Source organism: Cricetulus griseus, chromosome 3 (genome assembly GCF_003668045.3).
Source record: "Cricetulus griseus strain 17A/GY chromosome 3, alternate assembly CriGri-PICRH-1.0, whole genome shotgun sequence".
Classification (NCBI taxonomy): Eukaryota; Metazoa; Chordata; class Mammalia; order Rodentia; family Cricetidae; genus Cricetulus; species Cricetulus griseus.
The window spans coordinates 274,141,675-274,386,131 of record NC_048596.1 but is presented as its reverse complement, the minus strand read 5'-3'; the positions used below and the strand labels follow the sequence as shown (position 1 = coordinate 274,386,131).

Genomic DNA, 244,457 nt, shown 5'->3' with positions numbered 1-244,457 from the left:
GCTCTGCCGGGTGTTAGCAGAGCTCCTCGGCAGCTCCCCGACTCCAGCGTCCCCGACTCCAGCGTCCCCGACTCCAGCGTCCCGACTCCAGCGTCCCCGACTCCAGCGTCCCCGACTCCAGCGTCCCCGACTCCAGCGACCCCGACTCCAGCGACCCCGACTCCAGCTTCCCCGACTCCAGCTTCCCCGACTCCAGCTTCCCCGACTCCAGCATCCCCGACTCCAGCTTTCCCGACTCCAGCATCCCTGACTCCAGCATCCCTGACTCCAGCATCCCTGACTCCAGCATCCCTGACTCCAGCGACCCCGACTCCAGCGTTCCCGACTCCAGCGACCCCGACTCCAGCGTTCCCGACTCCAGCGACCCCGACTCCAGCGACCCCGACTCCAGTGCTCCCGACTCCAGCGACCCCGACTCCAGCAACACCGACGGTAAGCGTGGAGCCAGGGGCCGGGGCTCGGCTCGAGGAGCGTTCTCAGCACCCAGCACCGGGAAGGTTCAGGAATGGGATTGGAGGAGCCCTTGGTGTTCCTGGAGTTAGTGGCCATCCCACCCACATTATCAGCACTCACACAGACCAGTCACATGGCGGTACTCTCAGGCAAAGGGAGCGGCAGCGGTTTGGAGCAGCACATATTTGGGATAATGGGATAGTGAAGATCACCAACCAAAGATTAGAGCCGTTAAGGTTACGTCGCGCTTTCAGTAGCCGAAGCCGGTCCAGGACTCAGAGACAGAATGGTACTGTTCATCCTAGTTCCCAAAGGCAAACTGGTAGGGTCAGGTTTGTTCGGCATAGAGGTGTCACTCAAGTCTTTTTAGAACAAGATAGAGCACGCAGAGGTACCGTTTACATGCCACTGTCCAACTCAAGACTTGAGTCAAGAATAATAGAGGGAGGAGAATCCAGCAGGTCCTCAGCTGCCACACAAGCGCCATCCAGCAATCGCACCAGGCCTGCAAGTCAGGAGGATTAGTCCCGAGAAACTAGAGATAGGGATAGCATCGCAAATAGAACCCGATCTAGGGCAGGATTGGCAGAAAGCAGAGTGGGAAGCAGCAGTGGGGACTTTCACAGAACCATTTCTCATTTAGAGAGGCCAGGTCTTCCAGGTCATGTGAGTATCATAACAATTCCTCTTCGGAGGATTTCTGAGAAGCGGGGGGTTGAGCCATCCTCTGGGGCTCTTGAGTCAATTTTAAGGCGGATTATGACTAGGTTTGGAGAGCAGAGTTCTCTAATGCAGGTGGAGCTTGAGTCGGAGAATCAAAGAAGCCGTCAGCGTTTACCAGAGCTGTACCTAGGACTGAATAACATGGCTGTGGCTGACAACACTGCTCAGCAGGGTGGAGGCTCCTCACAAGCCAGGCAGGCCCAAGAAGGCAGTGCTGAAATGCCAGATGTAAGTGAGCCAGCCTCGCCACAGAATGGGAATAGAAGGCAGTTAGGAAGGGCAGGCAGTGTAGCCGAGGCTGAGGCGTTACTCATACTGCGCCTGGTTCGTTTCTTCTTACTGAATGAAGGCAATGGCGATCCAGTTCGTGGCTTAACCAAAGAGCAGATTGACAATCTTTCTACCAGGAGCTGTGAACAAAACGGGGCTGACAGTGAGTTAGGTAAAGTGTGCAGTGTGTGCACCAGTGACTTCGTGGCTGGGAACAAGCTCCGGCAGCTGCCGCGTCCGCACGAATTTCACATTCACTGTATCGATCATTGGTTGTCCAAGAACTGCACCTGTCCTGTCTGCTGACAGCCTGTTTTAGAGTTTGGGGCTGCAAACAACGGGTGAAATGACTGGATCTGGTCGGCACGGTGTTATTGGAGTCACATAGTCAACACTTGTTACTTGTGATGAGGTAACCAAGATGAAAAACCTGTCAAAGTATAGCTTGTACTATTTTTTGTGTTATTTTTAAAAAAACTTGTTACAAAGAGGTTGTTTATATAAAATTTAAAATGCAGATGTTGAATTATCCAAAAATAAAGAATAGTTAATACTGCTAGAACCAAATAACCTTCAAAATGTCTTTTATTTTGGTAATTTTGTCATGCTAAGCACTTTTGTATCTGCACAACTCAGTATGTTAGGAATCTTGATTCTTTCTCTTAATACTGCAGTAGGTTTTGCTGGGGTTCTCCAGTTTCAGATCAGTGCTATGTTTGGACACTACTGTATGAATCTTTGTAGACTGGCTGAATGTCTGCCAGATATACTTAGGTTACTTGAAATAATTTACTATGTAGCACACTGTATATGTGTATGCGGATATGTAAGTATGGTGAACGTATCCACATGAAAAACTACAAGTTTGAAACTTACTTAAGCTTTGGGGCTTAGATTGCATAGGACACAGTGTTAACACTGACAAGATCATCTCTAAGAGGAAGTGAATTAAGATCCAGGTTAAAATAGAGATTGTTTACTGAAGCGTGTCTGACAATCTGACTTACTAGAGAACAAGCCATATATAATAATGAACCTAGTATTTCTTTATTCATGAATGGAATTTGGAACGCTTTATGACATAGTTTAAGTTCGTCTTTTTTGTGACTTTTTTAGAAGTACAAACACTTCTCGGGGTTAGGTGGGGTTTACAGCATGCTTGATTTCTCAAATTTAGTTTTAAAATTTAAAATATTTTAAAATCTATTAAGTAGTGAAATGCATAAAAATATGTTAATTTGGATGCCAAAAAGCGCCAAATAAAATAAAAGCCTTTAAAAAACCCTGTACAGTTTATATAAATACAAAGTATGCATTTCTACCTGAAAAAAAAAAAAAAAGCTGGAGGAGACAGGAACTGAGAGCTTTAGCCTCTGAGGATTTGTGTAGACAGGATTGCCATTTCAGCTGGGGAGAGGTAAGATCTACTGGCTTGGCTGCTTTGTTTCTCTGATCTTCAGCTTGAAGCTTGAACCCCAATGTCTGTCTCTGGGTCTTTTACTTACCATGCTACAGCCTGATTTGATGTTTCAGAAGGAAGTTTAAAGACTATCTGAACCATTTGCTGTTTCTGGTTAGCTGGCGCTGAAGAATCAGCTGTGATTAACAAGATATCAGGACTAGTAAAGAGAAACCTTTGCTTTGCTGGGGCACTAGTGGCTGGAACTTCCTCTAGACCAGGCTGGTCTCCAACTCACAGAGATCCTCCTGCCTCTGCCTCCTGAGTGCTGGGATTAAAGGCGTGCACCACCACCGCCCGGCTAATACAATTTTTTTTTTTTAGTTGGCTTTTTTGTTTTTGTTTTTGCTTTTATTTTAGTTTTGGTTTTTCAAAATAGGGTTTCTCTGTGTAGACCAGGCTGTCCTTGAACTCACAGAGATCTGCCTGCTTCTGCCTCCTGAGGGCTGGGATTAAAGGTGTGCACCACCACTGCTTATCAGTAGGTCTTTGGTTTGCTTTTTTTGAGATTAGGTCTCATTTTGTAGCTCAGGCTAGTCCCAAGCTCCAGAGTTCAAGTCATCTTCCTTCTCAATAGTTGGGGCTACAGCTGTGTGTCACTGTGCTGGGCCATGTACGATGTTTATTGGTGGCATCACATTCTGTCACCAACCCTGATTTACTTAGTGAGGCTTTGGTGGCTCAGAACCTCTTCAGCTTGGGAGGAGTGATTTAGTTCACCCATAGGTAGGAGTGTGTCGAGTCAGTCAAATTTGTGCCTCAAAATCTTTTAATCCTTGGGCTCAGCCATGTTAGGGATGTACCTTCAGGTCGTCTGGACTGAGCATGGAAACCTGAGCATCCCCCTGAGAGCAGGGGATGGCCCTGACCCATCTGACCCATTCCTTCCCCTCCTGCCTGAATCAGACTCTAGGCAGAAGTGCCATGTCCAAAGTACTGAGGAGCTTGGGCTCTTTCCTTTCCAAGAATGGGTTTTTATTTGTTTGGGGTGGTGTTTTGTTTTGTTTTGTGACAGGGTTACTCTGTGTAGCCTTGCCTGTCCTGAAATTTGCTTTGTAGACCAGGCTGCCCTGGAACTCAAAGAGATCCTCCTGCCTCTGCCTCTGGAATGCTGGAATTAAAGACATGTGCCACCACCACTTGGCAATAATGTTAAAAAAAAAAACAGGTGTGGTGGCACATGCCTTTAGTGTTAGCACTTGGAAGGCAGAGGTAGATGGATCTCTGTGAGTTTGAGGACAGCCAGGACCATAGAGACCCTGTCTCCAAAAAAGTTGGTTTTGATATTTAAAATCTACCTTCCTGCCAGGTGGTGGTGGTACACACCTTTAATCCCAGCATTCAGGAGGCAGAGGCAGACAAATCTCCGAGTTCAAGGCTGGCCTGGTTTACAGAGTGAGTTCCAGTACAGCCAGGGCAATATAGAAAGACCCTATCTCAATGAATAAATAAATAAAGTCTACCTTCCTTCCTGGGGGGAGGATTGGCGATTAGAATAAACAGCTAATTATTGACAAATGCATCCTAAAAGATGACTCTAACATGTTGAGGATGTCTTCTCTCAGTCCTTTTTGTCCCATGCGTCCTCAGTCTGTCTGTCTGCCTCCTCCCTACTTGGTGGCTGGGTCTGCATGTCCCCAGATGGTGCTTTTTGCGTACTCAGACCCTGGTGACAGCCTCCCTGTGATCTTCCTAAGGGTAGGCCCTGGGTAGTTAGGGATATCTTATGTTGGGGATAGCACCCAGGAGGATCCGCCGTTTGTGCAGGAGAGGCCCAGAGGAGCCTGCAGTCTGTCACATGGATCTCTGACAGGATCATGTGGCTGTACCAGTTGTGTACACTGAGATCCTCACAAGATCCCCAGCTCCTGCATGCTCACAGTCTTTGCAAACAGTACCCAGAGCCTGGCTGCCAGCCAGGCACCAGGAAAGCATCACTGACTCTCGTTTCTCCTTACCTCCTTATCTCCAGCCCTTCCTCCAACTCTCTTCCTCAGCCACCCCTCCACCCCATTCTTTAATTTTCTAGGAGCTGTCAGTCATCTCTGTGGCTACACCCCAGGTGCCAGCTGCAGAGGGGGCCAAAGGCCTCCCAGGTACCATGGCTGCAATGTGGCCTCATTGTTCCCAGTCTATTCTCTAAAGAAAACAGCCAGTGATCATTTAGTTTATTTTTATTATAGTGTGTGTGCTTCCGTGTGTCACAGCACATGTGTGGATATCAGAGGACAACTTGAGGGAGTCAGTTCTTTCTACCATGTGGTTCCTGGAGAAGGAACTCGGGTCCTCAGGGGTGGTAGCAGGTAACTTGACCTGCTGAGGCATGTGAGGGTCCACAGCAAGTGATCTGAAAAACCACGCTAAAGCCTGGCCTGGTGGCTGCAGTGGTTGACACATGTACTCCTGTCCTTAGAAGTTTAAGGCAAGACTGGTGTCAGTTTGGCCTACAGTGAAGACTAGGCCAGCCAGACACAATGCCAGACAGGTGGCTTGCCAGTTGTGTGCAGCTCACTCCCTCTAAAAACCGGCCTCTGCTTTCTGTTTAGCCTATTGACCAATGTCCTGTCACAGCTTGAGAGTGCCAGTACCACAGGTCACACCACCTTGCTGACTTCAGGTTGCCTAGGGAAACACCCTCAGGGAAGTATGCACAACAAGGAAAGCAGGGGGTCCAGGAAGAGACAGAGTTGCACCCACATTTAAGGAGGGCAGCGCAGAAAGACCAGAAGGGAGATCATGAGACGTGCCAGATTAAGGAGGAAGAGCAAAAGAGCTACTGCCCCAAATACCAGGATGGACCAAGCTTTGAGAGATACATCGGTCACCTGGGATGGAACTCAAGAACAAACCAGATTTAGCAACCAGGAGCCACGTTGACCTTGGAGAGTCAGGGAGGAGTCAATTGACCTAGGTGGGTGGGTGGGTGGGTGAGTGGCTCCAGGGTCAGCATGAGAGACTAACAACTTCAGCACACCAACAAAAAAAAACATTCCTCGGGTGCAGCATGGCAGCTGAGCAGAGGGAAATGCCTGCAGGAGTAGAGCAGGCTGTGGAAGTTGGGGCAACTGGGTGATGCCTCAGTTCTTTTTATATTTAATTAGCATTTATATGGGCGTTTTTGCATGCATGTATCTGTGCACCACATGTGTGCATTACCCAAGGAAACCAGAAGAGGGAGTTTTTGATCCCTTGGAATTGGGCCCTGGAAATTGAACCTTCTTCCTCTGTAAGGGCAGGCTGTGTTCTTTTTGTCACTGTTGTTTGTTTTTCGAGACTGGGTTTCTCTGTGTAGCTTTGTAGACCAGGCTGGCCTTGAACTCACAGAGATCTGCCTGCCTCTGACTCTGGAGTACTGCGATTAAAGGCGTGTGCCACTTGTTTTTGTTTTGAGACAAGGTCTCCCTATGAAGCCAGCTGTCCTGAAACTTGGTATGTAGATCAAGCTGGCCTTGAACTTACAGAATTCCCCTTTGCTAAGTATGACACATGTATGGATCTGCCTACCTTTGCCTTGAGTGCTGGGATGAAAGGCGTGTGCCACCAAACCTGGCCCATTTGCCGTTTAAATACACGATTTGTTGTAAGTAAAGTTTTTCAGTAGAACCTAAAGTCTAAGAATAATCAAGGAAAGAAAAAACAGAATTCAAGACCACTTTTCCATATCCTGGATTTGTTTTCTTCAGATAAGGCCTAGTCACATGACTCAGGCTAGCCTTGAACTCACATTCCTTCTGTTTAACCTCCTGAGTGCCAGGATCACAAACTTGGAGTCTGGATAGAATGGCTCTGTGGTCCCACAGCTCTGTTCCCTATTAGTGCTGTCAATGCTCCTGGTTCCTCTCACAAGCCTCACTGTGGGTCAGCGCAGCACTGGAGGTGGGAGGGAGACAGCAGTGGCCATTCCTTCCCAGCATCAGGACCACTGCAAACTGTGAGGGACATGGTCCTGATGTCTACTCCACAGTCATCTGTTGCCATGGACTCAGCAGTGGGTCAGCTGACGTGATAGGGATGTGTCCTGCCATGTAGCCAGAGCCTCTCCTGGTCTCCTGCCTTTGCCACCTGTGGAGAGCCTGATTTGTCTTTGTTTTTGATACAAGGTCTCACTATATAGCCTTTGGCCTAGAACTCACCATATAGACCAGGCAAGTCTCAAACTCAGAGATCAGTTCGTCTCTGCCTCCCAAGTTCTGGGATTGAAGACATTGGTCACTACTCCCAGTTTGGAGAGCCTGGACTTCAAACCGAGTTGTCCAGACTAAGCTTAGAGTAGGAGAATCTGAGAGCTATCCAGATGGAGAACACACGCTCCTGTGTGGGTAGAAGCTGACCTGATGGGGTCACAGCCCAGCAACCTCTATGTAATTATTAATCTTGTGACCCCAAGCTCCTGTCATTCATTTATGGCAAGGCCAAAGTCTGGCCAAAGTAGCTGAGGCTGTTTGAGTTGTTAGGGGGGGGGGGTTGTTGTTTTATTTTGTGTGTGTGGTTGTTGTTTTCCTCTCAAATCACCTCCCTGCGTGTCCGTCCTCCGAGGGCTCCAGCCCTGACCACTGCTGGTCACAGGGTTCAGGCTAGAGAGTGAGGCTGTGAGCCTCTGGTGCAGTCCCAGGCATCTTCTTCCCCTGAACTTTAAGTCCTGGGTGCTATGCTCTCGGCCTGGTTCTCAGCCCAGGTTCTTGAATCCACATTCATTCTGCTTCTCACTGTGTGTCTGGGCCCCAAAGTCCTAACCCCTGACTGCCAGCTCTGGCCTTGGCTCAGTTCCCGTCTCTCAGCTCTGCTGTCAGGCTCTGCTTAGACTTCAGATTCTGATTCTCGGTGCTGGGCTCCATGCTCCGGGTTCTGGTTGCCCAGTTCTGGTTCTGTTCCACAGGCTCCAGGTTTTAGACTGAGTTCTAGTTCCTTCAGCAAGAGAAAAGAGGCATGGTGGCCACTGACTGATGGCGTTGTCCCTGTCCACTCATCTTTGCTGGGGGACATGGGCTAATAGCCAGCATCCTGGTGGCCTGAAGGTGGGCACCAATTCTATGTCATTTTGCTTTCACCCTTTGACTCTTCTTTGCCCCCTAGACAAGCATGCTAAAGTGGCCACAGAGCAGGCCTTGTCCAGACCCTACAGTTTTCATGGGCCTTTCTGAACATTCGTGTTCCTAACTCTTCTTGTCCTCTTCCTCAGAGTTGTGCTTATCACGATTCGGCATCTGACTCAATGACACCAGCCATGTTTGCTCTCCCTCACCAGGCCCTTTGTCTCCTTGTGGAAATGAACTCCAGCTTTTACAGCCGTCAGAAACCAGTCATCTGACTCTGGCTCCCCGCAGGGCTAAGGGTGGCTGACCCAGGGAGCAAAGTTCACTGCTGTGTCCGCGTAGTCAGCAGGGGATCCGGGTGAACAGCCAGCACCCCTGCCTGCCTCCACACGAGCCCAAAACTAAAGTCGCTGAGTGACAGCGTACCTTCCCTCAGCCGTAGGAGCTACAGAAGAGCAAGAGAGAAGCAGCAAGATTGTCTGGCATTGCTTGGAGCAGGCGTGGGTTCCCTAAGCATTCTAAAGAAAGTCCTGGCTGTTTGCTTAGTCCAAGTCCTCTGTGGGGAGAGTATTGTCATGATGTAAAATTGGTAAAAAATAAAGTATGTGTTCTCAGGGCTGGAGAGATGGCTCAGAGGTTAAGAGCACTGGCTGCTCTTCCAGAGGTCCTGAGCTCAATTCCCAGCAACCACATGGTGGCTCACAATCATCCATTATGACATCTGGTGCCCTCTTCTGGTGTGCAGATACACATGCAAGCATAATGTTGTATACATAATAAATAAATAAGGTCTTTAAAAAAAAAAGAGAGAGGAAGCTGTGAGCCTGGGTTCCTCTTCCTGAAGATGAGGTCTGGTTAGGCTGGTGAAGGACCAAGACCTGAGGTTTCCAGGAACAGAACACCTGGGAATGGCTGTCCTACAGAAGCAAAGATGGAGTCTTGGGAGTTCTTTATGTAGTGAAATTATTTAAAGTTGCATTTGTGAGAAAATTAAAGCTAAACTGAAAATCTTCTTTGACCACTTCATAATTCTGGTATAATCCTGGCACCTTTCTCAATCTCCTTGATCAGTTTTATACTTATAGAAAATTCTCTCCTTTCTGTACATTTGTAAGTGTGTGTTTGTGTTTTATATACAGATACAATATGGCTTGAACATGTCTACTAAATGTTTATATTGGGAATTTGGTCCTCAGTGAAGCAGTGTTGAATGGTAGATTTTAAAATTTTATTCTTTTTCTTATTTTATTGGTTTTTTAAGACAGGGTTTCTCTGCATAGCCCTGGCTGTCCTAAAACTCGCTCTGTAGACCAGGCTGGCCCTGAATTCACAGAGATCCACCTGCTTCTGCCTCCCAAGTGCTTCTTTCCCTTTCTCTCTCTCTCTCTCTCTCTCTCTCTCTCTCTCTCTCTCTCTCTCTCCCCTCCCCTCCTTATCTCCCTTCCCCTCCCCTCCCCACTCCTCCCCCTTCTCATTTTCTTGAGACAGGGACTCACTCTATAGCCCAGGCTTGTCTGGAAATCACTATGTAGTGCAGGCCATCTGAACTCACAGTTTCTCCTGTCTTAGCTTACCTTACAGTGCTGGAATTACAGGTATGAGCCACATCTGAGAGGCAGGATTGGGGGAGAAGTGATTGGATCTGGGGTCATGAAAGAATTGATCATGTGTGGACTGATGTATTACTTTGGGAGTAACTGCATTTTTTTGGGTGGGGGGTGGACAGGGTTTCTCTGTATTGCTTTGGAGGCTGTCCTGGAACTAACTCTTGTAAACCAGGCTGGCCTCAAACTCACAGAGATCTGCCTGTCTCTGCCTCCTCAGTGCTGGGATTCAAGGCGTGTGCTGGGATTAAAGGATAACTTCATTGTTAAGTAGCTGTCTGGCTGGCTTGCTGTCTGGCCATGTAATGCCCTTTACCATGTTACAGTTTGGTAAGAAGGGCCTCACCAGGTGCCAGAACAATGCTCTTGGACTTCCCAAATTCCTGAACTGTGAGTTAAAGGAACCTCTATTTTTATTTTATTTTATTTCTGGTGCAGGTGATTGAAGGGCCTCAAGTGTGCTAAGCCTATGCTTGACCACTGAGTTATACCCTTCTCCAGAAATCCTTCATTCTTTTTTTGTTTGTTTGTTTGCTTGTTGGGACAGGGTTTCATTGTGTAGCCCTGGATGTTGTGGAACTCACTCTATAGACCAGGCTGGCCTCAAACTCGCAGAGATCTGCCTGTCTCTGCCTCCTAAGTGCTGGGATTCAAGGCGTGAGCCACCACTGACCGGCTTGTTTTATTTTTTTTACAGATGTATTTACTGGGCTGGCAAGGTGACTTGGCAGATAAAGCTCTTGCCTCCTAATGATCTGGGTCCATCCCAAAGGACCCACACGGTAGAAGGAGTAAACCAACTCCGGCAAGTTCTCCTCTGACGACCACATGACATATTAAACATTTTAAATTAATTAAAAGGAATATTTGTGTCTGTGTCTGTGCGTTTGTGTGCACAGATGGAGGCCACAGCAAGTTGTCAAGTGTCTTCCTTCATCACTCTAGGCCTATTCCTTTGAGGCAGGTCTCTCTCTCTCTCTCTCTCTCTCTCTCTCTCTCTCTCACACACACACACACACACACACACACACACACACACACACACAAACACACACACACACCTGGGACTCATTTTCTCAGCTCTCCTGCCAGGAAGCCCCAGTACTCCTCCTGTCTCTATCTTGATTGGACGTCCAGGTTGGAGGATGGGTGCCCAGAGCTGATCTCTGATTTTCAGGACTGCACAGTGAGAACTCTTAACTGCTGAGCCATCTTTCCAGATCTACTTCTGATTTTTAACAGAAACTCCTGACCTACCTCCAAAAATGAACAGCAATATCAAAATGCTCTCCCTAAGATGGCAATGGCTCATCAGGTGCCTCCATCACACAGGCCTCCTGAGACCATGCAGGCCATGCTCCTGCATCCAGCAGCCTGAGTGTTAATGAAGCCCCGGCGACAGTTCGTGTTACCTTCCCGGTGCAGCTTAGCTCTTATCCCCATCAGATTGTTGTAAAAACAAAAATGACAAAAAGGTGAGGATGTATTCAATCTGGGACCTCACTAGATTTGTATCTCCCTAGCAGGAGATGAACTTTATGCTGGCTTTTTCTGCTTTCACCCAGCCCTAAGTGTAACATGTGTCATTGTTGACTCTGTAGATGTTCAGGGTTGAGGGCAATGGAAGCTTGAGCCGTGGGGTGCACTAGCTTTGGGGAGACATCCCATTTCTCACTTAGTGTTCCCCCCTCTCTCCCTGGAGCTCACAGCAGAGCCTCTTCCCATTTGCCCAAGAAAATTAGAGGGAAGTTCTGTGGGTGACAAAGGGAAGAGATGGGGGTTGTTGTACAGGGCTGTCCCGTGTGAGCCAAACAGCCACCATCTTCAGGAGTTCTGCTAACCCTGCTGGTGAAGATAATCCAAGTCAACCATTGACTGCTTACTTCCCCCATGGAAGGGGCCTCACCTGAGTGCTCAACCACACCTCCAACCAGTTGTGTGCAATTCTTCCCTAATGGCATGGGCCTTGGGGGAAGAAACTAGAGGATATAGATGCTTAAAGAATGTAGAGGCAGGGCCATCTACACAGCCATGGGCAAGCCATCACTCCTTCAGGGTGCAGGCCTTCCAGTGTGTCTGATTAAATAACACCCACTCCTAAGGGGACTTGGGGGGAATTGTTCTTGGTTCTTGTTGGGACCTTAAGAAGGGAGTAGATGCTGTTATTTTATCAAAAGGGATTTGTCTTCCCTATTCCCATTCATTCATCACACACACCCGAGTGCTATGTGGTACCCAATGCCTCTTGTCCCTTCATGATTTGCTGAGCCTATTCCAGACTGCCAAGGTGTCAGTAAGGCAGGATTCTTGTCATTGCAGGTCTTGGAAACCCACCTCACAGTGGCAAGCCCACACTCCCAAGAATGAGTTTAGTGGTTTGCCTAAGGTGAAAGTCAAGGAGTGGTCAAGGTATGTGTGATGTGTGGTGGGTTATCAGCCACCCACGTCCTCTCCTGAGTGGGTCTCTTCTGTGTGTAAGGCCTTTGTACAGATGCTCAGAAGGTGGTAGAAAATAAGCCAACATAATTGGGATTAAAATAAAATATTTATCTTTATTTTTATGCATATGGGTGGTTTTGCCTGCATGTCTGTCTAGACACTGTGTGTGTATAGTGTTCACGAAGGTCAGAAGCAGATGTCGCATTCCCAGGAACAGGAGCTACAGATGAGTGTGAGCTGCCACGTGGGTGCTGAGAATCAGTCCCAGGTGCTCTGGAAGAGCAGCCAGTGCTCTGAACCACGGAGCCATCTCTCCAGGCCTGGGATTACAATTCTTATCAGAGTAGCCAAACTCTGTCCCCGTGGCAGAAACCTGAAACCCCCAAAGCAAGGTGGGGGTGAGTCAGAATACCCTGGTGATCTACCCAGCAGATTTCAGATGACCAGTCAGATGAGAAGGGACAGCAGGAGGAGGTCCTGGCCCTCGCCTGTGTGTGTGGCTCTGCCCTCCCCCCTCAAGTCACCTTCTTCTCAGCACCCACCTTCCTGGGTGAGAGCGTGCTGGGCTCCTCTCCCTGCAGGCTGAGGCTTTCTTTCTGAGAAGTCTTTCCTCCTTCGCTCCCCGCCTTTCCTGGCTGCTTAGAGGCAGGGTACCACCCAGCCAAGCAGAGGAGGAGGAGAATGCCTTGCCTAGTCCCACACACAAGCTTTCCATACACCCTAAAGAGCCCTCAGTAATGTGTTCTGAGATACAGTGAATCCCTGATAGAAACAGGAACAGCAACAACGATTCGTGTCCAAGGACACTGTGGAGCGGCTGGGTGACGGCAAAGGTATAGCTGTAGAGGAAGATGTCTCTCCCTCTCCCTTTCCTTTTTCTCTCCTCCCTCTCTCCTTCCTCCCCCCTTCCCTCCCCTCCCCTCCCTCCTCTCCATCTCCTCCTCCCCTTCCCCTCCCCTCCCTTCTCCTCTCCCTCCTTCCTCTCCCTTTTCTCATCCCTTCCCCCTCACCCCTCCCCTCCCCTCCCTTCCCCTCCCCTCTATACCTCCTATATTCTGTGTCTCAGGAAGAGAGATTCTGAAAACGAAGTCAGGAGGTATACACTGAAGTCCCCAAGAACTTCCTGGTCTTGGTGACAGAGGCAGTAGGGTAATGGGACCACACAGGGCAGAGTGGCACACAAGAAACACAGCTCACAGCTGAATAATAATAACTATTATTATAACAGTATCATACGTCCAGGACAAACCCAGCTGCCCCAAGCCAACCATAAAATCCTATGTCCAGTCTATGTGAAAGGAGGGAGGGGCTGCCACCAGCACTCCCAGGATTTACTTATATCAACTCTTTAAGGAGGGGCCAGCCCCTCCTCCTGCTCCGGGCTAAAGCTTAGAACAAGCTGAGGAGGCTGGCACTGCCAAAGTCACCCCCTTTGTGTTCAATATGCCTATGCCAAGAGGCTAGGCTGGCCTCCCCCTGATGGCCTAGCTGTAAAGAATGGGTAGGTGAACCTATGAGAACATGTAGCCACATTTTGGGAGCGTGAGTCCTCTGAGTTCCCCTTCCACCCCTTCCTGGCTCCTTCTGTGGGCCTGCCCATAGCAGAATGGGGCCAGGGACACTCAGGGTACAGACAGGGCATGCAGAGCAGACCCATGGCATGCTTGGTCCGCCCAGGCACCATGCAGCCAGCCTGGACTGTTACACAGGTGTCAGAGGGCTGGGTGGGCAGTGCAGTCTGAAGGGCCCTCCCTGGGCTAGGTAGTTGCTTCAGTCTATGGCGGAGCTTCCTGGGAGCCTGGCCTTTGGGAAGGAAGCTGCAGAAATTCTGGAAGTACCAGGTCCTCTTTGCGAAGAAGTCCCCTCTGGTCATGGGCCCCACTGCTCTGCACCCGGTTCAGCAGCTCCACCAGGCCTGGGGAGTCAGAGTTGGGAGGCCCATATGGCCAGAGCGCCTATGCTCATGCTTCGCCACAGCCTGACCACAGCCTGACCCGACCATCAGTACATCCCAGCTGCAATGGTCCTTAGCCTCGGCCTTAGCTCCGGCCCCGGATGCCACCCTCAGGGATCTTCAATCCCGGTATCACTTCCCTCATCCCTCTGATCCCGCGGCCCCACTGTCCCCACAGCACACCTTCAATGTCACAGGTCTGCCGTTTCCCAGTGGAGCTACTGGCATCTTCCACCAGCAAACTGGGGGGCAGTGGAGGAAGATGAGTGCCCTTGTCCTGGGTTCTGGGCAGGCATCCCTGCAAGAAAGTGGGGTCAAGTTCACAACCAGGAGGGAGGGAGCAGAGGTGGAAAGAGGCCCTGAGGTTCCCGGTTACCTGGCTGCGGCAGGGGGATGTGCTGCTGGCTTCTCTCATCTTAGCACCTACAATGCAGAGCACCACTGTTGGGTTCCGCCTTCCTCTCACAAGGCCCGCCTCCTCTGCCAGAGCCACACTGGGAATCAAGTCCCAAGGTATAAACATCCCTTACCTGGAAGGATGTCCAAAACCAGTGTCTGTGAGGCCACTGAGCTCACTAGCTTCTCCAAATCCAGCAGCTGCTTCTCCCCTGGCTACAGAAAGGTTAGCAGCCTATGAGCAAGACCACAAACCCCGCCCCCGCTTCTCCACCCCGACCTACAGCTTTGTCGCTCACCCGATGCAAGACCACTTGCTCCAGACTCAGGCCGTGCTTTTCCAGGATGGGCTGCAGCGCCTCCTGCAGACGCTTAGTAGGCTTGGCTGAGATTCTCACCACACGCTCCAAGTTAGCGAACTCCAGCCTGTACAGGACCCTAGAGCTGCCTAGTGGTGGAGACCCAGGGGGCCCCTTTTCCCAAAACAAGCCCGGAGGGGACAGAGCTGAATTGGGGCGGTTAGAGCAGTTTGGGGGTGGGACACTCACTGGAAGGTGATCCTGCTCTCCAGGCGCACTTCCTGGTCTGCCAGCACTGTGCAATCCTGATCCAGGACCAGGGCCTTCTGCGGATGCCAGGCAGGGTCTAAGAATCCCCTCCCTGCACCCCAAGCCATCCCGGGGGGATACTTGGACCAGGGCCTTCTGCGGATGCCAGGCAGGGTCTAAGAACCCCTCCCTGCACCCAAAGCCATCCCGGGGGGATACTTGGACCAGGGCCTTCTGCGGATGCCAGGCAGGGTCTAAGAACCCCTCCCTGCACCCCAAGACATCCCCGGGAATACTTGGAAATCACCTTCGCTTCCTCGTTTGGCTTCTGGTGTGGTACCCTAAAGACCAGAAGCACTAGAAGGCTAACGGAAGGCTGCTAGAAAGGCAGGTGGGGGATGGGCCAGGAGAGGCAGCCTGAGAAGACTAGGGCCAAGGGACTGTAAGAGAGGAAGGTGCTTAGGGCATGGTGACACATGTCTTTATTCCCGGCACTCTGCTCAGAGACTTTAGAATTCAAGGCCAGCCTGGGCTATACAGAAAGTTCCAGGCCAGCCAGGACTACACAGTAAGACCCCCACTGAAAAAGAAAGGGGGGGGGGAACCGGGAGGAGAGGAGGGAGGGAAAACTTCGGTCGGTATGTAAAATAAATGAAAAAATGTTGTTAATAAAAGAAGAAAAAGAAGGAAAGAAAGAAAAACAGAAGATGCTTGGGAATTCCAGGGGAGGCTTGGGACAGGATCCAGTCTGGGGACGCAGAGGCGCAGGGCTGGCAGGAAACAGGGCTCTTCCCCTCTCCGCCACCTGCTGTTCGCCACTCCGGCCCTTGTTTCTTGTTTCCTTAATACCTAGGTCGCCCCGCCCCCTCAGCACACAAATCAGACCAGGAAGATGGAAAGCATTTGATATGGTCTCAGCACACAGTAGGTACACAAACAAAACTGCTGTCTCTACCAGCCTGAGATTGTAGGGGAGGCCTTAAAAGGGAGTGGGGAGACTCTCCCAGACAGGAGCCCTGTGCTGAGCCACAGGGACAGGTGGGATGTGGGTGGCGAAGTTATATTTAGCACGCACAAAGGCCCATCTGGGCTGCTGGCAGCTGTTCTGGTGGCCTAAGAAATTGGGCAGACTGCCTCCTGTTGCTGCCCTCACCCCCCTCCAGCACCCCGGGTCCTGCAAACGCCTCCTTCCTTCCTTCTGCCTGGAAGTCCTCTTTCTGTAGTTCTCCTAGACACTCTGCTCTGGCCTCTTCAGCTGCTGCTGCTGCCATTCACGAAGCCTTCTGACAGACATGCCCGCCTTCACTGGAAGACTCACTCTGGAGGTGTGAACCCTGACCACCTCTTGTCTGGCTTATCTCCAGCCTGTGCCTAGTAGACACAGCCTAGCCTCCAGTTCTGACCTCACACCTTGCCTACCTCTTAGGGTTTGAATAAACTCCTGTCACTTCCACTGGAATGCAGCTTTGTTCCCCTGGGACCTCCTTCCAAAATGGTTTAAAAATGAGTTTCCCTGGAGTTGGAGAAGATGGCTCAGAGGTTAAGAGCACTGGCTGCTCTTCTAGAGGACCTGGGTTCAATTCCCAGCACCCACATGACTGCTCATAACTGTCTGCAACTCCAGGTCCAGGGGATCTGACACCTTCATAACAATGCACATAAATGAATTTAAATAAGTTATTTTTAAAAAATGAGTTCCCTAGACATTGGAGCTTAATGCTCACTTGCACTTAAAGGAGGCGTTCTGGGATTAGGTTCATTGCAGACTTCTGATGGCAGAGGTGAGTCCCCCAATGGCAGCTTTAGGGGTGGGCCTGTGGGGAAGACAGTGTGAACTGTGGGAGTGGAGGGAATTCCCCCGTCTAGCAGTACCCTCTCCCCAGCATTACCTCCCTGAAACCATCAGATTAGGCTGATGGGTAAAGCTGGAAACCAGGGCATGGGGTGGGTTTTTTGTGAGTGAGTGTCTGAGAATGAATGAGGGGTTGGCGCTGGCACCCATGTAGACTTGGACACGGGGGTTGGAATGAGGTAGGGGAGAATGGAGTCAGAATTAGGGTGGCCAGAAGATTAGGAAAAGAACTGATAGATAGGAAAGAGGCTTGAGTTGGGGCCGGGTCTTGCTCACACCTGTTCATTGCCCACCAGGTAGACCTTGATGTCAGGCAGAGAGAGGCCTCTCTTCTCACAGATGCCTGCCAGCATGTCTCGGATGGTGAGGCCTGGTCGAGCCAGGGCCAAGGAGGCTGTGCCATCGGGCAGATACACACAGCAGTACTTCCCTGGTCGGCTTTCACTCTCACCCTCTGCACTTCCAAGGCTCTTTCGGTGGCTCTGGTTGTGGGCAAGAAAGAGCAGACAGAGGCTGTATGTACACAGGGACGCTATAAGCTCTCTGGGACAATACATGTACACATGTGCAAGGGTACACTTGGAGGCAGGTGCAGATGTGTCAACTTGCTCCAGGAACAGAGGCATGCACGCTCAAACATGTGGACACTCAGCCAGGCATGGAGGCACAGGAGGCTGAGGCAGACAGACCTCTGAGTTTGAGGCCAACCTGGTCTACAGAGTGAGTTCTATAACAGCCAGGGCTTCGTATAGAAACCCTGTCTCAAAACAAAAATAAAATAGATGTGGACACTCCGGGAAAGCTCCACTAACTAATCACACACACATCATGCAGGGTGCACCTAGGCGCCAGCACTGCCAGCTGGGATGTACACCCACGATTTGCACAGAGATGGCTATATCGAGCATGGAACGAAAGGAAGGGTGAGGTGCCGGCTTTGTGGAGTAAGCTAGGAGAGCAAGTGTAGACATCCGCTGGGAATGCTGGGAGCCCGTGAAGGCAACTGGCAGTGGTCCAAACAGAAAGGCCCCTTGCTCCCCTCAAATCTGAGGGCCCACTCACCTCAGATTTGCTGCTCACAAAGGCAAGGAAGCCCAGGTCCAGACTGGCCGAAGAATTCAAAGACCCCTGAGATTCTCGTCGCGGGGCCAAGTTCATGGCTCCACCCGTCATCTCTAAGGGAAAGTCATTAATGAAGTGACTTTCTTCCTCTCACCGTCCCTCTGCCTTGTTTGTAGCCATCCTGCAGGGACTTAAAGTGTGTGGGTCCCTGGCCTTGTCTCTGTGTAGCCTGGGAGCACAGCCTCCTGGGGAAACCAGGTGGCCTTAGGAACCTACATTTTGGGGTTTGGGTTTTTGCTTCTTGCAGACAGACTATGGGTCAAGTATCGAGAAGGGGGCGTTCCCAAAATTGGCCCAAACTTTGTGGCCACACCATTTCTAGGGATGGCCTCACCTCTACGAAAGGACTTGCGGAGAGGGCGGCCGCAAGGGCCCTCAGCGAGCGGCAGCTGCCCCAACTCCTCCACGCCCACTGGCAGCGACTTCCCAGGCTTCAGCTTCGGCTTCTGAGGGCACAGGAATTCTCTAGTGCATGGCGGGGTCCTAGCCCAGACCCTTCCTGAGACGTCCGCAGTCCCCGCCCGGCCTCCTGCCGCCCTGTCCGCACCTTCCTCGAGGTGTCCGGGCTCCCGAGGCGCGAGGAGCCGGGTTCCCGCAGCGGGCGTCCCTCGGCCTCGGCCAGCAGGCACTCTTGGTACAGCGGGGATTTGACGAAGCGCGCATAGCTGTCGAACTTCATCAGATTGAAGATCTGCGCGGCCAGCGGTTGGCACCAGGAGAGGGCAGTGCAGAGCTGGGCGGGTGGGTTCTGCCTGCGCCTCTTGCAGAGCTGCAGGTCCTGCCCTCGCCAGCCCACGCAGGGGAGCCCCGAGTCCTGCCTCCTGAGTCCCCCGAGCTGACCTGGAGCCTGAGGCCCTCCGCTACTCTTGACCCCGCCCCAGCCCATCCTCGCTCTCCCCGTCCAGCTCCTACCCTGGCCCTGCGTTTGGCTCTGGTTCCGCATCCAATTTTGCCCTTTCCCCTCCGGCTCGGACTGCGCCCCAGCATCTGGTCCTGCTGGGCGTTTCTCTGGTCTCCCTTCTCAAGCCTGGCCTTGCCCTTTGGCCCCTCACCTGAAGCTGCTGTGCTCGGAACATATCGGGCCGGGGCTGGGCCAGCACCTCCTCGCTGAGCCAGGCCTGTCGGTCGATGTTCACCGGGCTCAGCGCCTGGCTGGACAGGAACTCGTGGTAGATATTATGGGCCTCCTGAGACAGCTGGGGGATGAGGGACCAGAAGAGGTCAGCGGGCATGTCCCAGGCCCTCATCCCCACCCCTCTGTCCCATCTTTCTCTCCACCTGCTTGGTGTCACTGGCTGGGATCTGCTGGAAACGCTCGCAGGCTTTCCAGAACGTTACATTCTCTGCGCTGAATTCCTTTTTCAGGAACTCCTGGCATGAGGAAAGGGGGGAGGAAGGTTTCAGGCAGGGCTGAATCGGGAGTGTTCAAAGACTGGGACAGACACCGGGCCAAGACACCAGACAGACAGACAGATGGTGCCAGATCGCAGAAAGAAAATGAGAAGCAGAGATGAGGACAAGAAGGAAGAGTTCCCAGCTCGGTGGTGAGGGGAAGGGTGCCAAAGACAGGCTAGATGAGGGACCATAGAGAGAAGCTGCGCTCTGACCACCCTGAAGCCCGGTCTATGCCTTCTCCAGAACCCCGCTTCCTGCCTCTCTACCATTTCACCCCCCACTCCAGGGCTTACAGTGAAGTAAGCCAGGCCCAGTGGGTCTTGTAGCAGCCGCTCAAAGGATAGGGCCCAGCTGGCCACAGGTTGGTCTTCGGTGGAGAAGGGGCTGCTGGGGCCACTGGGGAGGCTGTGGATGCTGAGGGAGCTGCCTCGGCCCTCACTCTGGCCCTGGGAACCTGCTGTGCTGGTCAGTTCTGCAGAGAGATTGACAAAAGGGGGGGGGCGACATTTTTCCTTCCTAAGCCTTTGGCCCAATACCGGTTTCAGGCAAGCATCTACTGGCCTGAAAGACCAGCAAGTGGCAGGGAGTATCCCCACTCCCTCCCTCCCTCCCTCCTCCCTCCCTCCCTCCCAGCTCTGCCTCATCCATACATGCTATCACTTACCTCCATCAGAGACAGCCAGAACCTAGGAGAGACCCAAGGTAGAAAATCAGGATAGAGCTCTAAAAGGAGTTACAAGTCAACACACTGGGCCCAGCCTCCAGTGAGCTGGAACCATGTTTTCTGTCTTCAAAGTCATTACTGGCTAGGGCTTCTTGCAGGCTGTCCTGGCCTCTTTTCCATCATGTACCAACCACTGTGTGCTGGGGCTTCCTCAGGGTACTTTCTAGTGGCCCTTGGCTCCCTTCTCTCTCAGCCCTTCTAGGTGAGTCCAGGTATGCATAGGCTTGCTCTGCCAGGTACTGTTTGTATGAATTTGGGTGTGTGGCTCACTTATTGGCTGCTATTTGTAAAAAAAAAAAGGGGTGGTGTGACAAATGAGAGCCTCCCCAGGGAACAGTGCACACTGCATTTATTACCCTGCTTATGGTACAGTAAGGGCCATGCCAGTCTTGTCTTGTTTCTGTAGCTAATTGCACATGTTTCTCCTTGGGGGACTCATCCCACCATACCTTGGGCATGGCATGGGATGCTTTTATTTTTTTTCTTTTTCTTTTCTTTTCTTTTTTTTTTTTTTTTTGGTTTTTTGAGACAGGGTTTCTCTGTGTAGCTTTGGAGCCTATCCTGGAACTCGCTCTGGAGACCAGGCTGTCCTTGAACTCACAGAGATCCACCTGCCTCTGCCTCCCAAGTGCTGGGATTACAGGCGTGAGCCATCACCGCCCGGCACATGGGATGCTATTTTTGTGGCACAGAGTAGTGTCCATCAAACTTCCTCAGAGCAGTGGCCAGGAGGACCTCCTCTGGCATTCAAGCTTAGTAGATCCAGGGTGGGGCTCGAAGCTCTCCATTTCCAACAGGCTTCTGGGCAATTCTGGTGCTGGCCCAGAGGCCATGGTGTGAGTAGCACTATCATTCCGGTCAACTGCATTCTCTCCTACAATGTACACTAACTCTGACTTCTCTGGGAGTCTCAGTCACTGGTGAAACAGAACCCCCTCCTCACCTTGGAGTAGTTCTTGCAGTGGTTTCTTTTGGTATCTTTCCTACCTTCCCAGAAGCTCCCCAGCTCTCCCATGCACCCCTACCTATGTAGGGTAGACTCTCCCTTGTCTTGGTTCTGTTCTGGGCCCTTTGTGCCCCACCCTAACATCTCATTCCAACCACACAGCCAGTTTCCTGCTAAAATCTGTCTCCAGATACCCCATTAGCTGGTTCCAACTCAGACGGTCTCAGCTGCACACCTTTCTGCCCCCACTGTAAAAGCCCTGAAACAGCTCCCCTGTACCCTGTCTTTTCCCATCACTTAACGCCCAACCCCCCCCCGTCACCTCCTCCATGTCAGTAGGCCCTGTCATCATGTCCCTCTTCCCATCCTCACTGGAGGCAAGCCTAGGAAAGCCTCTCCCGTCCTGTTCTGTGTTCTCCACTGCTTCCCTTGGAGCACCTAGGTCATGTGGGAGTCAGGATTGTCTGCAGGACACTATAGATGTTTATTTGACCTACACTGGCCCCCTGTGTTTAAAAATACAGAGATTTCTCCCTACCTCCTATTTAAGAGTGATGCTCAGGCTGTCTGCCATGAGCATCTTCTCAGAGTAGCAAGGTTGGCTGGCCCCCAGCAGCCAGTGACCTTCCCTACAGGGGCTTCTCATTCCTCTCACAGGATTCTAGAGCCAGTCTGACACATCTATGTTTGGTGGCAGCGGGAAGGGAGCACCACCTAGACCGCTTGAATTCAAATTTCCTGCTGTGTGACCTTGGGAAGAATAGTCAGCTATCTTCTTACCTTAGTTCATCCTCTCTAAAAATCGGGCAAATAATGGCCCTGACTTCAAGGGATTGTTTCAGCTGAATGAGTTAAGCACACAAAAGGAACTCCAAATACTTTGTGGTGTTTAGTGAATGTTCTAGAACATTACAGCTACTGTCGTTTCACCAGTATACATGGCTGATGTTGCCAGGTGTCTGAGTTTGCTACCCTGCAGGACAGCAAAGAGCACAATTATGTGGGCTCTTAAGACAAAGATTCAAATCCCAGCTCTGCTTTTTTCTTGTTTTACAATCTTGCATGGGGGTTGAGCAAGAGAGAAAGTTTGCGATTGCCAGAGCGGAGTGAGGGCCCCTCTCCCCCAGCACACCACACTCTGAGCCCACCCCTGCCCCTTACACTCTTCAAGATGGTCCTCATCATTAGAGTCATCTCTCCCAACCAAGGTCCTCTTGTCTCTCAGCCTAGGGGGAGAAAGTCCTGGTTCCTAGGAGTGGGAGATGCTTCAGGATGCTGGAGTCCCCAGGCAGCCTGTAGTTTTCTTCCTCAGCGCCTGCCTGCACCCCTGCCGCCTTCCTCCCCCAGCTGCTCCACAGCTGCAGCTTAAAGCCTGTGCTGTCCTCCCCCTAGCTCTCTGGTGCAGCCTCCCCCCCCCCTCAGTGCATGGCCTTACCCTCTTCAAGTATCCTTAGCCTTTGTACTGCCCTCCAATCTCAAATCAGCCTGTCCCTTGCAGGTGGTTCTCTATGGACAGGAGTCCTTGACATAGCCAAAAGGGAACTGAAACCAGATGTACTAGGATTTTATTTCTATATTATCTTTAATTAGATGTCTGTGTCCTTACATAGGGTTGGCTCCCAGGTTTTCTCCAGGCCCTTTCCTCCCCACTGTTCCACCCCGGACTCAATTCCTTGCCTGACTTAGTAAGGTTGCTGTTGCCAAGTTACAGTTCACCCCACCTGTGTCTGACTAACGATCCCATCCTCCTCACCTCCCCCCCACACTTTATCAAACTTCTATTTTCCCCACACCCCTGCTTCCTGTTTTGCTGTTTCCTCTGCCTGAGTACCTACCTCTATAGCCCCTGGCACTGCTCCTGGATCCCTCCCCTTCATCGGTTATCCCCAGATGCTGGTCTTCTCCCTTCCCTTCCAGCTCACTGTGCTCACTCATGTTGGGGCCTCTCATCCCTGTAGCCTGGTAGCTCCCGGAGGGCAGGTCTTGTTAAGAAGGGAGTCTGCCTGAAGTTCCTGCTCCAGGGGTATCCTCTTTGACCCTATGCTGAAACACCCTGAAGACTAAGATGCTGGCCCAGGTGCACACTCCAGGCTTGGGCACAGCTGTTCACCAGTCTGCTCCCATGTTGCCTCACTGCCTGTTGAAAGTAGAGTTGGGACAAAGGTGGAAGGGAGACAGAAACCTAGAGCTGGGAGGGAGAAGGAATGGCGTCCAATTCTTGCTCAGGCATTTGCTGGAATAACAGATTTTCCTTGAGCCCATCTTCCCCTGGGGGACACGAGGCTCAGCACCCCTCGTCCCTGGGGGTGGCTCTGAGTCCGAGTAGGGCACACCTTGGTCAGAGAACCACCTACGGCCAAGTGGGATCCAGAGCCACAGCTACGCCTTGCATAGGCTCCAAGGCTCCAATGGGAAGTTGGCTTCCTCAGTGGCCCCCAGTTTTCACCTCTGCTTGAGGTGCCGTATTGAGTGAAAGGAGGAAAAGGGGAAGAAAGGGTGAGGAAGGGTGTGGCAGCCAGGGACACTCCCAGCCGAGTAGGTCTGGCTTCAGTTTGTCATGCTTCATTCTTAGGAAGTGGCTCTAAGGGAGCTGCTGGGACCTGAGGACCCTGAGGAAACCACCTCAATTTTCCTGACCCAGCTGTGTTACAGGCAACCAACCCATATCCTTACTCTACCCTCAACGTCTCTGTCCCCGGCATCAAACGTCACTGCCCCGACTTATATGCGAGGAACCCAAGGCCCCGAGAAGCCATGGAGCTGGAAAGTGGCAGAGATAGTACTAGAAGACAGTTGCCTGTCAACTACAGAATCTGAAGACCCCACCCTGCTGCTCCAGGCTGCTTCCGTGTGAGTGTGTGAGTGTGTGTGTGTGAGTGTGTGAGTGTGTGTGTGTGAGTGTGTGAGTGTGTGTGTGTGTGAGTGTGTGTGAGTGTGAGTGTGTGTGTGTGAGTGTGTGAGTGTGTGTGTGAGTGTGTGTGAGTGTGAGTGTGTGTGTGTGAGTGTGTGAGTGTGTGAGTGTGTGTGTGTGTGAGTGTGTGAGTGTGAGTGTGTGAGTGTGTGTGACTGTGTGAGTGTGTGTGAGTGTGAGTGTGAGTGTGTGAGTGTGTGTGTGTGAGTGTGAGTGTGTGTGTGAGTGTGTGTGTGAGTGTGTGTGTGTGATTGTGTGAGAGTGTGTGTGTGTGAGTGTGTGAGAGTGTGTGTGTGAGTGTGTGTGTGAGTGTGTGTGAGTGTGTGTGTGAGTGTGTGTGTGTGTGAGTGTGTGTGTGTGAGTGTGTGTGTGTGTGAGTGTGTGTGTGAGTGTGTGTGTGTGAGTGTGTGTGTGAGAGTGTGTGTGTGTGTGTGTGTGTGTGTGTGTGTGTGTGTGTGTGTGTGTTATGTAGCTATGGCTGGCCTGGGCACTCCCTGTGTAGACCCAGCTGGCCTCTAACTTGCAGGGTTGCATCTGCCTCTGCCTTCCAAGCACTGGCATGTGTCATTGCACCCCGCCTTGCCGCTTCCATTATAAATAGGGAGATTGGAGGTCCAGGGCTTGTAGCCCTTGGGTACAGGTGGGCAAGTCCCAGAGACTCCTCTTGGACTGGGCCCCTAGAGGATTCAGATCTCAAAGAGAGAGCGATCCGCTGGTGGATACCTCAGACTTTCTCTATCCCTGACTGCAACTCTTATTCAAACCAGAACTTTGTTCCATTATTCTCACCCATGTCCCTTGTGCCTTCAGAGTACCTGAACTGTGGTCTTGTTCTCTCTTGTGGATGTCTACACATCCTTAGGTGCCTGATCCCTCCAGCCTGAGCCAGCTCCTTAGGGCTGTCCCCAGGACTTGGCCCTTCTAAAATGGACCCTGCCCTGCCACCCCTGCCCCTGAGTTGGCCACCAGGGACATAGAGACACACGAGCCTCTTGTAGGTCTCTTTGCCAGTATTTGTTGGGAGGACCAGCACTACCTGAGTCCAGAAAGAGGACTAAGACTAACTGGAAGTTAAACTCATAGAATCCCTTGGGGTGTTCCCGTCCCAGCTGCGGTCTGCTCTCCTGTACCAGTGGCCTCCTCCAGCTCTCGTCCCCTTAAAGGACCAACCAACCATCTTCTACAGTGTCAGAAGTTGATGGAGAAAATGGTTTTCCTTGCCAGCCTGCTCTCATGCTTTCATCCCTGAACTAGGCTCTTCTCCAAAGCAGACATTTTTCCAGTAGTCTTCACTCATGTCTTTTGTGCCTCATTAAATTGTGGCCAACTGGGGACTGCTTGGGGGACCGGGACTTGGGTGGGAGGTCCTGAGTGGATGAGTGAGTGCATAAATGCAGTGGCAGTTGGTACTGTGTGAAGAGTCCTCTGGGAGGGGCTAAGAGCTCTCTCTGAGTGACAGGTCTCGTTTCAGCTGCTTGACAAGCTGAATGCCAGAAGGATAAGGCTGACGACAGCAGGGACTGTTGGAGGATGGGAAGGGACCAGAACCAGACAGTGCTGGGGGACTCAGGGGGTGTGTGCAAATGGTGACCCTTCTACTCAACAACATATGAGTTGTGTTCCTCTGAGCCTGCCCCATGAGCTAACAACCGGACACCTTACCCACAGACCCCTCTCCATTCACGTCTACACCATAGTCACCAATTTTGTCTTCCTGTCCCTGCTCCAGCCAAGTATGGCTTCATAAAGCTGCCTGTTGTCCAGCAAGTAGACATCTGTGAGCCATGGGGTCTCTAGGGTCATACAGAGTTCAGAACTAACCCAGAAAAGGTAGAAATAAACATGTGTGGCAGTTACTGAGAGGGTCAGGGCAGCTGTGGGCTTGGCAGGACGAGGGGCAAAGCTTGTGTCACCCTCTTTACTTGGAATGACTTTTGGATAAGTCATTATGGGCTAACACAGGAGGGACAGGCTGGGTCGGTCTCTACCCCCTCAGCTGGCCTACAGCTCTGGGTTCTGTTCCAGAAACATCAATCCAGCTATTCTTTTGGGGTGGGCTTGGGCTATTGCTCCTTGACTCTGTGGCCAGGATACCTAGGGAAGAGCAAGCCAAGTGCCATGGCCACCCAGGGTGGAAGTGCAAGGCAGACAGACAGGCTCTCCTTGGGCTTTCTAAGTTGAGTTGGCAGTAAAAAATGTAGGATGGGGGCTGAGCCAACTTTTAGGATTGGTTTCCCTTCTACCCAAATAGCATGATGTTGACAGTAAAGGGCTGCTCGACAAGAGATGGAGACTGGCTGGGCAGTGGTAATGCATGCCTTTCATCCCAGCACTCAGGAGGCAGAGGCAGGTGGATCTCTGTGAGTTCGAGGACAGCCTGGTCTACAGAGTGAGTTTCAGGACCAGCTTCAGAGAAACCCTATCTCAAAAAAAAACAAAAAACAAAAAACAAAAAGAGATGGAGACTGATCTTGGGAACTGGAAAGTAGGAGTGGGAACTGGGGTGTCTCAACTGCTTAGTGAGCATAAGATTCTTAAAGGGAGGCTGAAAATACAGGGACTTTGGGGCTAACATTTCCATAGCCTTCACAATGCTTCAAGGGCCTCAGATTCATCATACCACTTAGTCAACAGGACTTTGACCCATTCCAATTTCATTTTACAGATGACAAAATAGAAAAGGACCTTTCTTGGGAAGGGACAACAGAGCTAGAACCGGATCCCAGGTCACTCTGGACACACTGGCTTTGTCCCACGCTACTAGGCTGAACCCTTAGGACAGGGACTATCAGTATACTGTTTGGTCTCCCTGGAGCTGTTCAGTGACTCTTCCAGGTGGTCCAGGTCCCTGATGAGAAAAGGGAGGTTCAACACAGCCTGCCCCATTTGCTGAATGAATGAGAAGAGCAGAAACTCTGGGGCAGCTCTATTCGGAGTTAAAGAGCCTGGAGAGAGTGTAAGGTGATAGCTGCAGCCCCAGGGCATCCTAGTCTCTGCTACACACCCCTCCTTCCTGGAAGCTAGGAATAGAGCAGGCAGAGCTGTTCATCCTACCCCATCCTTACTGACCATCCTGGGCAGCCCAAAGAATGCCAGTTCTGGCAGGACGCCTCTGGAGCAGGTGATGTCGTGAGCCAGCAAGGGCTGCTCTCAACCTTACTCGGGCACCTAGAGCATGCGGTGAGGAGAGGAGGGCTGAGGCCCAGAGGCATAGAGGCTTGAGCACTTGTAGGAGTGAGCATAGGGAACCTGAGCCTGTGCTCACTGTGCTCTGGGCCAGTCCCTAGGCTTGTGCTAGACTCCTAGCAGGGCATCGGGAAGGGTCCTGCGGTGACAGCACCAGGTCCTACTGTCAGCAGTTATCTATACCCAACTTCTCCAGCCTGCTGGCAGCCCCCTGAGCTCCTCCTTAAGCCTGCCGGGTGTGCCTCCTGGACTCCACCCTGGGTGTGCCCACCCCCTCCTTGTGGCTCTGGCTCAGAGCCCACACTCACCATGCGCCCGTTGGGGACACCCAAGTGCTTGGGCTTCCCTGGCATACCGCCGCTGATCACAGGTCCCCGCCACGGGGGGCCACCCACCACAAGGATTGTGGAAGCACTGATCAGAGCTCTCCGGGTGGCAGGCAGGCAGTGGAGAGAGCTTGCTCGGTTCCTGCGGGCCCTCACATCCTGAAACACCAGCTCACTACCTCTTTTCTCTGCCACAGGAAGTGTCTCTATAGAAACCAAACCACAGAAAGAAGCAAGGTCTAAGAGAGCGAACGCCTCTTCCTACTCGCATACACACACGTTCACGCACACACACATGCCGCCAACGCACACTTGGTTGCACCCCATGCAAGCACCAACAGACAGCAGGAGACTCCTTGTGCCCAGTGAGGAGCCTGGAGTGTTCTGGCTCAGCCTTGGAACTCCGAGGTTGTGTGTCAGCACACAGCCGTGCATGCCCATACAACTAGGCACTTTCGTGCCAGGGGTTCCTGTGGACATGGGGACATGTGCACTGGGTCCTGGCTATCCATATATGTGCACACATGTACTCCATAGCTACTATGTGCCAAGCTTATGCATGCTTAGCACCCTCACCCCAGGCAGTTTGCACGTGGAGACTGGTATCCTTATGCTGTCATCTGATGACCAGATGAGCAAAGGGGTAAACACATTGCATGTGTGACCATGCATGTTGGCATGCATGTCGTGAACTTATAGGCTTTCTTTCACAAGAGCACCTAGAGCTTCAGACATACACGTGTGAACCTGGATGTGGTGGCTCATGCCTGTGATGCCAGCCCTTGGGAGGTAGAGGCAGGAGAATCAGGAACTTCAGCTATGTCGTAGTAAGTTTGAGGTCAGACTTAGCTTCATGAGACTCAATCTCTGTGTGTGTGTGTGTGTGTGTGTGTGTGTGTGCGCGCGCGCGCGTTTGTGCGTGCATGCATAGTGCCTTAGGTAGGTGCGTATGACAGGCACATCTGTATGTAGGTCTATGTGTACTCAGACACTCCAGGGGTCAGGTGTGCACACATGCACCAATGGATCACAGAATGGATCATGTACATCCATGCCAAAGAGGTAGCCAATCCATACTCATGGAGAAATCCCACCTTGGTGCAGAACTGTCTTAGCTCAGACTCTGTAAGAAAAATACCATGCCCAGCACTAGAGAGGATGAGGCAGGTAAAGCTCTGTGAGCTCAAGGCCAGCCATGGCTACACAGCTCCAGATCAGCCAGGACTACATAAAGAGACCCTGCCCTTGCTGGAGGAATGGCTCAGAACACTGGCTTCTTTTCCAGAGGACCTGGGTTCCATTCCCACCACCCATGTGACAGCTCACAACTGCCTGTGACATGATGCCCTCTTCTAGCATCTGAGGGTACCAGACAACGTGCAGGCAATACAGTCAGACACATAAAAATACCTTAAAACTATGAAGGAAAAATACTATAGACTGGGTGGCTTGAACAAGTTTTCTTTTCTCACCATCCTGGAGGCTGGCATGTTCAAGACCAAGCACTGAACAGTCTCTGGGCTGATGAGTCCTGGCTTGCAGACGGCCATCTCTTTGCTGTGCTCACATGAGACAGAGAGCAGAGAGAAAGGAAGCATGCTCTTGTCTTATAAAGGACACCCGTCCATCCGTCATAATGGATCCATCTCTGTATGATGTGCTTTCTGTCCAAAGGCCCCGTCTCCAATATTTCCAAATACTATAAAATGAGCCTTTCAACACGTGCGAAGTAAAAGAATGGCTTCCAGAAGGTGCCTCTCTCCTCTCACCCATTGGGTTCTGGGGATAAAACTCAGTTGTTCATCAGGCTTGGTAGCAAGTAGCACCCTTACATGCTGGGAAATCTCATCAGCCTCACCCCAACTTTTTGAAACAAGTGAGAACTACGTGTTTTGCTTTAAAAGTTTCTTTTACTGCTGTTGTTACTGTGTGTGTGTGTGTGTGTGTGTGTGTGTGTGTGTGTGTGTGTTTACATGAATGTCCGTGCTAGTGCATGAGGAGGCCTAAGTATCTGATACCCTGGAGCTAGAGTAACAGGCAGTTACTAAAGTGGTGTCAGCTGCCTGATGTGGGTGCTGGGAACTGAACTCAGGTCATCTTCAAGAGCAGTATACTGCTGTCCCCACTTCGACCACTGACTTTCGACTTGCTGTCCTACTGTGTTTGCAGGAGATAAACTTAGAAGACTACTGAACCTTGCCAAGTCAGGGTAAGACAGCCTTTTTACCTCTCTGCTTCTGTGTTGGTCAGTCAGATACTCTAGGCCTTAGCCAAAGCTGGTCGCCCCTACGCTGCTGTGAGACTTTGGGTGACTGTCCAGGTAGTCGGATGTTTCTGTCTTCACTGCACCTTTGGAAGTTGCTCGCCGGCACTTCCTGCCTACCTTAGTTTTTGTTATTGTTTTGTTTTGTTTTGTTTGTTTGGTTTTGGTTTTTTGAGACAGGGTTTCTCTGTAGCTTTGGAGGCTGTCCTGGAACTAGCTCTTGTAGACCAGGCTCGAACTCACAGAGATCCGCCTGCTTCTGCCTCACAAGTGCTGGGATTAAGGCGTGTGCCACCACCACCTGGCCTACGTATTGCTATCCTCCTTCTCGGGTCTTTGATGAGGTTGAAGATTAGACTGTCACAATTATTGTTCTCTCTTCCTAGATAGAAATATTAGGTACAAGACTTAAACTTTCCAGCTTAGGACAACTCTATATCATCTCTGTTAGGCCTTTACCCTAGGACTGGATATGTAGTTCTTGCCATTTGCTCTTGTTGCTTCACTGGCAATAGGTCTTGAGTGTGTTTGCTCTTACTTTTCCCTCTCTTGGAGCACACTTGATATTTGCTATCTTTGTATATAGTTTTGTATCAAGTCTAAATCTTTTTCTTTAGACTAAAAAGGGAATTGTAGTGAGAAATCCACCCCACCCGCACCTGTGGCACTGACCACACCCATTTAGGCATCGTCTCAGGTGTGTACGTGAGCGTGTGGGATGTGGTCTGGGGACCCGGATAGTCTTGCTCTCTTGGTTCCAGTCGGGTCATGGAGAGCAGCGGAGCATTGATCCTCGGAGCTGGAACTTGGGGTTATCAGTTTCTCGTGTGACTTCTCCCCAAATATTACCCTAGTCTCGTATATCTTAATCTGTTCATCCACAGTATACACTCTTAACCACTGGTCCACCCCCAGCCCTGAGGTCTCACTGTCTCCTAGGTGGGCCCCCAATTTCTGGGTTCAAGGAATTCTTCTGCCTCTGTCTGTCTTTCCTGACTGGATACAGAAGAAAGTGAGGCTCAAGTCCAGGGTTCTCAACCCTCCTAAAGCTGTGACCCTTTAATACAGTTCCTCATGTTGTAGGGACCCCAACCATAAAATCATTTCACTGCTACCTCATGACCGTAATTATGTAGTTATGGTTATGAATCATAATGTAAATATCTGAAGGGGTCTTGACCCCCAGGTTGAGAACTGCTGCCCGAGAGGATCTTGGAGCCACAAGAAGAAAGAAGTAGGCATCAGTGCTGGCAGGCACGTCATCCATCAACCTGGAACACGCCAGCTTTGGATAATTCTGAGAGCCCCCAGAAATGAACTTGGTGTCATTGTTCTTACTAGAGTCTATTTGTTATAGTGGCTAGCACAACACTAGTTAATTTACCTCGTTCTGGCCTCTGCCTTGCTTCTGGCCACCCAGGCAGGAATTTGAAGTGTGTGAGCTTGGGATTGCTTTACAGGCCAGAGCAATGGCAAAGATGATCTCATTACGGTGCTTATGTGTTGTAGAATATTAAAGATGTGTCACATTTGTTTACAGTGAGGAACACTTGTTTAATGATGCAAATGTTTAATGATGCAAAGACGTGTATCATTCTTTTACATTGCATTTGTTTAACTCCGTGGAGCTGTGTTACTTTGCCTGTCTAAAACACCTGATGGTCTAATAAAGACCTGAACAGCCAATAGCAAGACAGGAGAAAGGACAGGCGGGGCTGGCAGAAAGAGACAATAAATAGGAGGAGAAATCTGGGAAGAGAGGAGATCTAGGAGCAAGAGAAGGAGGAAGACTCCAGAGGCCAGCCATCCAGCTGCACAGCAAGCCACAGAGTAAGAAGTAAAGATATACAGAAATAGAGAAAGGTAAAAGCCCAGGGCCAAAAGGTAGATGGGATAATTTAAGTTAAAAAAAAAAAACCTAGCTAGAAATAAGCCAAGCTAAGGTCAGGTATTCATAAAAAACAATAAGCATCTGTGTGATTATTTGGGAGCTGGGTGATGGGTCCCCCAAAGAGCAAAGAGAAAAGAGTACAACCCCCCCAAAGAAAAACAATACCAACCAATCACTTATGGGCTGAGGATATAGTTCTTTTGGTAGAGTGTTTGCCTAACATATATGAAGCCCGAGTTTCAGTCCCCCAGCACTGCACCAAACTAGGTTTGCTGGTGCAGACCTGTAATCCCAGCAACAGACGCAGGAGGATCAGGGAGTTTGGGGGTCATCCTTTTTACATAACTAATTTGAGGCCAGGTAGGCTACAAGGTACATCATCACAAACAAATAAACAGACAGACAAGTACTTATGCAGCAACTCGTTCCCATGATCCCAGCACTCAGGAGCCTAAGGCAGTAGGATTGCCATGAATTGCCATTCTGGGCTACTAAAGTGCTTATGTAGCTAGAGCGGCAACTCACGAATATAGTGCTTGTGCAGGCATTTGCAAAGCCCGGGATTTGATGCCCAGCATTAGAGTAAACACGGAAGTGAGCAACATGCCTGTGAGGCAGCTTATGTTACGTGACTGAAGCATGCCTGTCTGTTGTGTCATGCACCCGGGCTTCATTCAGATTTCTTGGGATGCTTTATAGTTTGCAAGGTCTCCTAACAGGACTTCATTTGGTCCTTGTGGTAGTTTGGATGTAATTGGCCCCCATAATCTCATAGGGAGTGGCACTTTTAGGAGGTATAGCTTTGTTGGAGTGGGTGTGGCCTTGTTGGAGGAAGTGCGTCACTGTGGGGGCGGGCTTTGAGGTTTCCTATACTCAGGATACTGCCCAGTGTGTCAGTCAACTTCCTGTTGCCTGAAAGACTCTCGGGGGTGTGGGACTCTCGGCTTCATCTGCCTGCATGCCACTATGCTCCCCATCTTGATGATGATGGACTCAATCTCTGAAACTATGAGTGAGCCACTCCAATTAAATGTTTTCATTTATAAGAGTTGCCGTGGTCATGGTGTCTCTTCACAGCAATAAAAACCCAAGACAGAAGTCGGTAGCAGGAGTGGGGTCTTGCTGTGGAGTCTGACCATGCTTTTGTTTGAAGGAATATGGACCATGGGATTGTGCATTAGAAAAGCAGTGAAACACTTTGCTCCCCCATCTGGGGGCCTCTGCTTGGAGGGGTGAGTGGAGGTGGAAACAAAGGAAGGCAGCAGAGGGCAGGTGATGGTGAAGACAGGGGAACCAGGCTGTGCTGGGAGCGCTGTGCTCGCTTGCCCTGTTGTTCTCTGCAGGGCCCAAGGGGGGCACACCTTGTGCTTGGGTCTCAAGCTTGGGTCTTGTGCTTGGGTGGCAGTGGCTGCAATGGGAGGGGGCAGAGGGAAGAATGGAGGTGGATAAGAGCAAAACCACCTCCACAATGGAATAGTTTAAGCCCTGTTTAATGGGCCATACTAGTAGGAACATGGAAGACAGTGGTGCCAAGAGTTATTTGACCTGTGTGTGGAGGTGGAGCTGGCTCAAGAGGTTTCAGAGGAGAATTTTAATGTGTTGTCTAGAAATCATTCTTGTGAGGTTTTGATGAAGAGGCTGCTGCTCTTTTCCCTGGTCTAAAGAGTCTGCGTGAGGCTAAAGTGAAGAGTTTTATGGATTAATTCAGGTGGCCGAGGAAATCTCAAACAGCCTAGTATAGACTCTGTTTTGTGGTTAATGAAGTTAACACTAAAGAAGATATATAATGAAAAAGAGCAGGATGAGCAAGAAAGATATTGGAGGAGAAAGGGAGCACCGGAAAGTGGCGTGGAGCTAAGTCCTGTGTTCAAGGAGATAAACATTAAAAAATGAAATAAAGGGAGTGGTGACACAGGGCAAGGTCTCACCCAGCTAAATTTCCAACTTGTGAAAAGGAACTAAAAGAAAAAAATCTTAGAGCCAGGTGTTGTGGGGAACACCTTTAATCCAAGTACTGGGAAGACAGAGGATGGCAGATTTCTGAGTTTGAGGGCAGCCTGGTCTACAGAGCAGGCTTCAGGACAGCCAAGCATAGGCAGTGAAGGAAACCATGGAAACCAGAGAGCTGGTAAAGATATAATTGAACAAGGGAGCCATGTTCCAGCCCCAGCAAGCAGCATAACTTGGCTGCTTTGGCCACGTAGTTCTGGCTTTAAAGTTAAAAATAGAAGAGATGGGTTATGGAATTTGCCTCCAAGACTAAAGAAACGACTGAGGCCAGGCATGTGGCAGGGGTGTCCATGAATGGAGGCCTAGAGAGGCCATTGCATGAAGCCTGGATTGCCTTGGAGAACCCAAGATGTTGGAGATGCCAGAGTCATGGGACACCTGCCAAGGAGAGCTGCTAACAGGGAGTGGAACCAGCCCAAGAGGAAGAAATGTGTTCTAGTCAACAAAGCTGAACAGAGTTGAAGATCTACTGAGTGTTTTGACATCAGACACAGAGATACAGAGTTTGGAGTTTGCCCCTGGTTTTTGGTCTTGCTTTGGTCCAGTATCTCCTCACTATGCTAATTTCCCTGCATTTTGGAGTGGTAATGTATATTCTGTGCCAGTATATGTTGGAAGGATGTGATCTGCTTTTTGATTTTGATTTTTACAGGTACTTACAGTTAAGAGAGTGTATGAATCTCAGGAGAGACTTTGAACTTCTTTTAAACATTAAGACTGTGATGGAGAATGGGGCCTTTGAAGTTGGACTAAATTCATTTTGAATTATGATATTGTTACAACCTTATGAGGGCCAGGGAGTGGAAGATGGTAGTTTGAAGTAACTGACAACCATAATCTCATAGGAGTAGCACTTTTAGGGGTGTGGCATTAGTGGAGGAAGTGCGTCACTGTGGGGGCGGGCCTTGAGGTTTCCTATGCTTAGGATACCACCCAGTGTGTCAGTCAACTTCCTGTTGCCTGCAAGATGTGTGACTCTCGGCTTCATCTGCCTGCACGCCACCACGCTCCCCATCTTGGTGATGATGGAGTCAACCTCTGAAAGTCTAAGTGAGCCACCCAATTAAATGTTTCCTTTAAGAGTAGCCGTGGCCATGCATGCTGTCTCTTCACACACACTAAGAGTTCTCATGAGCATTTATGAATGCTGCTCTTACTCCTGTTTGACAGATCATAGGACATGTGATCACATGGTATCCTGCTCCCATTTCCTCTGTGGACAGGGACCAGACAGGGATCAGTGAATGCTGTTGTGCAGCTTGCTTGTCCTTTTTCTTCAGTCCGGGACCTCAGGACAGGGAGCAGGTATTCCCTATTCAGTCAAACCTTTCTGGAAATACTTCATAGACACCCAAAGGTGTGTCTTCAAGGTGATTCTAAATTCAGTCGACAGTGAAGATCAACCATTCTACCATCTCTCTACCATGAGTTCCAATACATATCTTGGCTTTGTTGATTGAGACAGGTTCTCAAGTAGCCCTTAGCTGGCCTCAAACCCCTTATGTATCTGGGGATGACCTTGAATTCCTTATCCTCTGCCTCTACTTTCCAAGTGCTGGCATTCCAGGAATATGCTGCCATGCCCAAATACCACATGTTCCTTATCTGTTTCAAAACATTGTGTTCCTTCTTAAGTTTGAACCTCTAGTTCCAGGTGCCTATGCCGAGAAAGACTTCTCAGTCAAACTCCTGGCAAATTCCAACTCATTCTCCATGACCCGATTCCAGGTTCTAGAACAAATACTCTTTGACCAGTTAAGTACCTCCCATGTGCACTTTTCTAGGTTCTGGGGACTCAGTTGTGGTGGAACCCAGCAGACTCAGTCCTCAATTGAAGCCCAGTGGGATGCACAGGTGTGGTTAGGTCTCTAGAAGAGGGACTCTTCGGGAGATGAGAGCAGAGGGCTTTTGTGGTACACATATGTTTGCTTTCTCTGCATCTATGTGCATGTGCACACACATGTTTATACACACAGCATGCATATCAGCAGAATCTATACCTGTGGTTCAACTAGCTATAGATGAAAGATATTCAGAGAAAATCATTTATTGTCCTAGGGTTACTATTGCTGTGACGAAACACCATGACCAAAAGCAACTGGGGAAGGAAAGGGTTTATGTGGCTTAACTTTCCATATTGCTGTTCATCACTAAAGGAAGTCAGGACAGGAACTCAAACAGGGCAGGATCCTGGAGGCAGGAGCTGATGCAGAGGCCATGAAGGGTGCTGCTTGCTGGCTTGCTCCCCACAGTTTGCTCAGCTTGTTTTCTGATAGAACCCAGAGCCACCAGCCCAGAGATGGTCCCATCCACCAGGGGCTGGGCTCTCCCTCCCACATCAGTCACTAATGAAGAAAGTGCCTCACAGCTGGATCTTATGGAGGTGCTTGCTCAACTGAGGCTCCCTCTTTTCAAAAGACTCTAGCTTGTGTCAAGTTGACATAAAACCAGCTAGCACACTTCTTACTGAACATATACAAACTTTTCTTGTCATTCTCTATCAACACCACTATTACACACAATTAACACTGTATTAAGTATTATATGTAATCTAGAGATGATTGGAGGTCATGCATAGTGTCAAAAGCCTTTAATTCTAGTACTCAGAAAGGAGAGACAGTGGGTTTTTGTGAGTTCAAGGTCTACATAGTGAATTTCCAGGCTAGCCAGGGCTACTTAAGAGACCTTGTCTCCAAAGAATCCAAAAACCAAAAAACAATACACACGCCTTTAATCCCAGCACTCGGGAGGTAGCAGGTGGATCTCTGTGAGTTTGATGGCAGCCTGGTCTACAAAGTGAGTTCCAGGGCAGCCAGACTGTTACATCGATAAATCATTTCTCAAAAAAATGAAACAAAACAAAACTAAACAAAACTAAACAAAACACCAACCAAGCAAATAGTTTGGGTGGAAGCTCCACCTCATCCCCTCCTCTCTCTTTCTCCAAACCTTGCCCCCTTTCAAAAAAGCCCACCAAAACCCAGGCGTTGGTGGTACACGCCTTTAATCCCAGCACTCGGGAGGCAGAGGCAGGCGGATCTCTGTGAGTTCGAGGCCTGGTCTCCAGAGCAAGTGCCAGGATAGGCTCCAAAGCTACACAGAGAAACCCTGTCTCGAAGAGAAAAAAAAAAAAGTGGAATCGGGATTTTTTTTTTAAGATTAAAAAGAATCAATTAATTGTGTGTGTTTGTGTATGTGTGCATGTAAGTTTGGCTGTCTATGGGGGCCAGAAATGTTACATATGGTTGGCTTAGAAATACCCAGAGCGCTGGAAACTGAACTTGACCCTCTGAAAAAGCAGCAAGCACTCCCAACCCCTGAGCCATCTCTGCAGTCCTGCAATCAGGCTTTCGAACGTACATTTAAGCACCTTAACAAGAAACACCGGCAGTTAAAGCTTTTACTAAATAGATTAACAGGTAAAATAGAACTGTATTTGGCTACAGACCACCGTTGTCCAACTATCCAGAGCCAGCTGTCCTGGACTTTCACAGGCACTTTATGTGGCAACAGGAACGGACACTTTTGGGAGCTAGAAGACTTCCGGCCTTCACTAAGGTCCCTGGCCAGGATCTATCTGGTCTGCTCCTGCTTCAATCTGTGTCTGAGAATTGCTTAGGTAGTGGAAGCCGTCAAATAACCGGGCTCCTTTTAAGGCTCCAGAGGAGTGGTGTTAGCTAGAGGTGGCTTAAAGGTTTGCCCCAAGCACCGAGTGAGCCCACAGTGGCGCTGGGATTAGACCCCAGGCTTTCTACTTCACTCCGGTGCTGCTTTTCCCTCTGGACAGGGAAGGTCACTTCAAAGACAGGATCAGTGAGTGGTGTCAGTGTGTCCAGCTTGCGCAAGCAGCCCGCGAAAACTACAAGTTCCAGCATGCTTCACTTCGAAGACGCCGTTCGCTCTCCGGCCCTCGGCTTCTCGTTGGCCCTCAAGCCTAACGTGCTGCTCCATGATTGGTTGGATCCACTGTCGCTCGTAAGAACCCTTTTTAGTGGCCGACTGACAGGCGACCGGGACCTCTAAAGTTATGGGACCGCGCTCTACTCGGATAGGAGGTTACCCAGCCAATGAGGCTGCCATCCCGCTGACTGCGAGGCTTTCCTTTATAAGACTCCGATGATACTAGTTTGGAGGGCTTCCGGCCGGAGACCATTAGCAGAGACACCCGGAAGGCGGAAGTCTTAGGGCGGAAGTGGCCGAGAGAAAAGGAGAATGGCGGCCGAGGCCTGGCTTTGGCGCTGGGGCTGGGGCCAGCGGTGCCCAGGGAGGCCTGGGCTTCCTGGCCCCGGCCCAGGCCCCACTACACTTCTACATTTCCTTCTATTGCTGGGTCCGGTGGCTGCGGACATAACCGACGGCAACAGCGAGCACCTTAAGCGGGAGCACTCCCTCATCAAGCCCTACCAAGGTGAGGCCCCGCGGGGAGGAGGAGGCTGGGGTTGCTTGCAGGAGGGCATGGCCTTTTTGCTGAGCAGAGCAGCTCTGGAGATGTCTGGCGTGGCCTTTCGGGCGCCTGTCTACGTGTGTCTCTGCCCACAGGGGTCGGGTCCAGCTCCATGCCGCTCTGGGACTTCCAAGGCAGCACCATGCTGACGAGCCAGTACGTGCGTCTGACCCCCGACGAGCGCAGCAAGGAGGGCTCCATTTGGAACCACCAGGTGAGTCTTCCCCTAACGGCTGGACGTACAGACGGCTCCCTGACCCGGCAGGCTCTGCCTCCTCAGCAGCCAAGCTTAGTTTATACACATGGCGATTTTGTGCTGCCGATTTTGTGGCCTGGTCACACAAGGAGAGAGAGAAAGAGAGAGAGAATCCCTGTGGTGTAGTTACCGTGTGTCGGGAGCTGTGCGTGACACTTAGTTTCTTCAGAAGCCACGCAAGGTAAGGAATGAGGTCCCCATTTTAATGACTTGAGCAAGAAGCCAAGGTTCTTAGCTTTTAAGATGGGCGTTCCTAAAGTCACAAAGCGAGAAATGAGTGGAGTTGTCAGACCAAATTGAACTCGCTTAATGGAGGGAAAGATGAAACTGTATCCTTACAAGAGTATTTGGCTATGTGTTGGGTTAATTCTCAAACCGGGTGTTTGGAATAGATGGGCTAGATGACTTTATGCAGAGCAGTGTAGCCAGTGAATGGCACAAATAGTATCTCAGAGTGACCTTTCTGACCCCCCGCCCTCAGCAATTCATTTGGCATATTTGAAGCCCTGTGGTTGGAAGTGAGAGGACCCTGTGACATACTTACCAGCCCTAATTCCCGTTCTCAGTGCTTGGTGGAGAGCCTTGTCATCCACTGGACTTGTGGTGGCCTTTACCTTGGAGGCCAGGAACTGTGATGCCTTGTCTTGTTGTGTGGGAGCAAAGCTGTGCAGTGTCCACACTGAGGAGGCATAAGCTGGGGAAGGGGATTAAGGGAATAACTTGAGGATAAAGCATTGCTTGAAAAGGACCCTGCTTCTCCTAGCCTGCCTGATGTAACCCTTCCCTCCACCCACACTGTTGGCCAGTGTCCTAGTTTTCCCCATCATCCTGCTCTCGTAGCCCTTCTGGCTGATTTTGTCCTTGTGTTGCCTCGTTAGCCTGTCCCCCTCAGCACCTCCTCCTCAGGCCTCCACATTGCTGTTAGGGGTGTCTGCGGTTACTTTCCTCATCCAGCTTTGGCTCTCCTCTTCAGAGCCTGAGGTCTTGGATGAATGGAAACCCACGTTATGTCTGCACAGCCTGTCCCTTGGTGACTGGCGTCTCCAGTCGTCCTGTCACTTTGTTCCAGCTTTCTTCCCTAAGGACCTTTGCGCTTGTTCGCTCTGTCTGGGACAGTGCCTCCTGGTTATTCGTGACTGCTCCTTGGTTACTGCTCATCTGTTATTAAGTCCGGGTTCAGGTGCCACACAGCAACACTTTGAGTGCTCGATTAATCATCCCCTACCCCTCCCCGTCACAGTCGTCACATCATTCTGTCTTAGGCTTTTCAATTACTTCTTTTGTTCTGTCTGTTTTTATTTTTGTGGTGCTATAGATTGGACCCTGGTTCTTTTTTTGGGGGGTGGGGGGCGCGTTGAGACAGGGTTTCTCTGTGGCTTTGGAGCCTGTCCTGGAACTCGCTCTTGTAGACCAGGCTGGTCTGGAACTCACAGAGATCCGCCTGCCTCTGCCTCCCGAGTGCGGGATTAAAGGCGTGTGCCACCACCGCACTGGACCCTGGTTCTTATGCACGCCAGGCAAGGCAAGCATGTCACCACTAAACTATGTATGTAGCTTGGATACTACTTTTTTAGGTGGTAATATAGCCTTGTATTTTTTTTATAGAAATGAGTTTTCAATATAGCATTAAATTTTGTTTTGTAAAAAGCAAGGTGAAAATATTGATGGAACTGTTAGGAATTGGGTTCACACACAAGGAACAGACACATCCAAGTAGTGATCTAAATTAGGTTTGTAAGTGGCTGATGGTTACCGTAGTTGGTGGCTTGGTGACGTCAGAGGACCAAGAACATTCTGTGCTTGCTTTGGTTGAATTGCAGCCCGGGACTTTTGCTTCTGGACCCTGCTGACAATTTTTAAATGTTTATAGTGCAATTTATACTTCTGGAAAGACATTGCTTGGAACTCTTAGAAGTTCCTATTTACTATTTCCTCACAGAACTGCAGTTTTGCTTTGTTTTAAATTTCCTTCACCTGTATTTGATCTGGGAGTGGTGCTGGATGAGCAAACACTGACCTAGCACTCCCTGCCTTTGTCATGTGCCTGAGTGTCTAATGTCTGGAACACAGGACATGGGAGCTGAAGAGGCTGCTCTGAATGCATCAGAGGGATATTGTGTGAAGGCAGCAGCAATGGTTGCTTTAGGCCTGCTTGTTGTTAATGTGCCAGTCTGGCATTTGGTATCCCCTTCCTCTTTTTAAAAGTTGATACTGAGACTGGGGAGGTAGTTGAGTGGGTATAGTGTTTGTGGTACAAACCTGAGGACCCAACCCAAGTTCAGGTCCCTAGCACTCAAGTCAAAAGCCTGGTGCCTGCCTGGCTGTGATTCAGCTCTATGGAGGCAGAGACAAGAAATTCTGGAACTTGCTGGCCTGCCAGTTTAACCAAATCTGTGAGCTCCAGGTTTAGAGAGAGTCTTTAAGTCTGGAAGGCGACTTAGCAGTTAGGAGTACTTGCTGCTCTGGCTGAGGACAGAGTGTGTGTCTGTGCCTGAGTGTATACCCACATTGAGTGGCTCAGAACTGCCTGGATCTCTAGCTCCTGGGATTCAACACCCTCTTCTGGCATTTTAGGTACTTGCATATGCACATAGATTTTAAAAAATATATTGACAGCTGTGGTAATACTCACCTTTAATCTCAGCACCTTGAAGGCAGAGACAGTTTGAGATCAGCTTGGGCTACAGTGTGAGACCCTGTCTTGAAAAACAAATCAACCCAAGCGAACAAATAAATATGAGTAAACTTAAATTGAACATTGGAGTTTTGTTTTGTTTTTGAGATGTTTCTTTTAGCTCAAATTTGCTACGTGGTCAAGGGTGATCTTGAGTTGCTGCTCTCCCTGCTCGGTCTCCCAGGTGCTCGTATTACTGGCTGTTCCAGGGTGCACCAGAGACCAGCTGGGGTTTGTGTTGATGCAACTGTGTTCATAGCCTGTGGAGGCCAGAGGTCAGCCTTAGCTGTTTCTCGGGAGCCAGCCAGCACATTTGTTTCTTGAGCAGAGTCTTACTGTCCTGAAGCTTGCTATCTGGCCAGTGAGCCTGAGGGCTCCACCTGTCTCCTTCCCAGGACTGGAAGTTTAAGTGCATGCCACCATATCAGGCTGGATAGGGTTTCTCTGTGTAGCCTTGGCTGTCTGGAACTCACTTTGTAGATCAGGCTGTCCATCTGACTCTGCCTTCTAAGTGCTGGGATTAAAGGCATATGCCACCATGCCCTGACTACAACCTTATTTTTGAGACGGGATCTCTAACTGAGCCAGGAATTTGCCATTTCAGCCAGACTGACTGGCCAGAAGACTCTAGAACTGCCCATTACAGAGTCTCCACAGCTCTGGATGTCCCTCTATCTGACTCTTTGGTTTTTCAAGACAGGGTTTCTCTGTGTGGCTTTGGAGCCTATCCTGGCATTCGCTCTGTAGACCAGGCTGGCCTCGAACTCACAGAGATCCTCTTGCCTCTGCCTCTGCCTCCCGAGTGCTGGGATTAAAGGCGTGCACCACCAAGGCCCGGCTCTTTATCTGGCTTTTATGTGGCTACCAGGTTTCAAACCTAGGTCCTTATGCTGTGCACCAAGCCACCTCTTATTTCAACTTCACAGGGTTCTAAAATAGCTCCCATAAAATAGAAATTCATGTGAACAAATTCTGAGAAAGTGTTTACTTAATAGACCACGTGGAATTGTAGAATAGCATGGCAACCGACCACACCTGGCTTTTTATTTTGTTATTTTGTGAGATGGAATCTTGCTATTTTTCCCTGGCTGGCCTTGAACTCTGGTCTCAAGTGATTCTCTTCTCTCAGCCTTTCAAGTTGCTGGGACTATAGGCAGATATCACTGTAAAGATGTCTAAGCTGGCCGGTTGCATCTGCTTTCTGTTCTGTGCCAGCAGAGCTGTAAAAGCCATCCAACTATAAAATGATTTGTTTCCGCAAGGTTATTCTGGTTTCCTTGATCTGGTGTAACAAGGCACCAGGACTCAGCACAAAGCAGCTTCTAAGTCAATTCCAAACCACATTGCACCTGTTTGAAGTCACCTGGAGGCTTTCTGTCGTGCTGCACGAGGATATTGGGGGCCTGTAGTCCCATGTCTGTGCCCTTTCCTGCCTCTGACCTTGTCCCTTCCCTTCTCACTTGTCCTTGTCCAAGACTGGCCTTGCACCAGCTTGGGCTCTTTCCTCGTGTATTGTTCTCAGGAGCAGGGTCTTCATCAATGTTCTGTTGATGTGAAGAGACGCTATAACCAAGACAATTCTCTCTTTTTTTCTTTTCTTTTTTTATTTATTTTTATTTTTGTTTTTGTTTTTGTTTTTGTTTTTGAGGTTCTGTTTCTCTGCATAGCCTTGGCTGTCCTGGAACAAGTTGGCTGTGTTTGACCAGGCTGGCCTCGGACTCACTGAGAAACACCTGGCTCTGCCTCTCTGAGTGAGTGTGTGAGCGAGCGAGCCAGCGCTGGGATTCGACCAAGACAACTCTTAAAAAAGAAAGCATTTAATTGCAGCTTGCTTGTTTAGTCCATTATCATGATAGCTGAGAGTATGATGGCAGACAGACATGGTGTGTGCTGGAGAGTAGCTGAGAGTTCTACGTCTGGAGCCACAGGCAGCAACGGGAAGAAACCCCAGAGCCCACCCCCAGTGACACTCTTCCTCCACCGAGGCCACACCCAATCCCTCAAGTAGTGCCACTCCCTTGGTGACCACGTATTTGAATACATGAGCCTGTGTGGGCCATTCTTATTCAGACCACCACATGTAGCAAAAAACAAACAAAAAAACATTTGAGAGAAGTTCTGCACTGCCTCTTCTTTTTTTTTTTAAGTTTTTATTTATTTATTATGTATACAACATTCTGCTTCCATGTATATCTGCACACCAGAAGAGGGTACCAGGTCTCATAACGGATGGTTGTGAGCCACCATGTGGTTGCTGAGAATTGAACTCAGGACCTCTGGAAGAGCAGTCAGTGCTCTTAACCTCTGAGCCATCTCTCTAGCCCTGCACTGCCTCTTCTATATGAGAAAATTATTTTTGTTCAAATACATATGTGCTATTTTGATAGTTTGATACATTTAAAGTCTTGATCTAGTTCTAATTGTGCCATAGTCAAGGGTTTCTATCCCTAGACATTTTTTTTTTAATTCTAATGGTATTATTCTTTGATACCCAAAAGTTGTTTTTTGTTTTTCTTTTGTTTTTTCGAGACAGGGTTTCTCTGGCTTTGGAGCCTATCCTGGAACTAGCTCTTGTAGACTAGGCTGGTCTGGAACTCACAGAGATCTGCCTGCCTCTGCCTCCCGAGTGCTGGGATTAAAGGCGTGCGCCACCAAAACCTGACACCCAAAAGGTTTTAATTTAATTTCTTTCTTTTTTTTCCCCTCAAGTATAGCCAATTTGAGGCCAGTTTACTAAATCTTTCTGCCATTGCCTTTTGACTATTAGGATTACAAGTGTGAGTTGCCATTCCCAGCCAAAAAAATTTTTTTGAGGTATTATACAATTGGGAAAAAAAAATAGAAAAGCTGGGCCTAGTGGCACTTCCTATCCTTGTAATCCCAGAGACTGAGTTAGCAGGGTCACAAGTGGAAGGCTTACTGGGCTGCAGAGTGAGTTCAAGGCCAGCCAGAGCAATTTAGTAAGCCTTTATCTCTAAAATAAAACATAGGACTGACAAGATGACTCAGCAAATCAAAGTGCCAGCTTCTCAGGCTGACAACCTGGGTTGGACCCCAGAATCCCGAGGAAGGAGGAACTGACTCCCACAACCTGTCCTCTGACCTACCCACTCATGTTGTGTTTACCCCCACAAATAATCAATGAAGGCTAGAGACAAGAAAGGCAGGTCTAGCAAGTTTTGCTGAGGGTTTAGGAGCTAGTTTAGCCAGGTGGTGGTGGCGGCGGCGGCGGCAGCGCACGCCTTTAATCCCAGCACTCGGGAGGCAGAGGCAGGTGGATCTCTGTGATTTCGAGGCCTGGTCTCCAGAGCGAGTTCCAGGAGAGGCTCCAAAGCTACACAGAGAAACCCTGTCTTGAAAAAAAAAGAAAGAAAGAAAGAAAGAAAGAAAGAAAGAAAGAAAGAAAGAAAGAAAGAGGCTGTCTGACACACTGGGGTCAACCCCACACTGCAACAATAACGATGAATGAGAGCTTATACTGGGTTTTATCTCAGTCTCTTCCATTTGCACTTGGTAAGATGCCTGGCTTGTTAGGGTTAGCCTGTCTCTGTCTTCTTCCCGTCTGTCTTCCCTGTCCTCTTCTCTCTGCTCTTGACAACTTGAACATTTCTTACTCATTTTGCCTCTTTTATTGGTCTGGAAGTTGTATGCTTGTTTCTCAGAGTTTTTATCATTCTTCTTGTTATTTGTGTTTGTGCTTCTGTGTGTATGGAAACGAGTGTAGGTGCCTGTGGAGGCCAGAAAGTCCGTCCCATCAGATCCCCTGGAACTAGAGTTGAGGCAGTTGTGAATGCCTGAACTGGGAGCTGGGAACCAAACTGAGTCCTCTTCAAGAGCAGCTGCTGCTCTTCAGAACTTTGCCCTCCATCCAGCCTCTTTTTTTCTCAATTTTTTTATGGTTATCCTGGATGGCAGGAAGATGTCTAAGCACCTAGGAGGCAGAAGCAGGAAGTTTGCTAGATTGAGGCTCTCCTGAGCAGCATAGCAAGACCCTATTTTAAAATGACAGGACTGGAGGTGCACAAAACCTCGCTTTTATCTGCAACACTCCAAAAACAACCCTTCCCAAACACATGCATGCACAAACACACACACACAGGTACACACACACACACACACAGGTACACACATACATGTACACATGCACACCACGTCCACATTTTACCAGCCTTTTTTTTTTTTAAGCTACTTCCATGTATATTTGCACACTAGAAGAGGGCACCAGATCTCATAACAGATGGTTGTGAGCCACCATGTGGTTGCTGGGAATTGAACTCTGGACCTCTGGAAGAGCAGTTAGTGCTCTTAGCCTCTGAGCCATCTCTCCAGCCCTTTACCAGAGTCTTAAGGATAATGTGTGCTGTGCTCACCTCGGCAGCACATATACTAAAAAAGGATAATGTGTGCTTTTATACTTTTACTTTCTTCCTGGACAGTGCCAGGGCCTTAGGACACTTCTGTTCACCCTGTCACCAGCCTTATTTCAGTCCCTTGTGTTGTGAGCCATGTGACACTGAGCAAGTGGGTGCAGCTGTAGCTTCTGTCTCCAGACCGACTGTGTTTGCTGTTCTTTCTTTCTGAACATGACGCCCATGTGGATCTGGTTCATTTCCTTCTCTGCAAAGAATGAAAGACAGTATGAGAGGGCCGCTGGCAATTAATTCCTTTAATTCTTTTGTTTTGTGTGTCTGAAATTGTCTTAATTTCACCCTTTTTCTTTCTGGGTACATTTGCTGAATGTAGGCTGCTGCTGCCTTTCTGTTTCATTTCTTGAATGTGTATTGTCTTTGCTAATTGTTAGCTTCATTGAAAGTGGTCTGTTAGCTGGCTTTTAAACCTCTGGTTAACCCTGTAGGTGGGTTAATCTATTCTCTTTTATGCTACTGTAATGAAGTATCCAGGAAGGGATAACCTTCAGAAAGAGTTACGGTTTGGAGTGAAATCATGGTGCTTGCTCTGGTGAGGGCTTTCCGGGTACATCATCTCAAGGGCAGCTTGGGCTTTGTGAGACTTTGTTTTGTTTCAGAACCAACAAAAGCAGGCCGGGGAGATGGCTTAGTGGTTAAGAGTGTGCTTTGCTCTTGCAGAAAGCCTGAGTTAGATTCCTAGTGACACTGGGTTGAACACAGCTGCCAGGGTGATCTAAAGCCCCTGACCTCCACAGGCACCTGTACTCACCTGCACATCCCTGTGCACATACGGTAAGTGAGAATAATGAGGTACACCCTCTAAACATACAGAAACAACACATGAAAGGGAGAGATCACAGGAAAACTGAAATGGCCAGTACCCACTCCTAGGTGGCCTTGGAGACCTCAACTTTTTGTGTGGGTTTGTAGTTTGGGGATGGATTCTAGGCAAGCACTCTGCCACTAAACTACACCCACAGCTCCCATCAAGCCACCCTTGCACTGGGAGTGCATGCATTTGTATCCAGAAGATGGGGTCTTATTCCTGTTTGTCAGTCTCCTTTGGCTGTGGGACTGTTGAAGTTTGTGGCAGTCACAAATCTCTGCTGCTTTGCTCCAATCTCTCGTGTCTCATTTTGAAAATTGAATTTATTTGTGTCTTTTCCTCTGGGATCTTACTCTAAGTTCTGAACCCCTCCCCCTTTCTTGGTATTTCTGAGTAACCTTGTGTACATCTCTCCATCTGCTGTTAAGTTTGTTCATTATGTCATCATATATTGTTCTGAAACTGTGTTTCTTCGTGTGAGTTTAAGAATAGCGCCAACCTGCTACATTCCCATAATTGTCTTTTAGGCCCTTGGACATAGTTACTGGGAGCACAGTCTGGGTTCCTTTGCTTCCTTGGGTTTCCCTTTGTCTCTTTGATGCCTAGTTACTTGTGCTCGCTGCTGACAAAAACATTTGTACAATTATTTGTAGAAGAAAGTTGGGGACTGGCAAAGTCTCATAGCTCTAATTCGAGGGGTGAAGAGGACTCACCTTGGAGGGCCCTTCTGGTGCATTTTTTTTAGACCTCAGTCCCAACTGGAACAAGACCCCCAACTCCATCAGCAGGCCTTGGATTGGGGTCCTTGTCCCTCTGTATGTATGTATGTAGGTTTTTCAAGCAGGGTTTCTCTGTATAGCCCTGGCTGTCCTAGAACTCTCTCTGAAGATCAGGCTGGCCTCAAACTCCCAGAGATCCACCTGCCTCTGCCTCCTGAGCACTGGGATTAAAGGGTGTGTCACCACCACCCACCCCACCCTCCTCCTGTCTTTCAGAGCTGGCTGTCATAGCTTAGCTACCTCTTCCAGATTTCATGACTATGCCCAGACCAGGGGAAGCTCATGTTGTGTGCCGTCATGCAGGTCCTTGCTAGTTCCATGCTCTAGGGCCAGCTGAGTCCCCAGTACCTTCTGATATACGAAGCTAATGGAATCCGTGCGCTAGCCGCATTGCCTGTTTGCGTTGGGACATCATGTATTCTGATTTCTGAATTGTTTCCCTGATTACAAGAGTATTACGTTTCATTGTGCTATCAGGTTCTTTTTTGTTCCCAAACCAGGTCCTTTTTCCATTTTGGGGACTGTGCAAACAGTAACAGGAGCACTTCTAATTGAATAGTTGGGAAGGTTTTTATTCATGGCTGAGAATAGAAGTGGGAAGTAAACTTGAAAATCAACCTCTCAACCTTGAGAATCAAGAGATTATAAATACAGGGTAAAATATCTAAGTGGGGAAGGGGTAGGCTTGGAAGGGGACAAGTAATCAGGTTTTTGGAACTTGGGCACATAACCCCTTTCCACTCCTTTTGTGGTTCCTTTCGGAAGTTGCCGTGACTTCTGTCAGTTGTCCTGGCCCTGGGGTGGTTTTGCAGCCCGTGTGCACTGGGATTGTGACAATGGTAGAGGTTGCCCGTGCTGGTTCTGGCGGCCGTCTCCTTTCAGCCAGCCCACCTGAAGGAGGAGGGTTACCATTGACGGGATAGACACCATGACCGAAAGCTACTAGGGCCGGAAAGACTTCTTTTGGTTGTATAGCCTGTAAGTCCGTCTCTGCGGGAGGCCAGGGCAGGAGCGGGTGCCGAGGCCATGCAGGGGAGTAAGCATCTTACTCTTGCTCTCCATGGCGTGTTCACACTGTTTTTTATAGCACCGAGGACACCTGCCCAGGAGTGGCATCCATGAAGAGCTGGGCTCCCCCACATCAATCAAGAAAATACACCAAGACTTGCCCACAGGCCACCCTGTGGGGACATCTTCTCAATTGAAATTTTCTTCTTCCCAAATCACTCTAGCTTGTGTCAAGTTGACATAAAACTAGCCAGCACAGGGTCGTTCTGAAGGGGTCACCCCTCAGAGTTGCGTGTCATTGGGGCCCTCCGCCCCTGCCTCTTCTCTTTCTTGCTGGCACACTCGGCCTTAGCTGTCATTTCAAGTCTGAGTCCTCTTGAGAATGGCATTGTTAAATGGCTGCGCCCGATTGGGTGGGCAGTGTAGTACATGCCTGTAATCCCAGCATTCAGGAGGCTGTGACAGGGGGATTGCTTTGAGATTGAGGCCAGCCATGAATACATAACAAGACCTTGAGAGAGGTGGTTAAGGGCACTGACTGCGCTTGTAGAGTACCCAGGTTCAATTCCCAGCACCCACATTGGCTTATAGCTTTCTGTAACTCCAGTTCCAGGGAATCTAAACTCTTGAATACACAAAATGGACAAGAAAAAAAAAATCATTAATGGGGGCTTGTAGCGTGAAGCCTCACCACTAACTGAGAGCCTCTCTTCATCTGAACTGGACTTTGATGACTTGTTGTTTACTGCCATACTGCTAAGGCAGGGTCTTGTTTCAGTTTAGAAAAGCGAGTCACTTTGTGACTCAGCAGGCCATATATAATTTACATGAAATGCCTGGAGGCTGTGGGGATATAAGAAGTAGCCCAGGTTTCGATCAGACTTGGTTATATCAAGACCACTTTTTCATCTGCTATAGACAAATTACTTTGCCTCAAAATGCTTAATTTAAAATATGTGACTTAAATGGTGCTGACAAGACAGGCACGTGTGGATGAGCATGGTAAAACAGGATTGGGTTATGCTTTGAGGAAAGTGGCAAGGCTGGCCTCAGGTAGCCTCAGACACCATTTGGCTTCCCTGCCTCACTTAGGGGCCAGTAGCACTTAAGGTATGGTTGCCTGATCCCTGTACCCAGTGAATGCCTGGTTTTGGTGGGGGTGGGGCATGCCAGGCTGCACTCCAGCCTGCTCCAAAGCCTGGGTATCTCTGAGGGCCTTTCTTTTTCTCCAGCCGTGTTTCCTCAAGGATTGGGAGATGCACGTCCACTTCAAGGTCCATGGCATTGGGAAGAAGAATCTCCATGGAGATGGCATCGCCTTGTGGTACACCCGGGACCGCCTGGTACCAGGTAGGGAGGTGCACACTCGGGTGGACCCTGCTGGGCCCCCAAGAGTGGGTAGACACGGGCATAGCTGCTAGCCACCAGGGCAGTGGGGGGATGGGCGTGGCAAGTAGCTGGCCTGTGGCCACTGTGCTTGTTCTGCTGGGAGACGCTGCTGTGCTTGCTCGTGCTTGCTCTGGAGGGGTCCTTGAGGAGGCTACGGTGGTCCTGTGGTGCCCCTACCCCTCTGACACACCTAAGACCGTCCTGCCTGTTATTTTTAGGGTTTTAGATTTCAATTTAGATTTAGATTTATGTATCCCAGTTTTGGTTTTAAACTCATTATTAGCCCAGACCACCTAAACATGAAAGTATTCCTTCTGCCTGTCACTCAAGTAGGGCTCAGGCATACACCGCCCCACCTGGCCATTCTGCCATAGATTTTAAATGTGTGTGTGAGAGCGTGAGCATGTGCTTGCTCTCTCTCTCTCTCTCTCTCTTGTGCACTCATGCATGCATGTCACAACACCTGTGGAGATCACTGGACAGCTTTGTGAAGTCAGTCTGTTCCTCCTCTTCATGTGTTTTCTGGGGGAGGAACTCACGTCACCAGGCCTGCACAGTGAGGACCATTACCTGCTGAGCCAATCTCCTGGGGCCCATTCTGAAACATGAAGCTGCAAAGAATGCAGCCAGCAAAGCAGGAAATGCCTCTGGGGTACTTACAGACAACTGCTACTTACAGTTTAAGAAGGTGTCCTAGATCATACCGACATACCCCAACACTTGCCTTGGTGGCTGCCCGGATAGTTAATGCCTCAACTTTTGTTCAGATGGCCCTGGTGACCTGGCCCCCTGTGGCCAAAGCTGTTCTTAAACTCATAGCAGTCCTCCAGCTTTAGCCTCTCAAGTGCTGCTGGGCTTCAGTCTTCAGCTCTCTGTACTGAGAGTCCAGGGCCCCTCCTCACCGCTTTGTCCCTTGAGGTCCTTCCCCCCTGGGTAAGGTCCCAATGGTTGGGTTCTCTAGCTTCTGTGCACACTGCCTTTGAGTTATCCATCGACATGTTCTGAAAGTATCTCCTCATTGTAGGACCTGTGTTTGGAAGCAAAGACAACTTCCATGGTTTAGCCATCTTCCTGGACACGTACCCCAATGATGAAACAACGGAGGTAGGACTCTGTTCTTCTGTGGGGCCGGCAGCAAGGGCTGGGCAGCTGGCTTATGTTGGGAACTGGGACTTTGCTCTGGTCCTGGCATGGAAGCATCCTCCTGGGTGGGATGCTGTGTGCCCACAGGCTGGCTGGGCATGGAGTAACCAGTGTCTTGGTTCCAGCGTGTGTTCCCGTACATCTCGGTGATGGTGAACAATGGCTCTCTATCATACGATCATAGCAAAGATGGACGCTGGAGTGAGTTGGCAGGCTGCACAGCGGACTTTCGCAACCGGGACCATGATACCTTCCTGGCTGTCCGCTATTCCCGGGGCCGCCTTACTGTGAGTAGGCATGATGGGAAGGCCGCTGGGCCTGTGCGGGGTTCCACAGACGGCTTCAGGAGGAAGCTGGCTGGAGCCTGGGTGTGTGCTTGACTGACCCGCTGACTGCAGGTGATGACGGACTTGGAGGACAAGAACGAGTGGAAAAACTGTATCGATATCACAGGAGTGCGCCTGCCCACCGGCTATTACTTTGGCGCCTCTGCGGGCACCGGCGACCTGTCTGGTGAGTGTGAGAGAGGGCCTGTCCTCAGCTGCTGATTGCCTGCCTTCCTTTGCGTGAGTCTTCCTCAGTTTACCATCAGCTGTAAATGTTTGCATGCCTAAGGCATTCTCTCTCTCTCTCACAGACGCGCGCGCGCGCACACACACACACACACACACACACACACACACACACACACACAGCCTTGCCTTAGATTAATCAGGTCACTGAGTTTACATGTGGAGTTGGCTGGCTCGGAGCCACATCACCGCTGGACTCCAGTGCCTCACTTCTGACATAGAACATCTTTTGTGCCCGTGTTGGTGTTTGGACCACACCCTTCTCAGGTCTCAGGCTTAGCTGCCGACTGCCTGTCTGTTTATCTGCAGCCTGCACGTGGGTCTCTGACAGGACCATCTGGCTGCTTGCTATTCTTGGAAGTATCGGGCTTCTCAGACAGCCCTAGAATGAGCACGCTGGCCCTTATCTGGTTTCTGTTTTTAGTTCATATCCTCTACTCAGCATTGTCTCTCCATGGGCATCTCGGTCCTGGCCATTGTGATGGCTCAATATGGACAGCATTGCTTCCATTCTTCAAAGAAACCTGGCCTTTAAGTTTGGACCCAGATCACTTGGGAATGTCTAAGCTCATGCTTTTTTCTCTCCACTCTGTCTTCTCTTGAGCTCCTCAACTTCCCCAAGCTGGGTCTTGAACCCAGGCCCTTAGACATGCTAAGTACATGTTTAGCATTAGCTGTACCCCAGCTCAACTCTGGAGTCACTTCAGCCCCGGAAATGCTGCCTGCCTGCCTGCCTGCCTGCCAACAAAAGTGCTTTTCCCAGGGATGGGCCATCTGTGGCTGGGGAGGGGCTTTTCTTTGTGTAGGGCAGTGGGCCACATCTTGAGGTAGGCTCACTCTCTGCCCTGTAGACAACCATGACATCATCTCCATCAAGCTGTTCCAGCTCATGGTAGAACGCACGCCTGAGGAGGAAAGTATTGACTGGACCAAGATCGAACCTGGGGTCAACTTCCTCAGGTCCCCTAAAGGTGTGTGGGTACGGGGGTGTGGGGGGTGCGCACGAGCGCGTGGCCCTGGGCTCCAGGAGAACTGTGGTCCTGTCCTGCTGTGACTGGAGAGAGGAGCTTGGGTCGGTTGGCTTTGGTGAGCTTATGAGCACAGGTGCCGACTGGCTGTGTGTGGGCTCTGTCGAGGCTCTAATAGTAGTTGGCCTGTGTGTGAGCACCCAGCATCCACTTCTTCCTGGGCTGCACTAGGACCAGTTTGTTGGCCATATGTAGCACACCCAGTGCTCCTTGCCACGCTTCACTTCTGAGCCACCTGAAAGAGAGGCTACGGTCAACTCAACTTTAAACTCTAGCCTTGGGCCCTCCCGTTACCATAACTCTGCCTCACAGTGAGTGTTCTGGTGAAGAGGCCCCTTTCCTTCTATCCCCTAAAGGCCAGAGACTGAAAATTACAGGCCTGAAGGGGCTTGTCCCTGTCCATGCCCATGCCCCTCTGTTTTTCTGGCTTTTTAGGAAGTTCTATGTGGTATGACATCTCACTTTAAAAATAGGAATTTATCTCATGAAACCCAGACTGGCCTTGAACTCACTGTAGCTGAGGGGGATGCTAACCTTCCAGGTCTCCTGCCCCTACCCTGGGTGTAGGAACTACAGGTGTAGCCACTGGGCCTGGTGTTTGACATCTCACATTTTTCAGTTTTTTACTTTTATTGTGTTTAATTCTGTGCCTGTGTGTCTGCGTGTGTGTGTGTGTGTGTGTGTGTGTGTGTGTGTGTGTGTGTGTGTGTGTGTGTGTCTGCGTGTGTATGTCTGCATGTAGGTGTGGGCGCCCATGAGGCTAGAGACATCAGGTCCCTGGAGCTGGAATTCTATGCTGTTGTGAGCCACTCAGCATGGGTGCAGGAAATCACACTCAGGTCCTTTGGAGTGTGTACTCTCAACTCCTGAGCTATCTTCCAGCCCATCTTAAAGATTCTGGTTGGTCTTAGTGTTTTAGAGCTAAGTTAATCCTGCCATATAGCACCATTAGGTCAGTGCTGTTTGCTGCTCCAAGAAACGACATCTGCTTTGCCCACCTGTGTCCCCAGGGGCAAGCAAGACAGGGACATTCACTTGATATTATCTCCATGCTTAGCTCTGCCTCTGTGGAGGGACTGAGCATTGGTAGGCCACAGGGACCCATGGGACCCCCAAGGCTAAACAGCTTGTGGGGGATGCTGTGGCCTTCAAGTTCCTGAGTTCTACTGAGTAGATCTCATCCGAACTCTGCCCCCTTTGCCAGTGCAGATGCAGGACCCAGGCCTGTGGCTGGTCTGCTAGGTGTGAGTAGGGTGGATGGCTCCCTAAGGCTGTGTGGCTGCTGGGAGTTCCTGTCAGTCTGGTTTTGTGGAGCCATTTATGGGGTGGCCCCCTCGTGCTTTGTCCTTTAACTTCCCTCCTTTTCCCACAGACAACGTGGATGACCCCACTGGAAATTTCCGAAGCGGTCCCCTGACGGGGTGGAGAGTGTTCCTGCTGTTGCTGTGTGCACTCCTGGGCATCATTGTCTGTGCTGTGGTGGGCGCCGTGGTGTTTCAGAAGCGCCAGGAGCGGAACAAACGCTTCTACTGAGTGGCCAGTCTGGCTGGAAGGGCCTGACCTTGGGCCAGAGCTCTTAAATGAACTTTTTTTCTACTGGGATTGTAAAATCAACCAACCAACCTTATTTCTTAACTGTTTCAAAGAAATAATTAAAGTATTTTCATACATTTTGCTTCTGGCCCAGCTGAGACAGCTGGCAGGACTGGGGCTCAGGGCTCCCCTACAGCTGGAGGCTCTTGCCCCATCTCGAGGCATGCTCCTGGGAGCAGGGGAGTCTGTACTTGGGGCCCAGCTGAGGCCCTGCGGGTGACTGTCAAACACAAGAGGTTCTGTGTACTCATGGTTGGCTCCTTAGGGTCCTGGGAGTGGTTTGGTTTGGAGGCACACAGGGTTTGGGATTTTGGGCCTTCTTCCCTGTAGCTTTTTACGAAGACAAACCTCAGCTAAGGCCGAGGACAGGGCCCAGGGTGTGACGGTTTCCTAAATAAAGAAGCCAATCTCAGCCTCATGACTGTCCTGGGGGCTTTTTCATTTCTGGTCATTTTCCAGTCTGTTCTCTGGCCTGCAGCAGCCCATAAGGGGTGGGAGATGGTAGGGAACCATGGCGCTCAGGCCAAGCAAAACTCACCTGAACACAGGATGTGACCTCAGCCTGAGACTGTTAGGCTGCACTGGGGGTGGAGAAGGACAGCGACAAATCTTGAGGGGTGTCTGGGATGATCTGGAAGGAGCCAGTGAGCCTGGAATGGAGAACAGCCGGGTTTGTCAGTGGTGTTCCCTTCGGTTACTTGAGGGAACAGAGCCAGGGCTGAGAGGAAGCAGGTATTAGCACCCCTAGCTTCCAGTCTTCTCCACCCAAATCTCCCACTATGAGGAATTGTGTTGCTTCCAGGCAAGCTCTGATCACCATCCTGTCCCTCCTTGGGGACTTTACCAAGTCAGTCTCTTTTCCTCATCTTCTTCCTCTACAGTCAAGTAATGTTTGGTCTGTCACCTCACAAGCAAAAGCTGCCATTTTCTGCTGGACCATGGCCTTCCCCATCGCTGTGGTAAATCTGAAGCCCAGCATCTTGACTGTCACTTCACTGAGCTGCTGAGATCCATCTGTCCTTGTCAGAGACTGTCATGGTTAGGTGTCTGAGATTTCTCACTGCAACTGCCAGTTTCCAGCTGTGTCTCCACAGCTTTACGGCTGTTGGGAAGTCTTAAAGGAACCAGGAACTACCGTCCTTGTGAGGCAGCTTGGGTTTGATGGAGAAGGCGCTTTCTGTATCTGTACGCCATCCTTCGAGCACACATTAGCTTGTTTCCTCTGTGACTGGATGTGTGTGTGTCTGTGTCTGTCTGTTGTGCACAGGGCAGTAACAAGACATCTGAGGCCTGGAATCTGACCTAAGTTCTTGTTCTAACTTGCTCTCCCTGAGTTACTTAGTCACATTAGAAAGATGGACCTCTGCTTATTGGAGCCCCCTAGACAGCTCTAAAGAGCCTGCTGCAGAGTTGGGGAAATGACTCAGTCCATAAAACACTTGCTTTGCAAGCATGAGTTTGATCCCCAACACCCGCAGAAAATTGCTGGGTGTGGTGATATACTCTTGTACTCACTGACATGGGGGCTGGTGGGCTCTGGGGTTCTCTGGGCTAGTTGGTGACTTTCATGCCAAAGAGACTCTATGGCAAAGGAGGCACATGGCATTCCTGAAGGTCACACATAAGCTGCCCTCTGGTCTCCACACACATGCATGTAGTAATAAACCTGCTCTCTCCACACCTAGCCTACCTAGTAGGTCTTGCAGAGTAGGACCAGGGCAGGGTCTGTACTGGATCCCAGAAGGTCTAATTCCAGGTGGGCTCTCCATCTATCCCTGAACTGGTCCTTCCAGGTGGGCTCTCCATCCACATAGTTGTGAAGAATTGTTCCTAAGGTCATACCCAGAGTTGTCTGTATTTTCACACAGGAATAAGATTCCACAATTACTTTTTTGGTGTATGTTCCTAAGGTTACTTCATCTAACATTTAAGCATAAATGTACATCTGTGGATCTGCTGTGCCTGCCAACACTTGTGAACCCATTGTCCCCTTCCCCCAGAGATGATGGTTGTTAAATTTCTCTTTAGATTGGGTTTTAAGTGCTATTTGGGTGTATTCCTCGGCTCTTCAAACTCAGCACTGCTGCTGTGCCTCTGATCTTGTAGCCCAAGATGCTTCCTGGCTGTCATCCCGGTGGGTGTGGCCAGCCATATGCCCTACCCAGGACTATTAGGTGTCTTCCAGGCATTGCTCTTAGATGTGGTGTTGCTTTGAGTGTTCTTGAACTGTGTTCCCATGCATCATGAGAAGTGTGATCTGTAGCTTGCATACATTTCCACTTTTCCTTCTGCCCACTCCTTAGCACCTGGCCTCAGGGTTCAGCTTGGGTGCAGAAGTTTTGCTGTGCGCTTTTCTGCCTCGGGCTGAGGGGCTCCACTTGCTGTGTGCTTCCTCAGATGCTTTAGTTCCGACCCTGTTTCTCTTGCTGATGTGCAGGGGTCCTTATCTTCAGTTTCCTGGTGAGCTGCTTTGCAGAGGTTCCTTCCCACGAGCTATGCTTCCCATAGCTAATGACGTCATTTGATGTGCAGTCTGCATTTACATGGCATTTATTAGTCTTTTCCAAAGATGATTTTCCTAAAGGTTTTTAACTTTTTACCTTTAAAATTTTGCACTTTGTTGAAGGGGGGCGTGCGCAGTGCTAAGGTCACCACCCTGCTGTGGCAGAGCCTCTGACGCACTCATCCTCCAGCACCCATGGCTGGCTCCCAGACACCCACTCCGGAGACTGTCCCTTTCTCAGCTCATCCCATCAGTTGAGATGCTTCTTTTCCCAGCTCCCTTCCAGCAAGGGAGGTCTTGTGACCCCTGTGGCTCAGGAGAGTGAGCTGGAGGACATTGGCTCAAGGGTTCTCATCTTCCTGCCTGACATGTGGCAAAAACACCTGTGACTGAGGGTTGGGATGAGCACACACCTGTTAGACAGGGGGGCCTCAGGGACTGAAGAGCTGCCTCACGCCTTAGACTATCAACTGCTGGGGGAGGGGAGTTATGTTTGTCAAAGAAATAAATTCCTATTTGTTCAAACCAGTGTGAGTTGTGTGTTCTGTTTCTTACGGCTGGAAGCAGCCCAGCCTCTGTCCCCTGTCCCCCTGGCCTGCACCTGGAAAGGACAGTTTGGTTAAAGGCGCTTCTTAGGCAAGCCTCATGACCTAAGTTAAATCCACAGGTGGGGAGGGTCACCTGGGTGCAGAACATAGTCTGGCACACAGGATCCTGAGCATCCAGGGGAGATAGATCAGGCTGTGGGAAAGCAAGTCCTGGCCACAGCTTTATGCCTTTGGGATGGGTGACTCCAGCTTAGGTACTTCATAGGGTTTCTGAGTCCTCCCTCACTGCACTGGCCCAGTTTAGACAGCCATCTCACTGACTTCCTGGCTATTTCTTCTCACAGTGTCTTCCAAGAACAAGGAGTCACCATCACAGACTTGTTGTGAGGTCCCTGGATGACTTCTAGAGAGGGGGGGAGAAGAAAATTATAAAGTAATAGTTGGCCTGTCTCTCTTGGTGATGACCACTCTAGCTGCCTCCTGCTGAGAAGGGGTGGAGTCTAGTGTCTGTCCAAGAGAGAGGGGATGCCTTTGACCTTGTCCTGATGCTGGTTCACACGCTGTGGTAAAAATCCCACTTCTGACAATGCCGGGTGTTGGTGGCACACACCTTTAATCCCAGCACTCAGGAGGCAGAGGCAGGCAGATCTCTGAGTTCCAGGCCAGCCTGGTCTACAGAGCGAGTTCCAGGACAACCTTCAGAGCAATACAGAGAAACCCTGTCTCCAAAAACAAAAACAATCCGGCAGGCAGTATCCACTGTGGCTTCATCTGGAGGAGCAGAGGGGCTGAAAGGGCGTGGAGAAGGCTAGAGGCCCTACAATGTAGTCCACTGTAAAGTAGCCATTCCCAGAAAAGTCAAACAGCAGCAATTGGCGAACAAAATCCAGTCAGGTGGGATAGTTAGGAAGATGAAGGGATGCTACCCATCCTGGACTTAAATAGTTGCTTCTAGAAGAAGCCTGAGGTCTTCCACTGGGTCCGTTCAGAGCTCAGCTTTTACCCTTTCTCTCTTCTGTATCACCCCCAAGTATGTGACTTGACATTGCCATAGCTGGGCCTTTATCAAGAGACTTCCTTCCATGAAGTACTGGGCCAGGACTAATGGTGATTTGTCCTGCCTGTCAGTTCCACACCCTCCCTCTTCCAGTCTCTCTCTGAAAAAGGCAATTTTGGCCTCCAAAGCTTTTTTCTAGAGTGATGAGCCCAGGATCTACTTTCTGGCACATTGCTGATAACTTCTGTAGCAGTTGGAATCAGTGTGAGGGCCCTACCAGATGGCTTCTATAGAGGGAGAGAGAGAGGTTTAACCATAAAACCACAGGAGCTGTCTTTCCTGGTTGCAGGCAGGCACCCCAGTGCTGAACTGAGGCAAGCTCATGAGGTCCTCTATCTGGGAAGCTTCTTATCAAATCATTAGTCAGAAGCAGCTGTCCAAACAGCAACTCATGCATGGATTTAAGCCCGGTGTCCACCAGTATGAGCCTGACAGAAGAAACACTAATCATTTTAGTCTTGGGTATACTTTCCTACTAGGTATTTAAGACCATGCAAGCAGCCAAATTTATCACTTAAAAACAAAACTGTTAAGGCCAGCTGAGAATCTTGTCCTCAGAGTCACTTGGGCTGGAGAGGAGCCTATGACTTTTTACCAGCTGTCCCATCTGTGTGATAAGCCTTGCTTGACCATGGATGGCTTCAGTTGGAATTTTGATACGAATTTCCTAGCCCTAGCCATCTTCATGCTAAAGCAGTGATTCTCAACTCGTGGGTTGAGACCCCTTTGGTGGTTGAACGACCCTTTCACAGGGGTTGCCCGAGACCATCGGAAAACAGATACTTATATTACAGTTCATAAAGTGGCAGATTTAGGGGATGGGTGAGGGGGGGGAGAGGGAGAAGGGACTTACATGTGAAACAAGCTTGTCCCCTAACTTGAACTAATAAAAAAAATTAAAAAAAATAAAGTGGCAGATTTAGTTATGAGATAGCAATGCAAATAATCGAATGGTTGGGGGTCACCACATGTGAGGAACTGTATTAAAGGGTCACAGCATTAGGAAGATTTAAAACCACTGTCCAACCACTGGGGTCTGCATGGTCCTGGTCAAAGCCCATCAGGGCACCAACCAGTGAAGCCTTCCTGCAGAGACAGGCCTTTCCCCTGAGCTCACCTTCATATCACTGTGATAAGACACCATGACCAAGGCAACTTTGTAGGGAGCCGTCCCTGCATTCTCCATTACAATGATGGCGCCTGCAGGCACTGAATGTAAACAAGATTATTGCGCAGGCGCTGGGTAATTTTCCATTCCTTGATCTCTGCCTATTCCGTGGCGTCATGGCCTGATGAGCTGCAGCCAATCATAGGGTGACACGTCCCAGGCGGCGGCTGCCAGCCTTTATTAGGGGACGGGATTCTTGGCTCGGGGTCTCCGCTCTGGTAAGCTTATGCTCTCCTCTCAAGATGCATTAAAGCTTTACTGCAGAAGGATCCGAATGTCCTGTGTGGTTCTTGCTGGCGAGGCGATTGCGCGGGACACAACTTATCAAAGAAATCGTACTGCCAGGCATGGTGGCACACACTTTTAATCAGCCCTTGGGAGCCAGAGGTAGGAGAATCTCTGTAAGTTCAAGGCCAGCCCAGTCTACACACCGAATTCCAACCAGCTAAGGTGATATGCAGAGAAGCTGTCCCACAAAGAAAAGAAGCACTTACTTGGGGCTCCCAGTTTCAGAAATCTAAAGTCCACATCCATCGTGGTGGGAAGCATGGCAGCCGGCAGCCGGCAGGCAGGCAGGTATGGTGCAGGGCAACAGCTGAGTTTATGTTCTGACCCACAAGCACAAGGCAGAGTAAGCTGGCTGGGGTTTTAAAACCTCAAAGCCCCCCCCCTCCAGTGATAACCTCCTTAAAACCACACTTCCTAATCTTTCCTAAACAGTTCCAGCAGCAAGCATTCAAATATATGAGCCTATGGAGGCCTCTCAAACTCAAAGCAAGCTAGGAGTCACTTTTCCCCCTCTACACCAGAAAACTGCCAGACTACGTTAGGTCTTTGCCTTCTTTCTAGGGCAGCTCAAGAGAAAGTTAAGGAAGCTGAGCAAGACTCCCCTTCCCACACAGCCACCCCCAAGTGCCCAAGCTCGGCTATTTACAGATCAAGGGCCTAAGAGCTGGCAGCAGGGTGTGGAAGGCACGGAGCAGAATCTTTCCCACCTGCCTTTCCCAGGTGTCTGCTGTGGAGACTCTGCCCTCTGCCTCTCTTCCTCCCCAGGAAGGTGATCGTCACATGGGGTCCAGTTTGCCCGACTTTAGCTTAGGACTGACTGGTGGCCTCAGCCTGCCCTGTTCTGGAGAACTCTGTCCAGCCATAACACATCAAAGCACCCAGTTCTGTCAGAGCCCAACTCCTACTCTCTCTCTCCCAGTGGAGACAGGGGCTGACTGTGGCTTTTGTGGTGGAATCTGGGAAGGACCCCTTGCTCAAAGGGAACCTTCAGTGTGCTGGATGGGTCACAGCCACTTCCAAGTCCTTTTGCACCATTTGCAGTCAGAGATATGACCTCGAATAGAGGTCTTCTCCAGTTTCAGATGAGTGACCCCAAAAATGTAACTGGGTGCTGCAGGTCATCTAGGGGTCACTGAGCTTGCATAAACCCTGACATCCACAAACAGCCGGAAACTGGGCCTTGAAAGCAACTTTACCCCTTTGGAGTGGAAGGCACCGAAGGCCCGGAGTCTACTAAACAGACGGGGGTTTGAAGCTCCTGTGTTCTCCCCTTTCCACCACTATTCCTGTTTAGGGACCTCCCCCAAGCCTCCTCCTCCTCCTCCTCCTCCTCCTCCTCCTCCTCCTTCTTCTTCTTCTTCTTCTTCTTTTTTTTTTTTGTTTTTTGTTTTTCAAGACAGGGTTTCTCTGTGGCTTTGGAGCCTGTCCTGGAACTAGCTCTTGTAGACCAGGCTGGTCTCGAACTCACAGACATCCGCTGGCCTCTGCCTCCCGAGTGCTGGGATTAAAGGCGTGCGCCACCAAGGCCTGGCCCCTAAGCCTTCTTGATGTCTCTTCTAGCAATGTCTTCCAGAAACACGAAGGCAACACCCCAGGAAACACATGTTCACTTTCCAACCGTGTCCCTCTAACCCTTTCACACAGATCCCACTGAGGAGGGATATCTCCCCAAAAGTTGTCCTTTGGCCTCCTCATATGGCTGTGGCACCCCATGCTTGCACACACACACACACACACACACACACACACACACACACACACACACTTTTAAAACAAGGGAAAAAAACATTTCACTATGGAACTTACAGCCTAATGGGAAAATCAGGTGAAATAAACGATAGGGATTGTTTGCATTTAAGCTTGGTGGCCCAAACTGCAGACTGTTGCTGTCCCTCAGGGAGGGTGGAAGGCGGGGCCACACCCCATCTTGTATCTAGAGAGTGACTCTCCTTGTAGCTTCTGCTGATTCTCCGAAGCCTTTGCGGCCCCTTGGCTTGCAGACACCTCACTACAGTCTCTGGTCCCCAGCCATCTTCCCGCACAAATGCTTGTCTCCAGACTTCCTGTTTTGATGAATACACCAGTAATTCTCAACCAGGTAACAATGATTACTTTATTCAACACAGGCCCCATTTCCAAAGATAGCAACATCTGCTGTTAGGAGGTAGGACTGCAGTTTTTTTGGGAAACACTTCAACTTGATTAGTGGCTAAAGAAAACATTTCATAAAGGGTCTGGGTGAGGGGAGGAGATAGGGAAAAGCTGTGATCTGGGGCTGCAGAGATGGCTCAGCATTAAGAGCACTTACTGCTCTTGCGAAGGACCTGGGTTCAGTTCCCAGCACCCACACAGTGGCTCACAACGACGTGTAATTCTGTATCCAGGAGGTCAGACCCCTCTTCTGACCGCTGCAGGCACCAGACACACATACGTGGTACACACATCCGTCCATGCAGGCAAAACACCAACATACATAAAACAAATACATCTAAAAACGACAGGACTAAGATAACCCAGTAGATACTTTTAAAATCTGTTCTGGTTTAAAACAGGAAATTTCAGTAGAGCTGGTCCTCCCCCATCTCTGCATCCAACATACTGCGGATGGTGGTGTAGGTATTTAGGACAACTGAGGCTGCATCTGACTGGGAACACGGACTTTTCCTTCCTATTTTTCCCTAAACAGCACAGTATAGCAACACCCTAGTTGCTGTGATAAAACATTCTGACCAACAGCAACTTGGGGAAGGTGAAAGGATTTATGTCACCTCATTGGTTAGTCATGATTGACAGAAGACTGGGCGGGACCGTGGAGGAATGCCACTTACTGGCTTGTTCTCCACGGCTTGCTCAGCTGCTTTCTTACATAGCCCAGGCGCACCTGCTTAAGGGAGGCACCGCCCATAATGGGCTGGGTCCTCCTACGGCAATTAGCGATCAAGAACATGCCTCACAGCCACGACCACAGGCCAGTCTGAAGGAGGCACTAAATGCCAAGGAAAGTACCCCAGACCAGGGAGCCGTGGTCTCTGGCAGGAAGAGCTACAAATGGTAACTGTGGGATGAGACGGGGAAGAGTTTCTGCAGTGCTGCGGTGGGGGGGCCCGGCTCCCGGGGCTCCCGGGGCTCCCGGCCTCTCCCACACTGGGCAAGTGTTCTACAGTTAAGTTCCACCCAGCCGCAGGAGACCGGGCTTATTCTTGATATTTATTTATTTATATGAGACGGGGTTTCTCTGTGTAGCCCTGGCTGCCTGGGACTCACTCTGGAGACCAGGCTGGCCTTGAACTAAGCAATTGATTCGTCCACCTCTGCCTCCTGAGTGCTGGGATTAAAGGCGCGCGCCCTCCCTCCTGCCCCAGCTACCCTTAATATTAAAGGCTATTGGTGTAGCCCATTGGGTCAGCTCACTTCTAAGAACACGTGAGGCTCCAGGTTCAATCCCCAGCACATGCATATGTGCACACACACACAGAGTCAAAGTGCTATAGTGTAACTTAGAAAGTGTAATGTATAGAGATAAAATACAACACTACTGGGAAGAGGCTGCTAGGAAGCAAATGGAAGCATGTTTTTCTGCATTACCTATCCACCGAGCGCGCACACACACTCACGCACCCACACGCGCGAGTGCGCGCGCACACACACACACACACAGTCTCTCTCACACAAACACACATGCACTCTCTCTCTCTCTCTTTCTCTCTCTCTCTCACACACACACAGTCTCTCTCACACAAACACACATGCACTCTCTCTCTTTCTCTCTCTCTCTCTCTCTCACACACACACACACACAGTCTCTCTCACAAAAACACACATGCACTCTCTCTCTCTCTCACACACACACACACACACACAGTCTCTCTCACACAAACACACATGCTCTCTCTCTCTCTCTCTCTCACAGACACACACACACACACACACACACACACACACACACACACACACACACACACACACACACGTCGGGGCATATTAGTCCAGGGTAGACTGTGATAATCTAAAGATCCGTGTTTCCTAAAGTAGTCATTTAAAGATCTCTTGAGAGGGCTGGAGAGACGGGGCGGGGTTGAGAGTACTGGATGCTCTTCCAGAGTCTGATCTAGGTTCGGTTCCCAGCACCCACCCGTGTGGTGGCTCACAACCATCTGCATCTGTAGTTCCAGGGATTCTGGTGCCCTCTTCTGGCCTCCAGGGCTCCAGGCCCACATGCATGCACGCACACATCAAAAGAGTAATAAGAGTCGGCTTGGAAGAGGCAGGAAGTCACAGGAGTGTCACTGTGCTGTGCCGCACCACCAGCGTGCTTCCCTCACTACTGTTTCCCGCTCCTACCGGGTCCAGCCTGGTAGAAGAGCTGACCCCAAGGGGCACAGGCCCATTGGCGTTTTGAGTGGGCGTGTGGAAGGAGGGAAGCCTGGAGACTTCCTGGAGGATGGGAGGCGAGGAAGGGTCTGCTGAGGAGGCGGCACAAGGGGCACTGCCCAGCGCCCGCTACAGGCTTTAGCAGGGCGTCACTTCTGCTAAGGACGGCTGTTCTGCAGCAAGGGAAGGCTGAGAGGGAGCCCAGCTAGCATCTGAGCCAGGTCCCCACACCCTGTCCGTATCCTCCCGCCCGTGCAGACATCCTCCCGCCTGCAGAGAGGACCGCGAGTGAGCGTGGTGTGTGTGTGTGTGTGTGTGTGAGAGAGAGAGAGAGAGAGAGAGAGAGAGAGAGAGAGAGAGAGAGAGAGAGACAGAGCGTGTGTGTTGTCTGTGTGAGTGTATGTGTGTGTGTGTGAGACAGCGTGTGTGTCTCTGTGTGAGCGTATGTGTGTGAGCGCGCGCGCGTGTGTGTGAGAGAGAGTGCGTGTGTGAATGTGTGTGTGTGAGACAGAGTACGTTTGTGTGTGTGTGTGTGGTGAGTGTGTGTGTGTGTGGTGAGTGGGTGTATGTGTGTGTGAGTGTGTGTGTGTGAGAGAGAGACAGAGCGCGTGTGTGTCTCTGTGTGAGCGCGTGTGTTGTCTGTGTGAGTGTATGTGTGTGTGTGTGAGAGAGAGACAGAGCGCGTGTGTGTCTCTGTGTGAGCGCGTGTGTTGTCTGTGTGAGTGTATGTGTGTGTGTGTGAGAGAGAGACAGAGCGCGTGTGTCTCTGTGAGCGCGTGTGTGTATGTGAGAGTGCATGTGTGAATGTGTGTGAGCATGTGTATGTGTGTGTGTGAGACAGACAGAGTACGTTTGTGTGAGTGTGTGTGTGGTGAGTGTGTGTATGTGTGTGTGTGAGTGTGTGTGTGTGTGGTGTGTGTATGTGTGTGTGTGGTGTGTGTGTGTATGTGTGTGTGTGAGTGTGTGTGTAGGGGGGGGTTCCTGCTGCCTTCTTTGGGAAGCCAGTCTTCTTTCTCATCCACGGCCCAAGTCCATCCATTGGAAACAAGATAAGCCCACACAATTACTGCAGCTGACAGGGCCGTGGACCCCGCCCCCCAGGGGATCCAGGGACAGAGGCTCTTCCTGCTGACAGATCACGATACTGGGGCTTCATTGGGCCGAGGTCTGCGAAGCGTTTGCTGGCACATTTCTCACAGGGGCTTCCAAGCACCTTGCCCTTGCCCTAGAAGTGTTTCACACCTGTCTGTCGCTGGCTGGAGGCCTGGGGCCAGGCTGGCCTGTTCCACCACTGGTTCCCACAGCTCCCGGGATGAAGGGGCTGCTCAGCTCCTATTCAGGGTTTGTCTTGCTTCCACGCCAGGCCTTCCCTCTGCTGGGACTCTCCTGGAGAGCGTTCCGTGTCCGTTCTGCGGAGGCCACCAGGGTGCGGGATGTGTGCTGAGGTTTGTCCTGCCCGTGTGTGCTGAGACAAACGTCGTTAGGAACGCATGGCTCCGTGGTGGCGCTCCTCCGAAGCCCCAGGGTCCGGGACTCGGAGCGGCTGTTGGGAGGTCGTCGTCGCTGTTACATGGCGAGTCTGAAGCTTGGTTGCTGGTTGGTGAATGCCTCCCTCCCTCCCTCCCTCGCTCACTCTTTTCCAGGAGTTCACCCGCAGGTGTTACTCGGCTGACTGCTGATGGGCGTTTGGGGCCCCGCCTGTCGCATGTCGCCTGTCGCCTGTCGCGGGGCTGGGCAGCCCTCCGGGCGGGTGTCCATCTCCACAGCTGCAAAGGTTGGTTTCAGGCTCAAACTGCTGCACAGCCGCAATTCTAGCTAACAGTTGGTTTCTCTGCAGTGACTTTCGGGGCGCCTTCTCCGAAGGGCCGGAAGGGCCGGTGCGTGTGTCCCCTAGGCCACCTGTTTCCGTGCCCTGCGCGCTGCCGAGCCGAATGCCCGCCCGTGCGGACACCGAGGTGCGGCTTCCCGGCGGCTCCGCTCCGGGGCTCCTTCTAGTCCCTTCCGGGCGCCGCGCGGGCATTAGCTCTGCCCTCCGCCTCGCTGCCTCGGGGTCCCCGCGTTGTCACACTCAGCAGGGACGGGACGGGAGCCCAGGAGCCCGGGACCGGCTGGTGCGCTCCGTGCCCTGGCTCGGAAGCTGTCACCTCCCGACGCGCTCCCGATGACCTTAGCTGCCCCGCACGCGACCCAGCGGCGGTGGGCGCGGCGGCCCGCGAGGGCAGATATATGGACGGACCGCACCGCTCCCCCTCCCGCGCCCCTCCCGGATGGACCGCACCGCTCCCCCTCCCGCGCCCCTCCCGGGATGGACCGCACCGCCCCCCCTCCCGCGCCCCTCCACCCCCTCCGCCCCTCCATGGATGGACCGCACCGCTCCCCCTCCCGCGCCCCTCCCGGGATGGACCGCACCGCTCCCCCTCCCGCGCCCCTCCCGGGATGGACCGCACTGCTCCCCCTCCAGCGCCCCTCCACCCCCTCCGCCCCTCCATGGATGGACCGCACCGCTCCCCCTCCCGCGCCCCTCCCGGGATGGACCGCACTGCTCCCCCTCCAGCGCCCCTCCATGGATGGACCGCACCGCTCTGGACCGCACCGCTCCCCTCCGCCCCTCCCGCCCCTCCGCCGGCGCCTGCGCACCACCACCCTCTCCGCTCGCTCGCTCGCCCCCGCCCTCGCCGTCTGGCTTTTCAAATTTGAAACCTGCGGCTTTTCCCGCCCGACCGGGGCCCCCGGCGGGAGAGGGCGGGGCCGCGCGCCAGCCAACCCTGTCTCGGTGGCTCGCGACCCGCCCCGAGGATGTGGCGCGCCGCGCGCACGTGCGACCCCGGCCGCGCGGCTGCGGGCGGCGGAGTGTGAGCGGCTCGCAGCGCCCCGTGTCCGCGCTGTCCCCCGGCCGAGCGTCTGTCACCAGCCAGGGAGCCTCGGACCCGCATAGACTGGGCGGGAGGAGGCGGCACGGGGGGCGGGGTGGGCGGCGGGGCGGCCGCGGTTCCAGGGGCGGGGGCGGGGCGGGGCCGGGCGGCCGGGCGGGGCGGGCCCTGTGTTTGTGGCACCGCGTCAGTTACATTGAAACAAAAGTGGTCCAGCGGTGCCAGGGCTCGCATCCCCGGCCCGCTCATCCCCGGCCCGCTCGCCCCCGGCGGTCGCCGACATGGAGCCCGTGGCCAGCAACATCCAGGTCCTGCTGCAGGCGGCGGAGTTCCTGGAGCGGCGCGAGAGAGGTGAGCACGGCCCCGCGCGGTGCACTCGGTCCCCACTCGGACAGAGCCGGCCGCAGGGCGCGGGGGCGCCGGGGCTCCGAGTGACCGGGAGGGTCCTGCATCACGCCGTGCCAGGGGCTCCGGCTGACGGCTGGGTCCTCTCTCCGGCAGAGGCGGAGCACGGCTATGCATCCTTGTGTCCGCACCACGGCCCCGGGGCTGTCTACAGGAGGAGGAAGCGGCCCCTGCAAGCTCCGGGCGCGCTCAACAGTGGGCGGTGAGCAGGGATGGGGCAGTGTGGGGAGGGGAGGGGAGCGGAGGGGAGGGGCGCGAGTCCTCAGCCGGCCCACCCAACCCCTTCCCGCTTCCTTCCTCGTTTGCCTTTCTGGTCCAGGTATGCTACTGCAAATGCCCTCTCTCAATGTGTGTATGTATGTGTGTGTGTGTCTGTGTGTGTCTGTGTATGTATGTGTGTGTGTGTGTGTGTATATGTATGTATGTGTGTATGTGTGTGTATGTGTGTGTGTGTCTGTGTGTGTCTGTGTATGTATGTGTGTGTGTGTGTGTGTGTATATGTATGTATGTGTGTATGTGTGTGTATGTGTGTGTGTGTGTGTGTGTATGTATGTGTGTATGTATGTGTGTGTCTGTGAGTGTGTGTGTATGTGTGTGTGTGTATATGTATGTATGTATGTGTGTATGTGTGTGTATGTTTATGTATGTGTGTATGTGTGTGTCTGTGTATGTATGTCTGTGTGTGTCTGTGTGTGTGTGTCTGTGTATGTATGTGTGTGTGTGTGTGTGTGTGTATGTTTGTGTGTATGTATGTCTGTGTGTGTCTGTGTGTGTGTGTGTGTGTGTGTGTGTGTGTGTGTTCGTGCGGGCGCACCTGCTCACAGACTCCTAGCGCACCTTTGATGTGCCAGGAACTGTAACGAGACAGCTCTGAGTCCCCGGTCCACTCACACTCCTGACCTCTCTCCCATACAGGCTTCTGCTTTTCTCACCCTTTGCATGCGCAGTTTCTTTTAAATGTTTCCCCTCTGCTGACCCCTCTGGCAGACTTGTTTCTGGATCCAGTGCCACATCTGTCCAGGAACCGTCTGGCCTGGCTGTCAGGGGAGACCCCACAACTACCTGGGCAAGTGTCCTGTATCTTTGGTGTATGTGCCTTTGATTGTTGCCCTGGATGAACCCAGGCCCTTACAAAAGGCTTACTTGGCACAGATATCTGTAGTGAGTTCTGAGCCACCCAGTGGCCTGGGACCGTGACAGCCGCCCCGCCCCTCACCGCACCTCTTTCTGGCATTGGCAGGTCCGCACACAACGAACTGGAGAAACGCAGGTGAGTTCCTACCTGGCTTGGTGGTACCAGGTCCCAAGGACGATGTCTCTCAGACCTTTCCTGTCTTGCCGTCCCTCTGGCTGGTGAGGTGGGCTGGCACTGCCCTCCAGAGACCCCTTTCCTTGCAGGAGGGCCCAGCTGAAGCGGTGCCTGGAGCAGCTGAGGCAGCAGATGCCCCTGGGCGTTGACTGTCCCCGATATACCACACTGAGCTTGCTGCGCCGCGCCAGGGTGCACATCCAGGTAGGGTGCCGTGTCCCCAGTGCGCTTATTAGACCGTGAGGGGTGGTGTGGTGTGGAGGGCCTGCCCTCATCCTGTGTGACAACCGGGGTGCTTGTAAAGGTCCCTTTTGTTATGGTATTACTTAGGTCCTAGCAGCGAGACCGTTTAGTTCCGCAGAGTACGTGCCTGTTGAAAATAGTCTTGTTAGCCATGTGATTCGGTGGACTGTAGAGGGCTGGTACCTGCCCCCTCCTCCCGGCCTTCAGGGCTTACTGGGTTTGGGTTCTGCTGGTGTCATGAAAAGGGCAGAGGTGAACCACTAGCTCGTCAGACCTGGCTTTGCCACTGCCTGGGTGGGATTGCAGGCCCCCTGGTGGACAGGAGTGGGTATTGCAGATGCCAAGGCCTAGACTGTGCCAGCTATGAGGGCATTTTAGAAGCTGCCTTCTAAACAAGAGGATTTTCCCTGCCTTCTGGGCCCATTTGATGAGAGGAAACAGATACGGCCAGACTGGAGGCACAGCAGGTGAGGCAGACTCAGCACCAAGAGGATAACGCCTGTCTACCTTATCAGCAGACATTTATTAAGCTCCTCTGTCAGGCTCTAGTCAATGGCCACGGCAGTCTGTGCCGTCAGCAAATACATCGTGGCTGTAGGGCATATTTGCACCATCCCATAGGTGCATGCTGTCACCGTCATTGTTCTGGTTGTCACATAGGCTCTTGTTTCTCCTTTGACCTCATTTTCAGGTAGATGAAATGTGTTACTTAGAGGTGGTGGATGGCAAATGGCAAGACGCGGGCAGCATTCCTTCTGGCTTGGCGCCTGCCAGGCTGCTTTCTACACTGCATGTAGGTCTATCTCCAAGGTCCATCCCCAGCTGGAAACCCTGACAGCACACAGCCAGCCTCAGCACCTACTTCAAGCCTCTCCCTAATGCAGGCCTGGCTTTCTTGGGCTCCACACAGCCCCACGACAGCTTTCTTAGGGTTCTCTCCCTACCAACCACAGACAAAGCTGGCCTCTTTAAGCTTCCCAGGGTCCTTCTACCTTGGTGGTAGCCCAGCCCCACATCTTAGTCTAAGTGAAGGACACGCAATCTTCTGCACCTTGTCTTGAGTATTCTGCCTTATTCTCCTCTTCTTGTCTTAAAAAACAAAAACAAAGTTATTATTTGGATGGGAGGAGAATCAAACCCAGGGCCTCGCCTGTGCTGCGCAAGCACCTCACCGCGCTGCTTCTCCAGTGAACTAGTAGCCTCCAGGCTCTAGTACAACAATTTAAATTAGTTGGCTGCACTTCAAAGAACACTTGACATGAAGAATGTGGCTCCACCTTTTTAATTAATGGAGCAAGTGGACAGTGCTGGTCTTTTGACCATGTTCAGCAATGGTCTACAACTTAGGCGTGGCCATATCCTTCAGCCAGTTCTGACTGTCAGGATGCTGCAGCCTCTCCACCTGTTTCCCAGTTTGTACTGGCATTATATTCCACCCTAATATGTGACTAGGCTCTAGGGGCATTTGAGATTGGGGTACCCTGCCATCCACAGCCATCTAGACAGATCTTTGTATACAGAAGGGCAGGAGGTGATGGCCTCCCGGAGGATATGAAACCACCTTGGGTTGGTTTATGTGGTTGCCTGTCTGGCATAGACAAAGGCCCCGGTGGCCACAGAAAGGTCAGGCCCTGGGCAGCTGACCCTAGTCCCTGCCCCCGGGGATTCTGCAGAAGCTGGAGGAGCAGGAGCAGCAGGCCCAGCGGCTCAAGGAGAAGCTTCGCAGTGAACAGCAAAGCCTGCAGCAGCAATTGGAGCAGCTCCAGGGGCTGCCCGGAGCTGGAGAGCGGGACCGACCCCGAGCTGACAGCCTGGACTCTTCTGTTCTGTCCTCTGAGCGCTCAGACTCAGACCAAGGTGAGTGGAGCAAAGGGGTAAGGGCTGGGTTGTGGGCAGGCGGGTGGGCGGGGCTCCTGATGGGCAGCTCCTCTCTCTCTCTCTCTCTCTCTCTCTCTCTCTCTCTCTCTCTCTGCAGAGGATGTAGAGGTGGATGTGGAGAGCCTGGTGTTTGGGACTGAGACTGAACTGCTTCCGAGACTCAGCACTAGCCAGGGGCTTGGCTACTCACACAGCACCAGTACCTGGCTATGACACTCACTGCCCATAGCATCCTTTTCTCTTTGGACTGAGCCTACTAGGCAGGAGCCCCACACAAGTCCCAAGGTCTGCTTAGAGCCACTTGTTGGAGACTGGGAGGAGACTACGAAAGATCCTTGTGTGGAAACAGGACTCTGTGGGCTCAGCTGCACAGCTTGAGCCTGGGCTACCCTCCCCATTCCCCTAGGGGGGGCATTTTATGTAGCCCTTGGCTCTGCTTTGCTGCCCCCCATGGGGACAGGAGCCTATAGGCCGCTTGTTCCTGGGCAAAAAGCCCCAGGCCTCTGCCCCACACATACCGCACAGTATTTTCATTAAAATCCTCTTTCGTAAGTTCCTGTCCATGGTTTTGCCTGATGAGAAGGAGGAAGTCCCAGCCACAGCTGGCCAAGAGGAAGTCCGATCAGTAGCTGCCACACACGGTCATGTGTCAGGCAGTGTACATCTGGTGCAGTGTGGAGGCTGCTCTGTTTGTGGTGCCAGGCAGAGTGATGACTTGCCTGAGGTCCAGATCCAAACCAAAGCTATCTGACTCCAGAACTGGGGCCAATCAAATCAAGTGTTTATTGAGTGCCTGTTATGTGCTGAATATTGTTCAGGGTACTCGGGACACATCAGAGAATAAAACAAGAGCCCTGCCCTCGAGGAGCGTACAGTCTATCATGTATCGCCTCTTCACCTGCGCACTGCCTGTGACCCTGGGCAAGTCACTGCACCTTTCTGCCCAATGGGGTAAAAGGAGTCTGGGCTCAGTAGCCACTGAGCAGGCGTACTGCAGATGCGGACCCTGACCCACCACCACCAGACAGCAGAGAGGGCTGGAGGTGGATTTTTAATAATCAAGTACAATGGGAAGGGAGGAGGGAGCTACACAAGCTGCTGCTGTTGCTGCTTGGTGGCGGCCTTGTTGGCCAGGTCCTTGGCCTTCTCTGTAGCTGCCAGCGCTGTCTCCTTTGCCTTTTCTTTGGCCTCTTTGGCTGTCTCAACAAGTGTTTTGGAAGGGGCTTCACCTGTGGCAAACGACAGGAGGCTGGCTTCAGGAGATGCCTAGAAGACCCACTCAATCCCTGTTCAAACATGGCAGTCACTATTTACGGGCCAGGCTTGTGAGGAATGGAGTTTGTCCTGTTTCCTGACCCTCCCACCCTTCCAGGCGCACACAAGCAAGTGCCTCAGGCTCTGATCAGGGCAGTGATTGGTCAAGTTGAGGTAGAATTATCCTAGCCACTGCTAGTGAGGGTCCCTTAGTCCCCCAAGCAGTGTCCAGAGCTCTCACCTTGTAGCTTGGCCAAGATGTACTCAAAGCCCTTCATTGTCTTGGTCACATTGCTTTTGAACCGGGCAAGACCAAATTCCTGGCAGGAGAGACAGAAGCATGGGAGAAATGTTCAATGACCCAGAGTCCAGCGGGGCCCAGCCCCCAAACCTCTTACCTGGACAGCTCTAGAGACGCCAAATAAGCTAGAGGAGACCCAGGCTTCCCGACGGATTTCGGTCCAGCCGCTGTTGTCAGAGTTCACACAGTAAACACATCGTTCCTCCACCACCTGCACAGGAAATCACATAGACGGCCTCCCTGTAGGATTATCTTTTGCTTTGCTCACTCACAGACTCCACCCTGGCTCTCCTGTGCTGCTGAAGCCAGCACTGCATCCCTGCCCTCAACACTGGGTGAGTCCTTGCCTCACTCACAAGGGGAAAGCAATAAAAAGAAAATTCTTTATATATCCCAGGCTCAAAGAGAAGCCATTCTGCCTCTTCAGCCTCCTTGCTGACCCTTTAAAAGTAGAATGTAGTCCCTTGGGATCAGCCCGAATTCCAGCCTGATCCTGGGCTTTGCTTGGCGCCCAGGGATCTAGACATGCAGTGTTTCCAGTTTGCCTTTTGCACTGTCCCCTCTGAGCTCTCACACACACACGCACGCACGCACGCACAGACACACACATCTGATAATAATCACAGCTTTCATTATCAAGATGAGGGGCAACTTCCTGAAGAACACAAAGATGGTCATCACAAACACAGCACTGCGCTGGTTGGCTGTCTATAAAGTCACAGCGCCCCTTGCCCTCCCAGTGTCATTCCTGAAAGCCTACCCTATTTGTATGTATGTCAGACACCAAGTGTTTTGTGCACAGCACTTGAAACAAGTTCTGCAAAGAGGTGTTCCCCCGTCATCTGAGAGCCAGTGGGCAGGCCCAGAGAGGCCGACCACCCGAAATGGGGCAACCTGAGGCCTAACTCTACAGAATTTGATCATCAGCATTTTTTTTTTTTTTTGAGGCTGTCCTGGAACTCAGTCTGTAGACCGGGCTGGCCTGCAACTCACAGAAATCCACCTGCCTTTGCCTCCCGAGTGCTGGGACTAAAGGCCTGCGCCACCAATGCCCGGCCTTTGCCTGTGATCTGAGGGGCAACCATTTTGAGGGACCGAAGGAGGCCTCACCATCAGCCGGGCGTGGTTGATGTTCCAGGTGAAGGTGGTCATGGTTTGCTTCTGTGGGTCCACAATCGAGTCCTCCAGGATGTACACCGAGTGGGCGACGTTGGCAGGAAACAGTCGCTCTGCCCAACGTGGCATCCTGTTGGTCTTGGTCAGGAGTCTCCGGGACAGAAGCTTCTGGTCAGGAGTCACCTCGCGGTGCACGATGTCTTCGGTTAAGACATGTTTGCTGCGGGCGTGGCAATGAGGAGGATTCTCAGAGGTCTGCTCGTGATCAGCTGTGATCCACAGGTTCGCATTTGGAGCCTCCGGGTCATGGCTTCCCGCAATCTTACTGAGAGCACACTGAACCTATCCCCGGGCAAATTCCACATCCTCCCTCCCTCCTCCCCTCCCCTCCCCTGACCTAGTTGTGAGGCTGTCCAGGCTCAGGGCTTGGACCACCTGAGAGCGCCGCGGGCAGGCGAGCAGGCCGGCGCCGGCCTTTCTCCACCCTGCCCGCCCGCCGCGGTTCCGGCCCGGACAGCGGCCTCCGAGGGCCTGGCAGGCCGGTGGCGGCCGCAGTGGGCACTCTGCGTTCTCACCGCGCCGCCGCCTTCCCTGCCGACACTCTGGGCCGGCCGCGGCGCCCACGTCCACACGCGGACAGGCGATGCTCGCCCGGCCCCGCCGCGTACCTGTAGGGGTTCGGGTACCGTTGCCAGAAGGCAGCGAACACTTGGTCCCAGGAGCTCCGGAGCACGCTCTGGCCCAGGAAATACTTCACCATCGTCCCGACCCGGGCGGGCTCAGCACCCGCGCAGCATCAGGGTGACGAGCCCGGGGGTGGGGGGCACGAGGCTCGGCGCACGCCCGCCAGGCTCGCAGCTCAGTCACCGCCGCGCCGCGCCCAGGTCCCTGCCGCCGCCATGGGGGGACTATAGGACTGCGCGACGCTTCCGGCGCCGGCCGGGCAGGATCGGCCACTTCCGGCGTCCGCGCCACGTGACCAGAAGTCCCGCCTCCTGCCGTCCAGTGCCGGAGGTTCGGGTCGCAGTCAGCGCCGGGGACCCGGGTCTCAGTCAGCAGCCCCGGCGGCGCGGAGCCTCGGTGCCCGCGGCGATCGCGCGGGGGAGCGGCCCAGGCTCCGGCGACGCGGCGGAGGGCGCTGTCCGCGTCCCCGCGCCGCGGGCCTGCGAGGGACGGAGCGCCCGGGCCGAGGCCCTTGGGGTTGGGGTCTGAGGCTCGGGCTCGGCCGGGGCCGCGCGGACCCCGCCGTGGCGAGGCGGCCCCGGGAGCATGAGCGGGCAGCGCGTGGACGTGAAGGTGGTGATGCTGGGCAAGGAGTACGTGGGCAAGACGAGCCTGGTGGAGCGATACGTGCACGACCGCTTCTTGGTGGGCCCCTATCAGAACGTGAGTCAACCCCTCCCTCCGCAGCAGGCGCGGGAAGAAGGGGGCCGGCCCCGCTCGACGCTTATCTCTCCCCTGGTTGCAGACCATCGGGGCTGCCTTCGTGGCCAAGGTGATGTGCGTCGGAGACCGGACGGTGACTCTGGGTATTTGGGTAAGTCCCTCGGGGATGCATACAGTCTTGAGCAAACGCATCCCCAGGTGTAATGTCTTGCCTTAAACTAGCCAACTGGAGCCCCATAGAGGGCGTTTTTCCTTCCCCACACCCATTAGCTTAAAAAAAAACGGGGGTCTGGAAGACGCGGGCCTAGTTCGTAGTCTTATGAAGGAGCTCATTAACTCCTTTCACCCGCCAGGACACAGCAGGATCTGAGCGCTACGAAGCCATGAGCAGGATCTATTACCGGGGTGCGAAAGCTGCCATTGTCTGTTATGGTAAGGGGTTGGATTCTGGCCTGTTCAAGTAAGGTTTGGGTTACAGGCCGGCATCCGAGGTTAACTACTGATTCTTGGTTGTGTCTCCCGTCTGATCCCTACCAAGACCTCACTGACAGCAGCAGCTTTGAGAGAGCCAAGTTCTGGGTGAAGGAGCTGCGCAGTTTAGAGGAGGTAGGTGGCCAGATCTTACAGGTCAGCGACAGGGACTCCCTTGGCCTGTGCAGATCATCTCAGCCTTGTCTTCTGCTACAGGGCTGTCAGATCTACCTGTGTGGCACTAAGAGCGACCTGCTGGAGGAAGACAGGCGGCGCCGTCGTGTAGACTTCCATGATGTCCAAGACTATGCAGATAGTAGCTGTTATAAAGTCTTTTGAGGGTGGGGGGCAGGGGGTGGGTGATACCTGCTTGAGCCATCACAAGGACAGAAGACTGACAGCCTTGGCTGCTCTCTGCCCTTCTTGACCCTATGGGATCCAGGACCCTGAACTGGTAGCTTTAGGTCTGAGCTTCAGGTATGAAGACTTAGTCACTTCTCTTTGCAGATATCAAAGCCCAGCTCTTTGAAACATCCAGCAAGACAGGCCAGAGTGTGGGTGAGTGTTGTCTTGAGGTCTGTCAGCAGGAGCAGGCAGGACACTGGAGGAAAAAAGTTCAGAGGGCTGGGTCACTCTCGGGGGTTCCCGGAGCTCTTGGCACCAGGACCTCACTGATGCTTTGCTTGCCAGACGAGCTCTTCCAGAAAGTGGCAGAGGATTACGTCAGTGTGGCTGCTTTCCAGGTGATGACAGGTGTGTACTTCCTACCCTTTAAGATTGCCTCTAGGCTCATGGTCTCTAGCCCTGTTGGGACTTACCTGTTCACCTGCCATGATGGCGCTGAGCAGCCACCTCTCTCTTTGACAGAGGACAAAGGTGTGGATCTGAGCCAGAAGGCAAACCCTTACTTCTACAGCTGTTGTCATCACTGAGTCACAACTCATCTGGCCTGGGAGAATTAAATGAATTCCCCAGAGGGGCTGGACCCAATTCTTGTCTGGGCTGGCATGGTCAAGTGTCTGAGCTACTCCAGGTGCCCATGACAGCAGAGGTGGCACCTGCCTGTGCTGGCCCATGGAACGGAGGCAGTACTGGGCAGACTGTGGGCATGAAGAGGGTTAAGGGCAGATTTGAATCCCAGGCTTCTATCCTGGACAGAACTTGTCACAGGTTATTTAAGTAGCTTCTGAACTGTAAATAAAATTGATGCACTGTGACTCACAGCCCCTTCCCTGCTGTGTGCACTGGGTGTCAAAACACCCGGTTGTTCCTGGGGCCACCTGCCTGGCCTCACTTCCTCTAAGACTGACCATTTGGAAACCAAGTAACTGTCACTGCGATCATGGAGGAGCAATGGGCTCTTACATCCCCACATCCATGTGCGTTTGTATGTGTATGTGCATGGAGAGCAAACCCTCAGGGCTTCTAACACAGGCAGAAGCTTTACCACTGAATGATACCAGTCACTTTGTTCTGTGGGGATGAAGACAGGCTTAGAAACTGGGATGGAGGAGTACAAAGCTCATGAGAGCAAGGAAAACACCTACTAAGTTGTGCCACAGATGAAAAGGCTTGGCCATCACCAATCTCAAGACAAGGTGGTTTGGCCAGCTCTACTTCTCGTGTCATGTCTAGACCTGTGGCTCTATGAGTCAGCCCCCAGCCTCCCTGGGACGCCTTGTAGTGTATTTAACAAGAGGCAGTCCATAGTTCTGCAAGTCAGTGCCGTATGGATCCGAGATAGCGTCTAATGTAGAAAAGGGATTTGAAACTGGGTGGTGATGGTGGCGCTCGCCTTTAATCCCAGTACTCAGGAGGCAGAGGCAGGTGACTCTATTGAGTTCCAGGCCACCACAGCTATATAGTGAAATCCCTACTCCCACCCCAAAACCCTAATTAAATAAATACGAGAAAGAAACCTGAAACAAGTGCTAATTTGTTCAGGATCAGAAATATCCTGAAAAGCTAGATGTCAATGTAAAATGGGCGAATACTTCCTGTTTAAACAGGAAGAAGTGTACTACAGCCCTTTCCAGGTGTTAGTGTTAGGGTGTGGCGCGAGGTAGGGGCCCTGTTGTCGCTGCCGCTGTCCTATTTAGGCATCAAAGAACTTGCCTTTGAAGATTTCAGAATTACCAACCTGGTCCCATTCCTGCCCAGAGGGCATTTTGGCACCAGGGATAGTGTGTTTCTGTCATCTAAGCAACCAGGCAGCTGAGGCAGGAGGAAGACTAGCTTGAGGTTAACCTGGATTGCATAGTGAGACTTTGTCTCAAAAACAACCCAATGCATTGGTTTCATTTCCCTTTAAAATAATCTCTCAAAAACCTGAGGGTGGTGGTGGCAGAACTTGCCTTTAACCCCAGCCCCCAGGAAGCAGAAGCAGGCAGATCTCTGAGTTTGAGGCCAGCCTGGTCTGCACATTATTCCTATCTTGAAAAAGACATATAAGAACCTCTTGTATGGTAGAGGGTTCTTGCGAAGGAAACTGAAACTAACACCAGACATTCCCAATAGGAAGGAAGGATGCTTAGGCAGCACCTGGGAGGAAACCATGCCAACCTTCAAGTACTTCAAGGGCTCAGGTTGGCTCCTGCTCTTATCCCAAAACGGTCAGTCCTCTGTCTAAGCTACATCTCCCCAGAGACAATAAAAACACAGGGCAAGGGCCATAAGAGTAAAGTTAAACTTTACTTTACAGTAATTTTTTCTATATACAAAGAATTACAGTACATGTTTATGGGGACTCCTAGTGCAGGGCTCCCCTCTTTTTCACTAGGAGGTTCACTTCCAGCTGACAGTCTGTTGGGAGGTGAGAGAACAGTGATGGACCTTGGCTGAACACTTTTCCCATTTAAAAAATAGAGCTTTGTAGTCAGCTTTCTTCGCCAAGACCTAAGAAGCTGCTTTTCCACGAGCTCCTAGGGGCTGCACTCACCCAACTTCCACACTCACCTACACACGTAAGGCGGCAACACCACAACCTGGAGACCACCTCCTGCCATCCTGGAAAACACCAGCACCCTTGGCTTCTACTCAGCTCCCTGTGTCTGGCCTGCCTCTGTCAGAGCTGTGCTAGGTTCCAGGAGCTACTCCTGGAGCCCCTCATAGTCACAGGAAGGCTGCCCTAGGGGAAGTACCACAAAAGAGTTTAGTATGCTTTGCTTCTGTTGTAAGGAAACATCTCTTTTGAGGTTGTAGTTGTCTAAATAAGCTCTTCCAACTGTCTTAAGAAACACCGACCTTGTTCATATGCAACTGAGATGCTGCCACGAGAGGGGAGGAGGTAGAGAAGCAGAAGGTAAAGGACACCCCACACCCACAGCTCTCTTCTAACCTGTCCTAGGCAGGATGGGACAAGGTGACCCTAGCCCTGAGAAACTCAGTGGCCATCACTGGATATGGGATCATCTCTTCCACCTCTGGACTGTACTCAACACTCCAGGGTTGGGTCGGCAGACATCAGCAACGCGCTCTCTGCCTACCGCCTGTCTCTCTCTCACAGAGCTGAAAGGAACCTATATAAATTATCTTCCCAAATGGGAACCCGCGTGTCTCATGTCACCACGCCCTCAACCCTTGGCAGTGCTTATTTATACCATGAGATTAGCACCATCATTACATTGTTTTGTGTACAAAGCAATTATTTGTATTTCAATTACACTAGAACTTCTGCACGGACCTAGGGAGTTCAGCGGAGAGCAAAGTGGTCATAGCTCCTGCCGTAGCTACCTAGGTCTAAATGACTTGGGATATTTAACAGGAATTTCCTGCTGCTGCTCCTGTCCTCTGAACTAGGAAGTGAGGACATTGGGCCTCTTTTCATCCAATGACAACATCCCCAAGAGGATGACAATATCCCGGCAAGTCTTAGAAAACAATTTTTTTGGAGCCGGGGCCAAGACCCATCTAACTGAATGCTCGCTCTCCTGATTGCCCAGCATGGACAACCTAGACATCCTCCCTGTCAGTTCTGACTACACTGACTACAACCTGCAAGTACCACTTTAGTAACCAACAGTGCAGAGCCACGAAAGCTCACTACTGCACTTCAAGCCCGGACTGTAGTGTGGGTTAGAGGATATGAATACCAAAGGTGCAGGATTGGTTTTAAAAAAAAATTGACACAGTGACATAAATAATTTCAAACTGAGAAATTTTAGGGAAGCAGACATCTAAAAATACTTTTTTGGGGTGTGTGTGTGTGTGTGTGTGTGTGTGTGTGTGGTGTGTGTGTGTGTGTGTGTGTGTGTGAATGATGGCCGTCTTTTATTAAAATGGGTAGGCTCCAATCCCCTTATATTCTGACCTAATTAAAAAAGAGAAGTTTTAGTTACTACCTAGGAGCATTTCTGCCTTTGGTTTGTCCCTGGAAAGTACTTTCTGGGTGCTGTCTCACAGGCAGATTCTCTGGCCATCCAAATTTCAAGCACCCAACCAAATGCCAATGCCAAAATACCACCTGTTCAATGGTTAGAAGTTTCTAATAAGATTTTCTCTGCTGCCAATTTACACCCTAGAGAAAGGGATATTACAGGATTCAAAAGCAGTCCAGAAGAACTGCAAGGTCACCCTCTTCCCCTGTCACACTCAAGTCACACCCCTCCCCAAGCACTCATGATACTAAAGGACAGCAACCACTGGCAGTTTTAACACAACTCTCATGCTGTTGTCTTCGGTCTCTGCTCAAATGTCTAGTATCCATTCAACAACACAGTGGCACTGGACAGGATGTGCCTGTCATTAGAAGGCCTCCTCGCCCATGCTCCGAACCCTCCAGCCCACAAGTACACAGCTCAGAAAATGTTTCCCCGGCAGGTCTGGAAGGAAGGCTCCAAAGAATGGTGGTGCATGGAAATATGAAAACAAAACACACTTGGCCAATCCTAACCTCCATCCCTCCCTCTGCCCTGTGAGACATTTCTAGACAGCTGTCAAAGCCAATTACCCACTGAAACCTATTTTAGAGAAGCGATGTCAAGACCAAACTTCTCCATTTAAAATTTTTACATAGCCTGCACCCCCCCACCCACCCCCAATTCACAGTTTATTTCAGAGCTACGGTATCAAACACACAACATAGTGAAAGGAGACTCTTGACAGTGCAGTTCAGATATCTTTTTCTGATCACAACTACAGATGACAGGAGAGCAAAGGGCACAGGACTGGCACCAAGCAAACCTACTCACACAACCTAAGAAATCAGGGAAGGGGCCTACTAGCTGCAGTTATATACTTATATTCTCACACATGATAAATACGTAATATAGTGAACTTTAATGTCCTGGGTGAATTTCTTTAAAAATATTTTCTTCATGGTTTAAAATTTTTTTTTAAAAGAAAATAAGATGCTTTATGTTTTCTCTTCCTTTTGAACACAGATGCCCTGGGGATGAAAGGATGAAAGGGGAGAACTAGGCAGGTAACTCAGAGAGGAGATTCTGAGGTCTCCCCCCCAGAAACATACTTGGGGAAAATAAAAGCAGATACTACTCTTTACTCTTAATTTTTATATAAAGCACAAATGCTTCTGTAACCACCACTGTTCTTTCCTCTGGAGAAGTGATGAGAGCTAACCTCAACAGGAACTTAGGGAGAAGGAAACTAGGGCAAAACAGAATCCTGTTGAGGGTGTAAAAGCTGTAACTGAGACAAAAAGGCCAGATATTTTGGCCAGGAAATGCCATTTGTTGGCTAAAGATACTAAGTTGGCAAAGCAGACAGGTAACAAACACATGGTCTGAGGACAAAGGGCAGGTGGGTTTGATAGAACTAGCCAAACAGCACTTCCTGTTGGCAGTTGATGAGCTGGGGAAACGGTAGGGCGGGGTAGCACCAACAGATTCCCAGCCCTTGGGTCCCAGCTCAGGGCAGCAGTAACAGATAATCAGCAGTTATGAGGAGTCATCTCTTAGATTGGACATTGCTCCAAACACATTTCTCCAGTCTTGGGGAAGGGCTCTGGCTTGCATAAGTTAAGATACCAGGCACATGCTCTCTAACAGAAAGCATAGCCATTCACAGGGGTGGAGAGGGAGCCCTCCCTTCAGGTAGGAGGGCATGAGACCATGAGAAAATTCCCACCGTGATCTGATACGATTCTTGAAGGTGGTGTGTCTTGCTAGGAGCTTGCCAGAAATTCCCTATGTCCACTGCCCAAGACTGAAATCTGAAAGCACCTGAGTGTTTGAGGAAATGCAGACGGGGTAGGTTCTGGTAAAAGGATTATTGGTAGAAAATACAGGTAAGCTTGCCAATTAATTGCCCTTGTCCACTTCTGGGATACTACATTCTCAGAGACCAGCTCCCTCTAACCAGACACTCCTCCAAGGACAAATGTTCAGACTGCAATACACCGAGATTGCAGCAGCTGCTCCAGCCAATAGCTCACCTTGGCCTTGATGTAGCGCCCTTCCATTCATAGAGAAGACCTTTGCAGGCACACGCATGCACATACATGCATGCATGTTCCAAAAAGAAACTTATGTTCAATACAGACACATTCTGGGCCACACATGTGCGCACACCCACACCCACTAGAGAACGAACCTGGAAATTCATGGCCTAGCAGTGCTTTCTGTTGTTCTCTGGTCAGAGGTCCTTGAAATCTCCTGGGAACCCAAGCAGGGAAGTTGGGCTCATTGGGACCAGGCCTTATATAATTCTGTCTTACACAAACGACTAGCCTCCTGACTTTAGCACACATCAATACTCAGGAAACTGCAGTGATTTGAATGAACATCAGAGCCTCCTAAAGGTTTATCAGGTGTTCTCAATGGGGCGGGACTGCAGGGCCAGGGAAACAGCCTTGAGAACCCCTATACTTTCCAACTTGACCAGTGGAATTGAATTCCATGCTTGATTCCAGAGTGGACTTTTTATTTTAAGTTGACCATATGTAAAAGTTAGGGCAAAGAGACTCAAGTCTGTCTGTCTCCTTGACTGGGGCCCGACGAATTTCCATACATGGTTCACACAAACCACAAGTCCCCATGGGCTAATGTCACTAGAGTTCTGAGTGTTGGGGGGTATAAGGAAAGAAGAACAGTGGAAGTGTTGGGAATATGTCTGTTTTTCAAGAAGGAAAAAGGAAGATTTACCTCCCCAAAACGGTACCCTGGGGTCAGCTTGCCTGGTTATGTGGTATTTACTGTATTATTTCTTTTCTGACTCTGCGCATTTGCGACTAGAAGGAGCCTGGTTAAGAGCTTGAACTGTATTTTGCTCTGGTTTGGGGTCTTGCCCTCTTCCAAGGGACCAGCAAGTTTGTGCCAATGTCTGTGTGCCCCCAGCAGACCAGCAAGCCTGGGCTAGTGTTTGTCCAGCCACTATGGGCCAAAGCCCTGCCCCTGGTGAGGCTTTCCCAAGGCCCCAGGGACTCTGTTCTGTGGTTGTCAACTTCTTCTCTTCATTGGGAAGAGAAGCTGGGATCTTCCCAAGAGACCTGAAGGACTGCCCACTCTTGGCAGTAAGTCCTCTAGATAGCTGCTTCACCTGTTTAATCAGGCCTGGTGCTGAGTTGGGAGGTCCTGGGGTCTGCTCAGCTCCCACAGGAGCTCTTCCTGAGGCTTGAGTTGCTGATTCATATAAAAAAGCCTTGGCAGAAGGTGGAGAAAGAAGTCTGGCCTGGGTGAGTGATTTAACAGCTTGCCAAGGGTGTTCTGAAGGAGCTGCTGCTTTCCCGGCTGGCAGGAGGGAATCTGACACACTGCTTTTCTCCACAGCCCGTGGCATATGCCCCAGACCTTTGCTGGATGGCCATGGGCTTGATTCCAGTACGGGCGTCTTCTCATCAGCCTGTGGTGTGATGTCATGAGGAGACGCAGCCCGCTCCTTCTGGCGAGGAGCCAGGTCCATCACTAGAGAGGCTCTGTGCTTTGACTGAGTGTTCTGGTCCACAGGCCTGAGTGCTTTTTCTTTAGCTACCAGAGACTGGACCACAGCAGATAGTACTTTCTCAGGAGGGGGAAGTCTCTGGGTCAAAGAGGCATGGGATTTGTCTGGGGGCCTGTCAGAAACCTGGGACTTGGGACTGCTGGTGGTCAGCAGTCTGTCTGGTGGTGAAAGTCTCACGCCAGTGGGGGCTGGGGTTTTCTCCACTGACTGGGACTTTGGGCTGGCAGCACCTATGGATTTATCCAGCCTTGGGTCAATCATTCCCAGAGGTCTTTCCAGTGGCAGGGACCTGACTGAGGGTAAGGAGCTTGGCTTGGTCATTGGAGAGGATTTGTCGGATGGCTGAGGTCTTGGTCCTTCTTTAGTAGGTGGCCTGTCCTGTGGCCTCTGGCTGGATACCAAGGACTGGGATTTGGTCCCTGATCCAGCAAGGTCTCTGACCCTATCTGAAAGGGGGGAACTAGACTCAGTTCTCTCAGGTCTTTCAGGTAGCATTGGCCTCTGACAAGTCCCTGTCAGGGCTTTCTTGGAGACTGGCAGCCTCTGAGTGGCATTAGTAGGTGGCTGATCAGACGTCTTGGGCCCCTGAGTAGCCATCCCTGATGACTGCTCTGTCAGTTGGGTGCTGGGGCTTGGAGACAGTGGCACTGGGGGAGGCACATACTCACGGATCTCCCCTGGCTCCAGAGGGTTGGGCCCACAGGGGTCATGCTCAGTACAAGACAAACGCCCATCGAGCTTGGAAATGAAAAGCATCCCTTCTCGATGCTGCTTGCAAAAGGAGCTGGGGCACATCTCACAAAAGGAGGCTGCTTCCTTCCCACAGACGTCACACTGGTGCCAAGGACACTCCCATTTCCCTGAAAACAAGAGTGAACAAAAGCTTAGGGAAAATAGATGCATGTGAGATGACCACAGCTCTGAGACTGGTCCACAGGAGTGGCTGCAAAGCCTCCTTCAAACTGCCACATTCTTCAGAGTTTGTGCAACTCACCTGCCATTACTCCTTCCCCAGAATTTCAGCTTCCTCTTCTGCACAAAACAATATATAAAATAACAGCAAAGAATCAAGGTTGAGTAACTAAGTATCAACTAAGCATAAGCAAGAGACTATTTCTAGCAAGGGCCTACAATAGGAAACCAACCAAACAACCCCAAAGTGTCTCTCTTAGATGAAACAATTACTACTGCCTCTACATTGTTCACAAACTCACTTTGTCCTATTAGTTTGTTTTGTGTTATTTGAAACAGGGTCTCACTATGTAGCCCAGGGTTGCCTTAACTTACATTTGTAGGTATAGCACCATGCCCAGATTTAGCCAGCTTTTAAATACCCACTCAAAGAGAACATTCCAGCTTTTTAACAGTCTTGGTTGTTTCGTTTTCAGCAGAAATAGAATAAGCATACACAGTTGCAAAAATAATAAGGGAAGCTGACTCACCTTTGCTGAATTTTAAGTCTTGAAACCAGCACAGACTTTATCTGGATTGTCCATGTAGAAATGGGGAAGAACTAAAACTAACTTAAGATTGTATCTGCTTCCCCATGAAGCAGATAAGCGTTCCCTTTTCCAAATGCATTAGGCTAGAACTCACTGATGGAACACAAGCATGCCAGTCACATCCTGTGCCATCAAAGTGATTGTGAAAAAAATCCCCTATTTCTACTTCCTGGTACCTTATTCTACTGGACTCTGTTCTGGACTATACAAAGAAAATCAGCTCAGAAACAAACTCCACTGATTTCTACCCTAAAGTTATCCACTTTCTGTATATTTTAGAAGCAGGAATTAGTGGTACGTATTCCTTAACATATCAGTAGGGATGTGTTATATGTTAATCAAAAGGATCTTTAAAATAGATATGCATCTGCTGTTTGTACTTCTCAATAGTTAGCCTGTCCAAATGGCTAGAATCCTAAGACCCAACTTTTCCCAACACAAATTCCTGGCTTCCTCATCTACCTGAGCAGCTTTCTCATGTGTAAACTGATACAACTATCTCATCCCCAAAGAAAAAGTAGACTCTTGTGGGGTTGAGAGAAACTGTGGGTAAAGGGCTGTAAACCTATTTTTCATTGACTAAAGTGTCTACTATGCCCCTGGAAAGGAAATGTGATTTGGTGGCCTTGGGGTCAAAACACTTGTCTTTCAGTGCAGCTCTTTCAACTATCTGCAACAAGTAACCCGTCAATAGTCATTTGCTTTTTCCACATGCACATATGGACAGAAAACAAATCTTTATGAATTGCTGTAAATAATTGAATGCAAATGAAAACGAGTTTCTATTTTCTTCCCAATGATCTAGCATTGTATGCCTTTGTGATTACTTTATTCTCAATATAAGCACATGGACCAGGTCCCTCTGGGTTGGCATATGCTCACAATCAGCATTCTCTTTCAGACTGAAGCAAATGGCATCAGATCCTGGAAACTGACAGAAAACAAGGAGTGCTCTGAATGGACGCTGGCACCAACCTGCGGGTCGCTTGGTCAGATTGAGACAGTCGGCGTGGTAAACTTTCGGGCAGCCCGGCTTCTTGCAGGAGACGAGCTGACCAGCATCCCCACAGCTGAAACACTCATCCTCTCTTTCCTTTGTGACTTCACCCTGGCTCCTGCGTTTCCCATGTTGCTTCTTCTTGAATTTTCTTGACTTTTCTTCCGTGACAATGGGCTGATTCTGGAGGTCAGATATCGGTCAGTCAATGTCCTCTCAACAACTCAGGTATGTAATCTTAACTAGATTAACTCTCTTTTCAACCTCAGTTTTTTTCTGGAAAAAGACAATATTCAAGAGAGTGTTGCCAACATAAAAGATAAAATGCAGGAAAGCACCATGACATCTCAGATGCCCAATATTACCTGCAATCTCAAAAATGAAACAAAACAGTACAGGGGCAGACAGAGGAGATGGCTCAGCAATTAAGAGCACCTGCTGCTCTTCCTCCTCTACTGGTCTCTGTGGGCACCAGACATACAAACCTTGCACAGACATACATGCAAACAAAACGCACATACACATAAAATGGAATAAAATTTAAAATGTATGTATCATACTTTCTGTGTTTTCCAAATTGTCAAGCTTTGACCTTTGAGAACTCTTCTCATTTGGCTCTGTCCTTGTAACACAGGCCCATCTCTTATGTATTTTAGTGCTTCTTTGATTAAAAAGAATTTTGTTTTGTTTTTGAGCAGGGCTCTCTTTTTATGTAGCCTTCTCTATCCTAGTATTTGCTATGTTGACCAGGCTGGTCTCAAACTAAAAGAGATCCACCTGCTTCCCGCCTCCCCAGCTGCCTGTCCCTATATGATTTAGATGTAACCATTTTGGCTACCTGGCGTTTGGTATGCTGTCTTTGAGCTTCTGCCCTGCTGCTGGCTCCCCTCTCCTCCCTCTCCCCATATGGCTCAGGGTCATGTTCACTCTGGACTCTCCCAGATGACCCTGCCTCGGGCAATGCTCTCCTGTTTATGATACTTTCCCCTACACCATTCCTAGAAGCAGTCATGTATCCTCTTTCCTTCCTTCCTTCCTTCCTTCCTTCCTTCCTTCCTTCCTTCCTTCCTTCCTTCCTTCCTTCCTTCCTTCCTTCCTCCCTCCCTTTTCATTCACCACCCTGATAAGATGGTTCAATCGGCCAAATTCCCACATAACCAAAAACCGTTAGAAATCCCCTAGCCTTGAAGTTTTGGGGTTATAAAACAAAACAAAACATTTCTTCTATGTTTGGGAGAATCTGCTTTAGGGAGACAGCCTGTATGACAGAAAGTAAAGCTTGTTTAATTCAACCAAGAGGGGGTGGGGGTGGGGAGGGAGGGAGAGGAGAGAGACAGAGAGAAATCACCTGCCTCTGACTCACAGTTATTGTGTGCACATATGTGTCTGTGTATGGGCACACACACATGTACAATGGTGTGTGTGCGCGTGTGAAGGTCAGAGAACTAGAAAGACTCAATTCCCTACTTCCACCTTTAGGTCTTTGGAGACTGAATTCAGGTCATTAGTAATGAGCACCTTAATCCGATCATTTGGGAGGCAGAGGCAGGTGGATCTTTGTGAGTTTGAGGCCAGCCTGGTCTACATAGTAAGTTCCAAGACAGCTAGAACTACATAGTGAGATCATATCTCAAAATAAAAACAAAATAAAAAAAAAACCAAACAAACAAACAAATAAAAAAAACCTCACTAAATGAAAGGAAAACCACCAGAGGCCTGAGAGATGGCTAAACAGGTAAAGGCACTGGTCTCCAAATCTGTGCTCACATGACTCCTATAGGTTGTCCTCTGACCATCCTATAGCACTCATCCATGTGTGTATGTATGTACACATACACACAGATTAAATAAAGAGAAAAACAAATGAACAAACAAACAAAAAACAAAACAAACAACCTTCAGTGAAAAACAGCAGCCAGGGATGGGGTTGCACACCTATAATCCCAGTACGTAATGGAGCAGAGACAGGACAGACTCAAGTTCAAGGCTGTTCTGGACATGATAGCAAGATTCTCTTTTAAGTAAGAAAAGGGGTTGGAGGCACTGGCTAGTCTTCGAGAGGATGTGGGTTTGGTTCCAAATGTCCATAAGGAGATTCACAAACTCTAATTCCAGTTCTGGGGGCTCCAATGCCCTTGGTGGCCTCTCTGGGTACAATATGCATGTGATGCAGACATCTATACAGGAAAACACCCATACACATAACATAAAAGACAAATCTCCTGAACAATTACAGCACTGTAACTCAGTTAAATGCACATAAACAGCTGGGTGTTGGTGGTGCACGCCTTTAATCATTCATGGTTTGTTTGTTTTTTGTTTTTGGCTTTTCAAGACAGGGTTTCTCTGTGTTCTGGCTGTCCTGGAACTCACTCTGTAGACCAGGTTGGTCTCAAACTCACAGAGATCTAACTGCCTTAGCCTCAGCCTCATAAGTGCTGGGATTAAAGGCGTGAGCCACCACTACCCGGTACTTCATAGTTTTTATTTAGCTGCAAAAAAATATTTTTTTTTGGCTAGAAAAGTACTATTAAGTCAAAATTGCTCAAAACCCTATACCAACATCAACTAGATCAGGACAATGCTCAGTAAAAACTCCATTATTTCAAAGAATAGCTTCTTAAAATGAAGACTCATCCCTAGCACTGTACCATTGTTGCTAATATAAAAGTTTGGAAAGTGATACCTTTGGCCTTACACCCAAGAAGCCACTGCAGTTCGGGGCTCCACATTTGCAGACAGTTTTTCCATTCCCAAGACATTCTAGGTTGTAATTGAAGGTAAGTTCAGTCCCTGCATAAAGACCACAAAAATATTAACATATATGGTTATATATTTCTTAATAATAAATGACAACTACTAATAGAATACTTATATTTTATTTTTTTGTTTGTTTGAAACAGGTCTCTCTATGTAGTCTAGGCTGTCATGGAACTCAGAGAACCTCCTGCCTCTGCCTCTTGAGTGCTGGGATTAAAGGTGCGCACCATCATACCTGGGTGAGAATAACTTTAAGAGAACAAAATTTTAAATGTGTTGTTAACTAGCTGTTTTTGTGCCTTAATTTGCTAAAACTTTAGTTTGGTGTTACTTGTTCATCTGTTTTTTAGTTGGGGGAGGCTTTGCTAGGGATAAACCTGGGGTTTCCCTACGTACTAGGCAAGGAAGCTATGCCCCTAGTCCTCTATACCGATCTTTAAATTTTACATATTGCTATGGGTATTGGATTGTATTCTCTAAAGAGATATTATTTCTCCATGGGCTGTTTGTTTGCATGTATGTCTGTCTGTGCAAGGCTTGCATGCCTGGTGCCCACAAAGGCCAATAGAGGGTATCTGATCCCCTGGAATAATGAGTTAGAGATGGTTGCAAGCTGCGAGTATCTGTGGATGCTTAGATTCACACCTGGGTCCCTTGGAAGAGCAGCAGGTACTCTTAACCGCTGAGCCATCTCTTCAGCCCCTGTACCGTTTTGTTTTGTTTTTGAGATTGCAGTTAATACTAACATTTGAGATGTCATGGTGCCTTCCTGCACAAAAACATACTCTTCCTGAGCTGGGCAAGGTAGCATACACATACTTATAACCGCACAGGTTTAAAGGCTGAGTTAGCCCCTGTTTTTTGTTTTCCAAGACAGGGTTTTCCTGTGTAACAAACAGTCCTGGAATTAGGGCTGTACAACAGGATGTCCTTGAAATCACTGATGGTCTCTCTACCAAGTGCTGGGATTAAAGGCATGCACTACCACGCCCAGTACATAACAGAAATCTAAGCAGCAAGTGATAATTTAGAATAACCTTTATCCTTAAAGTATCACTTCTCGGGGCTGGTGAGATGGCTTAGAGGTTAGAGCACTGCCTGCTCTTCCAAAAGTCCTGAGCTCAATTCCCAGCAACCACATGGTGGCTCACAACCATCTGTAATGAGATCTGGTGCCCTCTTCTGGCCTGCAGACAGAACACTGCGTACACATAAATCTTTAAAAAATACACTAACTCACTAATAAAAATACATACACAACTTGATGGTAGGATGTTGGCACATACTGCAACCCTGGCACTCTGAGATAGAGGCAGAGGCAGAGGCAGAAAGATCACTGTACAGAGAGTAGTATGCTGGCACTCAACAGAGGGAGACGACATCTTAACAAAACAAAACAGGTTTGAGGAGATGGCTCCATGGGGTTTAAAAGCACTCGCCATGTAAATATGAGAACCTGAGTTTGAATTCTAAGAATCCACATGAAAGCTGAATATTTGAGTGGGAACTAGAGAATCCCCAGGAGCTCAAGGGCCTTGAAATCAAGCTTAATGTGAGCAGCAGAGAACCAACAAAGAAATCCTGTCTCAAAACAAGGTTAAGGCAGGGATCATCATCTGATCTGATGTCTTCTGATCTCCACATGCTTAGCTTGTGTGTGCCTAGCCACAGACACACATATACACACAGAGACACACAGACACACACTTTTATCAGTATGCCAGGCATGAAGGATGCAAATTTGAAAAACCCTTGCCAGTTATATGTCCCTTTGAATACACCTTATGTGGCAGCATTTGGTGGAAGAGGCATTTCACCACAAAGTAATACTGTTAGGAGAGTAAGATCACAGATGGACGATGCATGTAATTATGTCATAACCTAGTTAGGGGATCTGAACTGGATGGAGTAGCTGTATTCATTCATAGAAAGACAGCAGTATCTCATGTAGATCAGGCAAGCCTTGAACCAACAATGCAGCTGAAGAACTCCTGGATTTCCTATATCCAATTCGGGAGTACTGAGATTATAAGTATGTGTTACCACAGCAGGCCAAATAGCCAATGTTGTAAGTGAAGAAATAATACATCTGTTTGGAGAATACAACACAGTATCCACAGCAATACCGAAAATTTAAAGACCAATATAGAGGACTAGGGGCATAGTCCTAGACTTGCTTGCCTAGTTATGTGGGGAAACCTTGAGTTTAGCCCTAGCAAAAACAAATTAAATAAACAAACAACAACAACAACAAAAAACAAAACCCCAAATTGTCGAAAATTAGGCACAAAAAATGTACTCTTCCTGAGTAACATACACACCTGTGATCCCAGAGGTTAAAAGGCTGTGTTAGCCACTGTCTTAATAACAAATTCTAATGAAACAAACTTTAACAAGTCAGACCTGACTTCAGTGAATCAGAACTGAAAGGAAATAAAATACAAACACTCAAACTCAAAAGTAGGTAGGCTAAACAGATATGAGAATTTTATGTGAATACAAATACATGTATTTTTTAAAGCAATCTCACAGCTAACATGCAAGGTTAATCATTCATACTCAAAATCATCAAGTTTTAGGAATATTAACAATTGCAGATAGATATTCTATTTTTTAAATTTATTTTTATTTTATATGCATTGGTGTTTTGCTTGCATGTATGAGGGTGTCAGATCTTGAAATTATAGACAGTTGTGAGCTGCCGTGTGTGTGCTGTGAATTGAACCCAGGTCCTCTAGAAGGGCAATCAGTGCTGTTAACTACTGAGCCATCTTTCTAGCTCCAATACTCTATTTTTTATTTAAAATTTTAGAATATGTTCTGTCTGTGTGCATGCACTTGTGTGTGTGTGTGTGTGTGTGTGTGTGTGTGTGTGTGTGTGTGTGTGTGTATGTGTGTATATGTATGTGTATGTATGCATGTGGTGTACATGTGTGGCAGTGAGTGGACAGCTTGTGAGTTAGTTTTCTCCTCCCACGCTACGTGTTTCTGGGACTCTAACTCAGGCCATTCGATTTGGCCAGGAGGCCTTTACCCACTTCACCATCTTGCCAGCTCTGATGTACATCCTCAAAGTGAGACCAAGAAAGACAGGTTTTCATCAGATGCTGGAAATCATTATTACTTTCTTTAATTGAACAAATATAAAGCCAAGTGACTGATACTTAGACCCATGTTGGAGAATTAAAAGTCATCTGTAGGGGCTAGAGAGATGGCTCAGAGGTTAAGAGCACTGGCTGCTCTTCCCGAGGTCCTGAGTTTGATTCCCATCAACCACATGGTGGCTCACGACCATCCGTAATGACATGTGGTGCCCTCTTCTGATGTGCAGATATACATGGAGGCAGAATGTTATATACATAATAAATAAATAAAACCTTAAAAAAATCATCTGTAGTTAGATCACCGAGGGGCTGCAAAAAACCAAAAACAAAAAACCCCTTATAACCCAAGACCAACCAGGGTTAACAGCAAGGCTGTGGCCCCCTCCTCACACTGCCTATAGAAACATTGGTCTAAATACAGGTGGTGCTATTTACCCTGTTCTCATTTAAAAGTTTGTATGAGTAGGGAACAGTGCAGGATGAGCCACAATGCGGAGCACTGTGCCCTACATCTTTAATCCCAGCACTGGAAGACAAAGGTAGCTGGTCTATTTAATAACTTTCACACCAGCCAGAACTACACAGTGAGACTGTCTTAAAACAAAACACTAGCCAACCAACCCAAAATACAATAGAGGACTGGAGAGATGGTGGTTAAGAGTGTTTGGTGCTCTTTCAGAGGACCTCAGAGTTAAGTTCTAGCAGAGCACAGCCACCTCTAATTCTAGATCTTCTAACTCTGGTGCCCCCTTCTGGACTCTTATAGCAACTAACACACTTACAGACATATAAACACATATGCATAATTTTAAGAATTCTTAAAAACAACAGAACAGTAACTGCCTAAGTTAGTTGGCTATCATAGCCCTAGAAAAATTTATTTAAAAAATCATGTACTTTCTGTACATTTACAAACTACCATACTAATGACCATAGAGGGATTGGTCAAATATTAGGCCCAAATAACCATTTCCACTTACCATAAATCATTTGTCAGTTACTGTCACACAACAAAAATGTAATCAATAGGAAAATATTCATCATATAAATACACTATCAAACTACTCACTCATATCAGATTCACTCACAATTGAGCATCTCAATTGCTTGGGTTAGGTCACCTCACTCTTACATTCTTACAGATAACTGAGTCATTTCCACACCACCATTCTTGAGTACTCAGAAATGAGTGGCTTTACAACATAGCCTTGGGCATTGGTGACAAGTTCAGGGTTAAGACGCTGGGACAGTCAACATATTGCCAACCCCATGATTTGAGTCTATCCATCCCCTTGAGAAAAGCAGTAGGTGACGGGGATTCTTTGGTTTACATGGTGAGATTATGGCAAATGTGAAAGGCAAGGTAAAAGAGGAGACTGGAGAGGCTACAAGCTTCTAAGGCAGGCCAATGTTGGGGGACTGCAGGAAGCAGAGGCTATGAGTTCAAGGACAGCCTGGTCTACATAGTGATTTCTAGACTACCCAAGGCTACAGAGTGAGACCCTGTCTCAAATTAAATTAAAGAAAGGTAAAGGCCTAGAGGATTTTTTTTTTTAATCTTAAGTTTACAATGTTCAACCTTAAAGTCATTATGTTGAATAGAAGAAACTGGTCACAAAAGGACTATTATATGATTATGTTAATATAAAGTTCCTTCTAAGCCAGGCATAGTGGCCCATGTTTTTAATTCCAGAAGAGGTGGGTAGAGTTCAAGGCTAGTCACGCTGGTCTACACAATGAAGAAACCAAAAATCAAAACTGGCCCTGATTCAATAGTTAAGAGAACTGGTTGCTCTTCTAGAGGACCCAGGTTCAAGTCTCAGCAGTCACAAAACAGCTCTGCCTGTAACTCTCTCTAGTTTACTGGAAAAACATCAGTGCACATAAAATCATTAAAAATTAAAACAAACCCCAACCTTCTCCTCACTTAAAAAAAGAAGAGAGGCAAAAAAATATCACAGTCCAATTCAGAGATAGAGTTTGGCGGAGTAGGAGGGTTACTGGGAAGAAAGGAAAGCAGGGAGAGTTTCAGGTGAAAGGTGAAGTGCTCTGGGGCAGATGTTAACAGATGTACTATATATATATATATATATATATATATATATATATATATATATATTCAAAATGTATAGCTAAGGGGGCTAAAATTACCTATCTATCTTATCAGATCAAAACAAAACAAAAAACACTGAAAAATAAAAAAGCATGCTTAAGTACTTCCTGGAAAGTTATGTTTGTTTTTGTTTTTTTAAGACAAAGTATCACTGTGTAACCTTGGCTGTCCTGGCACTCTGTAGACCAGGCTGGCCTTGAACTCACAGAGATCCTCCTGCCTCTTCCTCCCAAATGCTGGGATTAAAGGTGTGTGCCACCACTATGCCAGGCACCACCTCGAAAGTCTTTACATCTCTACATATCCTTGGCAATTGGGAGACTTTCTTTCAAGTGGAGGACATAGAAGATTTTTAGACGGTTAAATGAAGAACTTGAAACCCAGGCTTAGCTCCAGTCTTTAATGACCTTACCTGCTTTAATGTCACTCAAAGCAAAAAGACCAACTCGAGTGTCCCCATTCACAGACCACTTCTGTGTTTCGCAGTTAGGCTGGCAGCAGTGGTTCATGAACCTAGCGTAGTTTCCTTTAGGGCCAGCATCAATAATTCGATCCTAGAATTTCAAGAAAAGCTACTTGTCAGATTTCCTGAGGCCTCTGCTATGTAGAAAACTAACTATTCTCGCTAATAAGATGAAGGGGATGCTTTTAAAATCAAATTTCTCAAAGCAGTGGCTCTGCATTGGTCAGCCATGGACCAGCATCATTACCAACTCCACTTGGGGTTTAACAATGGGTTATGAAAAGCCCACCTAGGGGATTCTGATCTATCATAAAATTAGAACCACTGCCCCAGAGAAGCAGCAGCTAATTCCATTTTCTAATTAGAATGTTTACAGACCAGGAGCATATTAGAAATCACTAAATGAAAATTTAACTTATTCTGACTCCCTACCCCAAAGTATAAGCAGAATGTGTGGCAGGAAAGAAAAATAAACACAAAAATACAACTTGAGAATTCTTTACAAAGGTAAAGGCCAGGAAAAGAGGGGTTAGACTAAGTACAACAGGGCACAAATGTAATCCCAAGCACTGAGAATGACAATGGCAACTTCTAGGCAACTCCTAGTAACTTAGGAAGGTTCTGATTCAAATTCAATGTCACAACCCAATCTAAAGTAACTAACATGTAATAACAAAGCATAAAATAACAAAACAAAATGACATAAAGTTCAACAGGCTGAAAATGTAGTTCTGTTGTATCATGTTTGACTAGTGTGCATAGGTTTCCAAGTACAAATCTCATCCTAGGAAAGGGAGAATTCCAAAATCATTGTATAGGAAAAAAATTTGCTGGGATATAATATTCAAGCACAAAGAACATAAGGAATATACACACTAAAAAATTTCTTTCAAAATATAACTCCAATAACCCTAAAATAAAACATTTAAAAAAAAAAAAACCTGAAATACTTACTCGATTTCTTGAGTTCTAAAATTTACATACACCTGTAGGTCATGACTCCAAAAAGATGGTCAGAAAATACAAGTATTGACAATACTGTTCATAATAGCAAAATCATAGTTATGAAGTAGCAATGAAAATAATTTTATGATTAGGGTCACCACAGCATGAACTGTATTAAAAGGTTGCAGCATTAGGAAGGTTGAAAACACTGATTTACATGATAACCACAATATACTAGTTAAACATTAGCAAATTAATCCTCCAGTTTGTAAAATAAATAAAAGGGAAAAGGATTATTAACTCTTGTGGCCTTTTCATATACTTTTATGGCATTAAAAAACCTCAACTTATATTAGACCATTCAAAAAGAGTACTAAAAACAGCTTTATTGTGTTTTGTGACTTAACCCTCTTCAGAATCAAGAACAAGAAAATAATTCCCATGTTTATGGACAAAGTCTAGAACTTGGGTCTAGGGCAAATATACTTTCAAACACAAAATAACTTATGCATTACTTACTTTATCTAGAGTGAGCATATAGAAATTGGTGATGTCATGTTCTTGTGCGTAACGGATCCGAGCTCTGCACTCTTCTTCATCTATCAGCTCACCCACGTACTCATTCACAAACTCACCCTAGCGGGAGAGGGGACAGCTTCATTGTAAAAGTGCACTGTTGTTTACATGGGCAACTCTGTCGGTTTTTTTTTTTTTTTTTTTTTTTTCCTCCTGCCCGGGACAGGGTTTCTCTGTGGCTTTGGAAACTGTCCTGGAACTAGCTCTTGTAGATCAGCCTGGTCTAAAACTCACAGAGATCCGCCTGCGTCTGCCTCCCGAGTGCTGGGATTAAAGGCGTGCGCCACCAGCGCCCGGATCTATGCCCAACTCTAATTTTAAAAATCATATGGATGATTTTCCAAAGTAGACTATGTGCATTTTATTATTTATGATGCCTCAGTCTCGTAATGAAGAAAATCACTTCCTCATTCCCACCAGCAGAAAAGCCCTAAGTACACTGAAGAACCACAAGAACTGAAAACGGAGAAGTGATGAAGAAACGAGAGAGAGAGAGAGGGGGGGGGCATGCCACAGAGTTCAAACAGAAGGGTTTTTTTATTAAGGGAAAGGGATGGTAAAAAGATAGGGGAGGAGGAGACGGCCTCCAGGAACAGGAGAGGTGGGAGAGAAAAAGGACAGGGAGGGAGGGACAAAGATGGGCAGGGGCCTTGTAAAAGGAAACACAGTGAATATGCACGGGTGGTACTTTTAGTGGCCTGAGCTGAGGGTTTGTCCTGTCAGAATCCCAAAGACCGGCCAGTGACATGCCTAAATACTAGCACCTGTCCTACTTACCGCCTACACTTCACACCACTTTCCACCCTACTCTGGATAGCACAATTATTCAGTTTTTCATAAATAACCTTTGAAACTTTAACCCTAATCATGGCTGGCAAACAAGAGAAATGTTTGTGCTTCCTAGAAAACTCAACAAGAGAATCGCTGTGAGTTTGATGTCAGGACACCCACGGCAAGAGACAGAAACCTTGTCTTGAAAAACCAAAACAAACCAAAAAACCCAACCAACCAAACAAAACCCATAAATGAACAAAGAAAACTTTGAAGAATCTGGCAACTCCCCTTTCAAAAGCCCACACCTACATTCTTCGGAGTGTATAACTTCCTTCCCATATACATTTCTCAAAATTCTAGAGCTTAAAAATTATATGAAAGGGGCTAGAGAAATGGTGCAGCAGATAAAAGCACTCGCTGTTCTTCCAGAGGACTGGAGTTCAATTCCCACTAACCACATGGCAGTTCACAACTGTCTATAACACCAGTGCCAGGGGATCTGACACCCTCATAAAGACAGACATGCAAGCAAGCAATAAACAAACAAACAAACACACATATTTATTTAAATCATCTTAATAAGCTTGGCGTTGGTGGTACACCCCATTAATCCCAGCACTCAGAAGGCAGAGGCAGGCAGATCTCTGTGAGTTCGAGACCACATGGTCTACAAAACTACAAAGAGAAACCCTGTCATGAAAAAAAAAGTCATCTTAATAAACTCCTAACTTGACTTAAATGCTGGAGGCCCTCCACATTTCATGTTAGGACTCTCTGCATTGTCACTGTGAACAGCTCAGTACTTCTTGTCCTATTTAATAACCCTAAACTGTATCTCCTGATTAAAATACTATAACCATCTTACCAGGCAGTGGTGGCACACTCCTTTGATCCTAGCACTCAGGAGGCAGAGGCAGGCAGATCTCTTGAGTTTTAGGACAGCCAGAAATAGACAGTGAAATCCGGTCTCAGAAACAAGAAAAAAACAACAACAAAAAACCCAACACAAAACTATAACTACCTCTTTTTCACTACAGGTTCTAGAATTTTCACAAAAGTGTTAATGTCCTAACATGTCTATGCATTTCTCCCTGGATTATTCTATATAGTGAGCATGATCAATGCCAGAACTTTGATGGCAAGAGTCGTTCACTCTCCAGTCACTACACTTTGGAGCTTATTATATTCATTATGTGTCCTCTATATAATATTTCTCATACTCATCAGGAAGAACCAGTTATATCAAACAATAGAAAACCCCTCATAATTTAAGTTTTTCATTACCTTTTTAATATCTGTTTTTGTCCGGAGACCCCAGCCCCTCTGTAATGTTCGGAAAATTTCAACATCTGGATACTGGCGCTTGCTGAAGCACTGGTTTTGACAGCGCCCTCCAGCGGGACACACTGTGGGATGGCATTCATAGAGCAGCATCCGGTTAATGCACTCTGAGTCTATCCCACAGGGGTTCTCGTCCGTAGCTTTACAGTTGCAGCGGGGAATTTCTGACAAGTCTGCAGTGAAGATCTGCACCCTGCCAATCGGACGGTTCACCTGGAGAAGCATATAGTATCGTATCAGATAAGTGAACATAAAACAATTCTGTTAAGACAAACATCACTTCCTTCAAGTTATACAGCACATATTACATGATTTGAAGAAATCAAGACTGAGGCGGTTCATATAAGTCATAAAGCCACAGCTGATACATGAAATATAAATTTCAAATCACGTATGCTGGTATATACCTGTAATCCCAGCTGTTTGGGAGACTAAGACAGGAGTTCACAAATTAAAGGCAAGCCCAGATAATTGGACCCCATCTCCAAATTACGAAGGGGAGTAATGAATGGGAGACTGGAGTTTGTAGTGCAGTGCTCACCTACAACCTGTAGGCGAAAAGATTTTAAAACCAGGGTATGGCATAAGCTAATGTATACAAATAACCACTATTTTAAAGACACATGATGCTAATAGCAGGAACCCTGAAGAGGGACAGTGAAATGGCTCAGCAGGGGAGAGAACTCACTACAAGTCTGACAAGCAGAGTACTGACTGCCACAACTGTGTCTGAAATGAAAACAAAGTACTTTTTCTTTTTCTTTTTCTTTTTTTATTTATGTTCTAAACTCTCAAAGCAGTTTTTAAATTTTTACCATGAGTGAGGAGAAGAAAGGAGCCATACACACTACCACACGGCCTCCCCAGATTTGCCCCCTCACCTTTATATGTTTATAAGGTGGTGGCTTCTTGTCATTCTTTCGGTCTTCCTGCAGTTGTCTTAGCTCTTTTTGGGCCTTTAACTCTTCAAACCTTGCTGCAGCTTCCTGAAGAGCTAGAAAACAAAAACAAAACAAAAAATCACTTAAAAAAAAAAAAAAATCTCTGGGTGAAGTTATTTTACCCTATCTCCCCTTTTAAGCTAAAGAAAAACCATGTATGGCTGGGCAGTGGTGGTGCACGCTTGTAATCCCAGCACTCGGGAGGCAGAGGCAGGTGGATCTTTGTGAGTTTGAGGCCAGCCTGATCTACAGAGAGTTCCAGGACAGCCAGGACCCTGTCTCAAAAAACAAATGAAGAACAACAACAACAACAACAACAACAAAAAAAAAAAAAAAAAGAGGAAAGAAAGAAAACCCATGTTCTAGTAACAATAAACCAACATTACTATTACAAGAAAAAAAAAACAAAACCATTACATCAAGTGATTTCTAAATGATTACATTCTAATCTCTTAATATCCATTCTGTAAACTTTACTATGGATTCCAACAGAAGCATATCTATCTAATCTAAAATCACACCATGCTTTCATAAGCCTTAGAATATCCAACAAATCTTCCAACTGCAAGTTTCTCAACATAAACTTTTAATTCATTGTTCTTCAACCAGGATAAAACTGAGAATTCTTATCTTTCCTCTCTTCTTTTTGTGGCTTTTCTCTAATGCTCTGTTACTTCTTTTAGAAGCAGGTGGATCTGTGAGTTCAAGGCCAGCCTAGTCTACAGAGTGAGTTCCAGGACAGGATCCAAAGCTACAGAGAAACCCTTGTCTTAAACCAAACCAAACCAAAAGAGAGAATTCTATCTTCTGACCCATATTGAATCCCTCCTGATTAGATTAAGTCCTACCTTGTCTTAGTGTTGACCCTCTGTTCCTCTCACAAACAATTAATTCCCTGTTATTATTCTCTTCTACTTTACTAGATATAGGCTATCATCTTATGAGCTACAGTGAGAGCCTGTCTCAATAACAAGAAGAGAAAAACTGGAATTTCAGTCTAATTGCCAGAGCCAAAAACCTTCCTGCACAACTCACTGAGTGGTTCAGAGACCTAGACAAATAATGTTATCTTCCACCTCCCCAGTTTCTTGAGACAGGGCTTCCTCTGTGTAGCCCTGGCTGTCCTCAACTCAAAGATCCACCTGCCTCTGCTGGGATTAAAGGCATGTGCCACCAAGCGCAGTTTCAAATAATGTAACTTTTACCAGCAAAACAAGGATGATATCTATTCATAAGGTAGCCATAAGAACTTATGCACTGCAGTCCGGGCATTGGTGGCTTATGCCTTTAATCCCAGCACTCGGGAGGCAGAGGCAGGCAGATCTCTGTGAGTTCAAGGCCAGCCTGGTGTACAGAGCAAGTTCCAGGGCAGGCACCAAAGCCACAGAAAAACCCTGTCTTGAAAAAAACAAAACAAAACAAAAAAACTAAACAAATCACTGCACAGACCTGAGCAACATAGTGACTACTGTTAGGGTCCTTTGGTCAAAGCGTCACTTGGCAAAGAATAGCACCTATGACTTGACCACTTCAAATCCCAGACCACCTACGCTCTTCATGCACGTCTGCCACGGCAGACACTGAATGACATCTGACTATTAATACCTAATACCTATATCAGACTCTTCCACAGAAGACATTCCTAGAGGGCAAACTATTTAGCCAGCCCTTGGTCTAGGTAGGTACAATGATAATACCCCAAAACTCTGGGAGGCTCAGACACATGGCCTTTCCTACACTCCAGCTTCTCTTCCAGTCTCAATGACAGCCAGTTTAGCACAGACAAGGATGGTGGTGGCGTAGTCACTGGCTATCTGAGACAATAAGACTCAACATTCAAGCTCTTCTATGTAATATCATTACCAAAAGTCCAAGTTTGTCCACAGAAACCACATGGCAAATAGGGCTACACTCAGATCTAAGAAGACAGGGTAAATAAACATTGCTAAGCTAGTGTTATGTTCTAAATAAAAGAACACAGGCCGCTAGAATCGCCCTGATAGTAAGCACCAGCTTTGGTCCCCCACCCCCCACCCTGGTTTTTCCAGACTGTTTCTCTGTGTAGCCTAGGCTGTCCTGTCCTGGAACTCAGGAGAGATCTGCCTACCTCTGCCTCCTGAACACTAGGATTAAAGGCATGCTCCACCACTACCTAGCTAGGCATCAGTTCTTTAAAATCCCTTTTCTCCTCACCTTGTAGACAAATTTATTGTTAAATCCTATTTAACAAGAAATATATTGCCTTCCAAAGGACAACTATAGGAAGAAGGTATTTTTCACCGAGAAATACCAAGTGCCTCACAGATTTACTTTATCCAGAAAGCTATTCATCCTCCCCTCCCCCCCATTATATCTTAAGGAAAAGACAAGGCTCAAAACTGTCTTAGTTGTGCTAATACCAGGGGACATATCTTAGCTTCAGCAGACCATACTGTCTTCAATGCTAGACCAGTTCATTAAAATTTTCTTTATTTCCCTACAATTTTAAAACCACTACAGTAGATTTGAATCTTTGTACAGCAAACTGAAGTTGTTATCCAGGTCAATCATTAGATGAGATAGATGAGATGCTGAGTCAAAGAATGGCAAAAACCAAAGAAGTCCTCCTTAAGGTCCCGTTAAAGTTAACATTGAAACTATGAGGTTTATGGAGTAACTAACTTCGCTACAAAAGCAATAGCTCTAGTAAACGTTACACTGCTAGGTCAGAACCCTGAGGATACAGCACTATATAAACACTCTCCCTCCTGCCCCTCCCAGGTCTCTCTACAGACTTGCTGTGCAGACCAGGCTGGTCTTGCCTCCAGAGTACTGGGATTTAATGGTGATGCTAACACACTCGTCCTATTTTTCTTTTAAAGAGGAAATAGGGTTTTGCTATTCAACAGCAGAATATGGCCTCAAATTTGTGATCCTCCTAACCACTGGAATTACAGGCGGATACCTAAATTTGAAAACTTTTTTAAGCGTTGGAGATCAATCCATGACCTCACAGATGCCAGGCAAATCCTATACTATTAAACTCTATATATAACCCAGCCAATTCTGTTTTGTTGAGATAGTCTCGTAAGACCCAGGCCATGGGACTTATGCTCCACCACCCAAGAGCTGGAATTACAAGTGTGGTTAAGATGCCCATTTTCTTTTTTCTTTTTGAGACACAGCCTCACTGTAGCAAAAATCATCCTGAAACTCACTATGCAATCGAGGGCAGCCTTGACCCTGCAATTGTTCTGCCTTAGCCTCGAGTGCAGGGATTACAAGTCGGCAACCCAGGTAGGGCAGTGCTGACACACCTTTAGTCTCAGCACTTGGAAGGCAAAGGCAGACGGATGTCTGTGAGTTCTAGACCAGCCTGGTCTACAAGAGCTAGTTCGAGGACAGCCTCCAAAGCAATACAGAGAAAACCTGTCTCAAAAAAACAAAAACAAACAAACAAAAAACAAAAAAACAAAACACAGTAGGCAACACAGTATTTTAGACACCCTGAGCTATGATATTCAGCTGTAGAAGTCTCTGCTTGCCTGAGGAATAGTAAGGGTAAAGTTACCTTTTTTATATGTTCCATCAACTCCTTTTCCCATCTTATCCTTGCTGCTCACATCTCCTTCCATGTAGGGGAAGACTCGGGCCTGATGAGTCCACAGATAGTCATTAGACCCAAAGAAGAGAACAGGAAACTCGCCCACGTCATGCCTCATTTTATCGATGTTAGAGGGGACGGCTCGAGGATGGCAGATCTCAGCTGGCCACCACCTGGAGAAGGTACACATCAGAGAAGAAACCTCTACAAGGCTGCAAAGGCATTAGGAAAATAACCTAGTTAAGGTTTTTGTTTTGTTTTGTGTTCTGCATGTGTGTATATATATAGTGTACACGTGTATATACAGGTACAAAGTGAACAGATGTTTTCCTGGGTGACTGTCCACTCCAACCACTAAAGCACATTCAAGCTAACCCTGGGGTTTATTAGTTCTTTCTCATCTAGCTGAACAGTTTGCCCTGGGGACTCTCATTTTGGCCTCCTAGGCTCTAGGACTGCATCTGGGCTACCAGACCTGCCTCACATATGAAGGTGACAGGTTCAAAACACCAGCCCTCACACTTGCTTATCAAGCACTTTGTTCATTCAGCCAGATCCTCAAGTGGAATGTCCCAGAAGCCTGAAATAACAGGCTGACTCACAAATGTATAAATAATTTCTTAAATCAGTTACTTTACTTCTAGGAAATGATTATGATACATGAATATTTATAATGCTCACTTAAAGATTTTCTTAACAATAAAATAAAGATCGGACAGTGGTGGCTAGAGAGATGGCCCAGAGCCTGTGTTGCTATCTACAGGACTCTGTTCCATTTCCAGCACCACGTCAGATGGCTCACAATCATCTGGACATTCAGTTCCAGAGAATCTCATGCTTCTGACCCCAGAGGGCACTTGTACATACACATACACTCTCTCTCCTCTCCCACTCTCCCCAACCACCCCCCTCTCTCTCACACACACACACATTTAGACACATATGCAATTAAATTTATTAAAATTAATTAAAACGAAAATGTGACAATTAAAAATGGGGAAAAAACCCCTCATCATTAAGGGTATCAACCATAGTGTACCAGACAATTTGCATTTTAAAGAAGAAACTTCCAGCTGGGATAGGTGGTATATTTTTAATCCCAGGAGGGATGTAAACTCAGGAAGCAGAGGTGGTTTCAGGACAGCCTGGTCTACATGGTTAAGATCTTAACTAAAAAGCAAAAACTAAAAGGAGAAACTCCCAGTAATTATCTAACCAAGATAATTAATATTTCCATCTTTTAAAATCTACAATTTCTTTGTGTTAATCACCTTCAAACTTTTCACTAGTAGACCTGTTTTCTTGATTTTAATATATGATCTTGCTAGATAGACAAATCTATATATAGTCATGAACAAGTGATGGTCCTGCCTCATGGTCCTGTGTGCTGGGAATAGTGATTACACTACCACACAGCTTCTCTACTAGTAATTCATGAAGTATGTAACCACAGTGTGCCCAGCTGTATGCTGAAATCATCCGTGTTAGCTGGGCAAATGACTAGAAACAGTCAGGGAGGCGTCCAAGTCTGAGGTCAGCCTCAGACTAGATAACGAAACCTTGTTTAAAAACTAAACAAAGCTACATTTATGTTGTATACTTTTATGCAATCCCTGCCCAATTAAAACTTCAAAACCAAAACCAAAATAAACAATTGTGTGTAAACTATAGACAATTATCTGGTGGAGAAGGATATTCCTAATGTTGACAATAGATCTTCCTTGTTTATGAGATAATGGGCTTATTTTACTTCAGTAAATAACTTGTTACAGCTCACATAACATTCCAAAAACTGAAATCCATATTTAATTTTTCTTAAGAGAGAAAAACTGATTGGAGTACTATGCCTAGCCATGAAGAGCATTTTAAGAAGTTAATTATCAAGCCTGGCGATGGTGGCACACCCCTTTAATCAGAGCACTCGGGAGGCAGAGCTAGGCAGAGGATGATAAGAGAAAGAGTGCAAATTCTTTGTCATGCTGACTCACCTGTACCGACCAACCTTTACCCAGACAATCTCCCTGTAGTGTGGTTTTTTGCCTGCCTTGCAGTCGTTGCAATACCAATTTCCTTCAGGAATATCAATGTTTAGGCATTCACGATGAAAAGCAGCAGGGCAGGAATCACAGCAGAGAAGGCTGCCTCCTACAGGAATAAGAAAGCTAGCATTTAGACCACAAGGTCAAACAGAACGTTCCAGGAAAAATGGCTTTTGCTAGGCTCCTAGGAAATTATTTGTAACTCTAGTCAAGGGCTTAGTAAAACACATGCAAAAAACTTTTCCATAACAATATGCCTGTTCTAATGTTCCTGAGCTCCCAGACCATCAAAGTTTTTTCTATTTAAATAATAAATAGTAAACTTTACTATCAAAATTAGTTATGGCAACGAGGTAAGAAAATAAACAGAAAATTTATGTGCATAAATATCAACATAAGACACCTTCCTTCCCTTCTCAGCCTATATTTAGCAAATAGAGACAACTTTCTACCTTATTTTTGTGAAAAGGTTTCTTACTGAACCTGGAGATCATCCATTCTGCAAGGCTGGTAGTCTAGCCAATGAACTGTAATCTGCCTGTCTCTGCCCTGACAATAGTATGTTAAAGGAATGTGCCTTGTTTTTACATGAGCAAGGGAATCTGAACTCAGGGTGTCATGCTTGTGTGGTTGGAACTTTACCAACTGAGCCATTAAGTGCTAAGACCATATCACTTTAGGAATACAATTTCCTTATTCAGATCTATTTTTCCCAGTAGCAACTATTTAATGAAAAGTGGTCACTCTTGAGAACTCAGTTAACAATCACCCAGCAGTACCTGACTCATAACCAGAACCTCCACATGGTTAGTTCTTTCACTCTTCACTCTTTTTTTTTTTTAAATCATTAACTTTTCAAACCTGGTGGTGGTGGTGGTGGTGGTGGTGGTGGTGGTGGTGGTGGTGGTGAACACCTTTAATCCCAGCACTCAGGAGGCAGAGGCAAGCAGATCTCTGTGAACTTGAGGTCAGTCTAGTCTACATAGTGAGTTCCAGGATAGCCAGGGATACACAGAGAAACCCTGTCTGGGATAACTGAACTGATCCAAACCAAATAAAAAATTATTTATAACTTGGCAGTTTCAGCCACACAGTATATTATTTTGCTTTGTTGCCAAAGGGAAGTCACATCAGACCAATATTTTTTTTTTTTTTTAAAGTTTCTCTGTGTAGCTTTGGAACTAGCTCTTGTAGACCAGGCTGGCCTCAAACTCACACAGATCTGCCTGCCTCTGCCTCCTGAGTGCTGGGATTAAAGGTGTGCGATGCCACTGCCTGGCTCAGATGAAGCACTTCTAAGCAGGGTGTTTGGCATCCCTATTGAGTTTCATGACTCTTAACTTACAGTCTCCATTTGCCATCACACTCTTAGTAAAATTGTTTAAATAAAGTGTGGTTATAGACTTAGAACAATGAGAAAATTTTAGGTGACCTTTTGACTTTTTAAAACTTTTATATGATTGAACTTCTTTCAGTGCTATTATTTTTCTGTATTGTTTTAGAAACTTTTTTCAGGCTGGGCATGGTGGTAAATGCTTTAATAGAGGCACACTGGAGGCAGAAGCCATGTGGATCTCTGTGAGTTTGAGGTTAGTCTGGTCTACAAAGCAAGTCCAGGAGAGCCAAACCAGTACATACTTAGACCCTGTCATAAAAATAAATATACAAATATAAAATAATAACTTTCTTCACGAGTTGGAAAAATGGCTCAGAGGACCAGGTTGCTGACTCCCCAGCAACACATGATTACTAACAACCTTCTGTAACTTTAGTTCCAGGGACACCCTCATCTGGCCTTCTCTGGTACTATATTCATATGATGTAGGTCAGACATACACGGTAAAGGTTACAGGTGTGCAACACCACATCAATTTATACAAAATCCAATGCTCTGGGGCATGCTAGGCTTGCCAACTCCCAGTCTCATATATAATTTAAAAAGGATACACGAAGGACTGGAGCGATGTCGCAGTGGGTCCTAATAGGCTTGCTATGTAAGTATGAGGGTCCTAAGTTAGGATTCCCAGTAACCAAGGAAAGCCAGCCTATAACCCCAGCTCTGGGTAGCAGAGATAAGCAGATCCCAGGGACTCAACAGCACACCAGTCTAGCCAAAACAGGTTGACTGACAGATCCTGTTTCAGGGTCAGAGAGATCGGCCAATTCTGAAGACCTGAGCTTGACATCCAGAGCCCACATGGTAGAAAAAGAGAACCAACTCCTGTGAGTTGTCTACATACTCACTCCAACACACATAAAATATAAAACACTGGATAATCCCTTGAAACCACTCATACAATCAGACGTCACATCTTACCTTCTGAACACACAAAACACCAGCTGACATTAACATGCTCGTGATTTCGGCAGCCCCGCCTAGGGGTGAAGTGATTAGGGCAGATGATACTATTAGATGCAAGGATTTTTGACCCAGCAGCAAGACAAAAGTCATTAGCATGGTATGCCACAGGACAGCGGACACAACGCATCAGACGACCTACATTTATGGAAAGCAGAGAAAAGGGGGAGGAACAATAGAAAAAGATTACATATGGAAATAAAGTGTATTATGTAAGTGTGTTTGCCATCAGAGAGAACGACTACCTAAAAACATGGCTCTTAAACACGTAACTCACTATTAACAATAAGAGTAGGACTGCACAACTATAACCTGTCTCAGCAAGGAGATAACTGCCTCAAATCCTGTAATGCCAGAAATAGGTCCAAATTAAAAGAAATGGACTCAGGAGGCAGAGTTTGAGGTTAGCTTGGTCTACAAAGAGTTCCAGGTAAGCCAAAGCTACATAGAAAAAACTTGTCTTGAAAAAATCAAAATACCGCCGGGCGTTGGTGCCACACACCTTTAATCCCAGCACTTGGGAAGCATAGGCAGGCGGATCTCTGTGAGTTCGAGACCAGCCTGGTCTACAAGAGCCAGTTTCAGGACAACCTCCAAAGCCACAGGGAAACCCTGTCTCGGAAAAACCAAAAATGAAAAGAAAAATGAAAATACCAGAAAAAAAAAAAAGAGAGAGAGAGAGAGAGAAAGAAAAAAAAGATTATAAAAGAGCAGTACTGGTTGGCTTAGTACTCTCTGATGCTTGTTTCCCAGATGAATATCCTAATATACCTCAGCAAGTAAAAACCAGTATCAAACTACTTAAATCAACAACAATTAAAAGGGGATATAAAATAAAATACACTGCCTAGAAGACGTTTTCAAACAAAATCTATGATAAATATTTTATCATATTTTAAATATTTTAAACCACCAATTCCACAGAGTATTAGTGGAATTCATCACTCTATTAGGCCACAATGTTGCTACTTTACCAAAGTGACAAGCAGGAGTCTATGAAGAGATGTTCCAGATTGCACTTGAAAACAACCAAAGTCTTATAACCCATACCTTTAGAGGCGGACACATTGGCTGGGTTAGCAGCATGGCACGTTATGCAGATGTGAAGGGGGCACCTGAAGCCCTTGTTCTGCGTGACGGTTGGCGGGTACTTCTGAACACATTCTTCATGGTAAAACTTCCCACATAAAGGCAGAAGGCACCTTTTGACATCTTCCCCACTCTGCTTACACACAAAACAGGTATGGATCCCTGGGAAAGGTAAGAGGCAACAAATTAAAATGACAAGAATCTACCCCAATCTAAGACATTAGGTGTTAAGTTAGTGAAGAACTTTATAAAATTTATCAAAGTGACAAAATCTGACCCTAACAAGTGGGCTATTTGATCTGATATGTGCTTTATTGGTATGATGTAACAGAGTGTGTACTAAAGGGTCCACAAAGCATTCCTGTCAAAAGAGAAACTCAATTTGAGCGAATCTAGACTCTAGATCCAACTACATTGTAGGCAATACAGAAAACACAGGAACAAAGGGCTGGCCAAACATCCCAGTGGAGATAAGTGCTTGCTTTCAAGCCTTATTTCTGGTTTGTGTGGCAAAATTCCTAACAAAGCAAGTTACAGAAGAAAGGGTTCATTTTAGCCTATAATCTCAAAGTAGGGTCTATCGCGACAGGATATCAAGGTGGCAGGAACTTGAAGCAACTAGTGCTATCCAGTCAGGAGTAGAGAGAATGAATGCACGGGTTGTACTTTGAGACTGGATTTTGCTGAGTCAATTAATTTAAGGTAGTTTCCTGCAGACATGCCCACAGGCCAAGCAGATGTAGGAAGTTGTTTGTGAAACTTTCTGGGGAATTTTGAGCTCTGAACACAGAGATCCACCTACTCAACCTGCCTCTGAGACGCTGGGGTTAAAGGCTTGTACCACTGTATTCAACACCATGCTTACCCTACTCAGATAATTTTACATAAGGTCAATTTGACAACGAAACTGTCACAGTCAGTTTTTGTCCTTTATAAAAAGTTTTAATTTATTTAGATTTATTTATTATGTATATAGTGTTCTGCCTACACAACAAAAGAGGACATCAAATCCCTTTATTGATGGCTGTGAGCCACCATATGGTTGCTGGGAATTGAACTCAGGACCTCTGGAAAAGCAAACAGAGCTCTTAAACCTCTGAGTCATTTCTCCATCTTTCTTTTTCTTTTCTTTTTTTTTTAAATACCTTTGAGACAAATGGAAAAATCTGAAAATGAACACAGAAGTTATTACAACTCTTGAAAATACATTAGCTTTGCTTTTGAAAGTTCTGTTAGAAGACATCAATGAGCACCTGTAGACTCTACGTATGTACATGTTTGTAAGTGGAGCTCAAGGTTGACACACAAGGTGCTCCTCAGTCACTTCCAACCTTCGATTTGTGTAATTATTTATTTTTGGTTTTGGTTTTTCAAGATAGGGTTTCTCTGTGTAGCCCTGGCTGTCCTCGAACTCACAGACATCCTCCTGCCTCTGCCTCCCAAGTGCTGGGATTGAAGGTGTGCACCACCACCGCCCGGCACATGCAAACTCTTAAAACAGGAACTCATTTAACTAAAATACCCATCTATAAATACTGAGATCACTCAGTCAATAAAATCTAAGGAAGGAAAAATGTGAATTATGTATTTGTAAAGACAAGTGGATACTACAGACCTGCTATTATTCAATTAGAGCAACCTAAGCAATGAGATGATCACCCTAGTACAGTAAAACAGGGAGAGCCACAAAGTAAAGAAATAACATCTTTGTTATCTGTCTGGAAGAAAGTAAAATATCTTTCTTAAAAAAAAAAAAAAAAAATGCTGGGCAGTGGCCTTTAATCCCAGCACTTGGGAGGCAGGAAGATCTCTGCAAGTTTGAGGCCAGCCTAGTCTACAAAGAGTTTCAGGACAACCAGGCTGCTGTACAGAGAAACCCTGTCTTGAAAACACACGCACGCGCGCGCGCAATGTGAATGTATCCTGCATGTACACCTTATGCCAAAGAGGGCGTCAGATCCCACTATGATGGTTGTGAGCTACCGTGTGGGTGCTGGGAACTTAACTGAAGTTCTCTGAGGTCCTCTGCAAGAGCAGCCAGGGCTCTTTACTGCTGAGCCATCTCTCAAGCCCCCCAGGTAAAACATCTTGTACTCATACAGCCTCAGGCTGAGGACACAATTCTGTAATACACTGCTTCCTAGCCTGCCCAAGACTCTGAATCTAACTACCAGGCCCAGGGGGTGAGGATGGGGGTGGGGGTTCTCTATACTTCAAACCACATGCACAAGTTACTTTAAAATAGATTATACATTTAAATATGAAGACGAAAACTATAAAAATCACAGATGATAAACTAGTAGAGAAATGTGACACTGATTTAAGCTGTATTTCTTAAACATGACATAAAATACAAACTGAAGTTGATAAAGTAGGGACCAGAGATGGCTCAGTGGTTAAGAGCACTGGCTTTTTTTCCAAAAGACCCAGGTTCAATTCCCAGCACCCACATGGCAGCTCACAACCAACTGATGTCCTCTCCTGGTCTTTGCAGGCACCAGGTATGCAGGTGGTATGGTATATACACATACATGCAGGTGGTGTGGTATGTACACATACATGCAGGCAGGCAGAACGCTCAGAACACATGCCAAACTGTACTTTATCAAAACGTAAAATGTCTGCTCCTCTGAGGACATTAAGAAAGTGAATCTAAAGATAGGCATGTTAGCGTACACTTTTAATGCCAGTACTTGTAAAGCTGGGGGAGGCAGATCTCTGTGAGTTCAAGGCCAGTAAGGTCTATATGGTGAGTTCTAGGCCAGCCAGGGCTAGCTCTTTTCTTGTCTCAAAAAGAAAAAAGAAAATGAACCTCATCAGAGAACTACAAACACAAATCCTGAGCCAGGAATAATAGTATATGTTTGCAGTACCAACAATGATAAGAGGTTCTAGAGAACTGAGAACTCTGCAGTGATAACGAATAGAATTGATAGAGCAGCAAGCAGAGGATGAGTAGGGCATGAGTTCAAGGTCAGCCTGGACTCCACAGTAAAATGCCAACTCAAAGAATAAAGAAAAACTAGAGGAGAAAGGTGAACAGATCAACACACCAGGAAATACTACATGAGTTTGGTCAGCGTAAGGACATTTTAGATGTGACCCTAACAATAGAGAGCAAACAAAACACAGGCAAATCAGATTTTAACATAGTAAAAAAGCTAGTCACGATGGCTCATACCTATAATCTTAGAATTTAAGAGGCTGAGGCAGGAGGATTGTAGGAAGCAATGTTTAGCCATTTGGGCTTAAAAATGACTGTCTAAAAATCAAAACAAAAACAACAAAAACAACCCAAACACATAAAAAAGAAACAGTGAACATAGGGAAGAGACAACCTAAGCAACAGAAGACATTGTTTGTAAACTGAACATTAACAAAGGAATAATATTTAAAATATATAAATAAAGAACTAAGTGCCAGCACTGGCGGCTATAATGGCATTTTAGAGAAAGGCAGAATGAGAAGAACTGTCAGGTGAGGATAGGAAGAAGAGAAAGAGGGAGTGGAGACAGTCCCACAGAGCACAGGAAGGACTTTGCTTACAGGGAGCAGCTATACATGTAGCTTGAATTCTGACTAGTTTTAATAATAAAAACCCAGTGTCAGATATAGGGGATAATGCTCAAAGATCAGAGAAGCAGAGCAGCCAGCCACGGATTCTTACCTCTACTGAATCATTAGACCAAAGGGGTGATCCTGTCTTTAGGAATGAATCCTCAGACTGAATGCTGTCTCTAGGAAACAGACTGAATGCAATGAGCTCCTGTCTCTTCCTACCTTTTTTGTTTTTTTAAAGATTTTATTTACTTATTTATTTATTATGTGTGCAACATTCTGCTTCCATGTATATCTGCACATTAGAAGAGGGCACCAGGGCTGGAGATGGCTCAGCCGTTAAAGGCTAGGCTCACAACCAGAAGAGGGCACCAGATCTCATAACAGACGGTTGTGAGCCACCATGTGGTTGCTGAGAATTGAACTCAGGACCTCTGGAAGAGCAGTCGGTGCTCTTAACCACTGAGCCATCTCTCCAGCCCGATTGTTTAGAGATTGTATTTATTTATTTATTATGTATACAACATTCTGCTACCTTAACCAGCCATTATCACTCCTGTTTCAACCTCCCTAGAATGAAAGGTGTGGCCACCACTGCCTAGTCTCTAGGACTAACTAGTGACTTTGCTCTGCACTCTGATCTTCAGGAAAGCTTTATTTGTTAGATCACAAACAAAATATCCCCACATATACATCCGCTGCTTTTTTTGTTATACTATCCCTACTTCACCCCCTTCCCCCTCATCCCTAGCTATGGCTGGTCAGATACGCCTTCCCTTCACTGACTCTCAAGCAGCAAGGAGCAGACCACAGCAGCAGTGGAAGTAGTAGCAGAAAGAGCAGGCAAAGAGGAAGATGGTGAAAACAAGCAAACAAACAAAAAAGCCAGGCAGTGGTGATGCATGCCTAATCTAATCCCAGCACTGGGGAGGCAGAGGCAGTCCTATCTCTGTGAGTTTGAGGCCAGCATGGTCTACAAAGTGATTTCCAGGACAGCTAGGGTTACACAGAGAAACTCGGTCTGGAAAAAAACAAAACAAAACAAAACAAAAGGGGGGGGTGGGGGGGGAGAGGAAGGAAAATGGTGAAATGGCTCTGACCTTGGTAGATTGGCATGAGATACAACAACAAAGACACGGTAGGAAAAAAACAAACAAACAGTTTACCATTTCATTCTGCATTGCTATTAAACATAGTTTATCATTTCATTCTGCATTGCTATTAAGGAGGCTGCAACAGCATGTGATCAAGCTCAGAGGAGGTGAGGTACAGAAAAACTTACATATGAAACAAAGGGATCAATCTCCATGGAAAGAATAATTGCCCAATGTAATTTCTAAAAATGATTGCTGCACGGTTTAATCTACAAGAATAGCTTTACACATTTGCTGCACAGCAATATCATCCGAAAAGGGCAGTGCAAGATTCAGGCTTATGTCTACTGCGCTACTGTTTCCCTATTCTAGCATCCTCAGAAAGAATCCCATCCCATTTCTGCTTTGCAGAAAGCAAAGGTGCACCTAAACACACTTTTTTTCTTCATCCTGACAGTGCTTCTAGGTCCCCCACCTTATCAACTTTGCTATAGGATCTCTTGGCAGTGATAGTAATGTGGTGATACTCTGTGATGTAACAATTAAACTTGCTTGAAGATCAGAGTGCAAAACTAAGCCACTAGTTAGCCATAGAAGCCAGGCAGTGGTGTAACACACCTTTAATCCCAGTGGGCGGCAGAGGCAGATGGATCTTTGTGAGTTCAAGGCCAATCTGGGCTACATGAGATTGGTCCAGTCTAAAAGAGAAACAGCTCACACCTTTGATCCTAGCACTAGGATGTTTAAAGGGTTAGGTATGACCATGACATAGCATGGAATCTGCACATTGCACCCCATATAGATATACAGTAATTGTGTCAGCAATTTTTAAAACCAAAGCAATGGAGCTGGAGACATGGCTCAGCAGCTAAAAGCACTTGCTACTCTTCCCAAGGACCTGAGATTCTTTCCCAGCACCTATACTGAGTAGCTCACAATTGCCTAAACCACGAGCTTGGAGACTACTAGTCTCTGAGGACATCCAGATATACCTGACATGAAATCATAATGGCCATACATTAAAATTTACAGATAAAAAAAATAATTTTTTTAACTAAAAAAAAAAAATCCTAAGTCATATCCAGGTGTGGTGGCGTACACCTACAGTCCTGGCACTTAGGAAACAGAAAAGGAGTATCAGGAGAGTCAAGGTCTTGCTCAACTACACAGTAGGATTAAGGCTGCAGCAAACTATCTAAAATCACAACAAAAACATAATTTAAGCCACAGACTAGAGAATATTCCAAAAAGCCTATGAGAGAGCTTTTATATTCAGAAGATAAAAAAAGCAGGGCATGACGGCACCTCCTTCATGCCTAGCACTTTCAAGGAAAAGGCAGGCAGATTTCTGAGCTTGAGGCCAGCCTAGTCTATATATTGAGTTCCAGGCCAGCCAGGGCTGCATAGTCTCCATGGCCCTGGTGGTTTGAATAGAAGGAGGCAAATAGGCACAAGAAAAAGATGATCAGCACTGCTTGTCAGTAAATGCAAACTCAACAGGAGACTCTACCATACAGCTACCAGCACAATAAAATGAAAGACACTGACTGACAAGGGAGGAGAAACAAACCCTAAGAAACCACAGAGGAGAATGTAAAATGGTGCAATCTCAATTAATTCTTGGCAATTTCTTAGAGTTAAAGCTATTCTACCATATAATTTACATATTCTACTCAGGTATTTGTTCATCCAAGAGTAAAAAAAAAAAAAAGCTTTATTTTTAAAGGCCCAAACCATAAACACCCAAATGTCAATCAACACATGAATGGGTAAACAAAGTAGTAAATACCTACAATTAGGTCCTATTCAACTATGAAAAGTCTTTTCTAAGATTAGGATAATGAACTATAATATAAGCAACAATGTTGGTACTTTGTAATTATGCTGAATTATGATTTCTCAGGCATTTACATATGTACAAATTCAAACATCACAACATGTCAAACTGCACACTTTATCATTTTGATACAGGGTCTCACTATGCAGTTCTGGCTGGCCTGGAGCTAGCTATATAGACCAGGCTGGCATCAAACGCACGATCTCCACCTGCCTCATGAGTGTACTGCCTTACCCAACACCAGCACCATCACCATTATCATCATATTTTGGAAGAGGCCAGAGGAAAATTTGTAGGAGTAAGTTCTTTCCTTCCATCATGTAGGTTTTGGCATCAACAACTCACGTTTTCAGACTCTGTGGCAGGCACCTATATGGGCTTCAGTCATCTTCCCCCCACCCCACTTTTTTTAAAGATAGCATTTCATGGGATTGGAGAGGTGGCTCAGCAGTTAAGAGTACTAGCTGTTCTTCCAGGACACAATTTTAATTCCCATGGTCCACATGGTAGCTCACAAATGTCTTTAAATTCTAATTTCTAGGGGATCTGATATCTTCTTCTAGCCTACTCATGCACCAAGCATATAAGTGATTCATAGCCAAACATGCATGCAAAACACTCATAAAACACCAAAACAAGGCTGGAGAGATGGCTCAGCAGTTAAGAGCACTGTCTGTTCTTCCGAAGGTCCCGAGTTCAATTCCCAGCAACCACATGGTGACTCACAACCATCTCTAATGAGATCTGGTGACCTCTTCTGGCCTAGACATACATGCAGGCAGAACACTACACACTAAATAAACAAATCTATCTTTAAAAAAACTACCAAAACAATTTTTTTTTTTTTTTGGTTTTTCGAGACAGGGTTTCTTTGGGTAGCTTTGGAGCCTATCCGGGCACTCACTCTGTAGACCAGGCTGGCCTCGAGCTAACAGAGATCTGCCTCTGCCTCCCGAGTGCTGGGATTAAAGGCGTGCGCCACCAACGCCCGGCCACCAAAACAAATTTTAACAGTAACAAAAATTAAAAACCAACCAACCAACCAACCAAACGACAAAAAAGGCACACACAGACATAAACACATTGAAAACAAAACAAAAGGACCTTTTTGGGCATAGAAGGTAGAGGCAGGCGGCTCCTTTTGAGTTTGAGGCCAGCCTGGTCTACTCTAGGATTACAGAGAAACCCTGTCTTAAGGGGGAGAAGGACCTACACCTATTGGTGCAGGCCAATATAGGCCTTCAGCTCACACTTCAACTGACTGTATGTGCTACCACACTGTACACTATATGTACCTCAATAGAGGAGGAATGTTGGTTTATACGTACAATTACAACACTCAGGAGGCCAAGGCAGAAAGAGTGTCAGGAGCTCAAAGGAAGCCTTGGTTATGGTGTGAGGAAGAGGGAGTGGAGAAGGATCTACTGATAAACACAGATGAATCTCAAAGACATTATTACACTGAGGTCACACAGAAAAGATGCAGACTATTTGGTTTTATATGCAACTCTTAAAAACAGAAACAGCTTTACCTCGGGAGCAGTTAATTCAGAGATCATTTTAGAATGATAAAGATAACAAGGCAATTCTATTATTCATGTAAGACGTTCTAAGGGCTAGGACCTCATAGTGTCCACATCTGCATGTTCAACAAGCTTACTGTTGTCAGGAAGTGGCATCTTCAATACACTTTTCCTAACACATTTAAAGTTCTGACCGTTAGATGGCAGACCTTCTGCTTTACCTGTACGACACTCATTGCAGATGAATTTCCCTCGAGGCATCTCAGTTAGGCCAAGGCACTCCAGGTGGAAAGCCCCACAGCACTGAGCCTCACACAACAACAGCTCACCCAGTTTCTCACAGTTCTGTAAAGGAAAAGAAACAGACGTGTCAGTAGAAAGACTTTAGAAAACTCCCAAATGAAGAGCCCTCACGAGAGCAAAGATTAAGAAACACCATTGCAAAATCTGTGAAATCCCATCATTTATTCAATTAATATTTAATAATTACTTCCTATGTGCCAGTCAAAAGATGGTTTTGATGGGGGAGAGATAACACAAACCAATAAAAAAAACAAAACAAAACAAAACAAAAAAAACCAGTTGTCTTAGTTACTTTTCTTGTTGCTGTGATAAAGTACCCCATAAAGGCAATTTAAGAGAGAAAGGTTTATTCTGGCTCACAGTTCAAGATACAGTCAGTCTACCGTGGGGGGGGGGGTGTCAAAGTAACAGGAGTTTGATGCAGCCGGTCACACACACATCATCCAAAATCACCAACCAGAAAGCAATGACCTGCTTTATCTCAGCTCACAGCCTGGAACCTCAGCCATGAGAATGGCATCATCCACAGTGGGCAAATTTCCCCACTTTATTTAATTAACCCAATCAAGATGATCCCTTATAGGCAAGACCATGAATCCCTTACAGGTGTACCTGGAGGTGATTCCAAATCCGGTCAAATCGATAATTAACACTAATAACACAGGAAAGAGATCAGATAATAATCAGTATTAGGTAGAGATGCTCTCATTTGTGTAGCTAACCTCTTGGGTTGGCGTTTTCCTTCTAGTACTTTCTGTAGGGCTGGGCTTGAGGATAGGTATTTGCTTAAAATTTTTTGTTTTTTGTTTTTTTTGTTTTGTTTTGTTTTGTTTTGAGTCAGGGCTTCTCTGTGGCTTTGGAGGCTGTCCTGGAACTAGCTCTTGTAGACCAGGCTGGTCTTGAACTCACAGAGATCCACCTGTCTCTGCCTCCTGATTAGTGTTCGACACCAACGCCCAGCTTAGAGATTTCAAATAGCTTACTTGGCTTTGGTTATGAGGATAACACCTTAGGTCAGGGTCTGAACAAGTTAGGCTGTGAAGAGACAAAGTCAGGTAGCACAAAACCCACAGGTAGGAAAATGTGATTGGAAAAAAAAAAAAAAGTCAAATAAAGCCACCATTATTTTTACTAAAGTGAAAACAGGTCACAATTGGCAGAAAGTGACATAAAAAAAGACAAGGGTCCATAATTTCATGCTGTATTCTAATTGCAAAGAAGGACCATTGGAGAGCTTTGCCAAATAAAGGCTGAACTCCATGCTCATTTTAAAAAGATCCCTATAGCCGCTTATTGGAAGATGAATCCAAGAACAAAGTTAAGAGGACACAAACCAGAGAGCTGTGCAGGGCAGTTCAGCCTTTGGGACCTGGTACTAACAGTACCAGAATAAGAGCCCTTTGTGAGGTATCTCAAATTATTTCATAAAAAACATATCCCCTTGTACCCCTCTCACTGGGAACCAAACAAAGCTTTGGGACCACCAAGAAAGAGGGACATCACATCACTGATAGTCTCATGGAAGACATGGTGTCACTAAAGGGAAGAAGAGCCTGATGAAATGAGGATATTATCTCTCATTACTTTTTATCCCGTTTGTATGTACACACTAACAAAAATAAGCCTTATACTATCAACTAGGAACACCCTCATACCAAAATATGTGAACACTCAAGTCCTCCATACAAAATAACAAAGAAACCTGCATATTACATACACAATCCTTTTGTATACATTAAAACACTTATAAATTATAACACATTTTATAGCATACATGCTATGTAAATAGCTGCACCTTGAAAAACAGTATAACAACAAAGAATCTGTATGAGGCTGAGGAGATGACTTAGCAAAGTCCTTGCTGTGCAAGCATGAGGAACTAAGTACAACCCCTAAAACCCACACAAAAAGCTGGGCATGGTGGCATACACTTGTAAACCCATGCTGGGGAAACAGATGGACAAATTCCTGGGTCTTGCTGGCCAGCCAGCCTACCTAAACAGCAAAGCCTAAATCCCAGTGAGAGACCCTGCCTCAAAAATCAAAATGGATAGGGCTTGGCATGGCAGTGCACATCTTTAATCCCAGCACTGATGAGGCAGAGGTAGGAGTATCTCTATCAGTTTCAGGAGAGCTAGGTCTATCTATGGAGCTCCAAGTCAGCCCAGGCTACATAGTAAGACTCTGTCTCAAGGCAAAAGAAGAAAACAAGTGGACACCCCCAGAGGCACGACAGCCTGCTTTTGACTTCTGGCTTTGACCATGCATAGGCACATATGTATGCTCACACACATATACACACACAGTCACAAAATACAAACACCTGCACACATGTTTGTGTGTACCCCTCCCAATAAATCTGTATATGTTCAGTACAGACTCACCCATCAACTACTACAGTACACATCATAAACAATATAAACAAACTTTCCCAAAGCATTTTTCCATCTATACAATTTGTTGAATCCACAGAAACCAAAATGTACTATCTGTAACAAATCAAAGAAACAGCCAGTTGATGGTGGTGCACACCTTCAATCCCAGTGCCACGGGAGGCAGAGGCAGGGGGATATCCGCGTTCAAGTCCAGCCTGGTCTACAGAGTGAGTTCCAGGACAGCCAGGGCTATAAAGAGAAAGGTAAGAGTAGGTAGGGCCTTGATAAAGTGGAAATTACTTATTCTCAAGTATTTGACTTTCCTATTATCTATTACTCCCAAAGAACTTAAAAAAAAATTCCTGTTTTATATAATAACAGTTTTCATACAGTAAGCAAATTCACATTCAGTTTAAAATATAAATAATACATACAAAATGGATACATTTTTCAAATTAACTACATGGTTTACCATAACCTCTTAGTAAAAAGATAACCATACCAATTACCTTTGAACTTGAGAAAGGAAGTGCTACAAATACATTCCATCAGGACCACAAATGCATGCATATTACATCATCCCAGCAAACGGGGGCCACTGGGCTACCCTACCCTCTGTACCTACTCCTATGCCACACACATTGTTGAAATGGCTATCAACTGCATCCTGACTGTGTCTCCCTCCTAAGCGCTGGAATTACAGATGTGTGCAACCATAGCAAGCTTGATGAAAAAAACAAAAACAAAAAAACAAAAACAAAACAAAAAAACCTGACAGGGTCTCACTGTATAGCCTCTCAATGACTTGGAATTCCATTTGTAGACTATTAGGCTGACCTCAAACTCAAGAGATCCACCTGGCTCTGTCTTGTGAGTGCTAAGACAAAATATGAGTAACACCTTGACTGTCAAATATTCTTTTAAAAACTGATCTGACTTGTTCTATCAATAATTAATGAATGTAACTACTTTTCAGGATCAACACTGCATTTGGAAGTTAGTCCAAATACGGAAAACATCCCCACCCCAAAGAAATAGGCTCTTTCTAGCAGTGACAGTCTTGGAACTCAGTAGACCAGGCTGGCCTTGAACTAAGAGGTCTGCCTGCCATGGCCTCCACAGTGCTGGGATTCAAGGCGTGCAACACTCTGCCCGGCCGAGGTAAACATTCTTAATGTAATGACATAATGACAATGCAGAGACAATGGGATAAAACTGTATCTGTCTGGGCCTGGGTTTACTTTTTAGTTGTTTCAATTAGCAACAATAGGATTCAGGCAGGATGGAGGCCAAAGCAGGCAGACCTCTGTGAGTCTCAGGCCAGCCTGGTCAACACAGCAAGTTCCCAGCCAGCCAGGGTTACTGAGTGAGATCCCATCTCAAAAAACAAAAACAAAAACCCACCAACAAATAAATAAACAGAGCAGCAGAGGAAATGAAATGTATGAATCAGTAATGCACTTGCCTGGTAAGCATGGGACCTGAGTTCAAATTCAAACAAGCACCCAGTATGCTTACAATCCTAGCAATGGTGAGGTGTGAGCAAACCACACACAGGTCCCCCAGATGGTCATGGTCAAGGTGGCCTGGCCAATGCACCTAAGTGCCAAGTGACAGGCCTCGTTTCAAACGTAAGTGTTGGTCACATGAGGCTCTCCACTCAAAGCTGTCCTCTCACCTCCATCCGTTATGCCCACATCCACCCACATGCACACACGCACACACATACACACGCGTACCAAAGCATCAGGTTTTCATAATGCCAGATTTTAAGAATTTACAAAAGTATATCAAGGAACTGACAACTCACAAAGCCACATAAACACAAAGAAATAGCATAGCAGTTAGGACTCAAAACAACTAGGTTTGAATCCAGGATGCACCATGACTACATGAAACCAACTTAATCTCTTGTGTAGTTCAGTTTCTCAGATGCATAATGGGGATAATAAACAAACTCTACCTTAAAAGGTTGTGAGGATTAATGAATGATGCAATGTTTATAAGTTACAAGACTAGACAGTGAATATTGTACAAATATTCACCAAATAAAAGAAAAAATTAGAAAAAAAAATATATAAAACAACCCTTAGAATGTACCTAATTTAAGAAAAAAAACGTCAGTTGAGTATGGGGTACACACCTAAAATCCCAGTATTTGGGAGGTGGAAGCAGAAGGACAGTTTAGGGCTAGCCTGGGCTATGTGTGACTCTGAAAAACTTAGCCCCCCCCCCCAAAAAAAACAAAAGCCTAAGGAGGGGGAAGAGAGGTAGGAAAGGAGGAGGAGGCGAGTCACACTGTGACAGGTGGAGGACAAGGGCAGACTGTAACCAATATTCAATTAATTCCTTCTCTTTGTTTTTCAAAGGAGACAAAAGAATTACAGCCTTAAAGAGACTCCTCAGGAGCCATCCGTAACCATTTTCTCTGAGATAAGGTCTTTAAGAGAGATACAGGGGGTTTCTCAAAAAGTACACACGCAACACAAATATAAGACAAACATCTCCTACCTGGCAAACATTCTCCTTGAGTGCTGCCCCTCCACCTCGTTCACCCTGCAACTTTTTGGATGCAGACATCCCGGGATCGTGCTCTACACCGTCTTCAAGAAGCTCCTTGGGGCTGGCAGCCGTTCTGTGAACCATCAGCTCTCCCTTGCAGAGAAAAAACAAGGCCCCACGTCTGTATTATTGATGTCTCCTCCATCTGACCCCTCCGCCCTCTGGGCTGCTATTTGTCTAGCCATTAAGCACTTACAGATGTTCAGCCAATCACGCGGGCGGACTGCATGCAATGTTAGTTCTAACCCTGCTGTGATTGGACGGGTAGTGGGCGCCTCATGCCCTGCCACTAACTGCTCTGAGGCTGTTCCACTGGAACTTTTTGAGCTGTTCCATTTAAAGGTTTCACTAAGGGAGAGAAAACATTCTTAAGTTTATTTGATTACTTATTTATCCTTCCAAGATCCGTGTTTCCTAGGCAATGCCCCCTTGGGCATTCTATTCAAATTAGAAAGAAAACACTCAGCAACAGCAGCATCTGTGATGCTCACTCACTAAATCTAATTCTATTTTTAACTTGAATTCAAAAGCTATACATAGCATCAATGACTACATTGATGCTCTGTAAAGACAGTTTTAAATGCTTGTCAAAAGCTGATGTTTATAAACATCCCAAATTAAGCAACTGATATCAAGAAACAAGCATGTGGAATTTCCCCTTAACTGCAGCAGTCTTCACTTTTACAGGGCATTATCTAGGTTCATTCAGACTATTTGGTTACTTAGGCTGTACTCTCTTGTTTTAGAACTACTTTACGTACGTATACTGTATCTGCTATCTCAAGCACAGGATATTGTCTTTTAATGGGGCCATTATCTAAGTTGCAATATGTATTTTGCTAGGATTGGGATCTCTATAAAGTCAAGATTCTTTATACCTAATTAATCATCTCAGTAGAACACTATTCTTAGATGGGGTGGGGGGGCTTCTAGTGTGAAAGGTGATTCTCAGAGGAAGATCAGGAAGTGAGGAACTGAGCAATACCTCAGCGCATGAAGCCTCTCTGGAGGAGCCCTCCTTTTTCACTTTTTTATAGTGCACTTTGGCTGTAACATGCCTCTGTCGTTTTCGTTTTCTTGGTTTATCAAATATCTTGGTTGTGCCTGCAACAGGAAAACAAATGTTACCTAGTTAGCTAGCTACTCAAATATATGACCAACAACTTTTATCCTTAAATTAAGGATCCTTAAAATTTTTGGTAAATTAAAGTAAAACCTAACTTAAAATTTATAACTGAAATGTCTAGAATATTTAAACAGATGTATCATTCATTCATTCATTCATTCATTCATTCATAGGAGAGAGTCTCTCCTGGCTGTAGATTGGAGAGGACACTTGCCTGTACTGGGATTAAGGTGTGTACCATCATCCCCAGCAGTAACACGTTTTATCTTCTTAGAAAACTATTACTTAAGACATAAAGCTAAAAGCTGGTATTTTTTCCTCCAAACAATCATAGCTTTGGTTATTTGTAACTTAATCACTTAACAAAAAGGGCCAATAAAGGAAGAAATAGCAATAAAACAATAAATTTCAAAAACATTTTCCTTATTTAATGTGTTTAAGTGTATGCCTGGATGTTTGTGCACACGGGGCTGAGGGTGGCTTGAAAAGGATGCTGTATTTCCCTGGAGCTGAAAGTAGGCAGTGTGAGTGCTTTGAATGGGTGCTAGGAACTTATTCCAGCAAATTAAGGTGGGAGACAGGAATGGTGGTTCACACATGTAACCCAAGCACTGAAGGAGGCTAAAGAAAGAAGATATGTATTTGTAGCCAGGCTCAGCTATACAGTTAAATTCCAGATAAGCCCAGACTTTAAGTGTCATAAAGCAGAAAATAAGTCAAAAAAGAATGAAGATGGAGACAGGCAATAATTGTGTAATGGAGGCAGGAAATGGCCGCCTTACACTGTGAGACTAAAATTAGGGTCATTTAGTGGTAGGACGCCTTTTAACATTCAACACTTACAATGAATGTCACCTCATCCGGCACAAGTAGAAAAAGAAACTATAGTTCCTTATTTACATTCTTTGTTATAGAAACACCAAAGGAAATATAAACAGGCATTTCATAACATGTTCTATGATACTTACCAAGTTAGTTAAATCTTCAGTATGTGAGATCAGTGTTTAACACGCACTCAGCACTCAACAAATACTTGCCGTGTCTTAGAATACAAAGCCCTTAACACTATTCTGAGGACCCAGACCTGCTGCACCCGGTGAGCTGGCTACTCCCTGAGGTCACCACCACCTTCTCTACACCACTCCTGCACATCCTTTTCAGGTAGCAGCATCTTCTTCAGTTATTTCCAGCAGAGCTAAATAGACCTTGCCCATGTCCGACATACACTGCTTTAATATTTTACAATGGTGATGTGTTAACACTAAAATTTTCTCCTGTGACTGGCTGCCTTAAGGAAGCAAGGTGTTAGTAAATCTTTCCACTTCCATGCTAATCCGGAAGCCTAACTCACTGAACAAAGTGTCCCTATGCTAATCCGGAAGCCTAACTCACTGAACAAAGTGTCCCTGCTGCTCCAGGCTTTCTCAGGGATATCTCCCTGACCTCAGAATAGCCTCCAAGAGCTTCTGAGGGTTTATCAGGAATTCTGAAAAACATTCTGAGTGCTGGCTATGGAGATACACAGAGCTTCTAGACATTTGACAGTCATGCCCAGCTTTGGTGCATTTTCATCTTGGAGTATATCCACTATTTTCTCATTTACTTTTATTTTTTTGTTACAGGGTCTCACATGTCCTTGGTTGGCCCAGAATTTAATATATGCAGACCAGGCTGGACTTGAACTAGCCTTTTGTGAGCTATGCTTAGGAGCATGCACCACATACCAGCTCTTTCTATTTGTGTGTACATAGACTCACTGAAGACAGGCAGAGTTACTAGACCTTTTGGAGCTGGAGGCAAAAATGTTGGTAAGCTGCTCCATATGGGTACAGGATCTCAGAGTAGTAAATGCTCTTAACTGCTGTCACTACTTCTCCAACCCTTGCTTTCACCATTTAAAAAAAAACTTTCCTCTAATTTTAAAGTGCTTAAGTGCAGAATTATAAAATGCAGAAGTAAAAAATTTCCATCATCTTTTACTTTAAAACTCATCTGAAAGAGCATATTACAGACCTTTAAAATGCAATTGACATTGTGGTTAGCTTTTTCTATCCAAAGTATGTTAACTTGCTTACTATATAGTATTCCATTTCCTTACCATACATACTCTATTTGAACTATTTTAGGCTGTTTCATTATGCTCTGCTATAATCAGTGCTGTAGTCGCACTTTTTTTTTTTTTGGTGTGGTTTTTTGTTTTTCACAATGGGGTTTCTCTGTGTAGCCCTGGCTGTTCTGAACTCACTCTGTAGACCAGGCTGGCCTCAAACTCACAAAGATCCATCTGCCTCTGCCTCCAGAGGGCAGAGATTAAAGGTGTGCGCCACCACCATCTGGCTTGCAGTTACAATCTTTATCCTCCTATCATTAGAACAGTTTTTTTCTGATGTTCTAGAACAGGTCTTACTCTGTGGCTCAGGCTGACATCACACCAATGGCAGTCCTTCTGCTAAATCTTCCAGAATGCTGAGATCACAAGTATGTGCCATCAAACCATCTGGTACCAAGGATTTAACAAACAGTGCTTCTTGCATGTTTGGCAAGCACTCTGCCAAATGAACTCTACCTGTGGTCCCTAAGCTTAGTGTCTTAACAAAGACAAGGATTTACACAGCTTACACAGCATAGGCCTTTTCTTAAAGGGGGATAACATTCCAAAGACTGTGTAATCAGACTTAAGAGGCAATGTCAGCCTGCCTACTCAGGGAAGTCCTTGGACAATGATCCCAGAGTCAATTAGTTTTTTGCTTGGATTACTGACCTCAAGCTCTCTGGTATATTCTGTAACTGTGGCATTCCTGACTTAATAGGACAAGACATAGACTTTGAAAATCATGACCTATTTATACCTATGGATAATTTAATAAGACTTAAGGCTGATACCTACTTTAGCATTTGTAGTATAATTTGTTTGGATATCAGATATAATTTTAATAGAGTAGCAATGTTGTACACAATACTTAAAAATGGTTTGTCTCTTCAAAATAATTCTATCATCTGTTCACAAATGCTGTGTGTGTAGGTACAGACATACTATAGCACACAGAGAACAGAGAAGGGGCCTGGCAATCAAAGGTAAGATTATCAAGACATGCAGAAACTGCCTTTAGCCACTAAAGACATCTTTACTATACCTGATCTGCAATCTTAATTCAGTTAAAATACTTTATACTGCACAAGAACAAACAACTGGTATTAAAAACATCACTCTAAAGCATCTGTCTAAAAGTCACATTATATATGCTGGGTATATAACTCATGTGGGTATAGGTTGTCTGTCAGAACCCTTAACTAGCTCTGCATGGTCCCACATCCTAGCATCTGAGAGGCTGAGACAGGTGGATGTCTGTGAGTTCAAGGCCAGCCTGGTCTATTAACTGAGTCCCAGGGCAGTCAAGGCTACATAATGAGACCCTCTTTTAAAAAAGAAACTTTACTGTACAGTTTGCACAGTGTTCAGTTCTTGATTCCAGTCTGGCTGTCAATAATCACCTCAAACAGTAAAACTCTGGACTCTTAGATTTCATCTTACCATTTCTTCTTAACATTCTTGATGCTGTTTTTGTTTTCTCCTTGTTTTATTTTTGGTTTTTCTAAACAGGGTTTCACTGCAGCCCTTGTGGTGATATTTGTTTATGATATGCATGAATATCAGAGTGCAGAGCTAAGCCACTAGTTAGCCATAGAAGCCAGGCAGTGGTGGCACACACCTTTAATCCCAGCACTGTGGAGGCAGAGGCAGATGGATCTCTGTGAGTTCAAGGCCACCCTGGGCTACATGAGACTGACTCTGTCTAAAAGAGAAACAGAGCTCACACAAAGGTGACCCCAGCCCTTGGGATCCCAGGCCTTTAATCCCAGCACAAGGGAGGTAGAGACAGGGGTGATATGGCTGAGCTGAGAGAGGAATATAAGATGGGAGGAGACAAGAGCTCAATGCAGTCTGAGCAGCCAGTCTGAGGACAGGATCACCCCTTTGGCCTGAGCATTGGTAGAAGTAAGGACTCTAGTAGCTGGCTCTCCTGCATCTCTGATCCTTCAGCTTTCACCACCAACTCCCATAGCTAACTCTGGGTTTTTATTATTAAGACCAATTAGAATTCATGCTACAAGACCTGCCTATCCTGGAACTAGTTCTGTTGACCAGGCTGGGCTCGAACTCAGAGACCCACCTGCCTCTGCCTCCCAAGTGATAGGATTAAAGGGATGAGCCGCCACACTAGGCATTTGTGCTTAACCTTTATGTGCTCTTAAAATCAGATTTATTGTGAACAAATCTGTATCTACTTTAAAGTACTAAAATCAGGAGTGGGGAGGAATCTTTAAAAAAATAAAAAGTTCCAAGACATTTAGACATAATTAATGAGACTATTATCAATACTACTGTTACTGATCTTTATGGAGATGAGAAGTTACTAGAATAGGTAATAGTCCAAGAAAAATTAAGGTAAGGATAGTTTGTCTTTCTACTGAAAGTGCTAAGGAGGGAATTCATGTCTCATGTACAGTGGGCAAAAGTGCTCTATCATGAGTTAAGAGTTATTTGTCTTACATAGCTGACTGGCCTGGGATGCACTACAGAAACCAGGCTGGCCTTTAACTCTCAGAGACACACCTGTCTCACCTCACCAAGCAGTGGGGTTATCAGTGTATCCTACCTTGCCCAACTATAGGTACAAAATCCTTATGCACTGAACCATGTAGGTGAAATTTGCAAAGAACAGAGCTTATAAAGGTTTTATTTATTTTTAATGTGCATTGGTATTTTCCCTGTAAGTACATCTGGGTGAGGGTGTAGGGTCCCCTGAAACTGGAGTTGTTATGAACTGCCATGTGGGTGCTGGGAATTCAACCTGGGAACTCTGGAAAAGCAGACAGTATTCTTAACTGATGAGTCATCTCTTCAGTCCCCAGCTTATAAAGGTTTTTAAAAATAAATAAAACAAAACATTAAGGTAGCAGAACAGAACTGACATTATCTTCAAGCCATTTATGTTAAAAGCTAGCAAACTGATGGACAGGCGATTCTAATTGCCCATGACTGAAATCACCAACTCATTTGCTAACATACTTAACAACAATGGATCATGGTCTCAGAAATGTACATCCAAGATTTTGCCAGCAGAGCAAATTTAGTGCCATGTGCTCAAATTTCAATAATGACTCTAAAGTCAGAACACAGTTTGTGAAATTTAAATTGAAAGAAAAACAAGCCCTTAAGAGTCATTATAGGGGATAGGCTTGGTAGCACATGCCTTTAATTACAGCATTTGGGAGGCAAAAGCAGACAGATCTCTGTGAAGTGAGAAGCCAGCTTGATCTACATTCAGTTTCAGTACAGCCAGGACTAAATAAAGAGACCCTGTGTAAAAAAACAAACAAAGAAACAAACAGGACGGTGACAGCTATATCTTCAAAACAAAAGAAACTTCTACAGACTGGTCTACAGAATGTGTACAAGGCCAGTCAGGGCTACAAAGTGAGACTATGCCTTTAAAAAGGACAATTCAACTACCGGATAAGGAAATGGAGAATTCAAGCTGGAACTGAGTGGTGAGCTTCCTCCATGTTAGCCAGCTTTCACACTGCTAGGAGGTCCCATCATTGTGCTAGGGAAGCTACAGAGCTTGCCAAACCAGATATGCCTACTGGCACCAAAAACAGTGACATGACTAGTCTAATAGTGGAGTAACCAGCCACTTCTTGAATGGATTTGAGGCCTGCTCCACTGGATAAAATTCCTAATTGGTGCTATAAAAATAATCAAAAGCCCTTGACTAGGAAGGTCACAGGCCTAAGAAGGGAGGAAGAGAATACCTTAGTTTGTTGTTTTTTGTTGTACAACATGTTGCCAAGCTACTTTCTAATGTCTATGCTTATACCCATAGATCAATGTTGCTTTTAGCCTTGAGCAGAGATTTCTCTTGCAGTGGGTAGTAGTTAATACAGACAACAGGTCAAAGTACAGAAAACCAGTGGCTGTCAAAAGAGTACTGAAGCCTAACTAAAGAGCACATCAACATCAACCCAACTAAAGACTGGGAAAGACTGTGAAATAAGGGACAGAATGACTGTCAGAGCCAGGGAAACAAAGAATGCTGTTAAACTCTGTCTTCTAGATATGGCATGGCCACTATATTCATGAACTCATAGCAGCTATGATTATGGACATAAAATGGGTTCTGTCAACAATCCATGAAGTAGGGAGGGACTTATGAGATCCCCCACCTTTCCCGAAGGAATTACTCAAAGCTAATAACAGCTGAGGGGAAAGTATTTTTCTTCATGGTATACAATCTAGTACCTTGCCCATTTCCTGTCATTAACACCCCACCTATGTTCATGCAGAAAGCTAACTGAAACCACTATGTCATGGGGAAAAACAACAACAACAACAACAACAACAACAACATGAATGTGGCTGGGGATTCATGGGGCAGAAGATTACAGTGAGGACAGAAAAGGAGGGAGCTACAATGGAACAGGACAAACATGTGCTCTCTCTTTCAAGCATATGCTAGCTGATCAATGGTCACTCATGTACCAGAAAAAACTAATGACAATTTAGATGTGATAATAAACACTAAAACAATTTCTGAAGGGCAACTCAGATGATTTATGATTTTCCTCTCAAACTGTACTAACAAAGAAATCAAAACTGGAAAAAACGCTATAAAATTAACGGTACAACCTAGAGAATTAGACTGCTTAAGAAAATTAAGAAGGAATTTATATTTCACAATTGGTCGAAATATTTCCTTACTAAAAAAAAAAATAACTGAACTTCATTTAAGTAGTAACAGCACAAGACTTAAAAACAGCTGTAGATTCCTATGGCTTTCAGAAAGCATACCGTGGTCAGAAAGTCTCAAAACTATAATTGTGCTGGTTCATAACTTTATACGTGAAAGCACCTTTCCAGTCAATAATGTACTTTAAATTTGTCTGCTTTACATTTTCTTAATATCAAAAATACTCACCTCCACCAAATGCTTTCAAATGAGAAGTAGCCCGTGAGTCAACAACGCCGTTCTCCAAGCGACCCACCTCAAAGCACTGTAAGTAAGCAAAAGCAATGGGATTTACTCACATACGGAAAACTGTTCTTTAGCACCTCCTGCGCCAAAGTGAAGGAGAGCTACTGCCATAGCAACAAATCCTGGGTTATTCTGGCAACTTCTACTATCAGCATAATACTTTAAGCACTCAGGAAGCTGAAGCAGGAGGACCACAACTTATAGTTGGAGATTGGATAACGAGATGTTGTCTTAAAGCAGAAGAAATAAAAAAATAAAAAATAAAACAGCAAAAGACAAGGATCATACTGGCTGTGGCGGTGCATCAGGAGTTCAAGGTCACCCTCAGCTACCTAGGGAATATTAAGCCATCCTGTCTACATGAGAGCCTGTCTTAATTCTGTGTTTTCACATGTAATATGCATAGATACACACACATACACACACACACACACACACACATAAACTGAAGCTTCAAATGAGAAACAAGTATGAAATACTTTGCCAGAACCATGCCATCACATACAAGGACCCAACCCCCTCTGTATGACCAAGTTTAGTGTATGTCCTGTTATACTACACCAAACAGAATTGACAAACTCACTCAATGAACACTCAACAGTAAAACGACTCAAAATCAAGGAATAACATGACAACTTACCACTACAGATTAAAGTTATCATTAAATCCCAAAAATGAAGTGGAGAACTCTATTTGGAAGGAGAAAGGGGATGAATGGGGGGGGGGGGTTGCTACGGGGTACTGGAAGCAGAATGGAAGAGGGGAAGGACTTGGAGCAATGGACAATGTAACACAGGTACCAAAATGTCATAATTTAGCCCATTACTTTGTACTAAACCTCAAAGTTTAGAAAAAGGAAAGAAAACAATACCTGGCTATAGTCCTTAAATAAATGATATACTATTAATACGAAAATAAGCACTTCCAGGGAAGAGGTGGTGCATGCCTTTAGTTCTAGTATTTGGGAGGCAGAGGCAGGTGGATCTCTGAGTTCAAGGCCAGCCTGGTCTACACAATGAGTTCTAGGACAGCCAGGGCTACGCAGAGGAAATCCTGTCTCAAATAAATAAATAAATAAATAAATAAATAAATAAATAAATAAATAAGAAAAAGAAAAGGAGAGAAAGGAAAAGGAACACCCAAACAGGGTGATCTTTTGGCTGTAACACTGCTGTTACACCCACACGGCAGCTGCAGCTCAGTGTCAAGAGTCTCTGCCCACCACGTATGAAGGCCTGGGTAAATAGAGTCCTAAGCTTCTCGTAAAAATACAAATGCAAAACTCCCAAGCACTATGGCACATGCCTATAATCATGCCTAAAATTCCATCACTTAGTAGGTTAGGGCAGGAGGACTGATAGTTTGAAGTCATCCTAGGATATACAGATGACTCTGCCATAAATAGTTATTTTTCTTCAAGAAATTAAGACATAATGTTACATTAGGTGGAAAAAGGTACACAGGCTGCATACAAAGACCATGTCTCAAAATAAAAGTAATTAAAATGAAGTATAAAGCACAAATACATTTTTTAACAAGTCAAATGAAATAAGCTGGCATGCAGAAAAAATTAGCCTTAGAACAGGATTATAACACTTAAGCTTGCTCCAGTTAAGCAAGGACAGAAGCATAGAAACTATGATTTTATAATATTTTTATATCTTTCTGAGACTCACTGGAAATATTTTGTGTTATTGGGGAGGAATGTGTGCATGTAGCTACAGGGGATGAAGGAGGTCAGAGGAGTTGGTTCTTTCCCTTCCTTCATGTGTTTTGAGAATCAAATTCAGGTCAACAGGTGTGGTAGTAAGTCCTTTACTCTCTAAGCCATCCTTCCAGCCAGACTTCTAAACAATCAATACCAGTCATTTTTGATAATAGAATTACACTATCACTAAAAAGCAACCCTGTAACTGCAAAATCATGATTTCAAATATTTGAACTTAAAGAGATTATAATACAGCTAAGTCATTTCTTGGGTGTTATACAGAAATACTATCAAAGTAGACCAGCAGCTTATAAGCACACATAAATGCAGAGTCTGACAGCATTCACAAATTCAGACCAGACAAAATCCCAGCACAGAGAAGAGGAGATGGACACCAAGTCCTACTGCTAGTCAAGCAGATATTGCATTTAACTGCTAATGGGTAAGCTGCAGTTAGTTTTATTAATGCAGTAACGCTTGATACATCAAACATACTCCAAGGTAAGCACCAACGCCAGGAATAGTTGGTCAACACAAACCAGACTCCATGTTCTTTTATTTTACTTCCAAAATTATTTATTTGCTTATGAGAGACAGGGAGAAAGAACATGAGGTTGACTGGGTACAGGAGTGGGGGAGCGATCTAAGAGGAATTGGGAGAGGGGAATGAATATGATCAACATACAATGTATATAGATATAGTGTATCAAAAAATAAAGGGAAAAGGGGGGGCAAAATATGTCTGAGAACGCATGCGGAGTACTAGTGAGCTCTCGGCTTAATTTCTAATACTGCAGAAAGGAAAGAAAGAGAAAAACAAAACAAAACAAAAAACACCTGATACCAGCTCACATCAAGGCAATATGTATATATATATATATTGCCCTTACCACTACCCTGCCACAAGGGAAATGTCTGAAATCTTCCCTTTGGATTATTGAAAATACAAATACTACATCTAACTGCTTTCTCCTACATATAGCATAACACATAATAAAATAAAATTTTTAATTGGCCACATGACAAAACATTAAAATAAATTGTGTGAATGTGGGTTCCTTCCTTCTCTTCCTTAAAATATCTTATTTGGGGCTGGAGAGATGGCTCAGATGTTAAGAGCACCGACTGCTCTTCCAGAGGTCCTGAGTTCAATTCTCAGCAACCACATGGTGGCTTACAACCATCTGTTATGAGATCTGGTGCCCTCTTCTGGTGTGCAGATATACATGGAAGCAGAATATTGTACACATAATAAATAAATAAAATCTTAAAAAAAATATCTTATTTGTACGTCCATACCGGAGTTCCTGTCTTGTTCATATATATCTCGTGCATAAGCAGTCCCTCCCTTTGCGTTTTTATGCATGTATTTTACTGGACATCCGCTTCTACGGGGACTATTTTTATCACAATGCAGATTTGCTTTGCACAGTGCTTCTCACTAATCAACTTCCCCAGCTCTGCTGAAAAGCTGGTCTCCACTTCTGCACCAGTAGACAATGCTTCTCCAGCAATTCTTAGATATTCCAGTCCAAACCTATTCTTAAATCTCTGTAGCTAAATTTTATTTACAATACATGTCTGTGTTTTGCCTTTTCCAGTTATTTTTATAATAGCTCAATTCTCATAACACACCTCTATGCCATTAAGTGGAACACATTTTCTGGTTTGTGTGTTCTACCCTCAAATGCAACACCTTTTCCATTTTCACTGGGCACTTATTACACACTTCTAGCTGTAACTTCTATAGTTTGGGGGATATCAAAAGTTTCACAAATTTCTTTTTCTTTATAATATCATGGGTAGATGGTTCATTCTTAATATACTTCTCAGCAAGCTCAACATACAGTTTTCTTTCATTATTAACTCCAGAACATTGACCTTTCCACTTAAAGAAAGCACTTACCAGTCTCTTTAGTATGGCCAAGATGCCACCATCACCACACTTGCACTTTGGAACCATAGCAGGTCAAAGGATTACTTGAAAGCAAACATTATGATACTGTGAACTAACCGGGTAACCCACGCAAGACATAGATGGGCAGCCTGGACAAAGGGTTATTCACACCCAGAGCATAAGATACCATGCCTTGTTATCTTATCACACCCTATTCATAACACACGCGTTTTAAATGTAAACTGTGTACTTTTTGAATTTGCCATTTAATACTTTCAAAGTACAGTCATTAGTTACTTGGAACTGTGGCAAGTGAAACCACAATTAAGGAAAGATGACTATGCATATCAATGTTAAAAATACTACTAAAAATGCAATTTTTAAATTATGTATTTCCTAGGTTTAGGCCTATTTTAGATTTGACAAAAATAACATACCTTTCTAGAAAGGCCAAGATCGCCCTTCTTGGGCATAAATCCAGGGTCTAAATCATTGGATTCAAGAAGTTTCTTAGTTGGTTTTCTTTGACGCTTACTTTCATAATTTCCTGAAATGCACATAATTTTCCTTAGATACAAGCTACTTTTGAAAAATGAAAATCTATATTAATATGAGTCACAATCTTGTTTGCATTTTTCATCATGTAAGAAGGGAACACTAAGAATGTATTATTCTAAAATACTGCTTACTAAAATACATTAAATATTACTCAATGAAGACACACATTAATGTATGATGACTGTGTATATGTGTGGACCACAGAATATAGACAAAATTAAAAGGGCTAATGTACATTTATAGCAATCACTTGACAGTGAAGATAAGTAAAGTAGAGCTGGATTCTGGGCACAAATGAAGCAGAACTACGTAGTTCAAGACCTTCAAAATAAGTTAAGACAAAGCCAGGCAGTGGTGGTGCAAGCCTTTAATCCTAGCAGTTGGGAAACAGGCAGGAGAATCTCTGTGAAGCCAGCCTGGTGTACAGATTGAGTTACAGAACAACCAGGGCTGCACACAGAGAAACCCTGTCTTAATCACCCCCCTAAAAAAAAAAAAATGACAAAAGAGAGAGGGAGAAAAAGTACAACAAGCTGGGTGTGGTAGTACACCTTTTAATCCCAGCACTCCAGATTAAAAGCGGGAAAATCTCTGGGTTCAAGAACAGTCTGTTCTACCTATGGAGTTCCAGGACAGCCAGGGCTATAGAGACACACACATTCTCTCTCTAAAAAAGGAAAAAGTTAAAAATAAATAATCCTACCATATAACTGTATTCACAGGCTCACACATACACACGCACGCATGTACATGTTTGTATGATACAGTACTTATTCCTGATCTTTAAAACTTATCTTTTAGTTTGGTGAGATGGCATAGTGTATAAAATCACTTGGTGCCAAGCTTGACAAGTTAAGTAAGTTTGATCCCAGAACACACGTAGTAAAAGAAAACAGTCTTCCTAAAAGTTGTGAACTCCACAAATGTATGATGATATGCTCTCACATTCGTGCATGTATACAAAAATACACACACACACACACACACACACACACACAATTAAAAATCTTTTGGGGGGACTAGAGAGAAGGATCAGTGGTTAAGAGCACTGACTGCTCTTCCAGAGGTCCTTGAATTCAATTCCCAGCAACCTCATGGTGGCTCACAACCACCTGTAATGACATCTTGCGCCCTCTTCTGGCACGCAGGCCTACATGCAGGAAGAACAATGTATACAAAATAAATCTTTAAAAAAAAATCTTTTAGGGGTTGGACATGTAGCTCAGTGGTAAGGCACTTGCTTAGCATGGCAAAGATTAAGGTAACATAACATAAAACAACACAAAAATCTATTGGAATCCACTTTACTGTAGTAATAACTAGGTTTTGGTTTTGGTTTTAAGGAAAAATACCAGTAGCTAATGTTGGGATTGTATAGATACTTATTAATCTAAATGTCAGGACATGGAAGAGTTCTCCTCACTCCCTGGTTGCTTACACAAAACCAAACAATCAGAGGGAGGTAGAAATAGGATTGTTTAGATTTAATTTTCCCCAGGGGATATAGTAAATAATGAAATGAGAACCAGCTGGAAATGAACTTCAAGGGAACAATGAAACTTACTAGATACTGTGTTTTCAGAATTCTAATGTTACACATTAATTCCTTTTATGCTGTTGTTAGGGTATCCCTGTAGAGGCCAGAGGTGAACTTTACAAGCTGTTCCTCAGAGGCCATCCATCTTGCTTCCAGGGATGAAGTTTCTCACTGGGGCTAAGGGCTCACCAATAACACAAGGCTGTGTCTGGCATTAGAAACACGCACCACTACACTTGGAATTTTAATGGAGGCCCTGGGGAGTAAACTGCAGCAGTCACTTTATCAACTGAGCTATACCCCAGCTTCAATTATGGCCAGCTTATATACACAATGAAACAATTTTAGAGACTAAATAAATTTCCAAGGAACACATGAACTGGTAGGACTAGTAAGTGAAAGAAACTAAGGTATCACTGGGTGGTGGTGGTGTACACCTTTAGTCCTAACACTTGGGAGACAGAGGTAGTTGCATCTTCTGAGTTCAAAGACAGCCTGGTCTACAAAGCGACTTCTAGGACAGCCAAAGCTACATAGTGAAACCCCGTGGGGGGGGGGGGGGAGATTCAAAAAGAAAAAGATGTACACAGTGCTCTGCTGCATGTTTGCCTGTAAGCTAGCAGAGGGCAGCGGTCTCATTATAGATGGTTGTGAGCCTCTATGTGGGTACCGGGAATTGAACTCAGGCCCTCTGGAAGAACAGACAGTGCTCTTAACCTCTGAGCCATCTCTCCAGCCCAGGTTTCACGTTCTTATTCCACTAGTGTGCTGGTTCACACTGCAGCTCATCAATAGTCATGAAGGGACAATTAAACAAGGTAGTTTCTAAAAGCATCTCCTTCACAGTGTTCCATTTGTGGTCAGAAGCTATATCAAATTAGTCACTATTTTTTAGGGATTTCCTCCAACAAAATTGTTTGTTGTATGCAGTAAAAGACGTTTGATTACAACAAAACAAAGGTTTCCTGCTGCATCCAGTCTATCTGCTTATACACTGAGACCCCACCCCCACCTTACCTGGTGGCTTAACAAGCAATTCCTCAGACTCAAGGGCAGGCCGCGGAGAGACTTCTGGAGCCACAGGAACAGATAAGGTCAGCTGTGGCAACTCAGCATGTCCAACTCCAAGATCTGACTGAGCCAAGGGCCCTTCCAAAAACGGAGCCTCTCTTTCAAGAACTGGAGGCTCTTCTTTAGTTGAAATCAAAGAGTTCTCATCCACCTGCTTGTTCTGAGCACTAGAGCGACATCGGGCAAGAAGGTTTTCGTCTTCACAGCGGGAACTTACCTAAAAACAGAAGGTACAAATAGAATACACAGACCAACTGTTAGAATTTTAAAAACGGGGGCACCAAAAAATAGAAGAGACTCTGAGTTGGTGATGGTGGCACAGCCTTTAATCCCAGCACTGGGGAGGCAGAGACAGGTGGATCTCTGTGAGTTAGAGGCCAGCCTGGTCTACAGAGGGAGTTGTAGGGGAGCCAGGGCCACACAGAGAAACCTTGCTTCAAACCACCCACCAAAAAAAGAAAAGAAAAATATAATATTGGAAATAATAGGAAGGGGGATTATTTGGCCAGTAACTATTGCTTTTTCAGTTTAGGAAAATAAAAACTTCTGGAGATAAACGAGACTTATGGCTATGTAACAGCATAACCATGATTACTGTTATAGAACTGTATACTTACAAGAGCTACTATAATAGACTTTGTCAAATATTTTAGCATAATTAAAAACAAAAATGCTTAAAATTTAAACTTCATGATGATAAGCCAAAGAAAAGGGGGGGGGAATCAAAATTTCTCCTGATATTACCAATTAAAACTAAACCTTTTGATTAAAGAAACACTTATCTTGCTTTTAAGGAATTTCAAAGTTTAATAAAAAAAGACTGTGGAGCTTAAGATAGAAAAAAAAAGACTTAAAAAATGTCTTTTTATTTTATAACCATTAATAAAATTAGCAGACCAGGTTCTTCAGCACTTTTTTTAAACCACAGTAATGGCTAATAGGGCATAAGACATTCCTTTGCTACTAAACACATACATACTGCTTACTCACAAATATGTAAAATAAAGCTAAAGAGATCAGTCAGCACGATGACAACTGTAGTTCACTAAAAATTACAGTTAGGGCTGTGAGTGCCTTTAGTTCCAGCACTTGGGAGGCAGAGGCAAGTGCATCTCTGTGAGTTCAAGGCCAGCCTGGTCTACAAATCGAGTTCCAGGACAGGCTTCAAAGCTACACAGAGAAATCCGATTTCAAAAAACAAAACAAAACAAAACAAAACGGATAAAACTATATATTTCTATTTCATTATCCAGGTTCTTAATGTTAAATCATAACAATATTCCTAAACACTTAATACTCTTCAAAAGCCTATAAGCCAGCAGAGGACAGGCAGGCAGGCAGGCTGTGCTAGAAGCTAACAGTAAACAAGAGAAAATACAAAACAAACAACAGAGACAGCAAGATCCAGTTAAAGCAGCGACTGTCTTCTGGTAACAAACACGACACTACAGGAGAAAGCTCCCTCTTCTACAATGCTGGCGCATACCTTGTGCACTTGTTCCTGCACCTTCTTGTGTTTTTTCTTAGGAGCAAATATCTGATCATATTCTTCTGTGTATTCCAGAAGCCACTTGCTTGGCTTCCTAAGGCGTTTCTTCTCTGACCGAATAACTAAGAGAGAAAATAATTTCATTATTAATTAGTTAATTAAACCCACTCAGGCTCAAAATGATTTTAAAAGATGTAACAGGATTCTGGCTTGAATAATAAAAAGCTTGAAATTATTTGCTATGGTTTATGAAAATCAAAAGTTGGAAGAGGGGTTTTTATTACTCTATATAAACTAAACTCCCCATACACACAATCCTCCATTAGTAAGGAAAAGATTAAGCTTAAGTCAGAATTATGTATGGCAGTACAAAGTTAGCATATATCTATAATAGAGACAGTGCTAGTTGGGTAAACTAGAGGGAGTATCTGATTCTCTTCTGAATAAGAAACACCTTAGGAACTGGGAATGGTGGCTAAGGCAGGAAGACTGCTGCAAATTCAAAGCCAGCACAGGCTACAAAGTTGTTTCATGCCAGCCTGGGCTGAAGAATGAAACTTTGTCTCATAAAACAAACAAGCACAAAAACACAAACACCTTAGAGAGCCAAGCTTATGTCTTCTACAAGGACATACAACCTAAGAGGGTCAGGGATTTGATCCATTTCTCCTCCTCAGTCCCACTCTGCCCCGGTTTTAAGACATTTACTGTTACAATAGTGTAACCAACTGTAGAGTGAAGACATAGTAACAAATGAATGACTTAAAAGCCAAAAGATACTTTCTTTTTCTTCCATCTATATAATACCACAACTCTCCACCTTCATTCTCCCCGAAGATAGAATGCAACACAGTTATGACAGTTACAACACTTTGGATACTTGGATGAATATAAAGAATTTCCCTAATCCATTTCCTCTTTTTAAAACTTTTGTTTTGTTTCTCAAAAAACAAAAAGGGCTTGTCTGTGAAGCCCTGGCTGTCCTTGATGCAGGTGGTCAACATCAGAACAAAAGGAAATGATTTTGCAAGTTAAGAAAAAGGAAAATCAAGAAAAAAAATGGATACGACACAACCTTTTGAATACTGGAGGGCAACAGTAAGAGTCAAAGACAAGCAAATGACCATACGAGGCTTTATACAGGGTGAGCAGCAACAGTCAACAACCCAGGAGCTGAAACTCATCAGCACTGAAATTCTCAGCAAAGAAACAAGCTCTCATTCCTATTCTACAAGGATACACATTCAAAAAAGAAAACATTGTATTGTAGAGAATGATCTGGTAAGTCTAGCAATAGCATTTAGAGAGCACACACACGATCGAAAATAATAGAACAAGCCAAATGGTAATCAACTTATGAATGGGATGTATATGTATGTATATGTATATATATATACTTATAAACATACATATATACATATATTTAGCTATGCTAAATACTACTGAGCAGTGGTAATAAAATACTGCTGCATATATATCACCACATACAAGACAAATGAGCTCCAGTGTGCTGTCAAGGTGAAAAACAAAGCTAAGAGACTCTACACTATGTGATTCCGCAAACATGAAATGATAAAAGAAAATATTTTGGAACAAAAATTGCATTAATGGTTGTTTGAGCCTTTGAGAAGAAACAGGCAGATGAGTATACACAGGCTAGGGGTAGGGGGCTCTTTCTGGTATGACAGAATGTTCCAGAGAGTTTATGGAAATGAATGTGTATCTCACTGAATTTACTAAGCATCCTACTGTTCAACAATTATCATAAAATGTGCAAAATTTTACAGTATATAAAGTCAATTTTTCAAAAATAAAGGTTCAAAAAGAGGTAGTGCCTAAAATTCCTTGAAATCTCTACCCATTCCTTCCCTTCCTTTTGCTCTATAAAGCCAAGGCTTGACAAGATGATTGGGCAGTGTATCTCTCACTTCTATTTCTGGCCAAGAATCAAAGTTTCCAACTACAATTCATTGTTGAGTAAAGTTGGGGTAGGAACTCAAGGCAAAAAACCAATACAAAAAAAAAAAAAAAAAAGCAGATGTTCATTGTTGCTGGCTCACTGGCTTACAGATCCATGCTTAGCTAGCTAGTGTCTTAAACAGCATAGGACCACTCAGGGACTGGCAGTGCCCACAGACATTCTCAAAAGTCAATCTGATCTAGGCAGTTTCCTCAACAGGGGCTTTCTTCTGAGATTTGTCAAGTTGCCAGTTAAAGCTGAGAGAGCTGGGTGTTTTGTTTTTGAGACTGGATCTCAGGCTGGCCTCAAACTCCCTATGTAGCTGAGGCTAGTTGAACTCCTAATTTTCCCCTAAACTCCCAGGTACTTGAGATAACAGTATGCAACAAAATGCCCAGCTTTTAAGTCATTTTCAAATGTTTTCCAGACAATATTCATCATCTATTTTACACAGAGTAGGGAGCACACACTGAGATGAGCCCCATCACACAGTTCTGATTGGGTTCCTGAGAGCTGGGATTACAGGGGTGTACTACTATGCCTACAGATTATCTTTTTAACACAGCAAAATACCTCTGTCACATATAGTCGTATTTACCCAGTAAAAGGAACCTATTTAACCCTGTCCTGACCCTGACCTACCATCATAAGTTTTGTCTGGTTTTGACTCAGCATTAGGCCAGGCTGGCTTTGGACTGGCGGCACTCCTCTCTCAGCCTCCCAAGTGACAAGATTATAGGCGTGGGCTACTTCGCCCAGTTGGTGTCATAAATTTGATAGGCATCTACAAATTAGAAAATTCACTGTAAATTCCAAAAACCAGGTAAACATTGAGACTATGAATCAGTCTTACTCATGATAAGAGATTTTGTACCATGAAAAGTCCATACTTTATTCCAAAAAAATTTAAGTGACTAGATTTTAAATAGGAATAGATTTGCATTGGAAATGGAATGGTTAAAATGAAGTTTGGAGAAATGCTGATAGAATGCAAGCCTTACTTTTCTGAATTGCTTATAGGAATAATATATATATATATATATATATATATATATATATATATATATATATATATAATAACTCTAAATACAACCTAGATTGGAGAGGTCCTGACCCAGTGAAGTTGCTACACACAATTTATGTTCCCAATTCTAAAAAGACAAAAAATTATTTTAAGGTCACTGACCAGAGTAGATGCTAAATTGTCAAAAACTTTACATTGAGTGCTGATTTAACAAATTACAGCAAGCTATAAGAAAAATACTGTGAAATTTAATAAAGCTATCACTATTAAGACAGCAAAAATCATGAGACACATCTAGAAGACAAACTGAATTGCTAAAAGATACAGCTGGAAAGAACAGTAACCTTTTGGGTCTTTTAAATGTTGAATTATGCCAATATATTACCATATTTCACCTTCCAAAAGTTTGAGGATTGAGGATTTATTTATCTCAATTGACAGTGTGAATACCTAGCACTGGGTTCAACCCTCAGCATCACATAAACTTAGGTATGGCAGCAATTCCTGTAATTCTGGGATGGGACTCAGAAAGTGGAGGCACAAGGATTAAGAGTTCAAGGTCAAGGCTGGAGAGGTGTCGCAGAGGTTAAGGACACTGGCTGCTCTTCCAGAGGTCCTGAGCTCAATTTACAGCAACCACATGGTGGCTCACAACCATCTATAAATGAGATATGATGCCTGTTTCTGGCCTGCAGGCAAGGATGCAGGCAGAACACTGTGTACATAATAATAATAAAAAAAAGTTCTAGGTCATTCTTGGCTATATAAAGATTTTGAAATCAGCTTGGGCTACACGATACCATGACCCAACAACAAAACTTTATAAATCCAGTAAAAACAAAAATTATATGTACATAAAATATTATAATAAAACATCAAAATATCAATAAATCTTACAATATACTCATATTTATTAGTCATTTCAAAAAATGAAGGAACGCCAGGTGGTGGTGGTGCAGGGCTTTAATCCCAGCACTTGGGAGGCTGAAGCAGGTGGATCTCAGTGAGTTCGAGGCCAGCCTGGTCTTCAAAGAGAGTCCCAGGACAGCCAGGGCAACAGAGAAACCCTGTCTCGAAAAACAAAAACAAAAAAAGAAGGAAAGGATTGTTTCTAGCACTCCTGTGACTTTATTTGCGAACAAAGGCAATGAAAGGAGAAAAGAACATTACAGAAAAAGTAACCGAGTGCAGTCATAGTCAGGGCAGACAGTACAGAAAGAAAACTAACATTACTGGAAGCTGCAAATGAAGGTTTCTAGCCAAAGCCAAAAACATGTAGGCCATGGTCAAGATTGACTTAAGCTAAATACACAATAGTTTTAACCCTAGCCGGCTCCAGCCTAGACCCTAGAATCAGGTGGAGCATTTCAGCCCAAGTCAAAAGTTGTCCATGCTTTTCTTATGTTCCTCTGTAACTCTTCCCACCCCCATGCCTTTTCTGATGACTGATGCACAAACAAACAGAAGCAAACAGCAAGCAGCTGGAAAGGACAGGAAAGAGAGGGGAAGAGCATGAATAGGCTAAGGCTGCCAGAGTAGAGTGGTCCAGATCTTTTGGCTCACCAAGGGAGTACCAAAGCTATTCTCTAAGGGACCCTGGGTTCTACAGACTCCAGCTACCACTGTGGCAGAGAAGTCTCAGTCTGTTTCTTTCCTAGCAGATCATTGCCATGTGCTAGGTAAGATACAACCCTGAACACAACACTTGAATCACAGCACTAACACTACTGAGAGAAAAAGCCTCTTATTTTTAGAATGTGGTAGTGCACACCTATTAAAACTTAGTGCTTAGGTGGAGGGGAGAATTAAAAAAATTCAAGGTCACGTCTACTAAGTGAGGGTACCGAGGGCTAGACAGTTGGATTATGGAGTAAAGGCGCTTGCTGCTAAGCCTGACAACCTGACGTCTACTGGGGCCCACAAGGTGAAAGGAATGAAATGACTCTACCAAGTTGTCTTCCTAAGCTCCTCATTTGTGTTGCACATGTACAAACACATATACCAGCACACAAAATAAACATAACGCAAACTTTTGTTAAAGAATGTTTTAAAAATTACATGTAAAACAAACAAAACCCCAGAAATCTTTTCTTGCCAACAAAGAAAAAAAGCTGATTCTAACTTAAGGATGGGAACTGAATATTCCTAAACCATTCCTTTGTAAATTATGCCTGAGCTAAATAAAGTACACCTTAAAGGAAGCAGACATTGTATAAAAACCATAAGCCAAACCTGATTCTTGTTACATACACAAAATACCTAAACATCCACTTTGAGCATGTAAGTTTACCTTCCCTAATCGAAACCTATAACTCCTCTGAACAGCAATGTACCTGATCAAGAACCAGAAGTGACCCAGGTGTGGTGGTGCGCGCCTTTAACCCCAGCACTCAGCAGGCAGAGGTACTCGGATCTACGTGAGTTCACTGCCAGCCTAAACAACTTAACGAGACCCTGTGTCAAAATAATAAGTCAAAAAGACTGGGAATATATAGACCAGTGGTAGAGAGCTCACCTAGTATATATGAGACCCTAAATTTAATGCCTATTACCACACACACACACACACACACACACACACACACACACACACACACACACACACACACAAACCCTCTATGTCATAACTCACTCCATCAGGCCACTAGACAAAGATTATTACAAAAGAGAACAAGCCAACATAAATTTATGATATAAATGAAAATACCCACAAGAAAACCAAACCTAGCAATTAAAAAAAATCATATTTCATTACATAACAAAGTACAAGTTTGGACTGCAAACTAAAGTTTAATATACACTGATAGATAGGAAAGAGGCAAATAAGCCCCAAATTACAAGGTCCAAGTTATGACTGTCAAATTAACAAATTATGGTATGATGGTTAATCTTAATTGTTAACCTGACTAAACAGAAGCACCTTGGAGATTAGGTAAACAGAGCTCTAGCTTTATGGGGGAGAAGGTGGGAGACAGAGAGGAGTAACTACAGGGCAGAGAGGCCAACCCTGAATGTGGATGACATGACCCAATAGGCTGGGGACCCAGAAGGAGGAGGACATCTGTTAGCTTAGACATGGCTCCCCATTTCCTCTCTGTTACAATGTGAGATTTAATGCTCTGAAACAGAACAGCTGTTCTCACTATGAGGGACTGAAAACTCTGAAATCCTAAGTTGAATTTGCTAACGCACAGGGATAAATGGCAAGTTTCTCAACATCAAACACCACTCACTAAGACAGCTAGTGATACAATGAAAAACACTAACTGGTTTTCCCCCTAAGACTACAGTGTCAAGAATGTCTACTATTCTTTCCACCTCTGTGCAACATCACTAGAGAGTCTAGCAGGAATGATTAGGCAAGGAGCAAAGAAGTAAGTGAAATACAGAAGAGGAAGGACACAGCAAAACTGCACTTGCAGACATGTACACAAGAATCTATTTGAACTAATGAACAAGTTAAACAAGTTTTAATATCAATATGCTAGGCTAGGAAGTTGGCTCAAGAGGTTAAGGGCACTGTTGCTCTTCCAGAGGACCTGAGTTTGATTCCCAGCACCCACGTGGTGGCTCACAGTCACCTTGTAACTCTGCAGGCACAGTGCACAATGTAAAGAAGCTGTGCAGGCAAAACACCTATAAACATAAAAATAATTTTAAGCAATCAATTTACAAAAATTGACTATATTTATGAACAATCTGATGAAACCTGAAAAACAATTTTAATAGAATTAAAAAGCATTTAGGGGTCAACCAGATGTCTCAGTGGGTAAAGGTATCTGTTTCAGGAGAAAAATCAACTTCCACAAATTTGTTCTATGGCTTTTATACATGTACAGACACACAAACATACATATAAATAAATGTTAAAATTAAGTTGGGGATACATTTAGCAAAAGTATAAGACTTATAAACTGAAAAATTACAAAACCATATTGAAAGAAATGGAAGTACAACTTAGATGTCACCCCATGTTGATGGACGGGAAGCAGAACAGCAATGCTGCCTGAAGAAGCCTACAGCTTTTAGCACAAGCTCCATCAAAACCCCAATGGGGGACACTGACGAAATTTAATGCGAGATGCAGAAGGCTAATAGAAGGTGAAATCATCTGGAAAAGTATAAACTTTAAGCCTGCACATTCTGATTTCAAAGATACAGCATTAAGCACTGTTCTGAGAACAGTACTTGGATAGCGTCTCTTCCTGAGACCGACCCTGCAAGGACAGAATTGTGACTGTTCAAAGGCTGCCCCTTCTCTGAAGAGATCATTCAGGCAGTAAAGTGTGAATGAGTTCAGATTCCCAGCGTTTATGTAAACAGTCAGTACTGCAGCACTTTGCTGTAATCCTAGCACCTGGACAGCGGGGAAGAAGCCTTTCTGAGGCCTGTTGGCTCACCAGTATAGCTAAATTGCTGAACTCCAGGTTCACTGAGACATCCTAGATCAAAAACTAAGGTGGAGAACAATTGAAGACACCTGATGTCACTCTTACATATTTGCTGCTAGTTTATTTTCAGCATGTGTTAACAAGATGACACAATAAAAAAAGAATACTTTTTCTAGCCCAGGCTGGCTCCAAACACTCAGCCATCATCCTGACTTATCTAAGCAAGCATTAGAATTATAAACATGAGCTACAACACACAGCCAGTAACAACAGTACTTTTTCAGTACTATAGCCGAGTCAAAAGATTATAAAGGAGTGAAGCTGAGTAGCCTATTAAAAAAAAAAAAAAAAAAAGGATTAAAGGAGCTAGAAAAAAGGTAAGTGTAAATCTTCATGACCACAGATTATAGAATATATTCAAAACATAATACCAAGAAATGCACAAAAAAGAAAAATTTTATCAAATTTTAAAAATTTTGCACTTTAAAAGGTTATTTATGATCAAGAAAGCAGAAATACAACCCAAAGATCAATTCAGAATACTTGTGTATCACATCTATTACTAATATCTAGAACAAAGAATGCTTACACTCTAAAGACAAAGCGCTCAATTACAGCCATGACAAGGCTCAAGGATAGAATGCAAATCTAGCATGCACTAGGCCCTTGGTTTATCTCCAAAACCACAGAAAGAAAACGTAATAATATAATAAAACTAGATAGACATTTTCCCAACAAAAGTATGGAAATAACCAATTAGATACATGAGAAGATACCCAAATCATTAGTTAGAGAAATGAAAATGAGAAAATTTTACAACTTCAGACCACTCCATACTCGATAGAATGGCTATAATCAAATCAATGCTGATGGGCATCTGAAGAAACAGAAACTCTCATACTGCTACTCGAAATATAAAATTACACACAGCAACTTTTCCAACAGTTCCTCAAAGATCTAAACGCAGAATTACTAAACACTTAGAAATTCCATTCCTACGTATATACAAAAACATGTAACCATACAAAATATCACACATTTGTAACAGCATTATTCATTAAAAAAACAGTGTAATGACATACCCCCAAATCTACCAACTGATGGAAATAAAATTAATGCATCCAACAATGAAATACTGTTAGCACTAAAAAGACTTGAAATAAAAAGCAGAATAAGTAACCCAAGTCCTTGTTACTCCCAGAAATGCTGGCACTTACGATAACTCCACAACCCAGTTAAGACATTACAATCCCAAGACTAATCAAAACATAAAAGGTAAGAAGAACTTTTACTTTCTCAGAAATTGCCCCTCACCAAACAGTACGGCTCAGACCCAATAAGCAGCTTCAGTCTGTGAGGCGGGGAAAGAGGACTGGAGGATGGGGATGCAATATGACCCAATATAAAAAAGGAGGGGAAAATTTCTCCACAAACGACTCCAAGAAAACACATATAGCTCGATAGAGAAATCAAAATATTGTCTAAGAAACTCAATTATCTGTGAGATAACAAACAAAAAGAAAATTCAATCAATCACCACAGGAAAATTCAAAACAACAAAATCTCTGAGGCTAAAGAACAGAACTGAAGTGAAAACTCTTTGTTTTATTTTGGTAATGGTTTTTCAAGTCAGGGTTTCTCTGTGTAGCCCTGGCTGTCTTGGAACTTGCTCTGTAGACCAGGCTGACCTCAAATTTAAGAGATCTGCCTGCCTCTGCCTCTGGAGTGCTGGGATTGAACACCATCCACCACCCAGACTGAAATGAAATTTACTAGAAGAATTCAACAGAACTAGAGGAATTCAACAGATCCGGTAGGAGAAGAAGAAAATCAGTGAACTCCAGAACTGAAAAGGCTGGGTGTCCAGCTCTGACCAGAGTGCTTACTTAGCATACACACCAGGCCTAGGGTTCAATCCCCAGGATGTCCTGTGCCTTGGTTTCTTTTCCCACTGCTGTAAGAAAACACAACAACAAATATTTAAGGGAGAAAGAGCTTCAAAATACTTCAGCTTACAGTTCAAGGCAGCAGGGGCTGAAGCAGACACAGACAAAGAGTGGTGGTGAACACACACAGACAGGGCTGAGCTTGCGGTATTCACTGTTACCGCCCGAGTCCCAGAACCCTCCCACCCTAATTAAAGTAATCAAGAAAATTCCTCACAGGCATGTCCAGAAGCCCAACTCCCAGGTGATTTTAGGTCTTGTCGAGTTTACAGCCATTGCTAGGTAATTAAAAACTATGCAATCAAAGGAATAGGGGGGAAAAGTATGAAGAATATAAAGACAAGAAACCACCAACTGCACCGACAGACTATATAATATTTCAAGAAAAAAAGGGCCAAAAGCTTGCTTGAAAAGATTTTCCAAATCTAAGGAAGAAATGAAGTTCAAAGGACTCCAAAAAAGGCTGGGAAGTACCTAGTACCTATAAAGGTCCTGAGTATGACAGGCAGAAATGCAAGGAATAAAAGCCCACACTGTGAGACATTACAATTATTGAAAATCAAAGAACATAGATAATATTAAAGCCACCAAGAAAAGCAACTCATTACATAAGGGAACTCATATTTTCCTGACTTCTTAAATCCTACATATCAGAAGGAACTAAAATACATTCAAAGTGCTGAAAGAGAAAAACTGCAAGCTAATATTATATCCAGCAAAACTTCGCTTCAAAACTTGAGAAGCTGGGCAGTGGTGGCGCATGCCTTTAATTCCAGCATTCAGGAGGCAGAGGCAGGAGGATCTCTGTGAGTTCCAGGCCAACCTGGTCTACATAGAGAAACCCTGTCTTCAAAAAAACAAACAAAACTGAGGGAGAAACAGACTTTTCAGACAGACAAAGAAGTTGAGGTAGTTCACCTGAAAGCAGAATTAAACACAGTATTTATATACTGAATACTATAAGGTTATAAATATGGTGCATAATTTTGGTAAAGAATTTAGCAGACAAAAATATGAAAAATAACTACAGCAGCACGTGTGCTTCCTTGCTGAGTAAAGTAGAGACAGGAGGATCTCTACACCATCAAGGCCAGCCTGGTCTACACAGGGAGTTCCAGGGCACCCAGGAGACAACCCAAGTTCTCAATAAGTAAAGTAAAATAAAAACAATCATATCTGTAAGTCAATGCACAGAGTAAACAAAAGATAGCAGAGACCACAACACTGGTATCAAACAAACTATGCTTTGTCAAAAACTGCCACAAGAAAAAGAATGACACTGCAGTACAACACAGGAAGCTACCATCTCAGTGCTCAAATACAAGAAACAAGCATTGGCCAAACCGAAGAAACAGATCACAATTAGATACAGCAACTTCCCTTTTAACAATGGAGAAGACAATAAGGCACAGTGGCTCACTCCATAATCCCGGCACATGGGAAGCTCAGACACTAAGATCACCTGGACTTAAAGACCAGCCTGGGTTACATACTGAATTTCAGGTCAACATGACTACAGCATTAGACCCCGTATCAACAAACAAGCCAGGTGGTTCACACCTATAATCAACCCTAACCCTGTGTCTGAAACTGGTGGAAACCAGTCTAGGCTGTGAGGGAAGCAAGTCCCAAGTCATGCTGAGGAACAGAATGAGACTATGTCTCAAAAGGGGTGGGGGTGGGGTGGTAAGAGATGCCTCAGTGGATAAAGGTAACTGACATGATAGAAGGCAAGAATCAACTTGAATACACTGTCCTTGGGCTTCCTCACATATGCTGGGGCCGCCTCACACAAATAAATAAAATAGGACAACCAACCAAAATCAAAAGATGATAATTAGACTTGAACACTGCAAGTTATTAGACTGAACACATGTACACCCCAAATCCCACTGAATACCACAAGAATCTACATTCTTCTTAAACACACAGAACACTCCCCCAAATACATCATGTTCACAAATTATGTTGTAAGAAATTTATGAAGACTGAAAACATGCTGTCATTACCAGCCACCATGGCAAGAAAGCAGAAATTTGTGACAGAACAAAACCAGAAAAACGTACACACATGGTAATAAATCTACGTACTGAAAGACCAACAGGTCAAACAATTACCAGAGGAAGAAATTGTAAGGGAAATTAAAAATATGTTGAGACAAGTGAAAATATTATAAACTGAAACATGATGTTCAGCAAAAGTGGTACTAAATAGGATAATTATATTATTAACTACCTATGGTTTTTGTTTGTTTTAAAGTCAGGCTCGGGGCTGGAGAGATGGCTCAGAGGTTAAGAGCACCGACTGCTCTTCCAGAAGTCCTGAGTTCAGTTCCCAGCAACCACATGGTGGATCACAACCATCTGTAATGAGATCTGGTGCCCTGTTCTGGTGTGCAGATATACATGGAAGCAGAATGTTGTATACATAATAAATAAATAAATAAATAAAATCTTTAAACAATCAGGCTGGAGAGATGGCTCAGTGGTTAAGAGCACTGACTGATCTTCCAGAGGTCCTGAGTTCAATTCCCAGCAACCACATGGTGGCTCACAATCATCTGTAATGAGATCTGGTGCCCTCTTCTGGTGTGCAAGCATGCATGCAGATAACTGTATACATAATAAATAAAATTTTAAAGTCACTACAATTTAAAAAAAAAATAAAAAAAAAATAATAAAGTTAGGCTCTGGGGGCTGGAGAGATGACTCAGCAATTAACTGACATACTATTCAATCTCATTCTTTAAGCCGGTGTGGTTGGGTGGGGTGGGCACGGGCACAGACTAAGCTTAAGTGATATACACCTTCAATATTCCCAGTACTGAGAAAGTAGAGGCAGGAAGGAATATCTATCTACAAGTTGAAGACCAGCATAGAAAGTTTCAGGACAACCTATGACATGAAAAATATGCAAAATTTTCATCCAAATTTAGAAGAAAAGTACACCAAAAATAAATACAACTGAGTGTAGAGAATACAATATACAACAACAAAAATCAGAAGAAGCTAGGAATATCCACCAGCTAATAAAGTTTGCCAAGGATATAGAAAGGCCTTAGGCTACATCCCTAATGTGTGTGTATGTATGTATATATATATATAAAATTTAAGTACCAAGTGGAAATGTTTAGAAAATTTTATTCAATTTTTAAAAATTATTTACTTTTTGAGATTATCATTACATCATTTCCCTCAGCCTCTTTTTTCACTAACTGTTGTTATATACATATATTCAAATTTTTACTTGAATTAATGAGGCGGAGCACATAAGTTCTGTGCATGTGAGTGCAAATGCCTACAGCAGCCGGAACAAAGCTTTACAGTCCCTGGAGCTGAAGTACCAGGCAGTGATAACCCACTCCACATGTGCGTTGGCTGGGATTCTAACTCAGGTCCTCTGCAAGAACAGTATACACCCTTACTGCTGAGCCATCCCTCCAGTCCTCAAGCCCGAGTTTAAAAAAAAAAAAAATTAGTGTACACTCTTCACAACATTAAGGAAAAAAAGGACTTAAAGAGACAGTACAACTGAAATCATTAAGAACTATATATCAACAAACTGTACAATTCAGAGGAACTGAATAAATTCCTTGAAACAGTTAATCCAACAAGAATTGAATGAAATGAATCATTAAAAAAAAAAGATTATGCCTTTGATTCCAGCACTTGGGAGGCAGAGGCAGCCTGGTGTACAGAGCTAGCTCTAGGACAGCCAAAGATAAACAGAGAAACTGAAAAACAAAGGGAAAACATCTAAACAGACATACTGAATAAGATTGAATAATCAAAAACTTCCCACGGCTGGAGAGATGGCTCAGCTGTTATAAGCACTGGCTGTTCTTTCTAGAGGACCCAAGCACCCCCATGACAGCTTTTAACCGCCTAACTCCAGTTCCAGGGGACCTAACACCCTCTTCTAACCTTGGCGAGCACCATACTTGCAAGCAAAACCTATACACATAAAATAAAAAGCAAAACAAAACAAATTTCTAATAGGGCTGGAGAGATGACTCAGCAATATTCTCATTCTCTTTCTCAACACACACACACACACACACACAATTTAAGAGCTGGGCCGGGCATTGGTGGCGCAAGCCTTTAATCCCAGCACTTGGGAGGCAGAAGCAGGAGGATCTCTGTGAGTTCGAGGCCAGCCTGGTCTACAGATTGAGTTCTAGAACAGGCTCCAAAGCAATACAGAGAAACCCTGTCTCAAAAAAAAAAAAAAAAAAACAAAAAACAAAAAAAACCACAATAAGTAAATAAATAAGGGGGCAGGAGAGATGACTCAGAGGTTAACAGCACTGGTGCTCTAGCAGAGGTCCTGAGTTCAATTCCCAGCGACCACATGGTGGCTTACAACCATCTATAATGAGGCCTGGTGCCCTCTTCTGGCATGCAGGCAGAACAGTGTATACATAATAAATAAAAATAAATCTTTTTAAAACATTAAATAAATAAATAAAATTTAAAAACAGCAAAGTCCAGGAAACCCATGGTTGGAACTTCGGAAAACAAAGGAAAAAGCTTCTGATTAAAAAAAAAAAAAATGAACCACCCAGCACTTGGGAGGCAGAGGCAGGCGGACCTCTGTGAGTTTGAGGCCAGCCTGGTCTGCAGAGCGTGTGCCAGGATAGGCTCCAAAGCTACACAGAGAAATCCTGTCTCGAAAAACAAAACAAACAAACAAACAAAAACAAAACAAAAAAAACAATGTGGCATGCAACTCAGTAGTAGAACACTAACTAGCATGCATAAGGCCTTAAATTTAAATTCAATCCCTGATAGTAGCAAAACAAAACAAGAAAGTCTGAAAATACAGAAACCCCAGCTTTAAGTTTCAGCCTTCTAAATAAAATTGTTTCTTATTCGAGAGATAACTCTGCCCTCCAATTTTGTAAGACATTTTTCTGTTACAACAGACAGACCCAGGACTTCTGAAGAGCAACTCTGTCACAAAAGCAACATTATCAACAAATTCTCTCATCACTTTCCCCCGGCCGCACCCTTACCTGGCTCTGGGAGCTTGGTCTGTGGCGTCAAACTGGGAATTCCTGTCTCCTTTTCCACATCACCCACCATGCTAGCACTGGGTTTATCACAAACGCTCAGCCTTGGCCCAACGGAGTCCGAGTGGCAGCCATGATTGGGGTCTGCGGCTGAGTCCTCCAGGATGCTTGTAGGAGGAGCTCTTTGTTCTAAGAAATCATCCCGCCCCTTCTGCACAGGCTCAACAGGAAGCAATGCAGCAAAGGCACCCTCCGAGTTTTCTTTCTCCCTAAATCTGCTAGTGCGTTTGCCAGGCTTAGGGCGCCTTTGGTTTAATCGCTGCCACCGCTTTTTAGGCACCACTTGATTGACACCATGGGGCTCATCATTCTCACTGTTCATTTCAGAGCCCAGCTCTGGACCTTTTCTGTTCTCAAAAGAAGGCTCTTTTTCCAGAACTTTATCAGGGTCAGGTTGTTTAATCTTGCTATCAAAATGTGCATCAGAAAAATGGGTGTCTGTGGTTCTTAAATGGCCCATTAGCTGAAGAGGCTCTTCTTTACCAGGGTCTTCAGCCCCACCCCTTGATGGGCCATTCACTGAACCTCCACTTGCCTTGTCTCCCAACCGGTTAGCTCCAATGGTCACAGCAGGAAGTCGGTTCAACTTTCTTTTCCGCTCAGTCTTTAAGGCTTTTGGGTTTACCGGGGGATTTGCCATCTGGGCTGAAACTGCTTCTCTCAATTTGGATGATGGCCTTGCCCGGCCACAGTTGCGCCTTGGAACACAGTTTAAGCGACTTTTACCACAAGCAGAGTCTCTTTTGTCAGAAGCTAAGCCAGACAGGGAAGACAGTTCTCCAGACAATGAAGAGTCACCCCCACTAGAACTCAGCCGGACTGCATCTTGAGTGCCATCTCCAGTTTTTTCAGAATTGTGTGTGGAGCCTCCTAACACCAAACCCTTTGATGTCCCTACAGGGTTACCAGTAGAGCAGTCCCCACGATCTGGGGTTCGGTAGGACGCCAGACTTTGAGCAGTCATCAACCTTTGCTCCTTTGTCTTACTATCATGCATGTCTTTCAGCATCATTAGCAGTGTACTAAATTTGTAATCTGGTTCTATAGGTATATGATGCTGACTAGCAGCAGAAGAAAACAGTAATGGCTTCGATGCCTTTGATGTTGCGGAGTCACTGGCATCCTCACTTAGTGATCTGTATGAGAGCTCCTTCAGTTCCGAGAGAACATGCTTCACCACCGCTGTCTCTATGTCACTCGAATCTCTGCTTTTCTCATGCACATTGTTCAGTAGTTTTAGGCCCTCTGCTTTTCCACTTTTGGATATGCTGGCCAAAGGAGAGCCTTTGGTATCAGCAGAAGAACAGCATTTCAAGCTGAGGTCCTCATTTGTAGCTGAGGGTTCTGCATCAGCTGGGTTTTCTTTATGCTTGCATTTTATACTTCGGAACTTGGGCTGTCTGCTTTTCAAAGGTAACAGAGTTTGATTTGCAGCCCCACCCTTTGTCAATGAGTTTTCACTACAAATGCTTGGTGCTGCACTGAATTTTGGAGTGAGACTGTCATTTCTAAATTCTGGTTGGGGTTTGGGCACAGGAGTACAGACTTTAAGATCAGAAAGATTAACCTGAGACATTTCAGCAGTTCCAGGCTCCACTGTCTTGGTAGAATCCACTAAGTGGTCTGTATGTGAATTAGTGATGAGGGACTTCTGTTTTTCTTTTACTCTGTTTGTGGCAAGATATCTAGAATACTTTGTTTCGTTTTTGTGCATAGATAAAGCACTCTCTGTCCTATCAAAAGCATCTGTAATTTCAAGGACACTGCTATCAAATTCTGAGTTGCGTTCTATAGGATCCAGATCACTGCTCCCATCATCAGAAGTGGTACACACACTAACAGAATCACTTCTCTTTCCCTCGTCACCAGCTCCAATATAGCAGGGCTGTACTTTGGAGCCACACACCAAGCCTGGCTGGAGTTTTGTTTTCTCTACAGAATGTTTAGAGCTCAAAGCACTCTCAGACAAACCTGATAAAGAATCGCAATTTGAAATCTCAAAATCTGCCTTAGCGGTGCTCTGTGTACATGAAGAAAAGAGGAAACCTCCTGGTGCAGTTTTAGACCCTGTGAGGCTGTTTGCTATCCTGGAAAGTTCATTAGAAGCTTGTTTATCAGATACACTCCCAGAAATAAAGTCTAGGTCAAGGTTCTCTGGAATTCTCCCCCTCTGTTCCTCTTTGTGTGCTTCAAATGGCAGGAGGCCCTTCTTCACACTAGTCCTTTTTATACTATCAGAGCTCTTTCTAGCTCGAGGCTTGTCACAGGGCTTTTCCTTCTCATCTGCAGAGTGCTCAGAATCAAAAGCCAGAGACTTCAGACAGCCATTGAGCAGCAGGTCCTGCTCTGATTCTGGATCATTTGTACAGTCCTCAAAAAGCATCTCTTCCTCACTGTCCAACTTGATTGAACTGGTGACACATTTCTGCTTCTTAGATCCTTTGGGAACATCATATTGCTCAGCAAGACCAACACTTGCTTCCCATTTACTCAAAATTTTCTGAGGAACCTTAAATTAAAAGGAAAATAATATTTATTCAAAAAAAATGAAAAACAGGGAGATAATAAGCATCTCAAATCAGAAGTGATCTAAAATCTCGTGGTTCAGGTTTGTTTGTTTGTTTTTGTTTTTTTTAAGACAGTTTCACTATGCAGCTATGGCTGCCCTAGAATTCACTATGTAAACCAGATTGGCTTCAAATTCACATATCCCCCAGCCTCTGCCTCCCCAAGTGCACCTGGCTAATCTTGCTGTTCTTACTGAAGGTAACTCTCTGAAGCTGGGTGGTAATGACAGGCACCTTTAATTCCACCACTTGGGAGGCAGAGGGAAATGGATCCCTTAGTTCAAAGCCAGCCTGGCTTACAGAGTGAGTTCTAGGACAGCCAGGGCTGTTACACAGAAAAACGCTGTCTTGGAAAACCAAAAATAAATAAATAAATAACCTACTATAACTAGAAGAACTAGTCTCATAAAAAAAAATCAACACTCTTTCGTTATTTATTAGCAGAACCAAGTAGACTATAAACTTCAACTAAAAATAGGAACAACAGATTGCTAAAGACTTACCCTCTCTATTTACACCTTAGAATATAATAGTATTTTCTACCTGAAATAAGAAAGGGCACAAGCACACACATGCTCAGCTTCACAAAAAGAAAGAAGCTTCAAAGGAGAGAAGCATGGAAAAACAAGACAAGAGGAATGAGTGGGTCAAGTGCCCCTACAGGACCTGAAACTGAAGCTTTCTAGCTATTATCAGGGCATTTCATAACCAAGTCTCTTCTGTATGGGCTATGCATGACTTGGATAAAGATAAAGATGACCAAGTTATCTTTGGGACATAATTACTTAGTGCTGAGATACAAAAACAAATCAAGTACAAAAAATGCATGTGGTCATCTCTAAGTTCTTTATGGATGAGGGTATTCAGACTCTGAAGCACACCTACTTTTCCAGACCCTTCCATACTTGGATCTCTGTGATGTTATTTGGCAAGGTTCTACCTAACCAGTTACTATTCACAAATATATTAATAACTGGAATGTTCTCCAACACATACAAAACATAAGGTCACTAGACAGGTAGCCTTCTGTAAGTATGGAAGGTACTACACTGACCATTTAGTCAACTTCAGACACGATCACAAATATATCTGTGCTAATGTTACTGATCGAAGTAAATCCTAGTGAGTTCTTCCAAAGAGAGCTAACACATCTATCTACACAGCTAAAACCTGACACAAAATCTGATGCCTCCACCCAATCCCATGCAGGGAGAACTGTGTCAAGAAAGAGTTAAAAGTCTCCCATCCTAATGACTGCACCCACTTGTACTGTGAAAAGATAAACTTATGATATATTAAGTATTTTATAGTTCTAAACATTACAATAGTTACAAAGTACAGGCTGTTATACCATCTTAAATGAAGACAACCAGGCAGTGGTGGTGCACACCTTTAATCCCAGAACTCAGGAGGCAGAGGCAGGCAGATTTCTGTGAGTTCAAGGCCAGCTTGGTCTACAAGAGCAAGTTCCAGGACAGCCAGACCTACACAAAGAAATCCTGCCTCAAAATAAACAAACAAATAAAAATTAAGAGATGAAGACAAATCCCAAGCACTTGTTAAAAATTGCAGTTCAAGTTTATTACTAATTCTAACTATCCAAATTATGATTCTGGAAAAAAAAGTATAAAAGCAGTTACATATGCTAGAGCTTAGAATTTACTATGTAGACCAGGCTGGCCTCAAATAGCCATGATCCTCTGTCTCTGATGAGTAAACTAAAGCATCAAGTTCAAAAAATACAAATGTTCAATTCCCAGAACCTTACACATTAAGAGTGATGGTACATTCCTGCAATCCCAGCACTTGGGAGGTAGAGGTAGAAGGATGAGGAGTTCAAGGTCATCCACATCAACAAAGAAAAACTACTACCTTTTTGAGTGAGCTCAGCGGTGGCCCACCTTTAATACCAGCACTCTAAGGCAGAGGCAGATATTTCTCTGAGCACAAAGCCAACCTGGTCCATATATTTATTGACTTAGCAAAAATTTCAGGACAGACAGGGCTACATAGAGACCCTGTTTCAAAAACAAAACAAAAAACGAAAAGAATTAATTAAAAAGCAACAAAAGTTCATAAACCTAGTGTGGTGGTACATGCCTGTGTTCTAAGCATTCTTGAAGACTGTGGCAAGTTCTGAGGCCTACCTGGACAATAGTGAGACCCCATCTAAAAGCAAAGAAACAAACAAACAGAAACAAAACCCACACATACACACAAACAGAAATGCTCATGATTAAAATATAACTAGGTATGAAACTACAAAAGTAAAGGCCAGCAAAGAATAAAACTACTAAAATGACTTATCAAAGTTGGATGTCATGGGAGTACTGCTATAATTCCAGCATCTGGGACACTGAGGCAGGAAAGCCAGAGTTCAAGAATAGCCTAAGGTGAGGAGCAAAATGAGAGAGAGACAGACAGACAGACAAGAGACAGAGAGACAGAGAGAACGCCATTTCTTATTTTTAAGAAAAATAATTAGCAATAAATAGGGCAAGTAGAGTATTTTGTTTTCATTGTATTGTCCTGTTCAGTCCTAAAGATTAAAACTGCTTAGGAGGCAAGAGCTCTTCAAATGACTGAGATCCTAAGGCCTCATTCTAATAACCACTTCCTCTTGCATAAAGTATAGCCAAAGAAGACTGTAGTATTCACGTCTCTCTGGCAGGTCAGAGGTAGGCACTTCTCAAAACTCAGCACATAGTTGTATGAAAACTAGCCACAGCTAATCCCTGTAAAATATTTGACTTTATTTCTTCAGATACCCTGGTAACCAGGGTAACAGTGTATTTCAGATCTATCCTGATGTATCTTCCACTTTTTCTGGAAGTGAACCCACAAGAAGATAGTTTTTTGAGAAGTTCTTTTCTTTACAGATTGTCTTTACCTTATGCCTATATCCTTTCTCTTTCTGTTTCCCTCTTTTCCTAAGGACAGGTAGTTCTTCAAATTGATGCCTCCCTTCAAACATGACGATTGCTTTTCCAGCCACCCAGGCTTTTTCAGAAGGATCTCCAAAAGCCTCCACGTAGTATTCTCGATAGGGCCTCCTATTGGCAACTACATAAGGATAAAAGAAAGCGTCATTACTTCAAAAGGACGAGTACTCAACATCAGTAAAACAGCCAGACCTACTGCCGTAAGAGCACAAACCGCTCCTGCAGGGGACCCAAGTGCAATTCCCAGCACCTATTTCACAAGCCCAACAGCCATCTGAAATTCTAGTTGCAGAACTCTGCCTTTCTCACCCTCTGGGCCCCACCAGAGCTGGTGACAGATGTTACCATAGTGCCTGGACTTTTCAATGGGTACTGAGGCTTTGAGAGGAAAGCACTTTACTTTCTATACCCAGTCCCCAAAATTTGTGTCTTCTAACATCATCTGAAATACTTAATCTAAGGGAAGAAAAAAGAAAAATCACGTCACTTTTATATGCTGCACTATACAACACTATAATTCTAATATTCATATCCACTAAGAATTGGCCCAACTGTAACTGCTAAATCTAAATGTATACAGTTGTTCACTTCTGCAGGTTTGAAATCTAAATGTATACAATTGTTCATTTCTGCAGGTTTGAAATTTCTCAAAGACCAAGCTGGAAGAAACAACAGCACTACTATCAACAGGGGCTGAAGAGATGGCTCAAGCACGTGAAGGCACCTGTGGCCAAGCCTGGCCACCTGAGTTCAATCACTAAGAAACAGTGAGGAGAGAGAGACAAGACACCTCCAAGTGCTCTGACCTTCACACATGCCCCATGGCGTGTTGTGTTGCTAATACATGTGTCTACATGAACACACAAACAATTTTTTAAAATTTATTTATTTTAATTTTATGTACATTGGTCTTTTTCCATGGATGTAAGGTCCCCTGGGACTGGAGTTATAGACAGTGTGAGCTGCCATGTGGGTGCTGGGAATTGAATCTGGGTCCTCTGGAAGAGCAGTCAGTGCTCTTAACCTGCTGAACCATCTCTCCAGCCCTAATTTTTAAAATTAAATGCTGCAGCATCTCTCGTGGGCTCCCTGACAATGGCCACCACATAAGAAATAAACAGTAAGCACACTCAAGAAAAAGGGGGTCACTACTACAAATGTTCAGTCAGGTTTTTTTTTTTTTTTTTTTTTTTTTTTTTTTTTTCCCGAAACAGGGTTTCTCTGGTCTCGGAAAAAAGCTACACAGAGAAACAACACTACAAACTACAAAAATAAGAAAATAAAACTGAAAAAAATTTAAAGAGGGAAAACTAGAGAAAGAAACACAAACTAATTAGTCATAAACTCATTTCTCTACAACTCAGTGGAGCTCCCAGAAAGCATGTTTTGTTTTATTTTGGGGGATGGGGGGTGTTGAGACAGTTTCTCTGTTTAACAGTCCTGTCCGTCCTGGAACTTACTTTATAGACCAATCTGGCCCCCAAACTCAGGGACTAAAGGCATGGGCTAACCCACCGCCCGGCTAGAAAGTATGATTTTAAAGATTTTAACTTCTTATACTCCCTCCACTAATTCTTACCCATGGTATCTTTCTGCCAGTAAACATGCTTGCTCTTGGTTCTGATCACAGCTTTTTGTTTTGTTTGAGGTAGGATCTCAGATAGCCCAGACTGTCCTCAAACTTTGTAATCAGGGATGGCCTTGAACTTCTGATCCCACCTCGTACCCCAATTACAGATTTGTGCCATTTACTGAGTGCTGAGGAGCATACTGAGGGTTTTATTCACGATAGGCAAGAACTCTACAAACCTGAGCTACTACTGGCCTCAAGAGTGAATTTTTTAAAAATTATTTAGCCAGGTGGTGGTGCTGCACTTTGATCCCTGCACTCGGGAGGCAGAGGCAGGAGGATCTCTGTGAGTTCTAGACCAGCCTGGTCTACAAGAGCTAGTTCCAGGACAGCATCCAAAGCACAGAGAAACCCTGTCTCAAAAACAAACAAGGCCGGGTGTTGGTGGTGCACGCCTTTAATCCCAGCACTCGGGAGGCAGAGGCAGGCGGATCTCTGTGAGTTCGGGACCAGCCTGGTCTACAGAGCGAGTGCCAGGATAGGCTCCAAAGCCACAGAGAAACCTTGTCTCAAAAAAAAAAAACCAAAAAAAAATAAAGACAAAAAACAAATAATAATAATAATAATAAAAAATAAAAATTATTTAGAGAATATTTTATTAGTTTTTGTAATCAAACACATAGATAAACTCTTACAGCTTTAATTACCTGGCGGAAAAGAATTAATTTTAACATTTCTAAACCAATAGAGGTGCTTCCTGTGCCACGCCAACAGAATACTTAGAGTGAACTTTTTAAAACCACCACCAGAGCCGGGCAATGGTGGTACACGCCTTTAATCCCAGCACTAGGGAGGCAGAGATAGGTGAGTTTCTCTGTGAGTTTGAGGCCAGCCTGGTCTAGAGAGACAGTTGGAGGACAGGCTTCAAAGCCCCCGAGAACCCTGTCTCCACCCTCGTCAATGCTTGTCAGTGGTAGCACAGTCATCCTAGAACATTACTCAGAATTTTTTGAATGTACAGGTAATTAGTGATTTGGTCCCTTCTCCCTCTTAGGAGGAAAATACATGCTACTTCCTATTCCTAGAACAATCACTCCCCCTAATTAACTCTAATGTAGTCTTCCAAGGCTTACTGTGTATGTCTAGCACGTGAAAGGGCCAAGGGTAAGTCCCCAATAGCACCAAAACATCTAACCATTCTATACATATGGAATATCTGAGAATTTTTATTTAAAACATAGCCTCACTATGTAGCTGTCCTTAAATAAATGAATGATAGCTGCCTCAATCTTTCAAACCATGAGACTACAGATTACAGGCAAGTACCAACATGCCTAATCTAACACCTGTTAAATCTCAGAGTAGACAAAAAAAAAAAACCTAAAGAGGAAATTTGTTAACAATTCATAAAATTTTCAAAGAAAACAATGGATTACTTGCTGCTAAAATAACAAGAATCCCGAATTACACGAAAAGCAACTACAAACTTATGATTCCACATTGTGTTTTATCACAAATAATCACCTGTAAGTTATTTGTTACCTTTCATTTTTGAGTGTGTATTAATCAATGGATCAGCACAAATCCTGCAGGGCCACCATGGGCGTCTCTTGAATTTTGCCCAAATGAGATCTCCAACTTCATATTTCAGTGGTGTAGACTTTTTCTTCAGTTGACACTTTAGACAGACAAAACATGGGGAATCAGTAGGAATAAAAAAAGGAAAAAAAATCTTCCAAGCATTATCCTCCAACTAGAATTCTGAAAAACAAAATGGCCAGGCAGTGGTGGCACTCACCTTTAATCCCAGCATTCATGAGGCAGAGATAGGCAGATCTCTGTGATTTCGGGGCTAGCCTGGTCTACAGAGTGAGTTCCAGGACAGGCTCCAAAGTTACAGAGAAACCCTATCTCGAAAAACCAAAAGAAGAAAGAAAGAAAACCCACCCAGGGCCAGCAACATGGCTCAGTGGGTAAAGGCATCTGCCACTACCACACCTGACAACTTGAATTTGATGATCCCTGGGACTCAGGGCAGAGAACACACCCCCGGGTATTACCTACCCTCTGACCCTATCAGCACTGTGGCACACAGCACCCACTCACATCTACAATAAATGTTTCAAATATTAAAAACAAAAACATAGATGAAAACCCAGCTAGTCACTGTTGATTAAATAAGCACAAATTACCGTAACTGCTCACAGCATACATAGCCTTTTAGAGTAATTTTCCCACACTCATGAACAGTCATCATAATGAAAACATTCTAAAAGTACACAGGATATGGTGGTACAAGCCTTTAGCCCTAGTACTTGGGGGGAGGCGAAAGGAAGCAGACTTTTGAGAGTTCATTCTGGTCTACAGATCGAGTTCTAGGACAGCCAGGGTTACACAGAGAAACCCCGGGGGGGGGGGGGGGGTAGCTACGAACAAAAAGTACAGATTTTGTCATTGATAAATATTACTCAAGTCATAAGTGTAAACAATGTTTGCTCAGTATTTTCCATGTGTCAAGCACAATGGTCTCCCTTGGATTCTCATGAAACATTATGTTTTTATACTTTTTTACTACATGCCTAGTTGTAACAGTTGTTTAGTAAATGGCAGAGACAGGATGCAAATACAACCAAAGCTCAAACTATTAATAATAACATTTATCATCTGGTAACAGTAAAACCTCAGTTACTTTATAATTACTTATGGATTACATTGTATTGTCAGACACATTGTCAAAAAACAAATGCACTGAGTTATGAAGGAAATGCAAATCAAAGCCACCTGCAAAATAAAAAGTACTGGTGGAAAAAAGTAGGATGGCAACTTTAATATACTCTGTTAAGAGGTTAGAAATCCAAGCTGGAGAGATGGCTCAGAGGACAGAGGACCGAGGACCCAGGGTTGGTTCCCAGCACCCACATCCATTAATTTCAGTTCCTGGGGATCTGACACCTTCTTCTGACCTCTGTGAGCACCTGGCATTCACATGATAAAGATGCATGTATGTGGCCAAAATTTATGTACATAAAAAACTTACTAAGAGATAAAAAGATTTCTTCAGAGTAACAGCCACATGATCCAGTAATTCTACCCATAGATCTAATCAACACTAATAGATACACAACAGGACTTGGGGGTATAGTTCAGTGGTAAAGGACTTGCCTGTCATCTGCAAGAGCCCATATGTCATCCTCAGCACCAGGAAAAGCATTCATGTACACAGAAAATGTATATACATGTTCACAGGATTGTGCACCATAGTCAAAAAGAAGGAAAAAAAATCAAATGGCCACTAATGAAATGGAAACATAAAGTGTGATTTGTGCATACAACAGAATGTAGTTGGCCCTCCCTATTTAAGGAGTCTACTTCTGCAGTTTACCAACAGTAGATCAAAACTCTTCATTGCAGGGAGCAAGCCACAGAGGCACAAATCTATAATCCCAGTGTTTAGGAAGCTGAGGAAAGAAGATCCCATGTTTGAAGTCAGAGTGGGCTATGAGAGTTCCAGGTCCTGTCATTTGGGAAACAGACAGGCAGGCAGATCTCCAGAGCTTGCTGCTCAGCCAGTCAAGCCAATCAGTGATGCAAGATCCAAGGTGTACTACTGACCTCCATGCATGTACCACACTCACATATGAGCACACAAACTACAAGATCAAAATTTTAAAAGCTAAAATAAACGAGGTAAAGAGTTGCACCCATGTACACATGTGTACACACACACACAAATAAACAGATAAATAGTTGGTGGCACACTTAGGAGACGAGGGCAGGAGGATCAAAGTCAGCCTCAGCTTTAATGTATAATCAATTTAGAGGCAATCATAGACTGCATGAAACCCTGGCCAAAAAAAAAAAGACACCACGAGGAGAGACAACTGTTGAGATGGCTAAGGAGTTTAGATCATTTCTTTCTCAGGCACCCATATATTGGCTCACAAACATCCATAACTCCCAAGCATCCATATGCTACACAATCATACATATAAAATAAATCTTAAGGCCGGGCATTAGTGGTACACACCTTTAATCCCAGCACTCGGGAGGCAGAGGCTGGCGGATCTCTGTGAGCTCGAGGCCAGCCTGATCTACAGAGTTCCAGGACAGCCTCCAAAACAACACAGAGAAACCCTGTCTCGAAAAACCAAAAATAAATAAATTTAAATAAATCTTAAAACAATTAATTAAAAGATACCTAAGGAGATGGAGCAATAGCTCCATGGTTAAGAGCACTTGCTGCTCTCCCAAACTCCCAGAGGACTCAAATGTAGATCCCCAGCAGCCACAGCAGGCAGCTTACAACTAACTGCTCACAAACCCAGTTCCAGATCCAATGCCATTTCTGGCCTCCACATGTGCATACACCCAGAGACATGTGAATAAAATCTTTAAATAAATCAATTAAATGGAGATATAGGCTTCAGGAAGAAACATCTGAAATTTACTTTTTTTTTCTTTAATGTATATGTGTATTTTGCCTGAATGCATGCCAGAACAGAACATAGGATACCCTGGAACTTGAATAAAAGACAACTGTGAGCTGCCACCTGGATGCCATCTTGTTGCCTCTTCAAGAACAAGTGCTCTTGCCAAGTGAGGTGGTGCATGCCTTGAATCCCAGCACTTAGCAGACAGAGCTCAGTGAGTTTAAGGCCAGGGCTGTTACACAGAGAAACCCTGTTTCAAAAGCAAATCAAACAAACAAAAAATAGATTTCCGAAACACTGAACCATCTCTCCAATCCCAAATATCTTCTTCATGGGGGTGGGGGGGGTTGTTACTGGTTTTTTTTGTTGTTGTTGTTTTATTTTTTTGGAGTCAGGGTCTTACTATGTAGTCTTGGCTGACCTGGCTGGCCTCACTCACAGGGGTCCTCCTACCTCTGCCTCCCAGGTGCTGAGATTAAAGATGTGCACCACCGACCTGGACACATGGGGAAGGGCCTAGGCCTGGCCCAGGATGATGTGGTAGACTTTGGGGAGCCCCTTTTGAGGGCCTTACCCTGCCTGGGGAGTGGAGGGGGGATGGCTAGGGGCAGGTGGGATGTTGGGGGGAGGGGAGGGAGAGGGAGAAGGAATTGACATCTGAAGCAAGCTTGTTCCTAATTTGAACTAATAAAATAAAAAAATAATAAAAACAAAAGCAAAAAAAACAACATTTACAAATCCCCCCCCCAAAAAAAGATGTGCACCACCACACTTGGCCTTGATTGATTGTTTTTGAGAGAGGGTCTGTGTAACCCAGGCTCCTACATAATTTCCTATGTAACTCAACTTGATTCCAGCCTGAATCTCCTCAGTGCTGAGACTATATATAGGCTTACATGCCCAATACCCAGCCACTTTCAATGAGAGCGTTCATTAAGCATTTGATAAATGATTTAATGCCATTCTAGGCAGGAGCCTGAGTCCTTTCGTAGAGAAATCCATTCTGCAGAGTACCTATCTACTGGAATGCACAACTGCTAGAATGCCATTTGTTACATTTGTGCCTGTACATTACTTCTATTATACTAAAAGTCAGGGCTGGGCCATGCATGCCTATAATCCCAGCACTTGGGAGGTAAAGTAAGGATGAAGAGTTCAATACCAGCCTTAGTTATAGAGCAAACCGAAGGCCAGCCTGGGCTACTCCTCTTGACTCAATTAGGAAAGTACATGTGGATCTCTAGTACTCACTGGTCAGGTAGCCTAACCCAATCAGTGACCTCCAGATTCAATAAAAGATCCTGTTTTAAAGAGTAAGGTGGAGAGTTGAGCAGGGTGACATTTACCTTCTATCCCAGCACTTGGAGACAACTGAAGACCAAGGCAGGAACTCTGAGATTGAAGCCAGACAAATCTATATAGTGAATTCCAGGCCACCCAGGGCTACAAAGTGAAACCCTACCTCAAAACAAACAAAAAAAGCAATGTTAAAGATAAAGCTCAGTTGGTAAAGTGCTTTTGCCTGGCATTCGAGAGACCTCAGGTTCAGTCCCCAGTCTCAAGCGGCAAAGAAATGAGTGGGGTTTCAGGAAGTAGCCTGGCAGCCAAGTACTTGTCTGCCACGAGCAAGACCCTGGGTTCAACACCCAGGACTGCTGGAAAATAGATAATGAATGGCTGGAAGGAGAGCTGGATTAAAGCCAGACTAGATAGTGCGCACCTTAACCCCAGCACTTGGGAGATCTGCAGAAGCCAGGAGCTCTGTGAGTTAGAAGCAATACAGCCAGGCTATATACAAAGACCATGTCTCCCAGGGCTTTGCTGGCATGGCACACACCTTTAGTCCTAGCACTCAGGAGGCAGAGGCAGGAGGATCTCTGTGAGTTTGAGGCCAGCCTGGTCTACAGAGCAAGTGCCAGGATAGACTCCAAAGCTACACAGAGAATCCCTGTCTTGGAAAAAAAAAAAAAAAAAAAAAAAAAAAAAGACCATGTCTCAAAAAATAAATCCAAAAAATAATAAAAAAAAATGCTAACAGCTATATCCCATGGTCCTAAGACAGCAAAAGAAACTAATATAATTATGTTATACTGACACTCAATGATTAAGAACAATTCAGCCTTTAACTCTGGAGGCAGAGGCAGACAGCTCCAGCATAGCCAGGGCTATGAAGAGACCCTATATCCAAAGAAAAAAGAAATAGATAAAACCAAAAAAGTTCAGGGTCACCCTTGGGTTCTTTGTATGGGGCACTTCACAATACTGACCAGTCATTTCTGCTACAATAAAAAAAAAAAGAGCACAAATAAACCATAAATTATTCTTGGCAATAATTTTTCTCAACATTTGATAGCCTATGTTGTAACAGCAATCCTCATATACTTTTAGTCTATGCTTTGTATGAATGTTTCTGTATGCTAGAGGGACAGATTATAGTTCTGAACACTAGCTGCGTATCCTAACCACCTGAAGAATTTTATTAAATAGCAAATGCTGACAGATGACCAATTATTCCTCAACCACCAACCAAATCAAAGACTCGCTATGTCTGAGGCAGAACTCAGTAAATTAGCAAGTGATAACTGACTCCATATAATTTCAGTATTGCTTTATTTCACACAGCAAAAAAAAAAAAAATAATAATAATGTAAGCATTTATTAGATACCTACAAACCAGAAGCTGCTAAAAATATTAACAGTAAAGTTCGTACTAATTATGATTCAGCTGTTATAGATGTCATGAACTAGCCAACTGCCAGGCTAACTGTAAGTTAACATAATATGCTTTTTCTACTAGGTCAAAACACAAAGAGCAGTGTTGCAGCCAGGCGGTGGTGGCACAGACCTTTGACCCTAGTGCTGGGGAGGCAGAGGCAGGAGGATCTCTGAACTCACAGAGGCCAGCCTGGTCTACAGAGTGAGTTCCAGGAGAAACAGGGCTACAAAAAGAAACCTTGTCTCAAAAAAACCAAAGGGGTTAAAAAAGAAACAGAAAGACAAAGAGTCACAGAGAGATGTAACTCAATGGTAGACCCTTGCCTTTCATATACAAAATTGTGGGTTCAATGCCTAGAAGCTCCCTCCACCACAAATAAAAGTGTCACACACAGTGGCTCATACCTGAAATCCTAGTACTTCCTAAGTGCTAGGGGCAGGAACAGCAGAAGTTTAAGGCAAAACTACGCAATTTCAGGTCAGCCTAAGCTCTATAATAAGACCACCTCCAAAAACAAAATTTTGTGAACAGTTCTGGGGATCAAACCCAAGTCCTACCGCTGAGCAACATTCCAGTTGCAAAAAAATTTTTAACAGTTAAAAATAAAAGTCATTGGCTCTTTGACATACAAATTATAGCTTAAAAACAACAAAAATTAGAACATCTGTCCTTGTAGTTTTACTTAAAGTCTTTTTTTTTTTTTTTTTTTTTTTTTTTTTTTGGTTTTTGAGACAGGGTTTCTCTGTGGTTTTAGAGGCTGTCCTGGAACTAGTTCTTGTAGACCAGGCTGGTCTAGAACTCACAGAGATCCTCCTGCTTCTGCCTTCCCAGTGCTGGGATTAAAGGTGTGTGCCACCAACGCCCAGCTTAAAGCCATATTCTTTCTGTATCTTTCCCTCCCTCTCTGTTCTCCGCTTAAGAGACAAGGTCTCACTTGCTCAACTATGTTCATAGCAGTATTATTTGTAATAGTCAGAATCTGGAAACAACCTAAATTCCCCTCAACCAAAGAATGGATAAGAAAAATGTGGTACATTTACACAGTGAAGTATTACTCAGCAGTAAAGAAAACAATGACACCTTGAAATCTGCAGGAAAATGAATGAAACTAGAAAAAGCCATTCTAGCCAGGCAGTGGTGGCGCATGCCTTTGATTCCAGCACTCGGGAGTCAGAGCAGGTGGATCTCTGTGAGTTCGAGGCCAGCCTGGCCTACAGAGCGAGTGCCAGGACAGGCTCCAAAGCCACACAGAGAAACCCTGTGTCGAAAAACCAAAAAGAAAGAAAAAGAAAAAGCCATCCTGAGTGAGGTAACTCAGACCCCCCAAAATGAACATACTATGTACTCAATCATAAGTGGATATTAGACATAAAGCAAAGGACAATCAGCCTACAGGTCACAACCCCAGAGAATCTAGGCAGCAAAGAGGACCCTAAGAAAGACATCCATGGATCTGTCTAGGAAGGGGTAAAAGTCAAGATCTCCTGAGTAAACTGAGAGCTTGGATGGTAGGGGGGAGGGTGAAAGGGGAGAAGGCAGGAGGGAAGGGGAGTGGGAAATAAAACTGTATAGCTCAATTAAAAAAAGAGAGAGATAAGTTCTCACTATAATAGCCTAGGCTAGATTCAGAACTCATGACCCTCTTACTTCAGCTTACTAAGTACTATAAATACAGGCATGTAACATGCCAAGTTTCTCTCTACTGTCTTAATATCTTTCAATTATATATATTTTTTTCCAAGACAGGGTTTCTCTGTGTAGCTTGGTAGACAGGATGGCCTGGAACTCACAGAGATCTACCTGCCTCTGCCTCCCAGGTATGGGGATTAAAGGTGTGTATCACCACGACTCAGCCCTGTCTTATGTCTTACTATCTTAAAGATGATTTTCACATCCCTCTCATATAATGGAAGCTTCCAGACCTGTGGCACACAAGAGAGTACTATGGCTCTCCATAGTACTATATAAAAATGAATCTTTACTTACCACTGGCTAACTATAAACTCAAACAATTTACTTAACTTTCCTGAGCCAAGACCACCCTTTATTTGTAAAATGAAAACTAAATGTCTACAAGGCTAGAGAGACTGTGGTTAAGAGTGGTTGCTGCTATTGCAGAGAAGGCCCGAGTTTAGTTCCCAGAATCCATATCAAGCAGCTCACAATCACCTACACACATATGCACATACTCACACAATATATACAAATTGAAATAATTAAAAAAATTTAAAACACCTTTAAAAAGGGGGAGAGTGATGATATGGCGTAGTGGGTAAAGGTATTTGCAAACCAAGACTGATGACCTGAGTTTAATCCCTGGGACACACAAGATGAAAGGAAAGACACAACTCACAGAAGTTGTCCTCTAAGCTCCACACATGCCGTGGCACAGGTACAAGCCCACCTTCTACACTCACATACATAAATAAATGTAATAAAAATTTAAAGACAGCAAAGTCTAGGAGCTGGTGGCACATGACTTAATCCCAATACACAGAAGGCAGAGTGAGGCAAGAACACAAATTTGAAGAGCAAGCTAGGATACACCAGGAGTTTGAGGCTGTCAGGGCTGAAAGAGGACGGGTATGTAGCTCAGTAAAGAGCATATGCCTAATATTCATAAAGGAAGGCTCTGGGTTTTGTACCCAGCACCAAATATAAGAAATGTATTCTGTGTATTGTATAGACAATCTTTAGCCTGGCATAAAAAGGTGATGAATACCCTTGAAAGTCACAAAAGGCTCAAGATTCAAATAACCAATATTTAACTTCAAGTCAAAGATAACATTTTGCTTATCTAGACAATTTCACTACTTTTCGGTCTCACTGACCTCGCTCTCCCAAGCCTCTAAAGACTCTCTGAGGCTGTTCTAAGTCTTTTACTGCCTCAGCAGAAAGACAATGGTGAAAGCCCACAATTCACAAAAACAATCTGTTGTGCTCTGCTTTTGTTTGATAGCTGGTGGGTTGGCTGACAGGGTATCATGCACCACATGCTAACCTTAAACTCAGACTTACCACACAGCCAAGGGTGAACTTGCTATGATCCTACTCCCACCTTCAAAGTGTTGGGATTACAGGTGTGCACCATCACACCTGGTATGTGCAGTGTGGGCTGAAACCCAGGGCTTAGTGCAAGTCAAGTAAGCACTGTAATCAATTGAGCTATACCCCTAGGCCATCTGCTTTTTAGGGAAGTCTTTTATGAACCTACCTAAAACAAACCTTCATTCACTCATTCAACACTTACCAGGCCAGTCTAAGCCTAAGCAATAAACACATTTGAGGTACGATTTTTCTCAAATAACCAAGTCACAAACCAGCAAGATGGTTCAGCTGGTTAAAATGCAAGCCTGACAAACTCAGTTCAATCCGCAGAAGTCTATGGTGAAATGAAAAACCGACCCTCACAAGCTGTCCCGTCTGAGCACCATGACATAAACAAACACACAACACACACACACACACACACACACACACACACACACACACACACACACTGATTTTTTTTTTTTCTTAACTAAGTTAAGGACTGGAGAGCTGGCTCAATAGTTAAGAGCACTGGTTACTCTTCCCAAGGACACAGGTCTGATTCCCAGTACCCATCTGGTGTCTCACAACCATCTGTAACTCCAGTTACAGGGTATCCAAGCACAGGCAGAAACTCAGTGCACAGATATACATGCAGGCAAAACAGTCAAACACATAAAATCATGTTTTGTTCTGTTTTTTAAAAACTATGTTGAAACCTGGGCAGTGGTGGTACACCCAGCACTCAAAGGCAAAGGCAATCCATCTCTGAATTTGAGGCCACCTGGTCTATAGAGACCACCAGGGCTTTATCCGAACCTTCAAGGCCCTGGATTTGATCCTCAGCACTGAAAACAAATTACAAAAGGCCAACATTAAGGGCTAGAAGACAGCTCAGCTGGTAACAGATAACCTGAGTTCACTGCTAGATGGTAGGGGAGAACCAACTCCAAACATCGTCCTGTGACCTCCATTTGTGCATCCATGTCACACACCTACACACAAATGATTTCAGTTTTTGTTTATAAGACCGATATACGCCATAAAAATGGTGGCTCATACTTGTTATCTCCGTGATTTAGAAGGCTGAGGAAGGAGAATCTTTAAGTTCAGGTCAGGGCCAACCTAGCCTACAGAAGATTCAGCTCCAAGAAGCCTTTCTGATTCTACCTTACCGAGGCTAAGGCTTTGCACTGTCAGTCATGATAACCTTAACACAGTACTTTTAAAACATCTGCACCTATTACAAAGTCAAAAACCCCATCTGCTGGCCATACACTATCATGGTCTAATTTAAAGGCAATTCAACTGCTTGAGTACATAGTAGTAACGCTACACTCTACCTGACACACTCTCAAAGTCCTAGGTTTAATCACTGGTATTGCAAGCAAAAACAAAAAACAAAAAACAAAACAACTTTTTTGGCTACTGTTATTATTGTTGCTAGATTTGTTTTTATTTTTGTGTTGGTGTGCTTGTTATGTGTGCATGAATTAGCAAGTATGTATGTAGAGTATAGAGGTCTGTTCTATCCTTTCACCATGTGGGGTCCAGGGATGGAACTGGCATCAGACTTAAGTTAGTAGCAAGATCTTTTACCCATTCAGCCAACTAGTCAGCCATTTTTTTATATGTTTTTAAAGATTTTTTTATAATTTTTAGGTGTGTGTGTGAGAGAAGGTACATGTAAGTGAGGTGCCTGAGAGGAAGATCAGATCTTCATGCATGTGGAGTTACAGGGGGCTGTGAGCTCTATGATGTAGGTGCTGAGAACTAAACACGGGAGAGCTCTGGAAGAGTGGTGCTCTCTTAACTGCAGAGCCATTGCTCTAGTTTTTGTTTTAAGTTTTTTGACATAGGGTCTTCCATGCATAATCCAAGGTGACATGGAACTCACCATATGTAACATGGGATAGTTTCAAATTCAAGGTCCTCCAGCCATATGCTACTGGCTTGGTTTTTGAGACAGGATCCAAGCTGCCCTCAAATTCTCAATCCTCCTGATTCAGCCTCCTGAGGGCTGCAATTACAGGCTTGTGTTATAATACCCAGAATATGTTATCCTTAGACACATACATGTCTAATCGTGCAATGAGATACATACAAGGTCAATTACTGCAGAACTTAGGTGCATTAGCAAAATACTAAAAGCAAACGCAATGTTCACCAACAATGATTAGTTACTAATTGTGGTACAATGATCTGAAGGCATAAAAATGAAGCAATTCAGGGCTGAAGAGATGGCTCAGCAGTTGAGAGCACTTACTGGTGCAGTTCCCAGCACCTGTGTGACAGCTCACAGTGGTCTGTGATTCCAGGCCCAGGGGACATCTAATGTCTCTGGCCTTCCAGGGCACTGCACACATGTGGAACACATACATACCAGACAAACATGCATACACGTGAAATAAAAATGTTTCCAAAAAAGAGGCAATTCACTTATGTTTCTATTGTGAGTGCACACACATGCAAGTATAAGTAGACGTGTAAGAAAAAGAACAATTTTCAGGAACTGGCTTTCTACCTCTACATGAGTTCCAAGACCAGGTAATCAGGCTTGGTGGCAAGCGTATTTACCTGGTGAGCCATCTTGCTGGCTCCCCTTTACTTTGACATAGGGGTCTTATGAAGCCCAGGCTGGCCTCCAACTCACAGTGTAAACCAGAAGTGTTGATCTCTGTCTGGTTTGACCTCTAACCTCCAATGACTGGAATTACTGGTATGCACCACACCTATCTGGCAATTCTTTATGTCTATAGATACAGAATATAAAATATAGTAAGGTACAGACAGTATAGCAGAGCTACCAAGGTTTTTTTGTCTTTTCAACAGCGTAGGTGGGTATACAGATTATAGGCCACATGGTCACGATTCTTAGTCTCAGCTCCTTAGGAGGTAAGAGAGAAGGGTCTCCTGATCCCAAAGATATAAGATGGGCCTGAGAAACACAGGAAGACCCTGAAGAAAAAGACACACTCAATATTTTATAGGAAAAAAACTGTTTTGAGTATTATTTATATGGGTGTTTGCATGCATGTCTGTGTACCATAAGCATGTCTGGTGCCCAGGGAGTTTAAAAACATTAGATCCCTAGAACTAGAGTTACAAACAGTTGTGAGGTGCCATGTGTGCTAGGAATTAAATCCCAGTCTTCTGGAAGAGCAGGTTCTGATTCACTGAGCCATCTCTCCAGCACCTGTAAGAAAATGTTTGCCGGGCATTGGTGGCTCACACCTTTAACCCCAGTACTCGGGAGGTAGAGGCAGGTGGATCTCTGTGAGTTTGAGACCAGCCTGGTCTACAAGATCAAATGCCAGGATAGCCTCCAAAAGCCATAGAGAAACCCTGTCTGGAAAAACCAAAAATAAATAAATAAATAAATAAATAAATAAATAAATAAAAAGGAAAATGTTTATCCTACACTTTGCTCCTTTAAATAACTTAATTTACATAGCATAAAATGAAAATGGAACACTTATTAATGGAAACATTTAACACACACACAAAGCATCTGAAGTCTATCTACTGCAACTGGGGAGGGGGTTGCTGGGAGAAACAGGCACAAAAAAGAGCCCTTGAGAAGAAAAACTGTTAATAGTTACTAAGAGGCTCCCAATATAAATGGACAAGACTAGAAAAAAGCTGAAGTCACTGCAAGTTAAAGGCTAGCCTAGTCTGCATAACACGATCCTGTCCTAAAAAGAAAAGTTACCCTTAGATCATCATGAGACTATAATTGCAAATACAGTTGTTATAAGTGTCTCCAAAACAATGTAACTTTATAAAAATGGGTCTTCCTAGAATTTAACTGCACTACCAGAAGTAATGACAAACCAATATTAACATTTCTGGTAAATATATACTCTATACTGGATATACCATTATTAAAAATAATAACCCTGGGGCTGAGGAGATGGCTCAGAGATTAAGAGCACTTACTGTTCTTCCTGAGGACCTGGGTTCAATTCCCAGCATCCACATGGCAGCTTACAACTATCTGTAATTCTACCCCCAGGGGATCTAACACCTTCACTCACATAGATCATTTTTTAAAAAATCAATTAATCTTTATATCTCAAATACTAAACTTAAAGGTAGGATTTGCTCATGTTCATGCTACAAATATATTTTGTAGTAAAATGCAAACAGAAGTCATTTATTTAAAATGTTGCCCTTTGTTAATAATTTATGCCAGGCAGCAGTGGCACAAGCCTTTAGTCCAACCGGTCAGAAGCAGAGGCAGGCGGATCTCTTAAGTTTGAGGCCAGCCTGGCCTATAGAGCAAATTCTAGGACAGACTCCTATCTTGAAAACCTGTCTCAAAAAACAGAAACAAATAAAAAACTAAAATAATAGTCACTATTATTATTTAAATAATATACAAAGTAGCACTTTCCAAGTGGCTTAAATTATATGCCAGATTATGATAAAAGCTGTAATATTAACTGCTTGTAAAAAATAACTCTGCACACTTGAAAATGTAATTTTCTTACATATGCAGTATTCAAGTTTTCTTTCTAGATGTCATTTAAAATAATTACAGAAAATAAACTCTATCCTTAAGAGCACTGACCATTCTTCCAAAGGTCCTGAGTTCAATTCCCAGCAACCACATGGTAGCTCACAACCACCTTGAATGAGATCTGATGCCCTCTGCTGGCATGCAGGCAGAAGACTGAATACCAAATAAATAAATAAATAAATAAATAATGAATATAGCTAGCAGTGGTGCACGCCTTTAGTCCCAGCACTTGGGAGGCAGAGGCAGGAGGATCTCTGTGAGTTCGAGGTCAGCCTGGTCTACAGAGTGAGTAACAAGACAGCCAGAGCTGGGAGGGAGGGAGGGAGGGAAAGAGAGAGAGAAGTCCTGTCTTAGAAAAAAAGCAAACAAAGTTGGGCATTGGTGGTGCACACCTTTGATCGGGGGGGGGGGGGGCGGCGGCAGAGGCAGTCAGATCTTTGAGTTCAAGACCAGCCTGGTCTACAGATCGAGTTCCAGGACAGGCTCCAAAGCTACACAGAGAAACACTGTCTCGAGAAAAAAAGGAAAAAAAGGAAGAAAAACAAGCAAACAAAGGTAATAAATATATATATGAACAAGTTACACATTGATGACTTAAAGTCTTGTAACTCTTTAGGACAGTAGTACCTTGGTTATATGACTTCCTCCAAATGACTTAGTCTTCAGATTCTATTTTTTTTTAATTTACTTTTAAGACAGATTTCCATTATATAGCCTTTGCTAGCCTAGAACTCCTAAGAGTTCCTCCCACCACTGCCCTGCAATTGCTGGGGTTAGAGGTGTGTACCCCCTCCTCTTGTTTATACAGAACGCTGGGGACTGAATCCAGAACATTCGCATGCTAACCAAGCAGTCTCCCTATTGGTTTACATTCCCATACAGATTTACTTTTCTAAATTACAAGTCTAAACAAGACCAATAGGACATGTCTGCGATACCAACAGTTGCTCACGAGGCTGAAACAGAAAGGTGAGTGCTAAACCAGTCTAGGCAACACCAGGAACGCAAAGTAACATAAAATGAAAGGACTAGAACACATATAATCTATTAAGTGAAAAAGAATATTGAAAGTGTACATCATCTGCTACTCTGTGCTTTTTAGTGGGAAGAAGACACAGTAACCAGAGATGTTAAGTAAGCAGGCACAGCAGTTATTTCACTGGTAAAGTTCTAAAATTTACCAGTTGAAAACTTAAGTTTGAAAGCTAGCAAGATGGTTCCATGGGTAGGCACTTGCTATTAGGCCTGACTGTGTGAGTTCAATTCCTGGAACCCATAGGGTGGAAGGAGAAAACCTGCTCCATCAAGTCGTCCCATCTTCCACATGCACTGTTGCAAGCATACATACACACAGAACACAAAAAATTGTTCCTGATACATCCGGTGTGGTGGAACATGCCTTTAGTCCTATAGTTGAGTGGGAGATTACAGGGCTAATAGAAAAACCCTCATACAGACAGACAGACAGACAGACAGACAGACAGACAAACACACACACACACACACAGAGGCAGTGGTGGCCACGCCTTTAATCCCAGCATTTGGGAGGCAGAGGCAGGAGGATGTCTCAGTTGGACACCAACCTAGTTTACAGAGCTAGTTCCAGGACAGCCAAGGCTACACAAAGAAACCCTGTCTCAAAAAACAACAGCAACAACAAACAAACGAACAAAAACAACAACAAAAATAACCCACAAATTTACAGGTACATGTGGGGAGGTGTGGGGGAGGAAGGGAGGGAGGGAGACTAGACAGACACTGCAGAAGATCAAAGATATATATAAAAGCCAGTTTGATGCCAGCTACGCAGTTTCACAGCTATATAGTTGTCTCAAACAACACAAAAATCTTTTAATTTGTGGTAGAGATGCAGCTCAGCTGCTACCCTGAGCTGCAAAAAATTGTTCCTGATACACCCTGCTTAGCATGGATGACACCTGGGATTCTACAGCACCCCTAGGTATGTATGGTGGTACACACCTGTAATCCCAGCACTCTGAAGGAAGAGCCAAGAAGAGCAAGATCATCCTCAACAAAATAGCTAATTTGAAGTCAGTCCAGAATACATGACGCCATGTTTCAAAAAGGAAACGGGAAAACAAAAGGTAAGATCTAGTGCTATACAAACTGTGAGCAAATGCTAGACTCAATATTACACACAGCTGTGTCAAACACTCAGTACTACACACAGCTATAAAGACAATACTACATACAACTGTATCAAATAGACTCAGTACTACACACAGCCATAAAGACTCAATACTACATACAACTGTATCAAATAGACTCAGTACTACACACAGCTGTGTCAAATAGACTCAGTACTACACACTGCTGTATCATAGACTATACTATACTATACACAGCTGTATCAAATAATACTACACACAGCCATTATCAAACACTCAGTACTACACACAGCTGTATTATAGACTCAGTACTACACACAACTATATCAAATAGGCTCAGTACTACACACAACTATATCAAATAGGCTCAGTACTACACACAGCTGTATCAAATAGTACAGGTTTTTTAAATCTATTTTTTTCTGGGTATGGTGACACAGAACTTCAAGGACAGGTAAGAGGGAGATTTCTGAGCTTGAGACAAGCATGGTCTACATATGTGTTTAATTAATGCCAGCCAAAATTACAATGAGACCCTGTCTCAAAAAACAGACTAAGAGCCAGGCGGTGGTGGCACACATTTTTAATCCCAGCACTCGGGAGGTAGAGGGAGAAGAATCTCTGTGAGTTCAAGGCCAGTCTGGTCTACTGAGCAAGTTCCAGGACAGGCTCCAAACCTACAGAGAAACTATCTCAAAAACAAAACAAAACAAAACAAAATTATTTTTAACCTGTATGTCTGTATGCAACAAATGTGTGGGTGCCCACAGAGGAACAGGAGTTACAGGCGGTTGTGAGCTGCCAACACAGGTGCTTAGGAATCCATTCTAGTTCTTTACAGCAACACTAACAGCCTGGGGGTGGGGGAGCTGGGGGTGGCACACCTTTAATCCCAGCACTCAGGAGGTAGAGGCAGGTGGATCTCTGTGAGTTTGAGACCAGACAATGTGAGTTCCAGACAATGAGTGCTATACAGAGAAACCCTATCTGGAAAAACTAAAACAAACAAACAAACAAAATAGCTCAACCACTGAGTCATCTGTCCAGCCCCTGAATTATTATAATTCTTTATGGAAATCATTGCAAGATGAAAGCCTATCAAAAGTCACCTTGGTCAGCCAGGCAATTGTGGCACATGCCTTTAATCCCAGCACTCAGGAGGCAGTGAGTTTGAGACCAGCCTGGTCTACAAAGTGAGTTCTAGAACTGGCTCCATAGCTACTGAGAAACTATGTCTCAAAAGACCAAACAAACAAACTACAAAAACTGTCAAACCCCAGTTGCTTAAGCTTCCTGAGCACCAGGACTACACACTGAAACCATCATGTGCCCAGTTTTTGCTCTGGTTTTCTGAGACAAAACCTTGTGTACCACAGTCTTTCTGCCTCTGCCTACTGAACACTAAGTCACACATGGTCTTAATACATTTTGTACAGAAGTATAGAAGGTCTTTTATTGCTTTTTAAACATGATCTCATTAGGTCTCCCTGACTGGCCTGCAATTTACATTGATCTGACAGTCTGTGCTTCCCAATGTGCTGGGATTAAAGGCATGTGCTATACCACTCCTTGGCTACAAATAAAAATTTTAAGATAAATAAATATAATTCCAGCACTTGGGAGGCAAAGGCAGGTGGATCTCTTTGAGTTTGAGGCCAGCCTGGTCTCCAGAGCGAGTGCCAGGATAGTCTCCAAAGCTACACAGAGAAACCCTGACTCGAAAAACCAAAACATAAATAAATAAATAAATAAATAAATAAATAAATTTCATTGAGTGTGAAATGCCAATGACATTAATGTCCACTTACAACAAAGCCATACAGCTCCAAAATCAGCATGGAAAGAAAGAAATTAGAGTTGACATGGGGAGTATACCCTCATAACTTAGAGCAACTTCTTTCAGACTGTTCCTGGTTTGTAAGAGATAACACATAAGCAGTAAGTACTTTTACTTTAATCTATTAAAATAGTTCATCCTTGAAGTTATGTTTTATCCTTATAACAGTCCTCCCCCTTCATGAGAAGGGTCTCACTATGTAGCCCTGGCTGGCATTCACCACTACACTCAGCCTTCCAACACTCTTTACAAGTATTGGAAGGGTTAGGGATGCAACTCAGTTGGAGTGCTTGCCTAGGCTATACAGAGGCCTAAGTTCTAGTCTCCATTACCAGCTATGGTGGTAATGCTTATTTCAGCACTGGGGAGGTGGATGAAAGACTATACATAAAGTTCACAGCCAGCCTTCCACTAGAAAAGGAATTCAAGAATACCCAGGAAAACTATTTTTTAAAAAGAAAAAAACAGCGCTATGGTATTTTTATATAAGGTCACTGACATGTGAAAAGCTGTTTTAAAAAAATACATTTATGGGGGCTGGAAAGATGGCTCAGTGGCTAAGAGGACTGGCTATTCTTCCACAGGACCCAGGCGGGTTCAATTCCCAGCACCCATGGCAGCTCATAACTGCCTGTACCTCCAGTTTCAGGGGATCTGACACCTTCACACAGACAAAACATGACTGCATGAAATAAAAATAAATTATTTTTAAAAATTACACTTATAATCAGGCATGACAGTGCATGCTTTTAATCCCAGCACTTGGGTGGCAGGGGCTGAATGAGTTTGAGGTCAGTCTGGTCCGAAAAGTGAATTTCAAGCCAGTCAGGGCTACACAGAGGACCCCCCCAAATAAATAAATAAATAATAGAAGTGTGTGTGTGTGTGTGTGTGTGTGTGTGTGTATGTGTAACTGAAGTTATCAGGGCTTGGAGGCAAGTGCTTTTTACCAACTGAACTAGTCTTACCAGCTGAAACTATGAAAAGAACTTTAGAGGCCTTTATAATTTCATCTAGCAGCAGCAGAGACAAAAACCTGATGTAATATATCAAGGACACATGAATATGCATCAACGTATTGGTTCGCCAACAAAATTTCTAAAACCAGAAACTATTTGTCAACTATGGGGTCACAACTGTAAGGAGATAGGCACTGCAGCATATGCCTGCAATCTCAGCACCTGGGGGGGAAAGGAACGACAGGAATTCAAGGTCATCCTCACTGATCAGTGAGTTTGAGGTCAGCCTGGGCTACGCGCCTGAGATCCTATCTCAAACCCAAGGAAAAGAGGTAAAATAAAGTAATGCTTATTGAGTCATTAAAACAATCGACCGGGCGTTGGTGGCGCACACCAGTAATCCCAGCACTCGGAAGGCAGAGGCAAGCGGATCTCTTTGAGTTCAAGGCCAGCCTGGTCACCAGAGCAAGTGCCAGGATAGGCTCCCAAGCCACAGAGAAACCCTGTCTCGAAAAACCAAAAAAAAAAAAAAAAAAAAAAAAAAAAAAAAAAAAAAAAAAATCATCTAGAGTACACATAAAGATCTCTTAAAAATTGACTCTTCTCCAAAGTCACAGAGAAACCCTGTCTCAAAACACACACACACACACACACACACACACACAAAACAAAACCTGACTCTTATAGCATAGGGCTGGCTACTCCAGATACTCAGAAGACTGATAACGGAGGATAGTAAATTCAAGGTCAAGCTAGGCACCTTAGCAAAACCCTGTCTCAAAATAAAATGTAAAAAAAAGGTGTAGGTGTAGGGGTGTAGGGGTGTGTGTGTGTGTGTGTGTGTGTGTGTGTGTGTGTGTGTGTGTGTGTGCGCGCGTGCATGAGGGCACCTGCCTACCATGTATGGAAACGTAAATACTATCCCCAACATTAGCAACCCCCACAAACAAAACCTCTGGAGACATCTGTCTCAACACATGGTAGGCTAAGGCAGGACAGTTTGGGAGTACAAGTCACCTGGACTATATATACTAGTAAAATGGTTATCATTATTGTCACTGTCAATGTAACTACCACCAGATAATTTAATCTGAAAAAAAAAAATGTATTAATATACTCAGCAAAGACAAAATACAAATAGCAGGGGCTAGAGAGATGGCTCAGTGGCCAAGAGCATAGGCTGCTCTTCCAGGTCCTGAGTTCAATTTCCCAGCACCCACATGGTGGCTCAAAACCATCTGCAGTAGTAGAATCTGATGTCCCTTTCTGGCATAAAGTCAATCATATACATAAGATAAAGAACTAAATCTTAAAAAAATAAAACAAATAACAAATAAGCATGGGTTTGGACATATGGCTCAGAGGTTGAGAGTACCAGTTGTTCTTCCATAGAACTTGAATTTAATTCCCACCATTCACATGGCAGCTCACAATCATTGGTAATCCAGTTCCAAAAAGTCAGATACCCTCTTCTAGCCTCCAAGGACACCATACACACTGGTGTACAGACATTCATGAAGGCAAAACACCCATACACAGACATCATTTTTTTAAAAATGTATGCTTAACCTATCAGCAAAAATGTAAGTTAACATCACAATGAAGGCACATGAATTTAATCCCAACATTGGGGAACTGAAGCAGGAGGGCATGAATTCAAGGCCAACCTGGTCTACAGAGTTAAGTTCCAAGATAGCCAGAGGCTACACAGAGAAACCATTTCCAACCACCCCTGCAAAACAAACAAACAAAAACAATGAAGGGACCTAGGACCACTTCACTACCCTTTCAGGCCTGACCACACAAATTCAATGCCCATAATCCACAAAAAAACTAGATGAAGTAGTATGTACTTATAATCCCAGCACGGCTAAGGCATGGCAGGAGAACTGCCTGGAAACTCATGGGCCAGACAGCCTGGAGTACAGAGAATATAAACAAGAGACCCCTGCCTTAACCAAGTGCAAGGAGATGACTAAATCCAATAAGTGATCCTGTGACTTGCAAGTGAGAACTGTGGCACATCTGAGCAGGCGCGCGCGCGCCCACACACACACACACACACACACACACACACACACACACACACACACACACACGCGCGCGCGCGCGCGCGCGCGCGCGCGCGCGAGAACACACCTGAATTAAATGGTTTTAGAAACACAATGGGGCCATCGAGAGGATTTAGCAGGCAACCCAAGTTCGATCTCCAGGACACACTTTGTAAAGAGAACTGACTCTCAAATTGTCCTCTCACCTCCTTATGCAGGCTTGTTTTTTTAAAAAAAAAAAAGGTAAGCTCAAACCGTAAATACTGCCTAGTTTTGTTTTTGTTTTTATGTGGCACCTAGGGCCCTATGCATGGCATACACAGCTACGGAACTACAACTCCAGTTGCTGTTATTTGTTTGGGACTTGGTAAGCTTTTGGGTTTTTGTTGTTGTTTTTTTGGGTGTGTGTGAGAGAGTGTGTGAGAGAGAGAGAGAGAGAGAGAGAGAGAGAGAGAGAGAGAGAGAGAGAGAGACAGACAGACTGACTGACTATGTATCCCAGGCTGCTCTTGAATATACCATGTAACTCAATCTGACGTGGAGCTCACCACACTTTATCATTCAAGTATTGGGATTACAGTCATTCGACTGTCTTATTGTTTTTGTTTAAACATTTTCCAAGATCTTTATATTTACTTTTTCATTTTTCTGTATACAGGCATTCTTGTCTGCATGTATCTCTTCAGCACGTGCATGCAGTGCCCAAGGATGCCAGAAGATGGAGTCACATCTCCCGGGACTGGCGTTACAGAGGGTTATAAGCCACTACGTTGGTGCCAGGAACCAAACTTGAGTCCTCTGGAAGAGGAGCCAGTGCTCTTTAACACCTAAGCCATCTCTCCAGCCTCTCAAGATTGATAGTCTTAATTATGTGAGTGAGTGAGTGTGTGTGTGTGTGTGTGTGTGTGTGTGTGTGTGTGTGTGTGTGTGTGTGTGTGTGTGTGACCATGGAGACCAGAAACATCACATCTCCCTGGACCTGAAGGTACAGGCAACTGTGAGCTGCATGAGCTGAGAATCAAACCTGCGTCCTCTAGAAGTAATGCTAGAAGTAACACAAATGCTAAGCTGTCAATCTAGCACACACACCTTTTTGAACAGCATTTTATTGTGTAGCCCTGGCTGACCTTGAACTCTGTATGTAGACCAGACTAGCCTCGGACTCAGGTCTCTCCTTTCAGTGCTAGGATCAAAAGTGTATGCAGCAACACCCAGCGTTTAAATCCTTTTAAATCTCATTCTGTAACCCAGCCTGGCTTCAAAATCAAATCCTGTCTTCGGCCTCCCAAGTCTGGAATTACTGACATGTGCCATGACACCCAGTTTAATGCTGCATTTTAAGTGACGATGATAAGGTGAAATGGTCAGTTCACAATCAGATATCCTTGAAGTTCCAAAGTCACCTAGGGACATTTTCACACAGTGAAGCAGTAAGCTAAATAAATCAATGCAAGTAGATGAGCAATCCCTGTGACACATGACTGTAATGACAACAGGCGGATTTTGAGCTTGAGGACACTCTATCCTACCAAAAAAAAAAAAAAAAAAAAAAAAAAAGGTGCAGTCAGGTGGTAATGGCACACACCTGTAATCCCAGCACTTGGGAGGCAGAGGCAGTCAGATCTCTGAGTTCAAGGCCAGCCTGGTCTACCTACAGAGCTAGTTCCAGGACAGCCAGTGCTACACAGAAAATTAAAAAAAAAAAAAAAAAAGCAAGAGTGGTAAAGTATCTGTAACTCCATCCTTTGAGGTGGAAGCAGGAAGATCAGGCTCAAGGTCATTCTCTGCTATACAGCAAGTTCAAGAAGACCAGTCTAAATTACATGATGCCCTGTCTCAAAAATATATACACAGGGTGGGTAAGATGAAGGAGCTTTTGCCACGAAGTCTGATGACCTTAGTTAAATCCCCAAGACCCACAGAGTGGAAGGCCACAACCAACTCCCACAAGCTGTCCTCTGACCTCCACATCGTACCATGCCATGTGTGTGAATGGGCTTAAAACCACATGCCAAATAATAAATATAACAAAAAGTTTAAAATACAAACAAATGTGGAAAGAGAAAATAAGGAGTTACTTCAAAGACTCATTAATCACTAAAGAAAGCCAGTTGTACTCAATCCTGACTGAAATGTTCATAACATAAAAATAAAGGGTGGCTTCAAACTAAAGACAACCCTTCCTGCCTCAGTTTTTCTTTTTTTTTTTTTTAATACTTTAACTTTTATTTTATGTGCATTGGTGTGAAGGTAGCAGATCCCCTGGAAGTGGAGTTACAGACAGTTGTGAGCTGCCATGTGGGTGCTGAGAAGTGAGCCCAGGTCCTCTGGAGGAGCAGCCGGTGCTCTTAACGCCGAGCCATCTCTCCAGCCCCCCTGCCTCAGTTTCTTGAGTGCTAAGAAATAGGCATGAACAAGGTATCTAGCTCACTTGTTCTTTTATGACATTTCTTTTTCTTACAAGGCTATGAAGACCCACTCACTCAGTGAGACAGTACAGACTAAAGTAATTAATAATAAATCACTGTCCTAATCTCTTTTCAAGATGTCACCTAATATGTACAATGTGTACAGAAGGGTGTCTCGCACTGTCAACAGGCTGACTTAGAGCTCACTATAGAACCCAGGTGGGCCTCAAACTCAAAAGTGCTTGCCCTGCAGAGTGTTACAGTTACAGGTGTAAGCCACTGAGTCCAGATCTGTTGCAGTTCTAACAGGATCAACCCTAGACACAGAAACTTGGTGACAACTACAGATTTACACTTCTATGCTTCTACTCAGTCTATCTCTACACTCAAATCTAATGCACTGGCGAAAACAAGAACAGAACTACACACATGTACAATTAATATCAACATGAATCCAAGAAAAGCTTTGTTTGAGCTGCCAGTAGGTTTTCAAAATAAACTTTAGACTCTAATATACATCCAGTACAACCGAAATTCAAGATATCACCACAGCAATTTTTAAAATCTGTAACTGCCAAGCTAAGAAACCAGAGTACTAAATCATAGCTGATATCAATCAAGAGAAACAAAGGTGACACACCCACATTCTCTCTGTAAGTTAAAGATCGACAGAGGTATAGGGTTAAATGAACTTTTAATGCCCTCAAAACAATCATCTATATACTATAAGAAATTCTTACAAAAATCTATGTTGTATTTTCAGGCATCTGTTGACTCCCAACAAAAATATAATCCTCTTTGGTGACATTATCGGTGACAATGACAAGATGACAAGGGTTAGAGCAGAAGCAAAACCAGAATCAAGTATGTAAAGCTAAAAGTGATCTTTCAGAAAGCAAGTACCTTTGCTTTTAGAAGTGATGACACCGGCTAAGACAGGTCAACTGGTCATTAACTAGTCAAGAAATTCAAGTTCTAAAAACAAGAACTTATCTCTTACCCCTTCGTGCAATAAATACTACATACCACCAGTAGACTCCTGTATTCCTCTCCACTCTATACGCAGGTGCATACTTGAACACAAGACGTTGTCTACAGATACACTTCAAAGCTTATCAAGCCCACCTTGGTGGTGGCAGTTATCAAAGGCATAGACTGATGTAATGTTACAAGCAGTTCAGAAAAAATTAACTTAAATTTTGAGTGCTGGCAAAGAAAGTTTCTATCTTAGCCAAGTTAAACCTGTGCCCAACTTGCAGTCAGTCTGGGCCACGAGAAATCAAGCCATGCTTTATGCAGAAACAGGACAAGCCACACACTGGTTCTCTTGAACTAACGGCATCAGCAGACCAAAGCTTTTTGGGTTTCTTGTTGTTTTGTTTGTTTTTTAAGTCAATCAAATGTATACCTACCTGTATCTGGAAAATGTAAACCTGACCTCAGTCAAATGCCCTTAGAGCTTTAACACTTAGCCAACGGAGCAATTTGGGATAAACTATAAAGAACCAAACTCACACAACAGTGATAAGGTTTAAAAATCAAGGTAAAATTTCCCGGAAAAAGCTCATGGTTAGCTTCCAGCTATGAACTGGCAACAAAAACAAATTAGTTTAAGTTTCCCTTTAAGTGGCCTGTATATATACATTCAAGTATATATTGAAGTTGTACCAAAAACTGCTTACAAATGGCAATTCCTGTGAAGTAGATGATGATGAAGTCCCAGGTAATTCTAGCATGTTTCCTAATGTACTGGTACTGGAGTCTGGATCATCCTGAAAAGATAAATTTATTGAGTTAAATTGCTCTTCTATGGTAATGTTTGCATCTCCTAGTGAAATGGGGGCTGGGAGGAGGGCTGTTTTTTCATTGCTTCCGTCCACTTCACTTCTTTGTTTATTTTTCTGTTTTTCAGTTTCAGGAGCTAATGGCAAGAATGGCCGTTTGACTGCCCCATGTCTACTCTCTGATGTGCTGTCCCGTTCACTTCCCATGGCCATTTCTACACCGTTTTCTGATTTAGGCTCATTATTGCAGGTGGCATTGGTCTGAGTTTCCTCAAAGATCTCCACTATACTCTCATCCTCTGGGACTGGCTGTTCTGGGTCCATTTCAGAATCTACAACTGCATCGTCCACACAAGTAACATTCTCAAAGTGCAGAAAGCCATTCTTGGTCGTCTTTGTTACTCTTAACTGGAGTTCGGGGGAGTTATTACAAGAGGGATCCTGTTTCATAGCAAGTGCTGTTGGACCACCGGGACTCAAGGAAGTGCAAACAATTGGCGACTGAGCTCTTGAATCACTTTTTGCAGGGTCTTGAAAGGACTCTGCTCCATCAGCAGACCCACTTAAATACTCTACATTGATCATGGAGGCCAAATCCTGTAGTCTCCGCAGTGGAATGTAACAAGATGGAGAATCTTGTCCATAAGCATTTTGGGATGTTCCACTGGCAGTCGGTAACTGCATAGTACACCCTCCTTTAAGTGGCTCAGAAAAATTGGATTGACCATTACCGAAAGGGCTGTCCTTGTCTTCGGGGGCATCTAAATTCACTGGATTAGAAAAGGACAGCAGACAATTCCTTCTAGATAGTTCACAAGTCTGATCCATACTGTGCCCGCATCAACCTGGAATCCAAAAGACACAGCGATTAATCTGAGTTAACAGACCATCTGACTCTTCTCTTCAAAATGGCAGCCACTCCTGAAGGCCTAGTGGCCTTTCTGCTGCACTTCCAAGGACGGAAAAAGTTCTCCAGGCTGACGACAGGAAAATGGCCTCAGTGAGTCTCGGCGAACTACATCTTCCTGGAGCTGGGCAAAGCCTGCCACATGGAAACCGCCCGTTCATCGTCCCTGCACTGCAGGCTGACGGACACTGGGGCTGAACTAAAATTAAAACCCTTTGGCAGTCAAAATCCCCAGATCTCTAACGAGAACCCTCCTCCTCCCCACGCCCAAGGTCCGGCAGCCAAATCTCTTGAAAGAGACGGGGGCTGCGGGTGTCGGGGGGCAGCTTCTGGACGCGGCACAAAAGGGCACCCCCTCCTCCTCCTCCTCCTGGGCGCAGCGGTCACAATAGCGCTGCACCCCGCGCCCAGCCGGCGCCGGAGCCGGAGCCTCTGCAGCTACCGTGCGCAGGCCTCAAGCAAGTTGGCCGAGGCGGCTGTGCCCGGGGCTCGCCTTCCTGGCTGCAAACGTGCCGGGCTCGCAGCTGCACGGGCCTCGAGACCGGGACGCGGCCCGGAGGGCAACCGAGGCGGCCGGCAGAGCCGAGTCCGTCAGGGTGGCAGCAGCTGCTACAGGCTTGACAAACATGGCTGCTGCCGACGCCGACGCCGCCTGCCCGGGCCGCGCTCCTTCCCTCTGCCGCGGCAGCGCCTCCCTCCCGGCGGCGCGGCTGGCACTCGGCAACACTCCGCAGCCGCGAGCAAAGTTTGCTGCGGGAGGGCGGCCGCCCACCTCAGGGGGAAGGAGGCCCAGGCCGAGGCGCGCGCGGGGCGACGGCCGGCGATGCACGGGCCGCCCGCGCGGGGAGGAAGTTCGCCGCCGCAGCCCGGCCAGCTAGGCCCGAGGCCGCCTGGTGGCGACGGAGGAGGGGGAGGGGGCCGCGGCTGCAGCGCCGCCAGCCGCCAGCCCTGCTCGGCCACCGGGCCTCCGCCGAGCCCCTCACCTCACGGCCACCACCACCACCATCTTCCCGGCTCGGCCCGGCCCGGCCCGGCCCGGCCCAGCCGCCTCCTCCTCCTCCCTCCCTCCTCCCTCCCTCCCTCCCGCCCGTCGCCCACCCCTGCGCACTAGTTACCGTGCCCCGCGCCCCCTCCCGGGCCAGCTGGGGGGAGGGGGGGACCCTCATGACACTGGGGCGCGAGCAGAGCGGAGGACAGGGAGAGGAGCCGCTCGCCGCACCCCCCTCCCCCCTCCCCGCGCGTTTCTCTTCGGGCAAGAAGGCAGCGAGCGCGACCTGCCCCGGCCTATTCCTCCTCCTCGCGCGCCGCGCCGCCGCCGCCTTCCTCCTCCTCCTCCTCACCCTCCTCCTCACACCCCCCCGCGCGCGCGCCCCGCGCGGCGGCGCGTGCTCCGGAGAGAGCGCCTCGCACCGGCCCGCGTGCGACAGGAGCCCGGGCGCGCGCACTTCCCCCCTCTCCCCCCCCCGGCGCCCCGCGCGCCCGCGCGCGCGCTCCCGCCCAGGCCTCACTCTTCGGGGGTTCAGGGCGGGTGAAGCCCGGCTGGCGAGCGGGCGAGCGAGCGGGCGGCCGGCCCAATCAGCGGCGCCGCTGCGGCCGCCCCCCCTCCCCCGGTGCGCCCGCTCGGGCCCGGGCCTACGGGCTGGCCCTGCCGCCCGGGCGGGGCCTGAGGCAGGCTCCCTGCGGCCTCGCGCGCCCCCGGGGAGTGTCGGGGCCTGCGGGCGTCGTGGGTGGCACGCCGGGCCCTGCACCTACCTCGGGGCCCTCCCCGCGTCAGCCCCTGGCCGCTCGCACACACGCACACAGCGCACCCCGCTCGCCCCGAACCCCCAGCCCGACACACCTGGCCTGGCCTGGCCTGGGCTGGCCTGGGCTGGCGAGGCCGAGGCCTGTGGCGCCGGCCCTGCTGAGGCCCGCGTCAGCCCCGGCCTCCATCTTAGGTTACAGCCCGGGCTCCCCATCCGCTGGGCACCTGCCCTCGGCCCGCCAGCCTCGACCCCAGGCCAGGGCGGCCCCCCTCTAGCCGTGGGGCTCACCTGGGGGCCTGGCGCAGGGTCTTCGAGGCCTCAGGCCCCGGGCAGACGTGGCCGCAGGTGAACCCCCTGGCCCAGCCGCACCCCAAACCCACACCAGCAGCAGCACCACAGACCCAGCTGAGGAGGAAACAAAATGGAGGCAGCAGCTCGGGTCTGCCTCCCCGAGCCAAGCCTGAGCAGCCCCGGGGCTCCCTGCAGCCGCAGGCTCGACGCCCGCGAGGCAGGGGGCTGGCTCCTCCCGGGAGCCTCGGGCAGCCGCCCTAGAGCCGCGCGGGCGGGCCCGGGACTCGGCCCTGCGGTCCCCTCAGCCCCTCACCCACCACCCTCCCCTTCCCCCTTCGCTCAGTCCTCTCCCTCCCCGGGCCGGGCCGGGCCGTGCGGGGTGAGCGGCTCCGGGGGCTGGGTCGGGTGACCCGCCCGGGCACTGGCCGCGGGACCGTGGCCTAAGCCGAGGGAAGAGGCCGGGGGACCCCAGCTCTGCGCCCACGCCCCGCACCCGGCCGGGATGCAGCCCCACGGCGCGCCCGCACCTCGGCCTGCGGCTGTGCAGCCCGCGCCCGGCCCGTGAGGCCGCGTCCCCAGTCCACACGCCCGCGGGGACGGGGACGGGGACGAAGCGCCTTCGTCACCCTGGGGCCCAGGGGTCTTCGCTGCCCCGGGCGGGGCGAGGGGCGCCCTGGGGGAGGGGTCCACTGGTCCCTGCACCGCCTCCCGCGCCTCGCCCGGGTCTGGGCCTGGCACGGCGGCCCGGGCTGCGGGCGCTGGCGGGCTCGGGGAGGTGCGGGCGCGCGGGGCCAGGGGCCGGGAGGGGCAGCGGCTCGCACCGCGGACGCTGCAGTTCTCCGCACCCAGGCAGATGGCCCTCTCGAGCGCGCCTCGCCCCCGAGGCCCAGGCGTCGGGACCCCTGCGGGACTGCACGGGGTCGGCGCACAGGCCAGCCGGCCCCGCCAAGCCTGAGACACGCGAGCCCCCGGCCTGGGGACACTCTACGTTAGATGACGGGGGCCTCAGAGCGTGCACTCTGCACCGGGGCCCCGCAGACCGATCCAGCGGGGCTGAAGCGCGTCCGTTCCTCAAAGACAGTGGAAGGACAGGTCGGGGAAGCCAAGCCAGGCCTGGTCCCCAGTCCACACTCCAGTCCCCTGAGGCTCTTCTCCCTTCCCGGGCCCTGCTGCTTCCTGGGCTTGCTTCACAGCAAGAAGCTCACCTCAGGCACTACTTGGTCCCTAGAGCGTTAAGCGCATCCTTGTTGTTGAGAGAAAGCCATATTGGACCGCCATAGAATTTCCGCCTCTTCCAGAAAGCCTTCTGTGATTTGGAGTTCATTTCAAAGCTGAGGGCGCCGCCCTCGATGGCCACGTGACCACCATTCCTCCAGAGGCTTAGTAAATGTGCATAGTTATTGCCCCAGTAGAGTGTTTACCAGGGGCCCTCTGGTAACTAGACCCCACCAGGGAGAACTGCCACTTTTGGCATTCTACCGCCGGGTATCTGTTCCGATCCAGCATCTGTAATGGGTGAGCCAAACGCCATACTTCCCTGGCCTTCACCTGATGACTGGGTCCAGCAAGCAGCAGCTCGGGATGATTCTAGCTGTTTGCTGTCCAAGACCACAGTCCATTAAAAGAGGCTCAAAAATCAGCTTTTAGCATACCTTCAGTAAGTGCTGGAACTCTGGCCCTGCCAAGAGAGCAAGTGAGCTTCCCTCTAAAGAGAGCGCCCCGTGGCACCAAGAGCAGTGAGGGTACAGTGACCTCAGAGGATCCTTCGGTTGAAGACTGAGATACTCAAGTTTCCAGATGCAAAGCTGACTGGCAGTTTTCCCCGTGCTAAGACTAGCCAGAGAGAAGCTGGGGCATAATCCAGGGCCCTATCCCACGAGGACCGGCCTTTTGTTCTACTGGGGACTCCTTCCTGCTAACTCTATCAGGCAATTCAACAGGAAAGCTCTCACTGGTTCCTTTTTCACGAGTAATAATTTGAGCCAGTCATTTCTAACTGGCAGTTACCCCCAATGCTCATCACTCCAAAGTTCTTCCCAGTGCACAGCCATTTTGATGCGCTGGGAACTGCCACTGGATGGCCTTGAAGAAGTTATTTTTCAGCCCCCAGCTTCAGTTTCTTCACCTGTGGCCTCCAAGTCATGGGCAACCAGGATGATCCCAGGGCAGGCTAACAATCTGCCCTTAACAATTACAGACAGAACTTGATGAGTGCTAAAATGGAATTCATTGCTTCCTTTGGCAACCATTTCCTGCATTCTAGGCCCTGGGGAAGCAAAATAGGAGATGTTGTACCAGCAAACCTGTTGACCTCAAGGGAAAAATGGTTAGATAAAAGTGTGGAGAGAGATTTGCTGATCTCTGCACACTACGGCCCCGCAGGAACCCCTCTTCCTGGCTTCCTACCATCCTCTACCTTCAGGATGACCTAATCACTCCCATGAATAAGACTGGAACCTCAGGGAAAATCAGACATCCCTGGGTAACACCGAAGGGCCCTCCCTGCCACTTACAATAAAATTGTCTACCACTGTGACCCAACTTACTGGAACTGAGTTGAGTGTCTTCTGGGGGTCCACAGTCTCACAAGGACAGTGAATCCTCAAGTGAGACAAGGCTGTTTTCCTATAGGGTGGGTTCTGGAGCCTACACCTAGCTCTTCTCTGTCTGGTCACAACTCAAGAACCCTTTCTGGGCCTGCATGTGTCATCTGGACACAGAAGAGAATAAATGCTTGATTAATGTGTGTTATGAATTAGACACCACTGAGCACATGGCGCACACCTGTTCCTTTAACTCTTTGCTCGTAGCCTGTGAAGAATGAAGGACTAGGAGGTCAAGCCCTTTGTGCGAGGTCTCATGACCATTACTTTCACCCGTGTGGCATCCTTGTTCCAGCCTGCACGCCCAACAGATGTGAGAAGGCAAGCATGTGGGCACAGACGTGCAGGGATTTGAGTGTCAGTGGGATTACCTTCACCTCCATGTCCTCATCTGTAATCCAGGGTTATTTTAGCATGTCCTACCCTGGCAAGAGGTACCTGCCGGGATTCTTGGCCGTACATCAGTCTCTTTTAGAACTGTTTCCTTCTGACTCGCTAATTCAGCAAATACTCTTGAGATTATCAGAGCCATGTGGAGAAAGAGACCCGAAGCTCTAGACGAGCACCCAACAGAAGACCTAAAGGACTTCTCGGAGGAAATCTGAAGGATGTAAAGGAATAGTCAGGGAGCAGAAGAACCCAGAGAAACACAGTTTGGGGAGCTGACCACAACTGTGGTCAGGAAGCTGCGGGTGCTAGAAGAGGCTGGAAGAGCACAGGCCTGCTCACGAAGGGCCTGGGGAGAAGCGAGGTGTCATGGGAGGATAACCGCCTGATTTTACCTGTAGAGTAACAACAGGCCACTGTTATCTGGAAGCACTAGAAACACAGCCCAACAGGATCCTGCCCTTGGTATGTGCTAGGCTTGTCGTATTCCACAGATGTAGTAGTTTATCCTTCTCCAAAACACCGTCTCGTCCAGTCCACTGGGATGGGCGCCCTCGTCATTTCCATCTTGCAGACACTCACACAGCCAAACCTCCAAACCTGCTGTTCATACTGTTTGCTCTCAGTCAGGGCTTGGCAGAGACATGGAGGCCTCTGATAATTCATCCCAGATGCAGGTAGTGGACACTGTGACCATCCCTTTTGGTGAATCATGAGCAGCTTCCCTCATGTCTCCACCTAGGGCACTATCCAAAGGGGAAATCCCAGGGGGATCCCCACTTCACTTAAGATCGAGGCCACATCAGAGATCAGACAGCTCTGTCAAAGAAAAGTTGTCTTCCTGTCCCAAATACCAGATGTCTGTCACTAAACTGTCCCATATCTATAGCACTAACTCCAAGGACTCCAGCTGCCACTGTCAAGTTTTCATCCCCTCAAATATCACTTCACAAATCCTGTGTATGGTGGCCACCACATCCTCATTTACCCAGTGGCCTGGTGCCAAGATAGGCCGCATTCCCTTGCCAGTCCCTCTGCCAGACAGCAACTGTTATCAGTGTGGAAGACACCTCAAGACAGGCAGTGCTAGCACGCGCCTTTAATCCCAGCACTCAGGAGGCAGAGGCAGGAGGATCTCTGTGAGTTCCAGGCCAGCCTGGTCTACAGAGTAAGTTCTAGGACAGCCAGGGCTACACAGAGTAACCTTATCTCGAAAAACCTTATCTCGAAAAACCAAAAAGAAGATGTCTTCTCTTAGAAGTGTCCCCTGAAGCTGTCCTAAAGCCACGCGATTCCTACCCACCCCCTAAAAGCAGGATCCTTTGCAATACTATTGCTTCTCAATCTGGTCTCAGCCAGTTGGAGAGCCTCTACAACAAGACAAAGGGCGCACAGTTCCCTGGCCTCTAGTGATGGAGCTTAAAGCAGCGAGGCTCAGAGATGTCACCAAATAACAATCCCTAACCTCTGCTCTATCCCTCCCTCACCCACCGTCTTCGTCTTACCTGTTCTGAAGGTTTTCTAGGGTCGACCCTCATTGTGTATAAATAAAGGAACAATGACAAAAAAGAAGGCAACAACTAACAGAACAGTAGGCCGTGCTTGGTGGCACACACCTGTAATGTTAGCACTTGGTGTTGGAAGCAGGACAATCCAGAATTTAAGACCATCCTGGGATAGATTTTATATTTCAAAGACAACCTTGGCAGTAGGAGATTCTGAGTCAAAAACAACAAAGCAAAACAAACACCCACAAAATGTATAGGAAGACGAACTATGTGAAGTAGACAACCTGGCACTAGACCCTTAGCAGAACAGCTACAGTTTTCCACTAAGTGCATGGCCCCACCCATACAGCTCCTTCTCTGGGCATCTGATTTTGTTAGGTGCATCTCTATCCTGAATCCATTGGATGGAAGGGAAGGAAGTAGGAGAATGCCAGGCGCAAGCAGCTTGAGGGACCAGCACAGACAAATACCTGCAGCCAAGAGCCAGGAAACAGTTGTGCCTCCGTCTGTCTAAGAGCTGCCTTTTGACTTTCACAACTCACCCAGCCGTCACCTCCCTTCAGTGGCAGGAGATTGCATTTTACAGCTCACCTCTAATTCCACTTCTAGGAAAGCAGAGAAGGGAGAATCCGTAGAGCCCACTGGCCAGCCAGTTTGGCAAATTCATTCACAAACTCCAGATTTAGTCAGATACTTTTCTCTCAGATGAGCTGGGCATGATGGCACACGACTTTAATCCCAGCACTCAGGATGCAGAGGCAGGCAGATCTCCGGGTTCAAGACTAACCTGGTCCACAGAGTGAGTTCCAGGAAAACCAGGGCTACACGGAAAAACCCTGTCTCAAAAACACCAAATATAAACAAATAACTATGAGATGAGCCAGGTGTGGTGGTGCATACCTTTAACCTCTGCCCTGAGGAGGCCAGCCCGGCCTACATAATGAGTTCTAGGCTAGCCAGGACTCCACAGTAAGACCCTATCTCAAAAATAATAAGCAAATAAAATAAAATAAAACAGAAATGGGCTAGCAGGTAAAGGGCTTACTATGAAAGCCTGGTGACCTCAGTTCAATTCTGGAACCCACGTAAAGGTGAAAGAAAAACAACGTGAACTCTCCTGGATAATAGTTTTGATCTGTTTCTGCACTGCTCTTGAACTTGTTTTATTTTAGGAATGCATAGCCCAAGGTGAAGACATGCCTCTACCCCAGATTTGTGTCCAGGCTTCCTTAGATTCCCCGGCACTGGCCTTCCACATGCTTCTCTAGTTTTTCTGAGCATCCCAGCAAACTCAGCCTTTTTCCAGAAGTCTTTGGCTGTTCGATTTGATCTACCATCTAGTTTTTCTTTTTCATATGGTATCTAGTCAGTGAGTAAGGGGTGTTTCTGTTCAACAGACCAGGCTGGCTTTGAACTCACAGAAATTCGCTTGCCTCTGCCCCTCAAATTCTGGAACCACAACTGGCAATATATATTTTTTAATTAAAGGAGGTGAAGAGCAATTGAAGAAGACACCTGACATCAACCTCTGACCTCCACATGCCACACACATACACACACTACATGCACACATACATACACATATATACACACCACACTCACATACACACACAAAAACATACATACACATACATACAAACACACCACACACAGGGAGACATATACACATACTACACACACATGCACATACACACACACACACAGAAAAGGAGATTTATAGGAAAAGAACTCAGTCAGTAAATGGCTTCCCATGAAAGCATGAGAATGTTAAATTTAGGCCGGGCGTTTGTGGCACACGCCTTTAATCCCAGCACTCAGGAGGCAGAGGCAGGTGGATCTCTGTGAGTTCCAGGTCAGCCTGGTCTCCAGAGTAACTTCCAGGACAGGCCCCAAAGCTACAGAGAAACCCTGTCTTGAAAAGAACAACAAAAAAGTTAAATTTCCAGAAACCATATTAAAAAACAAACAAACTTGGGTGTGGTGTGTACTCTTGAGTACTGGAAGGCAGAGACTGGAAGGTCTTTGGGCCTCATTTGCCCCGCTATAGTCTGCTTGACAAGTGACAGGTCAGGAGAGACCTGAAAGGAAGAAAGAAAGAGGTGTCTAAGGAAAACATCCAATATTGTCTTCTGAACACAGACACACACATACACACACATACACACTCACACATACACACATTCTTATACTCACAATACACACACATTCTCACACTCACATACACTCACACACACACAATAAAGATATGCAAAACAAGCTAGGCAGAAGCATTACCGTAAAAATTTGAGACCAGCCTAGGCTATATAATGAGATCCTATCTGAAGAAAAAAAAAAAAAAAAAAAAAAGCTAGGTTGAGCATGTTGGTGCACGCCTTTAATTCCAGCACTCAAGACGCAGAGGTAGGAGGATTGCTGTGAATTTGAGACCAGCCTAATCTATGTAGCAACCTCCAGAACAGTCAGGACTACATTGAGAGACCCTGTCTCAAAAATCAAAAACAAAAACAAAAACAATCAACCAAACAATGATGACAAAAATTAAATAAATCTGCAAAAAAATATTTATAAGGCTTTGTATGTGTGTGGTTTTGGTTTTTGGGATTTGAAGACAGGATTTTTCTGTGCAGCCCTGGCTGTCCTGGAACTCACTGTAGACCAGGCTGGCCTCAAACACAGTGATCTGCCTGCCTCTGCCTTTTGAGTACTGGAATTAAAGGCATGTGCCACCACTGCCCAGCCTTTTCTTTTTTAGTTGTTACTAAAGAGTTCAAGTATCATAAAGTGTATCAGTTGGCTGAATATAAACAAAAGCAGCCATAATACAGCATAACTCTTTTTTATAAATATGTGTCTCCATGGAGGGTTGTGCATTTGAGTGCAGTGCCCCTGGAGACCTACAAAAGGTATCAGATCTCCCTGGAACTGAATTACGTGCAATTGTGAGTTGCCCACGTCCAGTACTGGGAATCCAACTTGGGTCTTCTGCAAGCACAGTCCACACTCTTAAACCGACAAACCAAATCTGCACTCCCCATGTATGCGTTTTTATAAGGATATGCCTTCAGTTCTCTTGGGTGTGTACCTAAGAGTAGATTGCTAGGCTGTGTGAAAACCCTCCAGTTAGCATTCACCTGAGAGCCATTGCCAGCTCACTTCCCCGGGAGCTGTGTGTATGTGCATGAGGATTCTGAGTTCAGCCGCTTTTAGTGCAGAGAGGCATCTCATTTCGTCTCACTATGGTTTAACGTTTACATTTATTTGGAGACTAATCATGTTGAGCATCTTTTCAGTTGGCCTGTTTTGTTTTTCGGATAGGGTCTCCTGTAGCCCAGGCTGGCCTCCTGGAACTCCTGATTCTCCTGCTGCTGCCTCCCAAACGCCATGATCACAGGCTTTGCTATTGCAAGCATTGTATCACTGCATCTGATTTCCTACTGGCTTTTTACATTTCATCTCTCTCCTTTGAAGAAATCTCTGTTTAGATTCTTCGCTTGTTGTTAAAAATTGAGAAATTTGTTGGGAGGTGATGGTAGACTCCTTTTATCCCAGCACTGGAGAGACAGAGGCAGGTGGATCTCTGAATTTCAAGGCTAGCCTGGTCTACAGAGTGAGTTCCAGGACAGCTAGGGCTACACAGAGAAATCCTGTCTCAAAAAGGGGAGGGGCCCTTGATCCAAGTGTGGTGGCACATATCTTTAGTCTAAGTCCCCAGGGGGGCAGAGGCAGGTAGACCACTGTGAGTTTAAGACAGCCTATTCTACACGATGAATTCTAGACCAGCCAGGGATACTTAGTGAGACCCTGTCTCAAAATGAAGAAAAAAGGAAATCTGTCTTCTTACTGTTCAATTGTGAAAGCTGTTCACGTATTCAGATATCTGTGCTCCTGCCTCAGCCTCCTGAGTCCTGGAAATCTGCATATGCTCCCTGACTCTCTACAGAAGGGGTCTTATGACAGGGGCCCACTGTGTAGCCCAGGCTGGCTTTGAACTCAGGTCAATCTTCCTGAGTCTGCCTCCCAAGACGTGGAATTATAAACCTATGCAGCATGCCGTCCAACTATCCAATCCTATTGTTTATTCCTATACTGAGTCTCGCTAGACCAGGTTAGCCTCTAAGTCCCTGGCTTTGAACTCATGACCCTTCTGTCTCCACCTCATAACTGATGATAGAATTACAAGCATGCTAGAATTTGGCTTTTTTCTTTTTTTCTTTCTTGAGATAAGCATGGGGACTGGAGAGATGGCTCAGTAGTTAAGAGCTCTGTCTGCTCTTCCAGATGACCAGTGTTCAATTCCCAATACCCATATGGCAGCTGACAAACTGTCTATAACTCTAGGATTCAACACCCTCACACAGACATATATGTGGGCAAAACACCAACGCACATAAAACAAATAATTAAAAATAAAAAGATAGATATGTATCCCTGACTGGCCTGGAACTCACTATCTACACTACAATAGGCTGACTTCAAATTCAGTGATTCACTTACCCCTGCCTTCTCAGCTCTGGTAGCAGAGGTGTGATGAGCCACCACACCTGTCCCTTGTCTGGCTCTCTCTCTCTCTCTCTCTCTCTCTCTGTCTCTCTCTCTCTCTCTCTGAGTGTGTGTGTGTGTGTGTGTGTGCGCGCGTGCGCGCGTGCAAGTGAGCGTGTGTTGTCTGGCTTTTTTTGTGGTAGGGTCTTGCTGTGTAGTTCCGGTGAGTCTTAAACTGATGACAATCTTCCTGCCTTAGCCTTAGGGGTGGGATAATAGCAGGTGTGACTTTTGATGTGTCTGGGCCAGTTTTTGTAAGTAGGCCCATGTTCTCAAGTTGGCAGGTACTTCCTTATGGTGTCATCTAACCTCTCCCATGTCCCCTGTCCCCTTCTCTTCCTGAAAAGTGGACACTGAGTCAGGAACTGGGCCAGATAGGGTTAAAACTTCCAGGAAGAATCCTTCTTTCTGCAGGATGCTTTTGCAGGTCTGGAATCTCAGGTGGAGCAAAAGGATTATAAATCCAAAGCCAGCCCAGGCAACAACAGTAAAGAGCAGTTGCTTAACATGTGTGAAGCCTGTGTTTAATTCCAGCATCTTCCCATGCACACTAAAATGTCTCTTTTAGGCGGGGGTGGGGGGGTAGGGCAGCACTCATGTAATCCTAGGACTTATTAGGCTGAGCAGGAGGATCACTAGGAGTTCAAGGTCAGCATGATCTTTACAAGGAGTTCCTGTCTGAAACAAATGCAAAACAAAAGAATAGACTTAGAGGTTAGCAGCGTTGGCTATTCTTCCAGAGGACCCAGGTTCGAGACTCAGAACCTACAAGGTTGCTCACAACTTCCTGTGACTGGGGTGCTAAGGGATCTGATGCCCTCTTATAGCCTTCTTGGGCATTAAGCATACACGAAGTGCACAGACACACAACACAATAAAATATTATTTAAACATTTAAATAATGCGCTTCTTTCACAAGGCTAGTGTGTGTGTTTTGCCATATAAGTTCTGGAGGGGCTTTGAGAGTAAAGACCTTCTGCTTGTGGTTGGAGACACAGAAAATATGAACATACGGGAAAGGGTCAAGGGTGAGAGTGGGGATGACACCAGCACTGTGTTGGTCCTGGGACAGTCATCAGAGAGAGAGTGGGGCTTGGGACCGGAGCCATTGTCGGGGTAAGAGAGGCAGTGAGAATCCTCGGGGAGTTTGCAGATGAGCAGCCACATGTTGGGATGAACAATAGGATGAGTACCTGAGTTCTGACAGAACTGCCAGAACTGCCCTGCCTCTCAGTGTGCAGCCCTCGCACAGGGTCAGTTGGTGGCTCTCGAGTTGGAAACCCATCCTGAGAAAGCTGCAGAGGACTGACATTCCAGAGCACCTCCATAATCAGAACTGCAAGCACTGGGATTGGATACTGAGGGGGTCAGGGTGTTGTATCAATGAGTCTCAGGCAAAGGGTGGGGACAGAAAGTGCTGAGGATCATGAAGGTGATCACTTTTCTTCTGGTTCTAGCCAGGGGCTAAACCCAGAGCCTCACAAATGCTAGGCAAGCACTCTACCACTGAGCTATGTCTGCAGCAATCTTCTTTAGTTTTTATTTTGAGACAAGAGTTTTCTAGAAGTTGTGTGAGCTTACCTATGTAGACATGAACAAACAACTATTCACTCCAGAGAGTACCAGTGAGGCTAACCAAAGAAACAATTCCACCCAAGTCTAGCTTAAGGAATCAATGAGTTTATTAATTACTTCCAGGAGTATGGGTGAGTGATTATTATATAGGGCATTAGTAATTCAAAGGCTGCTGCATCACCCAAAGTCCATCCTGGCATGGATGAAGACACAGGAGAGCTGTATTTCCAGAGCCACTTACAAATCTTAGAAGCTCAGAGATTGTGCTGTTCTTAGCTTCTGTTGCTGCTTTTATAACCCGGAAGTGTGTCTCTGAAAATCTCGTAACTTTCAGGAACTTCCTAAGCTTTGTAAACTTGCTTTATGTCCTGAGTTTTATGGGCCTTCCTCTTCTCCCCAGTGGGTAATATTTATATTTGGAGGAAATAGCTACACAACACTCTACCCCTTTCTCTGATTTTTTTTTCAAGATAGGGCTTGTTAACAAGCAATGGTGGCACACACCTCTAGTCGCAGAACTCAGAAGGCAGAAGCAGGCAGATCTCTGTGAGTTCCAGGACATCGAGGGCTACACAGAGAAATCCTTTCTAGAATCCCTCCCCCCCCAAAAAAAAATAAAACAGGGTTTCTCTGTAAAGCCCTTGTGGTCCTGGAACTCGCACTGTAGTCCAGGCTGGCCTGCTTTTGCCTCCCCAGTGCTGGGATTAAAGGTGTGTGCCACCAGGCCCCATATCTGCATCATCTTCTCTGAACCTTAGAGAGGGTGTCTTATTTTCTTCCATTTATGGTTGAACAATAATCCATTAGAGGAAGAGAGAGAGAGAGAGAGAGAGAGAGAGAGAGAGAGAGAGAGGTATGGTTTATTAGAATGACTTACAGACTGTGGTCCAGCTAATCTAACAATGGCTGCCTATCAATGGAAGGTCCAAGAGTCCAGTAGCTGCTCAGTTCACAAGTTCACAAGGCTGGATATCTTTAGCGTATGCTGGAATACTGAAGTAGTATGCTCTAACACCAGGGAAGGAATGAGCTTGCTAGGGTGGCAAGACTAAGAAGGCAAAGAGCAAAAGCTTCCTTCTTTGGTGTCTTTATATATAGTCTTCTAGCAGAAGGCAAGGCCTAGATTAGAGGTGGATTTTACCAGGTCAAAATATCTGGATTATAGGTGTGTCTTCCTACCCCAAAGATCTAAATGGATCTTCCCACTTTGTGTTAAGCAAAAATCTCTCATAAGTGTGCCACTCGATTTTTGTGCCTTAGCTAATTCCAGATGTAGTCAAGTTGATAACCAAGAACAGCCATCACAGTAGACATACAACCAACGGCAGTAACAATTGTCTTCATGGTGTATGGGGCCTAAGGGTTCATGGCCTCCCTATAGGAACAGAATTCACCTCTGGAGCTAGGATTTTCACACCGCTGAATGTATCCTAAGTGTACCCTTTCCCACCAAGCAGAGTGAATTCATTTAAACTCCTTAACAGAGAGTTGGAGAGAGAGCTCAGTGGCTAAGAGCACTTGTTGCTCTTTTAGAGGACAGGGTTCGATTCCCAGCACCCACCTGGCAGCTCACAATAATCCATTGGATCCTGGGGATTCCATTCCCTTTTCTGACTTCTGAGGGCATCAGGCACAAATGTGGTGCATAAACAATCACACGCATAAAATAAAATAAATCTTTTTTTAATTAAAAAAAATCCCAAACCTCCTTTAACAGTTATTTTAATGTTTTTTTTTCTAGATGATTTCCCAAATCTGTAGGGTGCTGTATAATTAGATCTCTACAGAGTGGGCGTAAGATCTCTAACGGCCCATAGTCTCTCATCCCAAGCAAGTGTCATGTCGTGCCTCACAGCTTACCAGCATACCAAGAGAGCAATACACCATATATACACCAATATCAGTTACATCTCGAAAAAATCCCCTCACTGCAACTGTTTGTCAAAGGAGTGATGCTCTGCTGGACGGTGGTGCACGCCTTTGATCCCAGCACTCCAGGAGCAGAGGCAGGAGGGTCTCTGAGTTCTGAATTCGAGGCCAGCCTGGTTTATAAAGCAAATTCCAGGACAACCAGGGTTACACAGAGAAACAAAACCAAAGAGTGATGCTCAACACCTTTGCGTACCTCCTTCCTCTCCAGTGAGCTGCCTGCGGGTTCTACAGACGCTCCAAGGAGGCAGCTGCCTGTTAGGTCATCCAGGGTCTTCTAGTAACCTTTTACCTGAACTCCTGTAAATAATCTTAGTAAACCTACTGGCTTAGTAAGATAGACTTCTGTGAAGTTGGGTTTTTGTTTGTTTTTGCAACCACATCTGGGCACATCTCCCCAGGAAAAGTCATTCACCAGGTACAGTGACAGATTTACCTCATTTAGCTCTCCATAATCCAATCATTTTTCATGTCATCAGCCTTTTTACTCTGGTGTGGGGCTGTTGCTATGGCATCACATTTCCACATTCGCAGTGGTCTTAGGGCTCAGTTCCACTCAGGCCCAAAAAGGAACATGGCTGTGCTCTGACCTGTCATGACTGCTGCCACTGGAGTCCAGTCTCTGGTTCTGACAGGCTCTGGGATAGCTTGGTGGCCCCGGAATTTCCATCAGTCACCCAGCCGCCTGGCTGGGTGAACTATCTCCAGCTCCCCTATATTTTCTTGCAGGGGAGAAATGAACATTACAGGTTGAGCTTCATCTTCACCCACACTGCTTAATCATGTATGTCTTCTGAGAACTGTTGCCCAGGTGTCTAAAGACATCTAGAACTTTCCCCCAGGAACCCTGGTGTGTGTGTGTGTGTGTGTGTGTGTGTGTGTGTGTGTGTGTGTGTGTAGGCATACACACATAAAGTCCAGAGGATAGCTTGAAGAAATTGATTTTCTCCTTTCACCATGTGGCATCCAGGTTTTGAACTCAGATTGTCAGGTGTGGTGGTTTGAGAATGGCCTCCACAGGATATTTACATGCTTAGTCATCAGCTAGTGAAATTGTTTGGGAAAGACTAGAAGATATAGCCTTGTTGGAGTAGGTATGGTCTTGTTTGTTTGAAGAAATGCATCACTAGCAGTGGACTTTGAGATTTCAGAAAAACAATGTCAAGCTCAGTCTCTCTCTTTCTCTCTGTCTCCTTGCCTACCATAGACCAGGATGTAAGCCCAGCCCCATGCCTGCGTGCCACTATGCTTCCTGTTAGGATGGTAATGGACTAACCCTCTGAAACTGTAAACGAGCTTCCAAAGAAAAACTTTATGACAATAAGAGCTGCCTTGGTCATAGTGTCTCTTCACAGCAATACAGCAGTGACTAAGACATCAGGATTCGGACTTGGCAGCAAATGCCTTTACCTTCAAAGCCATCTCGTTGATCCACCAGGGGACATTTCTCAGTCCAGTTGTGTGTGACCCAGGGTCCTAAGGTGCTGGACATTCAACAGTCACCCAAATCAAACTGCCACTGTGGCTCCAACTTTGTTGATGCATGCCAATGAAGAGTAAACATTCAAGCCAGGTAGTTGGTAGTGTACACTTTGAATCCCACAGAGGCAGGCAGATCTAAGATATCACCACAGATCTCTGAGTTCAAGGCCAGCCTGGTCAACCTAAGAAGTTCCAGGACAACCAGGCCTACACAGAGAAACACTGTATCAAACAAATCTACAGAAATAAAATGAGAGCTAGAGAGTTAAGGGCACTTGTCAATCCCGCCAATTGGAGATCCAGACAAGCAGATTCTGGGGGTTCGATGACCAATCAGCCTTGCCAAAACAGCAAGCTCCAGGTTCACTGACTGCCACTAGCTCCAAAAGTGAGGTAGTAAGTGACAGAAGATATCTGGCATCTCTTTCTGGCCTCCACACATGGGGGGGGACGACGACTTTGGTGAGTACACACACACAGACACACACACACAGACATAGACACACACACACACACACACACACACAGACATAGACACACACACACACACACACACACACACACACACACACACACAGACACAGACACAGACACAGTAATTAAGAGTTAAACAGCAGCATGTGAAGCACCCAGGACGATGAGTAAGAGGTTTAGTAACTAGGTACAATCAGATTGTCTAATCTGCCAGTAGGCTGTCATTGTCCCTCTTATCTGGTCAGTTTAATCATATCTAGTTATAAGGCCAATTAAGGTTACATAATGGGACCCTACCCCCACCCCCACCCCCCAGAAAAGTCTTAGGAAGCTAATGAAACAAGTTTCAGAAAGCAGGGACACAGACACACATACACAGACATACATAGACATACATACAGACAGACACATATAGACATACAGACACACACACATATAGACACACACACACACACACACACACACACACACACACACACACACACACAGGATCTCCAACACAAGGTAATTAAGAGTCCTGGGGGTTTTTTTGTTGCTGTTTTTTAAGATATTTATTTATTTATTTATTTATGTTTCTCGAGGCAGGGTTCACTGTGTAACAGCCAGAGGTTAACATCTGGTTGGCAAGCCAGTGGGCTTCAGGGATCCTCCCGTCTCCACCTCCCCGCGCTGTATAACAAAGGATCACCGCCACATCGAGCTTTTTGGGGCGGGGCGCGGGTGGTGGTGGTGGTGGCTTTCTACAGCTCAAACCTAGGTTTTCATGCTCGCGCAGCAAGCGTTTAGCCGCTGAACTAGTCCCCCAAGCCCCAAATATTACTTCTCTTCCTCCTTTCCTCCACCCTTGTTCCCTCTTTTAGGAGTCTCCATACTGTGTGGGCCTTGAGTTATCCCTTTTGTACAGTGCGTGCTGCCCTGCAGCCCCGATCCTTTCCACGGTGGTATGACAGGCCTGGGGTACCAAACACATCCAGGTTAAAACGCAGCCTGGGATCACTGAAGAGGCCAGATGGGAGCTGCCTGAGGAACAAGTGAGGAACGAGAGCCTAAGCCAAAGGACACGGTGTCCTGGCTCCGGGTTTGGATCTCCGCCGCCCAGCCGCGCGCCCCACAAACCCGCGATGACGCAGCGGGCACCCCGCGGGCCGCCGCGGCGCACGTGGGACCGCACTCCGGGAAGGGCGACTCGGCTGCCTTTGTCACGGGGCTGCCGCGGGCCAATCGGCAGCCGCCCGGGCCAAGGCCATGTTGCATGCGTGTGACCAGGGGGAGCCTGGAGAAAGGCGAGCCCTGCAAGCAGGGCGGAGCGGGGAAAGACCCACAATTCTTGTCCTATCCAGCGTGCCCCAGGTCCAGCTGTCGCTCGGTGCCCATCTATCCGGATTTGCAGCTCCCCGACGTCAGCGCTCAGACGGGAGGGGCGGGACCGGGCGGTCGGTGCGAGCATCCTCCTCTGCTCCCGGTCCCCCCACCCGCCCTCGCGCTTGCTTGAGTTTGTGTGCCTCTTGCTCCGCTGGAGTACTAACCCTTACTTTCCTTCCTTCCTTTCCCAGACAATCTTCTCTTCCTGTTTCCCCCCCCCTTTTTTTTTCTCTTTTAGGAGGAAAACAACTGTCTCCAGGCCCAGCCTCTTATCTCCTCTCCTGCCCTTTCTTCAAGACGACCTTTGTCCCTGCTGTAACCTGGCTTCAGATCTCTGATAGAGAGCGATGGTGAATCGGCTGGCCCTTGACGTTAGGCATCCCAGAATCCTCTGATCCCCTCGTAAGAGAGGTTTCCATGAGATGGGCCTGCCTTTTCTTTTCCCACCCTGACCTCCCATCAACCAGAAGTGTTCTCTGTCACATCCCAGACACAGGGTGTCCTTTTCCTCGAGGGAGGGGTCTCGCCTGTGGTTCCTGGTATCTCCTAAACAAACCCAAACAATGCCTGAGCTCAGTCTGTAGCCGGTTTGCCTCAGAGTTCCAAACTCAGTGTCCTGGGTGTTTGATAGGTGCAGGCTCAATGTAACTCCTGTATTTAGCAGATAAGCGTTGGTGAAGGGCAGGCGGGGCACCAGGGAGCTAGGGTGGGTGTAGTTTAGTAGTAGAGCGCTTGTCTCGCACGCTGTGGGCCCTGGGCTCCATCCTCAGTGCTTACAACTATCTCAGTCACATGTCTGAGATTTAAGGAGAGCCCTGTTCTACATAGTGAGCTCTAGGCTTGAGCAGGGTTGTATTAAGAGCCTGCCTCAAAAGGAACGCTAGAGACTAGGGTTGTACCCAGAGTTAAAACACTTGTCTAGCCGGGCATGTGGCGCACACCTTTAATCCCAGCACTCGGGAGGCAGGGGCAGGCTGATCTCTGTGAGTTCGAGGCCAGCCTGGTCTCCAGAGCCAGTGCCAGGATAGGCTCCAAAACTACACAGAGAAACCCTGTCTCGAAAAAACAACAAAACAAAACAAAACACTTGTCTAACCTGGACTAAGTTCTGGGTTAGTCTCTAACACCCCAAATAAATATGCAAATAAAGAAAATCAGCATAGTGTTTGTGTGAAAGTGTTTAGTTAGTTCCCTCTGGTTATTTGTTTTTGTATTTTTTTTTTTTTTTTTGAGACAGGGTTTTCCTATTTAACAGTCCCGGCTGTCTTGGAACTTGCTCTGTAGACCAGGCTGGCCTTGAATTCACAGAGATCTGCCTGTATCTACCTCCCAAGTGTTGGGACTAAAGGCATGCACCACCATGCCTGGCAGGTTATTTGGTTTTTGAAGCTAGAAGAACCTGGGAATGCATCTCAAGAGCCTACAACATATGTACACTATGTTATATATACTATATACACATTATGGGAGGAAGGAACGTTCCATCCTGGGGCACAAACCGTCCATCACCCCACCCCACCCTTTTTGCAAACAGCATAAAAGTGATCTGTCTTCTGGAACATTTCACTGCCCGGGCAGAATACTGCTCTGCCAGCTCAGCTGGCCAGCACAGCCCCCAGGTGGTCAGCAGAGGCTGCTAGTTCAGGACTGGAAACTGCTGCCACCAGATTGGGAGATGCACTGACCAGGTCCAAACTCTGGTTGTGTAATCTTGCAGGCTATCTGACTTCCCTGGACCATCAATTCCACCCATCCCCTCACTGGGATGTGGTAAGGATCCTCTGTAGAGCTGAGTCACCTAAAGGCACTGCTTACTGCTCAGCTTTAAAAACAAAACCTGGGTTTAACTGGGGGTGGGGGTGGGGTGGGGGGCACACACAGCAGGATGCATGTGGAGGTCGGAGGATAGTTGTCAGGAGTCTCTGCCCTCTTTCCACCATGTGGGTTCCAGAGACTGAATTCAGGCCGTCGGGTTTGGCGGTAAGCACCTTTACCTGCAGGGCCAGCTCTGTAGTCCCTACTTAGCTTTTATTTTGGCTGAAAGACAGAGAGGAGTGGTTTTCATGGTGCACCGTCATGCCATGTGACTTAGCAAGGGAATTATGTAGAGGAATTCCCATCCAGGAAAGGATGGGACTCCAGGGTCCTAAACCTGCCCTTCCCTGTGTACCTGAAGCTCTGTGGGAATCTTTCCAAACACATATAGGGTCACGCCGTCTACTGCTGAAAATGTTCCGTGCTTCTCTAGAGGCCCAAGGCCTGTGAGACCTGTCGGCTCAGCCCCACCAGCTCTGGTTTCCTCTTTAGTCTTTGGCTTCTTCCATCTCCTTGAAGATATCTCTTTCTCCCCCACCCATGGCTATTTCAGAGGCACAGGAAGAACTCTGAGGATGGGGAATTGAAGGACTAAAAGAGGAGTAGTTTGGAGACTCAATAGAGAGGAAGAGAACTCAGGGACAACCTTGTGCTGGGTAGGAGGCACGTCTGTGGGAGGGCCCATTAAGGGGATTGGAGCTGAGGAGTGAGAGACTGAAATCCACAGGGAGGAAGCCACACCCTGCAGGCCTGGGTTTTGTTAGGGAGCCTAGACTCAGTCCTGAAGTCACTGGAGGGCTTTGAATAGAAGCAATTACTTAGTAGTTCCCATGAGCATGGATTAGCAACTTCTATCTGGAGAAAACTGTCCTCCAGGGGAGATAGGGCTCTGTGGTTAAGGGCACTTGCTGCTCTTGCAGAGGACCAGGGTTCAAGTCCAAGCACCTATGTGTTGGCTCAACCAACTGTGACTAGGTGATCTGGTGATCTTATCTGACTTCTGCAGAGTGTGCAGACATAACATTCATACACATGAAATAAAATAAATAAACCTAAAAAACTAAAAGACAGAGCTGGGCCATGGTAGCACACGCCTTTAATCTCAGCACTGGGGAGGCAGAGGCAGGTGGATCTCTGTAAATGCGAGGCCAACCTGGCCTACAGAGTGAATTCCAGGAAAGCCAAGGCTACACAGAGAAACCCTCTCTCAAAACAACAACAACAACAACAAATTAAAACACAGAAAACTGTCCTCCAAGAATATCTTGATCGCCACCACCTGGAGAAGACATTGAGTTCCCAACTCAAACCAGGCCAGAACAAGATGCTGCACTCCCTGTGCCCACCAGGAGGTGGCACCAGTATCCCAGCTTGTTACCCTTGACTCTACTGTTCCGATTTATTGCTTTTTTAAACCAGAGTTTGGAGAAGCAAAAGAGGGGATAAGGAAAGGGTGGGGAAATGAGTGGGAAAGAGCCTGGGGGTGGCTGGGGTGCAGAGCAAGGATGATGGAGCTGGATGATGATCAGCTTTTGCTTTTGTTTTTTTGAGGGCCTAGTGAATCGTGCTGTTCTCAGCCTGGCAGTCTGTCCACAGGCCCTGAATCCTCACCCTGTCTGTGGGTGCTGAGCAAGTGGCTGCAGCCCTGAGCTGCCCACAGCCCCATCTATGGAAATTTTAGCCCTTTCCTACTCCCCCCCATCCCCTACCCCATTGGTAAGTTCTTCCTCCTCTTGGCCATTGTACTCTTTCTTCATCCTTCTCATCCTCTTCCTTCTTTCTCTTCAAGAAAGGATCTGTGTAGCCCTGACTGGCCTGGAACTCACTGTGGAGACCAGGCTGGCCTCACACTCACAGAGATTTTCCTGCCTCTGCCTCAAGAGTGCTGGGATTAAAACCTTCCTTTTGGCAAATTCTTTACCCTTGAGCTGGAAACTCCTGGTCCTAGCTGGAGCCTTGGAATGCAGGGAGGAGGGCGACCTGAGCAGTCTCAGGTCAGGGGATGGAAGTGGGAGTGAGCTGTGGTTCTATAAACACTCTCTGGCTCTTTGCCTTGGTCCCCAGAGGAATCTGTGTTCTAGTTCCCAGCTGTGTCTCTAACCAAACACTACAACCACCTTACCTGCCTCTCCATGTCCCTGTGACGCTGGCTCTCTGGTCTCTTCACTATGCTGATATGAAATTGGAGTCTCCAAAGTTCTATACAGTCGGCGTCATCTGCTTGGGTCTGTCCACATTAGTGACCTGGAGTTCCTCAGATTTCCCCTGTGACTGCCTGCCTTGTTCCAGGCCTTTATGGAGCCTGTTCCCTCTCTTTGGAATGTTGTCCCTCTCACTCACTGCACGACAAGGCACTGTCCTCCTGCAACTTAGAAAGGACTCCCTCATGCCCTTTCCTGAGCCTCAGGGTCAGCCCTGACAGGATTGTCAAGCAGTTGACCTTCAGAGATCCTTGTGTAATCGGAGTCAGCATTTTCTTGGATGTTTGTTTAATCGGAAACTCCCGGGGGTGGGGGTGGGGCAGGGGCCAGGTCTATCTATCTTCAGTACTGTGGGGCAGGGGCCACACCTACTTTCACATGGTGTTAGGTCACTGAGAGCATACCTAGCGGGTAGGAGGTACTCAGGAACATCTGGGCCATTTGCTCAAATCCCCACACCTTCCTCTGTCTGTTTAGCTCCTCACTCCTCAGGGTGTGCAGAGGTCACTGTCACGGTGGAGGCTTCACCCCAGCCCCTGGCATCCATATACCCAAAGAGTCTGGAATGTTCTGGTGGAAGTCCCATCCCAAACCCCCTCACCTATCTCTCTCCAAACCTTGCTGCATCTCAGAAAGTCACCAAATGATGAACCCTCCCCGAGAGATGCTCAAGACCACTCCCACGGGGTATCTAAACTGTCTCCCAGAAAACATGGTTTTCTGACTCCTCTTTCCTTTCTCCTCTCTAGGGGGCTGAAAAGCCATTCAGGAGTGTTGTATCCATTAAATGTGGGACTTTTCTTTTTTTTGGGGGGGGGTGGTTTGAGGCAGGGTTTCCCTGTGGCTTTGGAGGCTGTCCTGGAACTAGCTCTTGTAGACCAGGTTAGCCTCAAACTCACAGAGATTTGCCCGCCTCTGCCTCCTTAGTGCTGGGATTAAAGGCGTGCGCCACCACCTCGCCCAACAAATGTGGACTTTTTTTTTTTTTTTAAGATTTTATTTATTTATTATGTATACAGTCTTCTGCCTGCATGCCAGCAGAGGGCACCAGATCTCATTCAAGGTGGCTGTGAGCCACCATGTGGTTGTGGTTGCCGAGAATTGAACTCAGGGCCTAAAGAACAGCCAGTGCTCTTAACCTCTGAGCCATCTCTCCTGCCCCCCAAATGTGGATTTTTTCTACTCCGGTTTGATTTGGTCCGATTTGGATTGCTGCGTGCCCGAGAGGCTTATGGGGTGCTGAACCTTTTCAGTCACCCTTTCCCAACTCACAGTGATTGTCCAGTCTCAGCTTCCTAACTGCTGGGAATAGAGACATAAGCCACCATACCTAGTCCCCACTTCTTTCTTTCTTGGTGTTTTCAGACAGGATCTTATTTTTTGTTAATTACTATTTAAACTTTTCATTACACTTTATTTATGTACTTGTGTATGTGTGCATGTCTGTGTATGTGGAAACCAGAGGACAATTCTGAGAGTTGGTATTCTCCTTCCACCATGTGGGTCCCAGAGAACTGAACTCAGGTCACAAGGCTAGCTCACAATACTTTTATCTGGTAAATCATCTCCCTGACCTGCGTGGGGCAGGTGTTATGTAACTGAAGCTGGCCTTGAACTCCTGATCCTCTTGCCTCAGCTTCTCAAGGGTTAGGTTAGAAGTATGAGGCCCAGTGGTGGTGGCGCACGCCTTTAATCCCAGCACTTCGGAGGCAGAAGCAGGTGGATCTCTGTGAGTTTGAGGCCAGCCTGGTCTAAAAAGCTACACAGAGAAACCCTACCCCCCCCCCCAAAGGAAGTGTGAGACACCATACTATCCTTCTCACCCATCTACCTTTCTAGTTGTTGGCATCATTGTGTGTGTGTGTGTGTGTTTATGGTTTGTTTGTAGGTTTTTGTTTTTATTTTTTGAGACAGTTTTTCTCTGTGTAGCTCTGGCTGTCCTGGAACTCACTATTGGACCAGGCTGGCCTCGAACTCACAGAGAGAGATCCACTTGCCTCTGCCTCCTGGGAGCTGGGATCAAAGGCATGTGTCACCACTGCCCAGCATGTTTTTAGTTTTTTGAAAACAGGCTTTCCTTTCACCATCCAGGCTGTTCTGGAACTCACAGCTGCCTGTCTGCTTCTACCTCCTGAGTGGTAGGGTTACAGGCAGAGGCACCTTGCTTGGCTTTTTGTTTTTAAAACAGGGTCTCACTTTGCAGCCCTGAATGTCCTGGAACTCACTATGTAGACCAGGCTGGCCTCGAACTCCCAACCATCCACCTGCTTCTATCTCTCAAGTGCTAGGGATTAAAGACATGTACCATCTTGTCTATATATGCCTAGCTTTAAAAATAATAATATCTGGCTGGGTGAAGTGGTACATGCCTTTAATCCTAGCACTTAGGAGGCAGAGGCAGGCAGACTTCTATGAGTTTAAGGCCAGCCTTGATATATATATATATATATATATATATATATATATATATATATAATTTTCATTTTTACTAAAGATTTGTAAAAATTTTAAAACTGGGATGGAGAGATGGCTCAGAGGTTAAGAGCACCGACTGCTCTTCCAGAGGTCCTGAGTTCAATTCCCAGCAGCCACATAGTGGCTCACAACCATCTGTTATGAAATCTGGTGCCCTCTTCTGGTGTGCAGATATACAAGGAAGCAGAATGTTGTATATATATATATATATATATATATATATATATATATATATATAATAAAATCTTTAAATTTTTTTTTAAAAACTATATGTGGGAGACACGACCAGGGTATATGCACACTGGAGTAGGTGCCCACAGAGGTCAGAGTGGCATACTGCCCTGGAGCTGCTGGAGTTACAGACAATTGTGAGCCATCTGATATGGCAGTGGAAACTTAAAGCCGGGTTCTCAGCAAGAAAGAGCTCTTAATGCTGAGCCATCTCTCCAGCTGTTTTTGTTCTCTTGAGACAGGGTCTCAGGTCTCATGTGATCTAGGTGGGCAATGAGTTTGCTGCGTAGAGCAGGTCACTCTGAACTTCCCGCCCTCCAGCTGCCACCTCCTAAGTGCTGCAGTTGCAAGTGTGCAGCACCGAGCTTGGTGCTGTGGCTCAGAACCCCCTAAACACACGCTCCATCACACTCATACCCCCAGCCCCGCAGTGTAGACATTTGAGGTTCTTGTGGACAAGGCAAACACCAGCTTCTCAGAGGTCACCTTCTAGTGAGGCTGCAACTTGTAAAGACAGAACAAATAAACAGGGGACTAGAGGAGACTAACACAGGAGGACTTGAGCCCATGGTCAGACAACGCCTGCTTTAGGAGGGGAGACCTCTGTTCTGAGCGCCAGCAGGACGACCCCAGAGAATAGTGTGGCAGGCAGTAAGACCTGTCAGTGCAGAGGCCCAAGGTGAAAGGAGCTTACAGTGACAGAAAAACAGAAAGAAGGCCACAGGGATGGAGACTAGGTGGGAAGGGGAATCGGTGAGTCGCTAGGGACCAGCATAGGCAACACCCAGTAAGCTTGGCTTTTCCATTGGTTGTGCAGAGCTGGCCAGAGGCCAGTCGGCAGTTGGGCCTTAGAATGTGGCTCTCTCTGTTGTGTGCTAGCTCTGAAGTTTCTGAGGCTGGTTTTGGAATGTGCCTGGTTTGGGGCTGTGTGGCTTTGCCTGTGGAAGCTGGAGGACAACTCTCCTTCACTGTGTATGTCTCAGAGATTGTGTTCAGGTCACCAAACCCCACAGCCAAAACCCTTGCGTTCCCAACCCTCTCACCAGCCATATTTGGTTTTCCTCAAAAAAATTTTTTTTTCATTATATTCTTTTTTTTTTTTTTTGGTTTTTCGAGACAGGATTTCTCTGTGTAGCTTTGGAGCCTATCCTGGCACTCGCTCTGGAGACCAGGCTGGCCTCGAACTCACAGAGATCTGCCTGCCTCTGCCTCCTGAGTGCTGGGATTAAAGGAGTGCGCCACCAATGCCCATATTTTCATTATATTCTTAAAGATTTATTTGTTTTATTTAAATTTTTAAAGATTTATTTTTATTTTTTTTTTTAAAGATTTTATTTATTTATTATGTATACAACATTCTGCTTCCATGTAGATCTGTACACCAGAAGAGGGCACCAGATCTCATAACAGATGGCTGTGAGCCACCATGTGGTTGCTGGGAATTGAACTCAGGACCTCTGGAAGAGCAGCCAGTGCTCTTAACCTCTGAGCCATCTCTCTCGCCCCTTAAAGATTTATTTCTATTTCATGTACATGATTCTATGTGTGTGTACCATATGTCTGCCTTGTGCTCACAGAGGCCAGAAGAGGGTGTTAGATCCATGGAATGGACGGGAATTAAAGATGGCTGTGAGCTTCCACACGGAACCAGTTTGGGTTCTCTGCAAAAGCAACATACACTTTTCACCACTGAGCCATCTCTCTAGCCCCATAAATATTTATTTTGTGTGTGTGTGTGTGTGTGTGTGTGTGTGTGTGTGTGTGTGTGTGTGCGCGCGCGCGCGCGCGTGTCTGTCTGTCTGTCTGTCTGTCTGTCTGTCTGTCTGTCTGTGTTTGTGCATGTTCAGAAGAAGGCCAGAGGAGGGTGTTGGCTCCTTAGAGCTAAAGTTACAGGTGCTGAATGTCTGCTGCCTGATATGAGGGCTTGGAAGGAAACTCAGTCCTTTGGAGAAGCAACGAGCTCTTCCAATTGCAACACAGGGAGTTTAAGGCTACCTGGGCTGCAAAACCTGTGTCTTAGTTATTGTTCCAGGACAGCCAGGGCTACACGGAGACAGGGCTACACGGAGAAACTCTGTCTGGGAAAACAAAACAAAATGGAGACAAGTAAGGTGGTATATGCTTTTAATCCCAGCACTCAGGCCACGTTTACACAGTTCCTGGCCAACCAGGGCTATTTCAGGGAATCTGACTTAAAAAAGCAAACTGCCTGATGGTGGTGGTGGCAGCACACACCTTTATCCTAGCACTCTGGAGGCAGAGGCAGGCAGATCTCTGAGATCGAGCCCAGCCTGGTCTACAGAACAAGTACCATGACAGCCTACACTGAGAAACCATGTCTCAAAAAACCAAAACAGGGGGCTGGAGAGATGGCTCAGAGGTTAAGCGCAGTGGCTGCTCTTCCAGAGGTCCTGAGTTCAATTCCCAGCAGCCACGTGGTGGCTCACAACCATCTGTAATGAGATCTGGTGCCCTCTTCTGGCCTGCAGGCATACAAGCAGGCAGAATGTATATACATAATAAAATCTTTAAAAAAAAATGAAACAAACCAAAACCAACAACAAAACAAAAACAAAGCACACACTGAACCAATGCTCTATCACTGAGTTCTATCCCCAGCCCTTGAAATAAATGCTTAGAATTTTTGTTAACTTGGTCACATACCACTTCAGATACCAAAATTGAAAGAGATGCAGGCTAGATATGGTCTTCCATGACTTTAATCCCACACTTGGAGGGCAGAGACAGGCAAATCTCTGCCTTCCGAGGATCAGGGATAGACAGTAAGACCCAGGCTCAAAAGAAAATGGAATGGAGGGAAGGAAAGGACAGAGATTCCACTGGAAGACTCACCACTTAGGTCATCATTTCCCTCCTAGGAGGAAGCCACTGCTGTCATTACCTGCTTGCTATCCCCAAGTTAAAAGTCACCCAAAGCCAGGCGGTGGTGGCACACACCTTTAATCCCAGCATTAGGGAGGCAGAGGCAGGAGGATCTCTGTGAGCTCAAGGCCAGCCAGGTCTAGAGAGTGAGTTCTAGGACAGCCTCCAAAGCTACAGAGAAACCCTGTCTCAAAAAACAAAAAGCAAAAAAAACGTTGCCCGAAAACACCTATTGTGAGATTTTTGAGCAAACTGTGTAAAGATGTGTCGATGTTTTACCTTGTCTGTGTAAGGCACCTGATTGGTTTAACAAAGCGCTGGATGGCCAATAGCCAGGCAGGAGAGGTTAGGCGGGACTTCTGGCCAGAGAGAGGAACTGGGGATGAATCTAGGCACACAAAGGAGACACCAAGGAGAGACACCCAAGGAATTGGACATACAGAATGGAAGAGAGGTTAAAAAGTCTTGTGGCAGAACGTAGCTTAATAGAAATAGACTAATTTAAGTTGTAAGGGCTAGTGGGACAAGCCTAAGCTAAAGGCCAAGATTTCATAACTAACAATAACTCTCCATATCATTATTTCAGGGCTCTGGGTCCCAAAAGAAAGTCCAACATCAAACACCAGCATGGAGTTCACTTTTGTTTATGCTGGGGTAGGGATCAAATGCAGGACTAGGCAAGCACTCTGCCGCCTGAGCTATTCTCCCAGCCACTTGACCTGCCCCTCTGAGGTATAAGGCTAAGGTCATTTCCTGTCAATACACCACTGAGTTTTCCTCCCCTCTCTCCCTTCCTTCCTTTTATGTAAGTATCTGATATGCCAACCCCAAAGAGGCTTCGACCAACAGGTTTCGAACCGCTGCTCTAGACAGAGTCTATGCTATTCAATTAATAATGGCTTTTCAACCTTGTATTTGAAGTCATGAAAACAAAATAAACAATAATGAAGGCTTCTGAGCCCAGCTGTTCTGGAGGCTGAGGCAGGAGATTGAAAGTTTGAGCAGCCTGGGCTACATGCAAGTTCATTTTCAGCTTGATTCCTGTAATATCAGGACTCAGAGAGCAGAAGCAGATAGATTTCTGTGGGTTCCAGGCCAGCCTGATCTACAAAGTAAATTCCAGAACACTGAAAAATAAAAAGGGCCAGGTGTGGTTTCCAGTCCCTGTAATCTTAGCACTTGGGAGGCTGAAGCAGGAGGCTAGCCTGGGCTACTATGTGAGACCATACCTAGAAACCAATAAGATTTGGGCGTGGTGGTACAGGCCTGAAATTCCTGCACCAGGGAGGCAGAGGAAAGAGGATCGGGAATTCAAGTCTTGTCTTGGCCCAGGCAAGGCACAGCTTGCTGTAGCTGTGGCTGGCCTTAAACCCCTGATGCCCCTCCATGCAGGGCTCTCAAGCCCTCAGCTCACACACATGTACTAGCACACCTGATTTCCATGCTAAAGCCTACTGGTAGGTTTGTCCCTCCTCTCCTGCCTCGGTGAGGGAGACCGGGACCATTGATTTCCAGGGGCCTTTGTTGTTGAAGGATGGGGCCTGCCTGAAGAACCTCTCTGACAGGAGCCTCACTATTGTAAATGGAGTTCTTTTTTGTTTTTGTTTTAAAGATTTTATTTATTTATTATGAACACAACATTCTGCTTCCATGTATATCTGCACACCAGAAGAGGGCACCAGATCTCATAACGGACGGTTGTGAGCCACCATGTGGTTGCTGGGAATTGAACTCAGGACCTCTGGAAGAGCAGTCAGTGCTCTTAACCTCTGATCCATCTCTCCAGCCTTTGTAAATGGAGTTCTTAATTGTTCTAAATAATAAAAACCTGGAGTCAGATAAAGAGGAAAATGCTGAGATCAGAGAGAAGAAGGAGCAAGTCACAGCCACCTTTACTTCATTTGCTTTCCAGTGGAGAGAGTGAGTTCCTGTTTCTTTCCTCTCATATCCTCTCTCTGCCCAGCCACCTCACTTCCTGTTTCTGCCCAACCATCTCACTTCCTGTCTGTATGGACCTCCTGACCTGACCTCTATGGTTAGCTAGTGGCAAGCTCCATCCTCTGATCTTCAGACAAGCTTTATTTGTGCAAGCCAGACATCACCACACACTATGCCCCTTGCCAGGTCATTTGAGAAAGCCTCAGGACAGTCTGCTCCTCAGTGGGCCTGAGATCACAGGGGTGGGTCCCACAAGGCCCCTACTTTAGGTGAAGTAGCCATCAGTGGGTGCAGATGTTTTTTTTGTTTTGTTTGGTTTGGTTTGGTTTTTCGAGACAGGGTTTCTCTGTGGCTTTGGAAGCTGTCCTGGAACTAGCTCTTGTAGACCAGGCTGGTCTCGAACTCAAAGTGATCCACCTGCCTCTGCCTCCCGAGTGCTGGGATTAAAGGCGTGCACTCGGCTCAGTGGGTGCAGTTGTGTGCAGATGTGGAATGCCCGGGTTAGGCTGTGAGGTCAGGAAGGGTATGCTTTTGGTGGGGGGGGCACTGAGTTGAGCCCTGGGGTGTCAAGGATGACTGGGAGGTTCTGGAACTATAAAGAGCCCATACTACAGCTTCAGGGTCGGGTGGAGAGGTCAGGAGAGGCAGGTAAGGTGGGTCCTGCAGTGCCAGTCCAAGAACAGTGTAGCCTGGACCAGGGGACATGAGACAAGCTGGTGGGGCTGTGGAATGTGAAGGCTGCTGGCGCTGGAAAGGGTGTGGAGAAAGCTGGTTGGGTTCAGCTGTTGGCGATTTCATGCCCCATCCTCGCTTGCTCCTTGGAGCCGGGCTCCAGCCATGGAGCCCAGGTGCCAATGAAGGTCAGGTTTCTAGTAAGAGAATAAAAAGGGTATCTCTTCTCTGTGGGGGAGAGCCGCAGCTGCCTTGCACACATTCTCCCAGATTAGGCCAAATCCCTCAGCAGGGGAAGTGGAGGCTCCCATTGAGGTCCCGGTAGTGTGGGAAGCAGTGGGCAATGGCGTATATACAGGCTTGCCCTACTCGCAGCAGGCTTGCCCTACTCGCAGCAGGCTTGCCCTACTCGCAGCGGGGCTTAGACACGGGAATGGATCACTTTGTGTCTTCCTTTACAATACTATTCTGAGCCCCAATTCTGCCATGTGTGCCCTGGGCTGGGATTTAGGGGTGGAAACAAGAATGGTTAACCCCTTAGCTGGATCAAGGGTCATGTAAGCATGGGACAGGGGTGTGGAGACTCGCAAAAGGACTCAGATAACGGGAACAGTGTTGTCTGGGGAGAGAGCAGATGGGAGGAAGTGGGTTGCTTGTTACTTGGTGTGCAGTATTCAGGTGCTGGGTCCTGTGAGCAAGCGCTCCACCACTCCACTCCATTCCCAGGCTTGTGCTGTGTGTGTGTGTGTGTGTGTGTGTGTCTGTGTGTGTGTGTGTGTGTGTTCATGCCCATGTGCACACCATGCATGTGTCTATGGAGGCCAGAGGTGCTACGGGTATTCACCACTATGTGGTTTATGCAGTGCTGCAGGTTGAACCCAGGCTTCATGAACACTAGACAAGCGTCTACTGACAGCTACAGCCCCAGGCCCCACGTGAGCTCTGAGAGTGACTAGGGCTTGGCCAAGTGAAAGGTGGGAGAAAATGTCCTCTGGAAGGAAAAACCCCTGGGAAGGCTATGGTGTGACAGACACCGGATCATAGGTGCGCTGGGGTCCAGACGAGCCTCAGCACAGTGTCTGTCCCTCCTCCCTGGGCTAACGGACCTCCCTGTTCTCTGGGCCTCCCAGAGCCTCCGAACACCAGGAAACCCGGGCCACCTGGGGCAAGGGAGTGAGCTCCAGGGGAACAGACCACCTTGTCTGAGCTCCCACTTGCCCTTTTTCCCCAAGTGATAGAGCCCATTACTTCCTCCTTCTGAGTCCCGGGTGTCCCCCTCAGGGAAATGCAGCCAGTGAGAATGCTTTCCTGGAAGAGTTGTGCTGAGAAGGAAATGAACAGTGCCCACCCCTGCCTCCTCCAGCCAGCACAGCACCCTGCCTTGGAGGCCCTGTCTTAATTGCCATGCAATAACAGCTGCTGTTTATTTAGCACTCATGCAGTGTTTGGCAGGCGTCATCATTCATTCTGGGCATTACAGCAGGGAAACAAAGGCTCAGAGAGGGTAGCTGGCCATGGTACTGCTCCCCCTGCCCCAGGCACCTTCTTCCCAGGTGCTCATTCTGTCACCGTCAGCTTCATGTCTGTGGGCTTCCAGATCAGAGTGTTGTCTATCTGTCCCTTGCAGCAGAGTCTGCCCGTGACCTTCTGGAGAGAAGCCCAACGCTATTCACAGGCTTGGAAGTTGCTCAGACCCGGGACTAAGGGGGCCAGGCCCCAGCTGTTGCCATGCTGCCCAGAGCCGACTGGGGAGGGCAGGCTTGATGGAGCAAATTTGCACAGGGGAATTAGCAGCATCTGTCTCCTGACATGGGACGTCAGGAATGTGAGCAGCCCCAGCAACTGTGTGCTTGCCAGGGACACTGGCAGGGAGGGGCATGGGGCAGGCAGTCAAGTCCCTCCTGGACCCCAGAAATTACAGGGCAGCAGCTGTTTCTATCACTCCAAGCAACCTGGTTCTGGGCTTCAATATTCACAGGGCCTGCTGAGAACTGGAGGCGTGAGTCCAGCCATTTTATGGATCTCCATTTTTTGTTTTGTCTTTTTACAGAACTGATACTCAAATCCAAGTCCTTTTTGTTTGTTTCTTGTTTTGTTTTTTTCTATAAGGCCTCATTATGTAGACCAGGCTGCCCCCCAAACCTCTGCTTCCCAGTTGTTGGGAATGGGCATGTGCTATCATGTCTGTCCTGTTTTGTTTTCAGTCTTTTTTTTTTTTTTTTTTTTTTTTTAGATTTTATTTATTTATTATGTATACAGCATTCTGCTTCCATGTATATCTGCACACCAGCAGAGGGCACCAGATCTCATAATGGATGGTTGTGAGCCACCATGTGGTTGCCGAGAATTGAACTCAGAGCTTTGGAAGAGCAGCCAGTGCTTTTAACCTCTGAACCATCTCTCCAGCCCTGTTTTTTTCTTTTTTAAGACGAGGTTTCATCTTGTAGCTCAGGCTGGCCTGTAACTCACTATATCCCAGGCTGGCCTCAAATTTGAGGTGATCTTCTTGCCTCAGCCATCCCGAGTGCTTGGATTACAGGCAAGAACCCACCATACCTGACTTTATTTTTTTTGGGGGGGGGGACATAGTGTCTTTTTATCGTGGCCTCTAACTCCAGCTAGTCCTCCTAAGTCACCTCTTTCCTTTAAATTTCTGAGGCGGTCTCAGTATGTCCACCCCTCCTGGACCCCAGAAATTACCAAGCAGCTGTTCCTATAACTCTGAGCAATCAGGTTCTGGTCTACAATTTTCACAGAGCCTGCTGAGAAACTGGGGTGTCAGTCAGCTCTTTCATGGAACCCCATATGTATATCAGACTGATTTCAACTTCCTAATTAAAAAAAATACTTGTTTTTAATTCTGTGTCTGTGTGTGGGTATATGCACCTATATGCAGGTGCCAGCAGAGGCCAGAAGAAGGCACCAGAGCCCCTAGAACTGGAGTTAGAGATGGTTGTAAACTGGGAATAAGGGATGCTGGGAACTGAATGCAGGTCCTATACAAGAGCTGTGGGTGATCTTAACTGCCAGTCATCTCTCCAGCCCCTCCAGCTCCTGCGTGCGTGTGTGTGTGTGTGTGTGTGTGTGCGTGTGTGTGTGTGTGTGTGTGTGTGTGTGTGTGTGTGTGTGCGCGCGTGCGCGTGCATGTGCACGTGCATCTGTGTCTGTGTTGTCTTTTTGTTTTTTGTTTTGTTTTGTTTGTTTGAGACGGTTTCTCCATGTAGCCCTGGCTATCCAGGCACAGGCTAGCCTTGAACTCAGAGATTTTCCTGCCTCTGCCTCAAGAATGCTAGGACTAAAAGTGTGTGACATCACTGCCTGGTGCCCCTCCAACTCTTGAATTTGAGAAATTATCTTTGCTTCAGTCTCCGGAGTAGCTTGGACTATGGGTGTGTACTGCCACATCAGACACATCCCTTGGTGTCACCGCCATTCAAGAGTAAGCATGGTCTACATGTGGTATGCTGTGCTTAGGGGGACTAGCAAGGGGTCAAGAGTGGAGCTGTGAACAATGGGCTTTTGATTTACATCTCTTGGTCCTTAGAGCTGATTCCACTCCCCCAATCTTCTCTTGACCCAGGCAAACCCTCAAACAGTGATTTCCTGGACTGGTGATGGACTCAGCTCTGACTGGTAATCTAACAGGAGACTGAGTTTGGAATCAGGTCTCAGTCCAAAAGCTTGAGGGCTTGGTGACATTGATTATCGTGTATGGTGCTTACACAGAAAATCTGAGGTCCCAGGGAGCCATGTAGGAAGAAAAAAAGCTAGGAGCTGCTTTGGGCTGTTGCCTCTGGAGTTTCCTGTGGGAGAACAGAGACGGAGGCTGGGAATGGGGGTGGAGACCATATAAGGGCGTGGAGTCCAGACCTGCCTGTCCCTGAGCTATCCATCTATGTTTCAGCCCCCATATCCCAAAAGGCAGGACAGGGGCACCCCACTCATCTTGGTGAAGAAAGTGGCCACCAGAGCAAGGAAGTGACAGTACTGGCATGGGTACCTCAGTGGAATGCTGCAAATAGAATTTGAAACCTCACTCCAAGTCCAATGCACTTTGCATCCCACGAAGGAATATGGCTCCTGAGGGAAAAGGGAGTGATCAGGCAGAATTTGTGGGGTTTTTTTGTTTGGTGTCCCTTCTAGGATGGGGTGTTCTGGATAAGGTGCAGTTTGGAGTCTAGTGAGCCAGAAAGGGTATGGACACAGCCCAGAACAATGAGGAAAAAGCCGTTCCCTTCATGAACTATGGGTGTCTTCCAGGGTGGCTTTCAGTGAACAAGCCATCCTTAAATCTTTTTTTAAAAATTATTGTTTTCTTTTTTATGTGCATGAGTGTTTTGCCTGCAGGTGTGTGTCTGTGGGCTTAGTGCCCATGGAAGTCAGAGAGGTTATTGGTTGCTTAGTAACTGGAGTTACAAATAGTTGTGGTGGGTGCTGGGCGTCAAACCTGGGTCCTCAGGAAGAGCATTAATGCCCTTAAATGATAAGCATCTCTTCAGCTCCACCCTTAAATTCTTACATTTTGAGCCAGCACTCCTAGAGAGCTCATGGGGACCAGGCAGCAGAGCACCAGGCATTAGTCTGGGACTGCTTTTGGCCTCTCCACGGCCCACCCTAAGGTTCAGGGACAGGGAGCCACTGAAACGACCAACATGGAGTCCAGTGAGTTTCCAGGCTCAGCGCTCTGGGAAGCACATCCCTCTGAGAGGGGAGACTGAGAACAGGGTTGTGGCAGCCTCTGGGGAGTATCGTGCAAGTGGGGACAGCTGCAGCTCAGCTAGGCAGCAAGCAGCTGCTGCCTGGGAGCCGGGCCAGGGCAGGGCAGGGCGGGCACGGCCCCCACAAGCCCGGAGCCTGAGCTGGCAGATCCAGATCGTGGGAGCAGGCAGTGGCTGGAGGCTGGTTTCAGGTTTTCATGCTGTGTTGACGGTCAGTTTGGTTAATGCTGAACAGATGGGGGAGGGGCGCCAGCTCCCTCGAGGACAGCTGTGGCCAAGCATGTCCACATGCACATGTGGAGGACACGAGGGCCTGCCTTACAGATGGTGCGATATGGGCTCCTCTACCCATGAACCCTCACTCACACCATTGCATACACAAGGATGGTTCTGAAGGCTGAGTGGACAAAGGCAGGGGTGCATACACTGGGTCTGCCATGGCACAGTTGGAGGTGGAAGCCAACTGAAGGCCTGGCATACATTCCTCAGTCTCTGTCACCCAGACAGAACCCCCAGAATGGGGAAGCTCTCCACCCTACGCCCTGCCCCTCAGGGGACACACCAGGCACACAGATTTATTTCAAAAGAATAATTTATAAAATGCCATCTTCTGTGTTTTCCACAGGCTTCTAGTCTCTCAGGGACACCAGATCTGGTGCTCCTTCTGTCAAGATGCTGGGACAAGCAATGGGGGGGTGAGGCTTGGGGGCTGGGGCCAAGGAGGTCCAGAGGCCTCCAACCTCTAGGTAGTTTGGGGAAGCAGAAATGTTTGGGACAAAAGCTTTGTAGCCAGGCTTAGTAAGCCCCTGAGATGGAAGCTAAGTGCCAAGGCCCAGGACATGAAGCCCTAACACTTAGCTTCTCTGAAGAAAAGTCCAAGGGCGGGGTCAGGACCCTGAGACTAGAGTTGAACTCTGGGTTGGGAACATAAAGCTAGAACAGAAGGCCTGAACTATGAACCTTAGGACCAAGCACGGACCTCCCCAGAGCAGGACCAGAAGATCTGGGACAGCAGTAGCCTCGAGTCAGAAGCTTGGTGTTGCCAACATGGAAGGCTGTATCAGGCTGCATCTGAGTTACGAGGGGCCGCTGACCTACCCGCTCATACACAACACTGTGCCCGAGCTCACGTTTGCACTCCAGGGAAAGGGAAGGGGCTTGGCTCGTGGCTGAAAACAGAGTCACTGGAGGAGCAGGTGCTGCTGGCATCCCCATTGGAGGGAGAGTAGGGTCCAAAGGTCAGGCGAAGGTCAAGGTACTGCAAAGAACAAAGCTGGTCAGCTTCCAGCCTCTGGGACAGGATGCTTCATGTGTGTGTGTCTAGGCCAAGGGAGCAGGTGGAGAGAGAACACAGGCAGGAGTGGACAGTACCTCTTCAGAGACAGCCAGCAGGACCTTGTCTAGCGCCTCCACCAGCTGCTTAAATGTCGGCCTCTGAGAGGGCACTGCATGCCAACACTCCCTCATCAGCCCGTACCTGGGAATGAGTCAAAGACACTTGTGTCTAAGGCAAAGCCAGGACTGCAGGCTCCCTGGGGTTGGGCCTCAGGGGCCTGAAGGGATAAACAGGGCAATTCAGCGGGAGGGTGGACCCAGGGTGACAAGAGTCAAGGAGAGGGAGAGGAGACGGTGCTGCTCTATGACTATGAGGCCAAAGCCAGGCAGAGGATGAGGTCTGGAAAGTGGAGTGAGGGAGGGTGTCCTTACAACTCTGGGGGGCAGTTCGGGGGCCGGTCCATCCTGTGCCCCTCTCGAAGCAGTGAGAACAGTTCTTCCACTGGGATGCCAGGGTATGGGGAGCCCCCGAGAGTGAAGATTTCCCACAGCAGGATCCCAAAGGACCACCTGGAGGCAGAAATAGGGCTGAGCAGGGCCCACCGTCCTTCCTCCCTGAGGCTGTGGTAGGGGCTATTGCAGTCATGACCCACCCCTGGGGATAGGGAGGGGCACTCATTTCTTTGGAGTCTGATCCCACACAAGTCCCAGGCCTAATCAGAAGAACTCCTATGATCTTGTGACTTTGGCTAGGGCCCTTTTAGAAGGGAGGGACAATGACGGCTGATATCTGAGATCCCAGCTCCCGGACTCACACATCACTCTGGTGTGTGTATACACGGTCAAACAAGGCCTCAGGAGCCATCCACTTGACTGGCAGGCGGCCCTGGAGGAAGGTGGTGGGGACAATGGTGTTGAGTTGCACAGACCTATACCTTCCATGCCAGGCCCAGCCTCCACTTCCCTCCATGCGCTCTGCCCTGGCCCTCACATTGCTGGTTTTCTTATAGTAGTCAATATGGTGGACACCACGGGCCAGCCCAAAGTCAGCAATCTTCATCACATCGTCCTCTGTCACCAGCACATTTCGGGCAGCCAGGTCTCGGTGAATGCACTAAGAGGAAGGCAGGGAACTTAGGTGTATCAGGACGCATGTCTGGGAGCTGTGCTCATCATTTCACAGTTAGCCCAGGGGCTGGAGTCATTCACCCCCTGGACAGATGAGAAATGGAATGGGCAGAGGCCTGGGCTGCTTCCCCAGCACCAGAGAGAGAAAAGGAAGTGTGTCTGTCCAGAACCCACACCTGTGCCATGGCTGCATTTGCCGTACCCATGGGTTAGAGGATAGCTGAAGAGAGAGTGGGGACATGCAGGGTAACGAGTGGGGACGTGCAGGGTTAGCTGCATCTGGAAGGAGCAACGTGTAAAGGACAGCGCAGTGGACAGGGAGAGAAGGAGCAGCTGAGGACATTCAATGCCACCAGCACGGAGGTGTGAGATGGAGGAGTTAGAGTGGCCCAGAGCACACTAGAACTGTCTCTTGTCCACACCTTCCGAGACTCCAGATACTGCATGCCTCGGGCCACCTGGTAGGCACAGGAGACCAGGGCCGGGAAGGAGAGTGGCCCATCACTGCTCCGAGGCCCATCAGGGCTGAGGTCAGGGCCTGGGGGGCGCCGGGCACGGAGGAATTCCCGAAGGTTTCCCTTGGCAGCACATTCCACAATCACATACAGGGGCCCTACAGGGGTAGGCATGGGCCAGGCGCTGGGAAGACTGGCAAGACTGTGTCTTTGCATCCCAACTGCCCGCCTGTGCCCGCCCGGCTCCTGCCCTACCTTCCTGAGTGCAGACTCCCAGCAGGTTGATGATATTCTTGTGACGTCCGATCAGCTTCATCATCTCCATCTCAGACACTAGGTCTGCCAAATCCTTGTCAGAGGCATTGTCTGAAACGCCAACAACTGGACTGAGGAAGCTGCTCTTCAACTCCACAAGAGCAGCACAGGGTGTGTGTGTGGGGGGCGGGGGCAGGGGCAGGTCAAGGAACACTGGAGCAAGGCTTGGGTTAAAACCCTGCTTGGCTGTGTGCCTCAAAAGAAGCCTTTTAGAGCTAGGGATGCGGTCAGAGTATAGAGTGCTTGCCTAGCATGGATCTCTGCATTCAGTACTCCCCACAGCATACCACGAGGCATGGGAGGGCCTGCTTGATGAATATGAGGCTAGCCTGGGCTACACAAGATTAAAAAAAAAAAACCCTCAACAATGTGAGTGAGTGTGTGTGTGTGTGTGTGTGTGTGTGTGTGTGTGTGTGTTTAAAGAAGAGGTCATGAATTTGAAAAGGAGTGGGAAGCATGGGAGGATAGAATGGGGTAGAGATGATACCCCCATACAATACTCGTGGATGACATTCTCCCAAAAAAGTAACTGCTTAAAAAATAATAATTCCAGACCAGGTATGGTGGCTCACACCTGTAATCTTCTATGAATTTGGGACCAGCTTGATCTACTTATCAAACTGTAGGACAGTCAGGAATACACACACACACACACACACACACACACACACACACACACACATATGAAAGAAAGAAAGGAAGGAAGGAAGAAAGAAAAAAAGAAAGAAAGAGAAAAGAAATCCTATTTATTTATTCAAGGCAGTGTTTGTTTCTCTATGTAGCCCTGGCTGTCCCAGAACTAGCTCTGTAGACCAGGCTGGGCTCGAACTCCAGAGATCTTCCTGCCTCACCCTCCTGATTGCTGGGATTAAAGACATGTGCCACTACGCCTGGCTTAAATAATTCCTTTAGTGGTCTGGGGAAATGCTCAGTGGGTAAAGTGCTTGCTGAACAAATATGGGGGCCTGAGTTTGGATTTCTAGCACCCACATAAAAGCTACGGGTGCAGCAGTACGGCAGACGCGGCCCTAACACCTGTGGTACAGGAGTAGAGGCAGTTCATGTAGCTGAAACAGCAAGAGACTGTGTCTCAAAACCACAAGGTGGCCGTGTGGTGGTGGCGCACGCCTTTAATCCCAGCACTTGGGAGGCAGAGGCAGGTGGATCTCTGTGAGTTCGAGGCCAGCCTGGTCTACACAGTGAGTTCCAGGACAGGCTCCAAAGCCACAGAGAAACCCTGTCTCGCAAAACAAAAACAACAAAACAAAACAAAAACAAAAACACCGTAAGGTGGTAATAGAGGAAGACAGCTGGTACTGTACATCTATACCCCGCCCCCCACACACGTACACCTAGCGCACACATACCTCACACATACTCACACGTCTCTTAACCTCTTGGAACCTCAGGCTTGTCTTTTATGAAGCAGAATACCTCACACAAGTTTCAAGGAAGAAACATGAAAGATCTCCAAGAGCTGACCTTTCTATGAGCAGGTCCAAGGGGTGGGAGAGAGGTAGAAGCTCCTGACAGGAAGGAGGAAGTCGTGTTATCTAGTGCTTGGGTGAGGTGACAGTTCCTAGGAAGTGCCCTGAGGTCCTATTATCATCTGGGAAGGAAACGTCCGTGACTTCCCTTGAGAAGACAGGGCTAAGGACAAGGACTAGGCCCCCAGGGCGGACCTGAAGCCTTGGGACAAAGACATGGTTCTTATCCTAGCCACACATCAATATAAAGAAGCCTATTTCACAATCACTGCCTCCCAGAAAGTGCCAGCTGGCTCCAGCTGTGCAGACGTGGGGGAGGGGGGCAATCCAGTGGCTGGGCTATTCTTGCAGAGGTGGCTGGGGACGGCAGCAGCAGCAGGTTCTAAGTGCGGGGATTGGGGGGGGGCAGCAGCAAGATGGCTATGACCAAGTGGTGTAATATCAAACAGCAAAAGACTGAGTAAGCATGAATATGATTTACACAGAATAAAACAGTAAACTGAGTGGCTTGTTGGGCGTACATGCCTTTGATCCCAGCACTTTGGAGGCAGAGACAGACTGATCTCTGTGAGTTGAAGGCCAGCCTGGTCTGAGAGAGAGTTCCTGGATGGCCAGGGCCACACAGAGAAACAACATTGTCTCAAAAAGCTACCAACAACAACAATAAAATACATATATATGTATAATAAATGCATAGAAGAAATCATAAAGGAGCTGACAGATGGCTCAGTGTGCAAGCCTGATAACGGCTCAGTGTGCAAGCCTGATAACAAGAGTTTGTTTCCTGCAGTTGACTCCCAGAAGTTGTTCTCTGACAGCCATGTGCACAGTATGATATGTGCTCACACATGCCCACACTTAAACACACATCACACACAAAAGACAACAATCGCCTTAAATCCCAGCACTTGGGAGGCAGAGGCAAGTAGAGCTCTGTGAACTCAAGTCCAGCCTGGTCTATGCAGGCCAGCCAGGACTGTATAGTATGACCCTGTCTAAAAAAGTAATAAACTTTAAAAAATAAAATAAAAGAGATTCCTATGGACAAATGCTAAGTGACACTTTGGGGACATTGCATGAGGTCCCAGCTTTTTTTTTTTTTTGAGGGATTGTATGTCAGCCCTGGCACGTTTTACAAGACACTTAGCCAGTCCTCTTCAGATTTTGAAAAAGGGTTTCACTAAGTTGTCTGGGCTGGACTTGTATCAATCTGTAGCCTAGGCAGGCCTTGGTTTTATAATCCTATTGTCTTAGAATCCCAAGTATCTGCCCCAAGACCCATGAACTTGGCAATGTGTGTGTGTGTGTGTGTGTGTGTGTGTGTGTGTATGTGTGTGCGCGCGCGTGCGCGCGCGCACAAGTGCCATGTGTGTGGGGTACCTTCAGAGGTCAGAGAAGATGTCAGAATCCCTGGAGCTGGAGCTACAGGTAGGTGGTTTTAAGTTGCCCACATCAATGTGGATGCTGGGAATTGAACTTGAGTCCTCTGCAAGAGTAATGGTTGCACCATCTCTCCAGCCCTGAGACTGGGGCTTTTAAACAGAGTTGATCAATACAGACTTGGATGGGAGGACTATGTGATGGTGGTGTGTAATTTAGTGGGATTGATGAGAAGACACGTGAGGATGATACATGAGGCCCGAGCCCTAGTCACCACACATCTCATAGGGATCATCACCCAGCAGTTAAAGTTTACTGAGCTAGCCAGGTGGAGTTCCAGTGCTCAGGAGGATCACTATGAGTTCCAGGCTGGGCTGAATGGCAGAGTGACTTCCATGTCAGCCCAGGCTAGACTGTGACTCAGCCTTAAGCAAAAAAAATTTCATACCCTGTATCAAAAATTTACTAAGCCCTGTGTACCAGACACATCCTCTGAACGCCAGCCTGAGAGGCAACGGACCATTATTTATCCCAATAGAGATACGAGGAGAAAGTGAGGCTCAGAAGTCACTTGCCAAGGCCAGATGTTAGCATTCAGGCATCTGTTCTGGCCTGCCCTCGGGGTTCTGACAGCTGCAGCCACTAAGAGCACCACCTGTGCACGTTCACTACTTTCCCTTTTAAAAGGGCCCTGCCCATCTCTTATCCCTCTCCCTCTCCCTCTCTCTCTCTCTCTCTCTCTCTCTCTCTGCCTCTCTGCCTCTCTTTCTTCTCTCCCACTGCTCCTGTCCCCAGAGGTTGGTCTCCCCCTCTCTTTTCCCCCTTTTATGATCCCTTTCCTTAATTAAAAAACAAAACAAAACAAAACAAAAACAAAAAACCCTCCACTTGAATTCTGTTGCATGGTATCTTTCTCTCTTGCAGTGCTTTTTTAAAATTACAACACCAGCAGCAGAGTTTGGTCCCAGCATGCCCTGCCCAGGTAGCCACACATACCTTTCAGCATCTTCACAGCCACGGTGCTGGTTTGGTCTGGCTGGGAGGGGTTCATGCCGAAGGCTTCTGCTCGAACCACTTGCCCAAAGCAGCCCTCGCCCAGGGGCTTCCCGAGCACCAGCCTGGAGATGAAGGAGACCCATGGCTCAGATCTGTGGGTACCACTCTTGAGTTGGCATTCCCATCCTTACTCTGCTCAGTGTACCTGTCCCGGGGGAACTCCCAAAGTGGGTCCAGAGGTAGGTCTAGGCTCACAAGGCCTGTGAGCAAGGGTGGGCCACTGGAGGACAGTCGGACACCTCGTACCAGGGACAAGCTCGATTTGCCAGAGGACCGGGACTCCAAAGAGAACTGCAAAGTGGGGGATTTGTTCTGCCTGCTGGGGCCAGGCTGAGAGCCATATAGGGCAGGGGCTGGGGATAGGCACAGTACCTGTCGGGCCAAAGGGAAACGGGACAACTTTTGTACGGTGACAGGCTGGCGGGAGTGGTGGCCATGGATTGCTTGTCGGTGATAGACCCCGGCCAGCAGCAAGACCACCGCCAAAGCCAGTGAACCAGACACATACAGGATGATGTCTGTGGATCTGGCCTCAGATGCTGTGGTGGTCCACGTGACGTCTTCCTCTGCTCTCACCGTTACAAGGACATAGAGAAACTGAGTGGTCAGTGTTCCATGGGTCAGCCTTCCCCCTCCCCCACCTTAGGTCCCCATAGCTACCAACACATAAAGGGACACACACTGAAAAAGTGGCAGTTACACAAAGTCTTATACCCCTGAGGGCCACATGGACAGTCATGTAAAATCAGACACATATCCCTGTTGGATTCAGCGAGAAAGCATTAATCTAACATGTACAGTGCCCCAAACAAACAAATACTGTACCCCCACAGGCCAAGGAAACTGCCCACCCAACAGGCCATAGCCTGTGGCCTCTCCCAGGCCTCCCAGGTGCTCACCTGGCAGCACCGTGAGCCACGCTGACTGGTAGGAAAGGCCGATGGAGTTGCCCGCCAGGCAGGTGTACTCTCCCGCGTCCTCAGCTGACACATTCCTCAGGTACAAGACCTCTACCTCTGAGCTATTGATGTCTGTTGTCTGAAGCAGCGACAGGCCGGGTCACAGGAGGGTCAGGGGCCACACTGTAGCTGGGAGGGTGGTTGGGGACCATCCCACCCCAGGGGGAAAGGGTGGGGCCCAGGCGCTCGCAGGAACGGAACCTTCAGGACTTGTACATAGGGGAAGCCGTCAGCGCCGAAACTGCTGCCGTTGATGACGATGTGCTTCAGCCACTGGATGTGGGGCTGGGCGTCACTGTACACCTTGCACAGCAGCTCCACATTGCTGCCAACCACAGCTGTGGTGTTGGCTGGGAGCCCCGCCTGCAGGATGGGCCGGTGCGGGGACCGCTCTGGGGGCCAGGCCAAGCCGTCAACCCTGACCGGTGGCGCCCATGAAATCACCCAGTTTACCTGCCCCAGCCACCATCCCAGTTCAAGGGAAGGACCTTCTGGACTTGCAGCTCAGACCCCGTCTCTTCTGCTCACCCTCCTTCAACCTCTTATGGCTTTACTGCCTCTAGGTCCAGGACAGCGTCTCAGACTCACACAAAGCTTCCACAGCCTGCCCCCACCCCCATAAATGCTGCGCTCACGGCACACACCCGCCACTAACGCTGCTTCCTTAGTAACTGAATCCAGCCCGCGCCGTCTGCCTGGTGGTGCCCTTCTCACTTTCAGGCAGACTTCTCCTTCAGTCCACAGGCCCTTTTGCTTCCTTCTGATCCTTAGAGCCATTTGACTCATCTAAAACTGACTCCATCTTGTCTCCAAGACAAGATACCCACCCTGAGGGCAGGATGGAGCCCAAGGTAAGTAACACTCTTTGTCCTACCCCAGCCCATCCGCTCACCCAGCACATCCAACAGATAGCTGTAGCGAATGCTGCCCAGAGAGTTCTCCACGAGGCATGTGTACGTGCCATGGTCTGAGGGGACCACACTCTCCATCACCAGGCTCCAGTGTTGGTGGCGCAGCTGGAAGCAGAGGAAGTGTCTGTAGGGGACCACTAAACTGGGGAGAGCCAGACAGAGGGAGGACAGAACCTGCCTATGGCTCTTCTCAGTCTCCTTAGGCCCTGAGAGGACCAGACCAAGGCCAGAGATCCCTAGACAGAGAAAAATGCTGTAGGAAGTGTCTGAGTGGGGCTGGAGGCCATTGTTCAGCAATGAAGAGCAATGGCTACTCTTCTAGAGGTCCCAGGTTTGATTCCTAGCACCCAGACGGTGGCTCACAGCCATTTGTAACTCCAGTTCCAGGGGACCTGACTCTCTCTTCTAACCTCTGCAGGCACTGGACAGATACATAGTACACATATATACATGCAGAGTAAAACATTCATGCACATGAAATAAATAAATCCCCCAAATAATAAGTGTCTGGAGGCCAGGCATAGTGGTTCACACTTATAATGTCAGCACAGCACTTGGAAGGCAAAGGCAGGAGGCTGTGAGTTCAAGGCCAGTCTGGACCACAAAATGAATTCCAAGCCAGTCAAGAACTACACAGTGAGACCCTGTCTCAAACAAACAAACAAACAAAACAAAACAAACAAAAAACAGCATCTGAGGCCTAGTTTGGGCCCTGAGTTTTAGCTGTACCCTGCCTAGGTGTGCTTCTTGGTGCTAGACCACACAGTTCCTCATGGTTGTGGCGACCCCAACCATAAAATTATTTTTTTTGTTGTTGTTTTGTTTTTTCGAGATAGGGTTTCTCTGTAGCTTTGAAGGCTGTCCTGGAACTCTCTCAGTAGACCAGGCTGGTCTCAAACTCAGAGAGATCCTCTGCCTCTGCCTCCCAAGTGCTAGGATTAAAGAGGTGCGCCACCAACACCCGGCGAACAAATTATTTTCATTGCTACTTTATAACTGTAATTCTGCTACTGTTATGAATTGTGATGTAAATATCTGATATGCAACCCTTGTGAAAAGTCATTTGATCCCCAAAGGGGTGGCACCCTCAGGTTGAGAACCATCGTGCTATTCTTTGCCCACTCAGCGTCTCGGGTTCCTCTTTACTGCACAGAGCTCAGTCCGTGAGCACCAGCCTCAAAGCGAGGTGCTGAAGCCTGTGATGCCCACCAGTCAATCTTTCTCCTCACTTTATGGGAGGAGACCAGCCAGAACGCTACAGTAAAACCCTGTCTCAACCCAGCATCATCACTCCAGGTGAGACTGTGAGCGCCTCTAGTCCCAGCACCAGGAAGGCAGAGGCAGGCAGTTCTTTGGGAGTTTTGTGGCCAGCCTGGTCTACATAATGAGTTCCAGGGCAGGCAGGGCTAGACAGAGATAGCCTCAAAAAACAGTCTCAAAAAACAAAACAAAAACAAAAACAAAACCAGCAGCATCCAGGTTGGGGAGGTGGCTCAGTGTTTAGGGGCACTTGCTGCTACTCCCCAGCACCCACACCAGGCAGCCCCCAGGGATCTGATACCCTCTTCTAGTCTCAGTGGGCCCCAATGCACATAGTATTTACTCACACATAAACAAAGATAACAGAAGCAAATCTGTGATGCCTCTCCCCCATAAATGTCGTCATCAATAATGAGAACTCCGCCAGAACGCAAAAGGGTTAGCCGTTGCTAAAGCTGAGAGGGCAGAATATGTGAGTGGCAAATGGGGAGGGAGGTTGTGCCAGAGCTGTCCATTGTCTGGGGCTCTGCGACTACCTTCCTCATTAGATATATTGGTCTGTGTGGGGAAATGAAAATGGGGGGCAGATGGACTTGGAAGCCCAGACTCACCCGAATGCCTCCAATGCGATTCTCCCCATGGAAGGCCTGTCCATCCTTGAGCCAACGGATAGTGGGCATGGGGTTGCCTGCAGCTGGGCAGCGGAATTTGACAGTGTTCCCGGCAGGCACTGCATGCAGTTTCTTCTCCATGCGTTGAGGATGTGTCCAGTAGGGTGCTGGAGGGAGAAGAGTAATTAGGACCTCTAAGGTGACCGTGGCTCCCACACAGGTCTCTTCTCAGTAACCAGATGGGTAGCAGGGTTGAGTTCTTGAAAAGAAATACCAACCTTGCTGGGGGTAAACATGCCCACTTGTGGAGCCATTGAGGGTCCTGGGGTCCTCATCACTATTGATGGAGGTTAAGGAGTCTCCTCGGGAACAAAGGAAGGCATCTGAAGTCTAAGAGAAGAGAGTTTCTCTCCCAAGGCACCCTTTAAACGCCCTGTCAGAACCTCTTACCATTCACAATCAGGGTAAGATTGTGTAAGACGGTCATGGAACCACGTGCCAGGCAGAGGTATTGGCCAGCATCCTCAGGGAGGAAGCTGGTGATCTCCAGGCGGCCCCTCCAGCCCCGTGCTCGTCCAGCAGACGCTAAGCGCCTGCCCTCCTTGTACCAATGACCACCACGCTCAGTACGTCTACAGCACTGTCGCACAGGCTGCCCTACGGCCACAGTCAACACCTGATCTTGCCGCTCCAGGGCCGGGGCTAGGCAGGGCTCTGGGGACAGATGGCAGAAGTCAATGACACTCAGAGCTCCATCCGAGGTAAGCTCCTTCCCCTCCCCCTGCATACAGAGAACATGCTACACACATGGAACACAAAGATCCTGTGACACATGCTGTTCCCATACACAGAACCACATGCTACAAATGCTTTGCCCAGGGCCAATGCCACACTTTTTCCAGGAGTTGTCACACACACACTTGGCACACATGCTAGACATGCTTCTGCCCCAAATGTACACACACACACACACACACACACACACACACACACCACACAGGGTACATGCTATAGGTGCCATACAGGACACATGCCACGCTTCTGAGGCAAACTATACTCACTACACACATCACACATGCTGTTTGCACCTCCCAACCAACACACCCGGTGCATACTTAGAAACACACACATAAACACGCAGCCGAGGGGCTCACCACTGGCTCTGCAGCCGAGCCCAGGCTCTGTGCCCTGCAAGGCTAATCCTCTCTTGTAGACATACAGACAGGAGGGTGCTTGCTGGGAGCCAGACAGTGAATCTCAGTGCTCCAGCCTGGCCCTGCTGCCACCTTCTTAGGGCCAAGGCCTGGGTCCTCTCCAGCTTTGCTCAGCCAGAGGCCCTTCCCCACCACCCTCTCCCACCTTACAGCCCATACCCAGCTCCATTTCCTCAGAGGCATCAAGAAACACAGCTGGTGTCCCCAGAAGGATGCTCAATAGGACCCATGGCAGCCACATTTCCTCCCAGCTGTTCTCAGGACCCAGGCCAGACTCCCCACTGACCGCCTTCCTGAAACAGGGGGAAAGAGTTCCTGTTACATTTGCTCTCTTTTCTGGTGAGGACACAGACAGAAAGAAAGCAGTCAGCCAGCTCCTCCAAACCCCAGTCAGCAGCAGGGCCAAGGCTGGGAGCAGCACTGATGCTGCCAGTGCCCAAGACCGCTCCATAGGAGGTTCTGCAGGGGGTGGTGTGCCGGACTTCCTGCTTGCCTTGAGTCCCACTGAGACCCTGGCATGTCTTCACAGAAAGAGCAGTTTTAGGATTCTTTTCTTGGAAGGAAGCAGACATGGTGACATATCTTTTTGCTCACTCTCAGTACACATCATTTATTTTTTGCTGAATAAATGAATTCATTGCTGAAGAGTTAAAGAGAAGTGGAATCTAATACCAGGCCAGCCTGCAACATCTGGACGCTGTCGAACAGGACCCCACTCTCTAGCATTACTGACATTTCCATGTCCAGCTTGGGATCCTTCCAGAGGCTGGGTGCTCTCCCCTAACAAGGCACTGTCCAAACTAAAGACATTCTTCCTCATTCTGAGCCAGAAATGCATCCTGGGGACACTTGAGCTGGTTCATACCCTCCCAACTTCGTCTTAGACAATGCGGGAGCTTGTTTGGTTTTGCTTACTGTTTTTTGCAGAGTTGGGGATTAAACCCAAGACCTCCTTACATGCTAAGCAAACACTCTGCCACTAAGCTTCATGTTTAGCTGACTTTGTAAATAACACAGATTTTAACATGTCTGGCAATGACAAACTCAAATCCTGATTCTTGTCAAGACCTCTCTTTGTCTCTTTCTGGACCATTGTCATCATAGGATTGTTTCAGGGATAAAGGGGACAATACATGAAGGGTGGGACACACAGGGTGTTGGTGGGATGTGCTTCCAGCCGCCCCCTGATTGCTCATGGCACGCTCTGTCAGACCTTAGCCAACCACTCTGCTTCCGAATGGTTGCTGTTAGGTGTGATGCACACGCTCACCATCAAGAGTAACCCTTGTCCAAATGGAGGGTCCCTGCTTCCCAAAAGAGCCAGAGCTGAGACTTGACTTGAGCAGAGGGCCAGCATAGTCCCGGGATGTACAGTCTTTCCACGTAGTCTTGGTGGCATCTTTGGATCAGTGTTCCTTTTCTCGGGTCCTTGCTCATGTTGGGCAAGTGCTCTACTACTGAGTTATGTCCCTAACCCGAGCATGCTTTACGTATGGAATGCTTGTGAGCTTGGTTTCTTGTTTGTCTGTTTTTTGTTTGTTTGTTTTAAGACAGGGTTTCTCTACATAACCCTGGCTGTCCTGGAACTCAGAGATCTGCCTGCCTCTGCCTCCCAAGTGCTGGGATTAAAGGCATGGGCCACCCTTAATGATTCTTAAAAGTTGTATTCCATACTTTATCAAACTGGGAATGGTGCCCATTAAGCCCCTCTCCTCAGTCGACTGACTGACCTCCTCAATCATCCTTCAATGTGTCTCATTTCCCCTGGCCTTACTTAGGCCAGGTCCTGGTCCTTTCTTGCTTGAATCTTGACAAATCTTAGTTCTTCACCCTCAACCTTCCAGGTTTTTTGTTTTTTCCCCAATCACCCTATGACCCAGTTTACAAGCTTTTAAGGATTAATTGTGGACCATCGTTTACTTTTTTCTTTATCTTTTTTTACTTTTTTTATTATTTTGAGACAAGGTCTCACTAAAGTTGATCAGGCAGGCTGGCTTTGAAACTCACTCTGCAAACCAAGCTGGTCTTCAAACTGTGAGCCTCCTGCCTCAGCCGGGCTAGTGCCCATGTGCCAGGCCCAGCTTTTCCTAGGCCTCATTTTAAATGCCAGTGTCAATTGTGTTAGTCCCACTGTCTGCCCCTTTAGTTCCTTCCTTCAGGAAATTCTAAAGTCCAGCGCATTTGCTTTCTTGCTTGTGCCTTTGTGTCCCTTATTCCTCTTCTCCACCGGCTTAGCTATCTTCTTAGAACCTTGACCTGTCCCCTCTCCTAAATTTAATCTGCCTGCCTGCAAGACTCCAACCACACCCTGCGAAGCACAGAGGGTCTCTCTAGCGCCCCCAACGGGTGGACAGGTCCGGGCAGGTTTTCTTCCCACTCCTAGGCTGCCCTGAACTCAGAACCACAGAGTCCTTGGTCCGGTCATCGCGCGGCTGGCCCCCGAAGGTCGCCAACGCTTGGCATCAGAGACTGTCATCAGACAGCCTTGAGCTCTCCACCCTCCGCACTCACACGTTGTGGAGCTCCGGACAAGCGCCTGCGCCTCTGTCAATTGAGTTGGTTTCCTCATCTTTATGTCCAGCGCGCTGCGGTTACCAGCCCAAGGGCGACGGTGCTCTTACTTTAGTGCCCCCACCCCGTCACCCTCGGGGCGCAAGTCATCGGTCCTCATGCTGAGTTGCACAGACAGCTGGCCCATCGCCCCCGCCCCGGTGGGCAATGAGTAACTAGAACGGTGACCAGGGTGCTCTTTGAACGGAGGGGGACAAAAGGCCCTGTGTGCGCTGCGGGTTACTGATTTACCGCCCCCTCCACCCAACCACTCCCGCCGCGCGGGCGCCAAGGTCCCGGGGCTGGAGCGCTTGCTGCTGTCCTACCCGAGGCGTCCCGGAGCGAGGTGTGGGGCTCGGCTCACCCAGAGCCAGACTCGGCTCCCTGTGCAGGGGTCCGGCTCACCTGGCTCCTCCGCCGCCTGGTTCCCACGCCCACGGGTCACGATCCCGGCGGGGCTGGCACGCTCGGCCGCCGGGAGCTCCTCCGCCCCGGCCGAAGAGCCAGGAATGTCCAGGCAACTGCGGCGTGGCGGGGGGCTGCCCACCGCCTGCCCCGCCCACCACTCCGGGCCCCGCCCCTCCTGGACCAGTTCTATCCTGACAGGCGTGGTCCCCGCGCGTGCGAACGCCAGCCCTGCACCCTAGTCGAGGAGCTCAGGGTGGGAGAGGGTCGCCCAGGCTCAGCCGCTCTGATTCGGCATCTTTTGCTCCAGGGCCCCTGGCCCAACCACCGAGGACTAAAGTTCTACCTGCTCTATCCTTTCCTCTTCATCCATCGGGAACTCACCAGGCTCCTCTTTTTTCCCCATGCAGTCGCAGTACATCAGAGCGAACTTCGGGAGTGTTTAAAAACGTATTCGAGCCCAGCGGTGCGCACCTTTAATCCCAGCACTTGGTGCTGGTGGATCTCTCTCTCTCTCTCTCTCTCTCTCTCTCTCTCTCTCTCTCTCTCTCTCTTTCTTTTTCTTTTCCATTTTTGTTTTTTCAAGACAGGGTTTCTCTGTTCTGGCTGTCCTGGAACTCACTTTCTAGACCATGCTGGCCTTGAACTCACTGAGATCCGCCTGCGTCTGCTTCCCAAATGCTGGGATTAAAGGCTTTCACCACCATCGCCTGGCCCAATTCGTGGCCAGCCTGGTCTTCAAGAGTGAGGACAGTCAGGGCTACACAGAGAAGCTCTGTCTCAAAAAACAAAATAAAAAGAAAATACATGTCTGAGTCAGACCTGGTAATCTCAGCTACTCAGAGGTTAAGGCAGAATGGCTGCCTAGGCTACTTATGAGACCCTGTTTGAAAACAAAAAGAAAAAAGTAGGGAGCTGGAATTACAGTGGACAAGCATTTGCCATGAGTAAGGCTCCAGGTTCAAATCCCAATGTAATAAACAAATGCTGAAATTGTCTTTTAAAACGATTTATTCGTTTACTTTATGTGCATTGGTGTTCTTCCTGTATGTATGCCTGTATGAAGGTGTCAGGTCCCCTGGAACTAGAGTTACAGACAGTGGTGAGCCACCATGTGGTTGCTGGGAATTGAACTCTGGACCTCAGGAAGAGCAGCCAGTGCTCTTAAACTCTGAGCCATCTCTCCAGCGGTTGCCTCCTCTTTTTATGAATTTTCATTTTAAACTTTAATTTTTTTAAGTTTTCATTTTATTTTTTAAAAGTTTTAATACTTTACATTATGTGTATGACTTTTTTTGCTTGCATGCATGTCTAATTGCCTGCAGACACCAGAAGAGATTCGGGTCCTTAGAACTGGAGTTACAGACTCAAACTAGATCCTCTGAGAGAGTAGCCATGTTTTAATCAGGGAAACTCTTTCTCGGGTCCTTAAGCATTAATGTTAAATTTGTTTTCTGGCTTTTCAAAATAGGATCTGGTTATGTAGTCCTGTCTGATGTGACACTCTCCTGCAATGACTTGCTGCCTTTGCGTCCAGACTATAGCGATCACAGGGGTGCCTATGGCTACAGAACCCCGAATTCATCTGATTGCCGAAACTACAAGGGGCCAGGCCTGGTTTGTATTTGGGTGGGAGATTACAGATGAGAGCCACCAGGCCAGGCTACAGTGAAGTTTCAAGTGATTTCTTGTGTCTTTTTTTTTTTTTTTTGTGGACGGTTTTGGGTTGGCATGGTGGTCTGATCCACAACACAGACCTCAATCACCTTTTCTGTTGGTCCTGGGTCTCAGTTCACTGCCCTAGAACAGTCTTGTGGACTTATCAAGTTCCCTTTTTAGGATAAAGAGAGAAATGGCCTCAAGTCTCAGTGCTGACACTCCGGCCCTGTCCTCACTTCCCGTGAGTAAATCAGTGAGTTAGAGTGTGGTCCTAAAGAGACTTGCCAAAGGAGGGCTCACATATTCCTCTATGACCCGTGATGCCTTCCATCACTATTCCTCCATCACACTCTCTAGACTGTAACTGAGTAGACACTTGTGTGAACAGTTGGGAAATGTCAAACTCCTGAGAGGTAAGGACTGAGGCTGCATACCTCACTTTTGTACCTCAAGTGTCTAGCACACAGTAGGTGTCTTCAGAAGCTTCACTCCCGCCTGGCCAGGTCTGTCTCTTCTGCAGCGCTTCTGTAGAGCATGTGGACTATGGCTAAACCAGGAAGCCAGCCAGGCCATGTCTCATCTGCTGTCCCAGGATTCTTTGGAAGAGAACACGACTCAGGTCACCCCTCAGCTTCTGGTTAGAGTCCCCAGGGGTGAGATCCTGCCTGTGAAGCAGCAGCTGCCTTAAAACAAACAAACAAAAAACAAAAAACAAAAAAACAAATCAATTTGCAAGCTTGGTGTGTGTGTGTGTGTGTGTGTGTGTGTGTGTGTGTGTGTGTGTGTGTGTGTCTGTCTGTCTGTCATTATGAACCATCCAGTGTGAGTTCTGGGAAGAGCAGCAAGCACTCTAAACCTCTAAACTACTGGGATAATTCTCCTGTTTTCCTTTCCTATTTAAATTTTAATCTTATTTTATTTTTTTAATTTAATTATTTTGTGTGTGGGTGTTTTATGAGAATGTATGGCTATGCTCCACAAGCTGGATCCCCTAGAGCTGGAGTTATGGTTTACAGATGGTTGTGAGCCCACATAGGGTGCTGGGGACTGAACCTGAGTCTTCTGCATGAATAAGTGCTCACTTGCCATCTCTCCAGCCCCAAATTTTAATCTTATATTATTTTATCCTGGGAATCAGACCCCAGAACTGGTGGGTTCTTGGCATGTCTGAAGCCATCCAGATGCTTTTGTATTGTTATTCAGGATAGTGTTATCTCTTCACTTTCACTCTGAAAAAGATAGTGGCATTTCTGTGTGGCTAAAGGTTTGTCTGCTCTCTCTGTCTCTGTCTCTGTCTCTGTCTCTGTCTCTCTCTCTCTCTCTCTCTCTCTCTCTCTCTCTCTGTGTGTGTGTGTATGTGTGTGTGTGTGTGTGTGTGTGTGTGTGTGTTTGAGACAGTCTCACTGTGTAGTTCTGGCTAACCTTGAACTCGTTACTAGCACATTGAGCAACATTTTGCTTTTTTAGTTTTTCCTTCCTTTATCTAACAAAGGAATGGCCTCTTCCCAAAGATAAATCAGAAAATCACTAGTTACCGTTGCTTTTGAAAGCAGCTTACCCTAACCAGAAGTGATGACTCATGACTGCAGGAAGAGATCACTGTGGGTTTGAGGGGCCAGACTTGGCTATTTAGTTAGCACGGGGACAGCTAGAACTACTGAGTGAGAACCTGTCTCAAGAAAAACACAAACATACATACACACATGGAGTGGAGTAGGGGGAGAAAAAGAAAAAAAACTTTGTGGCAATCTCCTGTCCAGAATCTAGCCCTTTAGCTCTGTCCAGGAAGAAGGAGGCTTCTAGCCTGAGGGCCTGCCTTGCCTAGAGATTGCACCAGAATTCCAGGTCCTTTCTTCTCCTGGCCAGCTGTGGACTCTCCTTATTAAATATAGTCTTGGGGGTCTGTCCACAGTGAGCTGACAGAGAGCTATATCCTACAGCACAGATTTCATTACAATTCTGGGGTGTTTCCCATTTCCCAGGTTCTCCTGTGCCCAGTGCTAATTAAATAGCAGCTTGCGTAGGCAGTTCCTATAACCCCAGTCTCTTCCAAGACGCTCAAGGCCCTCAGATTGCCCCCCCCACCCCCCGTTTCCAAGATACATTTTCTAAGTCTCTTGACTTAACTATGTCCTGCATTCACAACCTTGACTCTCACAGGACAGTTGGCTCACTCACACAATCTACTGGTAAGTATTTGATTAAGGGTTTGTTCCGTGATGCGCCCTGCTCTACCAGGTCCAGCAGCCACTTCCTATGTACACTCCTCTCTTCCGTTTCACCACTTCCCTTCCTTTTTGTGCCTGGAGGTGCACCACCACACCCTGATTTCATGAACCACTTTAAATTCCATGGGTAAGGCAGTAGAGCCAATCCACCTCTAGGCAGGTAAGTGAGATTCCTGGAAGGAAGGAGAAAAGAGGGATGGTGGGAGAGCTTCATTCTCTTGTTCTTACCTTTGTGTGTGTGTGTGTGTGTGTGTGTGTGTGTGTGTGTGAGAGAGAGAGAGAGAGAGAGAGAGAGAGAGAGAGAGAGAGAGAGAGAGGCTACATAGCCCCGGCTTTCACCCTGTAGATGTGTAGATCAGGCTGGCCTTAAACCTTTCAGCAGTTTTCCTACCTCATTCTTCCAAGTGTTTCAATTATAGGTTTGAGCCACCACACTGGCTTCTAGGCTTCTGGCATTTCCTAGAAGGTAGGGACTCGCCCTGGAAGGTGAGAGGGACAAGGAATGTGGGCCTAGGAAGACGTTTCTCTCCCTCCCTTTTAGTCCAGTGCTGATGAGGCACAAGCCATGGGTGCAAGTTTACAGACTCTGTTCCTGGAGTGCCAGGCAGGGGAAGGAGCGTCTCTGGAGGCCAGTACTCATCCACCCCCACCTGCCTGGAGGTAGAGCTGTCCAGGGAGAGAGCAGAGGCTGCCTGGTGCCGGCGATGTTGCTCTTGGCCAGCAGCCTAGTTCAGGAAACACTGAGACGTGTTTGTGTGTGTGTGGAGGGGCTGCCACTGAGCCAGCCCAACCCCTGCCCAGGCCCCTTGCCAGCCCAAGCCTGGCCCTAGTTCTAATCCCATCCTCTGACCCAGGCCTCATCTTAATTCTGTGCTTCATTGCTTTCTTTTAAAACAATTTTTATTTTGAGAGAGTTTTAAAATATAGTAACATGTTATATTAAGATGTTTTAGTCAACCACAGACCACACATTCGATGGTGGTCCCCATAAGATTACAGTGGAGAGAAAATTCCTACAACTAGCGCTTTACTGTGCCTTGACTGTACTTTGATATGTTTGGATACACAAACACCATTGTGTTCAAACTGTCAAACTGTCTACAGTATTCAGTACAGTAATATGCTGTGACGTTTGTAGCCTAGGAGCAGTAAGATATATATCGTGTCATAGCCTATACTATGTAGATTTGTATAAATGTGTTCAAGATGTCTGCACAATAATGAATAATAAGTAATATCCTCAGACCATATCCCTGTCAGTAATTGATACATCACAGAAAGGACACAGTGCAGGCATGGAGACAGCTCAGGGCTAAGAGTACCAACTGCTCTTTAAGAGGAACAGGATTAGACCATAACACCCACATGGGGACTAACAATTCTCTTCTAGATTCCAAAGGCCCTGCAGGAATGTGCTGCACAGCCATACATGTAGACAAAACACCCATACCATACCACAAAAATGAGCACACACGCTGGGCAGTGGTGGCACACCTTTAACCTCAGCACTTGGGAAGCAGTGGCAGGAGGATCTCTGTGAGTTCGAGGCCAGCCTGGTCTACAGAGTGAGTGCCAGGACAGTCAGGGCTACACAGAGAAACCCTGTCTCAAAACAAAAAAACAATTAGTACATGGTAACACACACACACACACACACACACACACAGGTATGTACACACACATACACATATATATGTATGTATGCACACACACACACACACACACACACACACACACACACACACACACATATATATATATGTAACCAATGCTCAGAATTAATGGATTGTTATTTTAGTTTTTTCCAGCCTCTTTTTTTGGTGTTGTATGTTTTGGGTCTCACTATGAGGGCCTGATCAGTCTAGAATTCGCTATGTAGATTTGCATGGCCTGGAACTTGCAGCAATCCTCCTGCCTCTCCCTCTCAATTACTGAGATTTGTACCATTGATCCTAGTTTCCAACTTTTTTTTGAGATCTTTTTTTCTCTCTCTCTTTCTCTCTTGGTTGTTCGAGACAGGGTTTCTCTGTGTAGCTTTGGAGCCTATCCTGGTACTTGCTCTTGTAGTCCAGGCTGGTCTCGAACTCACAGAGATCCGCCTGCCTCTGCCTCCTGAGTGCTGGGATTAAAGGCGTGCACCACCACTGCCTGTCGAGACTTATTTTCTCTCTTTAAGTATGTGTATACATGCGTGTCTTGTGTTGGAGTGTGTGTATGTGAGAGCAAGAGTCCATACACATAGTTTAGAATAGAGTACATCAGTTTCCCTGGAACTAGTGCCAGGCAGTTATGAGAGCTGGGAACTAAAGTCAGGTTTGCTGAGTGTTTTTTTTTTTTTTTTTTTTTTTTTTTTTTTTTTTGTTTTGTTTTGTTTTTGTTTTTTTCCAAGACAGGGTTTCTCTGTGTAGCTTTGGAGCCTGTCCTGGAACTCACTCTGTAGACCAGGCTGGCCTTGAACTCACAGAGATCCACCTGCCTCTGCCTCCCGAGTGCTGGGATTAAAGGCATGTGCCACCACCGCCTGGCTAACAGGTGTTCTTAACGGCTAAGCCATCATCTCTCTAGTCCCCTCCAGCCTCTTTTATTATTTAAGATTTATTTTTATTATTTTTATATGTACATGTGTTTGTTCGAAGATGTTCTTGGATCCCCTGGAGCTAGAGTCATAGGCAATTGTGAGCCACCCAACATGGGTGCTGGGAATTGAACTCGGGACCTCTGGGAGAGCAGCACATGCTCTTAACCACTGAGCTGTCCCTCTAGCCCTTATGCCTTTTTTTTCAGACCCTGCTTTCTCCTACTCACACAGGCTCCGGGAGGTCCAGTCCGGTGGTCAGAACAGATGGCCAGTGATAACTCCTGAGTGGTTGTTTGAGGTGGCATCTGGAAACAAACTAGTTTTGTGACATGGGATGACACAGATGACTTATTTATTCCAAGCTGGTTTCACCTCCTGTGAAATGTGATGCTTTCATGATGATTCAGTGTGATGACGTGAGAGCCACAAGATCAATGCTGGCACACAGTCCACTCCCAGCAGAGCACAGTTGATACAGACATAGCCACTTTAGACCCAATAGTCACTCAGAAATGTAGCCAAGGCTCTTGTGACCGAGAGGGACTTGAAAAGACTTTAAGGAACCAACATAAGGGTACATGCCTGTTGATCCCTGCACTTGAGACGCAGGGCAGGAAGACTGCTGCAAATTCGAGATCAGCCTTGTGGACTTGCTAGGCTGGGTGTGGTGGTTAATGTCTGTTGTCCCAGTGCTTAGGAGGCAGAATGGGGATGGGGGATCTCCCACAAGTTTGAGGCCAGCCTGCTATACATAGTGAGCTCCAGTCAGCCAGGCCTATTTTAGAAACGAGAGAGACTAAAATCCAAACGAGAGGGGGGGTAATTTTTGGTTTCAGATATGGCTGAATCCAGGCACACCCCATCTCTTTGCCCTTCTGTTTTCTATGTTGGCTTCCTTCAGAGGCAGCTCGCTCTCCCAAGCAGCTCTAGGCGTCCACATTTACAGTTCCCCAGGGAGTCTTAATTAGTCCCAGTGCAAAATCCAGATGATTCCCATGCTAGGGATTTATGCTTATGCTCATTCCTAAGTAAATCACAATAGCCTGAGATTTTGAATATTCCTTTATGAGTTAATTAAATTTATTTTTATTGGGGGACTTGTACTACAGCTTGTGTGTGGGAGTCAGAGGAAACTGTGGAGTCTGCTCTCTTCTTCCACCTTTATGTGGGTTCTGCGGATGAAACACAGGTCACCAGGCTTGGCAGTAGTGCCTTTATCCTCTGAACCATCCTACCTCCCCTTCATTTATTTAGTTATTTGCTTCTTTCGAATGCTTATCCAGGTGTGGTGGCACACAATACCAAGCACTTGAGAGGCAGAGACAGGAGGATCTCTGTGAATTCTAGACCAAATTGGTCTACATGGGCCCCAGGCCAGCATTACATGGTGAGACACTGTCCCAAAAAACAAAACAGAAAAGATTTATGTGTATGGGTGTTTTTACTTGCATGTACATATGTGTACCATATGTATGCCTGGTGTCAGGGAGACCAGAAGAGGGCATAGGATCCTCTGGAACTAGAGTTACAGATGGCAGATGGTATGTGGAATTGAACCTAATAAGTGCTCTTAACTGCAGAACCATCTCTCCAGCCGTTCTCCATTTTTCTTCCTTCCTTCCTTTTTTTTTGGGGGGGGGTTTCAAGACAGGGTTTCTCTGTGTAACTTTGGAGCCTATCCTGGCAGTCACTCTGGAGACCAGGCTGGCCTCGAACTCACAGAGACCCGCCTGTCTCTGCCTCCCGAGTGCTGGGATCAAAGGCCTGTGACACCAACACCTGACTGGTTCTCCATTTTTCAAAAGATAGGTTCTCACTGTATAATCCAGACCTGCCTGGAACTAACTCACTGTGTAAGCCTCCTGTTAGTCCTCCTGTCTCAGCCTCCTGATGCTGGGGTTACAGGTAAGAGCCACCATGCCTGGCAGGTTTGGGACACATGTATTCTGCAACAGAAAAATGGAGTTCACAAGACTCCCATGAACTGTAACTACAGGAGGACTTGGGCACCAGCAAAGAACTGAGGGGCTGTTTCCAGAGAGAGACATGGGCAGAGATATATAGTCAGGAGTGGTCAGGAGGCTTAGGAGGGAACATCCAAGAAGAGTTCAGGATGTTGAGTGGCAGGTATTGGTTGAGACGTATGGAAATAGGGAAAGGGAGGCAAGCAAGACAGAAGAAGGGTGTGAACCCCTCAGATGGATTTCGGGGGGCCTGTCTGGACACCACCAGGGAGAAGAAGGGTGTGAACCCCTTAGATGGATTCCGGGGGGCCTGTCTGGACACCACCAGGGAGAAGAAGGGTGTGAACCCCTCAGATGGATTCCGGGGGGCCTGTCTGGACACCACCAGGGAGAAGAAGGGTGTGAACCCCTCAGATGGATTCCGGGGGGCCTGTCTGGACACCACCCGGGAGAAGAAGGGTGTGAACCCCTCAGATGGATTCCGGGGGGCCTGACTGGAGCCTCAGACAGCTGGGGAACATAAGGTGTGACTCGGATGTCCACAGACTCCGACAGAAGTCAGCAGCAGAGGCAGAGAAGGGCTGTGTACTGGGAGTGAGGAGCTCACACTGCCGCTGCCGTGTGTGATGGGGAGCCAGGGTCTCATGTAAACCAGGTTGGCCCTGAGCACAGTACTGGAAAGTGACCTTGAACTTCTGATCCTTCTGTTCTATCTCCCACTCGTGAAGCTGGGGCCAACCCAGGCGGCATGAGAATGTTTCTCAAAACAAAGGGAAATAACACCTGATAAACAAGCAAAAACCCAACCAAATAAAACCCAAGGCAGATATAGCTGGCAAGGATTAAGGAGGAAGACCTTATTTAGGAGGAGCGCTGTAATAGGGACAGTGGCTGCTACTGCCCTGGATCGTTTAGTGGGAGACAGAGACAGGGCAATTCGAAACGCAGCATGGACAAGTGAGGTCCTGGAGCCAAGGAGCCCATGGGCTCAGCAGGCAG

At 46.6% G+C, this 244,457-nt stretch overlaps 7 protein-coding genes and 1 pseudogene across 19 annotated transcripts; 4 read left to right on the top strand and 4 right to left on the bottom strand.

Annotated features, from left to right (window-relative positions):
- The window catches only part of LOC100772329, a 2,799-nt pseudogene extending 1,008 nt beyond the window's left edge, over nucleotides 1–1,791 (top strand).
- Nucleotides 1,792–13,178: 11,387 nt separating this feature from the next.
- Nucleotides 13,179–27,549, bottom strand: Rgs14 (regulator of G protein signaling 14). Its single transcript, XM_027409802.2, has 15 exons — nucleotides 27,324–27,549; nucleotides 19,913–19,934; nucleotides 19,542–19,720; nucleotides 19,132–19,224; nucleotides 18,906–19,049; nucleotides 18,401–18,544; nucleotides 18,188–18,299; nucleotides 17,794–17,906; nucleotides 17,010–17,213; nucleotides 14,880–14,956; nucleotides 14,631–14,757; nucleotides 14,466–14,547; nucleotides 14,312–14,358; nucleotides 14,119–14,233; nucleotides 13,179–13,896 (listed from the first exon to the last, which is right to left on the bottom strand). The coding sequence occupies exons 1-15, from the start codon at nucleotides 27,366–27,368 to the stop codon at nucleotides 13,757–13,759; spliced, it is 1,644 nt and encodes a 547-aa protein (XP_027265603.1). The 5' UTR covers nucleotides 27,369–27,549; the 3' UTR covers nucleotides 13,179–13,756.
- A 10,034-nt stretch (nucleotides 27,550–37,583) lies between these two features.
- Lman2 (lectin, mannose binding 2) lies at nucleotides 37,584–54,047 on the top strand. The gene is made up of 8 exons (XM_027409803.2): nucleotides 37,584–37,913; nucleotides 38,045–38,163; nucleotides 49,134–49,251; nucleotides 50,315–50,394; nucleotides 50,559–50,720; nucleotides 50,832–50,946; nucleotides 51,857–51,976; nucleotides 53,406–54,047. Exons 1-8 carry the CDS (start codon nucleotides 37,718–37,720, stop codon nucleotides 53,564–53,566), a joined length of 1,071 nt encoding a protein of 356 aa, XP_027265604.1. The 5' UTR covers nucleotides 37,584–37,717; the 3' UTR covers nucleotides 53,567–54,047.
- Nucleotides 54,048–66,568: 12,521 nt separating this feature from the next.
- Mxd3 (MAX dimerization protein 3) lies at nucleotides 66,569–70,818 on the top strand. 4 transcript variants are annotated; one of them, XM_027409814.1, is made up of 7 exons: nucleotides 66,572–66,782; nucleotides 66,933–67,038; nucleotides 68,077–68,106; nucleotides 68,235–68,349; nucleotides 69,080–69,181; nucleotides 70,062–70,245; nucleotides 70,364–70,818. In XM_027409814.1, the coding sequence occupies exons 1-7, from the start codon at nucleotides 66,713–66,715 to the stop codon at nucleotides 70,477–70,479; spliced, it is 723 nt and encodes a 240-aa protein (XP_027265615.1). In that variant the 5' UTR covers nucleotides 66,572–66,712; the 3' UTR covers nucleotides 70,480–70,818. The 4 variants fall into 4 exon arrangements, with proteins under 4 accessions (XP_027265616.1, XP_027265615.1, XP_035298883.1 ...); XM_027409815.2 differs by lacking the exon at nucleotides 68,077–68,106 and having other exon boundaries at nucleotides 66,569–66,782; XM_027409816.2 differs by lacking the exon at nucleotides 69,080–69,181 and having other exon boundaries at nucleotides 66,576–66,782.
- A 208-nt stretch (nucleotides 70,819–71,026) lies between these two features.
- On the bottom strand, nucleotides 71,027–73,839 carry Prelid1 (PRELI domain containing 1). The gene is made up of 5 exons (XM_027409818.2): nucleotides 73,606–73,839; nucleotides 72,932–73,157; nucleotides 71,919–72,032; nucleotides 71,762–71,840; nucleotides 71,027–71,495 (listed from the first exon to the last, which is right to left on the bottom strand). Exons 1-5 carry the CDS (start codon nucleotides 73,695–73,697, stop codon nucleotides 71,353–71,355), a joined length of 654 nt encoding a protein of 217 aa, XP_027265619.1. The 5' UTR covers nucleotides 73,698–73,839; the 3' UTR covers nucleotides 71,027–71,352.
- Nucleotides 73,840–73,922: 83 nt separating this feature from the next.
- Nucleotides 73,923–85,883, top strand: Rab24 (RAB24, member RAS oncogene family). Of its 2 annotated transcripts, none has more exons than XM_027409820.2 (8): nucleotides 73,923–74,323; nucleotides 74,406–74,474; nucleotides 74,677–74,755; nucleotides 74,862–74,929; nucleotides 75,011–75,110; nucleotides 75,302–75,352; nucleotides 75,485–75,547; nucleotides 85,094–85,883. In XM_027409820.2, the coding sequence occupies exons 1-8, from the start codon at nucleotides 74,207–74,209 to the stop codon at nucleotides 85,096–85,098; spliced, it is 552 nt and encodes a 183-aa protein (XP_027265621.1). In that variant the 5' UTR covers nucleotides 73,923–74,206; the 3' UTR covers nucleotides 85,099–85,883. The 2 variants fall into 2 exon arrangements, with proteins under 2 accessions (XP_027265621.1, XP_027265620.1); XM_027409819.2 differs by lacking the exon at nucleotides 85,094–85,883 and adding an exon at nucleotides 75,662–76,017 and having other exon boundaries at nucleotides 73,925–74,323.
- Nsd1 (nuclear receptor binding SET domain protein 1) lies at nucleotides 77,467–186,465 on the bottom strand. Of its 9 annotated transcripts, XM_035442990.1 has the most exons (24): nucleotides 186,311–186,463; nucleotides 185,020–185,133; nucleotides 184,187–184,276; nucleotides 159,965–160,100; nucleotides 156,801–156,973; nucleotides 151,287–153,852; nucleotides 136,949–137,073; nucleotides 135,409–135,679; nucleotides 132,734–132,843; nucleotides 128,635–128,710; nucleotides 121,514–121,632; nucleotides 120,478–120,621; nucleotides 115,510–115,633; nucleotides 107,238–107,438; nucleotides 106,146–106,325; nucleotides 103,778–103,934; nucleotides 101,757–101,962; nucleotides 98,147–98,259; nucleotides 97,209–97,478; nucleotides 95,094–95,210; nucleotides 93,579–93,720; nucleotides 87,876–87,982; nucleotides 85,168–85,372; nucleotides 77,467–83,550 (listed from the first exon to the last, which is right to left on the bottom strand). In XM_035442990.1, exons 2-24 carry the CDS (start codon nucleotides 185,047–185,049, stop codon nucleotides 81,950–81,952), a joined length of 7,263 nt encoding a protein of 2,420 aa, XP_035298881.1. In that variant the 5' UTR covers nucleotides 185,050–185,133; nucleotides 186,311–186,463; the 3' UTR covers nucleotides 77,467–81,949. The 9 variants fall into 9 exon arrangements, 8 of the variants coding, with proteins under 8 accessions (XP_035298881.1, XP_027265607.1, XP_027265606.1 ...); XM_027409806.2 differs by having other exon boundaries at nucleotides 184,187–185,133; nucleotides 186,311–186,465; XM_027409805.2 differs by lacking the exon at nucleotides 186,311–186,463 and adding an exon at nucleotides 186,179–186,239 and having other exon boundaries at nucleotides 184,187–185,133.
- A 34,166-nt stretch (nucleotides 186,466–220,631) lies between these two features.
- Fgfr4 (fibroblast growth factor receptor 4) lies at nucleotides 220,632–232,363 on the bottom strand. The gene is made up of 17 exons (XM_035441542.1): nucleotides 232,234–232,363; nucleotides 231,311–231,574; nucleotides 231,139–231,219; nucleotides 230,861–231,027; nucleotides 228,971–229,094; nucleotides 228,280–228,470; nucleotides 228,019–228,157; nucleotides 227,492–227,685; nucleotides 227,265–227,410; nucleotides 227,060–227,181; nucleotides 223,137–223,247; nucleotides 222,849–223,039; nucleotides 222,290–222,412; nucleotides 222,114–222,184; nucleotides 221,731–221,868; nucleotides 221,395–221,500; nucleotides 220,632–221,281 (listed from the first exon to the last, which is right to left on the bottom strand). The coding sequence occupies exons 1-17, from the start codon at nucleotides 232,313–232,315 to the stop codon at nucleotides 221,150–221,152; spliced, it is 2,382 nt and encodes a 793-aa protein (XP_035297433.1). The 5' UTR covers nucleotides 232,316–232,363; the 3' UTR covers nucleotides 220,632–221,149.
- Between the last annotated feature and the right edge of the window lie 12,094 nt (nucleotides 232,364–244,457).

Bases quoted from the DNA above. Each gene is read 5' to 3' on its own strand.
- Rgs14 (XM_027409802.2), bottom strand. From the start codon at position 27,368: ATGCCAGGGAAGCCCAAGCACTTGGGTGTCCCCAACGGGCGCATG. The intron at 14,548-14,630 runs GTGAGCGACAAA...ACCTTTCTGTAG, and splicing joins AGCAAGTGGTCTTGCATCGG to CCAGGGGAGAAGCAGCTGCT. The intron at 14,359-14,465 runs GTAAGGGATGTT...TCTGCATTGTAG, and splicing joins GGTTTTGGACATCCTTCCAG to GTGCTAAGATGAGAGAAGCC.
- Lman2 (XM_027409803.2), top strand. From the start codon at position 37,718: ATGGCGGCCGAGGCCTGGCTTTGGCGCTGGGGCTGGGGCCAGCGGTGC. The intron at 50,721-50,831 runs GTGAGTAGGCAT...CGCTGACTGCAG, and splicing joins ATTCCCGGGGCCGCCTTACT to GTGATGACGGACTTGGAGGA. The intron at 50,947-51,856 runs GTGAGTGTGAGA...TCTGCCCTGTAG, and splicing joins GGGCACCGGCGACCTGTCTG to ACAACCATGACATCATCTCC.
- Mxd3 (XM_027409814.1), top strand. From the start codon at position 66,713: ATGGAGCCCGTGGCCAGCAACATCCAGGTCCTGCTGCAGGCGGCGGAG. The intron at 67,039-68,076 runs GTGAGCAGGGAT...TGGCATTGGCAG, and splicing joins GGCGCGCTCAACAGTGGGCG to GTCCGCACACAACGAACTGG. The intron at 68,350-69,079 runs GTAGGGTGCCGT...CCTCATTTTCAG, and splicing joins GCGCCAGGGTGCACATCCAG to GTAGATGAAATGTGTTACTT.
- Prelid1 (XM_027409818.2), bottom strand. From the start codon at position 73,697: ATGGTGAAGTATTTCCTGGGCCAGAGCGTGCTCCGGAGCTCCTGGGAC. The intron at 72,033-72,931 runs GTGAGGCCTCCT...TTTCCTGTGCAG, and splicing joins TCAACCACGCCCGGCTGATG to GTGGTGGAGGAACGATGTGT. The intron at 71,841-71,918 runs GTAAGAGGTTTG...CTCTCCTGCCAG, and splicing joins GCGTCTCTAGAGCTGTCCAG to GAATTTGGTCTTGCCCGGTT.
- Rab24 (XM_027409819.2), top strand. From the start codon at position 74,207: ATGAGCGGGCAGCGCGTGGACGTGAAGGTGGTGATGCTGGGCAAGGAG. The intron at 74,930-75,010 runs GTAGGTGGCCAG...CTTCTGCTACAG, and splicing joins AGCTGCGCAGTTTAGAGGAG to GGCTGTCAGATCTACCTGTG. The intron at 75,111-75,301 runs GTAGCTGTTATA...TTCTCTTTGCAG, and splicing joins TGTCCAAGACTATGCAGATA to ATATCAAAGCCCAGCTCTTT.
- Nsd1 (XM_027409806.2), bottom strand. From the start codon at position 185,116: ATGGATCAGACTTGTGAACTATCTAGAAGGAATTGTCTGCTGTCCTTT. The intron at 120,622-121,513 runs GTATTGCTCAGT...TTTCTCTGCAAG, and splicing joins GAGAGGCTTCATGCGCTGAG to GGAGAGCTGATGGTTCACAG. The intron at 93,721-95,093 runs GTAAGTAATGCA...TTGAAATTCTAG, and splicing joins ATATGCTCACTCTAGATAAA to GATCGAATTATTGATGCTGG.
- Fgfr4 (XM_035441542.1), bottom strand. From the start codon at position 232,315: ATGTGGCTGCCATGGGTCCTATTGAGCATCCTTCTGGGGACACCAGCT. The intron at 231,220-231,310 runs GTAAGAGGTTCT...GTTCCCGAGGAG, and splicing joins TCTTACCCTGATTGTGAATG to ACTCCTTAACCTCCATCAAT. The intron at 227,686-228,018 runs GTGAGCACCTGG...CGGTGAGAGCAG, and splicing joins GTGGCTCACGGTGCTGCCAG to AGGAAGACGTCACGTGGACC.